Source organism: Leptinotarsa decemlineata, unplaced genomic scaffold, assembly GCF_025532065.1.
Source record: "Leptinotarsa decemlineata unplaced genomic scaffold, Ldec_3_MD MMD2_tig00002159_RagTag_RagTag, whole genome shotgun sequence".
Lineage (NCBI taxonomy): Eukaryota > Metazoa > Arthropoda > Insecta > Coleoptera > Chrysomelidae > Leptinotarsa > Leptinotarsa decemlineata.
The window spans coordinates 8,023,477-8,307,138 of NW_027412574.1; the positions used below are offsets into that span (position 1 = coordinate 8,023,477).

The 283,662-nt window shown below is 34.0% G+C and overlaps 7 protein-coding genes across 13 annotated transcripts; 3 read left to right on the forward strand and 4 right to left on the reverse strand.

The window, feature by feature from the left end:
• Window positions 1-387: 387 nt before the first annotated feature.
• LOC111505079 (cAMP and cAMP-inhibited cGMP 3',5'-cyclic phosphodiesterase 10A) lies at window positions 388-28,457 on the reverse strand. Its single transcript, XM_074177194.1, has 11 exons — window positions 28,093-28,457; window positions 22,500-22,698; window positions 21,379-21,659; window positions 10,071-10,383; window positions 9,117-9,250; window positions 8,945-9,060; window positions 6,294-6,531; window positions 2,765-2,920; window positions 2,447-2,708; window positions 2,210-2,396; window positions 388-589 (listed from the first exon to the last, which is right to left on the reverse strand). Exons 1-11 carry the CDS (start codon window positions 28,387-28,389, stop codon window positions 493-495), a joined length of 2,280 nt encoding a protein of 759 aa, XP_074033295.1. The 5' UTR covers window positions 28,390-28,457; the 3' UTR covers window positions 388-492.
• Window positions 28,458-36,759: 8,302 nt separating this feature from the next.
• DNApol-zeta (DNA polymerase zeta catalytic subunit) lies at window positions 36,760-92,857 on the reverse strand. Of its 4 annotated transcripts, none has more exons than XM_074177195.1 (16): window positions 92,611-92,854; window positions 92,372-92,558; window positions 91,738-92,312; window positions 87,230-87,433; window positions 84,218-84,429; window positions 83,098-83,623; window positions 74,830-75,717; window positions 69,918-70,166; window positions 67,326-67,359; window positions 54,302-56,332; window positions 48,818-49,455; window positions 48,415-48,752; window positions 48,168-48,358; window positions 43,497-43,724; window positions 38,430-38,655; window positions 36,760-37,818 (listed from the first exon to the last, which is right to left on the reverse strand). In XM_074177195.1, the coding sequence occupies exons 1-16, from the start codon at window positions 92,753-92,755 to the stop codon at window positions 37,675-37,677; spliced, it is 6,816 nt and encodes a 2,271-aa protein (XP_074033296.1). In that variant the 5' UTR covers window positions 92,756-92,854; the 3' UTR covers window positions 36,760-37,674. The 4 variants fall into 4 exon arrangements, with proteins under 4 accessions (XP_074033296.1, XP_074033298.1, XP_074033299.1 ...); XM_074177197.1 differs by having other exon boundaries at window positions 74,830-74,856; window positions 92,611-92,852; XM_074177198.1 differs by lacking the exon at window positions 74,830-75,717 and having other exon boundaries at window positions 92,611-92,852.
• Window positions 92,858-102,874: 10,017 nt separating this feature from the next.
• LOC111505077 (toll like receptor) lies at window positions 102,875-174,257 on the forward strand. Its single transcript, XM_074176991.1, has 9 exons — window positions 102,875-103,193; window positions 128,791-130,277; window positions 133,539-134,144; window positions 137,890-138,045; window positions 138,371-139,238; window positions 163,112-164,541; window positions 166,569-167,168; window positions 170,061-170,216; window positions 170,443-174,257. The coding sequence occupies exons 2-9, from the start codon at window positions 128,796-128,798 to the stop codon at window positions 171,166-171,168; spliced, it is 6,024 nt and encodes a 2,007-aa protein (XP_074033092.1). The 5' UTR covers window positions 102,875-103,193; window positions 128,791-128,795; the 3' UTR covers window positions 171,169-174,257.
• LOC141483033 (uncharacterized) lies at window positions 120,111-126,510 on the reverse strand. Of its 2 annotated transcripts, none has more exons than XM_074177201.1 (3): window positions 126,394-126,510; window positions 125,506-125,669; window positions 120,111-125,192 (listed from the first exon to the last, which is right to left on the reverse strand). In XM_074177201.1, the coding sequence occupies exon 3, from the start codon at window positions 124,976-124,978 to the stop codon at window positions 121,238-121,240; it is 3,741 nt and encodes a 1,246-aa protein (XP_074033302.1). In that variant the 5' UTR covers window positions 124,979-125,192; window positions 125,506-125,669; window positions 126,394-126,510; the 3' UTR covers window positions 120,111-121,237. The 2 variants fall into 2 exon arrangements, with proteins under 2 accessions (XP_074033302.1, XP_074033301.1); XM_074177200.1 differs by lacking the exon at window positions 126,394-126,510 and adding an exon at window positions 125,764-126,070.
• A 2,707-nt stretch (window positions 174,258-176,964) lies between the features above and the next one.
• Ttc7 (Tetratricopeptide repeat domain 7) lies at window positions 176,965-234,138 on the reverse strand. Of its 2 annotated transcripts, XM_074177202.1 has the most exons (13): window positions 233,907-234,136; window positions 233,700-233,851; window positions 224,427-224,554; window positions 222,754-222,956; window positions 212,898-213,199; window positions 208,716-208,913; window positions 194,570-194,768; window positions 194,349-194,517; window positions 191,700-191,982; window positions 191,454-191,604; window positions 187,480-187,718; window positions 184,209-184,405; window positions 176,965-177,381 (listed from the first exon to the last, which is right to left on the reverse strand). In XM_074177202.1, the coding sequence occupies exons 1-13, from the start codon at window positions 234,031-234,033 to the stop codon at window positions 177,249-177,251; spliced, it is 2,481 nt and encodes an 826-aa protein (XP_074033303.1). In that variant the 5' UTR covers window positions 234,034-234,136; the 3' UTR covers window positions 176,965-177,248. The 2 variants fall into 2 exon arrangements, with proteins under 2 accessions (XP_074033303.1, XP_074033304.1); XM_074177203.1 differs by lacking the exons at window positions 176,965-177,381; window positions 184,209-184,405 and having other exon boundaries at window positions 187,517-187,718; window positions 191,665-191,982; window positions 233,907-234,138.
• Window positions 217,419-220,408, forward strand: LOC141483034 (uncharacterized). The gene is made up of 2 exons (XM_074177204.1): window positions 217,419-218,423; window positions 219,132-220,408. Exons 1-2 carry the CDS (start codon window positions 217,836-217,838, stop codon window positions 219,180-219,182), a joined length of 639 nt encoding a protein of 212 aa, XP_074033305.1. The 5' UTR covers window positions 217,419-217,835; the 3' UTR covers window positions 219,183-220,408.
• Window positions 234,139-238,469: 4,331 nt separating the features above from the next.
• Cam (Calmodulin) lies at window positions 238,470-268,607 on the forward strand. Of its 2 annotated transcripts, none has more exons than XM_023165528.2 (4): window positions 238,470-238,610; window positions 238,948-239,122; window positions 256,439-256,681; window positions 267,734-268,607. In XM_023165528.2, the coding sequence occupies exons 1-4, from the start codon at window positions 238,608-238,610 to the stop codon at window positions 267,760-267,762; spliced, it is 450 nt and encodes a 149-aa protein (XP_023021296.1). In that variant the 5' UTR covers window positions 238,470-238,607; the 3' UTR covers window positions 267,763-268,607. The 2 variants fall into 2 exon arrangements, with proteins under 2 accessions (XP_023021296.1, XP_023021295.1); XM_023165527.2 differs by lacking the exon at window positions 267,734-268,607 and adding an exon at window positions 263,260-263,396.
• Window positions 268,608-283,662: the final 15,055 nt, after the last annotated feature.

Here is a 283,662-nt window from a genome sequence, read left to right on the forward strand (position 1 = left end):
CTGGCCAGATGGAGGTGAATACTCGGTAGTTTTTTCCACCAATAAGTGTTCAGCCCATCTGGGCCTGGAGCGGCAAAGTTCTTATTATTATTATTATTATTATTATTATTGAGCGGGCTCCGGCTCTGACCAGTGATGCTATACTTTTTGAGTTAAGGTAAAAACTTTGTTTTTTTTATTTTCAAGGATCATTGGGCCTCATTAAATTTGCATTCATAATTGGCATGAAATTTCTCTGACAGTGAACCATCCTGTAGGTGTACATATTTCTACTTTTTGATGATACAAAGACTCTCCAGGTTTACAATAAAAGTATCACTATGATTTTCTGCCAAATGTCGGTGAATGCTAAAATAGCTAAATGCCTTTTTAATAATGGAAAAACTATTTGTCATTTTCTACAAAGGTCTTGTTTCGATTTTATTTTGTTTAATGAAGTAGGTTATCTATGTATAGTTATTGCCAGTTATGTATTCACCCAAATAAATTTATTTATATGCATTCGTTTTGATCGACAACTGAATCGTCCTGTCTCCAACTCTTCTGTCCTTTCAATGAAATAATTTCCTGCCAGGTCTCCTTTAGAAGTCTGCAAAATAAATTTGATATTCTCAATAAAAGTTATGGAATTCTGGCATCAAGGGACTGATTTCTAAAACGCATTCTAGTAATTGAGAAATCTCAACCATTTCAAAGTTAGATGAGTAAGAAACTAGTTCCTTCCCAAGTCAGCAAACTATTCCTTAGCTATAAAAAATTGTTCTAAACAGGAATTGATGTAAAGTATATAAGTTCATAATATATATTTATTTTGATAATAGTTCAACTCCAGGCGAAGTCCCTCAAAATGAGGCATCCTATAGGAGTTTGCATCCTAAATGAATTGTTATGTGCTCATTCCTCCCAAGATCAGGAAAGCTGTAGGTTGAGTTTAAAATTTCTATACAAGGTCAAATATTTAGATGGAAACTGGAACATATTTTTCATTGTTCTACACAAATACTTCTGCATAAAGCGTTACCACACAAAATAATTATTGCAAGAAACTAATCTAACCTAACGAGAAAGCTAAATTATTCTTACGCGGTAATTTTTATAGAAAAATGTGCGGTATTCAAGGACGCATGAAGCATATATATTGTGAATTTCATTCTTTGCAGCATAAAATACAACGTGAATTTGTTACCGCCAATTTATCTTACCGTAAATCATCACTTTCTTTCCCAAAAATTAATCTCCTAAAATATAAAAAAAAAAATATATCCCTTTCAAATCATAATTGAATAGAACTGACCGATACTTGATGAAAATCCATATTAAAAAACTAATCAATACAGTTTATGATTATGATTTTCACTATAAGGGTTTTACAAAAACCGCGACACCACGACACAATAAACTGTATTGATTAATTTTTTTTCTTAAAATATACATTTAATTTCATTACTGCTCAGCTCTCGCTTGAAAAGGAATTGGGTAACATGAAACGTTTAGTTATGAATATCTAAATAGTATCTAAGATGAATTGAAGGGGTTATATTTTTAGGAGTGATTAATTTTTTGGGAAAGAAAGTTTTTGGCTTTCTACTACTCCATCTGATACAAAAAAAGGGATGAGAGTATCTTCCAAAGAAAGGAAGGAAGTAATCAATTTGAAACTCTATACATGAATGTGTAGATCATGCAAAGAAGTAACTTTCAGTCACAAACTGAAAGAAAGTCCTCCTGAAACAGCTACTTTCATATAAACATTGAATTACACGAAAGAAAATAATTCTTTCGAAACAAATACTTCTATATGAACACTGAATTATACAAAAGATACTTTTCTCTACTCAGTTTGTATTTCAAACATTTGTTGTGGAATAAGAATCAGATATCATTCACATGAGTTCTACTTTGAATGAATGGTAATAAATTGAAAGTTACTTCTTTGCATGATCTACACATTCATGTATAAAGTTTCAAATTGATTACTTCCTTCCTTTCTTTGGAAGATTCTCTCATCCCTTTTTTTGTATCAGATGGAGTAGTAGAAAGCCAAAAACTTTCTTTCCCAAAAAAGTATCTAAGATACTTTCTCATTGTCAAAGAAACTTTTATCCTACTCTGTAACAAGTAAATATTCATATTTGTATCAACCTTTCAAAAGATTCATTGAGGTGCAAACTTATGTTGTCAGTATATAAACATCAATAGAATATCTTACAAAGCTTCTGCATGTAAATCTTTCGTGTTGGGAAAAATCTTTCTCAATAGTTCCACGCAGGGCAACACAATGACAGTTAAAAATTGAACTTGGTCCTCTGGCACCATTTGAGATTTTTCTCTGTCCATCAGAGATAGAGGAGTCAATCCCATCTTCTTTTCTAAGTCACCTTGATTGTAGAATTCCTCTGGAAAATATTAATTGAGATGAGAGACCCTTTCATGTATTTTCAATTACTGTAAACATTGTCGCATATATTTTTGGCAACAAGGAAAGGCTTGCAGTTTCCCGATAAGTCGCAGCTTGTCATCATGATAGCCTTCACCAAGGTTCGATGTCTGGTGTTTGAAAAATCCAAAACATCTTCATTAATCAGTTGCACCAGTTTAACACGAAACTTGAAATAACTGGCCAAGTCAGTTGCCAAGATGGCGTCTTTCATTTCCTTCGAAATTTGCTCAAATACCTTCTTGGATATGTAAGGATATATCTGACACCCCTGAAATATTACATAACAGAATCCCTACGTGATTTTAATAGATAATCCAAACTTACACTGAGAATCGTCATTGCCACTCGATAGTGATGATTTTCTAAAGGTGATTCATCATATAGCTGTGCTAGAGTATCATCTGTTAGTTGCAAGTAGTTGTTCGTAAATCCTCCATGGTCCAAATCGTGACATAAGGCTGCTATCAGAAGTGATTTTGTCTGTAATTTAAAAAAAAACTGTGATAATTTCCTTCACCAGGAGGAGAAAATTGGACGATATAACGCCGCTTTTCCTCAATGGTGAGGTCATTCCGTTTGGAACGTAGGTGAAATATCTTGGCATGAATAAATCACCTGGAACGCTCACTTGGAAAAAGTTTTACACAAAGCCAGACTGTCCTATGGACATGTCGAATGTTTTGTGGTTAAATTTGGGGTTCAGATCCCAAACAAATCCATTGGATTTATGTGATGATTGTCAGAGCAATGATTACTTATGGTACAATTGCCTCGTGGCTGGTACAAAAAAGGGCCCAGGCGAAGGTCTCTGGCTTACAGTGGTACCATGAGTACCACACACTGTCAGCGGCCATGAAAATCCTTCTAGATCTACCTCCTCTCCACATTATTCTGAAGAGAGAGGCTAGATGGACTGCTTATAGACTTGTGCACATTGCCAATATCACAAATCAATTTAATGCAGAGTGCAACAGACTGTTGGTTGACACTGGAAGTCACAGCATTCTGAAAATGACCTCTGACCTTATGCCTCCAACTGTCAACTACGAACCGCCTTATAAAGTACTGTTCCTGGAGAGGATTGGATCCTCCGGGAGAAGGAAATAATAAGAGCAGATAGTTGTTGGTTCACAGATGAATCAAAAACACCTTTCGGTTCTGATGCAGATGTTTTCAGTCGCAGACCCAGGACAAAGATATCTACCTACCTAGGAACCTATGCGACTGTATTTCAAGCGGAAATTTACGCTATTGAATTGTGTGCGGAGAGATTGGAAGAATCCAACCTCATACACAAGTCAATAAAAATATTCTCGGACAGTCTAGCAAAGCTGGAAGCTCTTGGCTCCTATCGAGCAACGTCTAAATTGGTAGCTAGGCTTCTCTTTTCATCCTTTCACCACTGTTTATATCAATTTGTATTTTATTGGGCTTTCATAGAACTCTGTTCCCAGCCGTCAACTATGTTCAATTATAATAATAATAAACTTTATTCACCTCACCTAAAAGTATTATCTGCTAATAAACAGTAACCTACCCCACCTACTCTCACCATGAAAAATTTCGTTTCTGAATTAGTAACACAAAATGCTGTATTCTGAGATTTGACTCATCTTCAGTTGCTCCTACCGAGTAACCTCTAAATTGGTAGCAAATTGCCAAAAACGACTGTCCCCGATAAAAAGACTTAACAGATTGTCTCTGGTCTGGATTCCTGGCCATACTGGCCTGGAAGGCAATGAGGCTACTGACTGCCTTGCAAAGGAGGGTGTCCCAAAAAGCTTCATCGAACCAGAACCTGTCATTGGCATCTCTGCCAAACAAAGATTGAACACCTGGATGGCAAGAAGATTTGGACTTCTGGCATAATCTTCCAGGATTGGCTCACTCCAAGGCGTTTATTCACCCTTCGAAGCTTGATATTAAAAAGTTGTTGGACTACAGTAGGAATGAACTACGATGTCTAACAGGCCTTGTCAAAGGTCACTGTCATTTGAATCATCATATGCAGAGACTCAGACTATCGGAAGACAGTGTGTGTCGCCTCTGTTTGAAAATTGATGAAACAGCAGAGCACATACTTTGTGCCTGCCACAACACTCTTACTATCTCACCTGAAAAACCACTCACCATATAAACTTATCGGCTTCGTTGAGAAGCTGGGTTTATTTGGTAGAGTGGGAATAGGTGTGAGCCACAATAAACCCTTGCGGGTTGCGGTGGAGAGTTCAATAGGCCCACTCACTTTGGACCTAAGCTAACCTAACCCTCATAACAAAATATCTTCGATATTTGGAAGAATGAAGAAAAATCTTCAAAGGAATATTGAGATCTGGGTTCAACATTCTGCGTTTTCTTAGTAAAATCCCATAAATTGAAATAGAATTCAGAATATTCCGGAACTTCGACAAGGAATTTTGATGGATGGAATAGATCAGCAGTAAATAAAAAAACGTTTCGAGACAATAAGGAGTATTGTCGAACATCAGCGATGATAGTTGGAGGTATTTGAGACACTGAGAGAGAATCTTCGAAGGGTGAATCCTTTATTGAGAAAGCTAAACGACCAATGCTGTAACTTTTTCGAAGTTTAATCAGTTGATTATCATATTAGACATGGACAAAGGCCTTGAAAATATTAAGCACAACAGCTGAAGATTATCAAAGTAGTAAAATATTAAAGGTCGGTTAGTGATCTTTGTTTCTTTTTTTTGTTTTGGCTCTTGTTTCGACTCGTTACTTCGCAGTGAAAAACAGAAGACGAATATCGTTTGATGTCGATGCTTGGCTTTGTAACTAACCATTTTGGGGAGCCTGGTTTATTTTTTATATTCGTGGAATGAGTCTTCTGTCGATACCATAAATATAGTCTTCGTGAGGGCAGATGTCCGTATCAATTCTTCATTCAGTACAGAATGAGCTAATTACAGCTGGTCACTGAATAAAATTCATAATAAAACTATCACACACCATATCTGTATCTGTAGAGTAGGAAGGGTGAGTGTAAGCCCACAGCGCTTAGGCCACATGTGACCCATTGTACATCTTCCCGAGGAGTTGTCATCCTAGGTCATCATCCATCCTGTGCTTTCCAGGAAGGTAGACAGCTCCACATGGAGGTGTTTTCTTAGTTGACAGTGGTCAGTCAGAAATCCTACTGTTAAGCGTACATTTTTCCGAGTAATCGCCAGATATTTCTTCGGCGCCAGCTTCCCAGGGTCGCCCAGGGTGATCCTGGCAAGATTGCAAAGGTAAAAATCTGGTTCTATTCAAAACAGAAACAATCCAATGTAGCGCCCATTAGAAAAAATAAAGTTGATGACGGTGGCCGAAAGACGAAACGTCGAATATCCAATCTGTAGCATTATGTAGCAGGGAAAAAGTGGCAATATGAAAGTGCATTTATTTTTGAATCCTTCGAAAAATAAGGCCAAAGAAAAATGAAAACCATTTTCCAAAATTTATGTTTTTTTCAGGATATACTCAGAATTTCAGAACTTTCTCAACGTCATATTGTTTGTCAGATAAATGCGCAACTTTACTCCAATTTAACCATCTTCGTATCTCTCATAGTTTCCGAGATCCCAATGGCGAGGATTGAATTTGAAACACTCTGTATAAAAAGGAATTTCCTTCAGATCTTCATCAAGATGCAAAAAGATGCTTGGGCATATAAAAGGGAAAATATGCAACATGCTGCTGACATCAAAGAGGATTTTTTCCAAGAGATTTTTTGTGTTTAATAGAAAAATGGTTATTAACAATATGGATCCCTGAGGAACACTAGCGTGTTGATGGTGAAGATAACCGCAAGATAGAACGCCATAAAAAGTATCATTAATAAACTACATACCTCAATATTATTGAACTGCTTCTTATTTCTGTATAAAATATTGAACATGCAGTGAGCTACATTGAATGCATGTTCGAAGTTATGGTAAGGATTATTTCTATAGCACTTTCTGACAGATAGTATGAATTCCATAACATTTCTCATTTTTATTTCATTTGTGCCTATTATTTGCGTTATCATATGTAATACCAAACGTGGCATTTCAGGCACATCTTCGGGTGTAATATACCATCGGAACCTGAAAAATATTTCATTTAGAATGCACATAAGTCTCAAAATAGAGCAAGAGTCCGTAAATGCTAGACCTTCTTTACTTTATAAAAGAAAAAAGTTTTTCAGCTCACGACCCCAACATAGGTGGAAAACGATTTTCCACTTGTAGTTGGATCATCATGGCTTTGGCAGGTAACAAGTAGCAAAGATGTGGATACCCTGAATATTATCTCGCGCAAGTTTCCACAACTAACCTTTGAATCTGCTCTGCTATGCTTCAGCTTCAAGTGCTGAACAAAGCCATTGACGAGGCTTGAGGTTTAGGGACCCTGTTGTCGAGTCATGTAATTTCAGTTTCAAGTGGTTCTTAAAATGGCTTCGAAGCAGAAGCAGAAACGTCGAACAGATGAAAATTACAGACGCGGTTCAACCGGGCGACATTACATCAAATTGCTGACCGCGGGAAAAGTCTGCAAAAGCTGCCTAGCCTTCAGATTTTCCATCGTTTTCATACAATGAGGGAAATTATGCAGTTTGAAAGAATCACAATTCATTTATCACATAGAATAATTTTGACATTCGAATTTTAAAAGTTGAAATTGCCAGCACTTTTGTTAAGCATATTGTTACATTTTGTAATGTTTATAGAGTTATTTTGTTTTCAATTGAGAAACTCTTTGTTCACCATATACAAATTTTTGCTCAGTATCACTCCTCTACGTACTATCTGCATAGTGTGTTTCATCTATGTTTTTGGAACTTATTTGAAGCTGGAATGATTCTGCAACCGTGTTAGGAATCACACGTTAAAAGGTAAGATCTCGTTAGTCCTTAGCTCGCACAAGTTTCTCAACTTCTGAGAGTTGTCGTTCGTATGGGGGCGACAGCTGATTAACGGAAAAACAGATTTTAAACAGATTTTTAAACAGTAATAGAGGATATTATTTATCAACTCAATCCTAACAAAGCATGTGGATTTGACAAAATCTCTGTAAAAATTATGAAAGCAGAAAAAAGTATCGCCAAATTTATTTCATATCATTTCCAAATCATTCGAAAGTCGAATACTTAATTCCAAATAAAATGGAAATTGCAAAGGTTTCGCAAAAAGTAAGAAAAGAAACGAATTAAACAACTATCGACCAATTTCTGTACTTCTAGTTTTTGCAAAAATCTTAGAAAAACTGATATATACAAGGCTTTATCTTTATATTTATCTTGTCGCTAGATCTGCGGTTTTCGCAGATCTAGCGACAAAGAGACAGCGGTAATGGATGTGGTGTCGCAAATCCAAGTGGAAATTGATAAAAATAAGAAATGTCGCTTGTGTCTAGATTTGTGCAAAGCTTTTGATCCAGTTGAGCATAGTCAATTGTCATCATTTGCTGATGATACTAACATTTTGTATGTTATATCTCACTTAAACAACATATAACATATATTTCTCAGACAGTTACGAAAAAAAAAATATATGAAGACAGATTTGGATGAAATTCCTCATTCGATTTAAAGAACATAAATTGAAGTTCAATTCCAATAAATGCTCATATATGAATATTTTCCTCAGAACAATTATTACTTCAAATAATTCGATTATATTTAATAATAATTCTATTAATATACAGAAACAACAACATTTTTGAGTTTATACATCGATGAGAGATTGTCATGGAATAAACAAATTGAAAAAATTTGAATTATTGGAATTTTTTCAAGTATTATAAACTTTGTAGCTATAATTTTTCTTAAATATATATATATTTTAGTCTCGTTTATTCACATTTGCACTATTTCATTTCTATTTGGGGAACAGTTAGTGAATCTATAATCAAACCTCTGAAAACCTTGCAAAACAAAATAATTAGAAGTATTTATAGATTACCATATTTGGAACCAACATTGAACATAAATTCGCTCCACAAACTCAAAATCAGCTGTTTCATTCATCCTGTTAAAAATAATACAAAGAAATGAAACTTCAATATAAGGCGAATTGGACATATTCATAATTATGCCACAAGACAAACCAAATTACTGTTAAAAATTGAAATACAAACAAATTTAGGAAAAAAATCGATATATCACGATAAGGATCATTATATAATCATTTTCAGAGAAAATGAAGAAGCACTATTCCATTACAAAATCTAAATATCAATTCAAAAAAAATCTAATTAGTGGAATTTCATAATTTGCATTTTTTTCTATTACCCTGGAATTCGTTTCGAACATGCACTTTATGAAACCAGTTTCATATACGACAGTATCTTATTGTTTTTTTTTCAAGATATGTTAAGTGTTTATTGTTAAATATAGTTATAGTCCCATTTATTATTTCTTGGCAAAATACACTGAATTGAATTGAATTGATGCTGTGAAAACGACAAGAGTGAAAACGACAAGAAAGCATCCCTCATTTGAAATTGAAAGCTACTCACTCTGTAAAATTATACGGTTCCTCAGTTTCAGGTTTTTGAATGAAGTTCTCCATATCATGTACACATGGTTTCAGTTGTATTCGCAGCAACTTCAAATTGCATTCGTTAATTTTATCCTATAATTAATAGCGGTAAGTTACTTTTGTCATTCATATATTTTGTTTGTAAATACCGTTTTAAACATTTTTTGGTGCAGTCTTGTATAATGTAACGCAAGAGCGCAATATACTGAGAACGTTTTGAACAAATTTTCGTCAGATGGCGTAAAACAGACTCCATTTATTTTGTTCACAACTTGTACGACACCTGAAAAATTTCAGTAAAGTAAAATGACATTCGATGAGTAATAATATTAATATGTTTAGTTATGGGCGCATATGATAATGAATTATACATGATACAATTTTTATTTTTGGGCATATAATTTTCCATCTTCCCTCGTACTCTCAAGGAGTGGTATTCCCAACTTCAAAAATTTGAATAATCATGTTGTGATAACTCGGTAAATATGTTTTGTTATTGAATGAAACAAAAAATGTATCAATAATGAGTACATCTGCATCTTCAGCAGCCTAGCTTTCAAATCTTCATGATGCACGACCAGTGACACAATTTCTCCTAAAAACGTTTCCTGGTCACTTGATATCTACACGTGGTACGAATAAGTGGCATCCCAGATCACCAGACTTATCTATGAGTGATTTATTTCTTTGAGGATATCTGAAAAATGTGCCTATCGGCATGAATTTCAGAGAACTACAAATCTTGATGAATTGAGAGGGAAATTAACCAAGTTTGTGAGAGCATTACGCCAAATAAACTCAGAGATATGAAATTATCTCTGTATCACATATTTGGTTTTTATTTGGCACAAGGTGCCAAACCTAAATAAACCACAAGGTGGTTTATTTGAACCATTATTGTATTAGGTTCGTAGTTTACTGCCAGTTACCTTTTTCTTTCGTTTTTCAGAAGTACACGTTATATTTTTTTGAGTTTCAGAAAACATTTTCAGTTTATTTTATAATTTGAAGCATGTACTGGTATTTCATTTTCGTATATTTTTAGAGTTTTTGTTAACGCCAGGCGCTGCCAACATCAATATTTTGATGATGAATATGCTAACCTAAAATGTTATCAACACTGACGATAGGCATGCAAAGAATTGATCTAGTAATAAAACCAGTTTTTTCATCTACTTCTGTAAAAAACCTGGGATCGTTGAAAGCATCCCTAATATTGACAGTTGCTCCAGTCCGTGCCACTAGACCAGCAATGCTCCGATCCCTCGACAAACGAACTTTCACATTTTTCCTGTGCATTGTTATATCGTCCACACCAATTCCTTCTTCAAATACTTCCGCTACTAGGTCGTCGCTTTCTTCGTCTATAATGAAGAAAGTACCTCTTTCTGCTCCCAAAGTGGATTTGGCGAATTTCTGAAAAAAATTATCATTTTCCTCATGACATAATTTTTTTATATATATGAAAAACTAATATTATCCAAATAGGCACCAGACCTAATTATAGGGCACACTATAATATAATGTAAGTGTAAAATATAGAAAATATACATATACATATCGTAGTAGTAAAAATTTTATGGAATATTCAAATAGAAAAGCAAATTTCAAGTAAGTGATGATTTGCAAACAATAATACCTTCATGGAATAAGAAACAAATTTAAAATAAATATCTGTTGCTTCGCTACCGATGTTATTATCTCTTTTTTGAATATATTCAATGGTATTGAATATACAGTGCATTCCATTTGAAACGAGCCACCCTGAATAACTTTTGGTACGATGATTTTCAGGAAAAATAAAAAAAAACATCGCAACAATAGTATACAGGGGGGCATATTTTGACATATTCACATTTGATCTAACTTTCCCTATCGCATCCTCAGAGCATGTCACCATTTATTTAATGGATCAATTGTTTTGCATTATCAGATGTTCCATGATGAATAGTAGAATACATTATGGTCTGAAGCTCATAGTTTTTAAGCCAAAAATTATTTGAGTTGAAAACAATCCACCCTGAATGAACTTTTGTTCAATTTGTTACCTAGGTTTCATAGGTGTTTTTGTGAAGTATACGTTAAAAAAGTCTTATTTTGCCTAGTTAAGTTTGAATTCGATATTCTCTTCATTTTGTATTTGTCCCATTCTACAATAACCATTACCTACCAGGTGAAGTTACAATTGATGTTTCTGTTTTTGTGAATTATTCACAAGCAATGGTTGATACGCTTCGAGAACGGATTGAAATAATGAGTTTTTACTACCGGAATGGAAATAGTGCTAGAGCTGCGGCCCGTATGTTCATTGATAATCATCCAGGAAGAAATGTACGACACAAATACGTTTCGGATTTATTAAACAAATTTATGGAAACTGGATCTGTTAACAATAAAAAGCATAACAGTTTAGGAGTTCTCAACGATTAAACTATTTGTACTGCAGTTATAGGGCACGTTGGACTAATGGAAAATTCGCAATATCTTACTAAGTTATCTCGAGAATCAGGAATCAGTCGTACAAATGTTTTCAGAATCCTTCATTAGTACAAATTCAATCCATATAATTCATGAATTAAACAAAAACGATAGACGTTTCGAGTTTGTGAAAGTATCACTGAACGAATCATCTTGCATCAGAATTTCTTGTATAAATTTTGTTTTTCGGATGAATGTACGTTAAGTTTGAATGAAGAAGTGAATCGTCAGAATTATCCATATCGGATGGATACGAATCCTCATTTATACCGTCACGTTCATACCCATTGACCTCAAAAACTGAATGTTTGGGCAGGAATTTTAGGTGTCCACATCATAGGATCTTTTTTATCGGTGATAATTTGACTAGTGATAAATATTTGGATCTGTTGGAGAATCGAATAATATCGTGCATCAATAGGGCAATTGAGGAGGATATACATTTTTTCGAAAACGAAATAGTTTTTCAGCAGGATGGTACACCTCCTCATTATGCAGTTCCAGTGCGACAATATTTCGATGATCATTTTCCTGGTACCTGGATTGACAGAAGAAGTCCTACAGCATAGTCACCAAGGTCTCGGGATCTCACTCCTCTAGATTTTTTTCTATGTGGTATGTGGTCATTCGAAGGTGTATGAGAATCAACAACATTAGAAGATTTGAGAGAGAATATTATGAGGTTTTAAAAACTACACCTCACGATTTGATCTTCACAAACTTTATTTCGTAAAATATATCACAACTTGTTTCGCTAGCACAGTAGCTTTAGATTTATAAATCACTTGAAAAAGTTACTGTGCTAGCGAAACATGTCATATATGTTTCAAAATAAAGTTTGTAAAGATCAAATCGTGAGGTGTAGTTTTTGAAATTACTATGGATTTTCATCAAGTAACGACCGAGTCAGTCAGAAAATATCATGAGGCGTTGCAGAGAAATAACTCCCGAGATTCTCAACCATGTCAGGGCGACAATGGAAGCTCGATTGTACCATTGTATGGAAGTTGGTGGAAACGTTTTTGAACATTTACTTCAGAAAAATGTTTTTTTCTCATAGTCCAGTCATCAGATTTTGATTCAAGAATTTATAAAAAATCTCTTTTTCTGATTTATTGCTTCCATATATTTGTCTGTAGAACGAATATTTCAAAATGTGGCGTCCTGTATAATTGTTGACCTGTTTTTTTATTTTTCCTGCAAATCTTGTTTCAAAAGTTATTTAAGTTGAATCGTTTTCTACTCAAATAATTTGTAGCTCCCGAACCATAAGTTTCAGACCATATGTTTTATACTTTGTTGAAATCTGCTCATCATGGATCATCTGATAATGTAAAATAATATAGGGTGATCCATTCAAAAAAAAAATTGGGAAAGTAACATCAAATGTGAATATGTCAAAATGGGTCCCCCTGTATACTATTGTTGTATAGGTATCTTCGTTCAGAAATACTTGATCAATTTCATAGCACTCAGCAAATAAAAGAGATTTGAATAACATATTGGTTCTCGGTGTTGCAAGGTAAAAACATCATTCATTTCCACCATTAATTCTTGGCACATGGAACTTTAGTTGAGACAGTAGTTTTGGTGAGTTGACCTAAGAATAATAAAGTTATTTTGTCTCCAATAGATAAAAAATGAAATGGCTTCACCAATTTCCCCTGTCTGGGGTAGACATTATGTAGTTTGTAGGTAACATATTTCGTAAACCATCATTGGATTGAATGTATGTATGTAGTATATATAGGTGACCAGATAAGACAGCCAGATTCAAAACGGGATATAACAAATAAGTTGAAGATAGTAATAAAACTTTCCATATTTTTTAAATCCTTACAATTTCTGAATATGAGCTCCAACATTTTTTTCATAGCAGTTACACTTTTCTCTACGTGAAGAATTGTGGTCAAAAGTATGTTTCTTACAAAACGTGTTATATTTACATTTACTTACATTGAGTGGAATATTGTTTGAAGAACACCAGAGAGCTAATTTACTCAAATCAATTTGTAGTACTTGGTTGTCATTAGGTGACTCTCTGACACGAAAAACCTTCAGATCATCAGCAAATAGAAGTAATGAACAAAAAGCACAGCGGATCGATCAGCGGATTAATCAAAACCAATTTTATTAAGTTTTGAAATGAGTATGGTGTGTCTAACTTGTCGAAGGCCTTTGAGAAGTCTATATATATAGTGTCTCTCTGAAGCTGTTAGTTAAATCCCTTCCAATATCACGTGGGAGAAGAGGGCCTCGGCAAATATCACGTAATTTTTCCCGCAAGAAACAATCTAAAACTGGGACAAAACTATGTTGAGTTTTTTACTAAAATTTGGCTAATTCTACACAATAATATTTTTCGCGGTTTGTTTGAAGGTGCTTGACAATGTTTCGTAGTGCATTTCATTAGTTCGACTTCCATTGTCTAATATGATAAAAATTGATCAGAAATCCTCGATAAAATCTGTAAAAATTAAAAAAAATTAACTTTTAATTTTTTAATAAATTGATGGATTCGTTACTACGTGGTAGGAGATCATGATGAAAAGAGAAATGAAAATTTCTATGTTTTTTACCACTTTTATTCGTAACTAACGTTACTGCAGTTTCGTCTTATATGGACATTCTCAAACTTGAACAATAATAAACTTTATTGTTCAAGTTTGAGAATGTCCATATAGGACGAAACTGCAGTAACGTTAGTACGAATAAAAACGGTAAAAAACATAGAAATTTTCATTTCTCTTTTCATTTTTATTTTTAATTTTTTTTCTATTTTAAATTTCAAGTAAATTTTTTATTTTTTATTTTTCACAGATTCTTTCAAGGATTTCAAATAAATGTATATTATATTAGACAATGGAATTCCGAACTAATGAAATGCAAATATTTATCGCTGTTCCGCGAACGCTGGAATACTACTCTTAACTAGTCTCAAATAAAAATAATTGCAAAAATGGTGTTTTTTCAAACGAATGAAGTAGGTAATCAAACTAAAATACGCTTTTTGATAAATCTCACATGGCATCAAAGGGAACCCTAACATGCCTTATCAAGCACGGTCGATCAACGCAACGCAACCGTTTATTTGGTGGAAGATCTTTCAGGTTCGATGGCAAGGATGAAACACTGACAAAGACTGAAAACCTGATGTATTTGCGACAGTCCAAGTCTCTTCATATGGTAATATGACACTGACACTGACCTATGGGGTAACCTGTTGACAACATAAGTCATTCTTTCAATTTTACCAATTGACATTTTGTAACATTCTTCGAAGGATGTATATTGTATATGAAATGGAATGAGCCATTCTGAATCTCTTCTTTCAGTACAGGTAGTCAGAGTTTGTTTGGAAAAACCTAAAACGACGTCAATAACAAGTTCCAGTCAGATGAAACTGCTTGCAGTGCCTTCCTTCGCGAGGTAGTCAAACACTTCGTTACCTTCCAGGTCAGTGTGGTCAGGAATCCAGACCTAAGACAAGTTTTTGAGTGTTTCTATCAAGTAAAGTTATTTTGGCAGTTTTTTTACCAAGTTGGATGTTGTTTGGTGACAGCTAAGTGGTTCCAGAGCCACGTGGCTATCCATGAATATTTTTTATATTGAGATCAATTTGTGAAACTAATTTCAACAATGTTGTAAGTTGATGTAACACGTGCAAATATCAAAATTGTTCCATCAAAATGGGTGTTCTCTCCGGGCAACGTACCTCGCGCTTTGCTCATTCTACGGTCGCCATTATCGTCCTACTGAGAGGACTATTCTCAATGTGGTAAATAAATTCAGGTTCATGGATCAGTAAACGACCGACAAACAGCCGTACGTCGACGAAACGCAAGATCTGCCAAAAACGTCGCTGCTGTCTGTGAGAGTCTGCAGAAGAATCCGAGGCAGTCGATTTCTCGTCGCTCACAAGAACTTGCTCTTTCGCAGACATGGCGAATTTTGCGTCATGACTTGGACCTGCACTCATACACAATTCAACCGACCCAGGAACTGAAGGTAAACGATCATAGGCAACGAAGTGTGTTAGCTGAATGGGATCTGGAGCGACTGACCCTAATTTTCATCGAAAAATCAGTTTCGAATCTGGAACGATACCAATCCACATGAAATCCAAGAGCGTCCATCGCATCCCGAAAAAGTCACTGTTTGGTGTGGATTTCAAGCTGGCAGCGTCATTGGTACATATTTCTTTGAGAACAACGTTGGCCAGGACATCACTGTCAACGGCAAGAACTATGGGTCGATGATAACAAGCTTCTTTTGGCCTGAAATGAATGATCTTAATACCAACGACATGTGGTTTCAACAGGACGGCACTACTTGTCATATAGCTCATGCCACATTGGATACTCTGCACGAGCAATTTGAGGGCATGGTCATCTCACGTGGAGGTGATGTGAACTGGCCATCGAAGTCGTGCGATTTGATCCCCGTTACTCAGGTGTATGCGAATGAGCCACAAACCACAGTGGTCCTTAAACCTTGATCAATTCAGACTGATTTATGCGCCAGAGTCATGGAAAATTTGACGTTTCGGATACGCCCCACCCAGAGAAGCCATGTTAATTCTGTTATTGTTTCATTATCGAGTTATTTTACAACAAGCATTGTAAATGTGATATCATCTAAGCTTTCCTTTATTTATGTACTTTTTTTTATTCATTCATATTTGACCGGTAGAAAACAATATGTATCTTCAAAGAGCGGCAAATCGGACATATAGGAAAATCCACATGGTGTCCCACAGGGATCTGTCTTGGGACCACTCTTATTCATCATATTAATTAATGACCTTTTCTTTTACATATACCCTCATGATATGGTGTTATATGCGGATGATGCCACCTATTTCTCATCACAAAAAAATATTGATAGTCTCCATACCAATATTAACCAAATTGAAGACAAAGCTGTAATATGGTACAATTATAATAAGCTTAAACTAAATAGAATGAAAACTCAAACCATTATCGTCTCCAGTCAAAATAATATACGAAATGAAAGTTCTGTAAATCTGTTGGGAATCCAATTAGACGACTCGTTAAATTGGTACACTCATAACGAGAATATATGTAAAAAGATATCGTCCCATATATTCTTTCTGAGGCAGATTCATAGATTCTGATTCATAGTAGAATTTCTTACGGGAGTATTTTATGGGGTAATTCCAGTTCAGCAATACATGTTTTCCGTTTACAAAAAAAAGCATTGAGAATCATTGCAAATGATCCAGCATTCGACCACTGCCAACCGTTGTTCATGAAATATAATATCACGCCATTGCCATTGGAGATACATAAAAATAACCAAAATTATGAAACACTCTCTCACAACCATGAATATAACACCAGATCTGGCGACTTATTGAAAATACCCAAATTTCGTTTGACAACATCCAAAATGAATTCTTTAAACTTGAATTTATATAATAAAATTTCGTCAAATTCAAGAAGTTTTGATTTTAATCAGTTCAAAAATCAGAATGAAACAATATTTGAAATCTAAATGTTTTTACAGTATGGAAGAATATTTACAAAATGATTTTTGACATTATTATAGTTGCATATAATAATAATATATAAGAAAGGGAAAGTTTGTTGCTAATCCTGTTATAGAAATCTTGTTGTAGATTTACGATATTGTTAACCTTTTTTAAAATTGTATGTTTATGCTATATTTATTATATTCATTTTATTAAAACAACGATAAAAATAAAATAAAAACAACAATAAAAATTAATTGGCGCTCCGGGGCGACTTCATTGATTCCAGTGGCGCATTTGCTTTTTCAGCTGATTTATATTTTTATAATTTTGTTTTTTTTTAATATCTTAGAATTTGTTCACCCATGACTATGTGTATATGTTCACAATCTAATGGGAGAATTAGACTGTTATTTATATATATATATATATATACATATATATATATATATATATATATATATATATATATATATATATACATATATATACATATATATATAATATATATAATATATATATATATATATATATATACATATATATATACATATATATATATATATATATATATATATATATATATATACATACATACATACATATATATATATACAGTGTGACCCATTTAAAATGGAACCACCCCTGTAGAATGTGCATTTTTCAATCAATCTCAATTTTTTTTTATTGAAATATTAAGCATGAAAAACTGTATCTTGACACTAACTTTCACAATTTTAGTTTCATTTCCAAGGCACTCTATGGTTTTTTTTGTTTGTCAAAAACGGCAAAAGTTTATTAGGCAATTTTTGTTTTCAAATTTGACTACACCACTGGATTCGTAGTCGTTATAAATCAAAACTGTCAAATTTTCATTAAAAAATATTTGTTAACAACGAAGTTACAACAACTTCAATTTTGGAAACAAAGTATTTGTTTGTAATTTTTATTCAGATTATAGACATATTTGAGATCTGACAACACTGTCATCACCAAGTAGAACACCAGTGAATTTGTACAGTGAAAATCCGAAGTCAACAGCTCAATGCGTTCTACAGTTATAACTCCTGAAAATATGGTAATGTGAGAGATTTGTGGTGCAAGCGTTTTGTAATAAAAATCTGACTACGCCACTGGATTTGTGGATAATATTCCCTTAAAATCATTCATTTGAGTGTAGGTTACGAGAAGTGTATTCTAGAATAACAGAAAATTAAAAATTCATTTTCAAGTTATGCAGTACTTAGTACATTCTTCCGCATAGCCGCTAAAATCAAATTGATTTAAAGCATGGAAATCATTTATTCAATAATAAAACAGAGAGCAGGACAAAAATTGTTCCCTGTAAATTCTTCATAACTCAGCTAAAACAATCTTTTAGAGGAGATATCAATAATTTGAGGAAGCTGAACTCATTATGCAAAGGTTTTATAATGAATCAACAGTAGGCTGTGATTTTGACAGTTAATCATAAATAAAATAATAGTTGTTAGTTACGTGCATTTAATAATGGCTTTGCAATTATCATTAGAAGAAAGAATTGAAATTGTGAGAATTTCTGGGGACAATTATCATAGTGAAAGAGAAGCAGCTAGGATTTTTAATCACAGACATCCAAATCGACTTCCCTTTGACAGAAGCACCGTCAGTAAAATTAACAAAACATTTAAAGAAACCGGTGCAGTCAGCAAACATATTTTAAAAAATTATCACCGAAGAAGAAATTTAAACGAAGGTGCTGTTTTAGATTATTTTAGAAACCACCCAAACAGAAGTTTACGAGTCGCCAGTTTGGATTTAAACTTACCGAGAGAGACTATTCGACGATGTCTTAAACAAAACAAAATGAGAGCATTTAAACCTAAATTTCTTCACTCTTTAAAGGCAGGTGATGAAGTGAAACGTATGGAATTTTGTTTGTGGGCACAAGGCGAGTACCTGAATACAAGAAATTTTTTAAACTGCATAATGTTTAGTGATGAAGCTTCTTTCAGCACCAATGGGATAGTTTCATCGCAAAATGCTCGGTATTGGGCTACGGAAAATCCGCACTGGATCATAAATTGTAAAAGTCAATATTCCGAAAAAGTTAACGTTTGGTGTGGTATAGTACAAAATAGAATAATAGGTCCATATTTTTTTGATGGAAACATAAACGGGCAAAATTTTTTGGAATTTCTAAATAACCAATTATCGGACGAAATAGATGAAATGCCTCTTGCGGAACAAGTAAATTTATATTTTCAGCTCGACGGCTGTTCCGTGCACAATTCGAGGATTGTTAAAGAGTGGCTAAATAACCAGTTTCCAAATCATTGGATAGGACGAGGTAGTGACTTAATTGAATGGCCACCTAGATCGCCTGATCTAACAATATTAGACTTTTTTCTGTGGGGTATTCTGACACAAAAAGTATACAGAACAAGACCAACGAATCGAGCTGAACTCATGCAAAGGATACGACAAGCTTGTGCCGAAATTACAGTTCAACAAATAAGAAATAGTGTAAACAATATTCGGAAGAGGTACGATAAATGTATTGAACTTAATGGAGGTTTGGTAGAAGCCACAAAAATTTGAATGTTTAGTTTTAAATCAATGTTTATTTTAGTATCAGTTTTTTCTTAATGGCAATTAATTGTTGAATAAATACTTTGAAACTTGTTTGTATACATTTTGTTTTCATCAGCTATAGAAGAAGGTAGAGTAAGTTCAGAATCTCATAAAATGTGATTTTCCAGGTGCGCTGTTACAAAAGTACTATTATTTATTATTGGGAAACTTCCAAAAAGCTTACAAGTATGACCATTAATACTTCAAGATTCTATCAAGATTTGGTAAAAGCGCAATTGGGAGATCCCATGACATGAGATTCTGAACTTGGTCTACTACTGCGTAACTTGAAAATGAACTTTTAATTTTTTGTTATTCAATTATTCAATTTTTATTTTAATTTTCACTTCTCGTAACCTACACTCAAATGAATGATTTTAAGGGAATATTATCCACAAATCCAGTGGCGTAGTCAGATTTTTATTACAAAACGCTTGCACCACAAATCTCTCACATTACCATATTTTCAGGAGTTATAACTGTAGAACGCATTGAGCTGTTGACTTCGGATTTTCACTGTACAAATTCACTGGTGTTCTACTTGGTGATGACAGTGTTGTCAGATCTCAAATATGTCTATAATCTGAATAAAAATTACAAACAAATACTTTGTTTCCAAAATTGAAGTTGTTGTAACTTCGTTGTTAACAAATATTTTTTAATGAAAATTTGACAGTTTTGATTTATAACGACTACGAATCCAGTGGTGTAGTCAAATTTGAAAACAAAAATTGCCTAATAAACTTTTGCCGTTTTTGACAAACAAAAAAAACCATAGAGTGCCTTGGAAATGAAACTAAAATTGTGAAAGTTAGTGTCAAGATACAGTTTTTCATGCTTAATATTTCAATAAAAAAAATTGAGATTGATTGAAAAATGCACATTCTACAGGGGTGGTTCCATTTTAAATGGGTCACACTATATATATATATATATATATATATATATATATATATATATATATATATATATATATATATATATATATATATATATATGCTGAACTGGTTTTTCTGGGTATTTGATCCGTGTATGTGATATCATCTCTAATTTCACCGACGTTTCGACAAAATCTCATTTGCCATTATCAAGGTGTGCTGTTACGTGTTCAGAAGTTTGTTGACCTTGCTCAACTCACTTCTTACTATACTGGTAAACTGGTATTCGTTACGTGTTCAGAGATAGAGTAGTCCATAAACTCTCTACTACCTGCTATTTACATGTTGTTGAGTTTTACCTGAGTTCTTCTTCTTCTTAGTTGACCTCATCTCCCCGTTAAGGTATCGAATATGAAATCTGAAGTTTTCACGGATAGGAATATGCTGAACTGGTTTTTCCGGGTATTTGATCCGTGTATGTGATATTATCTCTAATTTCACCGACGTTTCGACAAAATCTCATTTGTCATTATCAAGGTGTGCTGTTACGTGTTCAGAAGTTTGTTGACCTTGCTCAACTCACTTCTTACTATACTGGTAAACTGGTATTCGTTACGTGTTCAGAGATAGAGTAGTCCATAAACTCTCTACTACCTACTACTTACATGTTGTTGAGTTTTACCTGAGTTCTTCTTCTTCTTAGTTGACCTCATCTCCCCGTTAAGGTATCGAATATGAAAACTTCAGATCAGTTTTGTTACATTTTTGTTCTTCGAAGAGTAATAGTAGTTTCTTATACTTATTGTGACCATTTTGTATAACTGAAATATTCTGAACACAAATCATATTCTACGACATAAAAATAATGTATTGCCCAATTTTGATTCTTCATATATTTGGGTTGATTCTCCAGCTAAGGTAGAGAAAATATGATGAACATTGACTTACAACAATTTCTGTTATCATTTTCTCTATGGCGACGGTTTCAGCAAAGTAACACTTCGTCAAATCCAACAAATAATCATTCAGTTCCTGCTGCTTTTGTAGGGTTAACCTAAGATGATTTTGATGTATCGCGGCACCCATCCAACCTGTCACCACTATAGATATTCTCAGGTCATCTTTGTTGAACGGATATTGAGTAACGTCTCTATAAAGTTCGATAACTGCGTAACAGTCACCATCTGGAGTTACTATTGGGACGCAGAGTACAGACTTCACCAAGTCTCCTAAAAGAGTTAGTTCGATTCAATAATGATAATGATAATAAATTATCAGGGATGTTCATCAAACACCTGAGACATTTTGTGAGTTGCAACACCACTTAATTGAGCAGCTGATGCAAAACTAGAGCGGCAGCCTAAAGCCACCCGGTAGAGAACCCTCTAGTCTCCCTTCGACCCCAGCCATGGGCTTACACTGCTAACCTCCCCTTTTCCCGTAGATCCAAGTCTAAGTTCCTGGAACATAAGGCAGTTCGACCCATTCGGATGGATCAGAGGCAAAGCGATGGTACCCAAAGCAATGATTTGCGTTCCTTGAACAACAGCACAGATCTGTTCATCGGAACTGTCGGAAAGAACAAAGTTGCTGTTACAAATATTCTTGCAGTTCTGATTTTTTTCTACTTTTTTGTAGTAGTGAAGTGGACTCCTGAGGAAGCTTTACCGACTAGACTTGAATACTCGAGAAATGATCCATTTTCATAGGAGTTTGCAATCTAAATCTACATAACTGAATGATTTTGGCTGCAGCCTTTAAAGTCGAGGGTCAAAATATTTTTCTTCGGGCAGCTGCCCGAGTAGTCAATGAACTTGGTTTGAATTTCGGAAATGAACGAGGTAATCACAACTCTGTAACCAAGACGGAACCCATTCAGTAAAAATCCGCAAAGAGTATGTTACTCCTGTGGCTTCATAATGATAAACTGATGCACGGGGTTGATGCATAAAGAATGGTAATCATTTTCAAGCTCTCATGAATATAGATAGCAATTGAACACCATGTGACTCTTGAAAAACATGAAAAATAGGTAAAAAAATCATTCGATCTCAACCTAAATGACTTACCGTGGTATCCAACACCTGCAGGAAACCTATCATCACCCAGAACATCATCAACCATCAGATATTCCCTCTTGAAAGCAACGTAAGCAGCAACAGTACTGCCTTTCTGAATTTTCCAATTCACCTTATGTCTTTCTCCGGGAAAGTTCCTTTGACTCTGATATATTTCCTCGGAAGCAGAATCGACCATATACAATGTCACACATGTAAATATAGAGAGAAATGTATAAAATAATTTAATGGATTCGCCTCTAAGAGTGATTATATATCCCGGAAATAATTGACGACGTATCCAAAGTTACTGCTTTAAAAAAATCTTACAAAAATATTTGATATATATATATATATATATATATATATATATATATATATATATATATATATATATATATATATATATATATATATATATATATATATATATATATATATATATATATATATTTATATATATTCCTTCTTCAGGACAACTGAAAAGATGATTGTAAAAATATATGTATAAAACGTTACAGATATAACTTACTCAACATGAGATTGATATAGAAAATTAGCAGCAAATCGAAACGAAAAATATTTTTTGAAAATTAATTTTGACATGAATCAACAAATGACACGTATTTTTCTCTATATATAGCGCTTTCGACAGCTGGTCGTGCTGTCATCTTCTAGGCACTCTTCTATCTGAACGTGTCTTTTTATACGGTCCGAACGCCTCAATACAGGTACTTCTGTTGCTTTAGGTAAATTTGTCTGTATTTGGATTACATCAGGTACTATTCTTTGTGTTAAATCTTCTCCAGGTTCATTGCTTCTAGGAGTGTATATTGATTTGTTTAATATACTGAATGTTAGGTCCTGTTGTGTATTCAGTATATTCAGTATATTAAACAAATCAATATACACTCCTAGAAGCAGTGAACCTGGAGAAGATTTAACACGAATAACCCGGCTTTTTAGCGGGGTTATTCGTGATATTCTTCAGTTCACTTCGAGAGCGCGTTGAATAAACAGCTATACAACATGGAAGCTAGTTGTTCGGGAATCGTGAAGCGTCCGAAATTGTCACCGTTAAATATAAATGAAAAAACAATTGATATGAATGTATATAATTCTTTAAAAATACAATATCCGCCCGAAATAAAAAGTAAGGAAGAAGTAGTGTGAAAATGCACGAGTATGACCGGTGTCGATAGATCGGTAATTTTTAGAATTCTCAACGAACTCAAGGAAAACAACTTTTTCGAGCCGAAAGTACCTATCTACTGGTAGAAAGTGTTTGGTTATCGATGAAGCAGTGAAGAATGCTATTAGGAGAACAGTACACTTTTTTACATAAAAAACGAAATACCTACATTAAATAAAGTTTTATCAGTTATTCGTGAACACAATTTTTTTCCTGATATAAGAAGAACTCGATTATGGAAGATATTATATGAGCTGAATTTCACTTTTGGAAAGCAAGATAGAAAGAGCATGTTAATAGAAAAATCAGAGATTGTAGAATGGAGAAGAAACTATTTAAGAGAAATAAAGAAAGCCAGAGTAGGTAAATCTCTTTTTTATTTGGATGAAACATGGGTCAATGAGGGTCATACCGTGTCGAAGGTTTGGCAAGATCAGAACATCAAAAGTGGAACAAGCCTTTATAGAAGATTGGTCCACTGGTTTGAAAATTCCAGTTGGAAAAGGTCGTCGTCTTATCATCACTCACATAGGCAGCAGTGAAGGATTCGTGAAAGATGGATTGATGGTGTTTGAATCGAAGCAAAATGGGGATTATCATCAAGAAATGGATGCCACAGTATTCGAAGAATACTTGTAAAACTTCCGCAGGGATCCGTAATAGTAATGGATACCTAACGCAAGTTACCACAGTAGACGAATCGAGAAGCTGCCGACGTCGTGTTAATTTTTTTAGAGTTTTCTACATTAAACGTGGGTTATGTTTGTTGCTGTCAATCTGATTAACATAATATTGACTTTTCTTCACCTTCATAATATTTACGACAGCATTACGTTTATTTTTATAATTATGCCAATTAACATCATTAGCATTTCTTTTAAATAACTTGTAAGCAAAATCTCTTTCTTTACTCAACCTTCTGATTTGATCATCATACCAAGGCAGATCTTCTTCATAGAAAGTAATTGTTTTTAAAGGTGCAATTTCATTTAAGATGTTTTCACTATTTTCTTTAATGTTATCATAAATCTGATACACATTTGTATTGTTAAGTGAAAAGTTACAATATATTAAATTAAGATTAATGTTGAACAAATTTCTTTCTGTCAAGTTCCTAACAGTTTTTATTTGTTTGTTTCTGTAATTTATGTTTTCACTATGAAAATATTTAACAGATATTAAAAGGTGGTCTGTGAGTTTAGGTTCATTCAAAACAGTTGCTACAGTGCTGTCCCAATTAGTTAACACATAATCAATTGAGGTCTTACTGTTATTAGTAATTCTTGTAAAGGTTGTTACTTTCTTTAATAAACCATATGCATTAAAAAGTTCTTTGGTCTTTTTGACATAAAATTCGTTAGATACAAAATTCAAATTGAAATCACCGACTAATACCGTGCGAAGGTTTTTACAAAACATTTCTTCACAAATACTTTCCAGATGTTCCATGAATGTAGCATGACTTGCACTTGGCGAGTGGTAAAGACTGCCTATTACCCACTTTATTTCACAATATGTAATTTTGATAAACTTACACCAGTAATTGTTTCTGTGAATAAATGTTTTATAATGTACGAATTGGATTCCCTTTCGTATGTAAATAACAACGCATTCAGTATGTCTAGAGTCTGAATTGTATAATTACAAATTTCCAGTTCAAAATCGTGGATATCAGTTGTTGTTCTGGATTCACTAAGCAGAATCACTGCAGGATTGCAACAACAAACATCTGCTATTAATTGAGTTTTATTTGCTAATAAACTTTCAATATTTAAATATACTATGTATGAATTATAATCTAGTTTAGTGCAGCTCCGGATTAGTTTTTTGACTTATTTTGTTCATTCTGTTGACAATTTTGGGAATCCCATGTAAGTATATATTTTATACATTTCGAGTCGTCACCTGCATTAATACGGGAGTTTAGTTTTACTTTCAATTGTTTGTAGTAATTCCTCTGCTTTACAGTTTGATCTGTTGAGGGAACTTTATCAGTAATTTTTTTACGGTATTTTAATACCTACCTGTTTCACAGTTTCGTTTGAATCTTGTTCAACTTTCAACGGACGGCTTTTTCCTCCCTCATACTTTCCGACTCTCAAAACTTTGAAATTTAAAATATTTTCATCTACATGTGAGAGTAGCTGCTTAACTGTGTTCCTTTCTTCTTCATATCTTTCATTTATGTTGGTAACAGAAGATTCATTCACATTAAATATAATAACGTTATTTGCTCGTTTTCTTCTTTCTTCCATTTTATTTATGAATTCTTCCATTTCAATCTTCTTTTCATTATTTTTAATACTAGTTAGTTCATCCTTCATTATTTTATATTGTTTTGTTTTAGAGTATCAACTTCATTCTTCAAATTTTCAACTTCATTTTTTATATCCTCCATTTGCCAGAGCAGCAATGGAACTCTCTTGAATGCCTGACGACATTCAGGACAAAAGAAAATCAGGGATCTATTTTGCAACCCAGCTGCCCGTACTTCGGAAGCTGCTAAATTTGAACAGTTATCAGTTGCATGCAGAACTGCATGACAACTATCACAACTTATTATCTTTTCTTTTTCAATAATTACATTCTTGCATTTTTCACATTTATCTGAGTGAGCAAAACCTTGACATTTGGTCGAACTTGGCGTGCTTTTTTTGGTATAGACTTTCCTGAGCTGGAACGATTGGGCTTTAACTTCGATGTCACAACCATATACCCATGATTCGTCACCAGTCGGACGGTAGCCGGTCGGTTCGACGTGGGTGCTTTGTTCACTCTCAAATCAACCGCCGTGTTGGTCGCTGGTTCAAACCTCAGGCTGGACGATCGATTTTCACTTGCTATTGTCCAACCCGTGTTAGGAATCGCACGTTAAAAGGTAAGGCCTCGTTAGTCCTTAGCTCGCACAAGTTTCGAATTTTGAGAGTTGTCGTACGTAGGGGTGCGAGAGCTGGTTAACTGAAAAACATATTTTAAACAGTTATGACTCTTTTAAACAAATTTGGTTCGGCGTTGACATCATTCAACAATTCCTGAGCGATGCTCATGCTACAGTTTTTTTTTGGCAAAATTCAGCAACTTTGTAACGAACTTCGCTGTCACACGCTTTACACTCAAAATTTCAAAAAAACTGCAAGGAGTGAGCCAACCGATATGCCGACATCCTCACCAATTTCTCTAATAGTAATTCAACGATTCTCCTCAACAATTCTCTTCAATTTCTCAACATCGGTTGTTGATATGCTGGGGAGTCCAGAGCGAACGTCATACTTCATATCTATTCGACCTTCTGTGTAAAACTTGTACCACTTGTAAACATTTTTCTGACTCAGAATACAATCACCGTATTCCACTATTAACATTTCAAGTGTTTTTGAGCATGAAAAATGAGAAATTAAACTTTCTATGTTTTTTACCGCTTTTATTTGTAGCTACACAAAATTTGATGCACCTAGCACGCGAAATTTGAACGGTCACCTTATTTTTCGAACAGCTCACGTATTTTGCATTGTGAAGTAGTGTAAACTATCAATCCAACTGAGGAAGCTACTTTCGTAGTGAAACGCGATTGGAAATAATTTCTATATTGTGATAATTTGTAATTATTATTATAGATGGTGTTACTGATTTTCACCAAGTAACGGGTCAGTGTAGGTATTCAAAAATGATGTAAATGGAATATTTGTACTTTTTTATAACATAGCTGGATTATCAAACAAATCGTTGAAATGAAATAAATCTTTCGTGAGTAAAACGTTAATTTATTTTCCACCTGATGCAGACATTACTGATGAGACCGGGATATCTACTAGGTATGTACGTACCTTAATTCGATGTGTAGTACGTTTAAATACAAACTGTCTATTCAACAATAGATACTTTATAAAGTTGCTTTAAACAGAGTCAAAAATGAATAAATTTTACATCATATGTGACCAAGTTTTATTAGCTCTATTTGAATTTTCTAGAAAAACACACATTTGATATGAAGCTTCCTTGAAGAAAATATGTTTGGAATAAATCATGGTCAAAACTAAAGAGTTAAATAAAGGTTGTAATGAGTTTATTAGTGGTGGAATTTACCAAAAATGTAAAAAATTCAAATCATCCTAACCAGCAAAAATTCTACATATGGGATAAAATTGTATTCAAAACAAAATTTTCCTATAACTTTTTTCAATATTTCGAGAAATAATTCCACTTTTTTGGAAAAAAGTTAAAATTTAACAGAGAGAAAGCGAATCATGTGACTACTATTTGTTGGTTATTTTCGAAGCAAAAACTGATACCAAAGACAAATTTCAGATAACGCAATTAACAAAAATAAATCCCATATGTGATGCGGACTCTACTGGTCACCCTGTAGGAGTAGGCTGCAAGTGGATTATCGTACACATCTACTTAAAATCACTTACCATTCGCCTTTGTAGTGGATTTGAGCACATCCGATGTTTCATGTAAAAGTAAAACTAAATCAACGCTGTCAGAGAGAAAAGATGTCAAGTCATGAAGCAAAACACTAGGTTTGTTCTGAATGTAAAAGTTAAACTTTTGATGTTCTTGCTCCTTTTCCAAATGAGCTTTTTCGCTTTTTCTCACTATTTTCACGTAAGGTGCTATAACTCTTCTAGTGGCTTTATCACTTGTGTCAATAGCAACGGGATCATATATTGGAGTATTTGTGAAAAGTTTCGTTCGTCTTCTCTGCATTTTGAAGGGGTTACAATTGAATAAAAAGTGTTATCAAAATGACACTCTAGTAAAAGTAGTTTGAACGTCATAATAGTGAAATAATTGAAATAATCAATTTCGTTATAGTCACGGAAAATAAATTCAATATTTTCTCTAGGCATTTTAGTGCCGAGTTTATAGGTACTAATAAAAAAGGAATCCCTCTATCTATCAGAGAAATTCATTAAATCGTTATTCATTCAAGTCATTTGCTCACAAGTTTTTTAAAAAATATAGATGAGCACACAATTTGACCAAATGAACTTGACTCGCTGTGGAAATAACCCTTGAATAGATTTCAAAGCTACATGATTGAATTATGAAAATAATTGACCGTACTTCATAATTCCCTTTACAACAATGAATTATTTAAAATTCACAAACAATAATTATGTAGATGGAGACAAAATAGTCTTTGAAGGTTCAATTTTAATGAATAGGAAAATGGTTAGTCCGTTTTATGACTACGAAAAAAGATAAATGATAAAAATTAAACCTAATGAATGATTCTATGATGTAAATATACGTGTACCTATCTGGTAGGACTACGAGTAGGAGATACCTATATAGGTTCAATAATTCGAACATCACGTTATGGCCGGAAGTATTAAATTTCTTCCTTATGATTTCAGTTATAGGAATCTCATTGCTTTTGTAAAATCGTATATTATTTTTTTAAATGATTAAATTAGGTGAACATCTAAGAGTTTTGGTAATCCTGTATTACATCGCATCTTTCTTTCATAAAGTTTGTTTTTTCAAAAACTACACCTCATGATCTGATCTTCACAAACTTTATTTTGAAAAATATATCACATGTTTCGCTAGCACAGTAGCTTTACTATGGATTACTATGGATCTTCATCAAGTAACGGTCGAATCAATCAGAAAAGTTTGTTTTTGACTATTTTACATACAGTTGAGAAATGAATTTCAGTCAAAACTGATGTTGCTTGTAATAGCTTGTTTCCCTCGAAACCAAATTTGAGATGTAGATTCTTATGTATATTGAAACATACTGTTTGTGTTTCAGTATTTCTTTTTCGCATTGTTCACCATCGCTATTGGAATCACTACACTGGAGAAAGTCTGCGTTGTTATCACACTCGTTATTATTATTAGTACTTGTCCAAGGACGCCCCATTTCAAACAGATAACAAATTTTTTTAATAATTATAACTGCACCAAGATCGAATTTCAACACTCAAATCGCGATCAGTTCCCGAACTGAACATTGACGGCACGACGACGGCGATAACCATTCCCGCATTCCCCGATTTCTATTCGTCACCGTAACATGACTTCAAATTTTATTTTATGACTCTTCAGCAAATCATAAAATTCGGTTAGTAAAAATTATACAATACGAACCGCCAATTCTACAGTCCACGTGGACTAGTTTGCAGCCGGTTCATTTCTATGTATTGTTTTTTTTGGCTTTTGAGTGTACCGTCAACTTTAAGTGTACACAAAATCGTTTGCTTCGACTATACAACTCATCCCAAGATCCGAAACTAGCATAGAAAAATGAGAAATGAACCTTTCTATGTTTTTTCACCACTTTTATTTGTAACTAACGTTACTGCATTTTCGTCCGATAAGGACATTTTCAAACTAATACAATAGTTGTACTAGTTTGAGAGTTTCATTTTTCATTATGATCTCCTACCAGGAGTAACGGATCCATCCATCAATGTATATTAGCATTGAAAAAATAAATTATACTCAAAATCGCTAAAACAATCAACATATTTATGTAATTGTAGTGTACACTTCAGCAAAGATGATTTCACCCTGAGTACATGAAAGGCTGTATATGTGAATAATAGCAATTGTCTAACAACATATATCATAGATACCAGAGGTAATAAGCTAAAAAGACTGAAAAAGAAAGTTAATTCATTTTAGAAAATTCGCAAAAGTTAGGACACTTTTTCATAACTGAATATTAAAAGCATACTATAACAATGACTTGTATAAATCAAACTGATGACATGCTTTACAACTACACATAAGTACTTTGTGAGGAGAAAATTTTAACGAACTGTTTATGTACAGACAGAAAATTTTTCCCTTCACCATTTCCTTCATCTCGAAAAAATATATGGAAACTGCTTCGCTTTTGTCCTTGCCTTTGCTTTGTCCTTCGACTTTATAGCATTTTCATCCAAATACCAAATTTTTTCCGCAAACAATGTTTGCGGAAGCTATCTAACAGAATAACCCTGCTGGATGTCATTCTGAAATTTCATTTCACCATCACCGTTTCTGTTGAAGAATTGTGAAATTAGTTGTTTGTATTCCTTTTTTTCTCCAAAATAATTATTTTCATTATTTTTTGTCCCTACAAACGAAAATCTTGTTTTCGTCTGTATAATATATAAAATACACTTTGGTAGGTATCATCAAGATAACTAACAAATATTAAAAACACTTTTTTCACGCCAGAACAACACAGGACAGTATTTTTCTTCTGATGTGGAAAAAAAGGTTTCATTTCTGTCGTTTTTGTTTAGGTATGGCATGTATACTTCAATTCCAAATATTTCAAAATGATTATTTTTATTTCATATTGTGTTTTTCTCGAACAAAATTCTTTTCAGTCTTGTAAAATACATATGAAACTAAGAATGTGAACATTACGGTCAAAGATAAATGTGCCAAAAATATCTTCCTGTTTTGTCTGCCGTGGTCTGCTTGGAATTTCGTCGACGACTGCAGAATTACGAGATTCACGTCAATTTCATCTGTATCAACGTCGTAACTTGCCAAAATTTCCAAAGATTTTTTTCTTTCTATACAATACATAACTTCAATGAGTTCTCCCAATATTATTGTTTCATCACATTGATTGATTTTGTATTGTGCAATGTAAGGAACATTCTCAATTGAACATATTATGGGTTCGTTTTCCCTTCTTCTAATGTTAACTGATATATATGTGTCCCTTTCCTTCAAATTCCAGTGCAAACCTTCACCAATGGCAATGTACTTTTTTTTGAAAGAGTTTTTTTTATAGTCTTGGAACCGCGATTTATTGTTGTGATATTGTTGTAAATCATGCCCGAAAAAAAATAAAGCCGGCCGCCACTGGTAACCATAAACCAAACGTGACGTAGCTAAGAGCGCGCGAATGCACGATGATTCCCCGCCACTCGAGAAGCAGCGAGAATAATGCTACCGAGTTCTACAGAACTTCGGCGAAATTTCTACAACATTCGATTACGATATTTAAAGGCTAGGTAGCCACGAGGATATCGAGACAGTCAAGTGCGGTACGCGAAGTGATTTAGTAAGGCGATAGACATTCAAATAATAGTTGAAGTTTAGTTGAAGTGTTTGTTGTATTTAAAGTGGAATGAAGTTAAGTTTGATTATAAAGTGTAGTCAATTATTGGTCAACCCACGGGAAAAAACGTAACATTTGGTGTCAAAAATGGAATAATTGACTGAAAATTTTCGGTTATATAGTGAAAACAATGAGCGTCGATTACGAAGAACTCACGAAAATGTTCGAGGCCTTGCAAGCGAGCCTAACAGGGAATGAAAAACGCAGAAGAAAGGAAAAACGATTAGGCCGAAACGAAGATCGTGAATTACTACAAGATATTCTGGAAAAACAAGAGGAATATCGTAAATTATTAGTAAATATTCAGAAGAAACAAGAAAAAGACAATAAGATGTACCTTTATTTATTTGAAGATATGAAATCTTCCCAAGGGAAGGTACAGGAATTGATACAGGAAGAATTTGAAACAGTATTTCACGTCGATGAGAAGTTTGATGGGGTTGAAAGGAAACGCAGATAGCCCCTCAAGAAGTCCATGCCTGACATCCGAATGCATATTTTGCCAACGCCAGGAGGACAAGGATACCCAGCTACCAGAAGAAGAACTTCCCACCAGACGTGATGGCAGAGACTCCTTTATGGACAGCTCTGATAGGGAGATAAGCTCCCCTACCTCCCGCCGCTTCGGGTTCCCTCTGACCCGGAGGGTAGCAACCTGTAAGGGTCTCTTGTCCAGGGATGCGGACAGCCAATTTGAGGAATCACCTGACTATGGTGTGGTACGGTCGTTAACAGCCTCTGAGGGTGACACTACCTGTTCGAGAATGGATTGCCAAAGGAGTGAGGCCGGAATGGCAAGAGATTTCCAAGCACGGCCAGCAGGAAAAGGGTTACTGGCTCCAATGGGCATTCGAGATGACCTACTCACTCGGAAATGGGAAAGCCTGGATGGAAGAACTCGCAGATTCCAGATGATCCTTTCTAAGACGTGTATCTCGAGTATCCTTGAACAGCTCCACGATGGTCGCACTGGAGGGCATTTCGGAGTAAAAAGAACTCTAGTGAGAGTGCGTGAGGGATACTATTGGGTCAATTGCCGTCGAGGCGTGGAAGGGTGGTGTAAGCGCTGTGACCTGTGCTCTTCGAGAAAGGGTCCGAAGATAAGGCAGAGGGGAAAGTTGAAGCAGTACCTCAGTGGGTGCCCTTTCGAGAGAATCGCAGTCGACAGTTTGGGACCACTCCCTATGACCACATCCGGTAACAAGTACCATATGGTTGTGATGGACTACTTTTCCAAATGGCCTGAAGTAGTAGCCTTATCCAACCAGGAGGCTAAAACGGTAGCCGAAGGCCTGTTGCAGAACGTAATTGCCAGACACGGATTACCCCAAGAACTACACTTGGATCAGGGCCGCAACTTCGAATCGGATTTATGGAAGGAAATGATGACTCTGTTACGAATAAAGAAGACAAGAATAACTGCTCTTCACCCACAATCCGATGAAATGGTCGAGAGGCATAATCGCACCAGCAATAACCACCCTCGATGTTTGTCTTCGAAAACCAAAGAGACTGGAATAAATTGGTTCCTCTTTTCTCTTGGCATACAGGAGCTCCCAACATGACGCGACAGGTTACACAGCATCCATTTTGTTAACTGGTAGGGAACTGAAGCTTTCGATAGATGTATTGTGTGGCAGTCCTTTCGGAAAGGTTTGTGTCCCGAGTTGCAGAGACCATGGCAAAGACCTTACTTGGTAACCAAAAAGATAAACGATTTGGTGTACATAATCCAATTGACACCCCGAAGCAAGACTAAAGTTGTCCACAGAGAGGCTGAGTCCTTACATGGGTCGTGATGTCCCCTCTTGGAATGTTGTTCGGTGCGAACAACCTCAGGGAAGGGGATAGTGTTTTAAATCATGCCCGAAAGAAAATAACGTCGGCCACCACTGGTAACCATAAACCAAACGTGACGTAGCTGAGAGCGTGGAAATATCCAATGTTACCTGCCGCTCGAGAAGCAGCAAGAAACATGCTACCAATGTCGATGAAACTTCGGCGAAAATTTTACGATGTTCCATCGCGATATTTAAACGCTGGCTGCAAGTGTATTCAGACAGTCAAGTACACAGTGAAGTGATCTAGTAAGGCGATAGACATTTAAATAATAGTTGACATTTTTGGTTGAAGTGTTTGTTGTATTTAAAGTGAAAAAAAGTTAAGTATGATTATCTCTGTATCTGTAGAGTAGAGAGGGTGAGTGTAAGCCCACGCACTTAGGCCACATGTCACCCATTGTACATCCTCCCGAGGAGTTCTCCTCCTAGGTCGTCGTCCATCCTGTCCTTTCCAGGAAGGTGGACAGGTCGCTGGGAGACATCTCCTTTATATCGGCAGGTGAAAGGCCAAGACTCGCCGAACACACACTCTCTTATTGACGATAAGTCCGGGCACTCGCACAGGACATGCCTGACAGTCTCATCTTCCTGTTCACACATCCTGCATAGAGGTGTGTCCACTAGCCCCATATTATGTAGGTGTTTCCTCAGCTGACAGTGGCCAGTCAGAAATCCTACTGTAAGGCGTAGATTTTTCCTGGTCATCGCCAGATATTTCTTCGGCGCCAGCTTCCCAGGGTCGCCCAAGGTGATCCTGGCAAGATTACATCCTTTGATTTCATCCCATCTCTTTAAAGATTGAGCATGGGTGTAACATTTGATTAGTTCCGCAATTGTCGAAGTCATCAGGCCGTGGGTGCCACTTGGTCCTAAAATTCTTAGTCCAGCCGCTTCCTTGGCTAAAGAGTCGGCAATGCGATTACCTTTACTCCTTTCGTGCCCTTTAACCCACCTCAGGATAATGTTATTATCTACCGAGGCTTTGGCTAAATCTTGGTGGCACTCTAGTGCTAGCCCTGAAGTAACACGGTGTCTGTTCAAGGCTAATAGTGCTTGTCTGCTATCAGTGCAGATTGTTATGTTTTTGCCAGAAATTCTTTTCTTGGTTATTTCTTTTGTGGCGATTGAGATACCAGCCAGTTCTGTTTGGACCACGCTGGTATTTCTTCCCATTCCCCATTTAATCCTTAGGCTTAGTGATCTGGAGTACACTCCACATCCTGAACCTTCTTTGGTTTTTGAGCCATCTGTATAAATCCGTATTGCATTTATAGCATCTGACTCTGTGACCTGCTTAATTTGTATTTTGTAGGGTTTATTAAACACAAACCTGGGTTCAATTGCATCACTTGTTGCCTGCAGCAGAGGTTGCGCAGTAAGCGCTTCCCGCCATAGGCCCAGCCTCAATCGACCCATTCCTACTTCTAGGTTTACACCAGCCGTGTGCAATCGTACCATGGTCATTAACGCAACCTCCTTAACGTACAGATCCAGAGGGGTCAGACCCGTGATTAATTCCATTGCCGCGGTTGGTGTTGTTCTCATGGCTCCTGTGATGTTTAAACAAGCCAGTCGCTGTATTTGATATAATTTTTGGATGGCCGTTGCTTGTAGAACTTTCGGTCCCCATGCAATGGCTCCATACGTTAACATAGGTCTTATTATTGCAGTGTAGATCCAGGCGACTACACAGGGTGAAAGACCCAATGCGCGTCCCCCTGTCCTCCGACATTGCTCATAAGCCACGTATGCTCTTTTTGCTCTACTCTGTAGATGAGAGTTCCATGTTAGCTTCTTGTCGAGGATAATACCAAGGTATTTCACCTCTTCAGAGAAGTTTAGTTGGCTTTTGAAGATTTCGGGAGGTTTTAAGCCCGTTAAACTTCTTTTCCTGGTGAAAAGGACCATCTCAGTCTTCTTGGGATTGATCGACAGTGAGTATTCCTTACACCATGTTTCTATCAATTTGAGCCCATCCTGCGCTCTATCGCACAGTGTGTATGATTATTCAGTGTAGTCAATTATTGGTGAACCTACGAGAAAAAACGTAACAATATCATGGGTTCGTTGTTCTTTCTTCTAATTTTAACTGATATGTGCCCCTTTCCTTCAAATTTCAGTGCAAACCTTCACCAATGACAATGTACTTTTTTGAGTGAGTTTTTTTAGTCTTGATTTATTGATGTGATATCCAAAAACTAATCCCATTCAGATCCATAATTTATATTCGACATGAGAGCGCAACAACCCGACTAGCAATTTTATATTTTATAATGGTTGCAAAAACGTTTCCGAAAAACAAATTATAAAACTGTTTCTCCCGGAAATATTTTCAATGTGTTAATAACAGCTATAAGTAGGAAATTGGCACCGTTTTATTAAACATTATAGTCTTTATTAATATTTTGTAAGGCCTTTTACAAACACCAAAAAACAGTTTTATAAACATGTCTGCAGTTACTAAACAATTTTCCTAACACTCTTAAAAAGTAGTTTTGTAAATATACTTATAAAATAATCGAAAAACAATTTTATGAGTTTTTCAGTAGTTCCAAGTAAGCGTTATAAAATATAATGAAGCCTAAAACGAAAATGATAAAATAAAAAAGGGTTCAAAATGTTCTCTTAAAGGCGCAAAAAAAGTAATTTTGAATTTTACACTAGGAAAATATAATAGACATGTCACCAATTAAGAACTAACAAAGAGAAAGGTTGAAGCACAGTATGCGATATACCCCTGCTGCTGATAGTAGGACTCTTTTGTCTTAAACCGACCTGAAACTTTGTTTTATCTTCTTGGCGGGTTTGAAAACCGTTTTAATGATGTGTTTCTAAGAGTTTTCCAATTCTGTCTGTGACCCTAGGGATATATGGTAGGTATGCACGTGCAACCATATAAACAATCAAATCATAATCCAAGTTATCAGCTCTCTAAAATATTTTTGAGTTTATTTTAATCACCATTTTCATCTGTGACATAAAAAAGTGTTCTTATAATATATTAGTGGCTGTATCAATTATAAATCGGTTCCTTTTGTGAATTTGCAGACAATCGAATGGCTGTTACATAGAGAACTGCTTGTTATGTGTCAAGCAATTCAAGTAACAAAGTTGTTTGGAACAATTTTTTAAAGAAATGCTGAGAAATGAATCAATATGCATTCATAAAAAAATATATTTCAGTACAAAAATATTGAATTAAAAAAAATCATAGTAACTTCTTAAAAACTCAACTGAACAATGTTGTTTGAAAAAGTTTTTGAAAATAACAAAGTCTGGGAAATGAATAAAGAATAGTTCAAATGAAATAACAATAAAACATGTGGCTTCTGAGTTCAGTAATACAAATTATAATCTAAACTATTAACTTACATAAATATTCTAGTCGTCACTGAACCATTTCATTTTTGTCATCATTTTATTTGCCATTTTCATCAACGCCATAGAGAAAGTTTCCTCAAAACAATTGTAAAAATGTCAACTAAACTTTTGAAAAAAAAAATTAATTCTTAAATTTGTAATGACTTATTTATTCATATAAAGTAGATTTTACTATAAAAATATTGAATACAGAAATCACATAAAGGAAAAAAAAATAACCGGAGTTTATCAAAAAAAAAGAACAGAAAAATGATAAATAAAAAACAACAAAACTTGGCTTTTGACTTACTAACTTTCACGAACACGAATTTTTAGTGAAATTCATTAAAAGGCCAACATAATTCTTTTTTCAAAATAAATTTAGAACAATACTAATTATATGAAATCAAATTTCTGATAATTCAAATTCTAACAAAAAGTATATGTGATCATTTAAAACGAGAATAATTTTAGGAAACTCAACATATCACAATTAAACAACCAGCAAGCTATATAATAATCATTATATGAAAATATTGAATATTTTGAAACACACTTAGTGGTAATATCAATATATTAATAGTGATGAATCACCAGTACATGAAAGTCACAAAATAGTTTTCAGAAGCAATGACTAGAAGATAACAATGATTATTTTGTAATTCTTTGACATAATACTCAGTTATTGGAATTATTGTACAAAACTCTTCAAAGCTACCAATCACTGGTAGTTAACAATCGTCGGACATAATCAACTTGTTGGACATCCCTGGCAGTTTGAATTCTTCGATATAAAACAGGACAGTCTAGAGACACACATTTGATCTCTGTTGAACCAGAAGTACACGAGTGACAGACCTAAAAATAGTAATGAGCGTGAGTTATGTACTCGTATAATTTGATTTGATTCAAGTGATGTAAAAGTGATTCAGAGTTGTGCATTTGTTGGCAAACTCATCTTCAGGTCAGATATTACGGCTTTTCTCAAATTTAATCAATCAAAAAATTACATGTTGCATATTTATGCTATAGATTTTGCTGCATTATGACTATTTATTTAATTTTTCTGTTTTCCAAACTCCTGGTATATTCAAATTATTTATACACTGACCTGATACTTGATGAAAATTATTCACTATCCATGATAATAATTATGCAATTTTCACAAATATTTCTTTGAAGTGATGTGAATCATATCAGATAAATATTTTATTTTGTGCAATGTATTTTTTTCTATATTGGCTAATCTGTATATTTATCATTAGTGTCAGCTGTTATCTGTTGATGATGTTTGCATTGTCCATCGTTGAGTTAACGGAAAAACAGATTTCAAACAGATTGTTTTCAAACAGATTCATTATCTGAAAGTAGTTTTTTTTCTAACTTGGCTACTCTGGCTACAATAGAAAAGCATTTCTGTTCGAATAACAACAAATTCATTAAAAAAAACTTTTTCAACTTTTTCTCACCAAATTCATGTTTACAAAGTTATTTTCCCACAGCCTCATTTTTTCCATTAGAGTAATGACAGTTTTTTGAGGGTTGCAACAGCAGTTCTGACATATTCCCATTTGAGTTTGTTCCCCGCAACAAGCACACGTGTATGTTGAAAAATATTGGGAAATGGTGCTTTTCTTTTTTGGAGACACTGAGCTACTGAGGTATTGAGTTACTTTCCTGGGCATCTGATTGAACCTGAAAACAATTTCAAAACGAATGCTATATAAATATAATGAATATAGTTTTTTGAAAATTATAGATCATAAAATTAGCAATGTGAGAAGAATCAAAAATATTATAAACAGAATCCAAAAAATAATGGAGAAATTTTTTTATTATAATTGTTTGGCCACTTTTTGTGATTGCATTTCCAACCAATGTCTTAACTGTAAAAGTCTTTTTTTCATTTTATGGTCGTTTTCGCGTTATTCTGAAACTATTGAACATCACACATAAATTTTTCAATGAATAGAGTTTTCTATGAACATTTCATATTCCGAGTTACTTTTAACCAGTTTTGTTTGTAGTATGGATCTAGATACTTTATTACACTCCTGAAAATATATTTCCTTGTTTGATTAATACGATGTTGCATCAATATTATTTGAAGTTGATTTTCACGTAATTTCGATCATCTTTCGAACCTGTGTTGAATACATCAATAGCGTTCGCCAGTTAAATCAACAATAAGTGAATCTATTCACCTTGAAAAATACAAGTATTATTTATTCTGAATTCAAAAATGAAGAAACACTGATGATGAATTTGAAAGGTTAATAATATGTTAAAATTATCACTTGTACATTCTATGTACTTTGCAATTCATCCTGTAATTCCATCTATTCGATTTTTCTTAATTTTTTAAATACATTTTCAATCATCCTGCAAAGCATCACTATTGTTGGTGTTGTAGCATCGTAAGTTTTTATTTGAGATAACCGCACAAAATCCAGTAGATTCATTTTTCAAATCTGGTAGTTTATGCTTCTGGACCTCTTATTTTAACTTATGAATTGGAAAATATTTGATTTAAATAATATGTAGAATTCATATGTATTTTTGTTATGGTTGTCATAAATAAAATAGTATAATTTAAAGTCCACCAATTACACCACATGTTCAAGGACAAACGATTTGGATGTCTAACCATTACCAGAAATTGTTTAATCTTCTTAATTTTTTTTGCACTGCTGGATATTTATTATCATGCTATATATCCATGAGAGAGCAGGAATTGGAGCATTTCTCTTCAGGGCAGCTCTCCGAGCAGCTGATGAACTTGGATTAGTTTTCAACACTGAACGAGGTGACCACAACTCTGTCACCGAGTTGGAACCCGTTCAGCAAAAGGCTCATATAAAAGCCGCTGAGATCACCTCAATTCTGCGGCAACACAAGGATAAGCCAATGCATGGAGTCTTCTTCAGTAACATTGAAGACCTTGGCTTAACAAAGCGCCTGACTTTCGCTTTCCTCAGGTCGAGTGAGCTGAAATCGAAAACTGAGTGGTTCATCATGGCATGCCAGGATGGTGTCTTCAACACCTTAGTCTACCGCAGTCACATGATGGGTATAGAGGTTTCTGACACAAGGTGCAGGGCCTGCCGCGAGGCGTCCGTGAACCTAATGCACTTGCTGCCAGCATGTCCAGCATATCCGGTCTCGGCCTATATCCATCGACATAATGCGGCCCTACCATATACGGCACTCTTACGGTATTGACGAGACACTAGTGTTGCCCTACGCTCCGGGGGATATTGAATCCGTTGTGGGGAACGAGAAGTCCCAAATTCATTGGAACTATTCGTTCCCCATCCTCAGGCTCATACAAGCTAATAAGCCTGATGTAGTCCTTCTCGACCACCAGAACAAGACCCCGCAGACTCTATCCAGACCACTCTGTCAAGATGGTTGTTCTGATTATTGGAGTCCTTGGTGGAATGATGCCCTCTCTACTCTCGAATCTTAAAATCATACCGGCTTGCCGCACTAAGGAATAAATCTTAGTCGGACAGATGCAGAAGGCTGTCATTCATGACTCACTTCGCTTGCTCAGGGCACATGATTTTCGAACCCAATGATCACTTACCCCACGGTGTGGGGAGTGGTCGTTGGTTGATAATGCTGGCGCGCCCTCCTGAATATATCGGGGCATCAGGGGATAGTGTATATGTGGTAAGTCAACAATGATTAATTAAATGAAATAAGAAAAAAAGCAAACACACATCTTACAGTACGTCATTTATTAGATAAAAAAATTAAAATTAATATCTGCATATACATAGATTTACACATTTGCCAACTTACATATAGACATATAAAATGATAATTTAAAATGTGGCAATTTTGCTTGCCTCAGTCATATATTATTATATAAAATAAAATGAAATCGCCAGTCAGAACACTGATACCAAAGCAAAAACCTATAAGTGAAACATTACACTGATTAAAAATCTCATTATTCTTCTATGAAAGTATACTCTAAATATTCTTTATGGCTGTAGTAACATTTGTCCAGTAGTAAGCTTTTAACTTTCTTACTGAACGTAGTTTCAGAATTCAACCTCTTTATAATGAAGATTTTTTGAAATAGTCATCCTTATGCGAAGGGACCCTCAGAACAGTAGTGTGATGAGTATCCTGACCGTGAATGCTCAAGTTTGTTATGCATAAGTCAAGTTTTCTATGACGAGACGTTTTTATATATATATATATATATATATATATATATATATATATATATATATATCAGGTGCAGACAACATGCGTTCTCTTTTAAAAATTAGTCTGCTTGGTATCCCAGATTGAATATTAACCTTATCAGTCGTTTCTGAGAGACGAAAACTCTAGAAAATTCCTTTGAACATCCCCAAACCATTATGTTCAAGAAACATTTGATAAACCAAATCTATCTAAGCATTGTGTCAACTGTTTGTCTGAATAATAAACCAAATTAAGTTTACTGTACACTTTTTTTATGTACACTAGGTGAGATTCTCATCTAAAACGGTTCCAAAAAAATTCACTTCTTTGGATATTTTTAGGTCAATACCATTCAATCCTGAATAAAAGACATTTTTTGTGGAGGAAATCAGAGTTTTTTTGTCAACCTTCTTCGGTTATTTTCACCTTCCACATCAGAAACGTTAAGATAGGTATCTGTATAATTTCTCGGCTATTTTTTGATAGGCAAAATTATTGAATATAAGAGTTACTGATGAATCCAACATTTTTCTTTGTGAAAAATACTTTGAATTTCCGAGAGTAACTTATTGAGATGAACTGAAAAGTAGATTCATATTATTGTTATCCAATTACAGTTCAAAAAGATCATATAAAATATGATCAAAGATACTAATACGTTTTTGTTCGGTCGTAGTATTGACATAATTCAAAACCAATAAAAGTTTTGAAAAAAAGATGTAAAATATAGATTCAAACCTCTTTTCTCTATGCTCTTCTGATACTAAGAATCCCTGTTTTAAAGCTTTTGAAACTCCTCGAATTTTATGTACGAATTTTCAACAAGTTTGATTAACTTTATCATATATTTTTGGGGGGCGCTTGGTTCTGATGGCAACCTTTTGTTTAATACCGCTGTAATAATTGCCATTGCGATGGTTAACGTGAAATATAATTTTATTCATAGAGATCGAGGTCGATCACCCGGTTCTTCGGTGTCAATATTTTTCCAGTTGAAAAAGCGGTTAAACTACTTTGTGACTGTCGTACCTTCGAGCGTCGTTTTGGTTCAAGTTGGGCTAGACTAAACAAATGAATATATTACATTCTGCCGATGATCATACGCTTGGGAAGGTTAAAATTGCTGAAATGAGGTTTTTGTGGCTAGCGTTGCTGACGCGAAGGCCTGGGAGTTTTTTGGGAGTCACAAAAAGGTCGGTCACCAAAGCTCGTCGAGACGAGATTTAAGGGAAATCGGTAGTGAAATTGTAAGTCAGTATTGGGTACAGGGAAGTTTAAAATAAAAGTGTTGGTGTTGAAGACACACTGGGTCAACGGAACCTATGGTTGACCATTAACCACCCAAAGAGGCGTTATGTGAGTGTTTGCTTTTTTTTACTATCCCGTTGATATCGAGAGAGAGTTCACATATTATTTTGTCTGAGTTCACTTCCTATTTGCAAAGAGGTTATATATTGTTGGGTTCCTAGTGTTGATTGTTTAGCTGAAGTTCATAATACAATCACAAAAAAGGGAGAAAATTTAAAGTTATTCACCACTCTCCCTGAAGTAAAAGTAAAACTAAAAGTTTTTTGTACTGAGATGGTGCGTTTGAAGTTGTTTAATAGGTTGAAAATTGGCGACATTTCCTTTGTTTTTTTTCATTTTATATAATTTAACATTTTCTTTTTAAAAGAGACTTGTTTTTTTTATTATTTTGTCCATGGAGTCGTAGTTTTACTCATTATACATTATATTTGAAACCTTGGACTTTCATTTTCTCTTGAGTTGAGAAAAATACCATCCTCGTAGAGTAAGATGAAGTTGAGAGAATCGAGCTATCGAGCATTTTAACTAAGATTAAAATTCAGTTCTGGAACCATATAATAAGAGAGAATATAATAGGTATACCAAATGACCAGATTTCAAAAAGACCGGCCTTTATGCGATTGCCTAACATCCAAATTTTGATGTGGAGAAATCTGCATCTGGTGACAGCAGCTGCCAAATTTTATTTAAATAAAACAAACACGGCAATAGCGAGAGAGCTACCAAGGATTGATAGACAGTTATTTCACTGGTGACTTATATATAAAAAAACCCGTAGATGTTACACTGGGGACAGCTAAGTGGGATTTCGCGAGGATTTCTCGGTTAAGAAATAAAATTCCACAATTCAGACCTTTTTAATTTTTATACGTTATAACACTGTTGACAGAAGAGGATAATACCATAGTTAGTACACCGCATATGTTCAATACATTAATAATATCAATTCAATTCCACATTTAGTGAGAGAAGATTTTTTATTTAATGTTAACATCTTGAATAAGTATAAATAAAATTTTACTCACCAAGTATGTAGGTCAGCTCCAATCAAATTGAAGCATCTGTTTATTGGTGGTATTATAACCCTAGTAATGTAATAAAGAGCGTTAGGTCTCAAGGAGCTATCGTTGAGTAAATCCCGAGGACTTCGCACTAACCTAATCAGAGGTAATCCAGGAGGACCATTTATTATAACATATGGCACACGTTCACCGCTTCTTGGTTCATTTCGCTTGTCCACTGCAGTCCATTTCCTACAAGTATATAATTCAATACAGATTTCGAGAGATACATTGGTCGAGCTGAAGATTTCTTTACTTGTTGAGTCGAGGAAAGTATCAGTACAAAAAGTGTGATACCCTTTAACATATAGGGTGTTCCAAAAGCTCCAGAACGAGAAACAACAAAAAATGTAAATAATCCTACAAAAGGTATCTAAACAAGCCTTAAGAGTTGAAGAAGTAACCAAGCGGCCCATACGATGAGGCAGCGATATGATGTTCCTCAGTACCTCATGTTGCTAAAACGTAACATTAATTGAAAACTTATTTGGGTTTGTCAATTATCCAAACTGGTAGGCAGGTAGACGTGGTTCCTTGGAAGAGCCCACTAGATAACCTGATATGATGCCTCTGGATGTTCTTGATGTTCCAAAGTGTACGGTACAACCGCAGTTCGTTTCAGAACTCGTGGATAGAAAAAGAAGTACTTGCAAGAAATTTCCTAGGAGAATTTCATAATGTTAGAGTTATACGTTGGATATCTAATGTTAACTTTACAGATCAATGTCCCCCACTTTTTAATCGTCTTTCTTCCTTCCTTCGGCTTCTATATACGAAACATTGATTGAAATTAATAAAAATAAATCAAGCTACATTTTACAATCGCAACAACATGAATATCTAACGAGATCAGGAAATCTGATAAGAACTGAGAAATTCAGACTAAGCACTCCACAGAAAAATTCATTGAATTTGAAATTCTATAATAAATTACCATGTCACATAAAACAACTCAGTTTCTACTGTTTCAAGCAAAAACTGAAAGCGTTTTTTTCACTGTTTTTATTCCACAAATGAATATTATGTTACACAACATAGATAATTCGTGTGAATTCGAGTGAGTAACGATTGTTCTCATTTTTAACATTAATTGTTTGATGTTTGATTGTATAATTGTATTTATTATTGTGTACATTGTTCTGTTATACAAGCATTGTGATAGAGTTCTATTTATATCTATATATGACGATATATTCATAACTATTGTGTTTTGACTTGCTACAAACATTTGTTCAAATGTATCACGTAGCCAATTAACTATTCTGTTCTATCCCATCCAATACTCGTTCACAACATACTCGCATTTACAGTACTATGATCAAAAAAACGAAACTATCAGAATTACAGTGACTCAATTATGTCTAACAAAATTCAGATTGACTGACTCGTGTTTCTTCTTGCAACGAAAACCTTTACTTGAGTCCAAACGAGTTCAATGAGATTAAGTTCGCAATGATAAGGAGGCGGACGCACAATCATGCCATGTTGTCGACTATATATTCCGTGAAACGAACTTCATTTGAACATACTATGGACAATAATTCTTTTTTAGTCATACTTCCATCAAATGATATGTTTTTTGTCAAAGCCACTAAATAATATCCGCTTTTCTCCATGTATTAGTTGGTATTATTTCAACTTTTCTGGAATCATAACTTGCATTATCCATCACAATCACAGAGGTCTAACATTCACTCAAAATATTTTTCAAAGACAAAGCCAATCATGTCTTCAGAGTAATCGCCAAAATACTTCGACTCAAACATCAATAAACAGCCTTAAACAAAACCATCAATACTTCCAAAATGGGTAATAATCAATCGCTTTTCTTTTCCAGAAGGCGACTTTAATCCGGTAGACCAGTCTTCTAAAAATGCTTGACAAGACCTGGTAATGTTTTTTTGTCATGCCACATCTTTCCAATGGTATATCCTTCGTTAAGACAAGTTTCGGCCAGATCTATTCTCACGTATAAACTCTCTTATCTGCCGCAGGTAATGTTTTTTCTGTTTTGTTTTTCACAGATAATTCACAAAATAATTTTTTCTTTCATTCTTGAATTTATATATCGATGATTTTGAAACTTCCGTCGTTTGTGAACACATTTCCACAAGAGTATCAACAATATACAAAGGATTTTGGTGTGCAAGAGCGTCATATACAATTAGAATAATAAACTTTTTCTTGACAGTAAAAGCACATTTGCTTGACAGTGAAAGCACATTTACTCAACAGAAAAAGCATATTTGCTCGTTCGTTTTACTGGAGAGAAAGCAGTAATTTCAATTCACACACTAAGTATAATTCACTGATAATAACAATGATTAAGACGCAAGAGCTTTTTCATTAATTCATATTTGTCATGTTCGGATTCAATCATGACGTCATCCTCTTTTCCACCGAAAATTGAAAATATCTCAGTTAAGCCTGATTTAATCAGATAAGAGAGAGAGAGAGAGAGATATACATTTATTATCTGAAAGATTGAACAATCTTGTAGATAAACAAATTAGGGCTTAAAATCTAAGATTTATACAACTAAAATAACTTCACATAGAGTGAGATTGTTAATTGAAAACAGTTTTTTTGTGAAATTATCATATGATAAATAAAAGTTAAAATATAGCAGTTAGTTGGGAATGTATATAATAATATAAAAAAAACGATGAATGAGGCAATAAAAAACACACTCCTCAAAACTCTAGACGATCCTCAAAAAACTCTTCAAGCGAGTAATACCCTTTCCTTGCTAGGATAACCTTCAAGTCCCTCCTGAATTTCGCTTGATTCACACTATTAGTCAGGGTAGCTGGCAGCTTATTATATATTTTTATTCCCGTGAACGCAATAGAATCTTTAACTAGGGTGGATGTTGGAATGGGCAACTTGAGATGATGTGCTTGTCTAGTACAGTAACTTTTTTCATTTTGGAAGGAACTTTTATTTTTATGTACCAGATAAGACGTTTCTAGAATTAATAAGGAAAATACAGTTAAAATTTCGTTTTTTATGAAAAGGGGTCTGCACGGTTCATTCCATTTCTTACCGCACATATTTCTGATTGCTCGTTTTTGCAATACAAACACCGAGTTCATAAGCTGTTTGCAGCATACACCCCAGAATGATATTCCATACCTCAAATGAGAGTCAATCATGGAATAATAAGCAGATATGCAGATATGCAATACATTAAAAAATGCTTTTCATAGCAGGTATTGAAAATTTTAATCGAAATTCAAAAGTAAAAACAACTTTGGATGTTTAATAAAAAATCCATTAATTAATAATAATAATCTTTATCAACAAGAAAGTTTATAACTAGGGGTAAACTTTAAATAGTGATTAAATAAATTATTTCAATACTAACACATCAATTAAATGTACAGCACATATATACATGAATGCATACACACATACAAATATATACATAATTGAATTATAATTGTAATTAAAAAAAAAGTAATGTGGAAATCAGAATTTTAATTATTCCGAATTGAATTTGATTTTTTTATTTATTTTTAGTTTCTCTGGAAGATTATTATATATTTTAACTCCTAAATGAATGAAAAAATTTTCAATTGAAAAATGGACTGAACATCTAAAAGATCACGTGGTATATATGAATTTGACTTAAGTTCAAGATATGGTAATTTAAATATACGTTTTATTATTTTATTTTGCAGTCTCTTGAGAGGATTTATTATTGATGAATTAGCTGTTCCCCAAATTGAAATTAAATATTGTAGATTCGAATATACCAAACAGAAATATATACATTTGAGATATTTTAACAGAATGAAATTTCTAACCCTAAATAACACTCCTTAAATTGGTCCGATTTTCTTTTCACCGATGTTCCATTCACCATAAAGATATAACTTTGAAGTCTTTTGAGATTTGTTATATCAAATCATACATTTTTCACTTTCTAACTAACTCAATTAAGTACGCCTATGGAACAGCATTTTGAAAATGATTGATTACTCTGCTTCTTAAGAAATAGACTATAAAATCCTAATTGCTCTACTAAATCCAGTTTATATTATACAAGATCAGAGGTCAAGAAGGCAATCTTTTTGTAGCTCTATAATACTATATACTATTATGGTACATAGTATTTTCAAATGTGCAAACGTGCAAGTTTAGTGGAGTTATGATGAAAAAAGTTCTACTAACTCAACCTATATGTGAAAGTTGATTCGAGTATATTTGTAGGATTTTTATATTTCACTGCCTACCCGACTCATGTTCTATGAATCACACGTTGAAACGTAAGACCTCGTTAATTCTTGGCTCGCACAAGTTTGGATTTCTGAGGGTTATTTTTCATGAGGGTGCGACACTGGTTAACAAATTTTAATACATTTCTCAACAGGATCATAAAGTTTTTGAAATGGATATTGCTATCTGATATGATATCCAACAAATTAATTGACACAAATGGAAGAATTGTGTGTTCCTGTGTTGGGTTCTGCCCATTGTTGAGTTGAAAGATTCTTATAATGAACTTTGTTATTTCTCAAATAGTTGCAATTTCAAAGAACTACGAGAGCATCGTTGCTTAAACTGATATAAGCGATACAACTACACCGATCACTATTTCTACTCAATGTTTATCTAATTTGCTTATAGTACCTGGTCAGTTCCAAGGCTGGCACACATGCTCCTGGTCGATACCCTGCTGCACCTCGATATTCTTTGGCGAAAGTCAAATCCTGAATACTGGCCCGACCAGAAAAAATTTTGTTGAACTGTTTCAGAACATATTTTTTCACCAAGCTCACATCTTTGGTTTCAAAAAGGAGACGCAGACATTTTTCGAGCATCTAGAAATAAATTATTTAAATCATGATTATAATGCAATCAGTAAAATTCATGAAACCTTGCTGACAGCTGGACAACCATCTCTTCTAACAGTTTCAATTCCCTTCGCTTCATATATTGGTTCTTTCTGATCGATGCTCTCAAACATATAACCTACGTACCGTTTCTTGGTTTGCAAAATACAGGGTTGATAGACCTTCTCGAGTTTGAGCTTCATAGGATCTGGATTGGCCTTTGTAACGGCATCGGCAATTTGTTTGCCAACTTCGAATGCCCGTGCCCTACTTTGTCCTGGTACCAGCACAAATAAGGAGTCAGTATCACCGTAGACTACCTTTGCGCCCCACTCGGGAGTACTATCAACCATTTCAATAGCTCTTTGGAGGGTCTCTCTTCCTAGATTTTATGTTCATTCATGTTATTTTCTATAAATTCACATATGGAAAGATTCAAATTGTTACCTTTACTTACTACACTATCTCCAACTTCGACAGATGGCATCCTTCCACTAAAGTTTGCCGCAGTATACCCATAAGTAACGTTAGCAATGAGTTTGAGTCCAAGTTGCCTACTGTGTAAAACTTTCTGCAAAATTTTATCTTCCTTATTTTCCTTCATTGAATTTTTCACCATGAGCCTAGTATCCAATATTTCTCGTAACATCCTTGGCATTATTCCATCTCGAACCTTTTTCTTCACAAATCCTACCCCACACGGTGAAAAATTCAGTGAATCTTTTTCAAGTAACTTCCTCAATAACTTCCTCGAAATTTTCAATTGTGTAGCCCCAAATTCGAAAGGTCCATTCTTTCCCAAACTTTGAACTCTGCCAATGCACGTTGTGAAACAGTAGTTATAAGCAATTATTATTGATGGGTACAGGCTCTGGAAGTCCAGAACTATCACAGGGTCATTATAGAGTTTGGATTCTGGTTCTAATACGAGGGATATAAACTCAGGAGCTTTCATTTGAGCTCTCTGTTGTACGTTAGGAGAAACAGGAATGAAATTCAAAGGTTTCGCTAGCCTGAGCATCATCGATTCTACCCTAAATTGTGATCCTCTTGATAGGACTTCAAAGAACTGAATGCCAAATAACCTAGAAATGAAATCAAGTATATGACGGTGTTCTATTCAATAACTAGATGGTTTTGAGAATCTTTGTGAAAGCATATTTGTAGAGAGTTAACTGCACCCTACACATTTGAATTATGTATATCATTTAAAAAAATACCATTTTGCTAATAAGTCTGACATTGATTATATAGGGTCTTTCATTAAGCGTTTCCTATCTTTAAATCTAAATAAAACAAAGTGTGTGTAAGATATCATCGGAATATTTTATTCGTTTGAAAGACCTATTGATGTAATATGTGGAATATAACATCGTTCAAATGCCAGCCACGGCTTCTCTTTGTGGAGCGTTTCCGAAACGTACAATTTTCCATGACTTTGGATCTTAAATCGGGCTGAATTTGACCGATGACTTTGAGGACCGCTTTGGTTTGTGGCTTATTCACATACACCTGCGACTTAAGAAAACCCCCTAAGAAACAACTAACAGGGATCAAATCGCACGATTTCGATGGCCAGTTCACATCACCTCCACGTGAGATGACCATGCCCTCAAATCGCTCTTGCAGAATATCCAATGTGGCATGAGCTGTGTGGCACCTAGTGTCGTCCTGGTAAAACTACATGCCATTCTGTCGTTAGTGTCCAAACCATCCAATTTAGGCCAAAAGAAGTGAGTAATCATCGACCTATAGTGCTGGCCTGGCCAAAGTCGTTCTCAAAGAAATATGGACCAATGACGTCGCCATCCCAAAATTCACAACAAATAGTTACTTTTTCGGAGTGCATTGGACGGTCTTGGATCTCATGTGAATTGGCATCGTCCCAATTTGATAATTTTCTTTGTTCACGTACCCAGGGTCAGTTGACGTACATTAGGATCAGTTGATAACTGGTCCAGAGCTCATTTAGCGAACACTCGTCGTTGTCTATGGTCGTTTACCTTCAGTTCCTGGGTCAGTTAAATATTGTACGGGTGCAGGGACAAGTCACGACGCAAAATTCGCCGAGTTGTGGTCTGCGGAAGGCCGAGTTGTTGGTCGAGGGTGTTGGTCGATCGTTTACTGATCCAGTGGATTACAATTTATTTATTGCGAATAGTCTTCTCGGTAGGATGATTATGGCGACCTAAAATAGGCGAGGCGCGCGGTACGTTGCCCGAACTGGACACCCATTTTGTTAAAATAATTTTATTATTTTCAGGGGTCGTTGAATGCTATCCGTCCATGGTAATTTGGCAAAACTGACAAATAATTGGACAAATGTAGCTTCAACAAAATGGCCGTTATCAATTGTCAAAGTTCGGAAGTCCCTGTTAGAAGACCCTAAATAAGCATCAGATATTGGTTACTTCAATGAATTACAAACAAAACATTTAACATCTTATAGAGTAGTAAACAATAAGCAATATTAAATTATGCTCATGTCTTCTGTCTTTTGTACAAAAACTGAAATTGATACTTATAGATAAATATCTCTATCATGTCAGAGAATTCTCTCAATGTGAGTTTTTGTTCATTAATAATTCACGATTGTAATTCATACAAATTTAGGGTACTATACTTGTTATCTATTTTTTTTCTAGTGTCGTCTTATATCATCTTGAATATTTTTACCCCACAAAGGTTTGATGATACATAATCTCGATATACTTGGAGAACGTGCTACCACTGAATCATGTCTCTTTAATGGACATAACAAACCAATTATGACAGTCTTCCACAATTGACTGTCCAAGATTTCTGTCATTTTGAGCTGAGCCCTGTAATCAGAACAACCATTTGAATTGTGTCAAATCTACTTTTCAAGTTTGTTGGTCGTGATCTACATAAGTTTTTGATGTTTCATCTACGACTACGGGAAACTTCATCAAAGGCAATAAGGCAATGAAAGAAGTGCTTGAATTGATCTCGCAGCAAATACTACATTCTCTAGTTTCATTCCAGTGGTGATGGTTGATGGTCCATTGCCCCATTGTCTTTGAAAAAATGAAGCGCAGAAATAGACGAAACGTCAGGCAAGGAGACATCAAAGTTACCGTGACGTTTGGAAGTACTCTGAAGAAAAAAGCAAACAAGAAAAAAATTCAAGACACCACAAGAGGATAAGATTCATACATGCATGCTATGAGAAAGAATGCATCACACCAGGAAGCCCTTGATGACATAGAGCTGGTGAACCACAGCATCAAATCAGAAAAGTCTGTGCACTAAGACGATTAGGACAAAATTGACCATCTCACGAAAGAAACGATGGAAACCACAAAATTTACCATTATCAAACGGCATATAAAGTGTGATAGTCTAAACTCTAAACTCTGAGGAAGATTCAGAAAAATGTTTCGTCCCAGTATGGCAGGAAAACAGTGGTGAACCTTTTTGATCGGACAGAAAACGAGTTCAGCATAGTCGCCAAAAGTGAAAACTTCGCCACAACTCCAGTTAAGGGACTCGTCCTCAGCTTTTAAACGTCCAAGATATTAAAACGTTCAAAACCACCCACGGCCAATACAAGGGAAAAAGAGAGGCCTTTAGTACTGCCTCTAGGCAAAGGAAACCTGTAATGAACAGTGAATACAAGGAGAAAATCACCACCTCATATCTGAACTCCCTTAACAGAAAAATGCATAGGTTAACCTGATAGTCTCCCCAAAAAAACGCAATCATCTGAAAAATAACTTCAAAGATTAGGTATAATGCAGCCAAAGCAACTCCAAAGGAGTATGTCAATTGAAAAGTGTTCTTGTCCTATCAGACAGGATTGGCAAGCAAAATCCTGGCATGAAATTGATAATCAGGCCAACAAATATCATCAGAAAAAATACAAGGTTTGCCGAGGTCAGTCTACACTGGAATCATAAAGAGAAGTTTACCCGTCTCTCTGAATACAAGAAGCAATACTCATGTTATCTCGTGTGAGGAGACCTAACGAAAAGTTAGAAAGCACAGATACTACCTAAGATCCCAAATATATAGAGAGGTGATAGAAATTCAAAAACACAACAATTTCAACCGAAAGGAAAAGGAAATTTACATGAATTAAGTCTAGCTACCTGCATTAAATTACACTTGTAAAGAAAGTAATTTAATTCAACCGATAGCTACCATCAATGGAATAAAACCAAAAACTCAAACCTTGAATGTAGTACCTGCTGGACAACCTGAGTATTTTGTCTGTTGCCTCATCACCTATGATAAAGTCTACTAGGTTTTTCGACATTAGAAAAACCTCAGTTTGGGCTCCACCACCTCTCGATGATCCTGTCAAACAAGGCAACAGGACAATTTTAGTTTCAGCCACTGATGATTCCAACTAACTGGAGTTGACCCAGTTTTTGCACTAATTGCTCAGCTAAGTAACCATCTCAAGTGAATCTTTCGCTGAATTACAAATATTCTTCCATACGATGGGAAATTCACAGAGAAAGAAAGAGGACGATTTTAAAATGATCAAATTATAATGTAAGCAGTTCTAACTAAAATTATTAACGGAAAAAGATACAAATGATGCTATCTTCTGTTTTTTTATATGAGATTTACTCTGGATTGAATGCTGATGAAGTAGCTGTCGCAATTTTTTGCGATATTTCAAAGGCATTTAATAGTGTCAATCATAAAATTTTACTAAAAAAACTTCATAAATATTGATATAGCGGTGTAACGAACACTTGGTTCGAATCGTACCTTTCAGCTTGGAGTCAAATGGTGAGGACAACGGAACTCTCAGAGAACAGGACCATTGAATTTGGTGTACCACAGATTATGTGTTAGACCCTATTCTCTCTATTCGCCGATGATACTACAATATTGTGGAAAGAAAAAACTCAGTGGAGCTAAATAAAATAATATCATCCGACTTGAAGAAGGTGAAGAGCTGGTGAAAATTTACTCTCTCTCTCTCAATCCATCCAAAACAACGAATATAATATCATTCAAATATTCGCTCGATGAAATTTCAATAGACGCTGCTATATAAATAAATTAAACACAAAATTTCTCGGTGTAGGTATTGATAATAGGCTGAAATTTGATGAACATCTTAAACAACAAGAGTAAGATCTCCTCCGGATGTTATGCAGTTAGAGTGGTTTCAAATGAGTTGGGTTTCCATATCGCAAAGACGGTTTATCATGCGCTTATTGAAACTCGACTACCTCATGGAAAACCTTTTTGGGGAGCATGCAACTCATACCTTCTCTCTTCTCACTAAGATGTCTCTGTAAAGTCAAACCCAGAGAATCGTGCAGGAACTTGTTCACTGCCAATAAAATTTTAACAGTCATCGCACTTTTTATTTTAGAGACGGTTTGCCTAATTTATAAACATAAATCAAAGTTCAACTTTGCTTCTACTCCTTATGCTACTCGTAATAGCAATTATACCTTTAGACTTCCCATCCCAACTTCGAATTTAATCAAGAATTCCATATACTTAAATAGTGGTAAGTTATTCAATCATTTACCACAAGAAATGAGATCTGCAAATCTAGCAACATTCATTTCAAAAAGGTGGTGAAGAACCTACTTGTTGATAGACCCTATTACAGTTTGGAAGAGTATTTTAGCGAATCTTTTTACCATTTTTTAGCAATATATTATCAATTTATCTATACATTTTGAGAACTTTTTTCATATTTATATTTATACATTTTTGGGACTTTTTTATATCTACATTTATACTAGTACTTTTTCTATATTAACATTGTATTTCTTGGACTTTGTCAATAAGATACAAATCTTCGGACAATAAAGTATATTTTGATTTGATTTGATATATATCTGATAAAGAAATTGAATTGAATTGGTCAAAAGCAATGTACGATTTGATGTTTTACCACTTTGTATTTCCAAAAATAGCTCTCAAATAACTCACCTTGCCAATTCGCTTGTCCTTCCAATGAAATCCAGCTTATCAAAAAGATCAATAATGGCTGTAACCCTGGTGATGTAATACTTGACAGTTCTATACCTGTACAAGTTGGATCGGTGATCCCACCAGAATGACAAATCTCTAAACGAATAATACGGTTCCCTTTTATGTAGTATGTGAAACATAATCGATTCAAATGTATAGCTCTGAAGTGAAATTTCATGCCGCATCAACCTCCATACATCTAAAACTATTCTACCTGTTATTTTAAGTTCGTTCGGAGCTTCTTCGTCTTTCCATTTTAGGTTGTTGATTTGTGTTCTACCTAGTAAATTTTTAATGTTTTTTCCCATGTGACTTGCTCTATCCATGAGATAACCCCACGATAATAATTCAATTTCATAACCTGCGCAAATATCTGGGTCCCAGTAAGCAATGACCTTCAAAAATTCATCGAATAAATTTTCTTCGGAATCCACGTAAGCAATATTGCAATCTAGTCCAATACCATTCAAAATCGGAGTATTGGAAACCCCGGAACTGAGAGGCAAATCATTGATTGCTATCACACCCTTACACGTTTTTGCTTTATTACTAGGCTCAGGTACATCGTGATGTATTGTGTAAAATATAGCTCTTATTGAATCATGATTTGGGTCTGGCTTAAAATCTCCTCGTGTACGGATGTGTAGTTCCATAACAAGCACTGTTATGTTTTGGTGTTCCAAGACAGCACGAGCATCCTGCAGGTTGCGTGCTGACTTTTCGAAGCTATGATTTACCATTAAACCAGTAATTTGACAAGAATGGTTTATGGAACTTTCCTGGGAAGGAAACAGAGGCGTTCTCAAAGTCTTATTGAAAATTTCTTTTTTTCTTGCCTTACATTCTTTGCCAAAAACAGGACTCGCTGAATCAGCTGAACGTTCTGCTGCTTTGGAACTGTCCTGGGAATTGCTAGGAGTACAAGGAGTTAAAGTTAGACTCATATCCAAATCGTATTCTTCATCTTTTCCTTCATTTCTCGGGCTCAAAGGCAAATGAATTTTGGTTCTTTTCTCTATATTTTTTTCTTTTATAACGTCGTTCACGGCCTTTTCCTTCAACCAATTTAATACCTCTTTAGTTGTTGGAGTTCTTTTAACAGGAGTAATAATACATTCTCTGTCCTTACAAAAACTGAGTATCATTGTTTTTATACTCGAAGAACTCCACTGCAAGGTAGATGATAAAATGTCCAACTTATTTTTCCTGAAAATATTCAAACTATCAGTCTGTGATTCAAATTCCGGAAGATGTGCTGTTGTTAGACTGCTTATTTTTAGAATGTTGAATCCCACCTCGATGCTTCCTGCAACATCTTCTACATTACTGTAAAATGGTACCTGCTGTCTAACATGAGCAATCCCGTACTTTTCCATGGATTCCACCACTTCACGTTTACTAGGTCCTTTTTTATTTGTTGTAATGCTGATATTTGAAGAAGAGTTACTGTTAGTAACAGAGTTAGAAGATAAATAATTAATTTGGAAATGTTTCTCTATAACAGCAGTACTATTTTTAGTCAGATCCTCATCGTCGCTCACAAATCTTTGACCAGGTGTAATCAGTACCGAACCTGAACTCCCAGATGATATATGAATATCAGGAGGATCTGTTTGCGATTGGAGTGGAGTGAACATTTTAGAAGAGCCCTCTTTAGCGACATAGTTATTTTCTTTGTCGTACTTTTCGGCTGGCGTCGTATAAGTTTGATTTTCTTGGATATCCAGAGGGTTGAAGAATGACATTTCATTACAGTCATCGTCAGAGCTGAAAATACTCGAACTTGACTTTTCAGATTCACCTTCATCTGGAATTTTCTGAGTAATACAATTTCTTTTGGCGACTGAAACATGGCGGCACACTAGTTTTTCTTCAATCCTAGTTGAGTTTAATGGAGAATCCTCGGTGAAAAGTTGACGTTTTACGTTTATATCACAGACTGGAGTATGTATGGGTTTCGGATCTAACAGAGTCGCATCTTTTTGGAAACTGAAAAAGTAACATTGCCAATAGGAACTTATAAAGTTTTCAAAATATCACAGTTTAGTGGCAGTTAAACAGAAAAAGTAAACCAAGATTGTGAAAAATATGCGTTCTGATATAACAGGTGTTAAACAATCTGACCAAGTAAGGGAAGTAAATAATGGGTTCTTGAAGTCGAGCGAAGAAGAGATGATTCAAAAACTGAGTTTTTTTGGTGTTAGGAAAGTAGGCGATATCTACTCAAAGTAAATAAACAACTTTTATGAAATCCTGATGGACATTATGAACCGTATCTCGACGTGGGTTGATCAATAAGAACCTGTTATGACTGGAGACACAACTATGTTTTTCTAGTTTTTCCCCTACTTTTTCAACATAATCTCCTTCAAAGTCTATACACTTCTTCCAGGGATTCTAATACCTCTGTAAATTCTCTAAAATATATCTGTCTCGTTTGGGCTAATTTTTTTTCCTATAACTACAATTTTTATGATAAAGAACAAAAAAGCGCACAAAGGCAAATTGGGTGCGCAAGATCTGTCTAGCCTAGGCACATGACATTTTTCCACGTCGGCAACCCATGCAATTTAATTTCAGGTTATTTGTGCTTTTGTGAGCCTAAAAAACAGCTTCAGTGTCATCCTTGTCCCATTTTCAAGTAATACCTAATGAATTTTACTACATATCAAATCACAGAAGAATAAAATTAAACCCGAGACATCACATAATACCTTTCAGCCTCTGGGTTTAGTCAAGCAGTAAGCATGTGTAGTAAAAAAACTAGAAAGGTTCCAAGATGGGCTGGGCACTGGAGAAAACAAAAATCGTCGTCTCACTGGTGATCCGGTTTATTTTGGACTCTTGAGGTCGGGGATGCAGCAAAGAAAAAAAACTTCCTTCAAACAATAGTTTTTTGTAAAGCTTATTATTGAGTCGAAACCTATTGGAACTTCTTAATGAAGCCAATATGTGATACTTGGCCATACCCTGAAAACCAGGTCCTATCCTGGAATTTCCGTGTGAAGAATTGTTCACTCCAAGGATGAAAGACCATATTTCATTTTTTCTGAATCTATAAAAAACCTGATTGGCTGTCAATCTGCGACTACCTTCCTTAGGTAGGTGAGCAACGCAAGTGTGAAATAGGTCTCCTGTGAAGCATGTTGCAAGAATAGTCACTTGAAGAAATTCGGCGATCTTATTCTTTACAAAGGTTTAGCGGACTGTATCACTGTAGAAAATACAACGAAGTTCAACAAGATACAACATAATCAATCCTTTATTCAGAAAGCTGAACATAATGAACTGAAAATTTTAATCATGTATAAATGTCCTTAGTTTTCCTCACGAAAGAATTTGCGTATTTTCGCATGGGTGGCCGACATTGAGCGAGCTGATGTGCTTCAGTCGAAGGTGCCTACGTGACTGAATTCTCCAACAGGTTGAAATGCGGTCGAAGTGCACAGGTGCCTCTACGCCTGCTGATTGGTTGGCTGCGAATAGTGTAGTTGGAATGTTCCAAATAACTTAAAATGTATGAGAGATTGCAAAAATATAATGAAATCTCGACAAAATATTTCAGGGAGTCGTCTTCCTGTAGCTGCATTGTGCTACTGTACCCACCAGGCAGGAGATGCTCTTCTGATCCTCTAAGAACACCTGTAACCATCCGAGACGGAAAGTGCAGCTCTGGAATCGTAAATTTAATCATCTTCATCTTCTGGAATACTGAAGAGATCCCAGTTGATTAGTCGATATTGAGATTGTCGGATATTCAAAGTTGAGGTCGGATATTCAAAGATGAGGTTGTCCGATATTTAAAGTTTAAGTTTCCCTCCTAAACGAGTGTTTAGGAGGGACCTGAACCTTTCCATATGAACGCATCTGTAAGTCAGATATACTTGAAGATACAATAAATTCAGCCATACAAGGCTTTTTCGTCCTTGATGTGGGTAAATCATCATTTGAGTGGAAGTATCTAATGACCTGTACAAGGGAAGTTTGATTCCTCTCTTGGTTGCAGATTCTACTACGGTGTAAGGCAAATTCATAATATATCCTGCTCTTGAGGAGATGATAAGTCGCTTCCTGGTTGCATCTCCTAGCCTCCTAGGTTTCTTAAGATGATCAAGAGATGGAGAACTGAAAATAGGTTTCTTAAGATGATCAAGAGTTGGAGAACTGAAAATATCTTGCTCTGATATTGAAGGGAGGTCAGTTGAGGTCGTTTAGTCTGTAGACTCAGTGGCGGATTGAACTGAATTTGCTTAATTTTTCATGGCAGCACACATTCAAAAAGCAACAAAACAGTCAAGTAGTAAGATAATAAACAATCGCCCTATCGCCTGCATTGATGTATAACATCATTTTTTTTAATAAATCTTTACTGTTAGTATAGTAACCAAATATATGAGAGAAAACGGGAACTTTCCTAGATAATGACACCAAAACTGGTTGAAATCTATATAATGATTAAGGATTACTAAACAGGTATCTTTTATCGGTTTTTTATAATATTTTTTTGTAGAATTTACAGATTTGCTAAAACACATATTTTTCTGCAATCTTCATCGTCCAAATAAGTTTTGCGTTACAAAATAATGAAGTTGTTTTGGCTGTGCTATTTGTGAGTAGAACGTGCAGAGGTGCAAATCATATAGTGAATCTGGATAGGCAGGATGTCTCAAATGATTTCATTGAAGGAAAAGTTTTATGCAAAAACTATCTGCACATTATATTCATATTATATTGAACAAGTTCTGAAAGTACGATCAAATTAGGATGGCGTGTGTTATAATATTTCAAGTAACACATTTCTTGAATTCAGAAACAGGCAACAAATTCATCATAATAAAAATGATTGCTTTCAATGCCAATATCAAGTAAGTTGGCGATAACAAGTTATGAGACAAAGAAAGAGGGAGCAGTCAAGTCAATTCAAAGGCTCATATGAAATTATAGGAGTTTATTGCCTCAGTTTCTTTAACAGTATGAAATCTAACTTGTGCAATCTGTTAAAAAAACCTTTTCAAACGTAGATTTACTGGTTGTGAATATGAATCCACATCAAATTAAAGAACAGAACATGGGTTCAGTTCTCACTGTTATGGAACCTGCAATAAGCAAGTTACTAGATCTTCGAAACCATAATGGATAAGTACTGGACTATGCAAACATCCTTACTCCAGGTCAAATATAATGATATAGTGAGGGAATGTATGTAGCAGGCCCTGAACATTATATTCAGAAGGACCAAGGAAGAAAGGCTCAACATAAAAACATCCAAATAGAGTGTAGTAACAGTGACCAAAAAGATCAAGATAAAAGGGCCAGGATCTCTAAAACGCGAGTTGAAGGTATACAGTAGTCGGAGAGATTGAATATCTGGGCGTAATACTAGACCCTGATGTGACCATACACAATGTATTCTCTATATTCAATTATGGTTAAAAACCCACGGCAACATATGGTTTGGTGGCCAGACAAGAAACAATTACCTCTTAACAAACCAAGCAGTGTGTAAAGACTTGCTTGTTTGATGAGATCACATCAACAGTAGCATTGAAGAAACGCTTAGATCTACCTCTTTCAATTATTGAAATGGAGAAAGCGGTAGTGGGTTAAATTAAATTGTAAAATTCACCAAGCTATTGATATCAGGTAAAATAAAAATTTTACAAAACATGTTCAAGAACCACATGACACAGAAGTACACTTGCGACACAAACTTCATAGTTGAAGTTAAAAGTGGATGATGAAATAGTCATTCCGAGGACATGTTTGGCAGATATACCCTGTATGCAGACGTGTTGATATAAACTTATATTAGGATCACTTCACATCAGGGTTCCGAGCGGAAATGTATGCAATCCTACAATGCGTACCTAGTATTAATTTGAGTCTTCTACGAAATGGGTGGACCGAGAAGACCCCTATAGGCTACACTTGGTACATCCGAGAATTCTTTTGGGAATGGCTGAGGCAACTGGTGAACACGAACAAATTGACTCTTTACTGGGTACCAGGTCACTCAGGAGTCACAACCAATGAAAAAGCTGATGAGTGTGTTAATAGCAACTCCATATACAGGGTGTTTCAGAATTCGACGGACAAACTTATACCACGTCATTCCTCTTGCAAAATGATGAAAAATGAGGTAGGACATGTGTGTCCGGAAATGAGCCGTTTCAGAAATACAGGGCATTGAAGTTGCAAAATAAAAAGACCCTTTTCGTCGTAGCTCCCGGACTAAAAGGAATAAATTAATGAAACTCAGCAAATCGATTACGAGCTAGAATGTGCTTCCTCCAGTGGTATGTTTGCTTCAGTATCAGTAGCCAGTGGCGTTCCAGCGGGGTAATAGCTTATATTTCCCCCCTTATTTTTTACGCCACTGACTTTATATCCACAACCGTCTTTTTTTTGAATTCCTTGATCAATTTTACGTAAAAACCAAATAAACATTCACTATGAAAAAAACAGTAGTTTTCGAGAAAAATTGAGTTGAACTGATAGGTGCATTCTCATATGGGAATATTGATAATCGAGTAAAATAATCGAAATTCCAAAACCGAAATTATTTGAACTCTTTCATCATTCTACCATTCATTGTGTGCTTGAAAAATTATTCACTTCGGCAACATATTGCGGATTTTCTACCATTTTACCAACTTTTTTTGCAGATATGTTGTGAGCCCGCAGACCTACTGAATGGCTTTACCTCGAGATTTATTTTTTAATAAAATGTTCCATCCAAACGATTTTCAAAGACAATTACGAATAGTTGGCAAAACTGAACTCAGAATGTTTTATCGAATTATCTTCTCTCACTGGGTAAAAATCCAAGTTTTATCGATTAACCAAAATACCATTACTTGTTTCAACCTTAGCCATCTACAATGTTTCCTGGGCATATCTATTATAGTTTTGTTAGATAACTGTACCGATATTCTCGAGTTCTTCAGCCACTGGTTGAATAGTTTCAGAATACATTCACGTGACTTATAACAATCTTTGATCCACCTAAGCAATGAGGATTACTTTATTCAATGACAACAATAAATTTGTTAGGGGGCTGTGGAAATGAAATGACATTCGTATGACACTTCCAAGTTAACGTAGCTGTCAGAAAGTGTTTGATTGTGTATTTCGTATAATAAAAATGAATTTTACATTCGAAGAGTTAGCGGACATGCACCTTATTTATGGAAAATCGGGACGAAATGGAAGGTTGGCACAAAGAATGTATCGTGAAAATTTTCCTGGAAGAAATAGAATTCCTAATTTGAAAACGTTCGAAAACGTGGACAGAAGACTCAGGGAAACAGGAAGTTTTTTAATTACCAGAAGGAATGCAGGTATACAGAGAACTGTAAGAAATTATATCACAGAAGAGGAGATATTGAACTATGCTGCTGAACATCCGTCTGAAAGTAGTAGATCTATAGCTAGAGTGCTGCATGTGTCTTCATCATCTGTTTGGAGGACTTTGCATGAACAGCAGTTATACCCATATCGACTGAGAAAAGTTCAGGCACTGAAACCAGAGGACTATCCAGATCGAATTGAATTTTCTCGATGGTTTTTAAGTATGTGGAGAAATAATCCGGAATTTATCAAGCAAGTGTTATACACTGATGAGGCAAAATTCACAAGGGAAGGTATTTTCAATTCTCGCAATAGCCATATTTGGGCCGAGGAAAATCCTTTTGCTATTCATCCTCATGGCCATCAAACAAAATTTTCATTGAATGTTTGGGCAGGAATAGTAGAAAACCGTTTAGTTGGTCCTTATCTTTTACCAGATAATTTGAATGGGGACAATTATAGCACTTTCTTGGGAGAAGTATTGCCTGAATTGTTAGAAGATGTTCCTCTGAATATCCGGAATGGAATGTGGTTTCAGCACGACGGTGCTTCTGTTCATTTTTCGTTAGCTGCTAGAGAGTCCCTAAATCGGAAATTCGGTGACAATTGGATTGGTCGAGGTGGACCCCACAAATGGCCTGCCAGATCACCAGATTTGAATCCTGTTGACTATTTTCTTTGGGGTCATATGAAGTCACTGGTTTATGAAACAGAACCAAAAAGCCAAGAAGAATTAGTCGCCCGCATCCAAGCTGCATCGATAACGATTGCCGAAAATTTAGAATCATTTGAAAAAGTGCGATTTTCTATGTTGCGCCGTTGCAGATCGTGTATAAGTGTTGACGGAAAAAATTTCGAACAATTACCCTATTGATTATTCATCAGATGTTCTCATTATTATTCAAAAGCACATTTGAATTTTCAATGTAAATTTCAAAAAAAGATATTCGTGTTTATGACTCACTGTTCTAGAATTTCAACAGTATTGTTTCTTATCACATTATCTAAAATATGTGTAGAGAAGGTATATTTTGAACATGATATTTCTACTCAAAGATGAATTATGAGTACCGACATCCAACTAAGAGTTATGTAATTAGCTGTAAATAGACAACTTCCATTTCTTCATTTATTTAAAAAACTTCATTTACTGACTAGAGTTAGCGAAGATCTTATCAGATGGTTATTCAAATAAATTGACTTCTTCCAAATACATTTCTTTTTTTCAGGCGTATAATTAGAGTCTACTGGTAAAATTTTGTTTTTCGGCTTCATCTGTGAAAATTTGAAAACACTGTATACTTTGAGAATGTTTTTCATTTTCTTATTAATAAATATTCTTCAAGATATTTACGATTCTACAAAGAGAAGTGTGATTTCACGAATGGGAAAGACAGGATAATTGTGAACAAAAAATAATTTTCCCAAAATCCAGAATAATGGTGTTATTTTAGGATTATTGGAGCCTAACTCAGTCGAGATTCCGAATGATCGCAAATTTTATTTGGGGTCACTTTTTTTCAGATCACAAAGTCACTCGAAGATCTGAGAACAATGAAAACATTTCAACAATGAAATCTATTGACAAGCACGAAAATAAGCCTCAAGAGTTATGATTTGTCATTACAATATGCTAAACATAACAAAAATTGGTACGATGATAAGAAAACCCACAAGCGCTAAATTAATGGTAAAATCATAAAAGAGTTCAAATAATTTTGGTTTTGGAATTTCGATTATTTTAATCGATTATTCCCATATAAGAATGCACGTATCAGTTCAACTCAATTTTTCTCGAAAACTACTGGTTTTTTCATAGTGAATGTTTATTTGGTTTTTACGTAAAATTGATCAAGGAATTCAAAAAAAAGACGGTTGTGGATATAATGTCAGTGGCGTAAAAAATAAGGGGGGAAATATAAGCTAGTACCCCGCTGGAACGCCACTGGCTACTGATACTGAAGCAAACATACCACTGGAGGAAGCACATTCTAGCTCGTAATCGATTTGCTGAGTTTCATTAACTTATTCCTTTTAGTCCGGGAGCTACGACGAAAAGGGTCTTTTTATTTTGCAACTTCAACGCCCTGTATTTCTGAAACGGCTCATTTCCGGACACACATGTCCTACCTCATTTTTCATCATTTTGCAAGAGGAATGACGTGGTATAAGTTTGTCCGTCGAATTCTGAAACACCCTGTATAAGCCCCGAAAATGGGATACCAAAATCATTGGTACAGAACCAGGAAGCAAAATGGATAAATAAAAAACACAACGATTTCTGAGAAAATCTGGGAACACACACTTTTATAAAAGGATTGACTGAGGAAAGAACTTATGAAATGCTTCAACAGAATAGGAATAAGCTCAGAATTATTTCATATCTAATCATTTAAAATAAATATTATTTTGGTATTTTGAGACTTAGTCGCTTCCTCCTCTTTTATTTCATGGCTAATCTTCAGACATTATATGTCAAAATACCAGTTTGGTATTTTGGGACTTGATCGCTTCCTTGCCTATTATCTCATCAATCAATCAATGTTGAAAATAGTAACATTCAATTTTGTACCTAAGTCTTCAACAAGCCAATTATAAAAGAAGCTCCTACTGTAATTCATTATCCTACAAGAGAAATATCCTGCATTACCAGATTTTTGGTTGATTTTGTTATTTTCTATGCCAATTGAAGTTTCACCTAAAAAATTCTACCCTACACCAATCAATCAGCAGACACTTTGTACGACAGCATTGAGTATGGATGGTAACTTAACGTTTCACAAAGCAAATAACCATTTTCCTTTGTTTGAAAGTGGTTGACAATGTTTCATAGCGAATTTCATTAGTTCGGACTTCCATTGTCTAATATGATTCCACTATGATTCAAAATCTATGAAAGAACAAATAAAATTAGAATTAATAGATAAAATCAATTGTTAGTGTCCACAATCTTTTTTTTTTTCTTTTTTTACTCTGTAGTCATTTTCATTTTGTATCTTGTTTATTTTATTCATTGTATTGTATTTTCATTTCAGGCTTAATATAACTGATATTTAGCTATTGATTCTAATTTTATTTGTTCATATATTTTGAATCATAGTGAAATCATATCAGACAATGGAAGTCCAAACTAATGAAAATCACCATTTTCCTAATCACCATGCAGAGAAATTGTTCATTCTTTTTACCTCTTAAAATTAATCTTATTTCAACTTATAGTTTGATCTTAATTATATCAACTTACACTGAGATTAAACATTACTAAAGTATCATGCAATAAGGTGTGTATACAACTTTTTACAACTTATTAATCTGACTGGATAAATATTTTTTTTTATATGAAATTATATGTCATTAAATACAGTTTTGAATGCAGAAACACGACTTTCTGATAACATTGAAAAAATAAAAGAAAGTTCTCAATTATTTCCTACTCATCTACAGTAAAGCCAAATTAAAATTGACTTGATAACTGTGGTTAACACATGATAATTAAATGGAACCCATCAATTTTAAGAAGAATAGATTACCCAAAGTGGCAAGTTAAATCTTATCTTGTAGACAACATAACCCTTCAAAATATTTTTTCATTTGGTGAATTTTAGTTGTAACATTTGTCACATTCTTGATTACGTGATTAGTTCCATTGCCATGGCGCCACACACCAATCAATCGAGTTAATTATATCTGCCTGTCTGTTAAAATCTGTTTCTCCCTCAACCAGCTGTCGCCCCCCTTCGAACGACAACTCTCAAAAGTCCGAACTTGTGCGAGCTAAGGACTAAGGAAGTCTTACCTTTTAACGTGTGATTCCTAACACGGGTTGGACGATATAGGAAGTGAAAATCGATCGTCCGGCCTTGCGCTTCAAATCACCTGTTTACACAGCGGTTGATTGAGTGAATGAAGCAAATCACCCAAGTCAACCAATCAAACTACCGTGATGGTGCAAAGGAGAATTTGTTCATCTCCACATTTGATAAACAATTTTTGATTACGTTGTAAGTTGTCGATCGTGTGAATTTTTGCGAAGTGTTCTCATTACTGCTAAAATTCTGTTCATCAGACTTAATCTGTCAAATGATAGATATTAAGGCAACACTGATGGATCATTGTTTAACTTCAGAACTTTCCATTTTATCACAAAAAACATGATATCTCGATTTCCATTGCTCCAAGCTTGTTTTATCTCAAATATCGTAGATATCATATAAAAATCAGTTACTATAACCATCAGAGGTAAAATTAGGGTGGTTTATTATTATTATATATTTTCTTCGTTTTCGCTCAAGTACTTAATCATTAGAAACAACCGAATCATATCTTCTTGAAGAATATAGATCTATTGTTTTGTGTTAAACGGTCGCTCACAAAGAGACGCTTTGATTTATTTTCCTTTCTTGGAAACTTATTCGTTTTACATGTTTTGTTTCTATTTAATACAGTTATATTCTTTTAAATTCAAAGCTCTTATTGCTCTTTGAATTTAATGAAATCCCCTCCATACAAAAACTAAAAAATATGAAGCAAAAAAAATTGAGTGATAGTACAAGGTCGGTCGGTAGCCAAGCGGTTCGACGTGGGTGCTTTGACTCACTTGAATTGACTGCCGTGTTGATGGGTGATTCGAACCCTAGTCTGAACAATCGATCTTCACTTGCTATCGTCCAACCCGTGTTAGGAATCACACGTTAAAAGGTAAGACCTCGTTAATCCTTAGCTCGCACAAGGTTCGACTTCTGAGGGTTGTCGTTCGTAGGGATGGCAGATGGTTAACAGAAAAACAGATTTTTTTCAGAATAGTAAATAATGAGCCGATCATTCAGTGGCGGAAATCTAGGCCAAAAGAAGAAATTTCTCTTTCTATAGCAGGTGACAAAGTTTCACAAGACACGCGGCTTGTAGAGCCCACAAAAACCAATTTTAGAGACACAGAAAACGTTTCGACATTCGAGACAGTTTAAGGTGGGATTCTTGGAAAGAGTCTGAAGTTGTAAGGGTCCTAAAACTCACATTAGTGGATGCTCATTCATTGATCAATATAATTATTACTTATATTGGGGTGACACTGCGATGAGACCATTTTAGACAAATTATTGAACATCATTTTTGGGACGATTTGGAAGGAAAGAAATTACAAACAGAACAGCCTTGTTTTGTACACTGGTTTATACTAGTGTGATGAATCAATTGAGTTATTTGATTTGAGACACTCCAAGTTTTAAGGGCTAGGGCCATTTGGCAACCATTACAGTGTTCAAACTGGTTCCATTTATCATGTGGGAATTTTTTTACAAAGAAATGAGATGGTCTACAAAATCCCAAATTATTTCTTAAACGTACACCTCCATCTACAATCGCTTTCTAGGTACTTCTATTTTTTCAACTTTGTATATTCATGACGGCTAACCTGGCTGCATGAATTGAAAACAAAAAAACTCTCTTCTTTTTTCAAAGCCACTAAGAAGTCCAATTTCTGCATTGATACTTTTATTTTATTGCAATATTTTCAAATATTCAACAATAGCAAAACACCCTTTTGCATATTCCAATCAAATTAGTTGATTCAGCACATATGCAATTAAGAATTTATTGCCAAGCTTACCCGATTCAAAAAAATATATCAACTCACTTCTGTGTATTCATAGACACCTCACATTTGCTCGCTGAAAAAGTGGAACCAGATAAATACAGATATCTCATCTTGAGATGGAATTTTTCCATGTTCAGTTACAATTGAGGAGACAACATTTCGAACAGTATCCTTAATATGATATAAAAATGTTTGATACGAATCAGAATGGTGAAACATATGTTTATAACTACTCTCAGATATTCAAAAACTGGTACATTTTGCAAATTAGGATCCAGTTCTCTTATTACCTTTAAGTTTTAATTTGGGTTATCTAGCTGAGGAGTCATGAATTGTTTATTCGTACAAATGTAATAAAAATTACTTCATAGCCTGTCAATGGAGCCTCTTGTATTGAACATTTACTTTGATAAAACACTTAAGAAATAATCTTTTTAATATAATAATATTGTAAACTGATGATTCTATGGAAAAAATTATAATTCCTCTCAAATTATAATAAAAATATTTATTTGACATAGAAATCCTAATATACAAAAGATGAAGGTTATTTTTCATTGATATACCCCAGAAGATTGCACTTTAATAAACTCAGTGATGCACTATCCTTGATATGAATGGGTAAATTATCATATTGAATCAATCCTTTGTGACATGAAGAATTCAGGTTTTTTTTTTGTAATTGGTTCTATTTACATGAAAGTTAGAACTTCCTCTGGTCTGGTAATTGTGAATTTGATTATTGAATGTGATAAATTGATTAAAATATGAAGGTAACTGTCCTTTCAACATTTTATAAATAAAAATCATTGAAAGATAATATAATCGGGTTTTTAATGGATTCCAGTTCAGTACAACTAACATTGTATCGATAGAAGTGGACTTCTTGCATTTGAGAACGCAACAATACTGTTAGAATCAAGCTACGACAGTAAACTTGGACAATATTCAAAGTGAGGTTGGATTATAGTTTTATAGACCGTTATAGATGTAGAGAAAGATAATTGTTGACGTATTCATGAAAAAAAGAATATTTTTTTACTTATTTTGCTATGAACGTAATTGAAATGGCTTTTGAAAGTCATTAAGTTATCTATTTTGAAGCCACGATATTTCACTTCTTGCACTATTTCAATGTTTTCATTTCATATTGATATATTTATGTTTATTGCTCTAATTTACTACCTGTTGGAGACCAATATAAAAATGTAGTAGCAGAAGATTCCTTCAACTAATTAAAATGGTATTTGAACTCCTATTATGAATATCCTTAAAATAAAAACTTGGAGGTTAACTGATAATACTCTCGAATTATTTGAAGTGAATATCATATTAGGTTGTTTCAAAAGTTTTGTCAGTTTCAATGTCATGTGTTTTTATAGCTCCATATCTCAATAAATATTTATTCTACGTGTAGTGGTATATACTGATCGATGGAGAATTTTGTACTCTATACATTGATGCTGTTTACTTTTTCAAAATTTTAATTTTTTGGTGATGTTCATTTTGTTCAAAATTTTAATTTTTTGACTTTTTTCAGCTTATTACTACTATATGAAGTCGTTTGGAGATGTTTGGCCTATTTTTCTCTACGAATTCAAATTGAACCAAAGCGCTGCGGAAACAGCCTGAAAAATCAACCAGGCATTTGGCAATGATGCGTTAATGAACACATCAGTAATTCAGAACGAAGATTTGGGAACCCTGATGGAGACTGACCCATCACAAACGATGCGTGGAATGGCGGAAGAACAGGGCGTAAGTTGCCATACGATTTTTGATGGTTTGAAACGTATTGGAAAGGTGACGAAAAGTTGGGGAACCAAAACGATCCTTTTTTGATCGTGTCATAAAAAAAAGATCGTATGATAAAAAGTTCTACGACAACAAGAGACGTTCAGGACAGTGGTTGGACACCGATGAGCCACCCAGGCACTCCCCAAAGGTAAAACCTACCAAAAATAGGGCACGGTCACTTTATGGTAGTCAACGGCTGGTGTGATTCATCATAACTTCCTGCAAACCATCACAGCAGAATCCTATTGTAAGGAAATCGACGATATGTATCGAAAATTGCGTCAGCAGCAGACGGTAGTGGTCAACAGGAGAGGTCCAATCTTGCTCCACGACAACACCCATCACAAATCACCGTCCTTAAATTAAATGACAGCAGAGTCCTAGTGTAAGTAAATCGACTAAACGTATTAAAAATTGAGTTAGCAGCAGACGATAGTGGTCAACAGAACACGACAACACCCCTCCGCACGTTTCACAAATCACCGTCCTTAAATTAAATGAATTGAGCGTCGAATTTCTGCCTCACCCACCATACTCCACAGACCTCACGCCAATCGACTACTATCTTTTCAAACACTTCGATAACTTTCTCACTGGTAAAACCTCCGCCAATCAGGACCAGGCAAAAACGGCCTTCAGAAGTAATCGACTTGTGTCACTTTGGCAAAAGTGCACTGATTCAAATGGCATTTATTTCGATTGAATTGAATGAGTATTCACTAAGATATTGCAGTTTGAATTAGATTTATACAAACGAACAAAACTTTTGAAACAACCTAATATTATACTTGACCAATAATTTGTATTGGAAATTCGTTAATAAAGAATATTTACCTGATCTCTCCGGGTTAATCTGAACTTTAGGAGATTTATTAACTGATATCGGCAACGCCTTATACCTTCGAGATTCCCTAGACGGCGTTCCCTTCAAAGATTTTTTGCGTTTACGTTCAGTTCTTTCATCATCTGAAGAACAGGAATCTACAGTACCATCCAAAGAAAAAATAACGTTTTTGTTTTGTATGGCACGAATTCGTTCCGATCTTCTTATTGATACAGGTTCGATTATGGGTTCCTTAAAATCTGAAAATAACTAAATATAAGTATTTTCACCCAAAATTGTAAATTTATCAAATAAAATTTTGCAAGAGTTTGAATTAATAAACAGTTGTGATGAGAGAATTTTGAATAAATATTCCAGATTTTTTCTTGTGAACAATAACCATATAAATAAAGAAATTCTACATGATCTATTGACTACAACTATACACTTTTCGAAGCTTCAATTTGTCTGACATAAGTCAATTATTACTATAAAATGATTTTATGGAAAAAAATAAAAAAGTTTAGACTGATTTGAACTCGTATGTCCTTTGTCAAATAGGTCACATTGTAATGTTTGTTAAATTTTGATTTATATTAGTATGATTTATTTTGTTAGTTCCTACTGAATATCTTGCAACTAGATGAAACCAGAACCCAAAAACAAAGCATTCTTGATCCAACACCAGACAGCGCCATTTCGGGTCTCGTTAGTGGTGCTTGGCTTAACCCCGCAACTGTCCTTAAATAACAAGCCTGAGTAAATGAGGGCGATGACATCTTCACTTACAAAGACATCTATAGGATTTATGGAGAACTCAAACCTCGAATATCAAAGATAAACGAGACTCCCCAGGGCAGTCCGTTGCAAAAACAAGCGTCAACATAGAATCGCCAAACGAAATTCGTGCTCTGTCTTTGTACCGCAGCGTTCACTGTAAGACAAAGATAAAACCGGAGTCCAAAAACAAAGCATCTTCTAGTTCAAAACAAGCATATTTCCCAATCACCAAAAATGCAATGATTGGGAAAAGTGCTTGTATCTGTATCTGTATCTGTAGAGTAGAGAGGGTGAGTGTAGGCCCACAGCACTTAGGCCACATGTGACCCATTGTCCTTTCAAGGAAGATGGACAGGTCACTGAGAGACGTCTCCTTCATATTGGTAGGTGTATGCCAAGACTCGCCAAGCATACACTCTCTTATTGACGATAACTCCGGACACTCGCATAGAACATGCCTGACAGTTTCATCTTCCTGCTCACACATCCTGCATAGAGGTGTGTCCACTAGCCCCATATTATGGAGGTGTTTCCTTAGTTGACAGTGGCCAGTCAGAAATTCTACTGTTAAACGTAAATTTTTCCTGGTCACCGCCAGATATTTCTTCGGCGCCAGCTTCCCAGGGTCGCCCAGGGTGATCCTGGCAAGATTGCAGCCATTGATTCCATCCCGTCTCTTTAGGGATTGAGCATGGATGTAACATTTGGCCACTGGGTGCCACTGGGTTCTAAAATTCTTAGGCCAGCCTTAAGCGCATTGCCGACTAAAGAGTCGGCAATGCGATTACCTTTACTCCTGTCGTGCCCTTTTACCCAACTCAGGACAATGTTATTATCTACCGAGGCTTTGACTAAATCTTGGTGGCACTCTAGTACTAGCCCTGAGGTAACACGTTGTCTGTTTAAGGCTAATAGGGCTTGTCTGCTGTCAGTGCAGATTATGTTTTTGCCAGAAATTCCTTTCCTGGTTATTTCTTTTGTGGCGATTGAGATACCAGCCAAAAAAGTGCTTGTTTTGGGTTTATTCCATGCCATAGGTTCCAGTTTTACCTTTTACCATCTTCTATTTGCCTTGTACTGGTAGCTGCAGTGAAAGAGAGAATGAATCTGTTTGGCGTTCAATGTTGAAGCTTGGTATTGAAACAGATGGGGTTAGGGAGCCTCGTTTATTTTTGATATTCCTGTATCGAGTTTCTGCCGATTCCACAATTGACTTTTTTGTAAAGGGATATGCCATTGCCTTCACTTTCTCAGGCTTGTCCTTTCAGCAAAGCGTTCTTGGTTCAGCCTAGAACCACTGATGAGACCTTAGCGGGTCGAAAAAGCGCTTTCACACCAGAAAAACTTTTTTCTTTCATACATTACTGGCTAAATACTTGGAAATCGGACAACTTTACAAATCAATGATTTTGGAAGTTCCAACCATTCATAAATATTTGACAATCTTTCTTATCTTGAGATATCTACAAGAAGTATAACTATGGAAAATGAGTTGATCATTTCAAGAAAACAAGAGGATTGGGATAGACTGAAAAATCTGAATGTAGAAAGAAAATGTCAGTTCATTTTGAGCTGGTATATCATTAGCACAAGTATTGAAAGCAGAATATTATTGTAATAGAATGATAAATCCACCTCCTCTAATAACTTACCAGATGATAATAAAATATTTTTTCAACATGGTAATATGTACAATTAATCATTTTAGAAATTCAGCATGCGCAGCAGAAAAAATTAGGAGGCAAACTGATCGAGGTAATCATTTTGGGAAATATCTACATATCCAAAACTGTGGAATTATTAGGAAGCCCAAATATTACTCACAGTTTAAACAATTATTTACTTTTCAATCAGTGAAAACATGCGACACGGGCTGAAAATCATTCAATATTTGTGGGAATTATTTCAGTTTTCAAAATACATAAAAACTCATTCTAAATAAAAAAAAACAACATACACACAAAAAATCGTTAAAAATTCTAACGATACAAATGTTTTTCCACATCATTTAAAAATATTCCTCTTTTCCATTTATCAACGGGAGATGGTTTCAATAAATATCTAATGATCCATCAGAGTTGAAACAAACTCTATGGTGGGTAAGCTAAGAGAGAAACTGGCTCAAAAAAGACTGACATTTTTTTCATTTTAAATATAATAACCAATTGCCCGTTCAGGTTGAATTAAAAAAATCCACAATGTTCTTTTCTATGTGTAGAAAGTTAATTTTCGTTTTCTTCCTTTGGATGATTCTCATTTTTTGAATGAAGATGGAAAAGTAGGAAGCCAAAACCTTTCTTTCCCAGCTTATTTATTATTCTACCAAACTTTTGAATTCAATGGGGGAATAACTCGAGAGCCGAATACCTATTTTTTTTGAGTAAGCAAATGAAAATCTCGAGAATGGTTCATTTTTGGTATAGGGTGTATTACATAAACTGACATACAGGTATTCATTGCCAGGTATTCAAAAATGTAAAAATATACAGGGTGTTACATTTGAATTGAAGAAGTTGGTACCAACTTCCGGTGTAACCGGAAGTGTTGGAAAAACGCAATTATTTTCATTCGAGAAAGCATATCAAAAAACGTATTCTTGCTAATTTCAGAGATAGTTTGCCTCTTAAACAAGGTAAATATTATCTCACAGACAATTTACGCTACTTGTCTCACTCACATCACTCTCTATTCCTTCAACAGCATGTATTAGAAATGCTACCCACATAGACATAATAATATTGAATATCCGCTTCTCAAAAGAAAGTTTCATGTTCCTTAGAAAAAGATTTGGAGACCCTGTGAATCACCAGTGTTGGTGGAAAATCTCTTGAGAGATTAGAAAAATGAGATTAATTAGGAAAGAACAATTGAATGTGGATGAAAATGAGAAATATCAGCTAAATGAAGAATTGATTTAGGAAGAAGTCATAATAACTTCTAGAAATCTTCAACTATCATCAACCCTGATAAAAGTTTGTTACCAATTGGTGACTATAGCAGGTTCACAGATGAGCAAGAAATAACAGGTAAAAAATGTAACAATATCAAAACATCAGATAGAAATAGAGGATAATTTTCAGAATACAAGTCTTTTCTGATAGTAAGAAATTAGAAACTATTCAATCATGTTTTTTTTTTATATTCGCGGCACAAAGAAGTTTTTTGTTCTCCCATTTTTCCAACAGAAACTTTATTTGCAATTTTGCCTTCTCTTTCCTATTCTGATGTTCCTTACTCAAGTAATAGGTATACGAGGTATGTTCAAAAAATAAGGTGAATGATCAAACTTCGCGGGATACGCACATTAGTTTATTAGCGATAGAAAAAATGGATCAAAGGATTTGCATCAAATTTTTTGTAAAAAATGAAATTGAGTGCTCTTAAAAACTTGAAATTTTCACAGTAGCATACGGTGTTTGAACTCTGAGTCGGAAAAATGTTTACAAGTGGTACAAGCTTTTCCCAGAAAGTGGAGAAAATATGAATAATGACGCTCACCCTGTACGCCCCAGCACATCAACAACCGATGAAAATGTTGAGAAAGTGAAGAAAATTGTTATGGAGAATCGTCGAATCACTATTAAAGAAGTTGCTGAGGATGTCGGCATATCGGTTGGCTCATGCCTTGCAATTTTTTCGTAAATTTTGGTCATGAAGCGTGTGGCAGCGAAGTTTGTTTCAAAATTGCTGAATTTTGACCAAAAAAACCGTCGTATCGCTCAGGAATTGTTGAATAATGGTAACGACGATCCAGATTTACTTGAAAGGGTCATAACTGATGACGTATCATGGCATCGTCCCAATGGAAGAGCAGAGGAGAGCAAAGATTAAAAAAAGCACGCCAAGTTCGATCAAATGTCAAGGTTTTGCTTAATTTTTTCTTCGATTTCCGTGGCGTAATATATCAGGAGTTCTTTCTACATGGTCGTACGATCAATAATAAGCAGTATCATCTTAAAACCCGGCACAAGTGTATTATATCTGAAGAGGACTTCGAAGGGGACAAAATCGATACTGATGAATAAATATTTTTTAAGAAAAATTAAAATTCACCTCATTTCTTTAACGGACCTCGTATTTATAAATACAATTCTCTCATATCAATTAACAATTCAACACTTATGAAAATATTAGCCTTCTTACCTGTTACTTTTCTGCAGAGAGTAATATCTGTGGAGGAAGAACTTAATATTACTACTCTATCCAGACAGAACTTATTACCCCAACCAAAATTATTCTTGGAAATTTTGCTTAATGAATCCTCTTCATCACAGTTTAAATTAAGAGTTTTATTACTTTCAAATTGGTCACTACATTCAACTTCCTTTTTTTCAATACTTTCTATTTCTGACCACATTATAGGCATACTTGTACTTTGTTTGTGTGAATTCTGCTCAATCAAGTTTTCAACATTACTATATCGGATATCTTTTGAACTCCCTCGATTAAGGCATTTGATTTTGTTGAGCACAGAAGCTCGTTCTTCATCACTAGAGAAACTAATATTATTATTGTCATCAAAACTAATCAAAGGTGTCCTAAGCAATTCTAAGTGCTGATGTAATTGTTTGGTAAGACTTGCGGCAGTTTCCTTGAAACGTTTCATGGTCTGAATATGTATATTATCAACTGAAGACTGATCTTTGACGTCCATGGAATATTCATTAGTAAGTAAATAAGGTTGATTTTTGTTGGTACTTTCTTTCCGAGGAGAACTTTCAGTTATTAACAATTCATCAAAATGATGCTCCATTTCAATTTGTTCTACATTCTCATTTTGGTTAATATTCTGTTTAATAAATGTATTCATATCATTTTCATTTTTACTTTGACAAATTTTTCGAGGAATTCTTATGACATCAGGAATATTTTTTTTATTGTAATCATACAGATAACAACAGTGATTTGGATATTTGATTCTTAAATGTAAACTGGGATCAACATAATTGGCTGTCTTTACAATTATGTCGCTGATGATTTTGATTTTGGAAAATTCCGTCTCATAAACGTCTCTTCTCAGAGGATATGGTGCTGAAACCAAATTCTAGATAATAATAATTAAGTTAGTCCATAATTATTTGCTCTGTAGAAAAAAAATTACCGTACATCAACTAAAACTTTTTCAACTCTTAATAAATAAGATTGGAACGAATAAAATAAAGATTGAATTCAATATGGTGAGTAGTCACATAAATTAAAGAATATTCAAAAATTGTCTTAAAAAAAATCTTGCTGGCCATCTTACTCCTCCATCACCAGCAATTCCAAGGGAATTGTTCTAGCATTATGTGGTGATACAATAGAGGAAAAGACTGCATGGTCTACAGTTTTTTGTGGCATACGTTTCGTCTACAACTGTGTTAGATATCAACAAAGGCGATAACGCACCAAAGTGCTCTAATTGTCCTCACCACATATATTATATCGTTCAAGTTTTGGGTCTTCCATTTTATTAAATTGGTGGTGGGCGTGACTTAGGTCCTACTGGTTGAATTAAAAGACCTGACGTCTACAAAATGTAGTGCAAATAGCCATACTTTATGTCAATTCCCTATTCCTTTTGTTTGAAATTTTCTGTATATTGCTTGGATATTACCTTTGAGTCTCTACAAACGAAATAATACGATTGCTTTCTCTTATGCATTTTCTGTTACTGCTGATTTATCTTGGTCAATGTAGACTAATCCACAATTCCAAGGGATCTAGTGTACCCCCAGTATTGCTAAAGGTCCTCTGAGATCTTTAGCTGCTAAAAGCCATCTGGAGTTCTTAGCTGAATATGAACCCTTGGCATTCTCTTTCCTGCATTCGAATTTGGCTTTGCTTTAAAGTAATTTTCCAGATGGCTAAGTTTCTCAAGGAGAGTGTAAGATTATAAATTTCGAGAGGGCCCGACGCATCTATAAACCTGAATGTCTCCCCAGGGAACTTGTGAATCTGAAATATTTCTTCGAAGGGAATGGGTATAGCCAATTTGGAACAAGCAATACGACTCAGGTACGGCAATTAAACTTATTAACGGAGACAGAAAGTATTTTTATGATTGGAGCTGAAAGAAAATTTCTCAATGCTGGAACTTTCCCTATCCTAACCAGTGCACTCAATCTTTTATATATTTTCTTGTTTTTTTGCAAGTACCACTACCAATTCGTATTTTTTTTTAATTTTCTGAACAATTGTAATGGATTTGAAATGATTGTCGAGTCCCATTTTATCCAATTATACTAAAAAACACATTTTTATACAAATAGTGGAATGAAAACCGGTTCTATTCCGATTTCCGTGACGAGAAGAACTTTATTTGTTTATGAAGACTGAATTTGTTATCAAAAATAAATTTGGTGTGGACGAACTTCCCGTCAATTATGAGAAATTCTTTCATGTATTTTCGTACCATATCGTATGACATGTGTGAATGTATTTACTGAAAAAGTTACTCCAACAAAACCTCTAGACAGAACTAGACAACTGTCTGAAGCACATCAACAGCTTAAGATCTACCATCATTTTCACAATAAAGAAGGAAGTCCACAATGAATGGCCATTCTTAAACGTATCGGTAGAGGACAGACACTAAGTGGGAAACCACTGTATACCGAAAACCCACTCGCACGGGTCAGTATCTGAATCACGAATCCAACCACCATCAATCTACCAAAAGAGGAATCGTCAAGACTCTAGTGGGTCATGCTTTCGGGTTCTATAATACGAAAGAAGATCTTGACAAGTAACTAGGCATAATCAGATGGAAGAGCAGATGTATGTTAACTGTTGAATTATATTTCATATTGTACAATACTCATTATTGCATACAAACTGAATCTCGCCCTAACTGCATAAACAAAATGTGATTTATTTTTTATTTTAATTGGTAATTATTATTAAAAAAAGATCTTCAGCAGAATTCGTTGTCTAACAACGCATTCAGTCAAGCTAGCGTAGAAATACGCAACATGTGAAAACCTGTAATAAAGCGGAAAACGGTCAACTCCACTAAACCGGCAAAGCGGAGAGGGGGGGAGGAGGGTATAGGTGAAAGCGCTTGAATGACCCACAAATGTTCATCTCTCGAAGGGATAGTCCAGCCGATTGCGGATACTAACAATCGAAACGTCAGAAAGTAACTTGGTTTGTGTTATGATCCTTAGTCGATAAAACACACTAGTTTTAATGATATTTAATGATTTACTTAGGACACAACTTCATATTCGAATATTTTCGAGCGGAATGGACTCTCCGTCAAAAGATGACAATTTACTGTCAATAAAACATAGAACGTGACGCATGAAATACGTGATACAATAGACAACATGTTCCCAGGAGATGTCCAGCCTTCGGAAAAACATGTGCATCCTGTCAAGGTAAGGGATATTTTGCAAGCATGTTTCAGGAATGAAATGAAGAAAAAAACTGATGAAGATTTGGACCCCACACCTGACACCATGTTATATTCTCTAAGGATCCTTAGTCAATAAAAGAAACACACTAGTTTTAATAATATTTAATGATTTAATTAGGGCACAACTTTACATTCGAATATTGTCGAGCGGAATGGACTCTCCATCAAAAGATGACAATTTACTGTCAAAAAAACATAGAACATGAAGCATGAAATACATGATATAACGTATAACAGTTTGAATAATTTTTTAATTTTTCAATTTATTTTTAATTTTTGCTCATTATTCACATTCACATTCTTAGTGTGCTTCAGTTGGATGTGAGCACAAAGAATGATTCAATCAATAAACTGATTCAAATTTTTTAAACTGCAACCAGTTTGTGAAACCGAATTCTGAATAATTTCACTTTTAGCATATGATAACTCTATATTTCTTTTACTATCTGCCCTATAGCAGTAACTACTTGCTATTCAATTGCCACTGATGTCAACCCTATAAAGAGGTATTCATCAGTTAATTTTATAGAGGAATCAAAATCTTCACCAACAATAATAATGATCTAATTTCGGAAGGTCATCTTCAGTTCAATCAGGTTGGAGTCCAGCTCCCTTACCCTTTCAGCTGATTATTGTCGAGAAGGACCAATGAGTTCATGACTGAGGGGATGGCGGTATAAAGTCCTCAGACATCAGTACCGCCCTTCGCGGGGCGGTACGACGAGCTATTCGTCCGTTAACGGGGGACATGAGGGCCTCATTCGACAGAGTGTCGGGGCCTTCTATATCGGGAGGGGTCGTCTACAGCATAATCTGTGGCTTCCCTAACTAACGGGAATGATGATCTAATTTGTACAATGGGGGGACTATTTATATTTCGGGGACTGGCAACACTAATATCAATAGGTAAAATGTGTTAACACCATAATAAAGTTTGTTATTCATTAGCATAAACGTACTCATAACATTTTGATGTACAAGTGCTATTTGTTTTGTTCACACTGAGTTAAGAAAATCAATTTGACCAGAAAAAATGGGAGTTCAAGAGGTTTTCATTGGATTATTTTTCACAACTTTCATTGTGAATTATCTCAACAAGAATGTGTCGATGAACTCAGTTCTTTGTTTGGCGATAAAGCACTATCAAAAACCATAGTACATTGCTGGTATAGTAAATTCAATCATGGTCGTAATTCGTTCGTCGACGAATTCCGTGAAGGTAGTCCAAATAGGTTGTTATGCCACAAAACATTGATGCAGTGCGTAAACTGATAATGTATGAGGGTTATGAACATATTGTGAGATAGATGCATCCTTGCACATTAGTTCCACTTCAGTATGTATGAACACTTAGTTGTAAAAAAATTTTTTCTCGTTGGAAACCCCATACTTAGACAGGTGAAACCAATAACAAATTTCACTACGTTGAAAATAGTATTTTGCTCGCTCATACAGTCTCACATTTCTTATGGTATTCTACTTTGGGGAAATTCTAGTGATGCCCAATGCATTTTTATATTACAGAAAAAAGCTCTGAGAATTCTTGCTGGAATCGGTTTTAGGGATTCTTGCCGTGAATAATTCATCACTCATGAAATTATGTCGGTGCCTTCTTTGTATGTTAACTCAAGCCTATTAGATATTCACAAAAGGGCCCCCTTGTTTCCCAAGCAATCCAGCTTACACAATCATGATACATGTAACAGCAATTTTATTAGACCTCAACGTTTCAGACTGATGAAATCACAAAAAACTCCTATGATTTTAAATTGTATATAGAACATGTGCGTAGACACACTTTTGACGCAAGGAAGATGCTCGCCGAACCTCCACACTTAATTTGAATATGTTATAATGTACCCTGTAAACTTGTTACAAATTTTTACTGTTTATTTTATTTTATAGAAAACTTTGTACCTTGCACCCATTTGTTTTTATGACCTGTCATAAATGTATTTTATACATAACATGATCAAATAAATATATCTTTCTATCTATCTATCTATCCATCCATAATTTATCAATTGCTCAAAAAAGCTCTCGCGTCAAGTGGTGTGAGGAAATGATTAAGAAGTTCGATCTTGGTGCTTCAAAAGCCGGAAACAGCAAAAGACCATGTGGGTATTCCAAGACGAATTGAATCTAACAAAAGAAAGTTCATGGAAGAAGCACAACGAAGCAAATGTTCGTCTGTTTCTTCGGCCGAAAGGGTCAGGTGGCCACTGTTCCGTAGAACGGTCTGAGTAATACATGACCATTTGTTTGTCGGAAGTATTTGGAGAAATTTATAAAACTAACCACCAAAGACGAATCATTCTCTATCATGACAATGCGAGCTCTCACACATCTCGTCAAGCAGGTGAATTTTTGAGCAGTCAAAACATCGAATTGATGACTCAACCTCCGTTCAGATGATTTGGCACCGAATGAATTCTTCTTGTTCGCGAATATCGAAGTTCAACTGCGTGGTCAACGATTTACGAGCGCAGAAGAAACAGTTGAATCATTGAAAAACCATATTATGGAGGTGTCTCAAGAGAAATGGAAAAACTGTTTTGATGAATGGTTTGAACAAATACAAAAGTGTATTGATCATCAAGGGAAATATTTCGAAAAACAATAAAGCCATTTTCATTAAAAAATGTTTCTTATAATTTGCTATTTCCGAAATATAAATAGTACCACCCTCGTATCAACCTGCTTTATAGTATTTCAGTTATTAGAACATCAAACTCAGTATTAACTTTAAAACAACATCATGTAATCAATTATGAACAAATACTGGTTATTTACTGATATCTGAAGAACCTTTCAGATACGCATTTGAATATAAGTAAATGACATCAATCAATATCATATCATCAATCTGATTGATACAATTTCATGACATTTGAGGATTTATACAAGATTTTACCTCCGACCTTTTTAACTGCACAATATTAATTCAAAAATGTTAGTCAGTTAGCATCCTGCTAGTTTTTGAATGAAATAAATTTATACTTTTGATTAGATATATTATATATATTAGTGTAGTTTTAGTATGTAGCGGGCAATATTTACAATCAACAGTCCTAGGAAAATAGCGGTTAGTTTTTATATAGTTATTCCTATACATTAATTATATCAAAATTGAGAAAAAATGAATCTAAATATAAATCTATTTTTTTTACAAACATATATGCACGTCATAACTACTGAGTGTAATATTAATTACAAACTAAGCAAGAATACATGTGAGAACATCACAAATGAACAAGTTGACATTAGTAATTTCATTATTTTTTGGCTTTCTTTGTTTTGGTCCACACAAACTCCAGTAGAGAATTTTAAAATTACCATTCTCATCTTCATATACCCTAATTAATGTGCATTGTTCATTACAAGAACATATTTGATTTACAAAGTTTATTTACTCACATTACGAAAGAACACTCAAGACATGTCAAACTCAGTTGGTACAAATCAGGTGTATTCAATTCCCATTATGTAATTTGTTGAGACTATTACCTTTCATTTGAGGAAACTCAGCCAATAAAGCCTAGCCACTTCGCCATAGTTGATATGAAAATTACAGCTTTAAAAAATTGATTAGGTTGTTTCAAAAGTTTTGTTAGTTTTCGAGTCTATTTAAACATGAATATCTCAGTAAATGCTTATTCAATTTAATCGAAATAAGCGCCATTCGAATTAGTGCACTATTGCCAATGTAACACAAGTTCGTCAGTATAAAAATTGTGTACCCGGTATATGATGAATCCCGTTTTTGCCTGGTTCAGATTGGCGAAGGATCGTGTTGGTCCACCAAAGTCTTCAAATACTCGTCCTGGATTACTGTAGATCTCCGGAAGAAAATCTCGCAAACCAACGTCGGACGGTGTGTTCTTCAACACTATCATTGCCAAATACCTGGTTGATTTTTTGGTCTGTTTCGGCAGCGCTTTGGTTCAATTTGAATTCGTAGAGAAAAACTGACAAAAATCTCTATCGATCAGTGTATACCACAATACAGTAGGATAAATATTTATTGCAATATAGAGCTATAAAAACACATGACATTAAAATAGACAAAACTTTTGAAACAATCTAATAATCAGGGAAATCCTGCCCCATAATTAACCAGCTGCAGACAATTACATGACATATGTAATTGAAGTAGGAGTAATTTTCAAGTGAGATGTGAGACTAAAGACTTGACAGCAGTCAACCTAAAAATGGCTATTGGAAACAGCCACCAAATAGGGATGTGAACGAACTAGTGGGAGTCTGCCACGCAGACATATCACAGTTCATAATTAATTGATTGTGATGTCAATGTACACCACCTGACCTGGTAGAGCATAGGCACCAAAGAAAGATGTGAATATTCACTACAAAAAGAGATAATTTGCAATATTTACATCAATTTCTAGAACCTGTTTTTGAAATTTGGTATGAGCCGGACTTTCATTTTTTCTATTGAATGATTGAATGAAATCCATATAGCACTTGTATCATTTCTATTCTCATCAACTTGTTGATCGTGCAGCAGTACTCGTGGAGCAGTAGTCACGTCGGTTTTTTCATTACTTTGTCCAATTATTTTGGATTCAGAAATTAATGACTCACAAATTCATTACGCATGTGTAAAGAACCGTTCACCATACTGCAAACGACTTTGGTTATTTAAAAAATTGTGAATTCCTGTTTGACGAATCAACTGTAAATGATCTCAACTTTTGTCAAAATTAATTTTTTTATTTCTTATTTTTTATAACTAGTGGAAACAGAGAAAGCCAAAAAAAAAGAATTTATTCTATATTTCAATCTTCCCATAAAATATTTTTCTTATAAATTTAGGTTTTTTAAATGTCAAAAATTTTAAATGTAACCAACTAGATTCTTGAATAAAATGTTTTTTATTTAAAGGACACTCAATTCTTGAAAAAATTGTTTGTTTTCTATCTAGTGGCCACTCCGGTGATCAATTATTCAGTTCAGATAAGAAAATGAGAAAATTATTAAATAATACTTACCTTTAACATCATCTTTGGAAAGAACCTTAAATTTGGGTACTCCACTCGCATTTATGTCCAGAATTAATCTCTTTTCTTTTTTGTGAAGCTTTCGCATGATCATAATAATTTGGTCTTGCCTGCTTAATTTTTTTATTCTATTTCCAAGCCTTTTTACCTCTTCTTCTGTTTTTCTAACTGATCTTTCTTTCAGTTCCTTTCTAGTTAGTTTCTTTTTCTTATATTTAGTTCTTCTGCTCTCACCAATTACAGTCATCAGCGGCCTTTTGAATCTGACAGATTTTTTAGGTTTTGCCTGAAGTTTTGAAGATGAAGTATTTTTTAAGTTTGTCCCTTCGTTATCTATTTCAGATATTTCATCTAGATCTGGCATATCTCTTCCTGCTTTATTTGTTGTCACTACTTTAATGAACACAGCTTTTTTTCTCAGTTTTCGTGCTGGGGAATTTTTGATATTAACAGAACAGATGTCATTATTCTTAAACCCCCTCTTTCCATATGAAAGATACTCTTCAGTTGTCAAGTTCTGAAATAACGATATCACAAAATTAAATAGCATTATAATTAGGTCGGAACCAGGATATATTCATACATGGATATATATTCATATATGCTCTCATAATTAAATTCTGAAATGTGAAATTAATAGGGATATATTTAGGCAGACCTCGGAGGTTATTCTGTTAGAACCAGAATAAATACACGCATGCATATAACATTTTCGTATATGCCCTCATAATCAAATTCTGAAATGTGAAATTGATTTGCTAAGAGCACAAAATCCAGGCCGTTAAGTCATGATCGAATGGAAGCTGAAGTATCAAATGTTTAATCTGCTACTACGGTAGACATCATCAGTGGTGTGAGTACGTTGACTGCAAAGCCGAAATTATATCTCAAAATCTCAGTTATGACTTTTATCTTGACTCCGGGGTGAGAGCCTATGTAAACATTTGTTAATTTACTTAAATTAAATATTTTCATCATTCAATATTTATTTATTGTTATGGTACATACATTTATGGTCAAAACCGAAGTAAAAACTAATTTGATTCATGACTTTCATTTATTTGTTATATCAAGAGCATCAATACATCACTTACTGTATGAAATGATTTACCTTCATAATCTCTTCACTTTCTCCATCTAATTGAGGAATGAGAGTAGTATTCCACATATCATCATCACTTCCTTCAAAGTTATCATTATTAGATGAAACTATTTTATGAGGAGTCGTTACTGCTTCTAAAGGCATACTGAGATCTAAATCTTTCTCCTCATCATCTTCTTTAACTACTTGAGTCAGTATGCTGTCTTCTACAGCATCCTCTCCTTGGTACATGAAAAATATATAAATATCCATCAGGGAATCTAATGCTGGCAGGTAAAATGAAGACCAATGATAATTATACTAAAAGTGTCTGACATTAAATTTGCAAAGGATTTTCCTAAAGACTGCAGATACGAACACAAATAGACGTCATATCAGCGCCTCTCCAATAAAATAAGTATATATGCATAATAATGTGACCTTTAATATACTATTTTTTTAAGAACAAAACACAAGCACTTCAGGAAAATGCTTAGGGCGCTCTTAGAGCGGTGCCTGCGCGAAAGTAGTGATTCACATTGGATTTGAATCACTGGCTATTAAACCCATTTGGAAAAACGTTCTCGGGAAGTTTATTCCATATAAATGCCGTTCTCCAAATGAAAGAGTTCTTAAAAAGTAAAGTTCGAGGTGTAATAACTTGAACCTCAAAATGATAAGCAGCCACAGTCGCGTATTTCTGATATGAACCGCTCTTGGTGGAATCAAATGTGCCAAGTCACTTGAACACTTCCCGTGAAAGTATCTATAGAAGAGAGACTAATCTCCAACCTTTCTCTTTGATGTTCCAGACTATCAAGGTTGCAAGTGATGTTCACGTCTCCAATCAGACGCATGGCTCTTTTCTGAATGGAATCCAGTAGCTTCAGGGTATGTTTAGGGGCGGAGCTCCATACATGAGAACAATACTCCAAAGAAGGTCTGATCTGAGCTTTCTAAAGCATCAAAAGTTGCTGATGTGTGTACAGTTTTCTAGTTCTGAACAGTGTTCCAAGCTTTTGAGAAGCAGCCTTTGCAATTCCATCGACATGATTGAGCCAAGACATATTGGTGTCTATTTTAACCCCCAAGAAACTTATCGAAGCAAAAAGCGGAATTGTCTGTTTTTACATTATTATATACGGTTCGGAAACATTAATCTTTTTGGAGAAGGTCGTTTCATTAAAAAAGGAATGTATGCATTAATGGATGATTGAATAACTTCAGTGACTTTAGAAGCACAAGTTGATGAATCAATAAAGCGCAAACAAACATCTAGCCAGGGTAAATTTCGGAAATGGTCTTGAAGATCCTCCCATTCAGCTGATCTGTAATGCCAAACTTGGCACGGCTTAGAATGTTCCCCAACATTTATATGTAATTCAATCAACACTGAAATGAATTTGTGGTCAGAAAATCCCTATGGAGACCTTACAGTGACTGTGTAAATTTCTGGATTGGTTGTTAGGTATAAATCCAGAAGACTAGCATATTCTCCATCACGATCAGGAATCTTGATTGGCTCATTTATAATCTAAATAAGTCCGTTACCTATTGCAAAACCTCAGCTCAGTTCGTCGTTGATATTTGAAAATTTGGGCCATTCTATATTGTGGATATTGAAGTCACCAAATATGGAAATTTCCGCCCTGAGATGATTGATTTGCAGAAAGTCAATGTTGTTTGCAAGTAAAGAGAATGCTTTACTATATTTCGCTAGGTGGTTGATAAAGCCAACATTTGAATCTAGTGATCTTCTGTGATATTATTTTGAACCATATAACATCAAACTTTCGGGGTTCCAGCATTTCCTCTCGTTGACAGGAGGAATCGCTTCTGATAAAAAGAGATATTCCAAAGTTTCGTCTCAATCAGGAGTGGAAATCATAGATGGAATATGCGTGCGATATGAGTGCGAGATTATGAGATTATGATATGCAGATGTTGGTGCACTGAATTTATATTTGAGTTGAATCCTCTGATGTTGCAGAAATCGATTTTGAAGTTGCTGGTGAACCTCTTAGCAACTGCAATTACCATGTAATTTTTCGTATAGACTGATGTTAGGAAGAACCTGCTGATTGTCAGAAATAGTGGTTTTCGAATAACTTCTGCAGGATGATGCCCTTAAATCAGCTCCAACCCGGAGATCCCTTGAAACTGGGAACAGCGGCATGAAATGTTAGCACGAAAGCAACCCCACGCTGCTCAAGCCGTTGCGATGGTATCTCACTGGGCGATGCCTACCATCTATGATCTACGTCCGGACTTCAAATCGGAACGCATCGAGTGGCCGATATTAGAATAGCTTGGATATTTGACAAATTTTAGATATTTTCTAAGAATCACAATAATTACCACACCATAATAATCAGAATTGGTACTCTGTACTTTGATTTATGTCTAGAGTGAACTTTGCTCTTTGAAACAATAATATTTGAAAGAAATGTGCATCGTTTCAAGTGACTTGAAGTGGTTTTTAATGTTTTCAGTTTTGAATAAGTGATAATCCGAATGGTTAGTAAAGATGTAGATTGTGTATTTTTGCCCAATAGCCTGCGATTCTCTCACAAAACCATCAACTGGACACAGATAGGTTGGCATCTAATACGAACAACATAAAAAAACATATATTTGTATTAGCCGGTCCATTTACCAAGTGATACATCTAGAGTAGGCGGAGCCTCATTCTCAATTTTTTCTTGAAGTCATACAAAGAGTAAATTAAGATGTATACGCCGCTACATGTGGGTATTAATCAAATTAATTCAACAAATAATTTCAATCAAATCGATTCAACAAATATCTTCCATCAAATTTTTTCAACAAATAACTTCAATCAAATCGATTCAACAAATAATCTGGCAAAACTATTGCACAAAAAGGACACGATTATACTCAACCCTCATGGAAGTAAACAATAAATATTGAATTTAATTTGATTTTGAAAAATCTTGGCTGAACTCACTAAACCGTATTCTAAATATGGAGACCTAAAGAATGATACTTGCTTCTAAATAATGGTGAAAATGACAAACTTACCTAATTCATTCAACAATTCTAAAAGATTCAAAGCATCTTGATCTAAAGTCATATTAACATCGATGTCTGGAGATGGTTTTGTTGTTTCATCCAAGTCATTCCAAGAACTGTCATTCAAACTGAGTTCCAAGCTAGACGGAGTTTCGGACTCTATCATGGACGCATTTTTAATAGTTAAGTTTTCAGGTGTTTCCGCTGGATATACTAAAAAGGGATATTATAATAAAAAAATAGTCTCACACTGACTCTAAGACAAAACATAAAAAAAGACATTGAATATGGATAAAAATAACTGCATACAAAAACTTGTGCGCATAGCACAAATATAACACACTCATAATATGAACTTAGCATACAATACTGATATATTAAATGAAATTGTTTCAAATATGGCAATTATTTCAATATGTAGATAATTTAATTCCTTTTGTGAAGCAAAAGCATAAAATTTAAAAATTCATAATACATATAGGTGCGAGAAATATAATCTATGAGCAGACAGAAAAATCAACAGACATGACATGTAATAATACTGTTTAATAAAAAGGGGTCCAGTTTGAAGGATATTCAAGAACAATTTGAACAGACCAAAACAAGTCTAACCCAGCACTCAAACGATTGGTAGGCCTAAATAACAACACCAACATATTTAATAATGGCGTTCATTTAAAAATTGACAGTGTGTAATTTATAAAAATGATCTAGTTATTGCTTGGATCTTTCAACAACTACTTCATTCAATAAATTGATGGATGTATCTGTTACTACGTGGTAGGAAATCATAATGAAGAAAAGAGAATTGAAACTTTCTATGTTTTTTACCACTTTTATTTGTAACTAACGTTACTGCTGTTTCGTCCTATAATCTATAATCTTAAACATTAAATTTTAATCTATAATGTCCAATGAAGTTTGGAAATGTCCTCATAGGACAAATAAAAGTGGTCAAAACCATAGAAAGTTTCATTTTTTTTTCTTAACTACTTCATTGATAGTAAATGTTAGAGTAAACAGTCTTGATTGCAATGATCAAAGGAATGGAAATGAAAGTCAGTAGTGAAGTTTTAAATTAAGAAAAACGTTGTGTAATTGGCCACTGTTGTAGTGCGCCCGACTCACGATCGGAAGACCGTGGGTTCGATTCCCGCCTCGACCAGATATTTTTCTCGAGAGAATTCATCTGGTTGAAGCTGGACTGATTCTGATTAACGGAAAAACAGATTTTAAACAGATTTTTTTTAAACAGATTTGATGTCACGGGATATACATTATTATACTTTATAAACATATCTTTGTACAGTGGGAATTCCCAAGTGAGTTGAAAACCACTGTTCTCGTACTAATACAAATAATCCATGGAAATTCAAGCCAAATAATACTTTATCCCACATTGAGAAAGTATTGGAACTTGCTGTGTACTATCACCTATTTGGATATCTAGATAATAACAATATTTTACTAAAATATCAGTTGGGCTTTAGAAAACACCCCTCATGTGAGTCTACATTGCAAGTCAAAATAACAAAATGGAAAAAATCAATTGATGAAGATTATTATGCTGTAGCTGTGTTTTTAGATCTGAGACTTTGAAAAGATTTATCTTCATATGTTATTAATTAAATTGTAATGCATCGGCATCAGGGAAACTGCTGTGGCTCACGGATTATCTATTTCAAAGTGGGCATGTAACCAAACCCATTATCAACACCCCGCGAAATTGATTTTAGGATGCCTCAGGAATGTGTTTTGGGGCCTACTTTATCCTTAAACTAGTTGAATGACATAGATGCTATTCGTGGATGTGACTTCATTGACCTCATGCAGAAAATTGTTATCAATGTCAGTAGATAATATAGAAAAACTAATTGACGAAATGAATAATAGACTAGAAAATGTACCTATTGTATTCGAATCAGAATAAAATGTCTGATCTTATCAATTGGTTATAAGCTATTACTCATCAATAAGCAAAAGTTGAGGTTACCAATTGTAGGGAATGAAATAGAGTTTGTAAGTGATTTCAAATACTTAGATTTCATTGTGGATATTTGTCTATACTTTCAAGCTCATTTCGATATCATTCACAGAAGAATTACAAAAAAATTCTTCTAAAAATTCTAGTTTTTTTCACGAATTTCATTTCGTCTTTCAATGTACTCAAAGATTACTAATAGTCTTTTCTCATTTGATCAAAGTAAGGTATCTGCTTTACAAATATTACACAATTGTGGAATGAGAGTTTTACCAGAAGTAAGTAAGTGTACTAGTGTATCAGTTATGTTGAATACATTGCAGTGGCTGTCTGTTTCTCGAAGATTAAACGAGATGTCAATAATCTTTATTTATAGATTGCTACATGATCTGCTCCCATCCTCAGATGCATAACTATTCAACAAGAGCAAGTACCTCCCGTCAATTTCATGTTCCTCGAACTAATTTAACTAGCAAGACAAAATTCTCATTTTATTAAGGGCTGAAAGAGTACAATAAACTGCCAGTTTATTGTTTGTATAAAGATTGAGAAGTAGAGAGCCAAAACTTCTCTTACACAAAAATTTATCTCTTCTGAAAATATACCCCTTTCAATTTAAACAAGATGCCTATGGCTAGGATTGAATCAAATAAGCGAATGAATGTCAATATTTACTGTCATTGATGACATGAGTAAACTCAGTTGTGACATAAAGTAATAATTTTATTAATAAACTGAGTGCTTCATCTTGTAATGTTATCCAGATTGGTGCTGAAGAGGCAATTGGGCAAGTGTCTTTTTCCGAAACATCAATGATCCATTGAGAATGACAGTCTTCCATGTAAGTAAAATTTTACCTTTTTCATATGCTATATTCTGTAGCAATCCTTTGAATAATATTAGATTCAATTCCCTAACGAATATTTAGAGTACAAACTGAATAGAAAGAAGTGTTTTTTTGTATAATTCAATGTTCATATAAAAGGAGATGTTTCGAAAGTATCTTTTCTTTCATGTAACGCAATGTTTATATGAAAGTAGTTCTTTCAAAAGGGGTTTCCTTCCAGTTCGTGTCTGGAAGTTATTATTATGTTATTATATGAAGGGCCTGACCCATTTCAACATTTTTCTTTGCTGTGTTCATTTCAATGTCCCGAATGATGAAGCATTCAACTAAAATAGTCTATATAATAAGAAATAATGAGCTACTATATTCTCAATGTCAATAAGTTATAAAAAAACTTAATGCCGGAACTCTTTTTCACTGCAATCTAATTGACAAACTTGCTATAAATTATTTGGAAACGCATTGAACAATGACTATTTGTAATTGTCTTAAAGTGCTCCTATGTAACATCAACTAGAGAAAGGCAAGACCAAGACACTATATTAATTTCGTATTTCTAAAAACACATATTTTATCATGAACATGAGTAAAATGCTCATACCACGAGTCCTCCAGGGTTGAATAAAGAATCCAGTACTGCAAATATTCTACAAGATTGAAATAATGAAATAGGTACTGAATATGATTTATCTGGTGGAATCAGCCCATGCTTGATCCATAACATATTCAAGAAACACTTCATTGTGAGATTTTCACTGAACAGTTTCACAAAAACGCAACACGTGTTTCGCTATTGAATAGCTTCTTCAGACGTGTATTTATTAACTGTTAATAAAACCTGCCTGAAGAAGCTATTGTATAGCAAAACACGTGTTGTGTTTTTGTAAAACTGTTGAGTGAAAATCTCACAATAAAATGTTTTTTGAATATGAATAATATTGGAATACTATGTATCAGGGCCTGCTAAAAGAGTTGTCAACCACTTGGATTTCTGATGAGAATTTTAGTATACGGGATGCTTCTTTTGCGCTCGGAACTTGGTTTATAAGACGAAACTACTACCACTCCAGTGTTGTTAAAACAGATCATATCCCAAACAAAAGTTTTATATATGTGGTAGAGCAAGTGACGATGAGATTAGTCGAGTCCCGGACACACTGCTGTCTTGGAGATATCCTGCACTCATGAGAAATAATACTGAGAAAACAGCCTATAGCAACCACAGGAATTTCCTGTAGAAAAGGCTTTTTTGCTTTCACTTTACCATCTTCATACAAAAAAATTATGGGAAACTTCCAAAGGAAGAAGGCAAATAAGTACAGTTTATTTTTAAAATAGGTTCAAGTTTATTTTGTATGTAATTGACATATTCCCTCCTTTGGAAGTTTCCCACAATTTTTTGTATAGGAATGTTGAAGTAAAAGCCAAAAAGCTTTTTTTCTTAAAAAATAATCCCACTTAAAAAATAACACTTGCCTCTGCGATAAATTACACAAATGTGTGTAAGATATAGTTCAATGTCATTGACGGCATTAGTTGTTTTCTGGCAAGCATTTGCTAGATTATACTGTGTAAGGACTTTGATAGACATAACTGTTTCTAATTCCAATTTGGGATATTTATCATCCTCATATCTTCAAAATGATTGTATTTTACACTACAATTTTAATTATGTAGAAGGTATCTTACCTGATGAGTTTATTTTTTCAACAATATTCCTTTCTGTAGATAACATAGATAATCTGTCTCTCAAAGCCTGTTTATACACTGAATGTGACTTTGTTGGCTCAATATGTGTTCTGTTTAATTCTAATAAATGGTCAATTTGTGAACTCTCTCCTTTATTTCTTCTTCTCTGCTGTTCATCTGCCCAAAGAGATGAAATTCCTGGATTAGCTGCTATATTGCCTGAAGAGATCTCTTCTCTATTTACTATATTTTCTGCCAAACAATCCCCTTCAAGTTCACAAACTGTATTTTTTATAACTGTTGCTGGGAGAAGATCTTCCGCATTAATATTTTGAGATGGGTTATCAGGATTCCTTCTGAATTTTATTTCAGATACCACCATGCTACTCATGCCATGCAAATTGAAATCAATCATAAATTGTAAAGTGAAATTCAAATGGGCCTCATGGGGTTGATATAGTTTACCAAGAGTAGATTCATTCATTAAAAGACTGGCGACTTTGCGAACAAGTAGGGGATTATACAAATATATTTTAAAAAACTGGTGCTCCCTTAGGTGATACCCATACATGGGTCTGAAAAGCCAAGCAATAGGTATTACTAAAACCAAACTAAAGGAAATAATTGTACATACATGCCTTTAACCAAAGTTATTTTATATACATGTTGAGCATTGGATGAAGCTTGTTTCAAAGAAATATTAACAGCTTTATCTATACTAGCAGCAATTCTGTACATCAAACTATTTGCTTCCTGGATACCATCATAAGGAATATAAATGTAGGGAAAAACACCGTGAATGTGAACACAAATTTTTTCACCTACAATATATTTCATAAATAGAGTACTTCAGACTAAACAACAAGTTCCTACCTGTTGGTATAGATCCAAATAACCTCAAAATAGGAACTTGGTTTATTGAAGATCCTCTAAAATCAGAATACATTACATCTAGACCTTGAACAGGAGCACTCATACAAGAATCCAAACTTATGATTCTAACAGAATATAACTTCATTGTTCAATTTATTTGATAAAAATAATAAAAAGTTTTTATAAAAAATTTCAAACAAGAATATTTCAAAAATTAGATCTACTTTTGACTTTGACATTACTACCACAGTATACTATATAATACAGAAATACTGTGTTACTACCATCAGTACCATCCGTCACTGTATTTGACATTAATGACAATACGACAGTATTGCATGGGGGATAAAAAATGGGTAACGTTTTCTCACAATCAATAGTAACAGATTTTTAAGGGCCTCATTTAAGATGTAACCCCCGAATTGAGCTGGCTGATCGTATTAGCAATCATAATTCAAATGAAATTTTTTTATGTGGTTCATTTACTTTTGGTTAAAAATTAATTTTTCTATGGTTATTTGCAATTGAATGGTTATTTGCGATTGAATTGACTCTCGAAGAATTTTTTTTGGTATAGTCGAAGTAACCGGTATTGTTCATAGGTACTTAAAGCACAGATTAAAGTCTCGGCGCCCTCAAAGGGCAAAAAAAAAACAATACAAAGGAATAAATCTGATGCCAACTAGTCCACGTGGACTGAAGAATTGGCGGTTCGTATTGAATGATTTTTACTAACCAAGTTTTATGATTGGCTGAAAAGTCATAAAATTTAATTTCAAGTCATGTTATGGTGACGAATAGAATGCGAGCCGTCGTGTTGTCAATGTTCAGTTCAGGAACTGATCGCGATTGAGTGTTGAAATTCGATATTGTAATATGTAAAATGTGGCATCCTTGGACAAGTACTAATAGTAATAACGAGTGTGGTAACAACGCAGACCTTTTCGTGTTTAGTGATTCCAATAGCGATGGCGAACAATGCGAAAATGAGATACCAGTGAATAAGATTCAGATGCATTTGAATATTGTAACACAGAGAGTACATTTCAACGTATATAAGAATCAACATCTCAAGTTTGGCTTCGAGGGAAACTAACTATTACAAGCAACTTCAAATTTAGCCGAAATTCCTTCTTCAACTGTACGTAAAATAGTCAAAAACAAACCTTATGAACGCAATACGCGATATGATACGGGATTACTAAAACCTATAGATGTTCATCTAATAAAATCATTGAAAAAAAAACAGTATACGACTGTTACAAAAGCAATGAGATTCCTACAACAAAAAGCATAAGGGAAAAATTGAATATTTCCGGCCATAACGTGAGCTGTTGTGACAAAACTCTTCAGAATTGGATAAAGAAACTAAGATTTATATTTAAAATAATGAACAAATGTTAAGCAGTTATGGAAAGCAGAAGAACAGTGAAATTGCGTAACAAATACTTATAACAAATAAATATAGACAAGAACAACGGCAAATTCCATATAGAAACTTGGTATGACACTCAGAACATAGTTACGAAAGGGTGGACTGATGGTTCGAGAAAGGATCGCGACTAATCATTGTGCATTGCAGAGGAAGTAACACATGGGTTCCGAATTCTTTGAAATTATGTGGAAAAAAACTTGGAGGACTGCAATGTTGACTATCATAAGTACATCAAAGCTAATATTTTCGAGGAATGGTTTGAAAACACATTGATCCCAAATTTGGATGCGAGTAGTGTATTAGTTCTTGACAACGCTTCCTCATTCGCGACAGCTCATCAAAGTACCGAATAAAAATTCGAGGAAAGATGAAATACAAAGTTTTTTAATGCATATCAATTTGTATTTTGAAGATTAATATACCAAAAACCAACTACTTGAAGTTTTACAGACAAAAACATTTGAAAAAGTGTATGCGCTTGAGAGTATTGCTGAAAAGTATGGACACACCATACTGAGACTTCCCCCCTATTTTTGTGTCTTCAATCCCATCAGATGATTTGGGGAAATCATCAGGTGTAAAAATAGTTTTCCAAAATTTGATAAGAAGGTAATAGAGGTAATTAAAGAAGAAGTATTTAATATTACCGAAGAAGACTGGCAGAAAAGGATTAAAAAAGTGATTTTAGTTGAAAAAGACTATATGGAGTTTGGACACTTCCATATTAATGGTGGAAATAAATTCATTATTGATTTGAATGACGACAGTGATAGTGAAACAGAGAATATGGAAGAGGAATTATCAGAAGCTTTCGAAAAAAGTTAGTGAAGTGTTTTTGAAGCGATCCATTATTTATATATGTGATTAAGTAGTATTCAGAAGTATTTTCAATTATCACCCTGTTGTTTGAATCCCTACTTTCCCACTCACCTATATTAAAGAAATATTCATTTTGAAATATAATTTGATAATTGAAAATACTGAATACTACTTACTCACATATATAAACAATCGATCGCTTCAAAAACACTTCACTAACTTTCTTCGAAAGCTTCTGATAATTCCTCTTCCATATTCTCTGTTACAAGTAGTTATAAAATATCTTAATCAAATGGGAACTGGTCATTGGATTATACTGTATCATCCATATTACAAAATAATTGGTTCAGGGGTATGAGGAGATATGTGAAGAACAACTACAAAGCTGCTTCGAATGTTTATTAGCAAAGGTTCCCGATGAAAAGAAGCCAGGAATATTACACCCACCGAAAATTCCAGACAAACCATATAGATCACCTTGGACCTTGTCCTGAAAGTACCACAGGGAAGATGTACATATTAGTCGTTGTTTATGCTTTTTCAAGATTCGTAAAACTGTATGCACAGTCAGAGAAAACAATCACAAAAATTAAACTTATCATCATCAATTACGGTGCACCCAGAGATTAGCGACAGGGGAAATGCTTTCACGAGCAACGATAATACGCTGAGTTTTGTAAACAGTATGATATTGAACATAAACCCATTGCTGCATGATTTCCACAAACAAATGCTATGGCAGAGAGTAAAATAAAATCAATTGTATCTTTTATTGTAACTTCAATTAATTTTGAAGACGAGAAATAGGACAAAACATTTGAATGCAATGGAAAAGAAAATTAATGAATAAAACAACAGGCTTTGCCCTGCTCAATAGTTAATTTGGTAGAGAAGGAAGGTGAAACGAATGATGATGAAAAAATGATAAGAAAAGTTAAAGAAAATGTTACCAAAAGTCAAAAAAAATATAAGATATATTTTCATAAAAAAAGGCTTTTCGTAGTTAAGTTCGACCTGGGAGATACAGTTTCCGTTAGAAAAACACACATTTTCACTGGCCAACCAACAAAAACTCAAAAGAAATATCGTGAACCATTTATAAAAATGAAAATTTCACAAGGTGATACACACAGGTTGGAGAAACTCAATAAACAACAAACAGTTTTTCGAGTTTAACTACAGTAGCACATGTATCACAAATAAAAGAAACATCGTAATCTTGAAGAAGATAATGATTCCGAAGAAGATGAAGAAAACAGATTTGTTCCTGAGGGAGTTGGAAGAAACAAAGAAAACAAAATTCACTTATCGAGGGATGATGATAGTGATAGTGAAGTCTGGATTACTGATTCCCAAGAAAGATTGGAGAAAAATGTTACGATAAATGACAACCAAAGAAATTAGATAATCATGAAAAATGAGAAATGAAACTTTCTATGTTTTTTTACTTTTATTTGTAACTATCGTTACTGCAGTTTCGTCCTATATGGACATATCCATGTAGAAACGATATGTTTGAGGACGAACATACATTCAGAATGGCTGAATGTTGTAATTTATTATTCGGTTCACCATATAGGTGCTTGGAAGAGCAATGTCAAAATTTTGGGAGAAATGTTATAGAGCTTGTTTTTTGTAATTGTCAAGTATTGTGTTCTATTTTCGTATTCTTTTTTATATATTGAAGTTAAATTGAACTTCGTTGAACATATCTACACACCCAGAATCAGAAACATTTAATACTGGCCGATATTTCTAACATATTTTTGAACATTTCTTCCCATTTTTTGCATATTATTCCAAAATGAAAAAGTCGAATCCGAATTCAACTATCAGAGAAAGAGATATTTCTGACGAAATATTTCAAAAAAATTGAAAGCAAGAGAACAAGCAAAAAATTCAGTGTTGGGAAAAAATGCATGTACAGCAGTCAACAGTCAAACAAGCGATGGTCTACGATCATCTCAATGAACTTTTTCCTGAAGTACGAAAAATCACTTACTATCAGCGCTAGTAGTTCGGTAGGGACAAACACTGCCTAATCCTCACATAAACATATGGTAAAGTACAATTGAAAAAGAATGTTTTAACAGAAGAAAATGTTCCTGGAGCAAAACTAAAATTTGCAACTGTAAAGGATAACAATGTTGTAACATTAAAACGTTGGCTTGCATGCCGTAATTTAAAAGTAACTGGAAAAAAGTTAATTATTAGACAGGTTAGTATACAGACTCTAGTAAAAGAGTAGCGGTGGATTCAAAGTGTAATAAAAAAAATTAAAATAATTATGAATTTCAGATTTATTTCCGAGTGAAATATGAATCAAATATAGATAGTTGGTAATGAAATGAATTTAATTAAATATAACAAATGAATATAATATAATAAACGATTGAGGTTATATCTCATTCTAATCAATGGTAATTAACTATGAAAATTTTACTATTCATTTCATGTTTAGAGTATACATATGAATATGTATTTATTCATTGCACTGTTGAATCCACTCTCCTCGAAATAGTATAAAAACACGTTTTCTTCCGGATATCGATTATCCGACGTACAATTCGCAAAACAGCAATGATCTGTTGGCATTATACTAGCAAAAAATATTTTTTCATGTCAGATTATTATTTTTAAATAATAAATTAATATTACGTAAATAACACTGTTTTACATGTGAAGAATTAACTATGAAGTGTAGACGTGTAGTCTTATGTTCTCCGTATTTTGGAATATTCCTGTTGTCTAAAGATTGCCAGAAATTGCGATTTTTGCATGGTGTCTTCACTTAGTGCTCCCGCAACCATTAATTGTCTTCTTAGTGCGGACCTCTCATATAAAAACGCTATTTGTAACCTAAAGTGCATCTAAGCAAAAGCTACAAATTTTAACGATAAATCATAAAAAATTATCAGTGACTTAAAAACAGTTCGGACTTTTTGCCTGTGATAAACTCATTAGTACGGTGATTATAGGCAAAGCTTAAACACGGAAGTGTTTCAATACTTAGAGGATTAGGGCCGGTTCACAATGACATCAAACTTCAAATGTTGCAAGAACAAAGAGTGTCAAAATGTTTGCTGTATCCAGTGTTTTAATATGTTCCACTCCAGCTGTGTCGACCGGACAAAAAAATATATATTAATCGAAGGTTCGAAATTACTCTGCTCGAAAGAATGCGTAAAAAAGAACAAAGCAGAGGAAGAACGGATTAGTACTATGGAGGAGGCTATTAAAAATTTAAAACGAGATGTAGAAGAAAGAGATGCTAAAATTGAGATGATGGGATTAGAGGCGGAGGAAAGTATGAACAACTTATCGGAAGAGCTAAACAAATTAAAACACGATAATAGAGAAAAAGAAAATCACATTCAGAAATTAAAACGAGCCTCTACAGATTTTCATGACGAAGCAATAAGTGTGGAAGAGGATCTAATAAAGAGACTAAAGGAAAAAGACTGCGTCCTCGCGGAATTGAATCATGAAAATATGATGACTGTACGAGAAAGTAAAAGACTTCAAGAAGATGTGGATAAAATGACGAGACAAATAGCCGATTTGCAAATGGAAATTGAAGAATTCTTTCAGATCAAAAATAATATGATGACTTCCATAGAATGTCTCTCACGGGAGAGAGAAGCCAATCTCAAGGAAATAACAGAATTAAGAAAGGAAGCATGCAGCCTACATGCCGAAAACAAAGATATGAAAAAGAACTGTAAACTACAAAATATGGTGGAAATCTCAAACCCAACGACCTCAAATGAATCTGTACTAAAGCGAAGTAAAAACAATTCCAACCTCGGTAACAACTCAACCAATTTCCCCAGCAACAAAAATGATGCAAATGTTCAAACCAGCAATCAAACAAGTGACCAACAGATCCAAACGCTATCATACCTACCAGGAGCAAAGCCTAAAGCTGAAACCATAGGAACAAACATTAAAAAGCCAATATTGGAAAGAGAGACAAGGCCAAAAATGCTGGTGGTTACGGGAACAAATGGTAGAGACTTGGGGAGGTTTCTCCTAAAACAATCCACAGAACACTGTGTTGAAGTCATTATTAAACCAAATGCCCCTGACGTAGAGCTTGTAAACACAGCTCTAAGCAACGCAAAGAAATTCACAAGACAGGACATTGTATGCCTTTGGCCTAGTAAACCCTACGCTGGATTGATTGACGAATTTATCGTGAGTCTCAATAACACCAACACTGTAGTCATACTGAAGCAATATCAACGATATGGACCCAGGAGGACCCAAGAGATATACCAAGAAAATATATCATTCATCAAGGCACTACATATAAGAAACTTGAATCTAACACATGTTATGGACATAAACTCAATACTGAAGTGGACTAACTATCATAGAAATGGAACAATAAACAACATTGGAAAACATTTTCTTTCTAAGGCCCTTCTCAAATGCGCGGATGATAACACCACAACATGCAAGATAACCGCTGAGTCTATACGACCATCAACACCTTCTCCAGCTCACGACAATGTTGACAACCCCACGAAACAAGACGGGCACTATCGAAACAATAATAATTATGATGAGGAAAAAACACAAAACAAAACTTCAAGTTACTCTGAAGAGAGAAGCAGATCGGACCTCCAAATAAAGGCACATTTGACGCATTCGTCTTTTTTAGCCAGAAAGCAAAATGTCACGAAAAGTACTTAACCTTTTTCACTTTGAATATTCAATCTGTTCGTAATAAAATAGATGAACTCACATTATTGTTGGAAGAACTCGAATATATTTTCTTTCATTAACCGAACACTGGCTAAAAAAGACAGAACCGCTACCTCTACCTTGTTACAGGGCGATGTCTATGTTTTGTAGAAGTGAGTATTTACATGGAGGCACAGCTATCCTTGTTCACGATTCTCTATTTGAGAACTTTACAATCAGAAGTATAGATAAATATAACCAACTCATTGAAGAAAAAGTTTTTGAATTTACAATGCTTCACATAATAACAATAAATACATTTTTGATTTGCTTATACAGAGCTCCTGCTTCGGATGTAAATGCTTTTCTACATAAATTAGAAGGTCTTCTTACGAAAGTACCTATTAATTCTCAGATCATACTGACGGGAGATTTGAATATTAACTTCGAGGATCAGAATAGTGCTGACACTCAGAGGCTTAATAACCTACTTATAAATTTTAATCTTGTGATGCATGTAAACGCGCCGACCAGAATTTCACAGTATTCTTCAACCTTAATAGATTACTTTTGCACTACTTTCGACGAAACTAAAATATTATGTAATGTAAATGCAAACAACTTATCTGACCATGAGACGATATATTGCACTGTACAAATTGATATTGAAGGAAAGAAAACAAAACAAAAAATTGGTCGAATATATAGCAGGGGTAACTTTCAAAAATTCAATACTTTTTGTGCAAATTTTGACTGGAATAATACCTTATCAGCAGCAGATCCATTCCAAAGTTTTTATTCAAACATGACCAGCCTTTTCGAAACATGTTTCCCTAAACAAAAAATTAAAATTAAAAAAAGGAAACCCTGGACCACAAAAGGAATTAGAGTTTCTGCTAAAAATATGCGCACCCTCCATTACATCAGAAAATATTTGAACAACGTTTTTTTTGAGGACTATTATAACAACTACCGAAAACTATATAGGACTATTATCAGAAGAGCAAAAAATAACTATTATCACTCTAGAATCAATGACGCTGATAACAAATCAAAAGAAACCTGGAAGATTGTTAACCAGTTGAGAGGCAAACAAAACAAAGAAAATACAGAAATAAAGCTAGATCCCAACGTAATTAACCACTACTACTGCACTATAGCAGAAAAGATAACAGCACCACTTGAGCAATCCCGCGATCCCTCAACATATCTTCAAAACATTCAGGTTGAAGAATCATTTCACTTCTATGTAACAAATGCTGAGGAGATCAAACTAACAATTAGAAGTTTCAAAAATAAAAAAACGTCAGGGATAGACTGTCAATCGATAAAAATTTTTGAAAATTTACCTGGCAACGCTTTGGAGGTCTTAGCCACTCTTATAAATCACTCATTTTCAACAGGAAATTTCCCTCATTTTCTCAAAACGGCGGTAGTCATACCGCTATCCAAAGGAGGAGATCAAAGAGACCCAAGTAATTTGAGACCAATTTGTTTAATTCCTACCCTGGCCAAAATAATTGAAAAATTAGTCAAGTATAGAATAATAGAATTTTTAGGGGCCAACAAAATAATTAGTGATCATCAATTTGGTTTTCAACAAAAAAAGGGCACAAATGATGCGATTTTTAATTTTTTAGAAATGGCCTATAAAAACATAAATGATGGGGAAGCTCTGGTTGCGGTATTCTGTGATTTGTCGAAAGCTTTTGACTGCGTCAATCATGGAATACTGCTACAGAAGCTTCATCATTATGGATTTAAAGGCATGGAATATAATTGGATGTGCTCTTATCTAGCAGGAAGAAGTCAATTTGTCAGGACATCGACACACTCTTCTATACTAGATATCAAGTGTGGAGTACCCCAAGGATCAATCTTGGGCCCTATCCTTTTCCTCCTCTACATAAATGATCTGGCATACATAAATATCAAGGGAAGGTTCACAATGTTTGCCGACGACACCACAATTCTGTGGCATGAAAAGAATATAAACACCCTGCAGAGCAACGTGGAGGGTGATCTCAAGACAGTAAAACAGTGGTGTGATGATAATCTTTTAGCATTCAACACAAAAAAAACCAAAGTAGTCACTTTCAAGTGTACCCTAGCAGAACTATTTCTAGGGGAAACCATGATTGAAGATAACCCATCTACGAAATTCTTGGGGCTTCAAATAGATGGTAGACTAAAATTTGAGGACCACATAACAAACCTTAAAAAAAAAATTGCCTCAGGATGTTATGCTCTCAGAGTGGTTTCAAATGAATTGGGATTCCAGGCGGCCAAATGTGCATACTATGCATTGGTAGATGCACATTTGAGATACGGAATAGCGTTCTGGGGAGCATGCACATCCCAGTTATTCGATTCTATCTTTGTAATACAAAAAAGGGCAGTTAGATACATTTGCAAAGCCCAATGGACAGAATCTTGTAGGCCGTTATTCAAAAAGACTAAAATATTAACCCTGACGTCGATATTCATTCTAGAAACAGCAAGCCTAATATACAAAAACAAGTTCAAATATACTGAAGGTAACATAGCATATGATACACGACAGGTTGATCAGCTTAGAACTACAAAACCAAACTCGACTTTAATAAAAAATTCTGTTATTTACAATGGTTTAAAAATATTCAACAAGGTACCTTTGTCCATAAGAGTATCTGAAAGTTATGAAATATTCAGGAAAAACCTAAAAAATCATCTCATCGACAAGGTTTATTATAACTTGACAGAATATTACGATGATTAACTAAACTCATGACGAAATAATTTTATTTATACAAATTTTAATTCTATTGACAACTTTATTTATACAACATTAATTTTATTTATACAATATTAATTTTATCTATACAAGTGTAACTCTAATTTTAATCTTATTTTAATTTTAATTTAATTTTATCTTACAATTTTAATTTTTTAAGACAATTTTATTTATACATAAAAACTTAATTTATACATATTTATAAGATACTCTCTCCCTCATCTATGATCTGAACTTAGTATTATTTACATTGTAACTTAGTGTTTAATAAGTACCTGCCAATGGAAAAAAGCTTATTCCCTATTTCATATATTGCATCTATCGTATGGTAACACGCATTAGAGTTACAAAGTGTTTGTCAACAAGATGTTAGTTCTTAAGACATTAAACGATATTAAAACAAAACAAACAAAACAAAACGAATAGTTTATGTTTGTCCCTACTACTAGTGCTACTACTCGTGACACGTTCGCTGTAGTATTCTCAGGAAAAAGGCTCATTAAAAAACCTTGACACCTGATTGGGCTGACAAATGACAAAATAGTTGACATTAGTGACATTGTTGACGTTGACATTGAAAAGATTACAGAGGTTGTAGGTTGTATTGCTATATTTGATAAAGTTCATTGTTTATAGTTAGTTATAATATTGTAAGGTGTTTATATTTTCATATTAGTATTGCTCTTTGCATAGTATAATGAGATAAACTCTGAATCAGTGAAGTGTTGGTCAGAATATAAATCCAAGATGCTGCAAATAAACAATATGGACGAGTTTCTCAATTCCGGGAAATATTAAATAGTAGCTGATTGTAGATATAGGTGGGAGTGACTCTTGTACTTTTCCGGAACTGGTTTCTGAAAGCAGGTAATTCAAACTTTAGTATTTTTGTTTTCATCTGTTATTACAGCAACTGTTCAAAACAGGTTTTTGTTCATTATTAAGGATGAGAAACAGGATATCAGTATCTCCAGAGGCGGGTAAAGTGTATTGTGGTTGAGTTGTGAGGTACTTGTCCTTCATGGAAGTTGAATGATAAGAGATGAGAGAAATAAATTTTGTAGTTTAATTTTTCCCTGTGAATCCCTACTACTTATAGTAGTAATCATATTTGAAGGTTGTTTCATGCACAAATTTCCAAACAAAATTAGTAAACATAAGTGAGGGGAAAGTTTTCAAAATTTGAATCTTATAAATCAATCAAGAGTTGTATTATCAAAGAAAGTTTAATGGTGATCAGAGGATTCTAGTGATATAGCTGAAACATTTAATAATTAATTTGTTGCAAGAAAACATATTATTACCGGTCACACCGATCTTCAAAAGGAATAGTCAATTCGATGAAGAAAATTATATATTTCTGTCAAATCTTGTTTCCTAGATAGATACTTGTGAACATTTTGATGATAGAAATGTTTCAGGGGAGCAGTTCATTCTAAAAAACAAAAGTCACTGTCTTTTAATACATGAGTTTTGTAGCTAAAATAACAAATGGTTGTAACAAGCATACATTGTTTCAAAATTTACAAAAAAAAAAACAGAAATCACGAAGTATAACCTACAGACATATTTTTTAATTAATATTTTTAGATTTTGATGGGTTAATCAAAAAATTTGTTATCCATGATTTACTGTATGTCCAGAAGTAAATGACCACTTTTTGGCTTTCTACTTCACCATCTTCATATAAAAAATGTGTGAAACTTTCAATGAATGATATCTGATTCAATTCCATAACAAATTTTTGGAGTACAGTATGTAAAGAGCTTATTTAGAACTTATAATCGCTTTCTTCCTCCCTTTGGAAGTTTCTCACATAAAGATAAAGAAATAGAAAGACAAAAAGCTTTTTTCCTCAAAAACTAATCTCTCTCATAAGTTATCTCCCTTTCAATTCAATGTGTAATAGTACAAATTGGTACAGGACACAAGATTGTTCGAATGTGTGTCATGAAAGAGATGGGGGAAAAACATAAATGATCAAATCAGTTGACTCTAAAGTAACAAAAAAAAATGTCATAGATGACATAAATCAACATGGCTACGATTTCATTAGATAACTTGTTTGTGGATGACATTTCGTCAAATCCTATTAGTCAAATTAGAAAAGTATGGTTTTAGGGACATCCATATAAATGGTTTGAAAGTTATCTTCTAAGTTCAATGAAATGCGTTTGTATAGGTCAGTGTTTATTAAAATATTTCGAGTACTGTATTGGAGTACCACAAGACTCTATTCTGGGACCTCTGATTTATAAAATTTATGTTACCGAAATTTCATGTGTGCTGATGATATTTGCTTACTCGTTAATGGTAAAAATGTCACATCCACAGTAGATCAGGCTAACAGTGAAATATTAAAAGACGAGGATTGGTTTTCTTACAATAAACTGGGGTCCTTCTTAAAATTTAGTTATGCCCCATGAAACTGTTTTATGAAGTAGGTGAAATCAATAAAATTTCTACCACTTACTCTTACTGAAGACTGTCAGTGGAATCAACATATCGATGAAATATGTAAAAAGCTATTGGTAATGTGATATTGTAAGTATCAACTCAGTAAAGTGGTTGAGCCTGGGGTGTACCAAAAGAGTGTTGTCAGAAACATTCAGATACTAAGTAGAAGCACTAGTTGCAGAAAACTATTCAAACTTTTATGATCCAGAATATTTTAACAATTTGCTGAATCGTATTAGAGAAATGTTGCTGAGAGAATTTCAAACATGACTAAAAAACATTTAATTGACAAATCCCATTACTATTGACGAGTTTATGAATGATTCATCAATATAATACACTGTTCAACTGTACTATGATGCACTGTTTGGAATCTTTGGTGTAGTAATGAATATTACTGGAGTTTTTCCCAACACCAAATCGTTATTTTTAACACCTCGACAGATGTTTCGATCACCAAGTGATCATCTTCAAGAGGAAGATTAAACTGTATGGTATAATTTTGTATAATAATATATTGTTTTTTTGCCCATTGCCTCATCGGCGTATTTGCACACGAAACTTCAGATCAAAAAAACTGCAGACCAGGACTGATAAATCTAGAAACAGCTAATAATCTGTAGGATAACAAAGTTACAGTATTCAGATCGTAACTTCTATTTGATCTACATTTCATGTGCAATGACATGTTTGGAGCACTTCACAGCGCAAAGCTCTGCGAAGAATATGGTTATTGGTAGGAAATATTTTGTAAAGACTTTTAACCAGTATTTGAATAAATTCAAAACTGAATAAAATGATTTGAAAAGACGTTTTCAAATATAAACAAGAACGACATAAGTAAGATGGTCAAGTCCGATATGTACTAAAAATTCCCGATCTGATGACGTCTATTCTTATACAATGATATTCTTATCATCGTATTGTGTACAAACAACTAGCTGATAATTTCTCTTCATGAAAAAGGATATAAAATTTAATTGAAGGGGTTATATTTTCATCAGTGAATACTTTTGGGGAAGAAAGTTTTTGGCTTTCTACTACTCCATCTTGATACAAAAAAAGGATGAGGGAATCTTCCAAAGAAGATTACACGAAAGATTTTTTTTCTTTTGTGTAATTCAATGTTTATATGAAAGTAGCTGTTTTAGGAGCACTTTCTTTCAGTTTGTATCTGAAAGTTACCTTTTTGCATGATCTACACATCCATGTATAGAGTTACTCATTTTCAAATTGATTACTTCCTTCCTTTCTTTGGAAGATTCCCTCATCTTTTTTTTGTATCAAGATGGAGTAGTAGAAAGCCAAAAACTTTCTTCCCCGATATAAAATTCTTTTTATTTTTTTTTCCTCTCACCAGTTGGTGGCTCAATAATTCTTAATAGGAGGAACATATTGTCAGAGATTGCCAATTTCATCAGAAACACATCTTTAACTAAGAATTGATGTCAGTTTTACGTCAACCGCTGATAATACCAAACGGCAGTCCATAACACCTATTATATTGACAAACATCTCTGTACCATCACTAGCTCGCACTCTAGTTAGAAAAACCTACTTCAAGAAACTCGAACTGAGTGCATCTCAAATTAACTCAAGATAGTAAGTCGAGTTGACCCATCTCTAATTATACAAATAAGAATTTAATGTTTTTGAAACTTAAAAGATAATGAGTATGAACTGTGACCCAGGTTTTTCAAATATATTTTCATTCGTGCAAGATAAACAAAAGCAGATTTCTGTTACATTCCAGTATAACTTATTTTCATTTTTAGAGTTACCAAAAACATATATATATATATATATATATATATATATATATATATATATATATATATATATATATATATATAATTAAAATTCGTTTCTGTACATGGGGATCTCGTAAACGATAAGAGATAGAGTGTCGGTTAAATTATGGCAAAGTTGCGTATTTCAGAGACCTATTCAATGATGTGAAGAAATCGAATATAGCTCTTTTGGTTCTAGAGATATATAGGAAAAACAAAAAAATCCCAAATAATTTTTTTGTCTATATCTTCTTTATTCGCAGACATATTGAAAAGCAGTTCACATTTTGCTATTGGCACTTGATGTGGGCTCTCGGAATATATCCATGAATCTTTTATACAGGGTGTCATCTAACTTGGGCCACTCCCATCTTTGAATTTTTTAATACAGACCTGTATTTTTTGTTGTAGTTTGTGAATCGTAGACATTCACTTCATACTGAGAAATTAAATTAAATTTTATATTTTGGGATTTTTCGGCAATATTCGATTATACATGTGTGCATTATTCCCTTTTAAATTACGGATATGGAATGTAATATTACCGAAAAATCCCGAAATATAAAATTGAATTTAATTTCTCAATATGAAGTGAACGTCTACGATCCAAAAACTACAACAAAAAATACAGTCTTTCGTGGACATATTCTGATAGCCCACATCAAGTGCCAATAGCAAAATGTGGACAGATTTTCAATATGTCTGCGAATAAAGAAGATATAGGCAAAAAAATAATTTGGTATCCAAATCCACCCAAATCCACCCAAAAAGATACATTTTACAAGAAAAAAATCAAGAAATTATTTTTTTTTGCTTTGAAAGATTCCACATTATTTTGTATAAAGATGGAGAAGTAGAAAGCCTAAACAGGGTTATTTCTAGTTTCTCACTTCTTTATTATATTGATTTTCACGGGTATTTCATAAAGATGTGAATCTGGCTGGTTAATTTTCGAAATAGTTGAAAAAGATATACCGTTGAAATCAATTTGTGAAGTTCATTTTTCATCAGAATTATTGTTTCGGAATTCCCGAAGCATCTCTTTATCAGAATAGACATTACTTACCATATCGCTCTAATTAATGACGAAAAACTGTGATTTTTATGTGGATATTTCTCAATATCAACACGATTTTGTTTCATAAACAGTTTTTATAGTGTGTATAAAATTTGTATTAAAATCAGGGACTAAAATTATCATAATAATTTTGTATTTCCAGTCCACCAGCAACATTGTGTGGGAAGTGTAAATACAAATACATAATACTAATAAAAAAAGGGGGGAAGACAAGCTCATAATCTAAAACTAAAATGAATATATGTTATTCGTAGAATTCCTGTAATGTGTTGAAAAACATTTTTCCAATAAATTATTTTTAAACATTGTTTGGACAGATATATCTTTGGACCAATGTATTCATGACCACAAGTCCTTACTTTGAAAGCTAAGGGTAAATGTAAATAGTTCTTGGTTGTAGAATCATATTAATGACATTTTAAATTTGTTTTTGAACACATACATACACCGTTCAAAAATATAAACCAATGTTTAGAGTTAAGATACCATACTCTTTCAAATGTGCCTCACATGACTTTCTGTCAGTACAATTTGCTATGCACCTTACTATATAATAATACTAATAATATCGTCTTCATTATCTTCTAATACATTTAATGCAAATTATTCAGGTACAGTTCATTTATTATATGAAGATAAAAGGCGAAGTTCAATTTATATGATGACATGTCATCATATCAATAGGGAATATGCAGACAATTTTTTAATTTTTTTAATTCAATATTCACTTCATTTTGATATAGAAAAAAAGAAACAGCTGTAAGAGTAGTAATTATTTTTTCAAACGCTCCTATTTCTCGTGCGCTTGAGGCGTGACGTCATAGGGCATGTCCTGTCAGTTTATTGTTTACATTGAGAGTTAGTTTGATAGTTAACAAGGTGTTTTAGTTTAAATATCGCGTAATAACCATGGAAGAAGAAAAAAAGCCATTTTATAGATATTGCATGGTACCAATGTGTCCGAACACTATAAAAAGTACACCAGATAAAGTTTCATAACCTTATTTACGTATGTCATACAATGAATGTAAACAACATTTGAGGTTACATTGAGGAAAATAATTTTATAAGTGCATGTATGCATAAAAACAGATTTACTAGATTAAAAATACCATGTTTTACAATAATTACCTTGCAGCTTTTACTACCTTAACCTCAGCAGATGTAAAATCCGGGTTTGACGCAAAATATGTGGTCAACATGAATGCATCTATTTTTGGAAGATTATCCGACTGTGCTTTCACAAAACCGTTGTCTGTCATTGTTGTTGATGACGCTTAGTATTTCTTGACATTAAAATATTAGAAAACTAAGCTCGAATAGCAATACAACCAATTTTTCTCTACAACACAACCTGAATGTATGAAAATAAATCACAGGTTACTGACAGGACATGCCGTATGACGTCACGTTTCATTTCGACCAATGGTGGGGCATTTTACAAATTTGAATTTCGCTCGTAAATTTTTCATTTTTTGATTTATGTTTTAAATAATTAAATACATATTAAATTAGAAAATAACAAATTGAGTGTAATACTAGGACCTTAAAAGCTCAGGAAAAAAAATCAGGCCATTTTATTTTTTATGCATATTCCCTATTGCTCCCCGACTTTGCTTTTGTACTTACTATGTGCTTTTACTTGTGGGAAATATATATTGAGCGACTGACTAGTTTAAATGAAAAGTTCATTATAGGTTTGGTTCGTCAATAAGCTGAATAAATTTATAACTTTTGTAGCATTGTCCAATAGAAGTGCCTGCAAGAAATAGAGTGTTTGAATAAGTGACACAGTATTGTTTGAAAATATCATTGAAGACATGAAATTCTAAAGAGTAATAATATTTGTGAATGGACTGACCTGTTACTTGATGAAAACTAATAACATTTTATCAATTACAGAATTTTCTCAAACATTTTTTATAGACGCGTTTCGCTAACACCCTAGCTTCTTCGGTGGAAATATCTAGAAACAAAAATTCTTGTGAAAATTGCGTAATTATTATCATGGATAGTAATAATATTCACCTAGAACCTTGGGATATCTATTATGTACGCTCTTAGTGGAATCAAATGTGCCAAGTCACTTGAACACTTTCCGTCAAAGTATCTATAGAAGAGGGACCAATCTCCAACCTTTCTTCGATGTTCCAGACTATCAAGGTTTCAAGTGATGTTCGTTTTCTGATTCGGAACAGTTTTCCAATCTTTTGAGGAGCAGCCTTTGTAATTCCAGCAACATGATTGTGCCAAGGCGTATTGGTGTCTATTTTAACCCCAAACAAACTTATCGAAGCGGGATTGTCTGCCCTGACATTATTATATCCGGTTCGGAAACATTTATCTTTTTGGATAAAACCGATGCCTGGGTTTTTGTGTCATTGAATTGAACCTGGTTACTTTCACCCCAATTCGAAATAATTTAGATATCTTCATTGATATCTTCACCGCCGGTGAAGATGTGCATCAGCAACCAATGTCAGCAAAGCAATATATTAGATTCTTGGTTTTTTCCAATGAGTCGTTGATATACATAGATCCGCAACTGCTTTATTTCTGAGATACAGAATGTCTAATTGAAACTGTTCAAGTCTGGGGATTTAGCTGGCCATGACTCTGTTCACCCACTTCCTATCTAGCGATTACGAAATTTTTGGTTTAAAGATTCGCGTGCCAGAGCATTGAAATGAGAACGTACACCATCGTGCATAAACCACATTTGATTTTGCATTAAAATAGGAACATCTTCTAAGATAACTGGCAAAATATCTTCAGGAAATTGGCAATAAGTTGTCCATTTAATCTACGTGGTAAAAAATCTCCAATTAGGTAATCTTCAATAATTCCAGCTCAGACATTTAATGAGAACTGCTCCTGGTGATGAGAATCCACGATTGTATAAGTATTTTTCTCTGCCCAAAAATGATGATTATTAAAATTTCTGATCCTGTTTTTAGTAAAACTAGCTTCATCTGTGAATAAATGTTTCCTGTCAAATAAAGAGATTTTGGTAAATTTTTGGAGCAACCATTGGAAAAAATTCACTCATAGGGAATGCTTCGAGGAAGTAGAGCCTGAACCCGTTGAATGTGAAAGGGATATATTAAATGAATTTATGCAGAATCATCCATACTAGAATATGGGCTATATTAAAATTATTGGCAACTTGCCCCATACCTATTTCAGGAATATGATTTTTTTTAAATCATCCAAGAATTATCGCCCTTCAGGATCAGCATTCAATTGAGAGTCACCTTGTAAATAATGAGTATATTACAGCCAAAGCATTTAAAATGTTAGGATTCATCAATAAAGCATGTGAATACTTTGATTCAAATACTCTTAAGTTATTATACTTATATATACTATTATACTTATTATATCTTGGTGATACTTCTGTTGGAGTATGGTTCAATCATCTGGAATCCCTATTATGAGATTCTTAAAAAAACAAACTGAAGCTGAGTAGTGTAACAAAGAGACTTCTGGCGCAATGGGAGTGGGGGTAACCTATCAGCGTCATCGAAATCGACGCAGGATGGAACGAGTATAGTAGCGATTTAAGCGTAGAACTCCGCCCCTCGGCCCCCTTGGTACTTCACCTAACCTATCGGCCCCCTTGGTACTCCACCTAACCTATCAGCTCCCTCGGCCCCCTTCAGTCACGTGATTTTAATTAAAAAATTTTATAGTTATGAGATTCGAACCTGGGTCGTCCGCGCCGTAGACATTGTCCTTAGCCTCTACACCATCGTAAGATATTGAAGTTAACTGCGAATGTTGGGTATTTATAGCGTTAGTTTTGTCAGGACCGAAATTGACTCATTCATTATACTTGACAGCATTATTTTTGATTTCCGTAGAATGTAATCGTCATTATCATATTGAAGATAGGAAAATATACTTAGATTTGGGAAAATAATTAATATTTCATGTAAAGATGTGTATGTGTGTGTAAGAGCGAGAGGCGCGTGTGACGTAATCGATGCAAAGAGAGATGGAGATTGAGGTTTTACCGGTTGCTAGTGCAAGCAGGTGTTGCCAGTTGTACAATAAATCAATGTTTATGGAGTAATGTAGCGTTGCCGGTTTGAAAATTAAGTTATAGAATACACAGAGTCATCTATGAGTCACTAGCTGAACTATCTATTGGTTGAAGAAGGACACTGTAAACACTAGACTCATAAGACTGCATCTGTCAAATGTTAATACATGCCAGCATGTCAGGTTCGGCGTTGCCAGTTGTACAATAAATCATTGTTTATGGGGCAATGTAGCGTTGCCGGTTTTGGAATTAATCGTGAACTACTCGACGAAAATTGGAAGCGCGAAAGTTATATATTAATAATAATGAATCAGATTCAAGAAAAAACATTACAGATTAATGAGGCTGTATCGTTTCAAAGTGTGATCCCTCAATGTTACAAGGTATTTCAAAATACATCATTGAAAACAAACATGACGTCGAAGTGTACAGGGTGCGTCAAAATATACCATTTAAGAAAAAACATGTCAGTTCAACAGAAGTCTAGCATTCCAACATGCCAAAAGGGCACTATGTTTCGTATCTTTGTTAACCAAGTTAGCATCATCAGGAGAAAGAGGAGATTCAAAAGTGTCGAGAGGTTAAGCGTTGTGGACTTAACGTGAGGGCAATGGGAGAGCGAAGTATTCGACAATGACATTTCAAAATACGTGGTTTTCCGTGCGTTTTCGATCGTTTTTCGTGCGTTGACGATCGTTTTTCGTGCGTTTTCGACCGTTTTACGTGCGTTTACGGTCGTTTTTCGTGCGCTTTCGATCGTTTTTCGTGCGCTTTCGAACGTTTTGCATACGTTTTCTATTTTTTGTTGAGGGTATCATAAGGCGGTGAGGTTAGATAAAAAAGAAGAAATGATTTGGAAATTTATTATACATTTTTATTTTGGTAATATATCACAAAGCCATTTGTATAAAATATCTACGTTTCGGAGACTGCAATTGTAGTTGGTTCGCTTGCGAATGTGATGCATACAGGGTGAGGTACCTTCGTTGTTGTCGAATGTGGGAACCAACCATGTTGTATTGTCATAGCCCTCCAAATTCACAACGCGTGTCGGTATATTCAACTCGTGAAATTTTTCAGTTAGAAAGTCATATTTTTGATGTCCTCGCACATAAATGACATCGACACCTTGTAGATTCTCCATGAGGATGGCATCCAATTGATTATATTCCACAAAGCCAGAGGAATACCTCAATCCGTGAATGTTTCGCTCCAAGTAACAGGCGGTACGACGATCTTCTTTACTCAAACTGGAAAATGGTGTGTTTGGCAGCAGTAAAAAGTTACTACACTGAATTCCAATCCTAATGGCTATTTCTTTAGGATGGAATTTTTGCTCGACGGTGAAGCCTTGAATATCTACAACAGCTATTCTCATGTTGACTCTTCGATTGATACTGAAGCAAAATAACATGTTCAGTTCCATTTTTTAATAATTTCGCTGAGTGGGAGGTGTTCTATGACAGTGTCGTGCACAATTATGCAATAGGCTCTAGTATTTTGAGGAAATCCCTCGGATGCTTCGATTTCAAGTTTTACATCAACACTGGAACTTTTGATGCTCTCATCCCTTCTGGAACAATCGATGACAAAGAGAGCTTTGTCCGTGAAGACGGTGGAAGTAAGAAGAGGATTATGTTGATTGGTTATTTTGTAGCTGAGACCAAATTGTGAGTAGTTGAAATAAGCTTGCGAAAAATTCCCCTTTGCAAAATTCAAATGCATATTTTCCTTGGGGTAATTCTCACCGTTAAGAGTGAGCGTTATATTGGTAATATTCAAATGATTGAATATTGTTGGATCATTGTTGACTTTAGTGTAGTCACGATTTTTTTGGAAACATACAATTACATAGCGAGGGCTTTCGAGGAACGAAGAAGTCTTGACGGCCCATATTTCATTTTTTGCACCTTGTGTGAGAGCTGGCAGCATATGAAGTTCCCATTTTCTGAACGGTATGAGAATAGGAGTGTCTGCTTGGATAGCTTTCAAAAGTTGCAATTTAATTTGATCATGCGGAAAGAGTCGTTTAACTTTCAGTTCGATATTTTCAATTTCCAATTTAACTTCCGTTTTCGGTGTTAGTGCAGCAGGAGTCTCTTCTATTTTGAAACAGTTGCTATCATCTCCAGCTCGTACTAATCGAATGGTATGTTTACCGTAGGAAACACACTGATAATCGTTGAAGATATTCAAAAAATGCTTGATGGGTATGAGCATGTTGAATGTTAGATGAGTTGTGTTGATGGCGCCTGTATTGTTGGGAAAAGTCCAACCGGAGGTGGCCAAGTGTTTGATATCTTCGTCGGTGTAGATGAGAAAGCCTCTAACAGTACTAACAATTCCAAGTTCACGAACTGCTTCCAATTCCTTACCACTCTGCTCATAACTAGCAGATTGAAACATGAAAGCACCAGCATTGTTTACGAATGACACCTTACCGTCCCCTTTAGTTTTCTCAACTTTTCCACTAATGAACAGCAGACTATCGTACAAAGCATCGTAGGCATCAGATTGATTGATGTTAATTTCAATAACATCGTTGTTGCGAAAAGATTTGACATATGGATAGTAGGTCCGCCATTCTATCTTTTGTATGGACTCATCGATTTGCGGTTTTCGGAAAATGTTGAACACTTGATTGGACAACATGATAACCAAGAGATTCCAGAAACAATTTATTTTCCGTTGTCAATAGTTGTCGACTAGTGAAGGTCTTGGTGAAGACTGATTTGGGGTATGGAGGTGTATTATTTTTATAGATAGTCAGCACCATACTTCCGCTTCAATTCCAAACGAATTATTATTTCTTCGTTTCGGAAATCAATGAGCCTAGAATGTTGGTCGAGCACTCGCAGCGTGATATTGTTTATTTCGTCTCTATGTGCAATAGGTAGGTAAATGGGGTGATTAGGTATTTCGTCAATTGCATACCCCGGATCAACACCAACAGCAAATTCGTATATCGTATGAGTCGGTGTGTCGTTGTAGAAGGCTCCAAACGTAATGTTGCTATCTATGTGTATGGTGCGTACTTTAATGATATCCACAGGTAGATCGGATTCGTGATGTAAGTTTGGTTTGAGAACAGTAGATGAAAACCCCAGTATGTGAGCCAAGCTATTTGCAGGTCGGAAATCAATCGAGTGCTTCAGACAGAATATTTCACTTTTCAGCGTATTATTATTCGGTTTCAGATAGAAAAAATCCTCAGGGTTTTCCTTGAACGTTTTAGGCGTGATGTATTTGTTTATTAATTCTTCAATGTCACCAATTTCGTAAGATCCAAGAGGTATATCGATGCTTTTCTGTTTAGTTTTGTCAGCGTTTTCATAGTAGTAGAATTTCGTACCTTCTTCAATGTTGGGTATACTGTTGTACGAATGGAAACTGAGCAAAGCCAAAGTATATTCAGAATCAGAATCTAATCGAATGGGTGGATTGAAATCGATGGAGAGCGTCGAAGAACGACTCGTTAGCGTTAATATCATAGACATGACTGATATAATGTCAGTATGACATCTCCTTAAATAATGATTGAAACAATAACAACAACATTTTGCATAAAAATCATTTATTTCTACAATAATAACATTCTATTTGCGAACTCACAGGACCATAATACATTGCTTTTTGTAGCGATGACGCAGCTGATGTAGGTGGTGGTACCTCATGTCGGTAATGGATGAAACATGGTAAACGAATCTGCAAAGCGAATCGATGTTGGTAGTCCTTTGGTAATCTATGCCAAACATCCAATAATTCCCAAGGTTGAGCATTCTCAATCAAATAGTCGATCGATAAAGTTTTCAATTCAGCATCGGTTAAATCTCGCAAAGATTTATCTCCAACCATTTTTGCAGACATTATGGAGCAGAAACTGTAGGCACAGATGTCCGCAATTACTCTGGTCAAAATTTTGATACTGATCATTGTTATATGTAATCGTTATACCCCCTCCAAAATATCTGACCAATTCCATTGGAGGTTTGAGATTACCGAAACTATCAAAGTATTGTACAGCATTGCCGTTTTTAATGTAAGCTACCCAATGAGTGCCTTTATTCAATCGAGAATCCAAGTTCAATACAGCACATTCTCGCAGTCGAGGACCACGAGTTGGCAACGTGTCGCGCATAAAGACTCCACGAAAATGTGGAATTCTCATTTGACGGGCACATTTTTGAATTTCCGAATCGTATAATGCTCTATGGGGTAGCTTCAGTAGGAGTTTTTTTGCTTTTTCAAGTAAAGACCTCGCCCTTTGCGTTGCTGTTGTTTCTTTAGGAACAGACCAAATCCTCGAGGTGTTTTGCGTAGGTACAAACCGGAACCTAAATGTTCCATAGCTTTATTGTGACGTTGATCTTCTTCAAGTTTCTTTTTGGCATTTTTAGCATCTATTACGGTTTTTGCGATAGCGCCTGCTCCACCTGCCAACGAACCCAAAGCTGAAAGGGCAGCGAATATAGGGATGAGGGGAAGAATTCCTCCAGATTTTGCTTCAAATGGTATTATCCTAGGTATCCGTATGTTTTTACGTCCTCCAGCTTGACTCAATGCCATTTTAGCAGCTCGCAAAGCCGAAGCACTAGATTTCTTAATATTGGTAGGATGTGGCTTCCAATTTTTAGTAATTTTTTGAAGCATATTACGTCGAAAGGACAACCCCATGCCGAACTTACGTTTCGCTTTCATTGTTGTAGTAACGAGCCAAGCTGCAGCTTTTTCACCAAATCTAGCGTCTTTCGATTTAACGCGTTCCCAAGCTCTATTTTCCAACACTTGATCTGCTTTATGACGGTCTTCTAATGAGTCGCTTTGAGAGTACGCGATATCGTGATCTTTACAATATTCGTCCAAAGGATTTACACCGGTGTCACCGCGTTCCAATCTCTTTTTCAATTTGGTGCCTGGTCCGCAAAACTGATAACCAGGTAGATGTAATTCGAACGGGAGCTTATTGATAATCGAATTGACGACACCTGCACCGGAGTAAGTCAACATTGAGAATGATTGGGTGATGACTGTGATGTTTTTATTTATAAGCGTAGCGCACTCATTATCCAGCATCACATCATGAAAGTCGTTCAACAAGACAAGACATTACCTATTGAAAATTTAGACTTTTTGAATGAAGCCAACAATAGTAGTGTAGTTGGGAAGCATGGTATATTATTACCCAATTCGTTTCGTGCAATAATTTGTGGGCCGAGTGGTTGTGGAAAGACAAACGCTATCTTAACATTGCTATTCCACCAGAATGGCGCCAAATTTGAAAATATCTACGTATATTCAAAATCATTGTATCAACCTAAATATCAAGTGATTCAAGAAATTTTCAGTAAAGTCAAGGGGTTGGGATATTATCCGTTCAGGGAAAATGAGGATATCATAAGCCCTCACGAAGCCAAATCAAATTCCATATTCATTTTCGACGATGTCGCATGTGATGGCCAACAGAAAATTCGCGAATATTATTCTGTATGTAGGCATAAGAACATTGACGCCGCCTATCTTTGTCAGACATATTCAAAAATCCCCAAACAATTGATACGAGACAATAGCAATATGATTGTACTTTTCAAACAGGATGAAATGAATTTGAAACATGTATTCGATGAACACGTCTCTCCCGACATGTCTTTCGATGAATTCAAGAGAATGTGTGCCGAATGTTGGCAACATCGATATGGAACCGTTGTAATAATGAAAGATTTCGATAAGAATGGTGGACGTTATCGTCAAGGATTCGACAAATATATAAGTATACACAGTGCGTGATGTAGTATCATTCACCATCATGAAACCGTTGAGCAAAGAAGTTGATGTTATTCGAAAGAATAAGATCAACGAAATTGCACGCATCATTCGAAAAAAATATTTGGCTCTGAAATTGGGCAAATCCGAAGAAGATGAGTCATTGCAAAGATTTTTCAAACCTCTGTCTATTCCATTGAGGAAAATAGCTAATAAAACAGCAACACAGTCAGCTAGTACCCCATTGAAAACTGAGGCAAAAACCGAAGTCAAACAAGAGACAGTGGAAGAGCCTGAAACGACTCCATTCCAATCCCTCGTACATGTTGCAGGTACAGATGAGGATGACGATGATGATGATGAAAACGTCTTTAGTGGGTATGCAGAAGACGAACAAGACGACAACGTTGCGTCAGGCATAAATGAACAAGTTTTAGAAGAATATATCGATCAATATCCGATAATGTCTCAACCGTACATTAAAAAACATTGGGGAAATGACAAGGAAATCGACAAAGTATACGGTCCCATATATGATGGGGTATCTTCAAAATGGTTCCTAGGCCAAAAGGAAATCGATTTTGACAAGCGTAGCGGAAACATAAAATTGGCTGGGTATCACTGGAAAGGAACACCCGGTATATATGAACTGTTATTTCTCGACATGCCTGAAAATTATAACACTGAGGATTTGAATGTATACAAAAAGATTTTGAATTTATCGAGCGCTCACAAGAATTCGGCTGGGCATCTAAAAGGCACACAGAGATACAAGTACACCAACATAATCAAACCGTTGTTTCCTACAGCAGGAAATCGTCGTAAAACTGGTACTGGGTTTTTTCAACCTAAAACACCTCTCACTACTACTACTGCGATGACATCATGTCTACCCAAAACGTCACCTCTTGCAATGACATTCAATACGAAACCCATTGAATACATTTATTGGGACGATCCCAACGAGCTATGCGAACGTCTCAAATTATTGCTAGCCTCTCGAGATGCAGGAAATACTTCGCACAACAATGAAATCATTGCCATTTTGAATGAACTCAAAGAGGCAAAAATAATTCTATAAGATACACTACGTTCCCCAATACATTATCATTTTCAAAATGGTTATCGATAAGTTTGGACGTAGCGACAGCAACAGAAAGCGAAAATTGCCAACGCCCTCTGGAGGATGTTTGTTGCATTATACCTCAGATGGTAATATTCATTGTGGTGATGTGAAATTGTGTCATGTGAAGAGCCCCACCACTGATTACGATGTTGCTAATAAAAAGTATGTGGATGGAACCGATAATGAACTTGCTTCATTTATATATCAACTAGCTAAGAAACACGAAAAACAAATGATCCAAGTAAATGAAAAACTAACCAAATTTCAAGGTGACATCTCCAAACAAATTACCGAAATAAATTCTACTATCAAGGAAATCAAAAAGATACAAAATAAAGTTCAAGCAAAACCATAATAAAAGAGCGGGGTTCACACATCTTCTCCATCAGTCGTCATGACTTCCAAAGACAAGATTCAACTTGTCAACGAACTACATAAACCAATTAGAAAAAATTATCCTCGACGCCGTACAGTTATCAAAGGAATAGATGACTTATGGCAGATGGACTTGGCTGAGATGAGATCGTTCGCTCACCAAAATCGAAATTTCAAACTGATTCTAGTCGTCATAGATTGTTTTTCGAAATTTGTGTGGACTCGACCACTGAAATCAAAAACGGGAGAGGAAATTACGAAAACGTTTGCAGATATCTTGACACATACGAAACGTTGTCCAAAAAATTTACAAACCGATCAAGGTAAAGAATTTTACAACAATAAGTTTCAAACTTTGATGAAAAAACATGGAATAAATCACTACAATACGTACAGTATCACGAAGGCTTCTATGGCTGAACGTATCATTAGAACGTTAAAAGAAAGACTTTTCAAATATTTTAGTCTGAATGGCACCTACAAATGGTTGAATGTCTTGCCTGAAATCACAAAATCCTACAATGATACGCGACACTCGAAGACGGGCATACAACCTTCGAAAATTACCAAAACTAACGAAAAACAAATTCTCAAATCAACATACACCCATGTGAAAATAGCTGGACCGAGAAAATTCAAAGTCGGTGATGTTGTACGAATCAGTAAGGCGAAACACGTTTTTGAAAAAGGCTATACGCCCAATTGGACTACGGAATTATTCAAAATTGTCAAAGTCAATATTACCAACCCCGCCACCTTCATGCTAGAAGATATGCAGGGTGCACCTATTAGGGGTGCTTTTTATGGAGAAGAATTACAAAAAACTGCAAATCCTGATATATATCTCGTTGAAAAAGTCTTGAGGAAGAAAGATAAAAAAATGTACGTAAAATGGCTGGGTTTGGATAACAAACACAACAGTTGGATCGAAAATGTCGATTTTGTATAGAATCTTATGGAAAACAAGCACACTGACAATGTATTGGGAGGGCCTTTTGTGAAGAAATATTTGTGTGTTTAACAAACGCACAATATCTGAAACGGACCACGTGATCTGAAGCTATAAGAGCGCAAGCAAACACAGATGGACATTCAGTTTGAAAATGTCTCTCGATAGTGGTTACGGTAGTGAAGTTGAAGTAATATTCGACAGTGATGGTGAAGATTATAATGGAACTCTAAATGCAATAGACAGAGCGTTGGAGCAATACGAAATGGCTGCTCGAAACGAACATCAATTGCTGTTGATGGCATTCCCCATGTCATCTTATGAAATTCGATGTGGCCTAAGTCCATGCAGAGACTTCAGCCCATGCATAATTTTGAAGCAGCAGTTCTCCATTCGTTCCATCAATTTAACAAGTTATGAATGGGCGACCCTCATTGACATCCTGCAACAAATAAAGGAAAATTTCTTCGAATCACAAATCGATGGATATCTAGACGAATATGATCCAATTACAACACGTTGCGGGGATTACATTTACGTCACACAGTACATCGAAAGTAATACCAAACAAGTTTCCATTTCCAAGGACACCACGAACATGGAGCTGTTTCAACGAGATGTAAACGATATCCTGAATACTCACCTTGGTGTGCTCTCTGACCGTATCGCTATGCTGGATGCTTTGAACTTTTGTGATTATTATCGAGGTGTTTTCAATATAATAAAATCATGGTTACGTGAGAATAAAACTAATTTAACTTTGGAAGAAATCATAGAAGGTTTTTGTCAAGCCTCAGCTCTAGATAGTCTGTATGCTAATGCTTTACGTGAATATTTATTTTATTATAAACAAAAAATAGTGTATGATTTATGTAATAAATGAGAAAACGTTGTAACATTTGTTTCATTTAATGTATAAGGTGAAAACAACAGCTTTAAAAAGTTATTTGATGGAAAAAAAACACCAAAATTTCAATATATATTTTATTCAAATTTTATCAACGTGTGTGTACAACAATAAATAAGTATACAAAATTTCAATATATTTCATTCAAATTATATCAACGTGTACATGTACAATAATAAATAGTATGCAAAATTTCAATATATTTCATTCAAATTATATCAACGTGTACATGTACAATAATAAATAGTATGCAAAAACTGAAATACTCAAACATATTTCTGTTTGCAGTCAATTCTTGAAAAGTTGGTGGTCTCCTACCGCTGTTGAAAATTCTCAGAGTAACACACACCTATTCGTCATATTCAAACAAGGACAAAATATATCAATCAATCACATCAATAGAAATAAAATCCAAATGATAACCTCATTTCAAGCTATAGTGCCCCCAAGGTAAAGTGTCAGATGATTTGGGGATTAATTTTCGTTTATCGTCGTGTGGACTCAAGCCTATTTTCACCTGCTTGATACTGAAAACGCTGTGAGCGTATGATCGAATAGTGAACTGCTCACATATTTTTTCTTTAAAATTTCTGAGACAATCCATATAATCTTTGAAATCAATTTTATTTCTGACTACATTAAATCGAATTCCCTTTGATTTTTTGATAACTTTTCCACCCTGCACTTTGTAGGTGTACATTTTGGAACGTAACCCTGCAAAGTGCGTGATGATTTTACCATTTGCTTCATCTTTCATTAACCCAGGAATTTTTTTATTCACAAGTGGAATTTGAAATTTATTATCGGGCGAATAATCGGAAGTATCAAATTTTGATAGGTTATTTTTGATGAGTTCTGAATAGACATCTTTACACGTTATTTCGTAGATGAAGCTATCTGTATCTGTATACATTAACTTGCAATTTTCTATACCTAGAGTGGGCACCATGAAATCGTAATGGAAATCAAACATGCATGTTTTTGAAATATCTAAAATTGCCATTCCGATGTACAGAGGTTTATTGAAAACAAGTTCAGTCTTTTTCAATTCAATAGCCACCAAGTCTGTATCGAAAACGGTTCGACTCTGAAATCGAGGGCTCGCAATTAAATTTTTGGCGCCATAACGACCGTTCCAGGAATTCACAAGTTTGACCACCCTGTGTAATCGAATGTTTTCCATCGTTTTCCCAAAAATAGCATTTACCATTAGTTTATATAGATTTTTGCCAAAAGAACTGGTGGCTGCAGCCCTTAGACGAGTATTCAACTCGATGTAGGGACGCAGCCATGCAGATTGTTTGAATTTCACAACCCGATGAATTTTGGTTAGAATCAAACCGTTTTTCAATGCTTGTTTCAAGTTGCGATAATGCAAAATATATTTGTCTTTATGATACAGGGTACCCATTAATTTTTTTTGTTTGGAATTTGGTGGTGCTTGATGCTCTGGACAAAACGGAAAATCTTTATGTGAATCATGTAATCTCTCAGGGTATTCCAAATCAACTTCCAATATGTAGCCTTCTGAAGCATTGTCAGGAATTTCAGTTATATCTTTGTCAAAATTTTCCACCCACTGAAAACCGTCGTAAGGTAAAAATTCTGACATTGCCCACCCATATAAATTATTGACGTCTAAATATAAAAGATATTTTGAAGGTTTTTCGGGATTGTATGCTTCCATATATTTATTATTTGCTTCAGAATATCTATTTGAACAAACCGATATTCCGCCCCTTATCCCCTTTTCTACAAACATAATCATGTCAATGTCTTTTAAAATTTGTAATTTACACTTTGTATACTTCAACATGGCATCCCACGTGTACCCAGGCATAGTATAATACCATGCGGGGTCCAACCCATAAGTTGCCATGCTTTTTTGACGAAAATTTTCAAAAACGTCTGCCAGTAATAAAATATCTGTTTTCAAATATAGGTCCGCATACGATCCCAAATTTGTAATTTCGAATGATTCCCAAACATTTTGTGCGTGAACATATTTCTCTTCTGTTATGTGTTCATCATTTAATTTATTATAGAATTCTTCTCGTGATGGTAACTCGGTGATGTTCAATTTTTCCATGCTATCTATATAATCATACGGAAATACTCCCTTCCTGGTGAGAAGAGCGAATTTCTCCTCATCTAAATGACTAAATTCTTTTTTTAAAATTTCCAAATCATTTTGATCCAATGTGGATACTAATTCATCCAACGATGTTCCCATGAATCGAAAAGAATCTATAAATCGAAATTTAATTTTAGTTTCAGCATCCTTCTGTGTAAAGGAAATGTATTTTTCTTTATTTGAGGGAAGTATGCTCACACAGCCTTTTTTTGCGATATCTCTGATAATGAAGTGACTGTCGTATCCTGAAAGATTATGAAAAGTAATGGGTACCACGAATAATTTTCGAAAGTTGACATTACAGGGGGCTTGGTGGGCAAAACCGCGGAACGCCCCCGTATAATGATTGTGATCGTACACAATAACATCTTTGGGGGCGAACGGTTTTTCGCAAATATGACAAGTCGTTGCAGCACCGATATTATTTAAAGGCACTGTCATCGGCTCAATATTCTTAATTTTAGATTCAACAAATTTTGCAATATCAGACAACTCATCGGCAAACCATTTCATACAGTCTTCACCTCGATAGCTTTTGAAATGAGAGAGACTGTCGTCATAGGAACACTTGAAGTAGTAGCCTGCACTGAAAGGTATATGTTTTTGGTATTTTGTAGTTTTGTTAGATATGCTTTCGTTACATTTTTCCAACAGTGACTCGAAATCAGCAAAAATTATAAATGGGCATTTTTGTTTATAAACATAATTTCGAAATTCCACATAATCGTATGTAGGAAAGGAAATTTTACAATCATTCACTTTTTCGCACAAAACAGTATGATCATTTAATTTTTGCTGACTTGAAAAATAATTCAGGCATCTATCACAAAAAAACTTTTGACCTCTATGATTACTCATTTGTTTTGAAAATAGTCTAGACATGTCTTTGATCCAACAATAATGGAATTTAATTTCAGTCTCGTCATCGTCATTAATGGGTGGAGCCTCATAATCGTTCAATTTTGGAAAATATTTGTCTTGAATCAATAACAAATTAACATGTCTGTCTCGTTTTGTTGTCGTGAGTCTGGCAGGTACTACTACAAAGAATGATTTTTCCTTTGCTTGATTCAATTCCAAAGTGTAAACATTAACAGAAATATTATTAAGTTTTTCAAATTTGGAAATTTGATGTAAATCCATTGGAGTATTTAGCCCTGTAGTATTCAAAACTGTAGAATAGTGTGGATATTTTGACACCCTTTGTGGATCTTTTGCTACAGGATACAAGGCGCTAATAATACTCCAAAAGAAGCACATTTCGTCATTGTTTTGTACATTAATGCATGCCTTCTTCCTTGCGATTTCTTGTGGCAATGGAATGAAAGAAGAACCGTTACCAATGACATATTTATTAATTGCTACCTCCAACAAAAGAATTTTACTCAAAGCCCACCCCGACTGTTGTTCTTCAAATTCGCCTAATTTATTCAATACAACATTCACCACATTTTCATTGTACCAAGCAGCCAAGTCCGTACCTGAATCGATAACTTTATTTGGTGTACTGAAATATTTACGATCAATAATTTCCCCATCATTCGATTTCTTAATAAAATCCCCTGAAAATGTAAAATTAACTTTGAGACATGACATTTGTTTCAAAATTTTGAAAATCTCACGTTTGAATATTGAAAAAGCATCGTCTAGAAACTTTTTAGGATCTTTATGAGTTAAATTGATGATTACCCCCGTTGTAACTCTACGATTGAAAACATTGTTAACAGTTTGCCACTTTACCCTGGAGCTTCGTCGCTTCAAACCCGAGCCTGTATGTTTATTATTCATCATTTTGACAATCACTTTGAAGCGTTTCAATTCCCCAATTTTTGTAATTATTTTCTTTTTTTCTCCAACCGAAAATTTAATTTTTTTCATAGCTAAAACGCATTTCCTTATATGATTATTAATAAATTGTATAGCTTGTTTGGCAATATACTCTGAATAATTATCTCTAATAACTAAAAGGTGATTATCAATTACCGACTTAGTTTTTGGAAAATCGACCATTTGGATTTTATTTATTGACATGACTCACCGATATTTTGTTCACAAATGAAATTCTAGGTGTTATGAGTCGGTTTTGGAAGCTGTAGAGAATTGAATTTCGTTCTGTGGACACTGTTGAGATGGTTCTGGAAGCTGCTGTGATTTGAAACTCGATGTGGAAAAGGTTGCTAAGACGATTTTGGATGTAGTTGTTGAGATGACTCTGAAGTTATACTGCACACGTTGATGTAGTGTTCTGAAATAAATGCAATCTTCAATAGAAACATACACCAGAGATAAATAAAATTCAAGAGTGGGGGTAATGTTTTTCATGGAGTGATTGTGAAAAATGAGCGAGCTACAGTTATAATTGGAAAAATCAACTGTCATTCAAAACAACGAATTTAAAACACATATTCTGCAAGTACTAAACACATAAAAAATATTGAAAACACTTCTTTATGCGGATCATATCTATGAATGAAAAAAAATTTGAGTCGAATAAAAAATATAGTATACAACCACAAACTCTATACATATATTGAACAGAGAAAAAAAACAGTACTTACCTTAATTTCGTACAATTTCAAATGAAACAACACGACAGCGTATTTTCTAAATGCTTCTCACGATGTTGGCTGTCAATTTCTTCTGCGGCGTCTCTACAGGTGAATCTGCTATTTTGTTATTTGGTTTCCTCTCCACGACTGAAATTGAATTTCAGGAAATCCACCTGCGAGAAACCAAAAATAAAAAAACAATGTTTCAAATTATACGAACACTCTCTCAATAAACGACAACATGAATGAAAGTTATTCGTAACTCACTATGCGTTTTATTCAACTAGAAAGCTGCTCACAAAATGAGCTTCTGTTTACCACATTATAAATGTGTATATAGACAAGATATGGCATTGTCAAAGGCGACTAGATAAAATACGAGAAAAACTCTTATTCAGCTTGGATGATTTTCGAGTAAAATTCATAATCACGTTTTCCGGTTCTGAGGCCGCCATCTAACATCAAAACAAATTGTGCGGTACAATAATTACTGTAAGAGATAGTATTCGAGAAAAATGAATGTCAGCAATTACCGGTTCTTATCTTTTATTCATTATTAAAGATTGAGAAATATCAGTAATTGTTATTTCTTATCTTCTGATGTATGTAGGATAAGAATAGTTGCCCAGGGTTGGCTTAAGGAATACGTAAATACCGCTGAACCGTTTTGTATTACAAAATAATTGAAAAAAACGTTAACCGTCAAAAAGTATGTTTAGAAAAACACTCAAGTATATTAATCTGAGAAAAATTTTGGCAAATTGATGATAATTCAACAACAACTCTCACCACCTTTGAATTACATTAAATTTTAATAATTTTTTTTTGTGAAACAGTCAAAGACGTTTAAAAAATCTTGCAATAAAAATTCATAAAGTGAACATGAAAAACACTTACTTTCAGATAAAATCGTTACACTTGTCACTAGTATCACTGATACAACTAACTCATCACTTCACCTCGCAGGAGGTATTTATAGGAAAATAAGTGATGACATATTTCAAAATCAAACAAAGAGCCTTTGTTCCGTCGCTTTGAGAACTGCATATCTCTGGGTGCTGATTCGGCATTGACAGTGATCAATGTCACCTTGGCTAAGAATAGGAAAATAGGTGATGACATATTATGCAATCAAACAAAGAGACTTTGTTTCGTCACTTTGAGCCACGTGCCTGGCTTTATCGATAAGTGATAGCGATAATTCTGCACACCTATATTATATATTTTTACCAACTTGAAATGAAACAACATTTACTCAATAAAAATATTCATTTTCTTTATTAAATTTCATAATTGTTGTACAACTCTAATCTTGTTGCGTATTCTAGAACAAATTCAACAGTTTTTTTTTAAATGACGAAGATCTTGAAATATCTTTTTCAATTCACATTTGAATGGTGTATTCTTTGGAATTGCGCCTGCGCAAATACCCTCATTGACTGGTCGAACGAACCGATTTCCATTATTTACACTAGCCTTCACGCATATTTCCTTGGAATTTCACCCACATTCGTTTACATATTGAACAGAAATTATTGTAGTCGGAAGTACAAAATTTGTTTTTCAGCATCGTTGACGACATATTCTACACTCTGAGGCTGGAACACTTTGTCTTGAATGCGTAAATTATTCAACTGCTTGAGAACCATTTTCTTTTCCTCATATAATTGAATATCTTTACTTATTTGTTGGACACGTCTCTCAAATTCCTCTACTTTACGTCTGTATTCTCTGAATGCCATTTTATTACTAATGTTTGTTTACCAACGACGTACGAAACATCGTTTCCCTTCGAAACTATGCAAAACAACGTATTTTGAAATGTCATTGTCGAATACTTCGCTCTCCCATTGTCCTCACGTTAAGTCCACAACGCTTAACCTCTCGACACTTTTGAATCTCCTCTTTCTCCTGATGATGCTAACTTGGTTAACAAAGATACGAGACGTAGTGCCCTTTTGGCATGTTGGAATGCTGGACTTCTGTTGAACCGACATGTTTTTTTTTAAATGGTATATTTTGACGCACCCTGTACACATAAACGTCATGTTTGTTTCCAATGATGTATTTTGAGATACCCCGTATACAATGACAGATCGCAGGTTGTCATATTTTTCCTTAAATCTGATTCATTATTAAAAAATATATCACTTTCGCGCTTCCAATTTTCGTCGAGTAGTTCACGATTAATTCCAAAACCGGCAACGCTACATTGCCCCATAAACAATGATTTATTGTACAACTGGCAACGCCGAACCTGACATGCTGGCATGTATTAACATTTGACAGATGCAGTCTTATGAGTCTAGTGTTTACAGTGTCCTTCTTCAACCAATAGATAGTTCAGCTAGTGACTCATAGATGACTCTGTGTATTCTATAACTTAATTTTCAAACCGGCAACGCTACATTACTCCATAAACATTGATTTATTGTACAACTGGCAACACCTGCTTGCACTAGCAACCGGTAAAACCTCAATCTCCATCTCTCTTTGCATCGATTACGTCACACGCGCCTCTCGCTCTTACACACACATACACATCTTTACATGAAATATTAATTATTTTCCCAAATCTAAGTATATTTTCCTATCTTCAATATGATAATGACGATTACATTCTACGGAAATCAAAAATAATGCTGTCAAGTATAATGAATGAGTCAATTTCGGTCCTGACAAAACTAACGCTATAAATACCCAACATTCGCAGTTAACTTCAATATCTTACGATGGTGTAGAGGCTAAGGACAATGTCTACGGCGCGGACGACCCAGGTTCGAATCTCATAACTATAAACTTTTTTTATTTAAAATCACGTGACTGAAGGGGCCGAGGGAGCTGATAGGTTAGGTGGAGTACCAAGGGGGCCGATAGGTTAGGTGGAGTACCAAGGGGGCCGAGGGGCGGAGTTCCACGCTAAAATCGCTACTATACTCGTTCCATCCTGCGTCGATTTCGATGACGCTGATAGGTTACCCCCACTCCCATTGCGCCAGAAGTCTCTTTGTTACACTACTAAGCTGCACAGAAGATCTTTTTAGCGCATTTGAGATGGGTCTCAGAAGATTATTCATATATAAGTATTCGTACTCAACTCAATTTATTAACATTAAAGTATTGAAAGTAAATAATTATATGTGCTTTAAAAAAATAATTTTACATTTAATATTAACGATGATGAAATGGTATCCTTATTGTTACAATTATTTGTGAGGTAAAAATACATAATCAATCCTCAAATTGATACTATTGAAATCACATTGATTTGTTCTCATAGACTTTTTTTTTCAGGCAAGATGAGAGTCGTTGAAGCATTACTGATTTTTCTACTGGGAAATGAATTTGTATCGACGTCACCTAATAAATGCAGAAAAAGTGAACACTGCCGATGTATCAACACATCTGAAGAATATGAATACCAATGTGGTTTATCAAACAAAGACAACGTGGTTATACATGCAGTACTTGATAAGTACATAAAAATAGACTGTTATTCAACGGAATTTAATGTCAATATTTTACCTAACTATACAGCCGGAAATATTGAATTTTTCGAATTACGATTCTGTCCGTTGACCCAAAAAGACTTCTCTTCTGTTCTCGAAAAGTTTAGAATTGACAATTTAGAAAATCTTCATTTGGAAGAGATAACTTTATGGAGAAACTCATCTGAGGAAACTAATCCTATTACTAAAGATTTCTTTCAAGGCCTTTCCTCTTTGCGAATTCTTGATATTTCCATGTTAGACAGTACCATTGACGTCGAAGCATTCCAAAACCTCTCCAACTTAACGAATCTCTACTTGGAAAATAATTATATTCAAGAAATAGGTGGAATGTTTGAAACCTCAAAATATCTCAAAGTTTTACACTTGTCACGCAATGCTATTTCACACATTCCTAATGGTACATTCCAGAATCTTGTAGAGTTGCAGCAACTACATTTATGGAAAAATAATCTGACTGGAATAACAAAATATGACTTTGCTGGCTTGAATCATTTGAAATCTTTGGAGCTCAGTAGAAATTATATCCAGTTTATAGACAATGATGGATTTTCTGATCTATCAGAGCTAATTAATATCAGTTTGAGAGAAAATCAACTGGGTCATATAAATTCTAGTATTTTCAGGCAAAACGGAAAACTTAATAGTATTCGAATGGATTACAATCCCAATGTAACCTTGGATGACTATGTTTTTGCAAATTTGAAAAATTTGTCTATGGTAAATTTGGCACAATCAGGATTGAGAATAATTCCAGAACATGTTTTTGAAGGTTCTGAAAATATAGAGACCCTAATGCTGCAAAATAACTTTCTGCAGGAGTTGCCAGAGGGATTATTAGGTGGTTTGAAGAAACTTAAACAACTCAACCTGAGCAACAATAACATTTCGTCAATTCCTGATACTTTACTGTCTTCGCTAGTGGACTTAGAGGTCTTGGACTTGGAAGGAAATTTGATTTCTGAAATCAATGACAAAATATTCAAGATGACAGAAAAACTCAAGAGACTGTATCTGAACAACAATCGAATAACAACAATCATGCCAAATGCTTTCAAAAATAACAAAGAATTGATTCATATTGATTTGTCTAATAATTTGTATGATATGAAATACGATTATATGTTTGAATACAATCCATTCACAACCTGTAAACGTTTGGAAAACTTACTATTAAGTGGAAATCTTATAGATGAATTTCCTTCATCCATCATGTACATGGTTCATCTAAGAAAATTGGATTTAAGTAAAAATAATATCGAATCTATAACGGTAAGTGAATTTTAGTGTGAATAAATGTTATTGTTCTTTCTATCTGGTATTATAATTATATAACTCTCACTAAAAAACAAGGATATCATGAGATTTATTTATAATCTTAGACATTTCCAAAATGAAGAGTCCACTAACTATTGAAATCTTCATATTTTTTAATATGTCACAACAAATATTATTCAGGTGAAACTGTAGAGATGCATCTAAGGATGTATTCTTGCGGTTTGAATAACATGTGCAGATATTGAGTTGTTCATACTGCAATACCCTAATTAATTCTAGATGGATCTCTTTCAAAAGGAAGAGTGACCACAGCTTTCTTCTCTGTAACATCGATCAAGATGAGGAGCTCCTCAGTTGTCCAACTTTTGAATAAACCTACAGGACTAGGTGCTGCAACAATGAAGCTACTTACGGCCTCTTCAAAAACGGAATATATTATGAATCTAGCATCAAACTCTTGAGCAGGACAGAAAATAATCTTCCCCTGAGTAGGTCCTGCAAATAACCTGAGTCCTGGACATCTACTATATGACCCCTAACTGTGCTCCCTGTAACAAAGGAATAAGATAAAGCTTCTTAGTTCTCCAGCTTTTGAGCTGAGTTTACAGAGGAGATAGAGGTTGATCAAACGACCCCACCTGTCCTTCTTGTAACATTTGATCAAAAGTGGGAGCTTCTCATTTCTCCAACTTTTGAACAAATCTAGGAGGTTCCTACTAGATTGAGAAAAATTTACCATATATTCTTCAGTATTGAATTCAGGCCTTTGTAGTAGACCACATACTGTATTCCTGCCCCACCGTCAACTGGATTGGGTTTCGAGGTTTTCAGTGTTTGGCAGAACTCTTGCTGACCTGAAAGATCTCTCACCAAATAAAGCAATCTGCTTCATTGAGAAGCTGGATTTATTTGGTTGAGTTTGAATGGTTATGAGTCACAGTAAATTTGCGGGGGTTACAGTGGAGGCTCGAATAGACCCACTCACTTAAGACCTACATACCTATATCAAAAAGAGATCGCCGTACAAACGTGAATCGACCCAGGGTCCTACAATTCACAGGATTGCTACTATTTTGTGTAGCAAACCTACACAATATACTATATTGTGTAGCAATTCTATGAATGATTTCTGATTCAATTCCATTACGAATGTTTTGGAGCACAAACTGAATAGAAGAATGTGTTTTTTGCCTAGTTAAATATTCATATAAAAGTGTTTATTTCAAATGTACTTCTAATTCCATTCGTATATAAAAGTAGTTGTTTCGAGAGGGCTTTTTCTTCCAGTTTGTATTGAAAATTACTTCTATGCATGATCTACACATCTTTGAGAAAAATTTATTTTGAAATTATTTGCTTTTTTCGAAAGTTAGCCACATTTTTTGTATGGAGATGGATAAATAGAAAGTTTAAACCTTTCCCATATCAGTAACACTTTGAGTAAGTGTCCTGACCTAGGGGCTTATGTAGGGAGTTATTTGAATATTGCAATTTATCAAAATTCTGTGACAAAACTAGCAGGTTGGTTGAATTTTTTTTTTCTTGACTTCAAAGGAAATATATTTGAAGATTATCTCTGCTCATTTAGTTTCTATGATTTATCTTCTTGATCGTATGTTTTCAATATTGTTTATAAAATACCCAGGTCCTGCTGCACCCTTGTGCAGCAGGACCTGTGACTAAGTCATCTGCATAGCCCATTAATTTTTATCCATTATGGTCTGGAAGATGTAGTAACTCATCTAGTATAAAGTTCCATAATGGTGGAGACAAAACTCCTTCCTGAGGACAGCTCCCTGAAACTTGTTTCTTCCATAACGGTCATGTTTACCAATCTTCCTCTGAGCAAGCAGGTTTATGGACTTCTAGCAGAATCTTCCAGGATTGGCTCACTCCAAGGCGTTTATTCACCCTTCGAAGCTTGATACCAAACAGTTGTTGGACTACAGTAGGGATGAACTACGATATCTAACAGGCCTTCTCTCAGGTCACTGTCATTTGAATCATTATATGCAGAGACTCGGACTGTAGGAAGACAGTCCGAGTCTCAGGACCGGAAGACAGTGTATCGCCTCTGTTTGGAAAATGATGAAACAAGCAGAGCACATACTTTGTGCCTGCCCCGCTGGGGACCGAATCAGGTTTTAAGAGTTTGACAGAGCCGTACTCTTACCAGCTGACCTGAAAAACCACTCACCATAGAAACTAATCGACTTCGTTAAGAAGCTGGGTTTATTTGGTCAAGTGTGAATAGGTGTGGACCACAATTGACCCTTGCGAGTTGCGGTGGAGGGTCGAATAGACCGACTCACTTTTGACCTAACCTATCCTAAGCATACAGTAAATCAACCTGCAGCTAGTGTCATCGATCCCTCTTCTTTTTGGCATCCGGATGATTGATTCTATGGACGTATTAAATAATGCGCCCTCAATATCTAAGAAAACAGCTAAATGTGTTTCTTTGTTGCTTAAAGCATATTCTGCTTTTTCACTGACCCAGCAGTTTTTGTTGACATACCTGACTAAGCGTATTGGTCTCAATGCAGTGGTCTGTCAGCCAGAATGATGTGTCTGTCAAATAGTTTTTCTAATGTTTCAAATGAAAATGACATGATACTTGATTGGTCTAAAAGCCTTCGCCAAATCCTGTCCGATTTTACCAAGTTTTGGTATGGTGGCCCTAATCAGCCTCTCTATGTTTTGGGTATGTATCCTCTTAGGTTTATTTCCTAAGTTTAAAATGTCTATTATTTTCCATTATAAACTGTAGTAAATGTTCACCTCTTTCATTGGTGTCGGTAAGGTAAGGTGGTGTGCATTGAAATCACAGCCACTTTTGATCTGTGCTCCTTTTGCTCTACAGGCCCCCTGCTAACTCTTCCACTTCCCCGATTGATAGCGTTTCAGAATTGTCATAATGGAGGTGAGCTAATTGGATGATGATTTTCTCAGGTCCTCCATCGATGGCCGTCATCAGTTTCAATAACGTTAAGTACCTGAATCAAAAATTACTCATCAACAGTATGTTTATTCCTTCACGGATTATTGAATGAAAGCAATATCAAACCCCCCATACCTTAGCAGGTACTGCCGAAACCCCCTTCCTACGCAGTAGGTTTGTTTTTACTGCTCTCAACATTAGCGCCGATATCGTGACCTTGAAGGTTACATGCCCAGCTTATAGTAGGCTGGTGTTGATACATTATTCTTTATATTATGTCATATCTTTCTAAAATGTGTAAAATTTTGTTGTAGGTGACTGAATTAAAAAAAGTAACATCCAATGAATTAGAGGTAGACTTGTCTAGCAATAAAATATCAACAGTGAATTTCAAGAACTCAGAACATCTTGCACCAGATACAGTTAAGGAATATGACGCAATGAATAGTATCGAGTATCCAACAACTGTTCTTCTGTCTAACAACTCATTGATATGTGATTGTCGAATCTATGATCTGGTCCAGTATCTTGAAGACACTTTCAACCCTGCAGTTAAGGCGATGGTTGATTTGAGAATTGGAGATAACAATTGTGCAGAGCCAGATTTATTTCAGCACATAAAAATAGAAGATCTTCGCCCCAAGGATATAAGCTGTAAATATCCTCTGAAATGCGAGACATCGAGTCACTGCCAGTGTTTGTATCGACCCTTTGACAAATCTGTTGTAGTAGATTGTTCATACAGAAATCTCACGGAGTGTCCCAGAATTGATGTGGATTTCAGTAGAGTGGAGATGAACTTAGTAGGAAATATGATACTTTATGGTCCAAATGCCAGTTTAGGATATGACAATGTGACTAATATATTTTTGTCAAATAATAGGATTGAGCAGATCAAATGGGTTCCTCCTGAAATCGAGGTAAAATCTTCATTAATTTTACTGGCATTGATTTTAATGACAGAAGTAACAAACATACTATATTTATAAATTTCAATTATTAAAAAAAATGGGGTATCATTATTTCTTATCCGAAAAATAACTGTTTTTTTTTGTAATGAGTAATCTCAGGCATTTTAAAGATGATAAGAGTATAACAGTGTTTGAATTTGATTTTGAATGGATAATTTGAAGAAATATGTTGCCTGTCTATGTTTTTCACAATAATAAGAAGACCTGCATTTCTAATACTGCATTCATTCAAAGGAGTAATATCTATATATCACAATAATTAGATAGTATTGTATACCAATGGATTGAGATTCCTGCCAATGACATATTCTGAAAAGCACAGTGATTCGTACACGAAAAATTTAGAACAAAAATTAATTGATAATGATTTTTCCATAAAAAAAATCAAGTCACCTTCACTTTCCTTTAAACCTACCATTTCCGACACTGATTTATTTTTGAAAACAAAACAATAAATCTCCAGGATGTACAGTGATATTAATGTCAAAATGCCCAACTCTCATTGTATTCCAAATTTGCCAACACATGTATAGTTCTTTTTTGCATTACAAAAACACTGCAAACTTCAGAATCTTGACCCCAGTGTACTATAGAATACCTCAGATGACTATGAACTAATGCAAAATATAGTTGTCCTAGTATGTTTCTACTACATTGTTTTTTAGCAGTTTTTAAGGCATATATATTTGTAGCCAGTTTAGTGCAAAAAACTCAATATGTTTGGCCTGGTTCGAGGGTACAATCAGTTAATAACCCAAGTAGTTTTAATTATTCTCGATATTCAGTTGAATTTATTGAGATCTGTACACGACACAAAGTGTGACATGAGAACTAGGAACAGTGACAAAGGACACATTTCAAACAGTCCATTGTGTACCTTTTTATGAATCACTCTGTTGAAATTATCGGGACCTCGCACGAGATAATTTCCCGCAAATTTCCACCCAAAAGTTTACTCTGCTAGATATAAATAGAGTCTAGTTTTAAATTTACTACCTGCAGATATACCAATTTTGATTCCGTAAGCTATTAAGTCCATCGATAATTTATACTCTTCAGCCACACCACTTGTCAGTTCAAGGTCAGAAATCAAAGCAGTTAATATTCAAAGAATGTAAACTTTCACAGCCGCAGATAACTGTGCCAAAGCTATTTTCCGGGTTTTTTTGGTCCAGCTTGATTTGATAACTCCAGACAAATTCATCCCCCTTTATTAATTAGTATTGATCTACTTTCAGTTATTAACGTAACGCCCATGGTCAATGAGTATTATTATGATTTTGAAAACGCTGACTTTAAATCTATCTAATATTATTTGGGTGACTATTATTAAGGCATTCTGGAATTTTGTGAACTCTCAAGCATAAGCATAATATTCTACCAAATGTGATGTATCATAATAATAATAATATCGTATTATAATAATAATAATATCGTCTTTATTGTCTTCAAATACATTTCAAGCAAATTAATCAGGTACAATTCAATTTTAATATGAAGATAAAAGGCGAAGTAAAATTTGCATGATAACAAATCATCAGTTTTCTTATGAATGGAGAAAATGTAGTATGGGGATTGAGCATGCCGATAGTGTAGTTCAGTGTACTCTGTGACAACTGTCCGAATTACGAAACTGTTAACTCTTCTCTCTTGTCCGTTTTTAATCCGTGCCTGACAATTTTAGAAATCTATGAGAGATTAAATGGTTCTTAATTTGAAGATTTGAGAGATTTGAATGATTCTAAAGGTCCTGTTTCTGATGGTATTCCTCCATCATTATTGAAGCACTAGAGCTTCAACATTTTCTCAGTCAATAAATCAATTCTCACTCAATAATGTTACAGAATTAAAACACTTGAGGTTACTTCTAGACAACTCACTTCCTAAAGATTTGCATCTCAGACTTCACCGATATCAAATGCTTGAAAACTCTGCTTTGCTCACTGGTTAGAAGTCATCTTGAGTATTTATCCTCCGTTTAGAACCCATCATATGCAAGCCACATCCATCCAGTTACATTTTCTCAACCATACTGCAGAACTAATCAGAACTTTAATTCCTTTGTACACGGACTACAAGAGCGGCAAGACGGATTTTTTACTTCTGCATCTGAGTTTCACAGGCAGCTGAATTCGGGGTGGAATATATAGTTTCTGCAAACGTATTTTTTGACAGAACAATCAATTCAATTACATGTTTTCGATTATTGTGTGGTATTTTCAAACATTGACTAAATTTAATGTGGTTTCTATGTGTGTTTTCTTCATTTGTATTTTTGTATTGTTTTATAACGCTTTTCAGTCATTTGTTTTATTTTTTTTTCAATTGTACTGAGTGAAATGTGTTGTCAACCCATAAATAAATAAATAAAAATAACACGTCATGGGGTTCAGCAATTCTAATGAATCTATCTATACTAATATAAATGTGAAAGTTTGTGAGGATAGATGTATGTATGTATGTACGCCTAAACGACTGAACAGATTTAGATGAAACTTTACATAAATACAGCTTATACATCAGAATAACATAAAGGCTACAATTTACAAAGGTTTTGTGTAATTTTGGTTATAATATAACGATAAGTACAAAGAAAGTCGGAAAAAATCTTGCTCCCTGAGAGTTATCTTGACGTGTGCTGCCTATACCGTTCGAGTTACGTGTATGGTAAGATTGTTTATCAAAAATAGTTCTAAATAAAAGTCCGCGATAGCATATATCTACCTCTTGAGTGATAGCCACTATATCTAACATACTGAGCCATAAATAAATACAATTGAATTGGATACTTTTTTGCAATGCACATTTTAGAATATGTGTCAAATTCTTATAAAAATTGTCGTTTCAAGTATTTAATACAGGTAAACTTTGTCTTTTACACTAAGTAATTTGGACGAATCGTTTAAAAGTTAGTTATCACGATAAGATTAACTTGATGCAACCCAGTAAGCCATTGCGTGTCGCGTCTACTGTAAGACAACGGGAGACGATGCGCGGGGGTAGAGGGGTGGTCTAGGCAATGAAACACCATCGCCGAGAACGCGACCCGAACGCGGGCAGACGCGTGAGGGCAGACGTCGTAGATGGTTGTGTTAGTTTTGCGAATTTCTTTATAGATAACATAATTCGATTCTCGAAGATATTCATTACTTGGTGCAGTTGGCATATTTTTTCAGTAACTGTATTTTTAAAGTAAAAACATAAATTGATAGCTGTTGCCCGCGCTTATATTAACGTACAGCTGAAGCTACTGAACCTAGAATCTTGAAATATGCAGGTAGGTTCTTTGTATAGCGTAAATAAGCATCAAGAAAGGGAATTGAGAATTTCCATCCCCAAGAGGGAAATAGAGGGGTTCAAAGATTGTATTGAATTTCGTCAATTTTGAAGTTGGAAACCAGAATTTTTGAGTTAATAAAAAAATATTCTATTTGTTTGAAATGTCACGAAACTTAATGTGACCAACCAAATTTTACGCAGGCGAAGCCGCGGGCAACAACTAGTAAAACATAAACATAAGGCTGCATACAAAAATGTTTATGTTCACTCCTTGAACAGAAATCTTTAATTCTTTTGGTACCTGATTTTTTCCTTTATAAAGATAAATAAATATGAAAGTGTAACTTTAAAAAAATATTAACAAAATTGTAGAAATAATCTTCATATTCATATTATTTAAATGGCTGTTTTTTAGGTTCTCAAATTGGATGGTAATCATCTGACACATTTAAATACTGATGTTTTGAAAATGATGAACTCATCTTCAATTTTAACATTATCCAACAATCCGTGGACTTGTGATTGTTCTGCATTCGAATTTCAGAATTTTATTAGGGGTAAATTCGGCAAGGTAAGAAATTCAAAATACGTATTGATAAAATGATAACAACGGAAATCATATTTTTATTATGGAATTTGATGGGCTGGTTCATTGAATTTGTTACATTTTGTTCTGTTCATCAACTTTCACAGGTGCAGAACAAAAACACTGTCTCTCGACGCTCGTTTCGTTAACTAAGTTAGCACCATAAGAAGATAATAGTAACTTTGTTAGCGAAACACATGTCGAGAGACAGTGGTTCCAAATTCTATAAAATTTTTATTAGTGTTATATTGGTGAATTAGTATAGTTTATTGTTTATACTCTTTTTATTCTAATACAGAAAATATTTCAGGAAAGCAGGAGTATTATATGCAAGGAAGACGGCAAACCACTAATTGAAAAAATTCAGCTCTGTGAACCCATTGCCACACTTATTATGAAAATTGTAATTCCAATCGCAGTCATTCTTGTTCTGACGGCTATAGTATTTGCTCTATACTTTCAATACGAACAAGAAGTTAAAATCTGGCTTTATGAGAAGAAGTTATTTCTTTGGCTTATTACTGAGGAGGAACTTGACAAAGATAAAATTTGGGATGTTTTCATCAGTTACGCTCATCAAGATGAAGATTTTGTTGTACAAAATTTACTGTCTGTATTAGAGGAAGGTCCGAATCCATTTAAAACTTGTATTCACATTAGGGACTGGGGACCATGTAAAACAATCACAGATCACATTTCATATTCCGTAAACAATTCTAGAAGAACTCTGGTGGTTCTCTCAAACAACTTCTTGGAGAGTGTTTGGGGGAAAATGGAGTTCAGAGCGGCTCATACTAAGGCAATCGAAGAAGGAAGAGCTAGAGTAATTGTCATTAAATATGGTGAATTAGATGAAGATAAGGTTGATGACGAATTGAAGATGTACCTGAAAACTAATACCTATGTGGAGTGGGGAAAGCCTTGGTTCTGGAGGAAACTCCGATATGCTCTTCCACATTCCCACATCGAAAATATTCACAGAAATCAAAGACACACCAACATGATGTTGAAAATTGATGACAAATTCGAGCTTACAACGCCTCCACCAATTCATCCTGACAGTACCCCTCCAGTTGTATCTTTAGACCCTTCTTTGCTCAAAAGTAACCCACTTAATTTTCAGCATTCGAACAATTCAGAAACACCCCCTGCTGAGATGCCACTAGTCAAGACTCAATAATTGAGAATAACTTTTATGGTATGAATGAACAGTTGATCTCCTCTGGAGCATATAGCTTCAACAAGTGAAACTTTATTTCGAACTTTGAATTTCAATGGTAGATTAAGAATCAAATATCACAATGGTGCTTTACGGTTTTAGGTATGTTAATCTGTGTATAGTGTTGTTGTTTATGTATAAGTGGATTGAATGGTGTCAAATCAACTTTGGAAATTGAAATGAAAAACCTCAAAAATTATGAAAGTTAGATATAACTATCTATTATTTCTTTCAATAGCCTCAGTTGAACTTAGAAATATAGAATTATTTATCCTGACGGTCAAATAATTTCAAGTTGTATCAGAGGATACGTTTCTTTGGTTTCGTTTTTTTTTTATCAAAAAATCTGGACAATTAATGAGTAAACCAACTGACTTGAAATAAGGCATGTAGGCTTTAGGGCAAACACAGTCAAAGAACACAAAGTCACAAAATTACCAGGTTATCGAAAACAGTTATAGTAAGCGCCAAACGTGATGGCGAGCGACCGCGCAGGTATAGACTCTCCCAACTAAATTACTATTGGATTACGAAAAGCCCCTAGGGTAGCAAATGAAACATGACTTCTTTGTAATTTATTTTCATATTATATTTAGTATTATAGGTAGTAGTACAGTTCGTTAAAATGCTATATAATGATACACTTATCCAAACAGAAACTTTTGTTTGGCGATAACGTTTTTTCAGAAACAACACAAATATTCGGAAAATGTCAAGCAAGTAGCTTCATCGGAACAGAACCGGTCATTGGCATCACTTCAGGTTTTGCCAGACAAACATTGAACACCTGGATGACAAGAAGATTTAAAGACTTCTGGCAAAATCTTCCAGAATTGGCTCACTCCAAGGCGTTCATTCACCCTTAGAAGCTGTAAACCAATCAGTTGTTGGACTACAGTACTGTAGGGATGAACTACGATGTCTAACAGGCCTTCTCACAGCTCACTGTCGTCTGAATCATCATATGCAGGACTCGGACTGTCGGAAGACAGTGTGTGTCGCCTCTGTTTGGAAAATGATGAAACAGTAGAGCATATACTTTGTGTGTGCTCCGCTGCGGTCCGAATCAAGTTTTCAGAGTTTGGTAGAACCGCACTCTTGCCATCTGACCTGAAAGATCACTCACTATATAAACTAATCGGCTTCATTAAGAATCTGGGTTCATTTGGTCGAGTTTGAATAGGTGTGAGCCACAATAAATCCTTGCGGGTTGCGGTGGTGGGTTTAGTAAACCTACTCACTTTTGACCTAACCTAACCCTAATACTTAAAAGTGGCCAGCTATACTATGTCAAGTTGGCACTCCAATTTTCAATTTTGTTTACATTTGGGAATAAACTGATATTGAGTGAAACATTTTTTTTGCATTATAGTCCATAAATTAAAGATTTGAACAAAATACTAGCGACAGATTTGGATTCTTACACCATCTATCAACTATCTATCTACATGTGTAAAAAGTTGAGTCAATCTCATTTTTCTTGTTCGAGAGTTTTCGATAAAACAAAAGCAAATCAGTGAAAACATCAGTTTTTTTATGCATCTTGGGTAGTGTATCAGAATTTTTTATCCTTATCTATAAGTACCTATTTGAATATAAAATCACTGTAAACTCGTAAAAAGTATATGACCAATCACAAATATGGTTTATTTATGTGGTGAAACGGTAGCCGGTTGCGTTGGCATGAGTGGTTTGTTCTACTCATCCAATCGACTGCTATGTGAAACGGTGGTTCAAGCCCTCTGGCCGGACGATTGATTTTCACTGCTTAGCGTCCCGCCCTTATTAAAAATCGCACGTTAGAAGGTAAGGCCCCGTTAATCCACAGCTCGCAGAAATTTCTACTACTGATGGTTGCCTTTGTAGGGGACGACAGCTGGTTGAAACAGATATAGTTTTTCTTCACATCAGACTAGGATTAGAGAGATTATTTGGCTTCATCTGTCTGTGTCAAAATGCGAGCCCGGAAATAAAATCGCCAAGTCTTTCCAATTTTTATTTTCAGTAAGCAAGTCGGAGATACTGTTGGTAGGAAATTTTCAAAAATTCAACTATACCGCTCTCCTAACCTAAAGAGCACTTTCTCAGTGGTTCAGGAACTTTAATTTCAGATTAAATACCAATAAAAGTACTTCATTTTCGAAGTACTGTTGTGTCTGTTTTTCTGTTAATCAGCTATCACCTCCCTACGAACAACAACTCTCAAAAGTCCAAACTTGTGCGAGCTAAGGACTAACCTTTTAACGTGTGATTTCTATTTCCTTTCCATACGAAGAAAAATTTGGAGACTGCTGGAATTCTAAAATCATGCTTTGCCAGTGTGAATTATTAGTGATAAATAAAGTGGAAAAAGCTACTTTTTCTCACTTACCGCATGTACATCATAACTTTTAATCCAATCATTGTAGGATATGAAGAATGAAATATTCTTCAACCCAGATCTAATAGTCACAGAAAACAAAGAGTGAAATTTTTGTTTAGAAACCCGTAAACATTTGTTGATGTTTGAAAATTTATTTTGTTAGTATTTTCAGTTTTGAGCTCAATTTATGAAACTAGACTGTTACTTTTAGCTTATTTTTCAAACGTGGCTGTGATTAGAAATCATTAGAGGTCCAAATCTAATATTCAACTTCTAAAATATCTCCATGAATATGACAGAATAATTTAAAACTTTCTACAACTTGAAAATAAATGAAAAGGTCATAATGTGTGAATAGGTAGTGCTGAGTCTATTTTAAAAGTTGCTGTGTTGAAGAAAACAACTGAGTATTAGTAAATAACCTTTTTTGAGGGAACTTCGACAACTTTTCAATATATGCTTGACTCACGTTCAGCAGTGACCCTTTCCTTAATTTATCAACTACTTAAATACATTAAGAAACGTCCATTTAAAAAAGATGACAGTGAAACGACTCATAAACAGAAAGAAAATAAACCGCAAAGGTACATATTTCTTATAGAAACTTGATTTCTTTGATATTATGTAAGGTTAAACCAGTTAAAAAAGTTTATATTAAGTGCGATGATTTCTATCTAAAGTTGAAATGAAAAAGTGTTCTTCAAAATATTCCTTTTAAGTGATTTGTTTGAATATCTTTGAATCACATGAAAGTAATCTTTATTTGAACACTTATATATTGAAATCGCCAGATTTTCAATTATCTAATACTTGGATTCATTTCAAATGACAATTTTATATAATTTTACTTTTAGACATGTTTTGAACAATTGTATAGATAGGTTGCCATTAACATATTGCAGTAGAGTAGTTTTGAGTATCCAGTCCAAAAATACAATTTATGCTGATGATTGAATCTTGTAATTCTAAAATCTGTTGAATGTGCCTTAGAAATATTAATTAGCCTTTGATGTAAATATAGTTATACTTTATTTTTATACTGACTTATTTTTATATGATTATGTACTTCATTGATAATTATGAGCCCTCTTCCTCATTACTGTTGATGTTAACTATGAAATGTATATATTATATTGTTGATTTTCTAAAATGTTTAATACTCTTGTAGAATATTAATGAGAGAAAGAACAAAGAAGTACTTATCAGACAGAAAGACAATGAAATATTTCAAATAAAATGATTCGAATTTTATATTTCCTTATTTTCATCAAATGAGAATATATTGTTATATTTACATATTTTAAAAATTCGTTAAGCTAGTACTGATACTAAAGTGTCACTTATTAGGTAGCTGTACAAATTTTATACCCCTTTAGAATAAAATATTTTTTCCAAAATTTGCTTTCACTCCCATTGAGAAACCTTGAAAAATGTATGCTATTCAAAATAATTTTGAATTCACCTAGTATGTCAATGACTCTAGTTTGATAGAAAAACTTTCAGCGCAGGGCTTCAAAAGGTTGTAACTCTACCTAAAATCCTTGGTACACTTTTGTTTCCAGCTGTGACCTTAGCCGCGTTTCCCAAACTTCTCTGCCTTGGGACCCACCTTCATTGTGGAATTTTTTTCGTAACCCACATATTGAATAATATTCAGTATGATTATTATTACTTGTAGAGTCCAGAAGAAAAAACTACCCGGTCAACTCCGGTTCTCTCAGTTCAATGGAAATTGTCAAATGAATATCTACTGTTCGTACAGCGATTACTGCAAACAACAATACGATTTATCGGCAAAAACTTTTTTACTTTTTATTGACGTTAGTACATTCGCAAAAATTGACAACTCTTCTGACAGACATAGTATTTTCAATATAAAAAAGTATTATACAGAGTTGTTTGTGTCAAAACTCAAAATAGATTTCTCAACATTTTCAGAACATTACTAATAATATTTTCATTATAATTATCGTGAATATTCACTATTGAGGAATACACCTCTAAAAAAATAGTTAGGATGAAATAATTGAAGATAAAATACAGTACGAAAAAGACTTTTAATTCGGACTGTTGAAACTAAACAAATACAAAAATGAAAAATTGAGACTTATGTAATGTGACTTGTGGAGCTGGAGTTTACGATTTACAAGAGATTCTATATCTGGGTTGAAAGTTGACAGTTTTAAACGCAGGTCACTTTCCACACAAAGCCTACTTCTATATTTATTTTTTAAATTCTCCAAAGTGGAGAATGCCCTCTCACACAAATATGTGGGTGAAAACGCCATCAGCTGTTTTGATGCTATGTTAGAAAGAACTGGAAACTCTCCCCTAGCCTTTATCCAAAATGGAAAAAACAATTCAAAAGTATCAAGTGTTTTTAATCTGTTTCCGTGACCCATAGTTTGGGAACCACTGACTTAGAAGGTCATTTACTATTTTCGATCATTTTTGGGACTTCAAATAAAAAACTCTGCTATGATTCTTGTTCACTTAACATTAATAAAAAAAGGAGTCTGGTAATATATGTTTTTTCTCAACTAAAAATTAAAAAAAATATATTTCGAAGGTAATTCATGAACTAGTTGTAAGTAGTAATTCTTAAATAATGAGACGTAAAAAGTTGGATCATCCATTTATTAAAGATATGGTTCGAAACTAACAAAAATCTTGATTATCAATACATAGTATTGTTCACTCCTCGTTCCTTACTAGTTTAGTTTTTTCTTCCCTTTTAGGTTAAGCATTTAATTATTATATATTATGTTACTTATTCTCAAAAACCATTACTCGGTCATTCAACAGAAATATTTGAGATTCTCTATCAAATTATTTGTCCCTCACTTTTTGCTCCCGCTGTATCATAATTTCTGGCTAGCCGCCAGATGGTATGTCAGTTCTCACCGAGAAGCTCGCGTTGGCTATAGCAACTCCAGTCGCAATCTCGGAAAACCCGAGAAACGTGACCCGGAAAAGTGAATTCCCTTTCGATAAGGCCATACCCAGAATACAGTCCATTTTGCATTACGTGTGAAAGAGCGGTGGAAACCACCGAAGCCAGAGAAGTCCAGGATTCCAGGTGAGCTGACTTTACGTTCTTCGGCTGGCGGAACCCTAACTCTCTCAAACATCAACATTTTTTGGTCATTTCGAACCGGATCATTTGTTGGATCCTTCTAACTTGAATATATACTGTTGAATGACTCAAATATACGCAATTGATAAGATTACATTTCAGTGAACATTCTTTTTTGTCCAGGTCACAGTGTTTGTCGGTGTTTTTGTTTTACTCCTCTTTTTATATCTTGTTCTATCGATCCACGATAGTTTAACTCATTTTTATTTACTGCTGGGATATAGTTTTCATTACAAAAATTCTATATTATTCAGAATATTTCTCAATTCTCCTCAGTAAGTGAATTATTCATTATTTCGTCAAGAAATACGAGATATTCATTATACCGTACACCGCAAAAAATCTCTTTAATTTTTTATCACATTGAAGTATTGTTGTTTTCATACACTTTTAACACAAAATTAGGAGACATTCACGTATTTGAAATTTTGTATTTTTCCCTTGTTTTAGTTAACAAAACAATTTTTTCGACAATATATTCTCTGAAATGCTCAGATCTATTCATTTTTCACCATGAGTAGTGCTGTAACTACGAAGTTGAAACAAATTCGTGCATTTCGAGATGCCGCAATTTATAGAATATGTGTTCTTTATGAGTTAGAGAATTTGCCAAAAACCGATGAACTTCAGCATTCATATTTTAGAGTTCGATACTTGGAAGGCAATGATATTTTCGAGGAATTCAATCGACATCATAATGAATTGATAAAAATTATCTCTACTCAAGAGGATAACGATCTAGAAACTGAAAAGTTGCTTAGACAAGAAGTTGATAAAAAGTTTTATTTAACCAAATCGATTCATTATGAGTTGTTTAAAAAACTTCTCCACAACCAATAGCAAGTTCAAGTAACGACAACACGCGACTTCCAAAGTTGAATATACCTACATTCAACGGTGACCTAAAAAACTGGTCAACATTCATCGGTTTATTCAATTCTTCAATTCATGGTAGGATAAATATGAGCAATATCGAGAAGTTTCAATACTTAATATCCTCTTTATCTGGAGAACCATTAACGCTATTGAAAAATCTCCCAATCACAGATAATAATTACTCTATCGCTTATGCAAACCTTCAGAAACGCTACCAAAATGATAGACTTCTAGCTACCCACTATTGGGACGAGGTAAATAACGCTCCCAAACTCACTTCAGAATCTTCAAAACACCTCAGACAGTTATTAGATATATTTTCCGATAACATACAGGCACTGGAAAATCTATCGTTCAAAGTTAAAGAGTGGGATTTCGTTCTTATGAACCTTCTTATCAAAAAGTTGGATCCCGAAACTTTGAAACGTTTCGAACTTCATTTTGGTTCTTCAGGTATACCTAAATATGATGAGTTATTTAGTTATCTAGAAAAACAATGTACCGCTTTCGATTCTGTTCCTCTTTCTAAGGCTAATAAAAGTGGCTACAATACATCATCAAACCAACATAAGTCGTCTGTCTCCAAGAGAGCTGCCCTTCTAGCAAAATCTGATGCTAATCAAAATAAATGTTCTTTCTGTCAATCAGATCATAGTATTTATAAGTGTCCAGCTTTCCTAGCAAAATCTCCTCAAGAAAAATTCAAAATAGTTAAAAAGCGTAAATGGTGTACAAACTGTCTGGGATCTCATATATCAAAAAATTGTAGTTCATCATCCTGCTGCAGGGTATGCCAGAATAGACATCATACTTATCTGCATTTCCGTAGCGATTCGAGTTCCACCTCCTCGATAACCGCCAACAATCTCTCCAATTCCGCAGTAACCTCCAATGCTCAGAGTTCCTCTGATATGCTAGAGACACCTCTTACTCATGTATCTACTATCACATCTGCCTATTCTAGTGCAAATGACGCATCTGTCACAGTTTCATTATCCACAGCCCGAATACACGTGAGAGATATTCGAGGTCGTTTTCAGCCAATTAGAGTTCATCTGGATAGTGCGAGTCAAGCCAATTTCATCACTGAAAAATGTGCCCATAAGCTCGGGTTACCTCGAACTAAATCTGTCCTTTGCATCAGTGGTATAGGACATACTTCCTCCAATGCATCTTCAATGATTACTTGTCATTTGAAACCTCAAAATAAACCTGAACCTCTTTTCACAGTAGATGTCGCTGTGCTCCCAAATATTTGTGCAAACATGCCGAGTGTCACTGTAAATAGTGATGAGTGGTCCCATCGATATGCTTCTTGGTGCAGATATATTTCCATATCTCCTACAAGGACGTGAACAATTTGGTCCAAACCCCAATACTCCTGTTGCTCTTGATACTTCCTTTGGATGGATCATTATGGGAAAAGTCTCTTCCCCTACTTCAAAATCTGTCACCTCACATCTGTTGTTATGTGATACCCCGCTTGATCACACTATGAAACGCTTTTGGGAGTTAGAAGAGGTCTCTAGGATGAATACTCGTTCTCCTGATGATTTATTGTGTGACAAGCTCTTCAAAGAAACACATTTCCGCCTTCCCTCCGGAAGATTTGTTGTCTCTCTTCCTTTTCGTGAAGGAGAACCTTTTTTGGGGATACTCGATCTATTGCCCTCAAACGCTTTTACACACTCGAAAATCGTTTGAAGAAATATCTTCCTCTTTATCAACAATACGCCGATTTCATGAGAGAATATCTTTTATGTAACCACATGGAAATTGTTGACATACCCTCCTCTTTTGACAATATGTATTACATTCCACATTTAGCTGTATCTAATCCCAATAGTACTACCACAAAAGTTCGCGTCGTTTTCGATGCTTCGTGTGAATCACCCCAAGGTTTCTATCTTAATCACACTATGCTCACAGGGGAGAAGCTTCAGAGAGATCTCATCAGTATTCTCCTCAACTTTCGACTCCACAAATATGTGTTCACCTCAGACGTGAAAATGATGTACAGATAAATTTTAATTAAGGAATCTCACCGCGATTACCAAAGGATACTGTGGAGATTTTCCCCTCAGGATGCAGTGCAAGATTTCAGGCTTTCAATTGCAACATATGGATAATCTTCGAGTCCATATCTTGCAATCAAGTGCTTGTTACAGCTAGCTGAAGATGAATCTGGTTTTCCAGATGCGTCTCGTGTTATTCGCAATGATGTTTATCTTGATGATATCGTCACAGGAAGTAACACATTGGAGGGTGCAATAAAACTTCAATCTGATCTGATTACTCTCCTTGAGAAAGGTGGCTTCTCTTTGAGGAAATGGTCTTCAAATCACTCTGCTCTCCTTGCAAATTTTCCGCTTGATGACTGTCAGCAAGATGTATTTCCTTTTGATACACAAGATTTCGTTGTTAAAATCTTTGGTCTGAAATGGTTGCCCTCTCAAGATAATTTCTCGTATTCCATATCAGCTACAAACAATGCATGCACAAAAAAAGGTATGCTCTCTGAAATTGCTAGAATAATTGATCCGATTGGATTTCTTTCTCCTATAACATTTACTGCAAAGCATCTCATTCAACATCTATGGTGTCTCGGTTTGGATTGGGACCAATCTCCTCCTCCAGACATTATTGACAAATGGATTCGGTATAAATCCGAGTTAGCCTTACTATCTGATATCAAAATTCCTAGACTGATATCCTCCTCAGACTATTCATCATGCGAAATCCATGGTTTCGCGGATAGTTCTGAGAAAGGAATGGCAGCTGTAGTATATCTGCGGTTTAGAATATCTCGCAATACATTTAACACTACTCTGATTTCAAGTAAATCCATAGTTACACCTTTAAAGAAAATTACTCTTTCAAAACTTGAACTGTGCGCAGCATCACTTCTCGCAAACTTGATGCAGTTTGTTATGCAATCTTACTCACAATTAATTTTCTCAAAGGTATATGCCTGGTCATACTTTATGATCACATTGGCTTGGATCAAGTCTCCTCCTTATCGATGGAAGACATTCGTAAGCAATAGGGTAAGTCCCATTCAAGAGAAAGTTCCCCCTAACTGCTGGTGTTATATAAACTCGAAGGATAACCCAGCTGATTGCGCTTCTAGAGGTTTACTTTCCTCGCAGTTGTTAAATTTTCCTCTTTGGTTTCATGGTTCCCCCTAACTGCTGGTGTTATATAAACTCGAAGGATAACCCAGCTGATTGCGCTTCTAGAGGTTTATTTCCCTCGCAGTTGTTAAATTTTCCTCTTTGGTTTCATGGTCCCTCATGGCTCAGAGAGAAAGAAGATGAATGGCCCACTAAAAGTCTCGTCTGTCCTCCAGAAGCAATCGAAGAAGAGCGGCACCTTTCCCTCGTCACTCCCAATATCTTCGAAAGTTTGTTGACTAAATTCTCGTCTCTCGACAAAATTACGAGTATTATTGCTTGGTGTTGTCGATTTATCAGTAACCTTCGAAATGAAACAAAATCGTATTCTCCTTTAACTCAGATTCACACCCATCATGCCCTCATGATAATTGTCAAACAAGTTCAAGGTGTTTCGTTCTCGGAAGAAATTCACCGACTGCAGCATCAGAAGTCCTTATCAGAGTCTTCTCGTAAACTGAACCCATTCCTCGATGATGATGGGGTGCTTCGAGTAGGAGGGAGACTACATTTCTCAGGTCTCGTATTTGAGCATAAACATCCAGCAATCCTTCCCAATTCACATCGCTTGACAGATTTAATCATCGAAAGTGTTCACAAAAAACACTTGCATCCGGGCTTGCGCACTCTTCAATACCTTTTATGCCAAAATTTTTGGAGACTCTCTTCTCGACGTGCAATTCATCGAATTCTCAGTAAATGCATCACTTGTTTTAAATCTAAGCCAACTTCCATCGCGCCTCCTATGGGAACTCTACCAACATATCGAGTATCTCAGCTGAAACCGTTTCAGTGTGTAGGGGTTGACTATGGAGGTCCCTTCGAAATTACTATGTCAAAGGGTCGTGGGATGAAAACACAAAAGGCCTATATTTTTTTTTTGTTTGTTTCTCAACAAAAGCTCTGCACATTGAGCTGGCAAGTGATCTTTCCTCTGATTCGTTCATAGCTGCACTCAGACGATTCATTAGTCGACGAGGTCGTTGTACACATTTATATAGCGATAACGGTACCAACTTTGTTGGTGCTTACCGCATCCTCAACAACCTTATGAGAGATGCTGTTGTTCAGGAGAAACTCGAATGGTCATTCAGCGCCCCAAGTTCTCCACATTTTAATGGTCTCATGGAGGCAGGTATCAAATCGGTAAAAACTCACCTCATGAGAACACTCGAATATCAAACCCTCACTTATGAGCAATTTTATACCTTATTGGTGCAAATCGAAGCACTGCTTGATTCTAGACCCCTTTACGCCATGAATAATGATCCAAACGACTTGAGAGTTTTGACACCAGATCGTTTTCTAACCCTCGAACCAATGACCGTCCTCCCCGATCCTGATTTGACTAATTTTAACATCAATCGCCTCGACCGCTGGCAACTGCTGCAAAGAGTTCATCAATATCTGGTGGCATAATGAGTATCTGCATACTCTGCAGCAGAGACATAAATGGATATCTCCTTCGAGAACCCCTCACGTGGGCGATCTGGTCCTTATAAAAGATGAGCAGACTCCCCCCCCCCCCCTACAGTGGCGTTTGGGGAGAATTGAAAAATTACATCCGGGTTCGGACGGAATAACAAGAGTCGTAACTTTACGCACCGCACATGGGGTTATGCAAAGACCTTGCGTAAAACTTTGTCCTTTACCCTCCAATGATCATACCTAAAATACTGCGTATTTGGGCGGGGAGAATGTTCACTCCTCGTTCCTTCCTAGTTCCTTCCTAGTTCCTTCTCTTTTGGGTTAAGCACTTAATTATTATATATTATGTTACTTATTCTCAAAAACCATTACTCGGTCATTCAACAGAAATATTTGAGATTCTCTATCAAATTATTTATCCCTCACTTTTTGCTCCCGCTGTATCATAATTTCTGGCCAGCCGCCAGATGGGTATGTCAGTTCTCACCGAGAAGCTCGCGCTGGCTATAGCAACTCCAAGTCGTACCGCAATCTTGAAAAACCCGAGAAACGTGACCCGGAAAAGTGCATTCCTTTTCGATAAGTCCATACCCAGAATACAGTCCATTTTGCATTACGTGTGAAAGAGCGGTGGAAACCACCGAAGCCAGAGAAGTCCAGGATTCCAGGTGAGTTGACTTTACTTTCTTCGGCTGGCGGAACCCTAACTCTCTCAAACATCTACAAGTATAAAACAAAGTCACTTCCCGCTGTCTGTCCCTATGTATGCTTAGATCTTTAAAACTACTCAACGGATTTTGATTAGGGTTTTTTTTTAATAGATATAGTGATTCAACAGGAAGGTTTATATGTATATAAAATACGTAATAAAGTAGAAAAACACTGATATTTTTAGAGGTTTCTAATGTGATGTCGTAAATAAATACATTTTTAGAAAGGTCTACAAAAAAGTCCCCGATGGTGTATCTCTATCTCTTGGGGATAACCCACAATAATCATTTTTCATCCTTTACTTTTTACGATAAATAATGGCTTTTTTACGAAGCGATTTTAAGCAATACAGTATTGATCCTTATCCAATTGAGTACCTTAAATACATTGTGCATTTAATATAGACTAATATGACCCTTTACAGCATGTAATTTAAATATTTTCGAAAATATTAGATTTAATATGCAAGGACAGGGTTGCGGCGGTACCGGCTAGGGCGCGTGCCTGTAAACAGCGCGTCGAAGACCTCGCTTCGCCCTGTAACACTTGATAATCAATAACGATAACATGCGTTTATATGTATATTTAGTATCAACATTGCACCCGTGCGGAGTCGGGGTGGTTCGCTGTTATAAAACTAACCGTTACTGTCATATTCGTTTAAAAGTGGTGATAGGAACATGGATTCCTGTAACCGGTGAACCAAATGGATATTCTATAGTAAGGTGACCAATTTTTTCTTATAAATTATATCTACAGAATATTCTACTTCAGTATAGAAATCGACAATTTGAATGACACTTTTTTTTCATTCAGTGCCTCATAACGACTAGCCCTCTTTTTCAATAACATTCTCTTCACTGAATTTCAAAGGTACTCTTCAATAAATTGAGAAAGGTATATTTTCAGAAGAGACAAAGTTTTGGGAAAGGTTTTGGCTTTTTTTAAATCTAGCAAATTCTCCATTCATTCATAAATTACTTCGGTGGACAGCAAAAACAAATCAACCTAATCATAAATAAATCATTGTTTTTGAACCCGATAACCAAATGCGTTCTGAAAATAGCCACTAATCGTGGTTTTGCAGGTAACCACTGTCAAAACTTTTGGTTAGTATTGGTTACTTTTGGACCATACTCTAAAGTCATGCATGCATACAATCTCAAACTTTGCGTTAACATACTTGTTAAGACAAACGTGAACTATACAATTTTGCATGTCACAGTGACATAGGGAACATTGTTTAAACGCCAAAAAGTGACGAAATGTATAACTCCTCAGCTAAAATTGCAAAAAACGTACAAATCGCTGGAAATGCCATTAACAACCTTGTATCTGGGAAATACAATTCTTGGACTCGCAGTCTGCGTTTGGTGGTCTGGTTTTCGTGAGGCTGTTAGGGATAGTGTTTCCAGATCTGAAGCAGGTTGTGATGTACTTGGACCCAATTCTTCTTATCCTTTCCGACAATCCTCTAACGCGACGTAGGAAAGAGCGAGCACTGGTTGTGACGGCATATCTTTCTTGTGAGGCTTTTGCTGTCTCCTAGCTAATATCTGTTCCACCATCACTTTGGAGTAACCATCTCGGTGAAGATCTTTTTTGATGATGCCTAGTTCCTTCTCGAGACCTCACTTCGTATTGCAGAGTGCGAAAGCACGATCCACTAGAGTCTTGATTATTCTTTTGGTAGATTATTGGTGGTTGGATTCGTGATTCAGATACTGTCCCGTGGGTTTTCGGTATACAGATGTTTCCCCACTTAGTGTCGGTCCTCTTCACCAATACGTCTAAGAATGGCAATACGTTGTGGACTTTGTTGTTCGACGTTTCGGTTCCGATTTTGGAGCCATTTTCAAGAAATTGATGTGACTTGACGCCGGGATATCAATCTCCCTAGTCCCCAGGTCTTGTCGCGAGTTCTCTCTAAGGGCTCAATATGCATACCAGTTCATGTTATTTATTTTTTTATTTACAATCAGCTACATAAACCTGATGGTTATTAGCGGCGGAGTATGTCTATTACAAATTACTAGATAGTAGTTACAATTCTGTAATAAGGTTCAAAACAGTTGAAAAGCAAATCATTTTCTCACCTGATGTCGTCCTAGACCTTCTTTCAAATATTGAGGTATATTATAGTTTTTTCTTACTATTTGAAACATCGGACATTCCGTTATGATGTGTTTTACTGTAAGTGGCATTTCACAAATTTGACACTGCGGTTCCTCTCCTCGAGATATCAGGTATTCATAGGTGAGCCTGGTATGTCCTATTCTGAATCGAGTCACAATCACTTGTTCTGTTCTCGTCTCTTCTCGTCAAAGTTCCATGATCCCAAGGTCCTACCGAGTTTTGATTTCTTTGAGTTTCGACTGTGTATTTTGCCATTCTTTATTCCAGATATCCCTCAACAAACTTTTTATATATGGTTTCAAACCTGTGTAGGGAGTGAGCTTTGAAGCTTCCTGGTTCGGGTTTATTATCGCCTCACGTGCGCTTCGGTAAACTGTATCGTTGCCGTATCGTTGCCTCCTATTCCTATATGGGAAGGAACTCAAAGTAAGACAACTTGCCTAGTCAAAATTTCCAAGTTATAAAGTTCTCTTTTAATAATTTTACCGATTAGATGTCTCACATAAATTTTTTCAAATGTTTGTAGACTACCTACTGAGTGAGTCTGAGATAATTATAAGTTTGTCTGCTTGATCTGACTTTGCATAGAGAAGTGCTTGTGCTGTTTTCGGAAGTTTGAAAGTTAGCTTTATTTGATCAATTACAACTGCGGCGCGTACTCCTACATCAGTTTTTGAAGAATCTGTGTACATTTCTTTGTAGCTCTTATACCTAATGAGCAGTTGCCTGAAGTTCTGGATAATGACGTTGGTATTTGTGGCATATTTATCAAACTGGCATAGTTTTTAGTTGAATATGGGTGAAATTTCTGGATTTGCATTGAATCAAGATATCGTCCGATCCTTTCGTAGTCGGTTATATGAGGATAGAAACCGATTTGTGATTGTGTTCTTGTAAATTGGACGGTTCTCATGTGATGCAACTGCGATGACTTAATCATGGTTCCCCAATTTCGCAATATAAACTTTCAACTGGACTCGTTCTGTATGGTACCAAAATGATTCGTAGTGTAACAAATTAACGAATTAAATGTCTTAAACAAATTTATTTCTAACAATATTTCACTATCACACTTAATACTCAATTTATTTCCACTATTTGAATTCCTTGTTCAACCGCTCTATTCACTTTCTAAATTCAACTGCTCCCTCTGGACGAAAAGCCGGCCTTTTATATCGGTAAAGGTCCATCGTAGAATTCTGTAGACTGTTCGATACTCGCCTAGATTTTTCGCGGAGGTTTCAGACTGCATTCTTTCGCGGTGAGCCATGTATTTATTCAATGAAGTGGCTGACGTATGGATCAGGGGCGGCTTCAGATTCGTTACAGTAGGGCAGAATTATGTATTGCGCCCAGGGGCTTCAACGTAGTTTCCTTCCGTAATCTAGTTTTGAACGTATCAGTGATCCGTAGAGTAGAAGTAAAGTTGAGCCTTCCGCCCCCATTGTCTACCAGCTAAATGTTCCAGTGAGTTCAAACCCTTTAAGCACGATAAAGCTAGTTGTTTAATATGTTGCTTCCAACTCAGTGTTTGGTCGAATATCAATCCCAAAAATCTCATGGAGGTTGTGCATTTGGAAGCAATATGACCTTACATCTGAAGCAGGTTTGGCTATCTCTGAATAGAAAAACACAATATGTGACGTCATCGTGAAATATCTCAATTGAATCAGGAACGTCCAGATTTTCCGGTGGTGTTATATAAACCTGCCTTCTGAAACTGAGTATATGGCTATATTCGGGATTTATAACTCCAATTCTCAGAAAGGTTACTTGCGACATAATTGCAAGTCCAATTTCTTTCAGTTTGGTGATGAGAACGCCGTGTGGTATGGTGATGTTAATATTAGTCTGCGCGCTTTCATTTTTATAGAGCCATAGTCCTTGAGGAATGTGTCTACAAACTGTTTGCTGGATAAGCATATACAGATTCTGTTAGAAATTCTGGACGAGAAAAGTATGTTTCTAGGTTGAACTAATGGACCAAGCTGTAGAAGATAATCTTGCAATTTTTGCATTCTCGATAGCGCTGAAAACAATTGCTCAATCTATTGTGGGGAACTTGATGGGCAAAGATGGACTCAATGCTGAAGAGTAGGATCGACTCTCAGGGTTTTGACTTTGTCTAGATTTTCAGCAAAACTACAAGTCCTATGGAAAAAAGTTAAATGGCAAAGTTGTTCAGCTTGATCTAATATGTCTAAAATGAGGGGCTTACACTCGTTGTACGGTATGTTGGAGAACATACTCTTTACATCGAATGAAACTACATCGTCCGTACAGGACGAAACTGCAGTAACGTTAGTTACAAATAAAAGTGGTAAAAAACATAGAAAGTTTCAATAAATTGATTAATGTAGCTGTTACTTCGTGGTAGGAGATCATAATGAAAAAGAGAAATGAAAATTTCTATGTTTTTACCACTTTTAATTGTAACTAACGTTACTGCAGTTTCGTCCTATATGGACGAAACTGCGAAACATTCTCAAACTAGTTTGCTAAAATGAAAGATGATTTAATTTTTGTCAACTGATATTTTTAAAATCTTAATTGATTCAGTGTTATTTTTTCATTTTTACATTTATAAATAGATTTCATTAATTGTAATCCATTTTTATGTCTTCTTTCCTTGCATCTTTCTTATAAAAAACATTGACCAAATTTGACAAAATTTTAAGCGTCCAATAATGAATTTACGATTATTTTCTTCCTATTCCAGCAAATTCAGATGGTGTATTGCAACCGGAAAAACAATGCAGAAATGCAGCAATATTTTTGAAGGATTCATGTTTGAAACTATTAGACGTAAAAAATAGATGTTTTACATTTCCAGAACCTGGTTTGAGAAAATAAATGTCAAATTTAATTGATTTGAAAGGACCAAAAGATCAATATCTTGATCCACAACAATGACAGTTTTATTAGTATCTCTGGCAATTTCTATTGAAGTCTTAATTATGTCAGCATCAGCATCTTCTTCTAGTTGTTTACAGGAAAACCCTTGTGACCGAAATCTTTTCGTTAAAGATTTATTATTTTGTCCTTGTTTTTCTCGTTAGCTAAAAATTTTTCTTTCAAAAATGGTATTTTTGTATGGTTTTGATAATCAAACTCTGGAATATTGTCTGAGGTTTTTCTACGACTACGTTCTCCTCTTTTAGTTGAAGTAGCTGCTGGTACTGTTCTGACAGTAAATGATTTTTTAATTTGAGTAACTAAAGTGTACATTTTAATAAATAGCTCAATATTGTTCATAATGATTAAAAGAAAATAATTTCGAATTCGAGTTTTTTTCGATTTTTTGCAGTTTCTAAGAACATTTATTATAGTGGTGTATATTTTTTTCACGCCATCAGAAAGTAGTTCAATGAATATAAAACACGCCAACTTTTTGAAAAAATTGATATTTTGACGCGAGAATTTTCGATTGAATATTAGGGTGCTTTTTTTATATTAATTCAAAATGAGGTGAAAAATAAATATTTTGAATCAAATAAATTACAGACAATTTTGAGACATAAAAAAGTATGTTTTCACCAGATTTCGTAGAAAAATTTTTTTTTTGAAAAAGAAAAACCAAAAACTTGGTTATTTGAATTCTTCACATAAATTTTGAGATCATGTGAAGAAATTGTGAATTCAAAAATTGTAGATCTTTTTATTAACTACAACTTTGCCATTTAACTTTTTTCCATTTAACTTGAAGTTTTGTCGGAAATCGAAATAGTCCATGTTTTACCCTCAAAATCTCACCCCCTCCCATTTCCCGAACTCAGATCGACCGTAATTTATTTTCCTTTTATTTTTATCATATTCCCCCCCTTTTCTAATGGGTTTCATCCTACTGGTGGTATTTTTTTTCACTTTTTATCATTTTTGAAGGCTAGTAGGGCTACTTGTGGTTTGGAGTTCTTGCATTATTTCGCTCAATAATGTTTCATTCATCGTATTCAGCCGATCGATTTAACCATAATATTAAACTAAGTAGGTACGAATTCTTTTTCGAAAAGTGTGGTGAATTTCACTGAATATAAATAAATTTAAATACACAGATACGATAAGGTTTTTGAAAAGCGGTCGACAGTTTTTACAACACTGCGGACAAATTGAAATAGTTATTTTCTATAGTCCGTTCATAATTTGTCGATAGCACATAATGAGGGCCCAAGTCATAAAACGGTCGTAAAACTCGTAAAATCATAGGCGGAGGTTCCTGAGGTGTTTATTCATTAAATATAAAGCTTCAGTTTATATTCGAAACTTGCCTTGAAAGGGTGAAGTTGTTACGAACGAAAATAATTTTTGGTTTAGTACATTTTTTAATCGCATTTAATTTACGGCTCGTTGGTGTTTCGGCGTCTACGGCAGTAATTAACGTCTCTAATATTTATTTTGCGAATTTTGTGCAGTGCGTGAGTAACTTTTTTTCATATTCCTACAAACATATACGTACCTTTCGTTCCTGCTTGTTTTGTTTGATTGCTTGCGATGGCTTCGTCATCATCATCAATATCATCAAGTTTTACACCGGTACTGTTGCGTACAGTCAGTAAGTCTGTCTATTCACCAAGAGAGAAGACTATTGTTTTGAACGTTCACGATGCTCTGGTTTCTCAGAATCCCACAAACACTGTTCAGAACATAATCAAGAGTTGTGCCAACATGACGGGCGTAGGGGAGTCAACAATATATAGATAGGTTCCTATCAGAAAGAAAAAAAAAAGGTATAGCTAACCCAAATACAAACGAATACTTAAAGAGGGGGAGACAACCTATTGAAATTGATGAATTTGCCATAAATGGTATTCGAAGGAAAATTCACGAATTTTTTTACAAAAAAGAAATACCCAACTTAAACAAAATTTTACAAGAAGTTAGAGACGACCCGGATTTGCCTCATGTCGGACGAACCAAATTGTGGCAAGTTTTAAAAGAATTAAATTTCCGGTGGGAGAAATCAGACCGAAAACCGGGAAGAGATAATATGTTGGAGAAGAAAGTATCTAAGATCTATACGAAAATTTCGGGCTGAAGGAAGGCCAATTTACTATCAGGACGAAACGTGGGTAAACGCAGGTCATACTCTCACAAAAATTTGGACAGATAAAAATATATCAAGCTCCAGGCAAGCCTTTATGGAAGGTTGGTCTACTGGTATTTTCCCACCCTCTGGTAAAGGCAGTAGATTAATAGTTTCTCACATTGGCAGTGAAAAAGGATTTGCTAAGCATGGTTTGTTGGAATTTGAATCCAAAAGCATAAAAGACTATCACGAGGAGATGACAGCTGATGTTTTCGAAGAGTATTTTGAGCAGATGATTGAACATATACCACCAAACTCAATTATAATATTAGATAATGCACCTTATCATTCACGACTAGTTGAAAGACTTCCAACGACTGCGTGGAAGAAACAGGATATCATTGACTGGCTGCGGAATAAGTCCCTGCCTTACGAAGATGGAATGGTTAAAGCAGAACTTTTAAAAATTGCCCGGCAACACAAATCTAAGTTCAAGAAATACGTAGTTGACAAAATAGCGGAAAGACGAAACATCACAGTCCTTAGACTTCCACCCTACCACTGCGAATTAAATCCAATTGAACTCATTTGGGCACAAATGAATACTATGTGGCTAGAAAAAATACGTCATATAAAATACAAGCTGTACGTGAATTGTTATATGAGTCTTTACAACATATTACAGAACAAAATTGGCGAGATGCAGTAAGACATGCAATAGAAGAAGAACAAAAAATGTGGGATCTTGACAATATAATTGATGCGACTGTAGAGACACAACCGCTAATTATTAACCTGCAAGACGACTCGGATTCCGAAGATGATCCTGTTTATTTTGAATTTGAATAGTTTTGTTGTTGTTCAAATATTCTATTTTTTTTATGATAAATATTACAAAATTATCATCTGCGTCGCAGTTTTCGTCTCATTTTTTTTTCAAAAACAAGAAAAAACACTTCAGGACCTAATTATTTCAAATTCCACGATTTTCTCTTTATCTCTCTTGTCTCGATTTTTGTTTCAAAAAATTTGATAACTTCGTCTAATATGAGCACTACACTTGAATTCAAATACAAACTTTGTTCTCAGAAATGTTAAGTTGAATTTGATGTTAAAGAAGCTCAAAATTATTATTTTTGAACAACTGTCATTAAGTGACATTTTTAATGGTTGTCAAGAGTATTAAAAGATGTTTACAAAGTAGCGTGTTGAAAATATTTCAATACTAGTGTTAAAAGTATTTTTAACACAATTTTTTTCTACCAAATAGCAATGAACCAAACCTAATTATTCAATTTTCAAGGAAGTTTTATTTGAACAATAGATATATAGATACAATTAAATTCTGTTCCAAATGTATTATATACATTAATTACATTATTACTATTTATGAACATTAATATGCAAAGTACAATTAGAACAACTGCTGATATTAATACCTTGCGATGTTAAACTATCTGAGTTGACAATTTCATGGGCATTAATATTCAATTCTTGAAGTTTAGAGAACGATGCTGTAACGCTGGAGCTAGCTGTTGGGATTATTCTTTCTGCAAGCCTTTTTATAAGAAATAGATTGATCGGTGTAACCCTCAGCTACTGTTGTAGACTTCCATTCTCCGTGATATAACATGCGTTATATTTGCTCCTGATTCTGCTAGCGAAGAAGCAGAAGACCTTCTGAAACAGTGACCTGTATTTTACTTTGGTTCCGGGAAATTCAGAAACTCAGCAATGGTAGAGGTCATTTTCCCAAACATGTTTATACCAACTGGGTTGGCACTGCATTTATAATTTGAGTAGGTGTTTTAGAAAAAATCGTAAATGATTGATAACAGAAGGGCGTAATGCAACGTATTTATTAAAATAGTCAATGTTTTTTCCAACAATACAAAAAGAACGACCTATTTTCGTTTTTGTATTTAAAATTTGAACAATCAATTATCTATTCATTTAATTTAATGTCTTCTATTAATAAATGGCACAGCTCTTTACGCCGACAGGCTCCATATATTCCGAAAATAGTAGCAACTTTCATCATCAAATATTTTTCATCTGGCGCCTCATTCATGAACCTCTGGACTAAAATACATTTTATTTGTGAAATTATAAAACAAGAATAAAAATAAAAACAACAATAAAAATTAATTGGCGCTCCGGGGCGACTTGTTCAAACATAAGAGTTTTCGATTTTCTGGGCCTATATCTTCCATTTTTTCGCTTTATACCTTATATACTTGCTTATACCTTGAAATACTTGTAATAATACTATTTTTAACGAGCGCACTCGACTTTATCATTGAAAACTTGCTCCACAAAGTTGACTAAATGTGACTTTACATAAAATGCGTGATCTGTAAACAATACTGTTTGTTTGTGTTTGTAACCAGGTGATTCGGCGTCACCTGACACGGCCACTTCACAGCAAATGCGATAATAAAAATAGTTAACTGACAAGAGATGTCAAAATGTGTTTTTATAGAAATATCAAATTTATCTACTTTATTGTGAAAACAGGACAGTTGTACAAAAAACTTTGTATGATATTTATGTTAAAAGTAGGTTTTATTTTGTACTTGAAATTGCTCATCTCGTTACGCTCGTTTCGCAAACTTTTGCACTCACAAAATAAAACCTTACTTTTAACACTCATATCATAAATAGCTATTATGGTTTTTGAGTTGTTTTAGTTTCCAATAAAATTTTTTTCTTACATCATATTTTTGTATTTTACTTGTATTTCTGTTATGGGAACAAGGGACATTTGAGAACACTTTGAGGAAGAGGGCACCAAAACTATAGAGTCATAATTGTGGGTGTTTTTATTCATTTCGAATGAGGAAAACAAAAAACGGCCTCGTTGAATTTAGACACAGAAGAAATCTAACTACCGTCAACGAGTGAATCTGTATTTCATTTCGATACCTAATAATTTTAAATCTTCTTATTGAGGGGCTGCTAATCTCCGGAATTTCCAAAGGTAAGGGATTTTGGAATATGTAATAAAATTTAGGGAATTTAGGTAGGGGTTAGTCTATATACAAGGTATAAGTATTACGAGTAGTGTACCCATGAAGAAATAGATGTATTTCCTAGTTGAATTTCGTTATCAAAGTGTACATCAATTGTTGTGGAATTGAGAAGTGGAAATTGATTTTGGATCGTTATATTACTATATTTTTTTAGAAGAAAGCAGGGTAAGTAGATATTTTAATAGTTTTTTGTGTAATTTGTATAATTATTTCGTTCCATAGAACGTGCTGCTTTTTTAACTTAACTCTTTTGTTAATTTTTCAATATTGAACTTTCAAACTAGGCTTAGAAACTTAATTGTGGCTAATTTTGAAAGGATCGACTATTGTAACTATTTGGAAAGGATCATAGAATTTTTATACAAGTTGGGGCACCTTCAACGTTGGAATTTTAATCACGGATTTTTTTTGGAGACTGTATTTTGGGGGCATTTTTTTTTATCTGTAATGATTTAATAAATATTGAATACAACATTTTTTCATTACGCGGCCCGATTATCGATCGAATGGAAATAATTATTACTCTTTTGTTATTGTGATTTCACCAAATATTAAACACAGACCTCTGATAATCCAGTGAGATTTTTTTTTATAATTTATAACATTAATTGAAAATACATTTATTAATCAGTCAACAGAAATTTACCCTGCAACAATGTTGTATTGTTTGTAATTGTGGGGGAATTTTGATTTTTGTGAGCCAAAAGCCTCTCTCACTCGCTGCCTTTCCATAATTATATGAAAAGAATTTCCGAAAAAAGATAAGAATAAATCAAATCTGTTTTAAAACTTGTTTCAAGTCTTCTGCTGTCGCCCATTTACGAGCGATAAATCTCAGAAATCAAAACAGGGTTTAACTTCTTTACGTGCGATTCCTAACACGGGTTGAACGATCGTCAAATAAAGTTCATATAACTTATATTGGAGCGCACACATTTGACGCGGCAACCGCGGGCGGTTCTGTCATTATTCAGCACACCTTTATGAAGAGTCGCCGCGTTTCTGGTGAAATACATAAACGAAATGTTGTATTCATGTAGGTAATGTGTGAACGTACAATTTGAAAAGTTTTATCGAAACTGGCTACTGACACCCGGCAGTAGTTGAAAAATGTCTCAGGATGTTTTCTTGAATCTTGATACTTTTTATGAAATAAACCTTTCTTGAATCTTCGGCTAGTCAGTGGATTTCTCAACGTATTTATATCGAAAATGGTAGAGTTGAGAAAAAAAAAGGGCAAAACACGTTGTACCTAAATATATCTGAAAATATTTAACTGCAGAACTATATTGTAATTTTTACAATAAGAAATTGGAAAAAAATATGGACGAATGAAGTAAAACGAAGGTCCGTACCTCTTTCATTTCGCAAATTTAATACAAAATTAGTAGCTGTATTAGCAGTTTGCAAAATTTTTGCAATTTCCATTGCAACAATAGATCATTGAAATTTTTACCTGCTGCAGAATTCTGTAAATGTTATAATTGGTTTTCATAATCTGTATCTAAATGAAATTTCCCAAATTCAGGAAATGAGCAGGTAGTGTATCTATAACCATAGTTTTATTTATTTACTGCTAGGAAATTTCTAGTTGAACTTCATTCCAAATGCTTGGTGATCGGAGAAGTTCATTACTGTTAAGTGAATATTGATTCAAGGTAAATGTTTCCTTTTTTTTAAGAAAGTGAATTCTGCTTTATCGTGCGGCTCATTTGTCTTAATTAAAATATTTATATTATTATTATTTTGGCGCCTTGTAATGTGGTTACTTTTAACGCCCGTATAGGTATGAACACACAACATCCCTTCTAACGTCAGCATTATTTTTGGCCCGTTTTTTGTTTGTTTCGTCCCGTTTCATTTGGTGTGAAAGATAATTTCGTTTTCTTCATTTTGATAATGAGTGAAAATATTTTTAGGTGTTGGATTTTCAAAATACTTTGTTTTCCTTTCAGGTAACATGAAACTTTTGGGAGTTGTACTGATTTTTCTACTGGGAGAAGAATTTACTGCTTTGCCATCATCTACCAAAACCAAAGCTCGTAATTTCTGTCATTCTACATTCGATGAATATGAACTCCAGTGTTCATCGTCACATGACGACGTAGTTGTTATTCGTGCAGTAAAAAACAAGTATATGAAAATAGATTGTATATTCAAAAAATTCAACTTGGGTATCTTACCTAACTACACAGCAGGTAAAATTGAATTTCTGGAAATAGTTTCTTGTCCATTACCAGATGATGGCCTTTTTCCTGTGCTCCAAAAGTTCAGTATCGAAAATTTAAAAAGTCTCCGTTTAGAAGAAGTTCCTATCGTTAAAAACCCTTTCCGAGGTCTTACGTCACTGCAAAAAATTGACATTTCTTTCTCGGACAGTATCATGGAAATCGATATATTTGAAAACTTTCCTAATTTGACGAGTGTCTACTTACAGAACAATAACATAGAAACAATAGATGGAATGTTCAAAAATTTGAAACATCTCAAAGTTTTACATTTATCAAAAAACATGCTGAGAAATGTTTCTGATTCGTTTCGGAATGTCAAAGAGTTAGAACGACTTCATCTGTGGAAGAATAAACTTACAAGAATCACAAAAAATTACTTTTCTTTTCTCAGTCAACTGAAATATCTGGAACTCAGTCTGAATGACATTCAGTTCATAGAAAGCGATTCATTTTCTAATTTGCCAGAATTAGTCGATATAAGTTTGAAAAACAACCGGCTTGGTCATATAAGTTCCAGCCTTTTCATGAATAATGGGAAGCTCAATATTATTCGTATAGATGACAACCCCAATGTTACATTGGACGACTATGCTTTCGCAAATTTGAAGAATTTATATTTGGTGAGCTTAGAACAGTGCCGATTGGAAATTATCCCAGAACACGTTTTCCATGATTCTGAAAATGTGCAGATACTGATGATGCGAAACAACTTTCTGCAAGAGTTACCAGAAAGTCTATTCAGTGGATTGAAGAATCTGAAGGAACTTTATTTGACTAACAATAAAATTTCTTCCATTCCTGATCGATTATTTTCCTCCCTAGTGAACTTGGAGATTTTGGAGTTGGGAGATAATAGCATTTTTAGTATTAACGAGAATACTTTCAAAAATGCATTAAATCTCAAAAAACTTGTCCTGAGTAACAACGGATTGAAATCGATAATGCTGGATACTTTCGACAGTAACAAAAACATGATATATATAGACTTATCTAATAACTTTTTTGACATAAAATATAATCCATTCAAGAATTGCGATAATTTGGAAGAAGTGTTGTTGAACGGAAACCTTATAGAGCAGTTTCCTGCAGACATTATGTATATGATGCACCTGAAAAAATTGAATCTGAGCGATAATCACATCGATTATATTATGGTAAGTTAATTTCATCTGTGACATTTACTTTCACTTAGATCTAAAAAAATGCTACTGGAAATTCATTTCGGTTTTCGATTTTCAATATAGATATGTCAGAAGTGATGGGATATATATTAGGCTTATGTATTTTTGTGTGGGACTGTAATCCAAAGAACACATCAGTACAGAAACACTGTCTCTCGACAGATTATTCCTGCTTTTGACACTTCAGATACCAACTTTGTAAATATTGGTTTTTCACTTTGTGCCAATCTGTACGAGCTTCGTGCAATAACTTTTGACTTTGCATACTTTGAATCCAAGCTTCTTTGCCATTTCATGTTTCGGAATGGGGCAGTCACTACCAAAGTCAACAAATCCGAAAAGGAAAGAGTCATTGATTTTAATTTTTCGATAAAAATTCATCTTTAGCGATACTCTCCATTACGTTTTTTCCGGTTTTTTTCCTAAACTGTTGTAATTTTGTAACTTTCTCAGCGTCAGAAGAAATCACTTTTTTCAGGCTAGGTGAATAAAATGAAAATTATATAATGATTCCCCCTCAAATGGCTTATGATTCGCAACATCCATAAACATTTTATGAATATTCCTAACTGACTGAAATGTTTTCATTTAGCCTATGAATAATTTGCCCAACCGACTTTTATTATAATGAAAGTTTGGAACCATTGTGGTGCAGTGTTTTCAAATTTATTCAATGCGAATATTGTTGATCCACAATATTCAGCCAGTCTCTAACCGAATCTGACTTGGGGTCAAATTCAGGAATCGTAGAAACATTTTTCGGCTCACATTTTTCACCAAAATCAAAATGCCTGATTCTTACCCTGGACTTTCGACTTTTACGTTCACCTGATTTATTTCTTTGTGCCCGTCTTTTAGGTACATTGCTGCTGTTGAAAACATTAGATCTCGATGAATTTGAACACCCCGAAAAACTCGACCTTTTGATAGTTGCGTTGATCGACGTCCACGATTTCAGATTGTTGAGCGTGTAGAAAAAAAAAAGGAAAAAATTATTGATCCTACCTCTTACATGTTAGGAATAACCCATCGGCTAGTAATATTAAAATACTATTTCACCAACTATAATATTTATTCTACCACTCGCGAATACTCGCAGATTAAGACTCCCCTCTCTGAAAATAATCCCAATACCCAAAGCAGAAAGATGATATACAACACCTAATTAATAATATCACATATAGCCCTGTAGGCTGTATGTTTTTTATGTCGAGTTGATTTTTTCTTCAGTAAGCAATAAGTTATTGAAACAGACGAATTCATGCCGTTACTGATTTGGATAAAATTTGAGGTATGGGTGTTTGGGAATATTTCCAAATATATATTTCAATCATTTTTATAAAAAATGCCTAAAGGTGCGTATTCACCAAAAAAGCGAGCACGAGCGAGCATGAGCGATCATTCGTGTATGTTTGCTCGTGTTTGCTCGACATATTAATGTCTCGTCCATACCAGAGCGAATATCTTCAAGTTCGTTGTACCGCCTTCTTCTCGATCTTTTCTGAACGCGAACAAGCATACGTTCGCTCGCTCGCTAGCCCGTACTCACCAGACGATTATTGATGCAGAATGCTCGTTCACTCTTGTTCGCTCATGCTCGCTTTTTTTATGAATACGCACCTTAATATGTTTCTATTTGTTCCTTATGTTCCTGATAAAAAAATTAATTCTTCTAGCAAAAAAGGTACAAGCGAGATCGGAGTTGAAGTGAGATCCAATTTCTTTGGAAATTTATTCAAAACATGACGTCTATGTGAGAACAGTCCATTACCGCATTATATTTTTGTTAACTTTGATTCATGCTGAATTTTAAGTTGATATGTTGTGTTCCAGATCAAAGTATTTACTAATTCGCCATTCACTTGAACTGGTCAGCAACAGTAACCATATAGTTTTGACTTGAGAGAATAAAATCCTCAACTTACTTGAAACTTCATTCAATGTACATTTTATCATTTGCTATGCAGTTCCAACTAATATCCATATTTATTCTATTTCAGGTGACTGATTTGAAAAAATTAACACCCAAGGAATTGGTAGTAGACTTGGGTAACAATAAGATATCTGAAATAGATTTTGAAGACGCAGAAAGTCTAGCAGAAATCAATTTTCAAGAACTGGACATGAAAGATATCGTACCCGCTACAACGGTTCTTTTGCATAACAATCCTGTCATTTGCGATTGTAGAGTTTACAATTTAGTGCAATATGTCAGAGATATGTTGAAGACTTCTCTGAAAACAATGGTAGATTTGAAACTAGGAGATACCAGTTGCTCATCACCACAGTTATTGGAACACATTAAAGTAGAAGATCTTAAACCACAAAATGTGACCTGTCCTTATGGCATGAAATGCAGCGTTGGTGACTGCCAGTGTTTCTATCGACCCTATGATAATGCTGTTGTAATAGATTGTTCGAACAAAAATTTCACGCAATGCCCAAGGATCGAAGTGGAAGGTGAAAAAGTGGAATTGAATTTGGTTGGAAATTCTATTCGTTATGGCCCAAACTCCACTTTAGGATATGACAATGTGACTACCTTATATTTGTCAAAAAATAGGATTGAGCAGATCGAATGGGTTCCTCCTAAAATCAAGGTAGGATCTTTATTAATTTTTTTCTGTTTATAATACTAGCAAAGGTGATCCTAATTAGGCGGTACTGTACGATATGCACTAACTTTTGCAGTTTGGTAATGAAGGGTGATTCTTGATGAAGGTGTATTTCGGTACCATGATTTGAAGTCTGAAAAATTACAAAACGAAATAATGGATGATGATCTATTCATTTAAAATATTTCAACTCACTTTCATTGACGGTTATATAGTTTATAGGTATATACGAAGTCAATCCGAACAGCTAAATAAAAGACTAATGTACCAGGTCTGATAAATTGACTAGTTAATACTATATAAAACCTCTCACATAAAAATAATAATTAGACCTCGTATGAATTACCACGCCGCCCATGCCATACAAAGAAACTGTCAACGTTCGGTAATTATTTAGCTATCATGTCGAATTGACTGCGTATATACTATATACCTCTTACAACTTTCCCATATAACAGTATGATATATACGTGGAGTTTCGCGGAGCATTTAAATGTTTTAGAGAAATGCCAAGAGAGTGTAGACCACATATGGCTATTTATTGTAGTCTATCGATTCAACTGCAAATAAGGCTCTCAGGAATAGCTGAAAGAAATTTTGTTTGTTCGGAATTTCTTAAATGGTTCTGAACTGAGCCATCCGGCACTGATGAGGAAAACTTAATTTGCTGCCCGTCTAAAGAATTTTTCGTATTTTGACTAAGACTCGTACTTAACATTGAGTTATAACCTGTATGAGAGTAAAAAATGAAAAAGTAATAAAAATCAACTTTTTGGCTTTTACCTGTCCATATTTATACAAAAAATTGTGGGAAACTTTCAATGGAAAGAAGAAAGCAATCAAGTTCAAAATGATCTCTTTACAAAAAAATGTGTGGATCATGTATAGAAGATACAAATAGGAAGAGAAATTCCTTCCGATTTTCTTTCAATTCAATGTCAATATATCGAAAGTATCTCATCTGAAAGTGGGCATGATCTACACATCTTTGTGAAAAGTTTATTTCAAACTTAATGGTTTACAACTCACAAACTGAATAGGAAAAAGTGATTTTCGTATAATTCAATATTAACATGAAAATAGTTGTTTTGAGAGTATTCTTTCGTTCGTGTAATTCAATGTTCACGTGAAAGTAGTTGTTTCGGGGGTATTTTTTCTAGTTTCCATTAAAAAGTAACTTCTATGCATGATCAACATATTTTTGTGAAGAGTTTGTTTTGAAATCAATTGCTTCTTCCTCCCTTTTTGAGTTTCCGACAATTTTTTATATAAAAATGGGGATGTAAAAGCCAAAAATCTTTTTTCTCATGAACTTATCTCTCTTGAATATAGGCAAGTATGAACGATGGACAACACTTGATTGCCAAAATGGGACTCATCATCCCAAACTAACACATACATGTAAATGTAAAAACATTCCTAAAACATAAATAGGTATATTAAGAGATGTAGACTTAAATGTTTTTTTAAAGATCAGCACCTAAAAATTCTTGGACTCTACAATAGCATTTCTATAAAAACCAGTTTATTTTGAAATATGGTATAACATTTACTACCTGGTATTTTTTCAATAATAATAATAGCAATGATTGATTTTCCCAAGGAGCATACTTGATTGTAGTAGGGAAAAACCCAATAATCATTACATAGTATAAGTCGCTTTCTGCTGTCTGTTCCTATGTATGCTTAGATCTTTAAAACTACGCAACGAATTTTGATGCGGGTTTTTTAATAGATAGATTCAAGAGGAAGGTTTATATGTATATAACATGCATAATATAGTAGAAAAACACTAATAATTTTGAAGGTTTCTAATGTAATGTCGTGAATTAACACATTTTTTGCGTTTACATTGCAAACGCTTAGGCTCGATAATACAGATTAATACAGTCAAAGTTAAAGTAGAATATGAATTTAAAATTATTGAAACTTACTTTTCCAAGGTTTATTTTCTAGGTTTCTGTATCATTTATAAGATACAAAATTTCGTGGAATTCATAAAAATATAAATTTCCGACGTTAAATGAGGATAAGAACATAAAAAGAGAGAGTACTGAACGATGATTCAAATCGGCTGGTTTTATTGTATGGTTTTAATGTTATCGCACCTAGGTGTAGTTCCGATATTCTGTGACCTAGGCAAGAATGTAAAATCTCAAAAATTCTTGAATTTTCGGATCATGCCACCAGAAGAACAAAACGAATACATTTCCACAAATGATAGGTATCATTTTATACACAACTTTATTGCAATGAAAGCCCAAATTTCAAAAAATAATTGTTGATTTGTTTATTTGAAATTTGTAGTGTACCTGAAAAGCTCAATAACTGTATATATATAGTTTACAAAAAGCATTTAGAAAACATCGATTAGAGTAAATATGAAATATTTACTAAATTGATCTCATAAAATATTAAATCTTTATAAGTTTTTATGTATGTATTTTGAAAAAAGATTGAATGAAACAATGCTAACAAATTCAACAGTTATTTGTCTGTTGAATTTTGATACGCCTTTTATATGCTTGCAGTATTCTCTTAATCGAACCTAGCAAAAACACATATGCAGTGAAATGAGTGAATAAGTTGAAAACCAATTTTTGATAACTCGTCACCGATTAGTCAGACACATCCCTCTCTAATCCAGAATATCTGATAACAGACATGCAAGTAAGAATACTATCTATCAACTATTTTACTGCATAGGATAGGTATGCAAAGAGAAATAAATAAATTTATATTTCAATGAGATAAAATGAAAAGAAAGTTTATGGTGATGTCAAACCGTTAGGGAAAGTCAAACTTATAATTTAAAAAAATATCTAAAAAATGAGTTGAACCTTTATATTCATATTCTTTCAATGGCTGTTGTTTCAGATTCTCAAATTGGATGATAACCAACTGACACATTTGAATTCTGAAGTTTTGAAAATGATCAACTCCACTTCAGTTTTAAGATTATCTAACAATCCTTGGACTTGTGATTGTTCGGCACTGGAATTCCAGAATTTTATTAGGGCTAAATTTGGCAAGGTAAGAAATTCAAAATACATGTTAATATTTATAAAATTAATGAACCAGTTTGAGAAATTTGTTGCATTCTTAAATTTGTTCAAATAATGAAAGCAATATAAACCTGTTTGGCTCAGTAATCTAGAGACATGCAACACATTTTTAAAATTTATGAAAACATTTCATTGGTATTATATTTTCAAATTATTATTATATTGTTTTTATTCTAATACAGTAAATTTTTCAGGAAAGCATGGAAATTATCTGCAAAGAAGATGGTAAACCACTAATTGAACAAATCCAGCTGTGTGAATCAATTGCCATTCTTATTATGGAAGTGGCATTTCCAATCTTATTGATTATTGTTCTGACGGCTATAGGCTTTGCTTTGTACTGTTTCTATAAAGAAGAAGTCAAAATCTGGCTTTATGAGAAGAAGTTATTTCTTTGGCTTATTACTGAGGAGGAACTTGACAAAGATAAAATTTGGGATGTTTTTATCAGTTACTCTCATAAAGATGAAGATTTTGTTATAAATAATTTACTTTCTGTATTAGAAGCAGGTCCGAATCCATTCAAAACTTGTGTTCATGTTAGAGACTGGGTACCAGGTGAAACAATCACTGGACACATTTCAAATTCGGTGAACAATTCAAGAAGAACGCTGGTGGTTCTCTCCAACAACTTCTTGGAGAGCGTTTGGGGAAAAATAGAGTTCAGAACGGCACATACCAAGGCAATCCATGAAGGAAGAGCTAGGGTAATCATTATAAAGTATGGTGAATTGGATGATGATAAAGTTGATGAAGAATTGAAGGTGTATCTCAAAACTAATACGTATGTAGAGTGGGGAAAACCTTGGTTTTGGAGGAAACTCAGATATGCTCTTCCGCATTCTCATTCCCAAAATATTCACAGAAATCGAAGACATGCCAACATGATGTTCAAAACTGATCATAAATTTAATATTTAGTTTATTATTTGCTCAAGACTAATTGAGGATACCTTTTACATAAGATGGCATGATTTGAAATATTTATATTCTAATATTTTATTTGTTCCAAAGGAATTTACAGCAATATTGTAAAGATGAGGGTTGAATATTTGACTGTAATTCCATCAATTTGGAAATTCCTTGCAATACATTTTTTAAATAATTGTACAAACAATTTCGAAACAATCCCTCATATATATGGAACACAAAGAGTGTCCTTCAGACGAAAAAAAATATTGATGTTTTATTAGATATACGCTGTCGTCAGAGTTCGCTTGACGTCATCAGGTTGATTTTGAACAAAAGCTGAAAGACGCCTTAATCTGTATATTGTGTGATTGGCATCAAATCAACTTTGAAAATTGAAATAAATAAAGAAGAGTATCATGAAAATTAGCTGTTACAAATTGGTTTCGTTCAATCATCTAAGTCAAAGTATATAATTTAGAATTAATTATCCTAACTCCCGGATAAATAGTTTGAAGTTGTGTCACTGAATATGAATTATTACAATTACGTTAGTATGATTGATTCAAAGAATAATTTGAAGTACAATAAATACTCTTTGAAGGACTGAAACTAGTAATTCTCAGTAATTTTTTCCTAGACAATCATTCTGAATACACTGATTCCATGAAAATTTATAATACTATCCATGATAATAATTATACAATTTTCAGGAAAGATTTTATTTAAGGCACGTTTCGCCATAGGGTACCTTACTGATTAACTTACTGATGAACAACTTTGTTATGTGATGGAGTTTGACGATACCTACTTGATGAAAATCCATAACTTATTCAAGTAACACTTTATTAAGAGATTTTCATTGGACAATTTACAAAACCGCAACACGTGTTTCGCTATACAATAACTTCCTCAGACTCATACTGACCGTATACAAACAGTCAGTATTAAAACTCATTTGAATTGAAATTAAAATGGAATTCCAGTGACTTATCCCTCATCATCGTGTTCAATAACTCACCAGTTGTGATAATAAAGGATACCTAGATCTTCTTGAACGTATTTCATACGTTCATACAGTATATCATCCGATTTTTCGAATTTTGAATACGGATGTCTTTTTTTACCTATTTTACGATAAAGTGTGTTCATATAATATCGTGTAATTTTTGGGAACGACTTTGGCTTCCTACTTTTCCATCTTTATATAAAAAATGTGGGAATCTTCCAAAGAAAGGAAGAAAGTAATTAATTTCAAAATGAACTCTACAAATATGTATAGATCATGAAAAAAAGTTACTTTCAGAAACAAACTGGAATAAAAAAACTCTCAAAACAACTACTTTCATATAAACATTGAATTCCACAAAAAAAATACTTTCAATTGAACATTGAATTATACAAAAAACACTTTCCCACTTAGTTTGTACTCCAAACATACTTTATGGTATTGAATCAGATATCTACCACAGGATTGCTATACAATAAAGTGTATCAAAGAGGTCAAATTTCACTTACATGAAACAATGTCATCCTCAATGAGCCTTTTTCCTGAGAAAAGTACAGCGAACGTGTCACGAGAGGCAGCACTAGTAGTCGGGACAAACATAAACTATTCACATGTAAAACAGCGTTATTTACGTAATATTAATTTATTATTTAAAAATATAAATTATTTTGTGCTCGTATAATGCCAACAAAGCATTGCTGTTTTGCGAATTGTACGTCGGATAATCGATATCCGGAAGAAAACGTGTTTTTTATACCATTTATAAAACCTCATATATTAATGAGGTTAGATGTAAGAAATGGATATATACTTCGAGGAGAGTGGATTTAACAGTGCAAAAAATAAATATTCATATGTATGCTCTAAACATGAAATGAATAGTAAATTTTTCATAGTTAATTAACATTGATTAGAATGAGATATAATCTCAATTGTTTATGAAATTATATTCCTTAATTATATTTAATTGAATTTATTTCATTACCATCTATATTTTATTCATAATTCACTCGGAAATAAATATGAAATTCATAATTGTTTTAAATTTCTTTTATTACACTTTGAATCTACCGCTACTCTTTTACTAGAGTCTGTATACTAACCTGTCTATTAATTAACTTTTTTCAAGTTACTTTTAAATTACGACATGCAAGCCAACGTTTTAATGTTACAACATTGTTATCCTTTACAGTTGCAAATTTTAGTTTTGCTTCAGGAGCATTTTCTTCTGTTAAAAACATTCTTTTTTAATTGTACTTCAGCATATGTTTATATGAGGATTAGGCAGTGTTTGTCCCTACCGAACTACTAGCGCTGCTATAAAAGTGATTTTTCGTACTTCAGGAAAAAGGTTCATTGGGGAAACATATGTATAATTCAATGTCCAAAAGAAAGTATTTTTTCTTTTGTGTAATTCAAGGTTTAAACGAGAGTAGTTGTTTCAAGAGAGCTCTTTATTACAGTTTGTATGAAAGTTACTTCTTTGCATGATCTACACATCTTTGGAGAGGATTCATTTTGAAGTTCTTTGCTTTTTTCCTGTCTTTGGGAGATTTCTACATTTTTTTTCTATAAAGTCAGATAAGTAAAAAGCCAAAGCCTTTCTTCCCCACTCTCAAGTTGTGATACAGTTCTCTGAAGTATGGTTCAATTATGAAATTATCACAAAAAGACATTACTTATATAAAAATATTCGTCATCTACTCTAGCTATTAATATTGGAAAATAGGATAGTACTTAATAATATGTGCTTTTTGAATAGACTTTTAACAAGTAATATTGACTGTGATGAAATCGTATCCTTAGTTAAGTTGAATATGAATGGACAAAGTAGAGTCATCAATGAGATTTTGTGTTGAGTATGTTTCAAGATGTAGATATTTTCTGCTGTTCGAAATGAGTTGTTTGAATGACTGCAATTAAATTTGCATATGTTTATATAGTAACACTATATATTGGTATTTATTGTATTGTTTTATATTTATTTTGTATTCTGTTTATATTTTTGTATTTATTTTAAAATTTTTGTTTTTTTAACAATGTATTTTTCAATTATAATTGGAACTGTTGTATAAATAAATTATATTGAATATTTATTTCATTTCTATACATCCAAGGTGGTTTACTTCAAATTTATTTGAGTAGATTCTACCCACCTCAACTCAATCTAATATTCCATATTCAAGTTGTGTTTCAACAAGCTACAAATGAAAATGGTGGAAAATCAAAAAACTTTTTGGATTTCGTCAGAAGATTCCCAATTTTTTTCAGCAAATAACTGATTTGATGATACCATTTCAAATGTTTGTCAATGATTTTGTCCACATATTTGAAATCAGCCTAAAATAATTCTATATTTTAGCAATAACTTAAAGTCAGATATTTGGTTTTTGAAATTTATTGTTAATAAATTACCTCGAACCAGTAATTAATAATTTTGAAATCTGCCTCCATACTTAACATTAAATTATACTACAACATAAAGATAGCTATATAAGATCACATTATCATCTATAAAAGAGCAAAGTTTACTTTCAATGTGCATATAAAGCAAATCATTGAGGTGAATATTCAATAATATTGGATTCAAAAGTTCCATAAACATATTTTGGATTGAAATATAATAAATTTTGACTTGTTGGTTTTAATTTTGCAAAATGTCTCAGTAAAATGAAATGCATCAACGAAATTATTTGTGTGAATTTTTTGCAAAAGTAATATCTAGATAACAATATTGAACGTTTTAGCTAGTTGAAGTTCCTGAAAAAGATATGTATTTCATCAAAAAAAATTCCAATACTATACTGAAGAATTTTTTGTAATATTTGTGCTTTATCAGATATCATTGTAGTTATATATTTTCTTCCTTTGGAAGTTTTCTATATTTATTGTTCAATGATGGAGAAGAACAACACCCAAAAGTTATTTTTTTCCCAAGAAACTGCTAAAAAGTTTTACTCTCATGCTCAATATGATATTATCATTTAGGGCGGAAGTAGCAATTTGAACAGTTTTCAAAATTCAAAAACGATGTGAAACTCTCTAACAATATCAGGACTTCATATTTATAAATGTAATATTTTTCTCAATGAAACATTTTCTTACAGAAAAAATTAATTATTGAAATAATACTCATTTGAGCATAAATACATACATACATAAATACATACATACATAAATGTAATATTTTTCTCAATGAAACATTTTCTTACAGAAAAAATTAATTATTGAAATAATACTCATTTGAGCAATTGTGTTAGACAATTTTGTCTCCAATTTACATTTTTCAGGTTCATAGTACAATAAATATTAAAATTCTAAAAAAGAACAGTATCTACCAGTAACAATTACCAAATTATTAGCAATTACTACATATCCGAAAATGTTATAACAAATAAATTTAACAACTTTCCAAAGTATGTGGCCCAGATACCCTCCCAACATTTTTCATCAAAAAGTGTTCGGAAAGTTTGTCTTACCTCTTTTCAATAGATACTTGAGGAAAGGATATTATCCTGAATTCTGGAAACAAGTCTATGTTGCCCCTTTACACAAATCAGGTAACAGACAATTGCTCCAGAATTATAGACCTATCTCAAAATTATCTATTGTAGCTAAGTTGTTTGAATCAAGTGTGTACGATTATTTATATTAAGACTAATCAATATTTTCAATAAAAACCAACACGAATTCATTAAAAAAGATCTGTCAAAATAAACTCATTCGAATAAATTTAAAAAATCTTAATAGCAAAATTCAAGTAGGTGCTATTTACACGGACTTCAGTAAAAATTAAAAAAAAAAAAGATTATGGTTTACTAGTGTTCAAGCTTGCTGAAGTCGGTATTACTGGATCACAGCTGAATTTGTTTCGATCTTACATGAGTAACCATTGTCAGGCAGTTTGTATTGGAAATAATATTTCAAACTGAATTTGCATAACATATGGAGTTCCACTGGGATATCATTTGGGCCTACTTCCCTTTCAACATTTACCCTTTCAACTATTTCAGAACGTTCCAAGTTTTCCAATTTTCTCATGTTTGCTGACTATATGAAAATATTCCATGCAGTCTCTAACTGGAATGATTGATTATCTGCTAATATGAAAAGACCTCGACAGGTTTATGAAATACTGTGAAAATAATGGGCTTTTCCCAAACCTTCACAAATGCTATCATATTACATTCTGTCGAAATATTTCATCATACTTTGGCTATAAATTAGAAAGCCATCATCTCCAAATATGTAATGAAGTAAATTGATTTTTGATAGGCACATATCTTATATTACTAAAAGAGCAAATAAAATGCTTGGTTTCATTATACGGACAAAGAATACAAAAACTCTTTATGACATACGTAAATAGCTTCCTGAGCTTTGCCTCCACTATTTGGAATCCTCATTATATTATACATATAAAACAAATCGAAATCATTCAAAATGAGTTCATAGATCAAGTCAACAAAAAATATTTCACCATATTCACCAGATTTGGCCTCCTGAGACTTTTTACTTTTTGCAACATTGAAGAGACCCATGAAATGAAGGCATTTTGCGACGATTGAGGAGATAAAAACCAAATCGCGGAGAGAGCTCGAAGACACATTAAAAACTGCATATTGGAAAAAAACGCTGGCACAAGTGTATCATATCTGAAGATGGCTACATTGAAGGGGAAAAAATAGGAATTGATGAATAAATAAATATTCTCTTAGCAAAAAATCATCTTATTTTTGAACAGAGTAGTATATGAAATATCACAAATTTAAATTTGCTGTGTCAAATGAAACTACAAGTATTATTCATATTTTCATATTCAACATTTGAAGTATATATATATAAAGACATTCAATACATAACAAATTAGTTATTCAACGATGACATACATTTAATCCAATTCTTAGATCATATTATCGCCTCAGACACCATTTATAATTGTGAATATAAGAATTTGAAATCACAGAATATACAAGTCACTATCTCCTAGCTTTAAAAAATACTTAAAGGTTAGTTGGTTTGTCACAAGAAATACTTCCTTGGCCCAAATTAGTTGATGGTCTCGGCTACAAACAGCAATTATTTATTCAAAGCACAGAGGAACCGAAGTGAAAGGAAGAATCGGACTATTTTTTTCCTCCATAAGAGCTGTTGCCATGGCATCACCTGCTTTCTCAAACTCTCCTAAAGCTTCTAGAACTTTCCCTAAGTTATACCTGAAAAATCATATGGTATAAAAATTACTGAAAATAATATTTATTCACTCAGATCATCTAAAGATGACAATATGTCAAATAAAAAAATGTGTACAAATACATTTACAGCTGGTTGCAATTGCATATAAATAACTTATAATTAACACTTCCACCTCTAGTAAAGAAACGTTAGAGCTTTTGAAAGAAAACCACTTTCCTGGAAATCTGACTCTTGATAACAACAGACCGCCCATCTTCGAGGGCTAAACGCCCAAAAAAACGACTCGGACGTCGCAAAAAAGGTTATCACAGCACCGGCAGTTGAATGGGCTATCAAGTTTTTTCAGCCCTTCAAATCTCCCGGAGAGGATGGTATATTATCAGCTCTTCTTCAAAACGGACTGGAAATGATTTTACCTATTCTCACAAAATTGAATAGAGCTAGCCTGGCGTGGAACTATATACCACTCAGTTGGTTGGCAGCAAGGGTGGTATATATACCTAAAGTGAGTTGGAGAGACCCACACCCCAAATCGGTACAACTAATCAGCCTTACATCCTTCCTGCTGAAAGAACTTGAGAGGATACTGGACGGACATATCAGGAGGATAGCATTATATGCATCCCCACTGAATAACCATCAGTATGCTTATTAAACCGGCAAATCGACAGGTTCAGCATTAAACAACCTTGTTGAGAAAATCTCCCAATACCATGACAAGGAGATCGCGGTTGCTGTATTTCTTGATATTGAAGGAGCATTTGACAATGCACGACCTTAATCTATAGGATTGTCTCTAGCTAGAAAGGGTATAAAATCGACCATAACTGGCTGGATCTATGCCATGCTAGTAAACAGAACTGCAACTACGACTCGAGGCTATCAAGTTCAGGGTCACCAGGGGCTTCCCTCAAGGTGGGGTACTATCTCCCCTTCTGTGGTTGCTCCTGGTGGATAGTCTGCTTGATGCCCTTGACAGAAGAAAAGTTAATCTGCAAGCTTATGCAGATGACCTCGTCATCCTAGCAAGGTCCACGTCGGGAAGGGTAGCTTGTAATATCCTCCAAAGCACGTTGGATGTTGTTCACAGTTGGTGCCTGAGGGAGCAGATGTCTGCAAACCCCAGCAAAACTGTGTTAATCCCCTTCACCAAGAGAAGGAAGTTGGACGATCTAACGCCACTTTCCCTCAATGGTGTGGTCATTCCATTTGGAACGGAGGTGAAATATCTTGGCGTTGTTCTTGATAAAAGACTCACCTGGAACGCTCACTTGGAAAAAGTTTTACACAAAGCCAGACTCTCTCTATGGACATGTCGAAGGATTTGTGGTAAAACTTGGGGTTTAGGTCCCAAACAAATCCATTGGATTTATGTGATGATTATCAGATCAATGATCACTTATGGTGCAATTGCTTGGTGGCCGAAGGCTTTACAGAAAACGGCCCAAGCAAAGCTCTCTGGCTTACAGAGACAGGCTTGTCTGGCTATCAGTGGTGGCATCAGGACCACACCGTCAGCGGCCATGGAGATCTTTCTAGATCTACCTCCCCTCCACATTTTTCTGGAAAGAGAGGCTAGATGGACTACATACAGACTTGTGCACATTGCCAATTGCACACACCTTCCGGTTCTGGTGCAGGTGTTTTCAGTCGCAGATCCAGGACATAGTTATCTACCTGCCTAGGAACTTATGCGACTGTATTCCAAGCGGAAATTTACGCTATTGAATTGTGTGCGAAGAGATTGGACAAATTCAACCTCACTCACAAGTCAATAAAAATATTTTTGGACAGTCAAGGAAGCTCTTGGCTCCTACCGAGCAACGTCTAAATTGGTAGCAAACTGCCAAAAAAGACTCTCCTCGATAAGAAGACTAATCATATTGTCTCTGGTCTGGATTCCTGGCCTGGAAGGCAATGCAGCTGCTGACTCTCTTGCAAAGGAGGGTGCTGCAAGCGGCTTCATTGGACCAGAACCTGTCATTGGCATCGCTTTGGACTTTGCTAAACAAAAACTGAACACCTGGATGGCAAGAAGAGTTATGGACTTCTGGCAGAATCTTCCAGGATTGGCTCACTCCTAGGCGTTTATTCACCCTTCGAAGTTTGATTCCAAACAGTTGTTGGACTACAGTAGAGATGAACTACGATGTCTAACAAGTCTTCTTACAGGTCACTGTCATTTGAATCATCACATGCAGAGACTTGGACTGTCAGAAGACAGTGTGTGTCGGCTCTGTCTGGAAAATGATGAAACTGCAGAGCATATACTTTGTGCCTGTCCCGCTGGAGACCGAATCAGGTTCTTTGAGTTCAGCAAATCCGTACTCTCACCATCAGACCTGAAAGATCACTAACCATACAAACTAATCGGCCTCGTTAAGAAGCTGGGTTCATTTGGCCCGAGTGTGAATAGGTGTGAGCCACAATAAACCCTTATGGGTTGCGGTGGAGGGTCGAATTGACCACTCAGTTTAGACCTACCTACCTACCTAACGCTTCCAAAATACAAATCATGAAATTATAAAACAACATCAAAAATTAATTGGCGCTCCAGGGAGACTTCATTGATTTCAGTGGTAAACGACCAGATGGTATGTCTCTCATACCATACCATGGAAATACGGTAAACATGTGGTATGGGACTTCACTTGCGTTGACACAGTCGCGGCTTCCCATCTAGCCGAAAGTTCGAAGCTGCTGGAACCGCAGCATTGTCTGACGAAAAATTGAAACGAAAAAAATACCAGAATCTTGGTAACAACTATCTGTTCCATCCAGTAGCAGTTGAAACTTTTGGTGTTTATGGCCCGGAGTTTCTGTTATTCGTTCATGAATTCGAAAGGAGAATAGGCCAAGCAACGAAAAATCACCATTCTACCTCTTTGTTGATAGAAATAATTAGTAATGCTATTGAACATGGTAATGCTGCTAAGGTACTTGGAACTATTTCTCCTTCACATAATTTTGATGAGATCATGCATTGCCCTCATTTCAGTACGAAACTGAAATCTCTTTGAAACAAGCCAAGATATGTGGATATTCATCAGTCTCCTATCAAGGTTAATTCGTAAGTGATTGATCCATCTTCTTCTTTTTCAGTGCGGTCAATGGACTTAGGTCATTCTTGTACCCCAAATATGAGTTGCAGTCCTCGTGGTTCTGATTCCCTTTCAGTGGAAGAGCTTCATGAAATAAGAGCCGAATCGATCCCTCTACGAAGCCCTTCATCACTTGGAAGGATCGATTGTAGCTTGAGAAATGGTTCTTATGCAGATTCTGTGAAACACATGTTCTTCCTTACGAATCAGTAGACAGTTGTCCTGAAAATCTTGAGAAAAAAATTGGATTAGATAATTTAGGAAACACTTGCTACATGAATAGCATTTTACAAGTGTTGTTCATGACAAAGAATTTCAAGAACGAGGTTTTAATGATGAACGAGAACGTTTCCTACTTATTCACCAAACTCAAACAGCTGTTCATGCAGCTGCAGTTTCGTCTACTAGATACTCGTTAGGACAACAAGTGGATTGCTACGAATTCTTGGGGTTTTTGTTGAATACTCTTCGTAAGCAAAACAATAGCAGAATCAATACTCCTGACCGCTCTGGATTGAATGATTCCGTACAGTCTATCTCGTCTTGTGTTTGTAAATCTTTTGCTGGAAAAATCCTCACTTGTTTACTTTGTAGTAAATGTTCAAGAGTTTGCAAAAAGGTATGTGAATTTCTGGAACTTCAACCAGCGTTTCCTAATATGACTGATAACCAGTCCGTGCAAAGCTTATTGTTAAATCATCTGAAAATGGAACTTTTAACAGGTGATAATCGACTGTATTGCCGAACATGCGCCAAACTAACTGAGTGTTATAAAAAAACAAGTATAGCTGAGGCACCAGTCAATCTAATAATAACACTGATGATCTTCAAACATGACTCAACCTTTGACGGACGCATTAAACTCTTACGAAGGTTCGAAATGGATGAAAACTTCAATTTAGCAGACCACTATTATAATCTTCATGCAGTCATTGTTCACTATGGTTCTGGCGTTGAATCTGGTCATTATTACGCCTTGGTCAAAGATGAAACAGACTGGTTTAAGTTTGACGATAGTCGTGTCACTAAGTGTTCTGGCGATGTATTGAATTTATTGGAGCCTCTGGAGACACCTTACATTTTGTTTAATAAGAGAGAGGACACTGGCAGATCAAGATCTTCAGATGATGTGGTACTGCAGGTTTTTCCGGGTTTTCCTGCAGCTGAAAAAGCAAATGCGCCACTGGAATCAATGAAGTCGCCCCGTAACGACAATTAATTATTGCATATAAATTATCTTCCAAAAAAGAAATTTTTGCGAAAAAATGTGTCCTCATATTTGAGACGGCCAAGACTCCATCATCTGTATATTTACATAATTATCAGGCTATATAATATTTGTAAATGAAAATATATATTTTCAAAAAAACAGGTCGTTTGGGTAGGATATTTTTACCTGCCAGGTAAAATGATCAAATGGGTGCGTTTTTTTACCGTTTCAGTTGATTTTTTTTCTTTTCAATATTATACATCTATTCATAAATAGGAAAAGCGTATAATGAACTGAAAATATATTAACAGTTTTGTAATTTAGGATTTTATTGAGACTGGGTAAACTGGTTATATGTGATTTCATATATCTAAATATGTCATACATATATATGAATGTTTAATAATAATAATGTTAAAAACATCAAACATCAAGTAGATGTCATTTATACTGACTTTTCCAAAGCATTTGACACAGTGAACCATTCAATTTTATGTGAGAAATTGAAAGCAGTTGGATTTTGTGGAAAACTATTGGAATGGCTGATAAGCTATATTAGTAACAGATCTCAATATGTAAAAGTCAAGGAATACATATCTCACGAAATTAATGGTTTATCAGGTGTACCACAAGGAAGCCATCTAGGGCCGTTTCTTTTCAACATATTTATTAATGATATCAGGGTTAACTTAAAATATACTGACATCTTACTTTTTGCAGATGATTTAAAAATGTTTAAGACAATTCAAACACCAGATAATTGCTTAGTATTACAGACAGATTTAAACAGATTTAGAGAATGGTGTTCATAAAATGATATGAATCTCAACGTGAATAAATGTAAATGTATGACGTACTATCGGGTACTTACACCTGTAAACTATGATTACCACATATCGGGAGAACTTTTATTATAATTATAATGTGTGTACATTATAATTATATTATAAACAAAGCAACAAAAATGCTAGGCTTCATTTGTCGTACTTCCAAGGACTTCTCTAATATTGAATATATAAAAATGCTGTATTTCACCCTGATAAGATCAGTTTTAGATTATTGCAGTTCCATATGGTCACCCACCTATGAAAGTCCTGCACTTAACATTGAACGGTTACAAAACAAATTTCTTAAATTTTTGGCGTTCAAGTTAAAAATGCCCTTGAAGGACCATTCATTAGATGATATTCGTAGGGTTGCAGATATAATGAAGCTAAGTAGTCGTAGAGTGGAAACTGACTTAAAACTCTTATTCCAATTATTAAATTCTCTTATTAACTGCCCTGCATTGCTAGTACAAATTGGCTTACATGTTCCTTCTAGAAGTACAAGGAATACAGAAACATTTGCAATAGATTTTCATCGTTGTAACTACGATAAAAATTCTCCCCTGTCTAGAGTTGCTATTGGTGGTAATAAAGTTGATCTGGACTTCTTTTCATTGAACGAAACAAAATTTAAGTTTGCATTACGCTCGCTCAGAAATAAATTATAAATGGTAGTAAATATAAACATAAACATCCTCAATTATTGAATTTTCCTTATCTTAATCATTCATTTATTCAATTAATATTTCAATTCAGTAAATTTATTTTCTCACTGTTATTTTTTTTTTTTAATTAGTTTTACTTTTAGCAAGTAAGTTAGATGTAATTATTTGTTGTATTCATATAATTTATTGTGAAATATCTTGAACTTAATTGGGTGTTACCCGTTAATGAATAAATAAATAAATAAAATCTCAAAATTCAGAGATATTGGAAAATGACTTTTCAACTTGTACTTCTAACTCATGTTATACACCATATGTTCTTATCTGAATTTTTAGAATTTTGAAACAAGCACTGAGACCTACAGCCACACATACAAAACCCAACAACACATAAAAAAACAAACTGTATTTATAAGATACATTGTTCTTGTGGCTAAAAGTTATATTGGTGAAACTTCGAGACCATTAAATGTGCGTGAGAATGAATATCAAGATTACACCATAAATAAAAATTAACGAAATAAAATATTTTCAAAATACATTTTGAAATCAGATGGTTAACATCGAATTGAATAGACCAGGACGAGAATGATTGCCAATGAATCCCACTCTAACTGGCGTAAGCTCAAAGAATCAGCGTATATTCTTATATCTGGAGAGGAGTGTATTTCAAACTGCTCCTCAAAAATGGATGGCATAGCTATCCGCCTCGAAGAAAGGTATGGATAGTAGTGTAATATTAGAAACCATCTTGTACTTTATCAAATGTTTCATAAGCCAATCAACAACATTTCAAAACTATCTTTACATCTGTCGAAGACATCAAATTGAAGTGACCCAAAGAAAAAATTGCATTACATTAAATTTTTTTACTTTTTGATGGACAAAATTCTTAAATAAGACGAGTTACCAATACATTTTTCTTTGTGAAACTTATGAGGAACTCCTTATTCAGTCAAACATAGAATTTCGAATTTTTAGTATTTTTCTATATTTCTCTGGGGCCAAAACTGTAACTGTAAACTGTAAAAAGTTTTTTCTTACCATGTGATGTGATTTCGAGGTTCAATTTTTGCAGCTTCCCTAAGAGTAGTTTCAGCAAGCCCTTGAAGACCCAAGTAATGATATACCAAACCTAACTGTTGCAAAGACTTAATATGTTGCGGGTTGATGGCCACTGCATTTTGGAAGCACAGTTTCGCTTCAGGCCATTCTTGTTTATGCATGTGAAGAAGTCCTTTCTACAAAATTAATGTAGAAATAAAATAGAATTATTTATGTTCAAACATGTCGAATAAAAATAATAAATAGAAAAATTTTCATTTCAGTTGAATTTACAAAGTACATATGTCACTAGAATTTGAATAGACGTTCAGAGGATCCACAAGGATGTAATCCGTGCATAGATTAACACAATAAAATAATTATTCCTTTCTGAAAATAAATAACTCAATATGTGACTTACTACTTGAAATAGATAGCCACACACTAAAATATTTAATAATATATCTAATCAGTTATACTTAAAAAAAGTGTACCTAATGAATTTCATTAGTTCGGACTTTCATTGTCTGATATTATATAAAATGTTTGTTTGAAGGTGATTGACAATGTTTCATGATGAATTTCACTAGTTCGGACTTCCATTGTCTACTATATAAAATGATTTGAAATCCCTAAAACAACTAAAAAAGAAGAAGAATTGAGTATAAATAGCTGAAAATAACAATTATATTAACCAAAATAAACCCGAAATGAAATAATAGTGAAATAAAATACAAGTAAAAATAGAACAATTGAATAAATAAAAATAAAGAAATGAAAAAAGAAAATAAAAATAAAAAGTGGAGAGATTCCAAGTCACGTTAGTTCACGACGTTTCGATTGTTAATATCTACAATCGTCTTCGGGTGATGACTGGACCGATTCCTCCGAGAGATGACTATTTATAGGTTGTTCGCTTCACTGGTTCCGTGGGAGATGACCGTTTTTGGCGGGAGTTGGCCATTTTTCGCTTGATGATGGGTTTCCATATGTTGCGTATTTCTACGCTGGCTTGGCTGAATACGTTGTTGGACAACATGTATGCGGCTTCCTTGAATTTTCTCCTAAACCAATGTTCCTCTCTGTGCAAGATCTCAGCTTGGGACCACTCGATGTTGTGTTGATGGGTCCAAACATGGTCTGCTATTCCTGATTTGCTGGTTTCCCCTCGCTGTGTGTGTTTCTTGTGCTCGGCAATGGGAACATTCAATGGCCTCTTAGTTTCACCAATATAGGATTTTTCGTACTCACAGGGTATCCGGTAAATGCAATTCTTGGAATCGCAGTCCGCGTTTGGTGGCCTGGTTTTCGTGAGGCTGCTACGGATAGTGTTACCGGATCTGAAACAGGTTCTGATGTTGTACTTGGAACCAATTCTTCTTATCCTCTCCGATAATCCTCTGATGTAGGGAAGTGCAAGCACTGGTTGTGACGGCTTCTCTTCCTTGCGAGGCTCCTGCTGTCTTCTAGCCAAAGTCTTTTCTACCATCGCTTTGGAGTAGCCATTCCGTTTAAGATCATTTTTGATGATGTCTAGTTCCTTCTAGAGACCTTCCTTCGTATTACAGAGCCCAAAAGTACGGTCTAATAGAGTCTTGATGATTCCTCTTTTAGTCGATTGATGGTGGTTGGATTCGTGGTTCAGATACCGTCCCGTATGAGTGGGTTTTTGGTATACAGATGTTTCCCACTTAGTGTCGGTCCTCTTCACCAAAACGTCTAAGAATGGCAATTCGTTGTGGATTTCCTTCTCCATTGTGAAATTGATGGAAGATCTCACGCTGTTGATGTGTTTCAGGAAGGCGTCTAGTTCAGTATTCCCATGGTTCCATATTATGAAGGGGTCGTCAACATATCTCAACCAGACTCGAGGTTTCTTGTGGGCTTCTTCAATGGCCAGAGTTTCAAACCACTCCATATATATGTTGGCTATGAGCGGTGAAAGTGGCGATCCCATTGGCAGTCCCTCATCTTGTGTAAAGAATTCGTCCTTCAGTTGGAAATAACAGTTTCGTACACAGCATCCTAGTAATTCCATGATTACTTCTATAGGTAGATCTGTTTTCAGGTTCCCGTCTTCGGATAGCTTTCTCTGTATGATTTGGAGTGCTTCTTCGACCGGAACGTTGGTGTAAAGGCTTTCCACGTCGAAACTAATTAGTTGATCTTCCTCTGTGACCTCAATTGACCCTAGTAGTTCGACAAAATGCCTTGAATTCTTCACAAAAGACGATGTTTTTCCTTGTAATGGAAATTCTGGAGCTGATGATCGGTCTAAGCGGAACGTCCTTCTTGTGGATTTTGGGTAGTCCATACAATTGAGGGGGGCTTACTGTGGTGCGGTGTTAGCAATGATCTTTCCTTGTCCGAAAAATAGACTTGGTGAACTAGTGAAATTCATTATGTAAAATGATTTGAAAATCCCTGAAAGAATCCGAAGACGATTGTGGATACTAACAATCAAAACGTCGTGAAGTAACTTGACTTGGAATCTCGTAACTTTTTATTTTATTTTTTGTTCAATTGTTCTATTGTTACTTGTATTTTATTTCACTATTATTTAATTTCAGGTTTTTTGTTTAATATAATTGTTATTTTCAGGTATTCATTTTTAATTATATTAATGTGTACCTAATGTTACATTTTCATTTCATCCTTCATGGATATTTTTTACTTTTGAAATATTGACAAGTACATACAGTTTTATGGCACGAATCAATAAATGAGAGCATTTTAAAAGTTAATTAGTTGAAAGATATATTTTCGAAGTTGTTGTACTATCCAGAAGTTATTTTTTTAGGATAATAATGCTCTGGGCATACAATTCTCGGACCCAATGACCACTTACTTCACGGTCGTGTTTCATTTTCATTACATCAATTATTTTTTACAATAGCTATAAAATACTTGGTAATAGTTATCTTGAATTTTTGTTCTAGTGAGTAAAAGGCGTTTTCAATAGATGAATAAGTAAAAATTATATTGTAATTAAAAATTTAAACCTTGAATTGAGAATACTGAAATATTAAAATGGCCAGATATTGGAATAAGAATTTGGAATATAAAATATAATATATTTACCAAATAATTAATAAAGTACTGTTGAACTTTATGGAATTGGCCAAAAATCATAGCCCAGGATTTTTTAGCGAATTCCTTAAATTAAAGCATTACTTTTATTTTCATCACTTTATGGACTCAATTCAGAGGCACAAATTGATGACGCTTATGTAAAGATCCATTCATTTGACTTACATTTATTTAAACTTACCATGTGCATAATGTGATGGCTCAAAGGATATATATGGGTCGCCTCTTGTATACACATCTGAACATCACTCAGTTGGTCCAAAGCGAGATACAGTTCGGCTAGTAGCAGCCATATTTCAACCTGGAGCATCCAGGCCCTCTGGGGACCAGGTCTTGGACTGAAACTACTCATAGAACTAGCTACTTCACTCAAAGCTTGTTCAACTCTGGACGCAGCAGTATTGTGCAACTGCAATGAACCTAAAAATACATTATTGAAATCATTAAATAAAAAAACACTATACCAAATTGAAATCAATATTATGAGGAATGTTTTTTCAAGAGAAACTTCTGTATCTGTAGACTAGGGAGAGTGAGTGTAGACCCAATGTACAGCCTCCTAGGTCATCGTCCATCCCGTCCTTTCCAGGAAGGTGGACAGGTCTCTAGGAAACATCTCCTTTATATCGGCAGGTGTAGGCCAAGACTCGCTGAACACACACTTTCTTATCGACGATAACTCCGGACACTCGCATAAGACATGCCTGACAGTTTCATCTTTCTGTTCACACGTCCTGCATAGAGGTGTGTCCACTAGCCCCATAATATGGTGGTATTTCCTTAGTTGACAGTGGCCAGTCAGAAATTCTACTGTTAAGAGTAGGTTTTTCCTGGTCATTGCCAGATATTTCTTCGGCGCCAGTTTTCCAGGGTCGCCCAGGGTGATCCTGGCAAGACTGCATCTTTTGATTCCATTCCATCTCTTTAGGGATTGAGCATGGGTGTGACGTTTGGCTAGTTCCGCAATTGTCGAAGTCATTAGGCCACAGGTGTCACTGGGTCCTAAAATTCTTAGCCCAGCCGCTTTCTCGGCTAAAGAGTCGGCAATGCGATACCTTTAATGCTGTCGTGCCCTTTAATCCACCTCAGGCTTTGGCTAAATCTTGATGGCACTTTAGTACTAGCCCTGAGGTAACAGGTTGTCTGTTCAAGGCTAATAGGACTTGTCTACTATCAGTGCAGATTGTTTTTACCAGAAATTCCTTTCCTGGTATTTCTTTTGTGGCGATTGAGATACCAGCCAGTCCTGTTTGAACCATGCTGGTATTTTTTCCCATTCCCCACTTGATCATTAGGCTGGAGTTTACTCCAGATCACTAAGCCTAAAAGATACTTATGGAGAGCGTTACAATAACATTATTATTATAATAATTGTTTTTATTGTAAGGCGCGATTTAATACATAAAAAACAGAATACAAAAGAACAAACAAACTATCCCAACAACCTAACAAATGGTAGAATTTAAAATCAGATCTAGTCACATCTGAAGTGACCCTATCAGAGTTTGATCTTCCGTAAAACCAGAAAAAAAACAGTTCGTATTATAATAATTTGAACATATACAATTCTGAAAATTACATTAGATATATCAAAATGGAATGTTTTTAAAAGAAGGCTAAATAATAGGTTGTTTCAAAAATTTTGTCGGTTTTTGTAGCTCCATATCTCAATAAATATTAATTCTTTTGTGTCGTGGTATGTACTGATTAACACTACAACAGAATTTTGTACTATATTCTCCATACATTGATGTTGTTTTCTATAAATTCAAATTGATCGAAAGCGCTGCCGAAACAGCCCGAAAAATTAACCAGACAATGATAGTAAACGCATTGTTACACGTTGGTTTGCGAAATTTTGTTCCGAAGATTTTAGCCTCAAAGGTGAGTCTAAAGTGGTCGACCTACAGTAACCCAGGACGAGGATTTGAGGACCCTGGTGAAGGCTGGCCCATCAAAAACGGTGTGTGCGATGGCGGAAGAACTGGGGGGTCAGCTCCCATGCGGTTTTTGACAGTTTGAAACGTATTGGAAAGGTCAAAAAGCTAGAAAAGTGGGTACCCCACGATTTGAACGATGGACACGTTTGTCACGTTTCGAGATCTGTTATTCTTTGCTTTTGCGCAACCGAAACGATCATTTTTTGTATTGGATCGTCACGTATAATGATTAGTGGATCCTCTATGACAACAGGAGACATTCAGGACAGTGGTTGGACATCGATGAGCCACTCGGGCACCTTCCAAAGGTGTAAACACTTCAAAAAATACCATGGTTACAGTATGGTGGTCAGCGGTTCCAGTGATTCACTATAACTTTCTGCAACAGGGCCAAACCATCACAGCAGAGTCATATTGTGAAGAAATCGACGAAATGTTCCAAAAATTAAGTCAGCAGCAGCCGGCACTGGTCAACAAAAGAGGTCCGATCCTGCTCCACGACAACGCTCGTCCGCACGTTTCACAAATCACCGTCCGAAAATTTAACGAATTGAGCATCGAAGTTCTTTGTCACCCACCATACTTTCCGAATCTCTCTCCAACCGACTACCATAGTTTCAAGCACTTTGGTAACTTTCTCACCGACAGAACCTTCTCCAATCAGAACCAGGCGAAAACGGTATTCATCGACTTCATCGAATCTCGAGCATACAATTTTCATGCTGACGGAATTAACCGTCACTGATTCAAATAACGCTTATTTCGATTGAATAAGTATTGATTGAATAAGTATTCACTGATATATTACAGTTAGAAGTTGATCCATAAAGACGGACTTAATTCAACAGTTTTTGGGAATGGAAATAGAAATAATAAGCTCACAAAGGTAATTCCGGCCATTTCTTCTCAAGTAAGTCAGTTATTAGTTTCTTTATAAAAAAAAAGAAGATAAAAGTAATTCATTGAGAGGTGGAGTCGATTGTAGAGCTGGGGAATGTGAAAAATTGAGATATGATACAGCGGTTTCATAAACTGGTGTGGAAAGTTTGATCTTAGGTTCAAATTAAGGATATCAGTTCTGAAACTTATTTCATTATGAAAATATGCAGGAATTTTGGTGGATACCAGGAGAGGATACACACATGTAATATATGCCGTGTCTCCATGTTTTTTTCATCAGACTGAAGTAGAGCAAGACCATAAACAGTATCAGCAAAGTTAGCATGTAATAAGGCTACTACTTCACACATTATTTTCTTAGACTGTTGGCTTAAAATATGTCTGTTCAAATGAATTGATTTCAGGTTAAATGCCATCCACGAGCATAATACAGTACAAACTAAAGACTACAGTTATCACTCAAAATTTGGAAAAAACAAATCTAAAATTCAAATTCAAGTTAAAAAAAGTTTCTGCTTTCTTCCTCTAATTGAACATATTGTTATTATAATTCAATTATCAATATGTGCTGTACTCTTCATTGATTAAATGGAATTCGAATAATTTGTGTCATTTAATTTTTATCCCTGTTATAAACATTCCTGTTGCGTAGAATTATTGAAAATTATTATTATATTTTTATAATAATAATTTTAGCAATAATGTCAAAACACTTGGTACCTGGGAATATTCTGATCTCAGCATTTCTTCTAAAGAAGGTTTTGTGTGTAAACCTAAACTAAACGTATCATGTGAAAGGATTGAAAATAGATTTTTGTTAAGAGAATAGTTTGATGAGAAACTTCCAGTGTGGTTACTAAGGCTTTGGAGAACAACTTCAGGTGCCTAATTATTGATATCATGTAAAAATACTCACAGGGTTATATACTCCCATGCAATTACTAGATGGAAATCTTAAGTGTCAATGGGATGAATATTCAAATATAACAAATGTCATATCATCTTACCTAAATATTGATAAATTAGCAATTAGATCATTAGGACTCTTGGGAAATTTTGATTTTCAATGTTGAATATTCCGAGGAAACTTATTCTCAAATGTTATAGCTTACTTTTGATATTGTTCTTCTTCATGTATCAATAGTTATTACAGTTTTTGTGGTTATCAGTAAATATAACCGAAAAAAAATCTGGATAGTGGGAAGGACACCATTTTCGAAATAAGTCATGCATTACCACAAAAATGCAAATGTTACAGGTGTCCTTCATTATTCATTACACCTCAAATTATTAAACGATATAGTGGCTGACTTACTGGAATCTTTATCTGACATTTCAGACGTATAGAGTTGGAAAACGGATCTTGTATCACTCTTTCTGTCACACTCTGGCATATCAGATATTGTTTGTCCTTCATATAAATTTTTCCATAGCTCCAGCATTTGTTTGGCAGTAACCAAGGCTCTCTATGGATAAATTAAAGAAAACATTTAGAAATCTTCAATATGTCACCAATAAATATTTACCGGTAATAATTCGCCAAATTCTTCATGTGACTCACCTCTCCACCTTTCACATGTAACTCCAAATAAGCTTTGACGTACATCAAATTCAGACAATCTGGATATTCTTCCAAAGCATTTTCCACTACCACAAGGGCATTTTTATGTTGTCTTTCAGCAGTTAAAAGTAAGACAAGCAGGTGTAAGGTGGTGGAATGTTCTGGGTGAAGATCTAGACTTAGCCGTATATGTTGCTGTGCTTCACAAATGCAACCGTTTATAGCAAGTTCAAGTCCAAGGTAATACCTACACAGATGATCATTTGGTTCCAGCTCAACTGCACTGGAAAAAAATGTAATAATGAAAAAATCTAATTTTATCAAAAAAATTTATTATAATTCAGTTTTACAGTCGATAATAACAATAATAATTTGCTCCTGCGGCTTCATAAAGATAAGCTGGTGCACAAGGTTTTTTTCAACCATATTGAATACTTTGGCTTATAACTTCAACTTTATTTTAACTTTTTCCACAAAAATTGCTGGTTATTGACCCCTGTTTTTCAATTTCGATGGCCTCCCTAACTTGTCAAATTTTTAGATTTTGTACTTGAGCTATCTGTTTTATAGACTCAAAATTGATCTTGTGGCCTATCTGTGGTTGGTATTGAAAGAGAGCAGAGAAACTTAGCTTTGTTTTTAATGTAATTTTTTATGCTCCTGGGCTCTGACCGATATTCGTCTGCTGGTCTGGCTGATACATTCTTGACCACAGACCCCGCATGCAATGCTGTTGACTCCTTGACTTTCGAGGGAAATTTTTTCTTTCGGCCTGGGTAGTACCTAACCTCGATATCGCCGTTTGTGGAATGTTTTATCGTCTTAATATTCCCCGATTTTGTCGGTAACTCGTCTGATATAAGGTAGTGTTACGAATTTTCTGTCTTGTTGCAAGTCTTCAATTTGTTTGGTAGTTGTTTTTCAGGGATTTCTTTGACTATCAATGTCTTTTTTGATGATTTCTGATCATAGCTATATTGTAGCGGTGTCCTTGTTGTTATTAATGTGTTGGCTATGGATTTTTACTGATTTGGGCGATGGTGTGACGCGGCCTGAAAGTATTTGTTGATGTGTGTCACCCAAAGTATATATTCAATAAATAGGTAAATATTTTTTATTTACGAAAATGAATTATTAATATTCATCAATATTAATAATTGAAGTCATAAATTTAAGAAAAATCTCGACTCATGATCTCTTTGAGAATTGACAAGACTGAGAAGTCTTCCAAATTTCGAGTCATAAACCATGTGTAGGTTTGGTATATTACCAAATCTTTACAAAAGCAAAATCATCCATTGTTATAATAATCGAGGTTATTATATTCACTTTCGTTTTCTTTCTCTATTTTTTTCTTAAATGTAACAAAAAATGTCTGTATCAATTGCAAACTTACAGTTAATGTTCTGAAACATATTTGAATGTATTTGGCAGTTTCTAAGTAACCATTTCTTGCATAGGTTCTACTGAATCGGAAAATATTCTTTATATTTTTCCGTATTCATCCATTTTCTTATTGAGGTAAGCAGTCAGCGACGTCTCAAATTCATCCCAAGCATAATAACACTCTATAAAGAATTTTCATGTTAAATTATTAGACCGTTTGAAGTGGGTGATCAATGAATCCACTTTTATAACGCTAATCCTCTTTCCATAAAGATTCAGCATTATTAAACTGTTTTGGTAACGTTTGATGGAGATTGTGTTTCTGCAGGACATTACCATGCACTTTAAGATGTCATGTGGTCTTTATTTTTGCAGATTTGACTGTCACTTAAAATCATTGATGTCACTGTGATGACGAGAGGCAGGGGTATTGTACATCTGCAATGCTGTAGCAACAATTTGGAGCATAATGTGTCAGTTAATGAGAGCCAAGCTTCAACACTGATAGCATGTAACGGATCCATAGTTCACTTCGGTTAATTCAACTAAAAGCGACTTCACGTCACCGCGCCATCTTTTAACGAATTTCTGCCGCACACAACGGTAGTAAGATACGTAGGGTACTGCTGAAGATCTTTTCCCATCAGCTTATAAGGTTAGGCAGGAGGGAAATGGAGGGCACCGCGCGTTTCACTTGTTGAATATTCGTTCTCGTTGGGAGGTTATTTTTTTTATGTGTTGAAGAAAACGAGCCGTATTTTTTCTAGGAGCGTGGTACGGAAATCTGAGAGTATCGAATGATAGAAGATTGCTTTGGGTTTTCAAAGAACTGTGCATTCCACGGGATCTTGCACCCGCATATTTTATTTTAGGTATGTAATTGTGATTGAAAGTGTTACTTGCTTAGTGAATAATGTTTTTAGGCCATATGGCCACGAGAGGTATCATATCTCATTGTAACAAAATGTCCGTACTGAGACGCATATTTTATTTTAGATACTCAAAATCAGAAGCCATATAACTGTCATTCAGCATTACTTGTGAAATACAATGTGTCGCTAACTGGTGTTTCCAATTCCTTTTCTTGTCACCCTACCGACTGGTATGCCCAAACCCTGCATCCTAAGAGGCTCCTGTGCAAGCAAAAGCACTGACTGTTTTCAATAAAGAATGACTGGAAAATAGGAACACGCATGGGAAACAATTTAAATTACAGTTTAGCTGATATGTTATTGAACTATGATTTCAGTTCTGTGTACTAACCTGCGAAAATTATCCAATGCTTTACATCTGAACTGTTCTTTCTCCTTTCGAAGTTGGCAGGCTTCTGCCTGCAGATGGTATCCTAGACCAATATATAGGTGACTCCGTCCAAGAAGTCCATAAGATGAAATTAAAGATTTTTCCCTGGCCTCCATACTAAAATTAGTACCTGAGGCAAACAATATTTTCAATTTAGAACAAATATGAAAACCCACTCTAACCTTCTACTGCTAAATTCAGATGTTCATAGCACAATTTGGCGGCAACAAGGTAGTTACTAGCGTCGTCAGGTTCCATTCTGATTACTTCTTTCAAAACGGATAAGGAATGTTCATACTTGTTGGTGGTTAGTAGACTTAAGGCATGCTGCTTCCAAAGATGAGGTTCTTCAAAAGAAAACTTCATCGACCGTTCAAGAGACTGTAGAAAGCAAATAAGTCAGTAAAATTGTGTAACAGAATAATTTGTTGCCTTGATGAAAGAGTAATAAGGATAAAAAAAGAAGTGAATGGAATGAGTTCATGCACTTGTCAGTTATTTTAGGATACCGGTATTAGAGTAGAGTAGAGTACTTTATTCGACCATTTTACATACAGTTGTACATTTATGGCAAGTCACAAATACAGAAATCGTTGATCAGAGACAAAATGTATCTACTCTGAAATATAATAGTCCGGGATCCCACTGCAAAATTATGTAGGAATAATGTAGACAATCAAAATTTAATTTTGAAGTAATTTCATGAGTAGGAGAATTCATTTTTCATAAGGTGCCAATTAGTAATTACCCGTCAGTACTATTAATTAAAATATTATTAATTGACTTTTAGAAATAAATTTCGTTTACATCTTATGGAAATAAAGCCTACAGCACTTTACAATAGTGTATTCGAAAGATTTGAAAAGTCACAGTTGCTGCTGATTGTTTAGCCGTTACCTCTACGCAGCCAGGTGTAAATAGGTATGATTTTGTTTAAACTTTTCGTTTATTATGTATATTTATTTCATGTACACCACATTAAAGATAATTTTTTTCTGTACTTAATTTTATAAAGGTTCTTGTAAAAAAATCCGCAAATGAAAGTTTTCCGACTTTAAAGATGCTAGGCATTGAAAATAAAGTGTCAGAGAGTGAGTGAGCTATGCTACTGATTAGACAAGGACGCTAAATACCAGCTGTACCCGTTTTTTGAGCTATTGCGCATGCCTCGATAAAAAGGGGTTCTCAACCAACGGTCTGATTAAATGCTCCAAAAAAAGTAAACATATAAAATGATAATATTAAAAAAAAAATAAATAATGCCAATCAGTGAATTTTTTCAATTGATTTTATATTTATTAAATTATTCATTTACTTGTAATTGAAATATTATTGTGTGTAGGTATTTTTAATTTGCAATGATAAATGTTTTTTGATACTCAAAATTTAAAAAAATTATTGAAAATATATTGATCACTAATTAAAAATTATTCTTAAAAAATAAACATTTATATCTACAATTAATGTGGTGCAAAAAATTTCAAACTCTTCTTTGTCTTTTTGTTTTATAACAGTAATTTTCTTGAGACAATCAGTATGATAACCGAAGTAATCAGTTGATTCTACTGATAATGTCATAATATTTATATTTTTTTTTTCGCCGAAATGATAACATAAAGAAACGTTTTTTAAATGATACTTCAATAAATTTGAGTAAATTATTTGACTTACTGCACAAAAAACACTTCGAAATTTTGTTAATTTAAGCTTTACATAAACAATAGTAATATTATTTCCTGAGTTCGGACTTCCATTGTCCAATATAATCACACGTTAAAAGGTAAGACCTCGTTAATCCTTAGCTCGCACAAGTTTCGACTTCTGAGGGTTGTCGTTCGTAGGGGTGCGACAGCTGGTTAACGGAAAAACAGATTTTAAACAGATTTAAATATAAATTGATTTGAAATCCCCGAAAAAAATAAAAAAATAAACGGAAAATAACAATTTTATTGAAGATAAAACTGAAATTACAAAGAAATAACATACAAGCAACAACAAAAAAAAATTGATAGAATTCGGGTGATAACAGTTATCACCCGAAGACTATTGTGGATGCTAACAATCGAAACGTCGTGACGTAACTTGGTTTGGAATCTTTTAATTTTTATTTTTCATTTTTTGTCAATATTTTTTAATTTTCAGCTTCTATTAATATTTCAATTTTTATTTTTTTTTGGTTGTTGCTTGTATGTTATTTCTTTGTAATTTCAGTTTTTTGTTCAATAAAATTGTTATTTTCGGTTGATCTATTTAATTTTTTTCAGGGATTTCAAATCAATTTATATTATATTAGACAATGGAAGTCCGAACTCATGAAATACACCACGAAACATTGTCAACCACCTTAAAACAAATAGTAATATTGAAACAACAATAGAAATAAAAAGTATCACTAGCTGCAAAATAGTTTGGTTAGGATTTACAATCAATACAAAACCTCAGCTCAGCTGCTTGACTGAGAACCCTATTTATCGAGACATGCTCAATGGCTCAAAAAACAGGTACAGCTGGTATTTAGCGTCCTTGTCTAAGCAGTAGCGTAGCGCACTCACTTTCTGTCACTTTATATTTTCAGTACCTACCATCTTTAAAGTCAGGAAACTTTCATTTGCGGACTTTTTTACAAGCACCTTTATAAAATTAAGTTCAGAAAAAAATTATCTTTAATGTGGTGTAAATGAAATAAATATACATAATAAACGAAAAATTTAAACAAAATCATACCTATTTACACCTGGTTGCGTAGAGGTAGCGGCTAAACAATCAGCAGCAAATGTGACTCTTCAAATCTTTCGAATACACTATTGTAAAATTCTGTAGGCTTTATTTCCATAAAATGTAAACGAAATTTATTTCTAAAAGTCAATTAATAATATTTCAATTAATATTACTGGCGGGTAATTACTAATTGGCACCTAATGAAAAATGAATTCTCCTACTTATGAAATTACTTCAAAATCAAATTTTAATTGTCTACATTATTCCTATATAATTTTGCAGTGGGATCCTATACTATAAGTAGATAATATAAGTATAAATAAAATCATAAATATAAAATCTTTTGAATATGTCCCTAAAATTAAAATGTAGGTAAGTTGATTTAATGAAGCCTTTCGTAAGTTAAAGATCCAGCCATTTCAATTTATTCCTCTATATTATAGAAACAGTGTTGGAGGAGAAAGCTTTTGATAATAAATTCAAATTTAGTGAGGTTGAGTGATTTCACAGATGAATGAAGATGATTATAAAGATTTAAGTTCAGTGAATTTCTCTGACTGATAGTCAGATTATGTCTAGGCAGGTTCAATAAACTTGCGGACCTCGTTTCATATGCATGATTTTCACCATGTCTTTCAAATTTTTCAACATTTTCATGGATCTCCAGTAACACTTTATAGACATAGAGTGTTGGAAGTGGCATAATGCCGAGTTGAATAAAAATAGAACGACAATGATCTTTGTAACTTGCTTTAGCTAGAATTCTTATGGCCTTTTTCTGGCACCTAGTTTTTCCAGTGTTTTCTTCAGAACATCAGGTTCAGTGTCGGGTTTCAACCGAGTTACGTGGAGACAGGTAACTTTAGGCACAGTACTAATGTCAGGTATTTCCCCATTTCCGCCTATCACGACTCTTCTACTTTTCTTGAAACATTTTTTGTGAGAAACTTGTTGCCATTTTTCAACTCCAATTTCCAAGATTTGCACATCGCGCACCAAATTAGCCGCTTCAGCCGTCATGATTGCTGCATTAATTTCCTCTCTTGTAGTAATTTTAGGACATTCCTGGTTATCTTCTTCATTTGAGTACTTAATCACTGAACTATAAGATTTCGAATCTCGTTTTTGTGATGATGACTCAGGACCGTATACAGCTGCAGTTTTTGGAACCGGCATTATATTTTTTGCTGCTTTATGGTTTTTTACATTGATAACATTTGTGCTGATATTGTTATTCTCTAATATACTAAGTTTTTCTGATTGAAAACCTACTTTATCTTTCAAAAGGCTGCAATTTTCATTCAGAATGTTACATTTGGATTCAAGTTCTTTCACTAATTGATGTAAAAGTTTATTTTCAATCTCATATGAACTTACTTCTTGATAACAAATAGGTGTATGTGATTTGCTGTTTTCAATTTCATGCCGACAAGATGCACTTTTCACCTGGGCTGCCTGAACTAAGCACTTTGGATGGAAAGTTGCTTTGCATTTATGACACTTAACTGAGTTTGTCACACTTTTTTTGCAATATTTACACTCGCTTTTTAGCTCCGTAGTTAAAGACGATTCACCTACGTCCGCCATCTTTTCTACATATCATTTTTTCTACATTAGTATATTACTAATATTACATATTAGTAATATGATAATAATATGATAATATGATCCATCGACATAACGCGGCCCTAAGAGTGCTATATTACCATCTACGGCATTCTTACGGTATTGACGAGACACCGGTGTTGCCCTACGCTCCGGGGATATTGAATCCGTTGTGGGGAGCGAGAAGTGCCGAATTTATTGGAACTATTCGTTTCCCACCCTCAGACTCATACAAGCTAATGAGCCTGATGTAGTCCTTCTCGACCACCAGAGCAAGACGATATTGTCATGTAGTTTTCAGCTCCTGGCGAGATGAATATCGTCCGAAAAGAGGAGGAAAAACGGATGAAATATCGAGATTTTCTCTTCGAACTCCGCAGACTCTATCCTGACCACTCTGTCAAGATGGTTGTTCTGATTATTGGAGTCCTTGGTGGAATGATGTCCTCTCTACTCTCGAATCTCAAAATCATACCGGCTTGCAGACTAAGGCAGAAATCTTAGCCACACAGATGCAGAAGGCTGTCATTCTTGGCTCACTGGGCTTGCTCAGGGCACATGATTCTCGGACCCATTTATCACTTACCCCACGGTGTGGGGAGTGGTCATTGGTTGATAATGCTGGCGCGCCCTCCCGAATGTATCGGGGCTTCGGGGGATAGGGCGTGACCAGCGCACACTACGGTGAAAAAAAATATATAATAATCTAATATATAAAATTATCGTGTCATAGTGTTAGTTGCCATACTCCTCGGACACAGCTTGACGATTTTCATGAAATTTTGTTTGTATATTCGGTAGGTCTGAGAATAGGTTTTAATCTTTTTTTAATACCTCTAAATGATAAAGGTGTTCAACCCCAAAAATTTTTTTAATTTTTTTGGCAATTTTTTTTCACTTTTTTATGATGTGGTATTAAAAAAATACACATAATCCTCAATTTTTAACCTTCTATCACCAACCCCCAGGTTTAAATGCAATTTTAGTAATTCATTTTCAATCCTAATCATAGATCATTTATTTCCGCCAGGCGTCTATCGGTGTCGTTTCTCACTCAGTAAACAGCATAGAGTATAGATGATAACGAAGCCAGTCTCTTTCACACAATAAGCCTTCTCTCACTGCCTACATAGTTTTCGGCCACCATTATTGTTTATCCATCGAGTCTATGATGTGATTATCCAATAGGGTTTTTGAACTCATTGGATTTGGCATGCATGCCACCGCATAATTTACAACTGAAGGTTGGATGGCTCCGTAATATGAATCCACCACGGCTGTGCAACATCTCGCGATTAGTCATCAAAAAATTACTGAAAAACATTGTCGAAGCCAGCATTTTAAATGACAAGTTCCGAGGTGAAAATATATTAATACCACGAATCTCTATTATACCTACAGATGTGCCAATTCAATTTAAACGTGTGCAACTTCCGATTAGATCAGCATTTACAATGACTATCAGTAAATTCCAAAGCCAAACAATTGTTTTAAAAACACAAGCTTGGATTTGAGAACACCATGTTTTTCACACGGACAATTATTCGTGACATGCTCTCGAGTGGGCAAACCATACAGTTTGCCACATAAATTTACCACATATATAATATAATAATTCTCTGATTACCTTAATGAAGCAATAAAATTGTATTGGGACCTAAGTGATTCAACACTTATAATGTGCAACTTTATTATATATGCAAATTCCAAAGTAGTCTTATCTCAAATTATAAAATGGCTTAGGGTTAATATTAATACATAGTGATACCTTCATATGCATATGTCAGGGAAGAATGTTAATGTTGCAATAATTAATATATTCAGTATTTTTAGAAAAAGATGATATGATAATTATGAGAAATATTTTTTTATAGAACTCTAGATTTCTTGAAAGTTTTTATCTTTTTTATACTGGATGGAAGAAAAATGAATGCTTTAGGTAAACTATGTATTATAAATCTGTCAACTATATATTTGTTGCAGTTGGAAATTCTTAATTGATGACTTGTAGTACTTCTACTTCTATGTAAAGGATGGTTCTGATGTTGCTTGTATTTGTAGGCATGTATGCATAGGCATGAAGATATAGACATCTTAGTTCACCATCATCTTCATTATAAAGTAGTACTGTCAGAAATCAAGTCATTCTGATCCATGACCAAATATTTAGGATCACAAATTTACATTAACCCTTGGAATATGTCATCTCTGAGAGGAGAGGTTGAATTGACTGTAGAATATTTTGTTAAATCACAATATTAATAAACATTACACAGGATCTAGGATGCTCGAAAGATATGTTCTACTATTAAGAACTTATACTCAACATTGAAATATCTGTTATAATTGGATTGGAAGAACTGAAACGAAAAATCGCACTGAAAAAGGAAGTTGATCTAGACATTGGAAGTCTAAAGTAATATAATAAAATCAAGTTTATAAGACTGGTAATTGATCAAAAGTTCACTAGTAAGTATATTGAACATATGAGGTATGTTCAAAAAATAGCTGGACATGTAATTTTTCAAAAAAATGTATCTATCTATATTGATAAATTGATGGATGTAGCCGTTACTATGTGGTAGGAGATCATGATGAAAAGAGAAATGAAAATTTCTATGTTTTTTACCACTTTTATTTGTAACTAACGGTACTGCAGTTTCGTCCTATATCGACATTTTCAAACTTAAACAATAAACTAAGAATGATTCATTACATTCGCTAATATATACCATTCAGGTACTTGATTGAGTACCTGAATTTACAGCTCACAATGCGCATGTGCCAATTTAAAAACCGGAGAGTAAATTAAATCGATTCGGTCATTTAACAGGTTGCACCCGCAATGTTTATGCTTGTGAATTTCCAAGGATTCTAAATAATTGAGTTTGCAACCCTTCCATGCATAGTGCAGAATTTCCGTATCGTTTAGATTCGAAAACTTGTGGTGGCATGCCAAGGAATGGTTTGAAAACGTCGAATCATTTTTTCCCAGTCTGAAGGACCTTTCATGTTCAGCATACCGTTTTTGGAAATTTCGTCCGCATTGTCCCACATAAACACTACTACACTCCGGACACTTAAGCTTAAGAAGAAAAAAAAACTTTTTTTTTAATCTGGAGTTTATAAGCTTAAGTGTCCGGAGTGTAATAGTGTTTATGTGGGACAATGCGGACGAAATTTCCAAAAACGGTATGCTGAACATGAAAGGTCCTTCAGACTGGGAAAAAATGATTCGACGTTTTCAAACCATTCCTTGACATGCAACCACAAGTTTCGGAATCTAAACGATACGGAAATTCTGCAGGTAGGGTTGCAAACTCAATTATTTAGAATCCTTGGAAATTCACAAGCATAAACATTGCGGGTGCAACCTGTTAAATGACCAAATCGATTTAATTTACTCTCCGGTTTTCAAATTGGCACATGCGCATTGTGAACTGTAAATTCAGGTACTCAATCAAGTACCTGAATGGTATACAGGGTGTTCCTTAAACACATGCTAATATTTAAGGAGGTAATTCTTAGACCCATTTTAAGAAAAAAACTTCCTATGGACGTATGTCCTAAACTCCTTAACTTTTGAGATACAGGGCGGCAAAGTTTTTAAAAATAATCAGTTTTTTAATAATAACTGAGATAATTTTGTAGACATCTTTGGCATATTTGGTACATATGTTCCATGCCTCAAGGCGCATTTTCTGATATACACAAATTTGTATTTTTTCAAACAGTGGCATCCCTACGGGTTTCGCATTGAATATTTTTGGGGAAACAGTACTACGCCAATGCTTTCTTTTCAAAATAAAATCATTTTTAAAATCCTCATTTATTTTTGAGAAAATTTGATCTCCTGGTATTTCTTTGTCCGTCGCATGATTTTCACTCAAAAAAATAAAAATCGACAGAAAGCAAATTAAGAAATTAGATCAATTCTAAAATGAATGAGAATCTGAAAATTGCTTCATAACGCATTACCAATTCCCTAATAATATTTGAAAACATAATCTGCAAAAAAAATAATTTTTCACAGAAACGAATAGCACAAATTTGTTAATTAGTAATAATACCAAAACTGATTATAAAAATTGTTGGAAGTAGCCACCTGCACTTAGTATGCATGCTTCCGCCCTTCTACGCATGGAATTACGCACCCGTTCAAATATTCCCGGCGTATTTCGTATAGTTTCACACGAGGCAACTATTCGCTCTCTTAAATGTTCTAAAGTATCAACGGGAGTTTTATACACAAGAGTTTTAAGGTGACCCCATAAAAAAATTCAAACTGTTGAGATCGGGGGATCTTGCTGGCCATTGCTGAGGTCCTCCGCGACCTATCTAACGATTAGGATAAACTTTATTTAAATGGTTTCGGACAATTACACTGAAATGAGCAGGGGCGCCATCGTGCATGTACCACATTCGATTCCTTAACGCAAGTGGCACATCTTCCAATAACCCAGGTAAGTCTTCTTCGAGAAAGTGTAAATAAGAACGACCATCAAGGCGTCCTGGTAGAAAAAATGGGCCTATTAGATGATCACCTATAATTCCTGCCCATACATTGACCGAAAATTGGTGTTGGAAATGGGTTTCGGTTATTGCATGGGGATTTTCTTCAGCCCACACATGATTGTTATGGAAATTTTGAATGGCATTCCGAGAAAAATTTGCTTCGTCTGTGAACACAATTTGTGTCTCAAACTGCGAATTTAGTGCAATACTTTGTAGTTACCACTGACTGAAGTTCACACGCTGTGAAAAATCTCTGGGGAGTAATGCCTGCACTCTTGAAATATGGTATGGGTATAACAAAAAATCAACCAAAATACGCCAAACAATTTGATGATAAATATCCAGAGTTCTAGCGATCTTCCTCGTACTCGTCTCAGGATGTTCCTCAATTTCTTGCAGCACCGCTTCCTCAATTTCAGGAGTTCTTACTACACGAGGTCTATCTTTCGGAGTCTCTTTCTTGAAACTACCAGTTTCCCCAAGTCGACGATGAATATTTGAAAAGGTTCGGCTATCTGGTAAGGCACGATTAGGATATCTTTCCTGATAAATGGGCCTGGCTTCTGTTGCATTACCATCGGCAAGGCCATATACGTAATGCATTTGCGCCATTTTTGCATTCGTATAATTTACCATATTTACTGATATTCAGAAAAACAGCGGACTACCAAAATAACTTCAATAACACTTCAAAATCAATCAAAACGCGCTGTGACAGTTTTTAACACCAACACCTTACTTTAAACCAACATCAATATTAGCTACTGACGATTGTACATACAGAGAATTCGTTTTTTATTGCTATGGTGGGTACGCTGTTTTTTCTGCTTTTAATCTTTAAAAGAAATCACATATCGACAAACTCCATATTTCCAAGAGGTGCAGTAAATAAATTCTGCTACACGTCATTTATTCCAGGATAACTAAATTTATGTTTTCAAAAATTATTAAGCGGTGCTGCGTTATGACGTAATTTTAATTGAGAACAGTGCATCTGACAACAAACAAATACCTTTTAGATCCTCAATTATTTTGCAACAAATCTGATCTCTTAGTTTGCTTTCAGTCGATGCACGATACCGCATCAGATTTTTAAGGAATTTATCCTTAAGTAAAGCGATTTTTAATTTTTTGAGCGAAAACCATGCGTCGGACAAAGAAAACCCAGCAAATCAAATGTGCTCAAAAATGTATAGAGATTTTAAAAATAATTTTTAATTCAAGATAAAGCAGTGGCGTAGTATTTTTTTCGCCAAAAATATACATTTCAAAACTCGTACGTACGCCACTGGCAGAGAAAGTTAAGAAAATTGTACATCAGAAAATGCGCCTTGAGGCATGGAACATATGTACCAAATATGCCAAAGATGTCTACAAAATTATCTCAGTTATTATTAAAAAACTGATTATTTTTGAAAACTTTGCCACCCTGTATCTCAAAAGTTAAGGCGTTTAGGACATACGTCCATAGGACGTTTTTTCCTTAAAATGGGTCTAAGAATTACCTCCTTGAATATTAGCATGTTTTTAAGGAACACTCTCTATATTAGCGAATGTAATGAATCATTCTTAGTTTATTTTTTAAGTTTGAAAATGTTCATATAGGACGAAACTGCAGTAACGTTAGTTACAAATAAAAGTGGTAAAAAACAGAAATTTTCATTTCTCTTTTCATCATCTATATTGATGTTGCCGCCTTCAAAATAGTCTCCATTAGATATTATGCACTCGTGCCAGCTCAGCTTCCAATACTCGAAATACTTCTCAAACTCGATCTTTGGGATAACCTTCAGATCGGGGTTTTCAAACTGTGGGGCGCCTCCTCCCCCCAGGGGGAGGCGCAGAGATATTAAAAGGGGGGACCGGGCCACTTGTATAGTTATAATCTGTTCAGAAATGAGAGAGACTACAGCAGTATATATATATATATATATATATATATATATATATATATATATTTTAGTGCCATAGGCGTACTGCATTCAAATTATTTACTCTCAACGAATTGAATAAATGAATTTATATGACGAAAATACAATATTTATTCTTGAAAAATATCATTCATAACAAACAAAATAACAAATCTACTATGACAAATGTTAAAATATGTCCAGTGGTAACCAAGACATTCTCCAACAAATAGGTACTTAGTTGAAGGGGATTGAAAAACATTGTTTTTTTGAAGGCGGTATAAATAGATATTCCTTTTAATTATACTGTCAACAGACACATCGCACCCATCAATAAGACCGAATTGGCTTTTTAGAGGGGTTATTCGTGATATTTTTCAGTTTACTTTGAGAGCGCGTTGAATGAACAGCTATACAACATGGAAGATAGTTGTTCGGGAATTGCGAAGCGTCCGAAATTGTCACTATTAAATATAAATGAAAAAAAAATGTTATGTATGTATATAATTCTTCAAGAATACAATATCCGCCCGAAATAAAAAGTAAGGAGAAAGTAGTGCAAAAATGAGCGAGTATGACTGGTGTCAATAGATTGACAATTTTTAGAATTCTCAAGGAACTCAAGGAAAACAACAACTTTTTCGAGCCGAAAGTATCCACTGGTAGAAAGTGTTTGGTTATCGATGAAGTGAAGAATTCTATTAGGAGAACAGTACACTCTTTTTACATAAAAAACGAAATACCTACATTAAATAAAGTTTTGTCAGTTATTCGTGAAGACAGTTTTTTTCCTGATATAAGAAGAACTCGATTAGGGAAGATATTACATGAGCTGAATTTCACTTTTAGAAATCAAGATAGAAAGAGCATGTTAATAGAAAAATCAGAGATTGTAGAATGGAGAAGAAACTATTTGAGAGAAATAAAGAAAGCCAGAGCACTAGGTAAATCTATTTTCTATTTGGATGAAACATGGGTCAATGAGGGTCATACCGTCTCGAAGGTTTGGCAAGATCAGAACATCAAAAGTGGAAGACAAGCCTTTATGGAAGGTTGGTCCACTGGTTTGAAAATTCCAGTTGGAAAAGGTCGTCGTCTTATCATCACTCACATAGGCAGCAGTGAAGGATTCGTGAAAGATGAATTGATGGTGTTTGAATCGAAGAGAAATGGGGATTATTATCAAGAAATGGATGCCACCGTATTCGAAGAATGGTTTAAAAACATACTTGTGAAACTTCCGCAGGGATCCGTAATAGTAATGGATAATGCAAGTTACCATAGTAGACGAGTCGAGAAGCTAACGACGTCGTGTTGGAAGAAAGCAGATATTACTAAGTGGTAACAAATGAAAGCTATTCTTTTTGAATCGACTATGTTAAAATGCGGAGCTCCTCAACTTGGCTAAACGTCATAAGTCAAAATTCGTCAGGTATGTCACCGATGAGATGGCGAAAACTAAAGGAATGTCGGTTCTTCGGTTGCCGCCTTATCACTGTGAATTGAATCCAATAGAGTTGGTTTGGGCTCAAGTTGAAGGATTCATTGCAAGGAATAATAAGACCTTCAATCTGTGTGAAGTAAAGAAATACCTATACAGTGCTCTGACAACAGTCGACCAATAAGCTTGGAAAAAATGTATCCACAAAACAATCAGAATTGAAGCAGAGACGTGGGATCTGAATAATCGCAAAGACTCATTATCAGAAAAAAATATTCCAGTTGTCATCAATCCTAATGAACCTGATTCATCTAGTTAAGAATCACTCAACGAATCCCTGTAGACTTTTTTCAGATTAAAATTATCGCAATGTCTTATTCGAAGTAAGTATTCCCATTGAATCTATAAAATAGTTTCTGAATCAACTATAAAATCCAATAAGGAATATGGATCTTCATTTCCAAACCAACGAGAATATATAAAGTGTATCTCTCAGTGCAGCCACACTTTTCTACTTCCTGAAAATGTCAAAGTCGAAGCTGAAACGTCGAACAACGCAAAATGTTTAACGCGGTTCATCTCGAAATCAGATGTTCAAATTTCTAACCGCGGAAATCTATTCTATTTGTATACGTATCTGGTGATGTTTTGAATACTTTATCCATCTTCTTTATCATTCCGACGATCAATTTGATATTATCAGTGTCAATGTTAATAATAACATCAAATTTATTTACATCAAAAGACGAATCATAACTACAAATTATAACGTTTTGATTTAAATAGGTTGGATAAAGAAAATGGATAGTCTTTAAAACGTCACCAGATAATACATATTTCTTTTAATAAGCAAAATTTTTTAAATTCAAGTTAATGACAAATTTGATTTTTTTCCAAAAAGCTAATTTATTAAATGCAGTAAGTTTTTGCCCTTTCTACATTTGTATTATATTATAGATCTGTAGAAGGTAACAATTCTAAATAATAAAAAACTATTTCAAATATAAATTGTCCTTCCCAAAATAAAATATTTAAACGAAATTAGTTTTCACCATATTTTAATTACTTTCTCATCATACAGAATATATCAATGGAAAATTTATATTAGAACTCCCAGTCCGACGCCTATTAATATTATCTTAAACGTAATATCAGAAAAAACATCGAGCGGTTCTTTTGGCGGTATTTTCGCATTCTTTGTTGGTGTTTTCGCGTTCTTTGTCGCATATCCCTATTTTAATGGCTCGTTAGCGGCGTCCTCAAGAGATATAGAGGGAAGACATATCCCAATGATTTTGTGGGTGAATTGCAATGCTATTAGCTTGAGACGACTATGTTGATTTCTTTGATGTAGCGACATGTTTGCGTTCATGAAATTCATTTACTCTCAGTAAAAAAAACCTGCAACCGCAGGTTTTTTCACTTTCTGTGCAAAAGGCACAGAAATTAACTGAGGTTGACGCCTGTCAGGAACTTATTGTTTCCGCAGTGGGCGAATGTTAAGAACCTTATTAGAGATAAATAAAAAATTACATCTGTAGGTAGGTATACCGAAAGCGCGCACTCGACGCACTAGGACCACTTCGGGCACGTTTGGGGTGCGATATCATGATGTAAAAGCCATGGGTAAAAAAAACAGGACATTTTTTCGGATTGATTCACTCACATAAATTTGTAGGTAGTACTGCTCATTGACCATTTGACTTCGTGGCAAGAATTCATGATGCATGGAAATCAAAGAACATAACTTTTACGTTTGACCGCACTTGTCGAGCCTTCTTCGGTCTTGACAAGTCAGAATGCCTCCACTGGGATGATGGAGCCTTAGTTTAGATGTCATATCTTTAAACCCGTATTTTGTCACCTGTTATAACACATTTCAGTGATTCTGCATTGTCGTTGACTCTATTAAATGATTCCTGAGCATCTTCTATTCGTATAGACAAATCAAGAAATTTTATAAAATTTATATTACATTTAATTGACAATAACATCAGTTTGCGCTAAATCAAAGGTTTCTTGGAATGTTAAATTATTAAAAAAAGATTCCGTCCATGTAATTCAAGAATACTGAAATTTCATTGGGTCGTCGAGAAAAAAAACAAAGAAATTTTATTAATATACTTTAAAATAACTTACTTCCTGCAATAATGATATCTGCCCCCACCTCACTGTCGCGACTGTTAACAGATCATAAACTGTTATAGCATCCTGGTAAGCACTGAGCCTAATATCTCTGAACTCGGGAGATTGTGATAAGACAGCATTTCGAACTGCCATAGACTCTGCAACAAGCAATAACAGGATAGTCTCCTCACATTCATTTTTCGGGATGAACTGAAAAAAAAATATAAATAATAACATTATGATTTCGTGATATTACTATTGGAGTATAAGTACAAATATTACAAGTTGTCATGTATGGTGGTGAATAATTTTGTTAATTAATAAAAGGATGTTCTTTGAGAAAAAATCCTCTGGGACTCAATTGTTCTTTCACGATTGAATTTTTGTAAAGTTTTATATGAATCATATTTGGATGTGATAGATTTGAGGCGAATCCAAAAACTTTAGTTAGAAGATATAGCTGAATGGCTGAATATGTACAATCGAAGGATATTTCATACAAAATTCTTTTTCTATTGAATAATAATTCTTAACTACTCAGATACATAACGTTAATATCCATAAAAAGGATACTATAACTATTCTTATCATAGAAAGAAAATGCTCATTCATGTAGTGCTGTTCCAAAAGACGTTCGTTGGATTCCATTATCAAATTTTTTTATTCAATACGACATAATTTCTTTCATCAATTTTAGTAGCCATGAATCAGAACACATGAGTTTCTCGAAGTTTATCAACTTTCAGGTCAATAATAATAATACTTGTAAGGATAAGTAATTCAATAAAAAAGTATGAAATATTTTTTTAACGAATTATCAATTTATAAAATCATAGAAGAAATATTGATCATTTGATATTAACTATTCTTTCACTTTATTTTTATAGGAACAATGAGGATTTAGTTATCTTTATATGATTTGGAATTATTTCATATAATTTTGTTAAAATGCATGGAAAATTTCTTGTAAGTATCTATTTTCTTATTCAATTGGGTGAAATCATTTTTGTATCTTGTGTCATCCAGATAATTGTTTTGTTCGGTATTTGTAATTTGAAAATATGAATCAAGATTTTGTACATGAATAATTGGACTGAATCAATTTTTTTTTACTTTTCAAATATAAAATGTATTTGTACAATGAATTTGTACAATGTATAAACAGAATAGATTGGACAAGCTACTATTTAACTAAGGATCCAAACATCCTCTCTGAATTCATATGTGAAAATAGCACATATGCCATAGAAACAGCTTTTCCATTGAAAAATATAAATCAAAAAGCTGTAAAACCTAAGTGGTATACTGAGGAACTGAAAGTTATGAGGGAGGATGTAAGACGAATAAAACGCCAATACATAAACACAGGAGACTCCGAAATAAAACGTATGTATCAAACCAAAAAAAAAATATACAGAAAATGTGAAGAAAGCAAAAAGGAGTATGTATGATAACATTATCACAAACAGTAAGAACCTGACAAAAACAGTTTGGAAGATCGTAAATGAATTACAGGGTAAGTCAGGTAAAAGTAATAACCACGATACCTGCCTTACTGCAAATGATTTCTGTGAATTCATCTCCACAATGATCGATAACATTATTAAAAAAATACCTCTCACGGATGAATCTGGGGATGATCTCGTTAAAATAACTGTGAAAGATTTAGTATTCTTGAGTCCTACAAATGAAAAAGAAATAACAAGTTTGATAAAAACACTCAAAAATAGTTCAACTACGGATGCATATAACATAAGCTCCAAAATAAACTCATACTGGAAATCCTAAGCACACCACTCGCACACCTAGTTAATACATGCATGGAGAAGGGAGAATTTCCATCATATCTGAAACTGTGTAGAGCAACCCCAATTATGAAAAAAGGTGATATAAATAACTGTGATAATTATAGATATATAACAATTACTACAATAATATCAAAAATAATTGAAGTAATTATCAAAGACAGAATAACGAGCTTTTTGGAAAACTGAAAACATCTCGATGACCACCAATATAGATTTCGATCGCTGAGATCAACTTCACAAGCTGTTACTGAGATAGTTCACTCAATAGCAATAAATCTAGACGTAGGAGTACATACACGTGCAATCCTATGCAACTTGTCGAAAGCCTTTGACAGTGTCTCACATGGCATCCTATTAGAAAAGCTCCATAAATACGGGATACGTGGACCAGTTCTTCGACTCATTAAAACATTCATTACGGACAGACAACAATACATATCCTACAATAATGTGACCTCCAGGACCATACAAATCAAACATGGTATACCTCAGGGTTCAGTCCTGGGGCCACTGTTGTTTATAATCTATATGAATGATCTGCCAACCTTCTTAGACATCGCAGATGTATTTATGTACGCAGATGACTCAACTTTTTTAATCAGAAGCAGGAATTTAGAAGAGACCGATAGAATGTCAAGTGAGACACTGTCACGAGATGAAGCTTACTTCAACGCAAATATTTTATCTTTGAATAAAAACAAAACTAAAGAAATAACTTTCTCAAAAAATAAAGCAAATGATTCATCAGTCAAAATACTAGGATTTCACATAGATTCCAACCTGAACTGGAAAGAACACATTCAGGAATTGCAAAAAAAGCTGTCCAGAAGTCAATTTTTATTTAGAAATATCAGAGAAATAGTATCAATTGAAGTGCTGAAAACTGTATATTACGGTATGGTTCACTGCCACTTAATGTATGGGATTTTATTATGGGGCACAAGCTCAGCGTGCCACCAGTTATTAATAAATCAAAAAAAATTGTTAGAACTATGGCTGAGGCTGAACCAAGGGAACATGCCAAACCATTGTTCATTAAAATGCAAATTTTAACACTTCCATGTATATATATTACAGAAGCCATCTTGTGGATACACCAAAACAAAAATGCGAACACTACGGAGAGTGAAATTCATAAGTACAATACCCGCAATAAAGACTTGTATAGACTACCTCGAGTGAACTACACTAAAACAATGAAGCAGACTGACTATCTACCAATTAAACTATATAACCTTATACCGGTGGATTGGAAGACATTCACTACAAAAAAGTTGAAACACTACGTAAAACAATCACTTCTTGTAAATCCACGTTATAATATTGAAGATGTTTTTTCCCATATATGGATTTAATATTTAGTACTGTCTATTCAACGTACTACCTTACATAAAGCCTAGTTACTAGGATTATCCATTTTTACAGCTTTACAAATATTATTTACATAGCTTTACAAATTCTATATACATTTTTATATCTACACCTCTGTCTTGACGTACCTACACAATTATGTTGTGAATTTATCACATAAACATTTTTGTAATTTTTAAAGGTCAATAAATATCTTATCTTATTTTTATTGAACTGAGATATAATCCCAATTAAAAAAATGTATTAATGAGATGAACCAAAGGATCTGATTCAGGTCATTGTGGGCATACAAATCTACCTGCAAATTTCGAAGAGATATTTTGAGTTAATGTATGTCTTTGAGGTCTAGATACAAAAAATATTGCTCTCTACTTTATTGAGACATCTCTGGCAGAGACCTGATTAAGATGATTTTTTTGAAGATAAATGTCGAAAAATACATGTGACGTGATACGTGACTGAAAAAATTGATGGAAAACTGTTTGTATTGAAAAAAATTTTGATCATGATATCCAATGAATGAAACGTTGTATTGAAAATTGGTTCATACCAGATCATAACAACCATGAAAGAGCAGAAAAAGTGTTTCTGCTCTGGTAACTATTGGGTCACGATCTGAAAATATTATTATTTCACTGAATCGAAAACTAATTTAAAAACTTTTCTAAACGGTCTGTATACATTGAAGCAGGTTGAAAAATAAACACTTAATAAATATTTCTATAAATTCAATTGAATATGCAAGAATGCTACAATTTTCTTGTCATGATATTCTTAAAAATAGTGAATATTCGATTCATATGGAATGATTATCCAATGTAAAACTATTATATTTTTGAGAATACAGCTAACATAGTGAATACAGAAATCAGGATTCTTGAACAAATACTATTGAAAACATTACCTGAAGATGCAAATCATTTTATCTTGAAGATTTTTTTAACATTTTTCTCCACACGTTTCTTAAGGTAACAGAGGTTTTCTAGAGCCCAAAGTAGGTTGTTGCTTTACTTACTTGATTGAGTGAAGTGTAATATTTTGGTTTCCAGGAAGAAGTTTTCAATGCAGTATTCAAGGGTGGCTTATAATCCTCTCCTACAAGACCTTGCAACAGTAATTCAGCCATCTGACACATAAACTTCAAGCGAATACTGTTCAGACCCTGTGATTCTACTGCACATAAAGAGTTTCTATACCTCTCTAAAGCCAAAAACGCTTTGCCATTTTGCAAAAATGTAAATGGTGCAGCTTGTAAGGCCTGTTCAAGGACTTCACCTAGAGCTTTTTGAACTGCTGGCGGTTGAGGAGAATGACTTCCTGCAAAAAGACACAATCTCTTAGAGATTATTTTTTAAACTTCTTAAACCTGCTATCAAGTACTAAGTAAAACTTGAGATTGAACTGCAATAATAATAATAAGGCCAAATAACAAGTAATTCAAATAATGTGAATTCATAAAAAAAAGTGATCGAAAGAGATGTAAATTCTTTGAAAATTTTAATTTTTTGCAAATCTACCATATGATTGGAATTGTTTAGGTAAACACGATGACATCTTCTGTATTGTACACTGAATGAGGTGACCACAACTTTGTCACCAAGTTGGAACCTAGCAAAAAGTCCACATCAAAGCCGTAGAGATCACTTTACTTCTGAGGTTACATGAGAATAAGCCGATGCATGGGATCTTTTTCAACAGCATTGAAGAACTCAGCTTTTCAAAGCATCTGACCTCTGCTTTCCTTACGTTAAGTGGGCTACTAAAGTCCGAAACAGGGGTTCATCATGATCTGCCAGGATGGCGTCTTCAACACCTTAGTCTACCATAGCCGCGTGATGGGTATTGAGACTCCTGCCACCAGGTGCAGAGTCTCAATACCCATCAGAGTAAGCATGTTCAACACATGCGGTCTCGGCCTATATCCATCGACATAACGCGACATTTCAAGTGCTAAATTACTATCTTCAACATGTTCACAGTATTGACAAAACACCAATGTTGTCTTAATCTCCTGAGGATATGGATTCCGTATTGGAAGTACCGAATTTATTCAAACAATTCATTCCTCACTCTCAGGCTCATACAAGCGAATAAGCCTGATGTAGTCCTCCTCAACCATCAAAATTAACAAAATCGGTTCCAGGTAGAAGGTTGCTTTTATGAACAACAGGAAGGAGCGGCCATGGGAAACCCCTTGTCCCCCTACCTGACAGACCTGTTCATGAGCAGATTCGAAATGGAAACCAAAGAAAAGTCGAAGTATTTTCCTAGGATTTGGCTAAGGTATGTGGATGTTATTTTCGCGATATTCGATACCAAAAAATCGAATATTGACGACTTTGTTTCCATTTTAAATAATAGATGGATATCAATAAAATTCACGTATGAGTTAGAAAATAAGGGACAACTACCATTTCTTGACGTTTTGGTAATGAGGAGCCAAGATGGAGGGTTAGAATACGATATATTTAGAAAAGAAACAAGCACGTACAGGTATATTCCTGACAGTTCACATTACTGTGGACACCATAAAAGTGCTGGGTTGAAATTTTTAGTGCATCGTCTTTAGACTTTCCCTCTAACACATGATAGGTTCACAAAAGAAAGACGTACAATACAGGAAATAGCAGCCACTAACGGTTTCTCGAGGGGTATAGTAGATGACATAATAAGGAAAAAGAAGTTTAGGTTAAGAATGATTGAAATCTTGACTTTCAGACAAAAACCAAGATACATACATCTCAGTTCCATACCACCAATATACGAGGAACTTTGGAAAGATTTTCAAGGAACTAGGTATGAAGGTGGTTTTTAAAACAAGTCATACCATTCCATAGACTTCAGTTCATTAAGATTAGTTAGACAAGTTAACAACAACAGGCAACTAGATGCCTGTGAGAGTGTAGAAATAAGTAAACACAATAATATTATGAATAACGATGACGGACCTATACCAAAGAGCACATACTTTATAGCTTACACACACTATATACATACACACTATATAGCTTGTTAAAAAAAAATGTTGTTGGGTTTACTGATTACTACATAAGGACACATTGCAAAAATGAATTTGGATAGGCAATATTGTGAAATTAATTTTTATATAGCTGAAAATTGTTTTATATAAACATATATTGTAAAATAATAGATAAGGCAAAATTGTAAAATTAATTTAGGTTGGTATACCTGTATGGTTGGTACGCCTAGATGGTTTACCTGTATGGGTTACCTTTATAGCATAAATAGGATTAGCTCGCACTAGTTCTTAGTTTTAATCTTCCTCTTTGAAGATGATCACTTGGTGATCGAAACACGTGTCGAGGTGTTAAAAATAACGATTTGGTGTTGGGAAAAAACTCCAGTAATATTCATCAAAATTATAATAGTTATAATAATCATTTATTCATCGAGATATACAATAAATATGAATATATATATATAAAAACAAAAGTATTTCAATAATAGATGAATAATAACTACCTATGAAAGATGAAATCTAGAAAGGAGTAAACAAACATATTTAAAATTTGTTGGTTACAAACAGTTATGCCTGATTAATTTGATTTTTATTAATTAATTAATACGCTTTTATTAGCTTCACCTGTATGTATGTATATTTGTTTGTTTGTAACTCCAGAGTTATCGACATTATTGCTTGATCTATTCGCGGGCAGATAGCGCTGTACGTAACCTCCTTGATATAATTCGAACTCACTTTACATGTATATTTTAATTTTAACACATTTTCATTAGCTTCACCTGTATGTATGTATGCTTGTTTGTTTGTAACTCTCCTTTTCATTTCATATTTATTCCCGTTTGAATGCTCGGGATCTTTGACAGAATTATGGACATTATTGCTTGATCTATTCGCAGGCAGGTGGCGCTTTACGTAACCTCCTTGATCTAATTCGAACTCACTTTACATGTATTTCTTCATTTGAAAAATGTATTTTTTTTTATTAACACGCGCACCTGCTGCCTTATTTGTAACCCTCCCTTGCGCGCCTGCTGCCTTGGGCGTGGTAGCTGATTTTCAGGCTCCCTCTCCAAAATCGGAAAATATCAATGATCATTTTTCTAAAGAATATACGGCTAATTGATCCCAGAGTTTAGATAAAATAAATATAGTTTTAAAAGACTAAAAAACAAGCTTTTATAGCATAAGAAACTAAAAAATGAAAAATAAATATAGTTTAAATAAACTAAAAAACACGCTTTTAAAGAACATCGAACTGAAGAGTTGAAAATATTTTTTTTAAATAAGCTTAAAACAATAATGAACGAAAAATAGTAGTATTATTGTGAAAAAAGCGTGGGCGCTTTGTGCCATATTTTTTGTATGTTTTGTATTTTGTATTTACAATAATACTAGTATTTTTCGTTCGTTATTATTTTAGGCTTATTTAAAAAAATTATTTTCAACTTTTTAGTTCGATGTTCTTTAAAAGCGTATTTTTTAGTTTTTTTTAAACTATGTATATTTATTCTGGAACACGAAAGTAATCACCCATAAAGGATTTCTCCTAAGCATGGAATGGTAAACTTTGAACAAATTGTGTTTTCTATAAATGGGTCCATATTTTGATATTTTTATTTCGTAAACATATAAGCAAAATTAAATTTAAATAATCGTGAATAATTTCAGTTAAATGTAAATTATTTGTTGCGTGGTAGTTGTTTCCTAAATGATTTCTTAATATTTTCTTCTCTATTAATGTCCGCTGTTGATGTCTGCCCTCTTTTATGATAATTTATAGGTAGTTCAATAGAGTTCGTTTGTTCTGGAGTTTCCTCCATATTTGTTCCTTCTTTAGTTATAGGATCTGTCTCACTCTCCACGTTGAAATCATCACCTGCTTCCCTTTGCTCTCCTTGAACAAGATCTCGGTAACTGTAGCCTACTTCTTCAATGAACAATATTTAATGGAATATGTGTGCTTTTTTGTTTTCGTTCCTAGCTCCTACTGAATATTAATTCAACATCTTTCTTTCTGCTCTTTCTTCTTCAGATAAGTCTTCAACGATAAACAATTTTACCAGTATGACTTTATTTAGAGTGTTTTTTCGTAAGTTTTTGTCCAGTTAGCTGCATTTCCAAATTGGTATTGAGCAACTCTAAAATCGAAATAAACTTCTTTAGATCCTGTTCTGCGTATACAGAACTAAATATTATTTTTTCTCACTGCTTTTTCAAGTATTTTATTTTTAGGTTTTAAATCATCAACCTCTTCGTCTAATTTTTCCAACTTTTTTGCATTTACTTTAATAGTATTTTTGAGGCCTGTGATTTGTGCTGACAAATTTTCCCACAGAATCTCATTCTGCTCGGCTATGAATGATTTCAGCTCTGCAAATTTGGAAATGAATTCGTTAAATTGACCACAGACTATATCTGAGGAATTTGTTATCTCTATGTTGATAAAAGGTGGATTCACCTTGTGATTCTCATTCTTGGTTTACGTAATGTTATTTTAAAGTTTTTTTTAAGAACTTTTAGTCATTTCAGACGGGTTTTTTACACGGAGCACGAGAACTTAACCGTTCCAAAACTTCACTGTATCCACTGTATTTGTCATAAATAAAGTCGTGTGTATTTGTATGTGTAAATAAAACTGTTTTTAGTGGGAAAAAAAAGTGTATAAACATCAAACTTATATCAATGTGTAGAGGAAAGTGTAAACTCCACATTTAGAATGCAGTCATTAACCTACAATGATTGGATAAGAAGAAAATTTTGATCTATGTGTGCAAATAAACTGAAATCGGATTGTTGAAAAAGTGGAGATATCCTTAAAAACCATTTTATGATAAGAGATAAGTTGGGGAACAAAGAAGAATAAAATAGTGTGGAAAAAAACAAAACAAAAAAACGAAATTGCACATAGATAAAAAACTTTGGCTTCTGGCAATAATTTGAATACAGTGGTGTACAATATCGTTTTTACTAATGTTAAAGATGCGAAGAAATTGTCAAACCTGTAAAGAGGAAATGCATGAGAAGGACAAACTTGTAACCTGTGACAGCTGTCATACAACAATGCACGCCAATGAAAACTGTACAAAACTAGGTCCTTCAGAGTACCGAGCCGTTATACTGCAAAATAGATCTCTGAATTTTTTTTGCTATGAATGTAGAGGTACATTTAAAAAAATACCTCTGCTTCTCAGACAAATAGAAGATTTCAGAAATGAAGTTAATATTATGAAGCAAGAAATAACTGAACTGAAAAACAAAAATGTGTCAATGGAAGCGGAATTATTTAAATTGAAGAAGGGTGAAGAAAAAATGGAAATGGAAGAATTTATCAATGAGATGGAAGAAAGAAGAAAAAGAGCGAATAATGTAATGATCATCAATGTAAATGAGTCGAATGCTGAAAACAGAATCCATAGGCTTGAGGATGAAAAAAACACTGTTAAACAACTACTACAGAATATAGATAGTAATATAGAGAATTTTAGAGTTAGGAGGGTTGGAAAATATGATGGAAGAAAAAGCCGTCCTATCAAAGTTATATTGGATTCAAATGAATCGGTAATAAATATACTGAAATATAGTAGAAAATTAACAGAAAAGGTACCTTCAGTAAAAATATTTAGCGACCAAACACCTAGGCAGAGAAATTACTATAAAGAATTAAAATCAAAACTTGAATCAATAATGAGTGCTGGTGATAATTCGAAATGCATAAGATATATAAGAGGAATGCCAAAAATTGTAAATAAATATTATGACAAAAAAGATTCAAAAAACTAAACTACTCATATATTAGTCATCATAACAAACTTGAATATAATTCAGATATAGTTTACTTAAATATTGAAAGTTTATTAGCTCATAAACCTCAACTCTTAGCTGAGATATCCTACTACAATCCATCATTTATATTGCTCAGTGAATCAAGAACTACAGTGGAAATGAATAATCATGAACTAGATATAAAAAATTACTCCTTAATCAGATGCGACTCAGATTCTAGACATACAGGGGGTGTTACTATCTTTGTAAGAAAAGAAATTCAATATACAGTATATAAAACATTTGTCCATAACCGTAATTACTGGTGTAAATTTATCACAACCACATATGCTGGTACAAAATGGGTAATTGGTTGTTTGTATCATTCTCCAAACGAAAGTCATGCAACTTTTTTGGATCATTCGGAAAATATATGTGAAGAAATATTCTGTAACAACTGTCGTACAATCTTGGTTGGAGACTTTAATTTGAATTTCTTTTCAGGTGACTTTTATACAAACAAAATCAAGGATATATTTAATACATACGGCATAACTCAAGAGGTAAAAACGTTCACCAGAGTGACGAATACAAGTAAAACACTAATTGATTATGTACTAACGAATTTCGAAAATAGTCAAGTGAATGTACTAGACGAACCAAAAATTACTGATCATGCTGTAATATCAATCAAATGTTTCTATTCTGAAAAAATTAATTTTAGCAACAAATGTATGAAAACTGTAAGACGATTAACTGATAAAAATCTCGATGATATCAATTTAAACTTGATTAACTGCACTTTTCTGCTAAATAGTACCAATATAGATGATATTTTCATTAATATAAAAGAACACTTCAACCAAGTTGTAAATGAGATAGCTCCCTTAAAAACAATTACTCATTATGAAAATGAATTACCCTGGTACGACAACGAAGTCAGAAAACTAAGTAGAGATAGAGACATGGCATATAAGTGTTTTAAACTGAATTCAAGTGATGTGAATTGGGAAAATTTTAAGCTTAAACGAAATGCTGTTGTAAATATCATTAAAAAAAGGAAAGATCATTTTTACTTCAACCAAATTGATAGAAATGTACATAATCCACGTTTAATGTGGAAAACGTTGAAAAACTTAATAAATCCGAAAAAAAAACACAATTACTATTTTAATGGTGTATACTTTGAACGGAATGGACGAAATATATTGATAAAAGACAGTAATGACATAGCAGATTGTTTTAATAAATACTTTCTAAGTAGTATCAACGATATTATCCAAAGTATTGAAGAGTGTGAGTTAGTTTGCTATATTGAAAATTATGAAGATAGCTTTAGTGCCTTCGAACTAATAGACCTAAAACAGCTGAAAATAGTAATATCGGAAATTGATGCTAATAAAGGTTCACCTATTGATGAAATGTATAGTAAAATTATAAAAAACAGTTTTCAGGTAATTGGTCATGTATGGTGTTATTTTATAAATACATCATTAGAAAAAGGTATGGTTCCTACAGAATTGAAGATTAGTACTGTTACTCCAACTGAAAAAGTGACTAATACAAATAAATGTAGTGAATTCCGCCCTATCAACACTTTACCTTGTGCTGAAAAACTGTTAGAGCTAGTAGTTTATAAACAACTGTTGCAATATTGTAATGAAAAGAGTATACTTTTTATGAATCAATCTGGTTTTAGATCCAATCATTCATGTGAGTCAGCCATTCAGTTAACTGTTAATGAATGGAAAAGTAGTATGAGTAAAAATATGTTCACTGTGGTTGTGTTTTTGGATTTGAGGCGAGCATTTGAAACCATTAACCATAATATACTCCTAAAAAAACTGAAACTCTACGGCATAAGGGGAAAAGTACTTGATTGGATTAACAACTATTTAACAGGTAGACAACAACAAACAAAAGTTGGTAATTCATTGTCAGCTCCATTGGAAGTGCAACATGGAGTTCCACAAGGAAGCATTTTGGGTCCGCTATTGTTTCTTGTATACATAAATGACATAAAGCATTACAATGAATGTGACTATATACACTTGTTCGCAGATGACACGTTAATATCAGTAACTGATAAAGATTTGAATAATGCCGTACAAAAGATGAATAATTCTTTAAATAGAATAACAGAATACCTCAAAATTAATAAATTGAAACTGAATGTAGACAAAACAAAGGGGATGATAATTGCCACACCATTTAAATACAGACAATTTGATATAAATGAAATTCACATCAAAATAGAAAATAATACAATTGAATTAGTTCAAGAGTTTAAATATTTAGGGTTTATGCTTGACAACCACTTAACGTTGAATGGTCATTTCAATTATATTCAGAAAAAAATACTCAAAAAACTATATTTTTTTTCGAGGGTATCTCAACATTTGAGTATGAGCTCAAGAATTACCGTATATAATACAATTATCAAACCTCACTTCGAATATTGCCCGACCTTATTGTATGGTTTTGACCTCAATAAAATGAGATCACTACAAAAACTTCAAAATCGTGCAATGAGAATCACTTTGAGATGTAACAGATATACACCAATATCATTGATGTTGGGAACATTACAATGGCTGTCAATAGAAAATAGACTTATTTATTAAACTATGAGTTATATCTTCAAAATGTTGCATAATCTTCTTCCATCATATTTTCACAAATATATAACTATCAATACGCAAGTTCACCAGCATGATACGAGAAGTAAACATAACTTACATGTGACTAGGCAAACAAAAGCTTACAATATTAAAACCTTGGTGTTCAAGGGATTCATTGCTTACAACAGGTTGCCAGATGATATAAAGAAATCAGAAACTCTGCAACAGTTTAAAATAAAAATGATAAACCATTTACAGCAAAAGTAAAATCGTTGTATTGTATATCTATCAGGATTAATAATTTTTAGTATCAATACGAGTATTAATATATGTATCTTCTTACGGGATATGAGTGTATAGTGGGTAGTGGGATAGCATAACTTATTGGTTTCTTATGTATGTTTGTATATGATTATTGTGGTATTTGGCTGTAGGTGAATGGTATCAATATATGTATTTTCTTTCGGGCTATAAGTGTATATTGGGATAGCATTCTTATTGGTTCATATGTAGGATTGTATATGATTATTATGGTATTTGGCTGTACTTGAATGGTTTTCTTTTAGCAAAACAATGGAAAATATAACTCGAAATGTAAATACCTAGTGTGTACGTTTAAATTTAAAACAAAACAAATATATTAATACTATCGAAGGAGCTGCTAATTACTATATATAAGATTATACTTTGTGAATGTAGATTAGGATTACCTATTTCAATAAAGATTATTTCTAATAGTTTTCAGCTCCGGGGCTTGGTAGGCAGGGTCCAACCAGCGAAACTTTTAAAGTGGAAAAAAATAATAATATGTACCTATATTATTACCTATAGTGAATTCTGTGAGTGTGCCTTAATGCTATCGATTTGAAATTTTCGCCATTACATTGTGAATGCAAAGATCAATAAACATGCTAAGTTCTATTAAGAAAATTTCAGAAAAAGTAGTGTATGAAGAATTTGTTAGATTATTTGAGGAAAACAACATAATTAATAGTGTTCAATCTGGATTTCGTAACAAGCGAATTTATTGAAACAGCATTTCTGCTGTTGATTAACAAAATAATCTACTTGAAAATTTTGATGAAAAGTATTGCAAAGCATTGAAATGACAACAAAAATTCCTTCCAAATAACAAATCATCCAAGGATATAGAAAATGAATTTTGAATGCCACAAGGTAGCACTCTCGGTCCTTTATTCTTCCAGTTTATAGAGATGATACAATAGCAGAGGCGGGAATCTGTGAAAGCTACTTGTTTGTAAGTGACACTCTCATCAATTTTTCATCAACAGACCAGACTACTTGAAATGAATACCAATAAAACAAAATGTATGCTCAAATCAAAAACTAGATTACGAAGTCGAACTGTGAAGATGATCACTTGGTGATCGAAACACGAATCGAGGTGTTAAAAATAACGATTTGGTGTTGGGAAAAAAACTCCATTCAAGGAAATAGTTTCAATGTGGTATAGTATTATTATTAGACAAAACGAAATTATTTACCTGTATTGGAACTAGCCACTGTAGGGATCAATTCTTTTTCCAATTTTTGCATATATAACAAACTCAAATCTGACGCTAAGTCGAATGATTTAGACATCTCTTCATATCTCTCAGCTTTTTTGAATTTACTTGAGGTTGTATCATCCTTTTGAAGACAAAGTGCTTTGAGAGCATATGATTCTGCAATTATCTTCAAGCTCCTCCTAAAACACAAAAAACCTTATTGGGTCAAATAAACAAAATAATAAGTTTGATTGATACTTTAACTGGTTGACATAACTGTAGATATTTATATAATTTATTTACTAGCCATGTGCCCCATTTTCGCATGGCTAGTATCATTAAATCATCATATTTCAACTAATAACCACTCCGTACTTTGGTGGTAACCATATGAAAATCTATTCAGTAGTTTTTGAGTTTATTTCGTTCAGAGAGACAGACAGACGCCACAAGGGTACTTTGTTTTATAATATGTAATTAACTTCCACTTAACTTCCATTCAAAAGGGACACCTATGAATGAGTCATTTGATATTGACTGTGAAAAAATTTTGAAACACATCAACTTCAGTTGACTCGTGGCCCATACAAACTGTCAACAAGAATCATTCAGGTGGACATGTAAGATATACATACATATTAGAATTGTTATAGAAATTCATAGACACTGGTAACGTTATAAACAAACAACACAACTGTTCAGGAATAGTCAATAACAAAGGCATAAATAATTCTGAAAAATGTATTGAGGAGAGTTATATACGTATAAGAAAATAAATATTTTGAAATAAAATCTCGAATAATTCATCTCTCTCAATGTACCTAACCAGTTGATTCTGGTAAATACCTGCCGGAAAACAACTACTTTCCTGGCTGATACCACGATGGATATTGAATTATATCCAACAAAAATTTACACAAGATACCTCACAGAGGTAAGTCCTGCAGATGTTTCGCGTTCATCCAGCAGCAGGAGATGCTGAAATCAGTCGAGTGGATCACCTATGTATCGATTTCAAGTTATTACCTCTCGTTACTGCAGAAAAGATCCGACCCAAACAGCAGTGTGTCTGGGACTCGATTAATTTCAGCGCAGGTCGACTGCACGTGTGAAAACTTCATCTAAGAGAAAGATTGTTAACAAGTAACAGGTCTATCTCGTGAACAAAGCCCCAAGTGAAGAAGAAACATCCCATGTCGCAATACTATGACAGAAATCAAAATAATTCTGAATACTGTATCGAGGAGAGAAGGTACATACATATAGGAGAATGAATATTTCAAAATTAAATCTCGAAACGTTCATCTCTTCCAATGTACCTACACAGTAGGTTCTGGTAAATGACTGCCGGAAAACAACTACTTTCCCAGCTAATACAACTCACATCATCTACTCTTCCTCATATGTGTACATGTTTAAAGTGTTACATATTTCTATATTTGTATGTATAAATGTGAGTGTATAATTTCAACACATCTTTGTAAGAAAATTAATTTATATTTTTACTTCTATATTTATAAATGATTTTGTCAATAAGACAATATTCCGACAATAAAATGTATCATTGACTGAATCATTTTTTAAAACCTACTAATAAAAATACATAAAATTCAATAAATGAAAATAGGAAAATTTCGGTATAATTGAGATAATTGAAAGAAAGTACTTACAATGGCAACCTTTTTTCAGTTAAATTCTGGAGATCAGCCATTTTAAAATGTTTTAGTCCTTCAGCATACTGGCCACAAGCATACTGCAGTTTTCCCAGGAGAAGATGTGCATCCATTGCAACTCCAGCCTGAGAACAGAAAGGTGACGTTTCTCATTATTTTGTATTTTTTCAAGTTAAAATGGATATTGGATTCATTTAGCTAGCCTCATAAACAGAAGAAGCTATAGGCAGAGCCTTTACACATTTCTAACAGGGAAATTGAAAAACTTATGAATATGAATAAAATATATTTTATTTATCTCAATTCAACTTGAGATATTTAAATTAAATTTTTAAAGTGATCAATGGGATTCATTAAACAAGTAAGAATATAAGAAATTTACAGTCACTAAAAAAATGAAAAACCTTCTTTTATGCATAACAAATCAAGCACCTGAAGTATTAATCTTGTGAAAGTATATCCGTTACATTTTAGTATCACTCTGTCTTGAATTTTTTTTTTATATAATAGTAATAATAATAATATTAACAATAAGCAATGTTGGCCACTAACACCCGAGGCCTTTGGTGGGTTGCGCCACCACTTACTCATGCAACTGGTGCAAAACCGGGTTGGCAGCCCAGGCGCACATGGGAGGGAGAACATTACTCTCTCTCCGGCGCCGGCCGTGGGTTTACAGGGTAAATCTCTCGGTAGACCGCTTCCTGGTAGTCCAGGAAGGGGCTCTCGCAATCGACCCTCTCGGTGGAGTCAGAGGCAAGGTGGTGGGGCCCATAACGATGATTTGCCCACCGATGACAACCCTGGCAATGACAACGGACGCTCTGAGTAGACGCATGAGCCTTATGCATTAATAATAATAATATACTTTATTGTCATTAAGAATGTATCTTGTGGACAAAGCTTGTGAAAAGTACATACAAATGTATGTATAGAAATATAAAATGTGAATATAAAAACACCTACAAAAAAGTAAAGTTAGAACATGCACTATAGTTTAATATCGAAATTTTGTCTCAACATGGTTGTGTACAGACTTGTTTAAAAATATTATCAACACTTATATAATAGTTATATATATATATATATATATATATATATATATATATATATATATATATATATATATATATATATATATATATATATATGGATGTTTGTTGGATGGTTGGTTGGTAAGTGATAAACTTCTACATCGCTCAACCGATCGTGATGAAACTTGACATGTATAGGTTACTTTTCATAGAGAAGGTTTTTAGGCTATCAATTTTTCTTAACTCGCCACTAGATGGCGCTGTAGAACAATTTTTTGAAAGCACTGTTCTATAACGCTGCGCACGCCTAATTATGTCAAAACAGTGGAACAGCAGCGATACAGCAACATAGTACTAGTATAACATAAATAAACACACCCATTGAACAAAACAAACCCATATCAAAACAAAAATATAAACAAAAATGTTATATAACCTGAATTCAAATATGCACATTTTGTCACGTAAATTCATCATTATAGAACTCTTGCAAATTATAATAGGGTCTATCAGCCAGAAATGTTTTTACTTTTATTCTAAACATTTTGTTGGTCAAATTTGCCTGTCTTATATCTGAGGGCAAGTGATTAAGCATCTTGACCCCATTGTAATAAATAGAATTCCTGACTAAATTTGTTAAAGGAATTGGCAATTTCAACGCGGTAGAACGGGTGCTATAAGAATGGCATAAGAATGTCCCCATAGGGACATATTTTTGTAAATGAGGCAAACCGTTTCCAAAATGAACAAAGCAATCACTGTTGAAATCTTTTGTTCAGCGAATTTGTGTCTGCATGAATCACGAGGTTTGATTTTACACATATACCTGATAGCCCGTTTCTGCAGTACCAATACAGACAGAAGTGCTGATAAATTGCACACTCCCCAAAACGGTATTCCATAACGTAGGTGGGATTCAACACCGTTCTGGCAGTTTTGATTCCCAAATTTATTGAAGTTACTCTCACTGCATAACATCCAGAACAAATTTTACTTTTGAGTTGTTTAATATGCTCAATAAATTTGAGCTTGTTGTCAATGTGAATACCTAGAAATTCAGATTGAGTCTCGTTCCTGATCACTAAGTTATCACCGAATGACAGGTCATCAAGAGCACATCTTAATGATAAAATGTTTGTTTTAGTGATATTGAAGGTAGCACATTAGCATCACACCACTCCTTGATTGTTTTCATATCAGTAGATTACTGCATTGTGTAAATCATTTGAGTTCTTGTTATTCCACAATATCGTCGTGTCATCAGCGAAAAGAGTGAAATTTCCTGAAATGCTCAAATTTGCAATATCATTGACATATGATAAGAATAAGATGGGTCCCAAAACTGATCCTTGTGGAACACCACACAAAATTTCCCTTTTTTTTTTTCTAAAAGTCCTGTTGTTCTTACCATTTGACTCCTTCCTGAAAGGTAAGATTCAAACCATTTGAGCGTCATTTCTCTACAGCCGTATTGGTGAATTTTTCTTAGCAAGATTTTATGATCAACGCAATCAAACGCCGTAAAAAGATCACAAAACACCGCAGCTGCTACACTACCAGAATTAAACTTGGAGTAAATATTATAAAGAAACGAAAAGATGGCATCGTGCGTGTTTTTATTGCTTTGAAAACCAAACTGCCTTTCACTTAAAATATTGTGGTGTTTTAGGAAAATTGTCAGACGTATTTTCACAAGTTTTTCGATAACTTTGGCTATAGTTGGAATGAGAGAGATCGGGCGAAGATTCGCGGGATCATCTGAATCTCCACCTTTATATAATGGAAGGACAACGGATATTTTCAGAAAATCAGGAAAAATTTCATTGTGAAAAGAGGTATTGATTAGAGATACCAATGTTTGCAGTGCCTCAATTGGAAGATTTTGAATAATTTTTATGGAGATTCCATTACACAACACAACAAAAAAATATTTTTTGAATGTTTCCTACACTAAATTAGTCAATTTCTACTAATTTTGGGGTGATAAAAACGAAAATAACAATGAAAAATTTTTATTAGCTCTGGTTTTTGAGATACACAGTACTTAATCTTAAAGAGTAGTTATACTATACGTGAAAAGTGAAAGTACATAAAACAATATTGTTATGTTTCTTTTAGAATATTTTAAGTACAAAATTAATAAAAAAAACATTATTCTTAGTGTTTTGACAAATAAAAGAAGTTTGTACCACCAAATTTCAATTAAGTCCATCCGATTCATTGTAAGATCGCTGTCGTTTAGCTTGTCTTTTATAAAACACTTCTGGAGCATCCCTACACTGTCTGTACTGAGATATTTTCACATCATGTTTTAGAAGATTCCACTGTTGTAGTCTTGACCCTAACAGCTCAGCCTTTTCCTTAGACAAGCGAAGATCTCTTATAAGGTCACTCAACTCTGCTTGACTAATTCTGTGCGGATCACTAGACCTATCGCTTACCTGAAAATCAGGGTCATAGGATGTAGAAGGATGGGTTGCTCCTTCTAAACAGTCTTCATCACCTTCCTCTAAAATTTCATAGTTTTGGGGTGGAGAAGGGACTGGCAAATTGTCTGAGTGTGGTACAGGCCGAAGAGCAGATGGGAGATTAGGGTATTTAACCGTTCCTCTTTTCTTCATAGATAAACCTATTGTAATTTGTTCTACTGTTAAGTCTCCCAAACTTAAGTTTACGTTGTGTACTTAATGAGTCAAGACGTACAGAACAAGTAATAGCTTCGTGATCTGATAAACCTGATGGTATCACTGAGCATGATACGTTCTGTACATCAAAATTGCTACAAACATAGTCAACAAGAGCTAGAGAATGGGGAAACACGAGTATCTGAATCAACGTGCATATTCAAGTCAAAAGTTAGAAATAAATTTTTGAGTGAGTCTGTGTCTGTTAAATCCTCATTGTTATAATTTATGTTAAAATCGCCAGTCAATAATATAGATGAGTTGACAGATAACTCAGATAATAAATAGCTTAGGTTATTGAAAAATATATCTACATCAGCAGAAGGTGAACGGTAAATACATAAAATGTACAGATTATTTTTTTTAGTGTAGCAGACGGAAAACTCAAACGATTTGTCTTCAGACAAGTCTTGGAACTTATCAACTTGAACGAAAGTCAATTCACCAAGAGCTGAATTCCTAATCAATATTACAGTTCCTCCCTGATTAGAACAGTTTCTGGAGTATCTAGATATTACAGTGTAGTCAGGAATGCTTATTGGTTCGAGCTTATTACACCAATGTTCCGTAAGCAAGACTATTGTAGGAAAATTCAAGTCACTTAATAATATAAAAAGTTCATCTAATTTGTTCCCAAGGGCCTGAATGTTGAGTAAGACTAAAGTAATAGAGTTAAAATTAGAGAAATGATAACAATTGTTATGTTCTTCAAATGATCTTTTTGGATCACAGGAACTCTTATAACATAGTTTTCTTTCATCATCTAAACTTTTTTTAGTGTCTTCATGCTATTAGAGTAGTGAATCCGGACGAGGAAGGATACATGACGAGATTGTATGCTCTGTAGTGTAAAGAACATCCGAAGCATGCCGTATTTTTCGCCCAAAACCTTAGGAATTACGTACCTTATCTTTGGCGGGAAAGCTATATAGCTCCTCCCCAGCCTGTACTTGCTGGCAGGGATGGACAGCAGAGTTGTATCATATTACCAATGGAGATAATCAGAACACGCAGGGCGCACTACATAATTAGGCCCACGAAGCCACAAGTACTGGCTTGTTTGGATACAGAGGTTCATAATGTTCCTGAAGAAGAGGCTGGAAAATTAACACCACCGTGTACAGCGCCGTTCACTCGCTTTCAAATGAGGAAAGACGGAATCCAGCGGCCTTGCGGTTTGGAATATTGAAAGGCGGGTACACAACATGGAGACTAAGATCACATTGTGATTCAATGTGTGATAGATTGAAGGGCAGCCAACAGGCCTTTCACGCCCGCGGTGTGGCAAATATCCGCCAAACTACTTGGAGTGTTCTGCTGACTACCAAATAACACTGGAATAGGATATGAATACTAATGGCTGCTAAAAAGTCACTAGTAAGACTAGCAAGAGGCATCGCGGAAAACCTTAGGTTCTGCAAGAAACGTTCTCACCTATTCCAAGAGCCTCCGCCTATTGTGTGCTCAATGGACTGCGCAACCCGATAATCCCAGATGAAGTTTCAAGAGCCCTTGCGACCTCCATGAAATTTACTGCTCCAGGTCCAGATGGGTTGAACACTTATTGGTGGAAAAAAACTACCAAGCACCAACTGTCACCTGGCCAGAGTATATAACTCATGGCGGACCAGAGAGCAGCCGATACTGGATATAAAGAGAACCTGCTCATCGACATATGTGTCATGCAGAACTCGATGTATAAGTATAACTTCCCTATGGCCTGGATCTATTACTGCAATGCATTTGATACAAAATCGCATGAGCTCATCTTGCATTTGCTCAGATGCCTTACGGTACCCGACAAAATAGTGAGATGGCTTGAACAACTAATACCATTCAGAGGTACTCGCTTCACCGCTTCAACAGGCTGGAGTCCAAATAAGGTGAGTCACTTTCAGAAAAGGTGTATTTCAGGGCATTTTCCTCAGTTCCCTTCTTCACTGTATCTCTCTATGCGGCTACTATCAGTACAAACTCAGACTAATCTGCTCATCGGAACTGTCGGGGAAGAACAAAGTTTCTGCTACGATCGTTTAGAGTAGAGAATTGGACTCTAGAGAAGCTGTATCAACTCGATGTGAAGACCCGAAAAATGATGCATCTCCATAGGAGTTTGAATCCCAAATCGTACGTTCTATGGTTGTACTTCCACCGACAACAGGGAGGCAATGGACTTTTGAGTTTGGAGTGCCAACATGACTGTAAAGTCATCAGGAGTTTAGATCCCCTTCTCTGCTTAGTCCCCGACCATGGGAGAGCAGGAACTGGAGCAGTTCTTCTTAGGGCAGTTGTCAGAATGGCTGATGAACTTGATTTTCGACACTGAATGAGTTGATCACAACTCTGTCACCTAATTGGAACCCGTCCAATAACACAACGCTACACAAGAATAAGCCAATGCATGGGGTCTTTTTTAACAACATTGAAAGCCCCAGCTTATCAAAGCACCGGACCTTCTCTTTCCTCAGGGCGAGTGGGCTGCAGTCGGAAACTGAGAGGTTCATCATGGTCTGCCAGGATGGTGTCTTCAACACCTTAGTCTACCCCAGTCGCGTGATGGGTATAGAGGTTCCCAACACAAGGTGCAATGTCTGTCACGAGGTGCATGAGACCTTAATGGACTTGCTGTCAGCATGTCCAGCATATGCGGTCTCAGCCTATACCCATTGACATTACGCGGTACTACGAGTGCTTCATTACCACCTATGGCACTTTTACGGTATTAAGGAAACACTGATGTTGCCCTACGTTCTGGGAGATATTGAATCCATTGTGGGGAATGAGAAGTACCGAATTTATTGAAACGATTCATTCCCCACCCTCAGGCTCATACAAGCTGATAAGCCTGATGTAGTTCTTCTCGACCACCAGAGCAAGACGGTATTTGTTGTGGAGTTTTCAGCTCCTGGCGAGACGAATATCGTCCGAAAAGAGAAGGAAAAACGGATATATTATCGAGATTTTCTCTTCTAACTCCACTGACTCTATCCAGACCACTCTATTAAGATGGTTATTTTGATTATTATTGGAGTCCTTGTAGTGATTGTAATGATTTAGCCGAACCAATTCAGAATGCTGTCATTTTTGTCTCACTACGCTTGCTTAGGGTACATGATTCTTGGATCCAATGATCACTCACCCCACGGTTTGGGGAGTGGTCTTTGGTTGATAAAGCTGGCCCGCCCTTTCAAATGTATCGGGGCTTCAGGAATAGGGCCCAAACAGTGCAACCTTCTTACGGTATTGACGAGACACCAGTGTTGCCCTGAGTTTCGGGGGATATTGAATTCATCTTGGGGAATTATAAGTGCCGAATTTATTGGAACTATTTCCCACCTTCAGGGCCATACAAGCTAATAAGCCTGATGTAGTTCTTTTCAACCAACAGAGGAAGACGATATTTGTCGTGGAGTTTTCAGCTCCTGGTGAGGCGAATATCGTCCGAAAACAGGAGGAAAATGTCAAGATTTTCTCATCGAACTCGTCAGACTCTATTCAGACCACTCTGTTAGGATGGTTGTTCTGATTATTGGTGAAATGATGCCCCCTCTACTCTAGAATGTCAAAATCGTTCCAGCTTGATGCACAAAGGCAACAGCTTGGCCGGACAAATGCAGAAGGCTGCCATTTTTGGCTCACTGCTTCTGCTTAGGGCATGATTCTCGGACCGATGATCTCTTACCCCAAGGTATGTGAAGTGGTTATTGGTTGATAATTCTGGTGTGCCCTCCTGAATAGTAGTTGAAATGGGGCCTAGTTACAGTCTACTACCCTTCAATACAGTCTTATTTTCTGGGTATTCTCAAGCCATCTTGACTGAGCATTTTGGTCTAAGCAATGTTTATTATCTGAATCTCTGTTCAAAAAAATCAAGAATAATGACATTACCTTGTCTTTACATTTTACATTTGATAAAACATAATGAAAATCATGAATTCAATACAGAACTCAAGGATAAACTTTTTTACCAGATTATTATATCTAAGTCAAAACTTACCCAGCTATATGCGAATCAAATGTTTCCAACAAAATATGTCTAATTTTGATTCATGATTGACACATTGTATACTATGAATCTACTAGGTGGTTTTAATGTCATGTATTTTTGAAGCTCCATATCTCAATAAATATTTATTCTAACGTGTTGTGGTATATACTGATCGATAGAGAATTTTGTAGTCTATACGTTGATTCTGTTACTTATTTTCAAATTTTTATTATTTGTTCTTTCCAGCTTATTAGTTTATGATGTAAAGCAATTCTTGCCCAATTTTTCTCTACGAATTCCTGAAACGCTACCGAAACAGTCCGAAAAATTAACCAGGCATTTGGCAATGATAGTGTCATTGAACGCACTGTTCAACGTTGGTTTGCGAAATTTCTTTTCGGAGATTTCAACCTCGTAGCCCAAAGTAGTTGACCTACAGTAATCCAGGACGACGATTTGAGGACCCTGGTAGAGACTGATCCATCAGCTGAAGAACTGGGCGTCAGCTACCATGCGGTTTTTGGTGGTTTAAAAGGTATTAGAACAGTCAAACGCTCGAAAAATGGGTTGATGTTGCGCAACAAAAACGACCCTTTTTTGGATTGGATTGTCACGTGAGATGACAAGTGGATCCTTTACCACAACAGGGGATGTTCAGGATAGTGGTTGAACAACGTTGAGCCACCCAGGCATTTTCTGAAGGCACCTCTACATTGTAAGGTTACATACTAGTAGCATTTCAAAAAAAATCAATTCCGTTTTTTATAGGAAAGTATCAAAGAAGCTGAAATACGATGTGGCGGTGCGGTGATGTGGTGAATAAATACTTGTGATCGAGAGAATCAACTCCTCCTTTATTAGCATTGTAATATTTCATCATTTCGAGTATTTTTGTTTCTGAATCGGTAAATATTCTATCGTGTATTGTTGATAAAAGTATGGTTGCCTTGTTTTTTTGTCCAACATGTCGAATAATTGTAGATCCTTCTTGAAATCCGTACAAATTTGATCCAACTTCTTAGAAAACAAGGTGGAACTTCTCTTTTATTTTTTTCTCAATGTACCTACCCAGGTAAGCTTATTTTTCAACAAGATACCTGCTAATTCTACAGAAGAAAACAAGTTGTCTACAGTGATGTTGTGGCCATGCCGCCATGCCTACACTTGTTGAAAAATTGTCACATTAACCATACCGAACCGTCTGAGAGACTGATTGAAAAGAACTATCATCGATAGCTCAGTAGAACGTCCCACAGCCGGCACATTACCAGTTAAGGGTTAAGTGAATATTTGCTAGGATTTCTCAGCAATGAATATATTACTACCTATGTCTCAAAAATGAATACTTACCCAACCCTGTGAAATGTTCAAAATCAAGTACTATTCAAGTGAGTGAAACCATTTCAGAACTTATTCAACATGTATTCTTTGGACATAAGAATGATGAAAAAATAAATTAAAGGTCCAAGTTCAACTCTGATATTGGTTTAGCATTGGACATACAAATAACCTTGACCAACGTTTTTAAATGTTAGTTAACAGGTTTAATAAATAATTGAAATACCTTTATACCAGCTTCTGTTACAACTAAGTTCAGATAACGTTTGGCATCAATTAATCCAAGCTTGGCTCTGTTAGTATTCGCCTCAATTGGTGGAAATTCTTCCAAGTAATTTTCCAGTTTCCCTTCTCCAATTAAGAAGTCTGAGAGACATACTAAATAATAGAAAATTAATTTGTATATTCTAAACTGTTAGAAATAGAGACGTACCAAGCTCCGGTGATTTTTCTTTCAGTTGTTCTGCAAGTTCTATAACTTTTAGCCAATTCGACTCTTCTCTATTTTTTTCTATGTCTACTTCTATCCTGCTAGTCCCCGATTTCAAGCGACCAGTCATTTTGGTTATTTCGAAATATTTATAAACTTCTTTCAAATTTTAGTCAAAATATAAACAAATCATATCCACAATTTTGACAGTCTATGATTTTGACAATATACACCAAAACGTCAAAGTCATTTGTCTTGAAAACGTCATGTCACAAGTATTATGCTAAAAACAGCATTATACTTATGGGCATGTCATCTGTCCAACAGCTGCGCTACAAGTAGCGTGAAGGCGCTTTTTAATTTTTTTAAAATTTTGTACAGTAGCTGGATTCAGCAATTATTTCTACCATATTGAGCTGAAAAAACGGCTTCAATCATACACTCTGTTATCATTGTAATTCACTCTTTGCTTCAACCACTGGAAGCTATAAAATACAAGAAGGAAGCGCAATTATTATTATTCGACATTCAACTTGATCAGTGTATGTCTGTAATTGAATTATTTTCCAAATTAATCTCAAACTCTCCCGAGTGTGAATCTCTTGGTGAAACCTAGATAAACGTTTATTATCATAAAAGAGCTTTAGCATTACACTGAACAAATTTTAAACAAAATGTTCATTCAAAATCTTGACATAATGAAATTAGACGATCATAACAGAACAAATCATTTAGGCCAAAAGCTGTAACAGGTCTTCTACACTTAAACATAATTAAATAGAATATAAAAAATTATACTGTGAAGAATGGAAGGCTTTGTTAAATAAAAGAGGCAAAACATTTCAGTGAGACTGAAAAATATACCACATTACTGAAGTAGATACTTAGCTAATGAATCAATCAAAAATATAATCTTCGAAGTTGAAATTTCTAAACTAAAGTCGTGATTTCGAGATTAAAGTTGAAATTTCGAGTTTTAAAATTGTAATTTCCGACGAACAAATAATAAGAATATGTTACATTTCTGCGCTTCCGTAGATTAACAACTCTTATCAGCCAATATCATGAATTTTAACAAATTAATTCGCTAAAACAATTGAATTAATGTTAAATCGTATTTATATAATCAAAATAAAAACAGCCACTAAATATGTTCGTGTCATTATTTGGGGTATTTAAAAAATGTATCTATCGAATGAACTGTTAATACGTTTTCAATTCATCCTCCTCCAGTATCAAATCAAGATATTCAACTGTTTCAGTTATTCGGATAAACAATTTCATATTTTCTTCGCGAAACTTCTTCAAGTTTTCTATTTCGTCAATATTGGATAGGAATTTCGCTTCCTTCACTACATTATCATAAGCGATTGAAATTTAAATGACAGCAGTAGGTTAACCAGTGTTTTTGGAACAACTTATATCACGTTTCTCTCAATAGTAATTCTAACTGCACTTGAAAATACAACCACTCAATAAAAATTGCTAATCGCCGCCGGTTTTACGTGAATTGCTGGTAATATACCTACCATACAAATTTAATTACAAAGAAATAAGCAAAAAAGAGAAATTTTTATGCAACATTTGGATTCAACTCAACACATATACTATCTAACATTTTCAAGGACGTGCCAAAGATGGTTGAATTTTGGATTTTCAAGGTACTGGATTCAAATCAATATTCAAAGTTGGATTTGAGATTTTCAAGGTACTGTTAAAAACCTTAGAAAGCAATCGAATGTTTGGATTACTTGTTGACCAAATGTTTTGGTCAAGCTCTTGATTGTTATCAGTCAAGTGGTTAGTAATTTTTAGAAGCATCTTCAATTGTTGTACGCTGGTGGATGTAAGAACCGCATTCGGCCACCAGCATCTCGAATATGAAACGAAAGTTTTTCATTATTCTTTGTATTCTAAAAGGTTCATTAAGCAGTTAGTTTTCATTCCAACATTTCAGTTCTGAAATATTGAGAAGTTTCCGCTCTCTTTGTCAGTGTTATGTATAAATCTGTCTCAACTTTAGGCATTATTAACAATCTAACGACAACGCAAACGTGAAACGTGTTAATAACAGATACTGTATTTAAGATGTGACAGTAGATTAGGTAATATGTAGATATATGTCTCAGTTTTGACTCCAAGTACAATGAAGCTGTGAAAACTGCTGGGAGATACAAAAAACTCTCTATAATATAAAATAGAAAATGCTGAATCATTGAACTCGCCAAAAATTGTATCTTTTGGCGGTATCTGGTGGACAAATGGATCTTTACTTCCCTTAGTTTCAATTTGACAGAGGACGTTTCTATTGTCACAATATTGTAGTATCCGGAGCTTTCTAAGGATTGCTTTCATTAATTTTTAATCAAGAGGTAGAAGTTTGAAGCAATTTTTACATTATCATTATATTATTGATAATTGAGCGTTATTGACGTTGATTGCTTTATTATTGATAAATAATTAGGGTTTCAGTTATTTCATAAGATAACCAAAAGTGGCGCTAGTGTTTGGAAAAAGTTATCCAATTCAAGGCCAAATTGAGTTCAAATTGTATTATCAAATTTGAATATTTACAAAACAGTACATGCGTGTTCCCTATTTTTGGAATAGGGGGTCAAAAATATATAAGCTCTGAATTGTCCTTTATTGCTCTTTTTCAATTACACAAAAACAGTGTTAAAGCTGGCACAAGAGGACCATTTGTCTTCAAGTATTAAGTACCGATTTTCATCAACACCAAAAAAAATCATTTGAATGAATCAGATTATTTTGAAAGTAACATATTCCTCCAAAACAAACACTGCTTCCACACGATGGAACTGCAACACCTTTTTCGATGCACGTCTCATTAAACAAGTTGGTGATACTCATCAGGAAGAAATAATAACTTCCAACTCTCTTTACCTATTTATACCTAACTTGGCAAACTTTCACTTCCAGTCATACTTCAATGGATTTTAGGAGTAAAAATTTGCAAGAAATTTCTCCTGAAAGAAAGTAGTTCATACAAATGTAAACGTAATGTTTGGAGTTGAACCTTTGTTATTGTTCATAATCCTCAAGCTACACTTTATAAGGTATTTCCCGAATATGAAAAGCATCAATCTATGATGTCATGCTCATTTTATTCTGTAAGGCCGTTATTCAAGGCTTGTTAGACGACATCAGAAATCTCAGTAATTCGATATGTGAAGAGCGTGTTCTTTGAAACGAGTTTTGATAGTTCCTTTATTCTGACCAATGAACTTTTTCTCAAAATTTCAATACCTATATCCCACACTTTTTATTTTCTATCTTATCTTTAGGATGTCACGCATTTCTTATTTATAGTTATATTATATATATATATATATATATATATATATATATATATATATATATATATATATATATATATATATATATATATATATATATATATATATATAACAAAAAATTTACTACCTTAATTTACGTTTCCTAATTAACTTTGGTTTGTTTGATTTTCAGTAACATATTATTTGTCGGAGTGAAATAAAATTTTTATCTCCCTGGTTTATCTGGAAATTAATTCTTTTTGAACAAAAAAACGTTTATTTAATTCGGGCTTGGCTAAATTTTCATTTGAAAAACACTATAGGTATTATATTCTTGACGGACTAGACATATTATGGAATAAATAAAATAAAAAAATCAAACAATTAAAAATACCAGTGCTCACATTTCAATTGAAAATTTAGGATTTTGTTTAATTGGGGGGTGTGTGCTGGATCAAAATAGATCATTTACCTGTGGTAGGTAAATGATTATGAAGTAATTTTTTTCCAACAACGAAACTTATTTGACATTATTTGCTCAATAATTATAGAAATCCTACCGAAAATTGATATTTATACGAGATAAATAACAATCTCCTCTTCCCTCTTCCTAACGAAAAAAAATGTGAGAAGTAAAAATACATTCATTACATTAAAAGGGGGTGTGTTTCGCAGTAGGAGTGGTCATGATTTGATCTAGCAGACCTATGTACGCCTTCTTTCGAAATGAGATAATCAATAATATACTTCCAAATATGAAAACAATTCGATTTTTTTTGAATTGCCAGGACTTCACTTTCATTTAAATAGAATATCTTGGCAAATTTCAGTCTTTACGCGTTGCGCGTCGCACAAAAATTGGTATACCGCACCCCAACATCAGCAAGAAGCTCAAAGAAGACGCACCGCGCTCAAAGAGCGCGCGAAAGCCTAGTTCGCCGACCATTTGACGCATTGCAGGTAGAAGCCCACCAATCAAAATTCTCCTTCATAGGAGTAGACGGTGTAAACAAGCCGCACCCGATGTGTAAATTTCACATACAATGCGCTACAAAAACTAGATCTGCCGTATAAACTTGTTTTAAAGAACATTCTTCCAGAACTCGCTTCAATTTTGAAATTTTGGACGGCAGCTGGTTTGGAGTTTTCTCCACAGTAGCTGAAAAAGTTATTAGAAAAAAATATACTTTGCAGTTAGGTGTAGGAATATTATACCGGTTTATGTCATAGCCGCACTATTGCGCTTTGGTGGTTTCGCAGTGGCAAGTTCCCCTCTCCCAAGCAACGTAGTTCCTAAACAAAACGAGAGAAGACAGTTGGCTGGTGCACTTTGGTGAGAGACGTTGTTGGTGATTCCCTTGTGTCGACATATTCTGTTTGGTGTTCTAAATAATCCTAAAATATCACAATGGTAAGCTTTCCTTTATTGCAATCTCTTACGTTATTTTGTTTAGCTCATTTTGTAGTTTGATCAAAATATGATATTTATTGATGTAGTCTAAATATAGCTTGGAATTCACTTATGGATGTTGATAGTTTATGACAACGACCGGTGAATATTTTTGCCGCATTGCGGAATTTCCTTCGTATTGAAACGAAATCTTTTGTAATATCTTTTTAAAGAAAAACTTGGAACAAATATCTAATTTTCAACTTTGAGCAAGCTTGTTCTCATATCGATCTGTTGCATATTGGGTGTTTACTTGTCACTAGGTAGGTATATAAATAAAGGTAATTTTCATTTGTAGGCAGACCAACTCACTGAAGAACAAATCGCTGAATTCAAAGAAGCTTTCTCGCTGTTCGATAAAGATGGTGATGGCACAATCACCACCAAAGAATTAGGTACCGTCATGAGATCACTTGGACAGAATCCTACAGAAGCTGAATTACAGGATATGATCAATGAAGTAGATGCTGATGGTGAGTAAATAATTAATTTTGTTCAGCTAACTTTGTTAATTGCATTTTCGCTAGGCTAATTACGGATAATTGGACAGCATTTCATTTTCTAAAATGAAGCTAGTCATAGGAAAATGAGTTGAAATTGCGTCGGAGAATTGAGTTTTGTATTTTTCAGTTTCTTGGAAAGGGAAATGAAGCTAGATTAGAATTTATCAAGGTTAATGAGTTTAAGTTGTCCCTTTATATAAATATTAAAAAGGGCTTTTGTGCTAGCTGACCCCTTATAGAATTTAAATTTTGTTTTGTGGCCATAATTTTAAAATGTTTTTGGCTCTATAATCAAATTTTCTGTAAAAACTAAAATAACTTCAAATATTCCTCATATGTCTATTGGCAAATATTCGATTTTTCTAAACATTCAAAAAACTCGATATTTTGTGTTGAATACCTATTTGTTAATTCCTCCATAAACCAATTTCTCTTTGACTTTGGCTAATAGCTTATTTTATCATAAACTTTGCTGAAAATTATGCTAGCAAAACCAAATCAAAAAAATTTTTGTTGAAATGTTTTGCTGAAATTTAAATCCAATTAAATTATAATGTGATAGCAAAGGTTTTCAGAAGTCACGTTTATTACCTTTACAAAATTGGTTAATATATTCCTTATGAATACAATTTTTGTAAATATGTATAAGAGATACAAAGAAGCATTGATGACTCAGTGAAATAATAATTGTGTTGGAAAGCTTAAGATCAGGGGTTCAAATATCCTTCAAAGCATATTTTTTTAAATCTTTAGTTTAGAAACTTGGGAAAAAATTTTAAAAGGTAATTTTTAATCAAGGTATATAAAAAATATATCACATAAGCAAACTATTTGAATGGTTCAATATGAGTATAAATTACTGGTAATTGTTCGAATCATGTCGCCTACTTATTTAAATTTTAGTGAACTCAAATATTTTTGTCTGCTGATCACAAATTTGAAGTCAAAAGGTGACAAAAAGTTTACTTTAGTCAAGTCCAACAAACTACATCATACTAGTTTATGAAAATAAATTACATCTTTTCAGGGTTCTCAGTTTTGTTGCCATTTTCAATATTAATCAAGAGATTGAATGTGTTATAGTCAAAGTGGTTATAAGAGTTTCAAAAAGATGAGCAATATCATCTTTTTTGCCATTTAAAATATACGTTCTACAGTTGAAAAAAAAAAGTGAATTAACATGTTGTATCTTGTTTAAATTGAAAGAATGTATTTTTAGAAAAGATTGATTTTTGGCTTTCTACTTCTATATCGTGATACAAAAAATGTGGGAATCTTTCAAAAATATACTTTCAATGAGCCTTTTTCCTGAGAATAGTACAGCAAACGTGTCACGAGAGGCAGCACTAGTAGTAGGGACAAACAATAAACTATTCACATGTAAAACAGTGTTATTTACGTAATATTAATTTATTATTTAAAAATATAAATCTGATATAAAAAAATTATTTTGTGCTAGTATAATGCCAACAAGGCATTGCTGTTTTGGGAATTGTACGTCGGATAATCGATATCCGAAAGGAAACGTGTTTTTTATACCATTTATAAAACCTCATAATAATGAGGTTAGATGTAAGAAATGGATACATGCTTCGAGGAGAGTGGATTTAACAGTGCAAAAAATAAATAAATATTCTTATGTATGCTCTAAACATGAAATGAACAAGTCAATTTTTCATAGTTAATTACCATTGATTAGAATGAGATATAACCTCAATCGTTTATTAAATTATATTCACTATATTTAATTACATTTATTTCATTACCATCTATATTTGATTCATATTTTACTCGGAAACAAGTCTGAAATTCATAATTATTTTACATTTCTTTTATTACAGTTTGAATCTGCCGCTACTCGTTTACTAGAGTCTGTATACTAATCTGTCTATTAATTAACTTTTTTTCAGTTACTTTTAAATTACGGCATGCAAGCCAACGTTTTAATGTTACAACATTGTTATCCTTTACAGTTGCAAATTTAGTTTTGCTCCAGGAACATTTTCTTCTGTTAAAAACATTCTTTTTTAATTGTACTTCACAATATGTTTATATGAGGATTAGGCAGTGTTTGTCCCTACCAAACTACTAGCGCTGCTAGTGAGTGATTTTTCATACTTCAGGAAAAAGGTTCATTTAAACAAGATTCCTTTGGCTGAGATTCAATGAAATAAGCGAATAAATGTTATTTACTTACTGTCGTCTATAACATGGGTGGATTTGACCCAATCCGTGACAAAAAGTCATAATTTCATGAAGGAATCAAGTGTTTTTGCTTATAATGTTATCCGTATTTGAAGAGCCAATAAGACAATTGTCTTACTTCGAAATATCCGGATGTCTATCATGAGAATGACAGTGTTCCATGTAAGTGAAATTTTACTTCTTTCATTAATTATATTGTTTACGAATCCTGTGAATGATATCTCATTCGATTCCATTACAAATGTTTGGAATACAAACGGAACAGAAAAAAATGTTTTTTGTATAATTCATATAAAAGTTTTGTTTCAAAAATATATTTCTTTCGTGTAAATCAATATTTACATGAAAATAGCTGTTTCTGGAGGGCTTTTTCTTCCAGTTTGTGTCTGAAAGTTACTTCTTGGCATGGTCTACACATCTTTTTATAGAGTTAATTTTTTGAAATTGATTGCTTACTTCCTTTCTTTGATTCCCACATTTTTCGTATCACGATGGAAAAGTACCAAGCCAAAACCTTCCTTTCCCAAAAGTTGTATCAATTTGAGGGAATAAGTAACCATGTACGTTCTTGTATGCCCCGATTTTGAGATGTTATTTTGTAGTGAAATCATTTAAAATAGCGTGAAATTATTCGTATCCAATTTCCCATTTAATGAAGAACTTTTGAAAGACTAATTATTTCATTTTGCCTATGGTAAACACCTCTCTAAAGTTGGGAGATTTTTTGGCATTTTTAATATGAATGTGAGGTTTGTTCAGAAAATAATGGGAATTTCTTTGATAAATGGAATATAAACCTCTGGCGTAAAACAAATCTAAGTTAGTCATCTCCTGATGACGGTAACTTGGTTAACAAAATATGCATCGGGTGACAGTATTTTTGTTCCGGTTCGAGAAAAGTATTTTCAATGTAACAGGAATTATTCCTTTTTTGAAAAACTATTTATTCATCAACGTTACTGGTGTTTCCTTCAATATAGTTCCCATTATTAGATATTATGTACTTATGCTAGCGCTTCTTTCAATTTTCGAAACACTTCACAAACTTGATCTTTGGGATAGGCTGAAGCTCTTTCAGCGATATGCTTTCAATGTCATCTATGCTTGTAAAACGACAGCATTTGAAGGTTCTCTTTATTTTTGGAAATAGGAAAAAGTCATACGGAGTCATGTCTGGCAAATATGAAGACTTGGTCACAGTACTGTTTTTGTCCGAAAATTCACAAACAAACGAATAAGGGAGGAGCATTATTGTGTGGCGAAAGCCACACAATAATGCTATGTACATGTACATGTACATGAAAGACTATGTACATTACTCTTTACTAATAAAAAAATTAATTTTGAAAAAAACTATACTGCGCCGCCCATGCCATACAAAGAAACTGCCGACGTGTTCTATAACTATTTAGTTTTTATATCTTTCAAATTGACTTCGTATATACTATACCAGAGACACTGTAAACTATGAATACAGATAATGAAAATTTCATCATACTTCGGTGGCATGAATACCAGCTTAATAAAAAAATTACAATAGCATTCTTCAAACCCATTAAATTTGAAAATTTTCGTTATTTGCTGAACATACTTTTTTTACTTGTAAGAAAGTGCAACTGAATTTCTGGTAATTAAAATACTATTTTTAGAATGAGCACAACATGCTGAATAAAATAAATTATCTTGTGTCATCCTGTACCCTTCATATTAAAACATACAATTGAAAATTTCTCAATGCTGTTTCTTTGGCATTCCCACTTATCGTCGGTTTTGATGAATTCCCTACTTTTCCATCAACTTTTTTCTGGATTTTACGTTTCGGCAAAGTCTCGTTTACCATATTCTGGTGATGTCTGTTTGTTCAAATAAATAACAATATCAATATTTAAACAGTATCAACTGTGATCAAGAAGTTACCAATGATTATATACACACACACATCAGATAATTTTGAATTGTTATTGGGACAAATGTGTTTTTTAGACCTTGTCAGATGAAAAATGAGAAATGAAACTATCTTTTTTTTACCACTTCTGTTTGTAATTAACGTTACTGCAGTTTGGAAAGTTTAATTTTTCATTTTTCATGATGATTTCCTACCACGTAGTAACGGCTACATCCCCATCAATTTACCTTGTCAAATATTTTCATTTTCAATAAGAAATATTACTGACGAGTTGGTAGATCCCTATATGAATATCATTCAAATTTTGAAATATGTTCAGTAATTTGGCTTAGTATTATATTTATTGAAAAAGTTTCTTGAATTCAGGGAAATAAAACCCCATTATATTAAGAATAACAAGAAAACCATCACATATATTTCGACGTCTTACAATTTTTTTTTTCAAAATTATTCCTTTTACTATAACATAAATATTGTAATATAAAACATTCTTCCCATATAAAATATGCATATTAGTATTATCCTGCCCATTACTTTTCAATATTATTATTATTATTTATCTTACCTTGGAATAATTCTAACATTATGTATATATTGACAATAGTATTAATTAATAGTGATTATTTTGTATGCAACCAGATACAGACATTAAACTCCAGGGACTAAAAAAATCTTCATTGGGTGGCAAACTTGAAAAATTGTAAATGTAATAATGAAAAAAATTTATACAACAATATTATCTATCATGTTTCTCAAGAAGTATCAAGTACTTTTAATATTATTGAATTCGTTTGACATGACATGCTGAAAGTTTTGAATATTCCGACACACAAGGCAATGTATTCTTTTCAGCTTGTAAATACATTTTTTATCAGTTTTGTTTATAATAGTGTATGACGTAGGAAGAGATAGTTTGTTTATTGTTTCATTGTGTGTATATATATATTTCATTTGGTATTCAGCTGTGTCTACATAATACAAGTTCAGTTTGGTTATTCCATCATATTTTCTATCTACTAAAAGTATATTGAGGAAGAGTTCGTTGGATTTGTTTCAAAACTTTTTCCAGTAAAAAAATGTATAAATTAACTAAACCCAATTCAATATTAAAATATCATTAATGTGTTCTATTCAAGGATGTTTTTTAAAGAAAAATGTATCAAAATTCCCCATTTCAAATTTGTTCGAACAAATAAAGGCGAATCTTATCATGTGATATGTTCAACCGGCGATAGCAAACCAATTATGAAGTTTTCATAAATACATCGGATGGTTATCTATTTTATGAAAGTAGAACATTTGAAGTACAGAACAAAAAGTGAAGGTTGAATCGAAGATATCTCATTCATTTTCAGTGATGGATGTTCTTTCAAATGATATATTAATTTATTAGGATGGAGAGTGAAGTGTTAACTATCAAACAAAAATGGTGTACACAAAATTTTTGTTCATTTCACTAACTCACTTTTTTCCTACATTCGACATTTTTTATTTTCATACTTTTTTTCATTTCTTATTTTCATACATTTCTACATTTATTTTCATATTTTTCTTCATTTATTTTCATAATTTTTTTCATTTATTTCAAATTCATGAATTTTTTTTCAATTTATTCAAATTCGCAAGACTAATAACTGACATTCTAGAAAAAAGTGCAGGATTACAATCGAGTTTTTCAAATTTTTTCTAAAAATAAACCAACCAATCTTGATTTTTTTTTACAAACCCTGAATAACTTAAGTTTTCATAAGTTCTTTGCGCAACCAAAATTTTAATTCCACCAAAAATTGGTAACTGATACTCAAATAGTATGTCATGGCTACTCATTCAAATTTATGTTTGTAGTAATAAATATATAACAGAATTCTAAAATTTCACAAACATTTTTAACAAGGCAAATATTATACTTGTGTGCACATGTAAAAACTCTGATTGAAATTGCCTAGTTTAATCCATTCCAATTCCAATTTTGCAACAAGAAAACCCGGTTGTTACACAATTAATAGACTATATTGTACAGAGTGGGCCAAATCGGACACTTTTGAAGGAAACCTCCTGTTTTCGAACTAAATAGATGAAAACGGATGGCTGTCTGAGGGTCAAATTTTATGACAAACTTAATTGTGAAAACTGCATATCGATTACTATCATCGTTTCTGAGTTACAGCAACATTTCGAAAAATGCGCAATTCCGAAAAGTTGCTGTAACTTTTTTCCTGTCAATAATTTCAAAAGCACTTTTTTGATGTAGGTGTAAAAAACAATAGTTATTGATGGAAAACTATTTTCTTCAATGAGACACCTTGTATATTCCTGCATTTTCAATAGAGCTTAAATTTACCTTTCTAAAAATGTAGCACACTTGATGTTTTGCTAGAGTCATCTTTGAAATGCAAGAGCTTTTAGGCTTTGAAACGCGCACTTTGATCAAGAAGGCTTTGGACCATGAGGCGATAAAACAGAATGCAAATCTTTACTGGGAGCTGTCAAATTTTGTATAAGCATTAAAGACGCTCTTCAATTAGTGTTTTTTTTTTCAATTTTCAAACATATTCCCAGAAAGTACAGCTTGTCAAGTGTAGGAAGAGCTTTCTAAATTATTTTATGGTTTCATAGGAATGTATTTCATTGTTTGTTCCTCATCATTTTTATTATTGTTGAAGTTTCATTTATTAATAGTAAAAATAGTATAAATTATCAGTTTTTTTGAAACTATGCGTTTTAATTACTGCTGTGAAATGCTTTCTCAACATTTGATAGCTACTACTGAACAATTTCTCTGTGTTTTATCGCCGCGTCACGTCGTCCAAAGCCTACTTGATCAAATGCTCGTTTCAAAGTGCATAAAAAAAACTCAAAGCACTGTATTTCAAAGATGACTCTAGCAAAACATCAAGTGTGCTACATTTTTTGAAAGGTAATTTTAAGCTTTACTGAAATACCTATGCAGGAATATACAGGTCTCATTAAAACACTTTTGCATCAATAACTATTGATATCTCATTTAAAAAATAAGTTTTTCACACCATTCAATTCTACGTAAAAAGTTCTTTGGAAATGTTTTCATAGAAACAAGAAATTTTTGACAGGAAAAAAGTTACAGCAACTTTTCGAAAGTGCACATTTTCGAAAAACATGCAGTAACTCGGAAACGATGGTAGATATCGATATGCGGTTTTTTCCCCATCAAGTTTGTTATAAAATTTTATCCTCAGACACAGCTATCAGTTTTCATCTGTCTAGTTTGAAAACAGCAGATTCTCTTTAAAAGTGTCCCACTCAATACATTCACTACGAGTAATTGGAGTCTAGTAAGAAAGCATACATTTTGACGTGTCTACGAGTATATTTTCATTCAACACAGCATTACTATCAAATATTTACATTTGATTTTGAACATCGATTCCAAGAGAATTCTTTTTGCATACTAATGAAGAAAAGTTAAAATGTTAGTGTGTGTGGCGAACGTATAGTTAGTTTTTAACTCCTTGGCGACTTTCCCTTCATTTTGGTTCACATAGTGACAATGAAATTCTAGTACATATGTTATACAGTGTCCTCGTTTTAATCCCGAGCATCAAAAATGTTTGTTACGAGAACATGATCTGAAATAAAAGTTTATTTTTCTTCAACAAAATTGAACCAGGTTTTTAATTTTAGAATTCACTTTAAGCAAATTTTGTTTATGTGGCGTCACTTGAATTAACATTGAAAATGGTCTTCTTTTAAATCCATGTCAATTTTTTAAGGAGGACACAGTAATGATGTGATACCAGGCACTGGAGATATTTTTAAAAATCACTGGAAATATTAGTGATTGGTGTCGTTTCTAATGTACTTTGTCGAACAGTATCAATGAATTTACCCCACTTGAGTATTTTTTATTTTATAGTTATTTGTGGGTCGACAAATCAAGTAAAACATATCATCCTGAAAAGGTTTTTGTTTGAGGTTAGTAACCCATGTTCAAAATCCAAGTGAGTAATTTATTTTGAATGTATTTTTTGAATTCAAAGGGTCATGCAAAGTAGAGACTTATCATCGAAGAAAAATTCCAAATAGTAACTTGTATTTATAAACTCTACTCTCGTAAGTGTCTGGAAACTTGAACTGATTTCTACTAATGACAAATTTTCAAATTAGTAATACTTGTAGACCATTCTCGGAATAAAATGTGTAATAGTGTGAATCAGGATGTAAGACACATCTAGAAATCCATTCCATACGAGTTGCTTCCGTCAGTATTGAATGTTACCATAGAATATTTATTTATAAAATTATTCATTTTCGGCTATGATGCTATTTATTGTCATATTTACTGTCGACCTTGATTGTTCATCATTACCGATCCATTATTTGTGAGTATTCTATAGATCCGTAAATATTCGTAATATCTATCTATATGCCATGCACTCACGTGGAACCTGATTCTTGGTTTTCTAATACTCCCCAATAACCTAAAACGCTATTGCTCCCAAAAAAGTCAGCGAAACCAAATTCTCATCAGATCTGGCGTAGTGGCTTCTTAGAAAGGCATTGTAAAAATGATTGTTTTTATTTACATCATGTTGATTCCTAATAAAACTGAATGATTCATGATGTATAGACAGTGAATAATATGAGTATGAATAATCTACTTATTTTCATTTCTAATGTGTCTTGTTTATATTCCGCTTGACTAATACAGGTGTGAAACGCTAGATCTGAAATATTTGATTTGATGATTTGATCTTCTTCTGATCTTCTGTGCCAATGAAGGATATATGCATAGTGTAAAATATGAAGTGGCTAATTAAATATCTGGCACGGAAACTACTAAGACGATTAGGTTTTCCGGTGATTGTGAAATAACATGTTTATCCGTTATGTACCATTATGTGATTAACCAAATATTTGTTTGTTTCTGTATAAGTTTGATGGATGCTACTTATTATAGTAGGAAAAATAAAATATTCACAATGTTGAAATTGTTCAATTTTTACATATTGCATTTCATTTCCTTTTCGTAAAATATTTGTTCATGTCCTAACCGTTTTTTTTTAACGGAATATTTTTGACTACTCTCTTTGATCTGAAATGGGGGTAGATATGTTGTCTAGCTTGTCGGAGAGCGATTCAAAACTTGTAAAATTATTTAATTTCGATTTAGTGGTTTCATGTTGGTTGCTTGCATTTATTTCATAATTACCTGTTTAGAAATATAATTGAAATATGTTTTCTCCGTTAACCAGCCATCGCACCCCTACGAACGACAACCCTCATAAATCGAAACTTGTGCGAGCTAAGGATTTACGAGGTCTTACCTTTTAACGTGTGATTCCTAACACGGGTTGGACGATAGCAAGTAAAAATCGAGTGTTCAGCCTGCGGCTTGAACCATCGACTCACACATCGGCCGATTGACTGAGTGAACAAAGCACCCACGTCGAACCGTTCGGCTACCGACCGAAAATGATGATTATTAGAGAAAATAATGATTAGGATATTTTTAGCATTTAATTTTATTAAAAGTGGACAATTTAAATGCGACTTCCTAATACTGATTTGTCAGATGTCAATATTTGTGTAAAGTGCATATTTGGATAACAAATATTGCTTTTAGGTTTGGTAACTTTTCCCGGGTTTTTCACTTTTAACAATTGTTATGAATTGGTCATTAGCTTAGTTTTAGTGATTAGAACGGTAATAATTTTGAAAGAACTTCATTCAACTCCACAAGATGAATTAACTATTTTTTAATGGCGCGTCAATAGCAATCGGAGTACTTGCAGGTATTTGAGCGTTAGCAATCCTCCTCTGTTTAGAAAAAATTACAATCATCATTATTGAACGGTTTTCGGTGTAGAAAATTTAATAGGCGACCGTCTTTTGTAATGGCTTGCAAACTTGATTAAATCTATATTTAATATTATACCACTATACTTATCGAATATGCTGGAGATATCTCCAATATTATTCCGGACGAATTTAGGTATCTTGTAAAAAATATAAACATACATTAATAGAAATTGATATTGGTTTAAACAAATGCAAACTGGCTTCACCCAATTTGAAAGAGCTTATAATTTTTAATATTCTTTTGAAAATTTTAAAGCACCAAGTAAATCCTCATCATTCGAAGAAAATATTCACTCAACATGAAGCTGGATTTCTTGGTAAATATACTAAAGGAGTATCCGCATGCGATGTACATAAACACAAAACACTTCTCTGAAATCCTGAAATGTTCACAAAGTAAAAAATCAAATAAAAATAGTCTCAAAATTGAGGGATTCAACACACTGGTTTGCTGTGTTTTGTATTTTGATCACCACGGCGCTGACATCTAATTTTAAATTTTCTTAAACATTGCTATATTATTGACAGAAAAACAACTAGCTGTTGTAGTTGTAACCTAACTTTCCATTGACGGGCAGGGCGGTACTTGCCCAATCGTCCAATTCACAATAGTAACTGATCAGAGATGTAACAAATATAGTTTGCATATTTTTATCCTTCGTCTCGTCTATTTCAATGAAAAAATGACTCTCCTCTCATTAGATCGATATTTGAGAGCACAAACTCTGCTTCGATAAAAAATATAATAAAAGAAACATACTTTACGAGCTCTAGAATTGAAGAATGATGCATATTCGGCTTGGAATTTTTCTTGCTGTATCTAATGTTCTTTTTGTGTATTTTTTAAACAATACTTATTTGATTACTTTTATATACCCATTCTACTGGACACATTTTGCCAACAATGTTTTCATATTCTCTTCTTAGGCTGCAACATATTATTCAAAAATTTAATTTGGTAAAGTTTCCAAACAAAATTTTCGAGATTCAGGCGGACCAACATTAATGTTATTAGGTTCTATGAACTTACTTGAATTGCTTTCAATAAATAAACATTTATTCAGTAATGATTTCTAAAATAAGTGCATTATAATCCCTTTGTTTAAACTAGCCTTTAAAAGTCTGGGGCAGGTTGTGCATTATTAAAATTTTATAAATTGCATATGCTCTAATTTCATTCCGTCAACCAGATATACTATATTTCCATTGTCTTTGTCTAACTAGGACAATACATCCAACTTTTGGTTACCAACATGCTCATTGACCATTTCTTCCAAACTACTTATAATCACTGTGGATGAAAATACTGAAGTTCTGCTTTAAGATTTTGAAAATTCATACAGCTTGAGCTCGTTTATAGAACTTGATAACGGTTTGGTTTGAAATTGTAACTCACGCGACTCTGTTTGGCATGCGAAACGATATTGATTATTTTGCTGTTTTCTTTGGCGGCACGATGAATATTTTGTTTACCTACAGATTTCTATGCTAATTTCACAAACATTGAAATAGTGGAATTTCAACCATTTTTTTTTTTTGCTTGTTTTACTTTTGACATTCGTTTGATATTTACTCAAATGTAAACACTTTATTGTGAGATTTTCACTAAACAGTTTTAAAAAAACGCAACACATGTTTCGCCATACAATGGCTTCTTCGGGCGTATCTTTACTCAACTCTGTAAAGTAAATACACGCCCGAAGTTAACTTCAAAAATTGAAAATTGCACTAAACCGTTATCATCACAACATACACAGGCCATTTATTTCAACTGATTCCACTATTTCTACCTCGAAAACGTTAAGACCTACAAGGTCGGTTAAATTGGACAAATTTTTCCTATTTTGGGGGAATTGGAATAATCAATCCCATTTCAGATTGAAATTATAAACGACTGTTTTTGAAATATTCGCCAGAAATTAGAATTGTTGAATTTTTTGGCTCTACCGCCTCATTTCGAATGATATAGAAAACTGCAGAAGAACTTTCAACACTGTTTCATTCTTCTGAAATGAATCAGTTTGCAATGCGACGTTTTGTTCATTAGATTTCATTATCTTCATTGTATTGAAAGTGTCTGCCTTTTTTTATATAATTCGTAATGGAAACTGTAGAGCCAAAAAACAAAATTTGATAATTCTAGGATGCGAATATTTTAAAAACAACCACGGATATTCTTGATCTGAATAGAAAATTTTCCCATAAAAGGTAATATCTGTCACATTCAACTGATCTTGAAGGTCGATATAGCAATAGTGAAATCAGCTTTAAAAAACCGGCCTGTGTAACCATAATTTTCACCACAATGTCTTATCACAAAACCAAATTGTTTTCAGTGTGGTACGTTATTTTCAATGCGGTATGTCACTTTCCTGGTCTTTTTGAAAAGATAATATAACACTTTTCCCACACCAAAACAAAAATGCTACCCATCGATCGGCGTTTCGTGAACCATGTTGTCGTCATCATGAAAAAGTGTTTTCATTAGCGTATGTCATGTTCATCTGAATAATCATTCATTTGTGAAACACCCCAACTGTCTGCAACATTTTTGTTTTTTTTTCTTTTCATTTGTTTATAGTGCATTATTTATGTTTTCATACCATCTGCAAGCACGTGACGGGTGAATTCGGTACAGTACATTTTATTGACAGTATCTAATAATCAGTGACTAGAGTGTCAATATTGTAAACTAATAACAATAAAGCCTTGCAAACCCAACTACTCTGTAGATAAGGGTTCGCTCCACCAAAATCTACTGCATCAAAGAGGTCAGTTAACTCTAAGGAATAGGTCGTTTGGAAAATGATCAAATAGCAGAGCACATAATTTGTGCTTGCCCCGCTGGGGACCGAATCAGGGTTTCAGAGTTCGGCAGAGCCGTACTTTTACCATCTGACCTGAAAGACCACTCACCATACAAATTAATCGGCTTCGTTAAGAAGCTGGGTTTATTTGGTCGAGTGTGAATAGGTGTCAGCCACAATAAACCCTTGCGGGTTACGGTGGAGACGAATAGACCTACTCACTTTGGACCTAACTTAACCTAACCCCGAGTAAGCCTTCTGGGCCCTCTTGGAGTCGACGACCCACAGGTTGAAAAACACTGTACCAATAGAACTCGAATGATAAGATAGGGTGAAATGACGTAATATACGCCCAATTTGTCGAAAAGTACAAAAAACTCCAACCAAATGCAAATCATGATTGCCGTTCAACATAGTCACGAAATGAAATATATAGAAGAGTTTCGCTCCTGTACAGACGTCAGAAAAATCATAAAGGCATGCTAATGGATGTTAATGTTATCATTATTTTCAAACGAAGTTTTTCACCTAATCCTACTCTAACTTACATGTGTGATGTGATTCTAAATAATTCTATATTTAATCTAGAAATTTTATGGAAGCAATAAATTGCTTTTTCGAATTGATTGTAAATTTGATTAGTCTTGCTGATAAGGTCGGTTTCAATTATTGCTTCTTGTATACGTTTGTAATATCAAATAATTGTTTCGTTGGTGAGAGGTGTATTTCGACGTATTTTCGTTCAAAATTTCCTCCACATTTTGGTCAAAATGAAGAATATGCATCTTTTTTCCTCTTTGAATTCCACGTGTTCAATTTCTATCGCTCTGTATCAGTGAACCTTGTAGAATAACGATAAATTTGTAGAATTTTCTTCTTTAGGTTTATTATTTTTAATTTAAAATATACTTTTCTTTATATTTTCAGTTGACTTTTGACACATTTTATTTATTTTCATTTAAAAATTCAACAGACAACCGAGTCTGGAGGCGACGATGAGGCAATCTAGCGCTTCGAAGACCATTTGCGAGCTTTCTTATTCCTTTATAAATAATTAAAAATGTTTTGAGTTATAATTTTGTACCTTAGAATAAGGTTGTTAATTTATGCTCCCCGATGGTTAACAATATTGTTTATATTGATTTTATATTTTGAATGCTTTCTAATATTCTGACATGTTGCTTCACAGTTATGTAACCTACAATGTCATCTTTGAGACTTTATCATCGCATGATTCTAATTCCAAAAAAAGATAATCAATTGCTTATCAGGCACTTCTGAAAGTGTCACGTAAAATATCATCTCGTTTTGATGAGACACAGTAAGCCGGTACAGTCAGAAACTAAATTACATATTTGGAGGTGACTCATTTTTATGGAAGTGCTTTTTTTCGTAAATATGGTTTTTCCAGTAATGAACTACATTACATGAGACCCCACGAGGAACATAAGTAGTATTTATTATCTGCTTTTCAGTAGTTTCAAAATTACTGTGGTGACGAGTGATACAGAAATATTCTGGATTTAGGCTGTTCATGGAAATCTATTTACATGTGATTTATAGCTTCAAATCTAACATAACGATATATTTATGATATACTGTGTTGCAGAGCACGTTTTTGAAATCGGTAGATACGGAAAGAGATTTTTTGTGGAAAGCTAATTTTTTCTGTTTTCTACAGTGCATTTCTTTAATGCTCCCCCTTTTATTTTTTGAACGGGTTAACTCAAAAAATTGAAATTTGGGATAATGAAATTAATGCATGAATACTTTATTTTGAAGTGAAATTGACAGATGAAACTTTCAAGATGGCGACTGGGCGCCATCTGGGGAAAAAAATTAAATGAAAATGGGGGTCTTGTGAAACATCTTTTTGAAGCTCCTGACAAATGCTTCACAACCCTAGAATATAATGTCAATATATATCTTCAACCACTATAAAATGGCGGAACTTTTAATGATTGTCTGAATACATTGACATAACTACTACAAAATAGCGGAACTTTTAATAATTGTCTGAATACATTGACATTTAACTACATAATATGAGGTAATAAGCTTGAGGTCAGATCAGAATATGTTCGAAATGGTTGCCTTGAACTTTAGACATATGAACAGCCTATCCGATATTTCACGCCGAACATTTTCGAACACAGTGACGTCAGTATCTCTACAAATATTTATTATTCTCTGCCGTATATCCAATATTGAGGCAGGTTCAGTTTTGTACACCTTTTGCTTTGAATTGTCCCATAAAAAAGTACAAAGGTGTCAAATCTGGCGAGCGGGCTGGCCATTCTGTAGGACCTCGACGGCCAATCCAATGACCGGGAAAGTAGTATCCAAATAGTTCCTTACTTGTCTGGAGTAATGTGGTGGTACTTCATCTTGTTAGAATACAATATTCATATCGAATTCATTAGGATTCGCTTCGACGATTTCAGTGATGAGAGGGTCGACAGTAGTTTCCAGCATATTCAAATACAGTTCCCCTGCTAAATTTTGATCAATAAATAGAGGTCCTACAATATGGTTTTCCAATATTCCTGCCGAAACGTTGATCTCCACCTATCCTACCTATCTCCACAAATATTGTGGAGATAGGTAGGATGCCTTGCAATGGTTTCCTTCATGATTTCGTAGAATTATGTTTTTCGATCAGGGTCATCTTCAGTTAATTGGTGTACCATTTTAATTTTGTATGGGTGATACCTATTCTTCTTCAAAAGTCTCCACACAGTAGAAGGAGACACCTCACAAACATTCACGACGGAATAAGAAGTTCAGGATTTACTACCATCTCACCAATTTTTTGCACTTGCTGTTTTTCCGGAATGGACGGATGACCTGGGGGGCTTTTTGTTATGTACACTACCGGTAGTTGTGAATTTGGATACAAGTTCCCTCAAATATTTTCTACGCGTAACTTTCACGATACTTCGGTATCGTGAAAGTTACGCGTCGCACCGTAAGTAAAAATCTCCCCAATTTTTTCTTCCAGTGGACGAGAATAGACCATTTTTGAGATTGTTGACGTGGTACCTTTCTACTAGTAAAACCGAAAACTAAATGAGAATATTCTAACTGAACAATGATGTTTATTGCCGTACTGACATTTTTTGTCGTTTTTAAAAACAAAAAATAACTTGACAAACTTTATGGGGTGGTTAGAATTGCCATATGGCAGATAAAAAGGAATATTTCTAGAAATATTAGTGTGTTTGTCTTCAGGATATTATTAAATGTTCTACCATTTTGTAGTAGGTGATTGACTTCATATTCCAGGGTTGTAAAGTATTCGCCAGGAGCTTCAAAATGAAGACCCCCCTTTCCATTTAATTTTTTTCCCAAATGGCGCCCAGTCGCAATCTTGAAAGTTTTATCTGTCAATTTCACTTCAAAATGAAGTATTCATGCATTAATTTCATTATCCCAAATTTCAATTTTTTTTTAATTGACCCGTTCAAAAAATAAAAGGAGGGATTAAAGAAATGTACTGTATGTACCATTGTACAGGTAAAATGCTAAAAATATTTGTTTAATTTTAGATTTGGGTATATCTAACCCATTAGTATAAATTATTCAACACAACTTGCTGCAATGTCATAAAAATTCTTTAATAATTTTTTCCTTGATTATACTGAATATGTTGTAAGAAATTCGGCAAGTACACATATGTTTTCGTATAATTTCATACAATTCGACTTTTCTTGTTTGGAAGGTATCGGAATTTGAAAAAAGTCCATATGGGCTTATATTCGTTTATCAAAATTATTTACATCAGTAATTGAAGATGATAATTCATTTTCATTTCTTATGGAGATATATTGATACTGGTTCATGGATCCACTACCCATGTACTTTATCAGAATATCATAGTATATTATAGTGTCCGATCGATCCGATCGAAACTGGTTTTTACGACCGAAACCGAAACCGAATTTTGGCAGAGGTCTCAGTTTCGGCCGAAACCGTAACTTCCTCACAAGGATTATGTTTTGAGGGAAAAATAAAGAAAACATTATTATAAACAGTCAGCCTCTATTTTGTTATCTTTAAATTACAACGTTATGCAGTCGACATTTTTAATTATTGATGATCAACAAATCAACATAACAACTCCTTATTTAAGAAAAAATATTAATTGCACCTTAAAAATAATAAAATAGGTGTGGTGTTCATTTGAGGAGGTGTAGATTCTTTTTTTTTTTAATATTATTAATGGTTTTTCAAAAATATTAAACATAAAATTACTTATTTAAGTTGTTACCTAATATCACAATAGGTACTTAATATTTATGTAATAAACAAAGTAAATCACAAAGTAAGTCACGACATGATTTCGGTCGTAGTTTCGGCAGGTTTGCCGCAAAAACCCGAAACCCGTTTTTTTTGTCGAAATTCGACCGAATCCGAACTTTCGGTCGGACATTAGCATATTATGAAAGTTTAATTTTTTATAAAATTACTTGCATATATTAGTAGTACAGATATAACATTTTGCTCAATTTAAAAAAAAAATGTTTCTAGGTAACGGCACGATCGACTTTCCTGAATTCCTGACGATGATGGCGCGCAAAATGAAAGATACAGACAGTGAAGAAGAGATTCGCGAAGCATTCCGAGTATTCGATAAAGACGGAAACGGTTTCATATCCGCGGCGGAATTGCGTCATGTAATGACCAACTTGGGTGAAAAACTGACGGACGAGGAGGTCGATGAAATGATCAGGGAGGCCGATATCGATGGGGACGGTCAAGTCAATTACGAAGGTGAGTTCATATGATAGTTTTACAGGAAGGAATTGAGCAGTGCTGACGTAAAACCGCCACCTTTCACATTGACTTTGCAGGTAGCATAACCCACCAAGTGAGTTACACAATGGTGAATATTAAATACATTGTATCTTAGTCATTATTACATCCTTCAGAATGAACCTGAAACTTTTCGAATCGAAATAATTCACGTGGATGATAACAATAAAATTATCGACATTATGTACTGGATATAATCTTGTATAGATAATTTTTGATATGAACGAACACTCGACGTGGATCTAATGTCTGATAAATGTACGAAAATTTAGATAAAGGCCTGTTAATTTTATCAATTATTCCACCATAAAATATTTTCAAATTCACTTTAAAATATTATACATAATATGTTTTTCACAGTAAGAGATTTCAGTTAAATTACATAGCATTAATTAATTGATTGTAACAGATATTTCATTCGTATATTATTGATTGTTCGTGAAACTGGGCGGAACTTTCTTGTCTCAGCTCAGTTACCGAATAATTAATCGTATATCTCTTATAATCCACCATGTCGCTTTTCAAACTTTGAAGGAAATATTCAAGTGATAATCAATTGGAAAGAAATGTAAAAAAAATGGAAAAGTCTGCCGTCACTTATTTTTCATAAGCCCTCAAAACTTGCTTGATTCACAAACTTTTTATCTTCTAACCCTTCATTATTTACCCTTTACAATTTTTTATTATTACGTTTCGGCAACTGTTGATACATAGTTGGAGATTACGAACTAATACTAAAGAACAAGTTAGTTGAATAAACTCGAGCATCAATTCAAATCCTGTAACTGACAAATAGCTATAAAGCCAACAGTTATATTTACAATTTGAAATGTCCCTACATGAGTTATCTGTGTCATAAAGTAATAACTGGTGAAACAAGTTATTACTTTATGACACATTTAGATTGAAGTGTCATAAAATATTACGCAATGGTGGAGACTTTACTGAATAAAAATGGTTCCCTTGTAAACAGTTGAGTGAAAAAAAGTATCAACATAACGATATTTTTCTCATTGAATGATTGTGATTCAGTTTGTGTGCAAAAAAATATGCAAACGTGAAAACCATGAAAAATATATTGTTACTTCTTTAAGCAACTGGATTTTTTGGTCGAGTTTGAAACGTTGTGAGCCACAATAATAAAAAAGACTACCCTATCCTACCTAGTTATGTTTAGTTATACTTCGTCTCATACTCGTCTAATCACAAGTTTCTTTTCTTACGTATATTTGCTGAATGTATTCTTCTTGTGGCAGTAAATCTTTCTCAAATATCTGTTCCACTTTCTGTTTTTTTAAAATTCCTCATATGTTTTTACTGATGAGCTTTTTTCATTTATTGAATTATTAAATAGGAATTGAGAATTACAAATAATTCAATTTGAATTACATGTTCCAAATGTTTATTTATACTGCAAGAAATGAGTTATCTAGGGAAATGTTTATTTGAAAACTATTTTTCACAAATATCAGCTTGTTATGTATTATTTGTTATGTATGATTCTACGAATCTTTTACATCCTGTGATTTCTTGAATTTCACATTTGGTTAGTTGTTACTTTTCTTGTTTTCACTGAGATGCATGCTCCACGAAAAAATCTTTTAAAATGATTAAATCTCTTTACATTTTCATTATTGTCCAAACAAATGAAAAAAGATCATCACAGTTTGTATTTGTAGTATAGTGGAATCGTGTGTAGTGAAGTGAATGACTGGTAGATTTATTCCTTTTTACAGATTTCCGAGCCCTTTCGCTCATAGTTTTCAGTCCGTACTCAACACATGCTTCAAGCTGGTCAGTTGTAGTATTGCTTTGAAACTGTGCTTAGTAGCATGATCATTATTAATATTTTTGTTGTCGAAACGTGTCTATTAATAATTATTAATACCATGGGATTTGGTGGGTATTTTCATGGTATTTTATGTGGAAAGTAATGACAAAGTTGAAACTCATGTAAATGATTTCGTATACAGTGTGACCCAAAGGTCTTCAATATGTTTTTTGAGATAGACACCACAATATCTATCAGAGTCATCCCATATTGTGTTACGATTCATTCTAGTCTTTTTGTGTTATTTGTTTTAAATGTTCCTGAGAATTTTTGCCAGACCAGCTTGAATAGGTTTAATTTTTTTTTCGAGAGGAATTTTGTTTATTTTTTTTTTGTTTAAATTCTCAACAAACGTTGCCCAATAACACATACTAGCCTAGTACCTAGTAGGCTATTATTTCCTGTAACAGGCATTCAAAGGTACTGAAGAGAAAATTTTCAGAGATAAAAATTAGTATCTAAGAATTTATAGAGAGGCAATAGAAATTCAAAAAACAACACATGAATAATTTCAGTAGAAAAGAAGAGGCAATGAACATTAATGAAATATGGTTACCTGTCCTTAATGGTACACAAAGTCAGATAACCCAGTTAACAGGTTGACTGCCGATCATATTTTTGAGGTACTCTCGGATGCCGTTATGTTTTATTGGTTTTTTGCCTTTATGCATTATATGTCTTCTAAATAATAGTGTTATGTTTGTCATTCTCTTTTTATTTTTAAAATTAATATAAAATAATACTCCGATCGTAGTGGTTGGCTTCAAGCATTAATATTTTAACCGGATACCGAACACTCCGATCAGAGGTGTTTTACATTTTAACAATAATACCATTAGAACATACCATAATTATGTAAAATACGTTTATTTTCATAGACATAAAAACTAAACTGGTAACATCATATAAGAATACAAGAATCAATTTGGTTTATGCTCAAATAATCATAAAAAATTAAAATAATATAAATATTCTCAATGCACTGTGATAAGTGACTTTGCAGATATTCCACTACTAAGAAAAATTTGAATAGCATGATTATTTGTCTGGTCTGCAATTTGGGACAAAAACGTGTCGTCAATTATAATTCTGAAAAAATCTATAGGTCTGCCTCTGCCCGGAATCGGTACTAAAAGTTCTTGATTTTTTTTTAATGTTAACTGTTTCAGTGTACTTGCTTTTGTCGACTTGAATTTTTCTTGCGCATTAGTTGAAGCTGAATTGGTATGTATAACCGAAACTGGAATATTTCCTAACGACTGATCATCACCATGTGCATCTTAATCACTTTCTGAATCGGAGGGATATTCATCTTCGGGCTCTGGCAAATACTTGTCACCACTGCTATCTTCTAAACACTGCAATAATTCTTTATCTGTGAGTGCTTTCCTACTGTACACATGTAAATTATGTTCTTTTTCCTGCAATCCAGAAGGTCCAGGTTTGGCGTCTATGTTTAACGACACAAAAAATAAAAACCGCTTAACCAACTATAACACGTGCTCAACAAATGGATATCAGTGCAGCTAAAACTTTCTCTAGCCAACGTCGAATGAATACTGATATTTACAAGTTAGGCATACACAACACTCTGATCGGAGTGAGTGGCATCGCCGATTGATGCCCGTATACTCCGAACGGAGTAGTTGGCATTCAACCTGTTAAGAGAAACCAAGCCACGCTTATCAATAATAATATAAAACCAGAGTCAAATACCAGCATCGGAGTTTGTGCAGTGGGAACGACAAATCGAGCACCAACTTGAGCACTGCGACTGTTAGCACATCACCTTTGATAATGTCTACCGTAGTATTAGACGAAACGTCAGGCATAAAAATCTATAGACCACGGCCAAAAAATCCGGAAAGTATCTTTCACACAACTAATACTTAAAAAAAAGATAAAATTTTTTGTTTCAACTACTGAGTAACATTCAAAGAAATCCTTTTTCTCAATAGTTTGTCTGATAACAAGGCATATTTTCTATCTGAATCAACCGTAGGTAAATATAAACACTAACTTTTCATAGGCAAATATCGATCCTTGAACATTTCCACATCCTTACCTTTGAAGGCAGATTTCAACAAGAATAGCCTCACTACTTTAGTGTTATTCTGAAAATTCAGAGTTACAAAAAGTTTTTGAAATGTTCTAAGAACTAAGAACTGAAAAAATGTTATTCAATATATTTAATTTGAACTTGGTAACTTCGCCTTGTTCAATTCCGAGGTTATTATTGTCGATTAAATTTTTTGTACTTTATTGCAATTTTATAGAGCTACTTATTTTATGTGTGAAAGAAAAATTCATAAGGATCACGTAACAAAAAAATACCGAAAAAACTAGTCTTCAAAAAAGTTGATAGGATATTTAAGCCTGACCGTCTGAAAATTCTCATAGAAACATTGAAAAAGTCCTAGCTCAAAAATTACAGTGAATTGCATAACATATAGAGTGATTCTGATAGGTCCTGAGTTATCCTATCTAAAAAAAAAAGAAAAAAAAAATTCGTTTGGGTCACCCTGTATATCTTGAAAAATAGAAATAATGTAAACTAACTCATTTTAGATTAATATGACTAAGTCTGTACATTAGGGCATCCAGAGGGTACGTATTCAAATATTCAAAAGAAAAAAGTAAAAGACGTAAATGCATGAAATATGAACAGAACTGTTGTGAATGTTTTCTTTCAGCTTGAGTTAATTTTCAATGAATATCTTGTTTGTAATCGAAAGTTCTCTTCAGCCTCAACGAGACTGACTTGACTGATGAAAAATTTGATGTCTTTTTTCCTCGTCAAGATAAATATTGCCTTTCTTCAGTTGATTGTATGAAGATTTGCACCTTTTTTTACTGAATAATTAATCATATGCAGTTGTTAATCTATGAATCATGCCTCAAATGTAATAGAATTTGATTGACCAAAAATAATTTAGTAAGCCAAAGATTGATTTATTCAACGAACTTGTGACTACATGAAATCAGGACAATGAGTTATTGATTGGAAATCTAATAGTAGGGCATCAACCCTTAGCATGAATAATTTGAAGGTAATGGCCACTTTGCAATTTCTTTATCACGAATGAACTCGAAAGTCTTCATTTATGACGACTGAAATATATTGAGAAATATGAGGGGTTTGAATTCTGCTCCAAAAAATTCTCGAAGGAAAATTTATCCAAGTTTCACTAACACGAGTAAGGGGGCGTTCATAAATTACGTGAGGTGTTTTTTTTGTCCCTCCCTCCCCCCTGGTGAGATGTCGTGAGATGTTACTCAACCCCCTCCCCCATCCAGCAATCTCACGTGAGATTCTTCAAAATGTGGGTTTCTTACGTAAACTTCGTGCTTTTATTTACGACTAGTTAAGACTAGTAATCAATATTGCTGAGAGTTTAATTATAAGTGTAATAAAAATTTAACAATAGAATACTTAAATCGTAACTACTGTGATTTAAAAAAGAATATCTACTCTAATTCAGTCCATGGAGAATCATGCGCGGTCTCAAGAGAGACTATTGGAACCAACATGTCCATATCGCTCGCTCGAGTCGCGCGTTCGGCTGACAGTGGCGCGAAAACAAAGGACAGGCTACACTGAACCGTAAATTCAGATTAAATTGAGCTATTTGGTATAAAACAAATATGGTGGTTTGACAGTCAGTAGATGTATAACGTCGAAGTATGAATGAAATTATTTTCTTTCGAACGAATTAGTGAATGATCTTAATCGTATTACGATTACGCTCAAGATTAAATCTTAAGCATGTACAATCTGGATTAAATGAACCAAAATAGTATAATTTTTTTTTGTTTCAATCAGAAAAAAAATTACGTGATATTCGCCGGGACCCCCCTCTCTCCAACGTAAGATTAAATGAGATTTGACTCGACCCCCTCCCGTCCTTAAACACCTCACGTAATTTATGGACGTCCCCTAATTGGTATCTTCATTAGTACTTTTCAGTGGATTTATTCTGAGCTAGAGGTCCTAATTTTATCTTATTTTCACCTTGCTTGAGCACCTATTTCAAACTTGAAGTATAGTTAACACATAATGATTATTTGTATCTTATTATTTTTATTAGCTTGTATCAACATTTTCTTGTGTGAAGATATTACCCTTAACCCTGAAGTAAATATACTATTCCTCTAAAAATGGTTGCTGAATTTTAAATTTTCAATTGATTTTTTTTTCACTTTTCACTGTATGTCTATGTGTTTCTCATGTTTTGTCATTTCTTTCAGGCTCTATCCTTTGAAATGCTTGTCTTTATGCTTGAGATATTTGATAGTATTAGCAAATATTTTGTTGTGAATGCTTTTCAGTTCATTTTTTTTCTCACAATTATTACACTTTCTAGTCGACAATTTGTCTAGGAATTTTACAAAATACAATGAAGAGTAACTTGATTATATAAGATTTGGTATTGTGTAAAAAAAATACAGTTTTGGTGTGAAACAGTGTGTTTAACTCAGTGATGTGTTCCAAATGAACAAAAAAAGTTACTTCTATAAAGAGCTTGATTTATATCAGATTTGCTGCTTCTTCAATCTTGGAAAAACAAGAAAATTTGTTATCTTTTTCTTCCTCTTCTTTTACTGTGTTCAGTGTTTGTCATCGCTTGGTTGACTCTAGGTGAAGGTAAATTAATCACCATTGGTAAGTTTAAAATCAATTTTAATAGTTATTTTTTATTTTTAGATTTCATAAAAACCCATCTCATGGCTAAGTAAATCTCCAGTGGTACTTGTTTGGGGCCGAAGATTACAGAAACAATTCCACTGATTATTATAGTATTTGTTGTATATGTATAGCTTAATATAATAAAGTTATATTCAGAGAGTTTTTTTTTACGTATCCCGGAAAATATAAAAAGGATGACGAATATATTATAGGGGATTACTCAGATGCTAGTTCTACTGAACAGTTGTCTATTTATGGTGTTGTAAATTTAGTCATTGAATCTGTTATTTTTGCGTGAATGTTGTCTGTGGGTTTGTTTTGAGTTTTCCTTATGTTTCGTCACAAGTGGTTGATATCTTCAGGAATAAAAAGACTGGTTTTTCTCTTTTCCTTGAATTGTATTATTTATATACCCGCCGTTGAGAGCATAATTACATTAAACTGGTTAATTACTGGAGGTTGTCAAACTTATACATCTTTTGCTGATTCGATTTCTATGATTAAAAAAACAGGTTATCCATGCTTTATTGACATTTTCAAATCGTCATTGCTCTGTTGAAATGTTCTATTGCTTATGGAAATCAAAGGCTTCCTTTGTAAAACTGCAAAGAATATCAATATTATTGAAACTTGTGTGCTCTTATTTCGACTCTTATTTCGTACCCCATGATATGTGTATGCTTTCGTACTTGCATATTAACCAATCTTTTTGTGGTTCTAATATACTGACTGACACTGAACTCTTTATACACGGCGCCATTCAGTTGTTTCTGGGGTAAGACATTTGAAATTCAGAATGAAGGCATAGTTCATTGGAGCCAATATTTCTTATGGAAAAATGATATGGTCAGTTTCGATTTCTTTTCATTCCAAACATAAAGTACGCACCAAATTCTAATATTAGTTGTAAAGCCATATTTTTAAAGCTCTGTGTATCTTTTGTACCACAAAAAATGTCAAGTTCATTTTTTTTGCCAGTAAAACAGTCCATTTTTTAATTTTTGATAATATTACTTTATATTATAGTATAGAAAGTTTTGAAACTTCCTATTTTTCACTGGCATAGAAAAATGAGCTGCATATAATCTTTGACATTTATTGTACTACAGAAGTATACTATTTATTGAAGTCACCAAATATTAATATTTCTGCACAGAGTTTTGGGATTTCTACTATTTTTCAAAAAGCATGAATGGAATTGTAGGTAATAGAAAAATGACAATGTTTTTGGAGGGTTTGAGTTTTCTGTCATTCCCATAGATGACATCTTCAGAAGGAAATGGTTGTGCTCGCTTATCATTCGGCATTGTTCTCGATGAGGACAGTTAGGTTCAAAAGTTTTTTGGCGACATAGCCAACTACCACTTCTGAAATAGCAGTGTTTGATCACGGATGTAATGCCTATATCATTTGCTTTCAGCTAGTCTAAATGGCCAATATAATATTCTTTTTTGTACAAACATTTTTAATAATTTTTTTGCTGCAAGTTACAAAAATTTTGATCCAGCCTAACTTATTTACTAGGTAACCTTCATTATAAGAATATTTTTTATCAGACTTAGCTGCAAAGGTACTCTATGTAGGTAGGATTTATGTGATTAGTTTTATATTGTTTTCAATGTATCTCCAAAAGTTTTGCCAACAGAGACTTGTGCATTCTTAAAACTTATTTCTCACTCTTACTTTAAGGCCTCAAGCAAATGGGCAGATCATTATTTTCAGTCAGCCAGGCTGCACTTTGGGCACAGATGGAACCAAAAATGACATCAAGACTGGTCTGGGAGTACCGTGAAGAAGGAAGGTCACTGACGAACAGGAATAGATTGAATTTATACTGAGTACCAGGACACTCTGGTATCACAGGCAATGAAAAAGCTGATGAGTGTGCCAGGCATGGATCATCAACTCCATCTATAGGCCCTGAACCAGTTGGGGGGGTACTATAGTATTTGGTATGAAACCAGATTGGGAAGCAGGTCTATAAGAAACATTAAAAGAGTGCTAGGAAAATATACCTGAAAACACATGAGAAAAGCTTTATAATGGAGCCGCCCAAGAAGATAACCACTTCAACAAAGCAGGGATTGGCTCAGAACAACTACAGAGATATTCACTGGACATGTTCCATTGAAATGACACCTGAATAAGTTAGGGCTTTAAAATGGATACAACTGCAGGCAATGTAACAAAGAGACACAAATAGATTGTCATTTTATGCAAACTTGAGGTATTTGATCACAGGAGGCAAACAATTTATGGACAACCCAAATTATATTCGGAAGAATATGACATATATCCATAAAGAGGCCTGTACATACTAGTACAGAAAAAAAAATTTGGAAAAAAGATGAAAAAAACGCAATGAGCCCACGATTCTGCAGTGTTTTCTGGAGGCTTTGAAAAAATTAATAAGATGAACTGCTCACAAGTAAAAAAATACTTGTTCACACCATAATTACGTATTAAACAAATTATTTAATTTTCTTATATTTCATGAAGAAAATTCGATAGGTCTTTTGTCTTTGTGTAAAGCAGAATGATATGTCCAATGCTCAAAAATTATTCAGATGGTAATTAATTGATTAATGATCCAAGAAACTGAAACTGTAATCGATATAATTGAGATATTCTATTTACCAGTGTCTATAACCATGGTTTATTTTAATCACTTAATAATATGCCTGTATACCTAAAAAATTCTAATTAACTTTAAATATTTTTCATCTTGATAATCGACGAATTATTGGTACAGGAGAATTTCTTTTTGTTATTTATTTATTTATTTGACACTTTGGTACATTGAGTACATGTGCTAAGTCATAATTAAAAAACAAAAATAAAACTACAGAAGTTGAACGATACAAAAAAATAAATATGGTTCACGTCCACAAACTTTCACAACATAGAAGTATTATATAAAAAATCGGAGAAGCTCTAGCAAATACTCTCAAAATGTCATGAAAAAGTGTCGTACAAGAATTCCTCAAGACTGTAGTAACACTTCTGTAAGAGAAGTTTTTTCACCTCAATTTTAAAAAGTTTATCTGACTCGATTTTCCTAATAGATGCCGGCAAGTTATTATAACAGTTTGTGGCAGTATTTTCCATAGAGTAGCATTAGTTAAACCTTAAGCTTGTTTAATTCATGAATTTTAAATGCATCAGACATGAGCCTGCTTAAAGTTAAATCCTCTACTTTGGCGGCTTAGAGTCTTTGAGTCAAGCTTATATCAATCTAACCTAGTGTTCTGTCTGCGGTCGAGACTGACAAGTACCACTATAACTTAAATTGTACCTACAAATAACAGATATTTATATCATCTACACTATCTGCAGCATATAACCTTCCGTTCTTGTGTTAATTTTACTGCCTAACGGAAAAAATTCTTATATTTTTTTACGCCTGGACCATAAACCAAAGTTATACTTCATTTTTGGTGTATGTTGTGTTAGATATATTCAATGTAGAAAATATTTCAATAGTCTACGTATTGTTTTCCTATTTCTTGATGACTTCAAATTCGGGTTTCGGCTGCATGTAGATGAATTATCTTTAAAGTTTTCAGAAATGTTTAGAAGTTTGAAAACAAACCTGCAGTTTTGTAAACCGTTTGGTGAAAATTTCACAATAATGTGTTACTTGAATCTTGTAGAGAAATTTCGAATGCAGACACTATTTCCGCACACCAGTACACACTCTTCTCAACACGTGTTTCATCAGTCGAATTGGCTTTATCACCAGATGACTATACCATTCACTATAGTATGAAACATAAACTATACTGTTATAGTCACTTTGTGATGATGCCAACTTGATTAGGGTTGCAGTTTTGGTGTGCTATTTGTGTTTGATTCAATCTATGCCAGATTGTATGTTTCAGACTGAAATAATGAAACTAAATCACTTGAAAATGAAGAACACCTTTTTTTTTGTAAACATTCTGTTTACAGACAGACATTCTGTATAACAATGAAATGCTAGAAATGGAATTCGTATGTAATGAAATGCTAGAAATGGAATTCATATGTATTTCTATTGACTGGCTTATTATTATGTACATAAAAAGCACTACTAAACAAATTGAAAACTTTCACTTGACAAATCATAAGTGTTTTTTCCTCATTACGAACGTCTTTTGTACATAACACGAAACTGATGGATATGAATAGTAGGATCACTGAGAGATCCTTCTTTTAAACAGAAACTGTCAAAACACTTGCAAAATAGGAGTAATTTAATGCTTAATCTGCTGAAATTTGTATTTTGATGAATTTTACATTAATTTTTTTAATAATTATTTAATTTTTCCCTTTTATTTATTTTTTTAGTTATCAATAAGCATACATTCAGTTCTCTTGCAATCAGAAAAATCATAATAAAAACTTAGTCCTTAGTGGTAAAGTCTTTGATAAGTGTTTTTTAGTAACTGATAGAATTCCTAGTAGACAAGTATGATTAAATTCTCATTTTGAATTTTACTTTTTGTTTCAGAGTTTGTCACCATGATGACTTCAAAGTGAAGAATCAACAGATGCATTTTCAGCTTTCCATTGTTTCATCCCGGCCCAATGTCTACATTTTTCAACATCTCGAACTTTTTGCTTTGTGGTCGGGCCCATTAAAAGTGAATAACTTCAAGGTTATTTAATTTACAAGACATGTTTAATTAATAAAAATATTTATAAATTAATATAATTGTGTAAATTTTTGTAATATATTTATTTTTGAGTTCTTGGAAGGTCGGGAGTGCCTTCAATATAAGGTGCCCGCTATTTCAAGTCATTGCTACATTCGTGTCTAGTTGAAATTTTAAAGTTACTCACAAGGTATGAAAACGTACTTATTCCGAAAATGAATTATTGTTCTATTTGATGTTAGTTTCAGGGGATACAAAATTAGCCATGTTTTTTTTTCATACTTTGTGATACAAGAATACATCTGTGCACTTACTATATAGTATGTATCCCCCGAATTTTTTTCAATTCTTGAATTGTAGGTTTTACATTTTTTAGTCTAGAGTTTGTTCAAATTATTGATGAAATATATCCATTTCTGATACCACCCTTTGATGAGAATCGTGAATGTGATTCATTTTCTGGTTTCCAATAGAGGATTGAGATTTTTAGAAAGAAGAAATTTGTAAAGGACTTTTCAAGATTGACCCTATTTAACGAAGTTTGTATTTAATCCACTTGGACTAGTTTTATAATCTGAAGTATATAACTGAAGGTTACCTTATGAAACCATTAGGTGTGTGAATTTGAAGTAAATATGACTAAAAAATATTTTACCTGTGAATTACTAGTACCGTCAGTTTTTATGTTTAAAAATCTTTTTTTCCTTTAAAATAAAGTCTGTAAAAGCCTTCAGTGCGTTATTTCCGACTCTGGAGTGAATGAATTTTTACGAGATATCTGAAATATTTGTGGCTTCTTTCAAAACTACCATTTTCCAAATGCAATGGACTCCTGACATGTTCTCTTGAATTACTATAGGATCTTGTAAAATAATACAGAATCAATGAAATGTACAGCTTGACAAATATAGCAAGAATATTATAAATTTTGATATGCGCCTGCCGACTATATGCGCACACGACAGCGCTCCGTTGTGTTCTTGACGAGTGATAGTTTCCATCCTCTTTTATCCGAATGCGTACTCTGTCGGGGAACATGTAGTGAAAATTCTCAAATCTCTTCCTAGACTTACCAAGCTTTAGTAGAAAAGGGAATATTTTCAATCAATGTGATGCTTATGTGTTCAAAAAGATTATATGGGTAAATTAGTTATGAAGGTACTTTTTCAACGAAATAATTTGATGAAAATTTCAACTTGTAATTAATACCTGAATATTTCACCGAAACATTTTTGAGGTTAAGAATATTTTGAAAACTATGACTAACAACTAGTCTTCATTGAAATATTTGAGCTATAAAAAGTTTACAAGATTAATTCAAACACACATGGTATTTGATAACAGAATTTCAAAATGGGTTAAGGTAGGTATGGATGATAAAACTAGGTTGTTTCAAAAGTTTTGTTCGTTTTTATGATTCTATTGAGTTTGCTTAGAACTGTAATATCCCAGTGAATATGTATTTAATTCAATTGAAATAAGCGTCATTTGAATCGGTGCACTTCTGCCAACGATCGATTCCATCAGCATGTAAATTGTCTCCTCGGTATTCGATGAAGTCGACGAAGGCCGTTTTTGACTTATCCTGATTGGCGAAGGTTCTACATGTGAGAAAGTTATCAAAATGTTAGTCTGTTGGCGAGAGGTCTGGGGAGTATGGTGCATGAGACAAAACTTCGACGCTCAATTCGTTTAATTTTCGGACGGTGACGTTATCGTGGACCAGGATCGGACCTCTTCTGTTGACCAGTGTCGGCTGCTGTTAACTCAATTTTCGATACATTTCGTCGATTTCCTCACATTAGGACTATTGTGATGGTTTGGTCCGGTTAGTGAGTAGTGAGTCACACCAGCCGCTGACCACCATACAGTACTCATGGTCTTTTTTGGTGGGTTTTCAAATTTGAAAAGTGCCTGGGTGACTCATCGGTGTCCAACCACTGTCTGAACGTCTCCTGTTGTAGAGAATTCACTTTTCATAACAAGTGACAATCTGATCCATAAAATTATCGTTTTGTTGCGCAAAAGCAAAGAAGAACAGACTTCGAAACAACCATTTTTGTCACTCTTTCAAATCGTGGGGAGCTGACGCAAAGTTCTTCGCTATTCCACGCACCATTTGTGATGAGTCAGTTTCCACCAGAGTCCAAAAATCTTCATCCTGAATTACAATAGGTCGACGAGTTCTGGGATCACCTTCCAGGTTAAATCTCCGGAACCAAATTTGGCAGACAATCGCTTAACGGCATCATATTTAAATAAGCTGAAAAGAGGCAAAAAATGAAATGTGATAAAAATGAACAGCATCAATGCATAGAGTACAACATTCTCTATCGATCAGTATATACCACGAAATAGAATAAATATTCATTGAGATATGAAGCTACAACAACACATGACATTAAAACTGATACTTTCCAAAAAAACCTAATAGTTACAATTTTAAAAATTAAATTGAAATTGCTATATTCTTTGAAAGAACTTAGTTTTTATTGTATGAGCATGAGCAAAATAGCCCGATTGAGTCAAGAAAATATTAAAATTATTTGTAATACTTATTTGATCAACTATAAGTGAACAGAAATTAAAAAAATCAGTATAGTTTGTTCTATGTAGATCTATTTAAATTCGAGTATATGCATGGCCGATTTAAAATATCGGAATTGATTGTTTTATACTCTCGAATGCCAAATTAAATCGTTCTGCACTGCTTTTTTCCGAACTAGACTCTTCTACGTCGTGGTAATTCTTATTTATCTCTATGGAAGCCGGCACAATTCTCGAACAGACGCGGCATTCTAGAAATATCGAGAGATGAAGTGGAACTGTTGAGCGTGACCATCGTCGCTGTCGATCGAAGAAGACCAGGGGATAATTTACATCACCCTTTTTCCTGAGGTTATTTGCCCCAATCCAAGTAGAAATATCACGACTCATGTAAAGATTCGGTCGCTCTACATGGACTACCTAAAACTTGCTTTTGGGTTGCAAATGGATTGTGTACAACACATCGTTTGTCTTTTTATTTACCAAGTGAGGTGTTTGCCATGTTTTCTGCAATTTGGGTCACAAACCTTTCCGTCGTTAGCGTTGGTAGAGCCCAACGATTATGGACATACAGGATTGCTTACTTACATTAATCGCCACGTTAAACACAAGCGTCTAGCAGATGTGACGTAACACCGGTGACACTTTCAGTAGCTGCCATAAGACTGTGTTATTTTAACATTTTTTGAGGACTATTTTCGGACAGTATTACATTGTTTTTGTTCATTTTGATTAAATTTTCATTTTACTATACCAATTAGGTTTCTGAAACATTGAGTTTATTATTGTAAAAGTAGTATTTTTTTGTGCTTTTGGACATTTTTTAAACTGGTGTAACGAGTAGACGCCATATAAGACTCTGTTATTTTCTTCCGTTTTGAGGTTTGTTTTTTGCCATTGTGGACCTTTTTTTTTTGTTTTTTGAACATTTTTTAATTAAATTGAGATAAAAATTGGAAATATTCACATTTTTGTAAATAATAGTAATAATTGTCTAACCATTAAATAACCTTGTAATTTTTAATTAAAATGCCTGGTGGTATTTGTGCAGTGTCAACTTGCAAAAGCAATCAGTTGACTTTAAAGAAAAGTGGTGTTACTGATGTAATATTTCACTCTTTTCCTATTGCTAAGGATATGTTTTTCATAACTTTGCAAAAAGAATGGATTCGTCGATGCAAAAGAGGGGATAAATTTACTCTCAAAAATGGATTTTCTCAAATTAGAAGCCGTGGTCCAAATGAAATTGAAATTAACGCAGACACAAATTGCAGTAGCTCATTTTCATCTAGTAGTTCTGATATTTCTACTAACATTACTTCAAATACAAATATTTCAGAAATAACAGAGGACTCTTTAGAATATATTGCTGAATACTTTGCTAAAAAGCTTAAAAATGATCTACCTGGTTTGGGCGATTATACTTATAAAATAAAATCAGAAGATCATAATTATAATATACCTTCTTGGGTCCAGCAACTTTCATTGGGAGGTTTTATTAAACACACAGATAATTGTTTAGAAAAAATCTAAAAGTGAAACAAGCTTTTCGAAAAACAATTAAATGGATTAAGAAAAGGGCCAGGAGCTGTAAAAACTCTTTCGAAAAGAATTGCAAATATTATTTTTGAAAATTGCACTGAGAACAATTATCAGAATGAAATATAATAACTCGAAGGCCGACGAAAATAGGTCACTTAAAAGAACAAATTTAAACAATTCTGATAAAAGAAAAAAATCGAAAATTAAATAAAGTAATACATTAGTCCTTTAAATTTATTTTTCTACATTCATGCAAAAAAATTATATCATATATTTAGTGGATAAAGTAGTAGATAATACTATTATCTAAAACAAAGATCATTACAAAATTTTTGGGGAGTTACAGTTTTAACGAAAATAATAAAAAACTGATGAAACCTCTTACTTTTTAAAAGGAAAAAATAGCTCGCCCTATCATCCACAAAAGAAAAATTTTCACTTAGTATTAATCCATTTATATTAAGTATTTAATCCTATATAAAAATAATATTCTGACAAGGGACTTACATGAAATTTGTTTATTTTAATTCAAAAGTGCAGTACCGAATCAATACAGAGTCACCACTGTTACGTCACGAGATCACGTGACGTGTCTAACAAAATCGCAAAAGTAAGCAATCCTGTATGTCCATAATCGTTGGGTAGAGCCACACTGTATCGCCATTGTTGAAGGTGATCGGCACCGATTTTCTGTCAAATCTTATCTTCGTTCTGTCGCTGGAAAGGTGTAATTTAGATCTGGCAAATTTGATGACGATTACTAGTCTCTTCTTCAAGTCATTTACGTATTCTGAAAGGGTTATCTCTTTTCAGTTTTCGATAGGTAAACAAAGTCGATGTTATATAGCCTGTCGCTTAATGTTGGAAGCTCCGGGTAATCACTTCATCCCAGACTTTAGTTTTCGGAAACAACCATCGAGGGGTAAATTGTTCATTTCATCAGACTGTGGGTGAAGAGCGGGTGTTCTTACTTTTTTGTTTTTAAACAGTTATCATTTCTTTTCATACACCCGAGTTGCGGATGTTATCCGAGTGTAACTCTTGAGGTACTCTGTACCTCCCAATTACATTCTGCAACAGCACTCCTGCCACCGTGCTTTCTTGGTTGGGTAAGTTCATTCAGAGAAATAATCCGTTACAACCATCAGTCACTTCTTACCGGATGTCGTAGCAAGTGGTTCAAGAATGTCAACGGTGATTTTTCCGAAATGAAACCCACTGAGGTACATCTTTCCCCTTAGCCTTTCTTGAAGCACAGAAGTCATTGCGGTCGCACCACGACTCCAGAAAATTTTCAGTCAACTATTCCACTTCAGACATCAAATGTTACATTTTCCCCGTGGGTTCGACAATAATTGACCACACACCACACTATAGGTACAAATGAATTTAAACAGACGAGGCATTCCAGAAAGATCAAGAAAGGGACAAGCGGGGCTGAGTGTGACCAAGTTGCAGACGACACACATTATTGAACAAACGAACCATTATGTATCAAATCAAATGAAATCATTTTATTCTCAAATATGAAATGGAAACCATACATACTATTTATTTTAAGACTTAGAATGTAAGAATAACAATTAATACAATTTTAAGTGATTTGAGAATAAATTCAAAATCCTATGAGGTTACAAACCTCTGTGTGGTTAAAAAATTTAAAAATATCAAGAAATATATAATAAAATACGAAATACATATATCGGAACGAATAATAATATTAAGTAAATACAATAATAAAATGATATGACATAAAATATAAAATGTAATAATATAAAAATAGATAAAAATAAATCCTCGAGTTACATATAATATGAAAGTTGGGAATATAAAAGTAACCTTTTTTTTTATTTTTTTCAATTTATTTTTTATTAAAAGCTAATAAGCGAAGTAAGGTAGAGGTATTATACGGAATTCAATCAATATATTCTCGTATTTTTCTTCTTTCTTTACTTGATATATGTTTTTTCAACAGTATTTTGAATTTTTTCAAAGAAGTTTCAGATTTTAAGTTCTCAGGTAGGTCATTATATATTTTAGGTGCTATATGATGAAAACATTTCTGTCCAACTGTTTTATTCATTTTGGGAATGACATATCTATTTCTCTGTCTAGTATTATATGAATGGGCAGGTAATATCAGTTTTTTTTTATTTAAATATTGTTTTATACAAACCTGAATATAAAAAAGTTGCCTAACATCCATTATTTGTGTCTCGAGGAAGAGATTTTCGCTAGGATATCTTCTATCCTTCTGTAGGATCATTCTCAGAAATCTCTTCTGGGAGACTTCGAGCATATGCATGGACGTTCGTGATACCCCTCCCCATCCTATAATGCCATAGTTAAGGTGAGTTTCAACGAGACTTTTGTAAACAATTTGTTTTTGTTTGTAATTGAGGTAGGTGATGAGTTGTTTGAATCTGTATAATATACATCTTAGTTTTTTTGTTAGATATATAATATGTTCATTCCATTTCAGGTGGGGATCTAAAAATATACCTAAGTATTTTATTTTGTTCACAGGTTTTAACATCAGATTATCTTGGATCATCAAGTTATAGTTGGGAAGAGAAGTTTCTTGGCTACTAAAAGGCAGGTAATGGGTTTTATTGAAGTTAATTGATAAAAGCCTACTATCGAACCAATCTTTCAAGTTGTTCAAGTCGTTTTCTGCTTTTACTTTTAGGTCATACCAGTTTTCAGCTTTGTAAATTATCACGGTGTCGTCTGCAAAGCTTATTATTTGATCATCTTTTTCTTGCATGAAGAGGTTATTCATATAAATTGTAAATAGCACGGGTCCCAGAACTGTCCCCTGATGTACTCCACATGTTATTATTTCTTCGGTACTAGATATATCATTGAGTTTTACTTTTTGTTTTCTATTCGTCAGATAGCTTCTGAAAAGATTGAATGTTGTACCTCTGATGCCAATTTCATGAAGAGTATTCAAGAGGATGTTGTGGTCGACGGAATCGAAAGCTTTGGACAAGTCGAGAAAGACACCTAATGATGGGATACCTTTATCCAAGCATTCATATATCGTACTTGTCAAGACATGTATTGCATCTTGAGTCGATTTTTGATCACGAAAACCATACTGTGCATCAAATAAAAGATCGTATTTTTTTAAAAATTTATTTAATCTATTTTTTATGATTTTTTCTATAATTTTACTTAATGTTGTGATAAGTGAAATTGGTCTGTAATTACTAATATTTTGTTTATCTCCTGTCTTATGTACAGGATTAACGACTGACAACTTGAAAGCGGTAGGAAAATAACCTACTTCAAAGGATTTGTTGATGATGTATGTCAAAGAAGTACTAATGTAATTTGAAATTATTTTTAACGTTTCCGCTTTGATGCCATCATAACCTGGAGCTTTTTTATTTTTCAAACTATTTATAATGTTAAAAACCTCCAATTCATTTGCAGGTGCGAGGAAAAGGGAGTTTGGTGTTATTTTTTTTTCATTTCTCTAATTTTGATTTGTAGTAATATTTTTTGCTAAATCTTTTCCCACTTCTATGAAATACTTGTTAAATAACCTCGTCATTTGCTCAGGGTCACTGATTAAATACAGATCAACCTCAGGGGTATCTTTCTGATATAAGTTGATTAGGAATGTGAATTCGGGAATAATCTTCAACTTTTCGAAAAGACAACGATTAGAAATCTATCGTTTTTCCATATGAACCAAGATACACTTTCGAATTAGATCGTATTTTAAAAAAAATGAACATAAAAGTAGCATTCAAAACTTCTTGCTCACTCCAACAAATGATGATAACTCTAAATGTAAAATGAAAAGTCTGGGATATATTATGAAATGAATTGTGAGACCTGTTACAAAAATTACATCAGTTAGACCAAGCTTTGAAAATCGTTTCAAAGAATACATTGCAAATATCCGATTTTGGAAAATCTAGTGTCTCTCAACACGCTTTGTGGAACGGCCATAGAAGAAACTCTGAAATTGTAAACATGCTTTCGAAAGTCTGGAAATAGCAGTGTGGCACGAAAAATATGAACAGGAACAAGGGGGTTCAATTCCAAAATCCATTTTTTACCTTTTCATGATTCACTCTATAAACATTAGCAGGAAATTGGAATCATTAATGTACGTCTGATAGTGTAAGTCTACCCTGCTATATAAAGTGTCACACATGAAGTTAGCTACATATGGAAGTGTTTTTTATTAATAGATATAATGATAATTCGATTTCGCGGTTAGTTTGTGCTTAGAAAAGGGTAAAAAATAGCCTCTTGAAATATGATTCAAACTTCATAATTTTGATGAATACGAGACGTCGATGTCATATCTTGCCAAGAAAATACCCGCATTGGCCTGTTACCAGAAAAAGAAATAAATATACCTCCAGAAATTCGTCTTTGTTGTTGCAAAGTTCATATAGTTTTTTCATTTCATTGTTAAACTGATTCGGATTTTCAATTTATGGACGTTAAGTAATATGTCACTAATCGAATAAACGTATTCATTCTTATTACACTCGTTTTCCTTTTTTTAATAGATTTTTATCCAGTTTGATTATTTTGCTGATCAATAGTTCAGTTACATAACTATTCAAAATACTCGTTCTAGCTATTTGTACTAAACATGATATACAATTTCGTGATTTTAAACATTACAAGACTAATGCAATATGTCGAGGAAAAAATTGTAGGTACTGATCAAATCGAAAAAAGCGTTTCCCTTAGTAGGCTTTTGGAACAAATTTTTAGTTTTGGTTAATGTCAAATTATTGCATTTAAAGTTGTTGTGTACAGATTTTCGAACATTTATAATTCATAAATACGTTTTATGTACAATGTTATCCAAACAAGACAAAGTGGAAATCGTTCTTTTATGTGGTGAGACTGTGTATATGTGTTCAATCACCGGCATCCAGGAAAAAATATTCACTTTAGCACCGTGAGAAGGATATTGAAAACATTCAAAGAAACGCTCTGTGGACAATCGTTTAAAGAAACCACATTTAAGAACAACTCATGTTTTTTTTGGGCGTTGTTGAAAACGGAAAAACTAATAATAGTAGTATTAATATAATAATAATATATATAAGTTTATTCAAATAACCGATACAAATATGAAAATCATCGAATAAACGAGAATACAAAATCACGAAGCGTCAGTGGTGAGACCGTTGCTTGTATGTGATAGATTAACCTAAATATAATTTATTGTAGTTTTAAGACTAAAAGTGATTTATTTACCTAAATATAATATTATTGTAGTTTCAAGACAAAATTTAATTTAATAGTACAAATCATACAATTTTATTGATGTGTACGTCACATCACGTCACGTATATATTATTGAGATATGAACCATATTTGGTGTTGACATAGTAGGGTGTATTATCATAGTCGGGGGTATTGTCATAGTTGGGTATGTTGTCATAGTTGGGTATGTTGTCATAGTTGGGTGTATTTTCATAATCGCAATAGGGGTAGTGTCTTGTAATTTTTTGTTTTCCAAGTTCAATATTTTTGTAATTTTTGATTCACCGCATCATGGAAGAGTTTTCTTTCACTGAGCACAATCCAAAGTTTTATTTTATTTTTATATGAAGTAGGAGAATATATTTTTTTGATTGTTTCAGGTACCATGTTGTGAAGTCGAGGTCCAAGATAGTTTGCACATCGTTGGCCTATTGTTTTTTTCGATCTGGGTAGTTTATTTTGTCTCCTCCTCATATCATATTTGTGCTCGACAGATTCAGTTAAAATGTTTTGTTTTTGTACATTAATTAAGATATTGAAACAGAAAATCTGCCTAACATCCAGTACTTGAGACTCTTTGAATATGTTGTCACTCGAGTATGTGGCTTTTTTTCCATAAATTATTTTCAGTATCAACTTTTGGATAACATTTAAATTGTTAAGGTGATAATCACTCACACCTCCCCATCCTATGATTCCATAAGACAATATTGAATGAACCAGAGCATAATATACTATTTTTAGGTGTTTTATGTCTAAAAAATCTTTCAAATACTTGAATCTATACAAAAACCTTCTTAGTTTTCTAACTAAGTTTTGAATTTGGAGATCCCATCTCATATGCCTGTCAATAATAACAGCCAGGTATTTTATCGAGGTGTCTTCTGGAATTTCGCAATTTTTTCCGAATTTTAATGGCCCCATGTCAGGTAAGTATGATGATTGAGAAGTGAATGGTAGGTATTTGGTTTTTTTTAGGTTGAGAGTGAGCTTGTTATATCTAAACCATTCATCATATTTGGCAAAATCGGTTTCGACCATCATTTTTAAATTAGTCCACGAGTCCGACTGGTAGAAGATAGCGGTGTCATCAGCGAAACTTGTGATACTACCCTCTGTGTTCACACTAAAAATACTGTTCATGTATATAATGAATAGGAGAGGACCTAGTACCGTTCCTTGGGGTACACCGTATGTGACAGTCATTGAACTACTCATAATACCACCTATGCTCACACTCTGCTCTCGGTTTGATAAATAGTCTTCCAATAATTTGTATATTTTTCCTCTCATCCCGTAATTTTCCAATTTTCTGAGCAACTTTTTATGACAGACAGTATCGAATGCTTTCGACAAATCAACAAAAATGCCTAGGGCCGGTTTTTTTTCATCGATAGCCTCATATATTCTTGATGTTAAATTGTGAATTGCATCTTCCGTCGATTTACCTTGTCTGAAACCATACTGTGAGCATGAAAGGACCTTATGATTACTCAAAAAATTCACTATTCTTACTTTAATTAATTTTTCCATTATTTTACCCAAGTTGGAAATTAATGAGACAGGTCTATAATTAACTATTTTTAGCTTATCTCCACTTTTGAATAATGGTTTTATAGTTCCAATCTTCAGCAGTTTTGGGAAACATCCCGTATGAAAACATCTATTTATAAGGTATGTGAGTGGTTTCTTTATTTCAATGGATATCTCTTTCAGAGTCTCAGAACGTATATCGTCAGGACCCGGTGATTTCTTCGGTTTTAGTTCAATGATCATTTTAAGGACTTCATCTTCGTCTGTGTCATAGAGATACATGGTGTTTCGCAATCTCTCTCCTGATTCATTGAAATTATGTGGAATGATTATTTTTTGATTTGAAAATGTTATATTTTTAGGAGTGATTAATTTTTTGGGAAAGAAAGTTTTTGGCTTTCTACTACTCCATCTGATACAAAAAAATGGATGAGAGAATCTTCCAAAGAAAGGAAGGATTAATCAATTTGAAAATAAGTAACTCTATACATGGATGTGTAGATCATGCAAAGAAGTAACTTTCAGACACAAACTGAAAGAAAGTCCTCCTGAAACAGCTACTTTCATATAAACATTGAATTACACGAAAGAAAAAATTCTTTCGAAACAAATACTTCTATATGAACACTGAATTATACAGAAGATACTTTTCTCTATTCAGTTTGTATATCGAACATTCGTGGAGGAATAGGAATCAGATATCATTCACATGAGTTCTACTTTGAATGAATGGTAATAATGGTAATAAATAATAATAACAATTTATTACCATTCATTCAAAGTAGAACTCATGTGAATGATATCTGATTCCTATTCCTCCACGAATGTTCGATATACAAACTGAATAGAGAAAAGTATCTTCTGTATAATTCAGTGTTCATATAGAAGTATTTGTTTCGAAAGAATTTTTTCTTTCGTGTAATTCAATGTTTATATGAAAGTAGCTGTTTCAGGAGGACTTTCTTTCAGTTTGTGTCTGAAAGTTACTTCTTTGCATGATCTACACATCCATGTATAGAGTTACTTATTTTCAAATTGATTAATCCTTCCTTTCTTTGGAAGATTCTCTCATCCATTTTTTTGTATCAGATGGAGTAGTAGAAAGCCAAAAACTTTCTTTCCCAAAAAAAAAAAAGATTATTTTTTCTGCGTATGTTTTGCCCAGTGTAGTGTAGTGTTGGTTGAATTCATCTGCAATATGTTTTATGTTTTCTATTACGTTACCATTATCTAATTTAATTTTTTTTATTTGTGTCTCCGTCTTGGATTTATTGCAAATTTCATTCACACACTTCCAAAGCCCATTCGAGTTGTTGCTATTTGCACTTATGACCTTTTTAGAGTACTCTTTCTTTGCTAATTTTGTTAATTTATTTATTTTATTTCTGTACAAATGGTATTTTTTCCTCAGAGATTGATTTTCGGGGTTTTTGATCAAATCTTTGTACATTTTATTTTTTTTCTGATAGATTCGTATATTGCAGATGTTACCCATTTCTTTTTGTTTACTGAGTTAGCGTTTTTCATCTTGACTAATCGCGTATTTTTTCCTATAATTTGCTTCATTTTGTTGATGAATTTTTCTGTTATGATGTTTGGATCTTCTTCGTTGTACATATCCGTCCAGTGTTCTTTTTGCAATTGAAGTCTCAGACTATCGTACTTGATATATTTTTTGAATTGTCTTTTTTCAGAACAAGAATCAGAGCTGTGATTTAGTTTCGGAATAGTTAAAGCAATTGGGTGATGATCTGTTATATTTGCCTCAAATATAAACGACTCTATTTCAGCATTTATGCTTTTCACAAAGAAGTGGTCAATGCAAGTTTTGCTCTCCGGACGAGTGACTTTGTTAATATATGAGAGAAAACCATGAACATGCAATATGTTTTTATATTCTTCTACATAATTATTGTCAGCTAACAGATCAATATTCAAGTCTCCCGTTATAATGTGTAGGTATATCATTTTTCTCAGAAGTATTCAAGTAATTCAATAGCTCGGCATTGAATTTATTTGGGCAGGTGTTTGGGGATCTGTAAATACTCGTTATTATTGTTTGTTGGTTATCTATTCGTGTTTTTAGTTCGAGTGCCTTTTGCTCTCCAATATTCTTAATATTATATGAAAATTCTAGGTCTTTTCGTATATAAGCGATCACTCCATCATTCTTGTTCAGCATGCTTTCATTATATAAGGCATGATATCCCGTCATTTCGATTAGTTGAAGATCATACACCGCATACGTTTCTGACAGTATTATAATATCGATTTGAGTTTCTAACTCATCAAGGAATACTGACAACTCATCCATATTTTTGCGGATACTTCTAATATTGGTGTGGAGAATCTTAAATTTCGTAGGGGAAATTGTTTTAAAATCTTTTGAGTTTGTTATAATTTGTGTATCTATCAAGTTAGTTTGTTAGTTCAAATTAATAAAAAGGACAGAAACAAACAATCATGGTATAAATAAAATAAGATAAAAACATTCATTTAAAAACTAACTTACTGATATTGTGAAGATAAAATATTTGGTTAGTACGGTTGATTTCTGTTACAAATTTCAGAGCAGGGGCGAACTTAGATACCTATTTTTAAGTTTTGTGAATCGTCCCAGAATATTTATTTGTGTGACGTAGTCGACTTATTTCTGAGCTTATTCTTGAAAACAGTAGGATTCGTAGAATATCCGGTCGATTTCTTTAGTGGCGTGTCCAAAGCTTCTATTTGTTTTCTCTGTTTGTTTGTTTGAGAAGTAGGTGGTTCCTCTTCTCCTTTATTACTGTATCCTGTATTCCTGTATCGTGCTTGTGTGTTTGATTCTTCTGAATTTTCGAGAATGAGATTTTTATTTTCAATGTTGGGGGTGGCTGGAGCACTATTTGGTTTGACCTCAATGTATTCTTCGAATGATTGTAATTCCTCCACGGTGTATTCTTTATTGTCAACTACTAGTTTACTTCCTTTGATGTAGCTGTTTGATGAATGTACTTTTGCTCTTTTTAGTTGTTCTCGAAGTATTTTATTCTCTCTTCTTTGAGTTTCTGTTTGATCGTTTACAAAATATACTTGGGTGCCTTTTAGTTTATAGCAGTTTTGGAATATAAGTTTCTTCTTCAAGTGAGAGATCAGTTCTATTTTAAGGGGACTGTCGTCTGAGTGTCCGAGTGAGTAGAAGTTATTTACATCTGCTTCTTTCAGGTCGATGTCTAGAAGATGTTTTATTTCTTCACAAACGAATTGAAGAGATCTCTCTTTCGGAGGTTTGTTCAGGCCGAATACTACAAAGTTGTTGACTTTTTTGTTTTTTTCTAGAGTTTCGAGTTTAATTTTCAGTTCTTTGTTTTCTTTTTCCAATAAGTTGATGGTTTTGCTCATGGACTCTATTTTCATAAGTATACGTGTTTCACTGGCTTCAATTTTTAGCTTCGTACGTATTTCACTCTCTTCAATTGTTTGTTTTACTATATTCTTACTTTTTACAATTTCATCTAGCAGCTGTCTAAGATTAATGTCATTTTTTTCTTCGCCCATCTTCTTCTGGATATATTTGTTCAGCAAAGTGCACCTACCATAGATTCAGTTGGATTTTACTGCTTTTAACTGTACTATAGTCTGAGTTCACAAAACTTGCACAAACTGATGAGAGCGAAACAAACGTTTTCAAAAGTCGCAAAATGCAAGATAACTACGATTCAGTCAGTATTCATTGGCAAAGGGTCACTTTCTGCACTACTTTTCAGCTAAAAATCGAACTTTTCACGTCAATGGATAGAGAAATATCGCACTTTTCATAGGAACCGAAGTAAACGTGACAACGTGATATTGGATACAGATACAGATACAGGGTTTGGCAGAGAAACTGTGAGAAGAATTCTGTACAAAAATAAATTCCATTCCTAAAAGCCAAGGTTGATAAGTTGCAAAGAAAGAATGTGCTAACATAAATCCCCTATTTATTAAAAATATCACAAAGTCTGTGAATGAAAGGACTATAATCTGTATAGAACGGGAAGGACGGCATACTGAATGATGAATTCGAGTTCATGTTATGATATTTTGTTGTAAATTTGGTTATAGTTATGTTGGTTTGATATTATTTACACATCTAATGGTGAAAATAAAGAATATAAGATTTATGAAATTCACTCAAGAAGCGTTATTATTTGCTCGATAACTACATCCAACAGTCACACTGTTGGGTGTAAACTGGAGCTAATGGAATACTAATCTGCTAAAAAAGGAATACGGGTGTAATAAGAATGAAGAGAAAAACATTTATTCGATTTCTGACATATTAACGTCCATACCTACATTGAAAATCCGAATCAGTTTAACAATGAAATGAAAAAACTAGATGAACTTTGCAACAACAAATAAGAATTTCTGGAGGTGAATTTATTTCTTTTTCTGATAACAGGCCAATGCAAGTATTTTCTGGTCAAAATTTGACATTGAAGTTGCATATTCATCAAAATTATGAAATTTGAATCATGTTTCGTTCGAATCGAAGGTTAAGAAAAACCTAAACTAGTTTCGAAGATACTGAATAAATAAACGTTATCTGTTGCTGCTGATATCTATTACTTTGTTGAATTTTCCAAAAAACCTCAAATACCCACCACCAATGCATCTGAATCAGGGCGAACAGAAGCAATACTGTTAAAAATTTAAATGGGGACCTGTGCTACTTCTGAAAAAAAATAGATTTTTTCATTTTTATGTTCTGAAATATTTTTCTATGAAAGAGAGGACATTGGCAGATCAAGATCTTCAGATGATGTGGTGCTGCAGGTTTTTCCGGGTTTTCCTGCAGCTGAAAAAGCAAATGCGCCACTGAAATCAATCAAGTCGCCTCGGAGCGCCAATTACTTTTGTTGTTATTTCATAATTTGTATTACTTTGAAAA

What these genes read in the sequence shown, in the direction of transcription:
- DNApol-zeta (XM_074177195.1), bottom strand. Translation starts at nt 92,755, where the DNA reads ATGAAGTTATATTCTGTTAGAATCATAAGTTTGGATTCTTGTATGAGT. An exon ending in ATTTGGATCTATACCAACAG is followed by an intron (nt 92,559 to 92,610) that starts GTAGGAACTTGT and finishes AATATATTGTAG; the next exon opens with GTGAAAAAATTTGTGTTCAC. An exon ending in AGATAGTGTAGTAAGTAAAG is followed by an intron (nt 48,753 to 48,817) that starts GTAACAATTTGA and finishes CATAAAATCTAG; the next exon opens with GAAGAGAGACCCTCCAAAGA.
- LOC141483034 (XM_074177204.1), top strand. Translation starts at nt 217,836, where the DNA reads ATGTTAAAGATGCGAAGAAATTGTCAAACCTGTAAAGAGGAAATGCAT. An exon ending in TATTGGATTCAAATGAATCG is followed by an intron (nt 218,424 to 219,131) that starts GTAATAAATATA and finishes ATTTCTTTTCAG; the next exon opens with GTGACTTTTATACAAACAAA.
- Cam (XM_023165527.2), top strand. An exon ending in CAATGAAGTAGATGCTGATG is followed by an intron (nt 239,123 to 256,438) that starts GTGAGTAAATAA and finishes AAATGTTTCTAG; the next exon opens with GTAACGGCACGATCGACTTT. An exon ending in CGGTCAAGTCAATTACGAAG is followed by an intron (nt 256,682 to 263,259) that starts GTGAGTTCATAT and finishes TTTTATTTTTAG; the next exon opens with ATTTCATAAAAACCCATCTC.
- LOC111505077 (XM_074176991.1), top strand. Translation starts at nt 128,796, where the DNA reads ATGAGAGTCGTTGAAGCATTACTGATTTTTCTACTGGGAAATGAATTT. An exon ending in ATCACATCGATTATATTATG is followed by an intron (nt 164,542 to 166,568) that starts GTAAGTTAATTT and finishes ATTCTATTTCAG; the next exon opens with GTGACTGATTTGAAAAAATT. An exon ending in GGGTTCCTCCTAAAATCAAG is followed by an intron (nt 167,169 to 170,060) that starts GTAGGATCTTTA and finishes CTGTTGTTTCAG; the next exon opens with ATTCTCAAATTGGATGATAA.
- LOC111505079 (XM_074177194.1), bottom strand. Translation starts at nt 28,389, where the DNA reads ATGCAGAGAAGACGAACGAAACTTTTCACAAATACTCCAATATATGAT. An exon ending in AAATGATAACAGAAATTGTT is followed by an intron (nt 10,384 to 21,378) that starts GTAAGTCAATGT and finishes AATTTTTTTCAG; the next exon opens with AAATTCGCCAAATCCACTTT. An exon ending in GAACCGTATAATTTTACAGA is followed by an intron (nt 6,532 to 8,944) that starts GTGAGTAGCTTT and finishes AATATTTTTCAG; the next exon opens with GTTCCGATGGTATATTACAC.
- Ttc7 (XM_074177202.1), bottom strand. Translation starts at nt 234,033, where the DNA reads ATGACTGGTCGCTTGAAATCGGGGACTAGCAGGATAGAAGTAGACATA. An exon ending in AGAAAAATCACCGGAGCTTG is followed by an intron (nt 233,852 to 233,906) that starts GTACGTCTCTAT and finishes TCTATTATTTAG; the next exon opens with TATGTCTCTCAGACTTCTTA. An exon ending in ATTACACTTCACTCAATCAA is followed by an intron (nt 208,914 to 212,897) that starts GTAAGTAAAGCA and finishes TTTTTTTTTCAG; the next exon opens with TTCATCCCGAAAAATGAATG.
- LOC141483033 (XM_074177201.1), bottom strand. Translation starts at nt 124,978, where the DNA reads ATGTCAATAAATAAAATCCAAATGGTCGATTTTCCAAAAACTAAGTCG.